Source organism: Martes martes, assembly GCF_963455335.1.
Source record: "Martes martes genome assembly, chromosome: 4".
Lineage (NCBI taxonomy): Eukaryota > Metazoa > Chordata > Mammalia > Carnivora > Mustelidae > Martes > Martes martes.
This window is the reverse complement of record NC_137891.1, coordinates 99739916-100028273: the sequence shown is the minus strand read 5'-3', so window position 1 is coordinate 100028273 and position 288358 is coordinate 99739916. Positions and strand designations below refer to the sequence as shown.

Sequence of the window (288358 nt, the reverse complement as noted above, 5' to 3'; positions counted from 1 at the left end):
CCTACCATAGGCCATCACCATTCCACTCAAATGAAAAAAGAAAAGGTACATTCCAAAAAAGCTACTGTCTATTTCTAATTGTCATTCATCTCCATCCACAGAGGAATGACCACCACAAATTGTGACATGTCCACCTCATGGAACACTATTCGGTTTCGCAGAGTAATCTCTTCGCATACATAACACTATGGGAAGACATTTTCTTTTGCTCTGATAATTCCTCAGAGCCAAAAAACAAGATTGCATGGAGCACTGGGTGTGGTGCAAAAACAATGAATACTGTTACGCTGAAAAGAAATAAAAAATTTAAAAAAAATAATAATCTAAATAGCATATGATTTTGTTAATGGAAACCTTAGAAATTGCAAATAATTCTACTGTAACAGAAAGCCAATCAATGCTTTCCTGACGTGCGAATGGGAGGGAGGGATTGCTAGAAGGACAGGAAACTTGTGGGGGCGATAGATACATCCACTACCGGGGTGATGCATATATATGTCCAAACTTAATAAATGTACGACTTTAATTATGTCTACTTTACTGCATGGAAATTCTATCTCAACGTCCCTGTGGAAACAGTTTAATATACAAAAAAGACCTTTCGCACACTGAAACTCAATAAGTGGTTTTGATATTTTCCCAAAAAAATCAACCATATGATTTGCAAGCTCAAAGGAGGCAATGAATCATATCTTGGGATACGAAAATGAATTTATCTATCTTTATCTCAACCTCAAGAGAACATAAAGGGAAGCCACAGTATGGAAGCATGTTTCTCTCTGACAAAGGATTTTTCTCCAGAATTGGGTATCATCTAGTCTGAGAAGATAATCAACAGAATAAAAGAAGTGGCCGAAAGACTCGAAATGAAACTTCACAAAACAAGACGTATCATTGGTTCTAATACTAGCACACGAAGAGACACGCAACTCATCGGTCATGAGGGAAAGAAATCAGTATACAACGAGATACCATAGCATATGGTAATTGCTTAATGAGCATAGGAAAACCCAATGGGATACCTGTTACATTGGTTTCTTTTCTTTTCTCTTTTCTTTTCTTTTTATTTATTTATTTTTATTTTATTTTATGCCGAGACCCAACATGGGGTTCTAGTTCAGGACCCTGAGATCAAGACCCGAACTGGGATTAAGACTTGGATGCTTATCTGTCTGAGCCAAACAGGTGCCTCCAGAAATGGTTTCAAATGCTCGCTCCTCTCTTCACTACATCTGTGACCTGTGACCTGTGACCTGTGACAAAGATCTTGGGAAGCTTTGTCATCTTTCTGAGTATTTTTTTTTCTCATCAGGAAACTATACCATCTGAGTAACAAGATAGTTCCTAATATGAAGGATGATCACCAGATACTCTACAGGAACTGTACTTTTTGCATAGAAGATAGTTGACCTGGCATTCTCCTTTACACATTTTCAAAAGCACAGACAGACAACTGGCAAAGAACAGACGGGCTGTTCTGAAATAAATATCCTTTCCCCTTTTCCGGAAAGAAATCATGCATACATTAAAAAAAAAAAGTGGAGAAGAACCAACTTGCATGGGACAACGTTCCCAAAACCCTGAAGCAGGTCTACTTTCCATTCGAGTAGACCAGAGGTGAAAGTCTGGACTAGGTCCAATGCTGGCAGTCTTCTCTGTGTGGACGACACTGAGAAAGTCCACTCTGGCCCTAGACGATCTGGACTAGCAGACAAGTGTTCCTCAGAAAGATCAACAACGACTCAGCTCAAAAGGGCCTGAGCAATTTGTGCAAATCTGCGTGAGTTTAAGACTAGCTCCACTGTAGAGCCAGGATTCACCCCTGAATCTAAGCCAGGATGGTGACAGATACCATTTCCAAAATCTCTGTTGCAGGCCATGGCACGCTCCACAGGAGGGAAAACAGGCGCATGAATATCAATTGAGAGAAATATCAATCAACACTCAAGACAAATTACTAAATAACGTCCACCAACTACTAAAATGCAGGCAAGTTCTCATTCAAAAGCCATGTTCTGAGGAACATAGAGTTCTACATCTTCATGATCTGGGGTTGGAAGCTGGTTACAAAACCGCACCAGCAACCCAAGAATAAACAGATCAACTAGAATTCATCGTGTTAAAAGCTTTTTGTTTCCAGGGACACCATCAAGGAAGTGAAGTGAAAAGACAATCCACAGAATGGGAGAAATATTTTTAATTGTGCATCTGAAGAGGTCTGCTATCTGCAATGCAGGTAAAGAACCCTCCTACAACGAAGCAGTTGGTAAAAAGACAGCCAATATAGGAATGGGGAAAAGAGCTTGAGTAGACTTTCTCGAAAGGACAATACCATTGCAACAATGAACACGTGAAAAGATGCTCACTTTCATTAGTCCTTAGGAAAATACAAATCTATTTTGTGTGTGTTGAGTTTGAGGAGTTCTTTATAGATCCTGGATATCAACCTTTTGTCTGTACTGTCATTTGCAAATATCTTCTCCCATTCCGTGGGTTGCCTCTTTGTTTTGTTGACTGTTTCCTTTGCTGTGCAGAAGCTTTTGATCTTGATGAAGTCCCAAAAGTTCATTTTCGCTTTTGTTTCCTTCGCCTTTGGAGACATATCTTGAAAGAAGTTGCTGTGGCTGATATCAAAGAGGTTATTGCCTATGTTCTCCATGAGGATTCTGATGGATTCCTGTCTCCTCAAACTCAACACACACAAAACAGATAATCATATTAAAAAATGGGCAGAAGATATGAACAGACACTTCTCCAATGAAGACATACAAATGGCTACCAGACACATGAAAAAATGTTCATCATCACTAGCCATCAGGGAGATTCAAATTAAAACCACATTGAGATACCACCTTACACCAGTTAGAATGGCCAAAATCAGCAAGACAGGAAACAATGTGTGTTGGAGAGGATGTGGAGAAAGGGGAACCCTCTTACACTCTTGGTGGGAATGCAAACTAGTGCAGCCACTTTGGAGAACAGTGTGGAGATTCCTCAAGAAATTAAAAATAGAGCTTCCCTATGAGCCTGCAATTGCACTACTGGGTATTTACCCCAAAGATACAGATGTAGTGAAAAGAAGGGCCATCTGTACCCCAATGTTTATAGCAGCAATGGCCACGGTCGCCAAACTGTGGAAAGAACCATGATGCCCTTCAACGGATGAATGGATAAGGAAGATGTGGTCCATATACACTATGGAGTATTATGCCTCCATCAGAAAGGATGAATATCCAACTTTTGTAGCAACATGGACAGGACTGGAAGAGATTATGCTGAGTGAAGTAAGTCAAGCAGAGAGAGTCAAGTATCACATGGTTTCACTTATTTGTGGAGCATAACAAATAATATAGAGGACAAGGGGAGATGGAGAGGAGAAGGGAGTTGAGGGAAATTGGAAGGGGAGGTGAACCATGAGAGACTACAGACTCTGAAAAACAACCTGAGGGTTTTGAAGGGGCAGGGGGTGGGAGGTTGGGGGAACCAGGTGGCGGGTATTAGGGAGGGCACAGATTGCATGGAGCACTGGGTGTGGTGAAAAAACAATGAATACTGTTATGCTGAAAACAAAAATAATAAAAAATTTAAAAATTAAAAAAAAAAGAAAATACAAATCTAAAGCACAGTGAGATCCCACGTCACCCCCACTAGCATGACTCCAAGCAAAGAGACAATACATGTGTCGGGAAGCTTGTAGAGAAATGGAATTCTTACACATTCCTGGTGAGAATGTAAAAGGGTGTCCTTGTTCTGCTTTGGAAAAGAGGTTGGCGGTTCCTCAAAGAGTTAAACACGGGGTTCCATATGACGCAGCCATTCCACTCTTAGGTAAATAGCTAAGGAAACTGAAATGAAATGGCCACCTAATGGGAAAACAAGTCCACCTAACACAGACTTGCAGTAAGAAGAATACTGAGAGAGTTGGGACAGGAAACAGTTTTCTTCCCTTTCTTTTTTTCCTTTTGTAACCCTGGAATCCTGGGGGCTTTACTTAAGGTCCCTCCTTAGTGTTTAATGAAGATGCAGCAAGGCTTGCTAGAGTGGCCAAGATTGCGGTTGGTGTCAGGGGATACGAATTCTGACTCTGCCAAATACCAGTTAATCGTGGAGCGGAGCTCCTCTCTATGTCTCGGGACTGCTCTTTCCTGACCTCTAAAACGGGGAGTGATCCAGTGTCTTGTCGTTGGGAGACTCCGGAATGAGGCGTGGAGCTCCCAGCACACAGCCCGGTTGCCGGGTTCCATTCATCCTGGGGTGCAGCCTGCCTCCTCCCTTGAAAGCAGCGGGCATCGCGGCATGCCCAGCTTTCCACTGAGGCAGGCATCTCTGTTTCTCAGAGTGTGAACAGTCCAGCGACCTCATCAAATCCGTGCTGGGGGAGAAGGTGCTGTGTGAGAAGGGCAAGCGGGCAGACACGATGCCTGAGAAGCTCAGGTAAGGAGGGCTCTGTGGGGGGAGGCTGGAGGGAAAATGTGGGCCTCTGTCACTGGCGGCAGCAACAAGTCTGGGCCCGGAGAAGGGCAGAAACCGTCATGGCAGGCACGTTATTCAAACATATCTAAGACAATTTAGACCACAGTGATTGGTCAACGATGGACTCCAGTGACTCAGAGCCTCATTCTCTCTTTTTAAAAAGGGTATCAGGGGCGCCTGGGTGGCTCAGTGGGTTAAAGCCTCTGCCTTCGGCTCGGGTCATGATCCCAGGGTCCTGGGATTGAGCCCCGCATCTGGTTCTCTGCTCAGCGGGGAGCCTGCTTCCTCCTCTCTCTCTCTCTGCCTGCTTCTCTGCCTACTTGTGATCTCTGTCTGACAAATAAATAAATAAAATCTTTTTTAAAAAAAAGAAAAAATAAATAAAAAATTAAAAATAAAAAGGATATCAAAGTCACCAAATTCAAGGGGCAAGGGACAATTCGTGACCTTTGGCACAGTGAGCACACGAGCAAGGGTATGAGATCAACACTTCATTTACCTTTCACACGGTCAGGACCTGGCTGACGACAGCCTGCCATCCTCTCTTCCCGCAAATGCTGTCTTTTTGACCCTTTATTTGTCTTATTCTTACTGGCTTATTTCATTTAGCATTATGTATCCTATCTCCATTCACGTCACTACAAATGGCAAAATTTCATTTTTTATGGCTGAGTAATATCCCACTGTATATACAGTGGGATATATATACAGTATATATACATACAGTATATGTATATGTGTATATATATGTATATGTATATATGTATATGTATATATATACAGTATATATACAGTGGGATATTACTCAACCATAAAAATAATGAAATTACACACACACACACACACACACACCCCACCCCTTCATCCACTCATCAGCTGACAGACAGTTGGACTGTTTCTGTAATTTGACTCTTGTAGATAATGCTCCATGTATCCCTTTGCATGGGTATTTTTTGATTCTTTGGGTAAATACTTAGTAGTAAAATTGCTGAATTATATGGTATTTCTATTTTTTAACTTTTTGACCAAACTCCACACTGTTTTCCATTTTACATTCCCACCAGCAATGCAAGAGTGTTTCCCTTTCTCCACATCCTTGTCAACAGTATTATTTCATCTGTTCTTGAGGTTAGTCATTCTGACAGGTTTGAGTCGATAGCTGATCGTAGTTTTGTATATCCCTAATCATCAGTGATGTTGAGTATCTTTTCATGTGCCTGTTGGCCATCTGTATGTCTTCTTTGGAAAAAGGGCTATTCATTTCTCCTGCCCATTTTTTATTTCAATTATTCATTTTGGGGTTTTGAGTTTCTTAAGTTCTTTATATATTTTGGATACTAACTCTTTATCAAATATGTCACTTGCAAATATCTTTTTTTTTAAGATTTTATTTATTTATTTGACAGACAGATCACAAGTAGGCAGAGAGGCAGGCAGAGAGAGAAGGGAGGTAGCAGGCTCCCCGCTGAGCAGAGAGCCCGATGTGGGGCTCAATCCCAGGACGCTGGGATCATGACCTGAGCCAAAGGTAGCAGCTTTAATCCACTGAGCCACCTAAGCACCCCACTTGCAAATATCTTATCCTATTCTGTAATTTGCCTTTAATTTGTTGTTTCCTTCACCGTGCAGAAGCTTTTATTTTGACAAAGTACTTGATAATGACATGCAAAAGAATGAAAGTGGACCATTTTCTTATACCATACACAAAAATTAATTCAAAATGGGTTAAAGACCTAAATGTGAGACATAAAAACATAGGAGAACTATAGAAGTACTATAGGAGAACTCAGGAAGTAAATTCTGATATTGGCTGTAACAACTTCTCGATATGTCTCTTGATGCAAGGGAAACAAAGGTAAAAATAAAACAATGGGACTTCACCAAAATAAGTTGTCTTCTGATTATTAATCAACTATCTTTTCTAAAGTATGGCCTGGCTCCCTTTTCTCAGATTGACAGGTATTTTTACTTATCAAGCAGATACACCCAATGTCCTTTATGGTTACTGTTGTTTTTTGGTGATTGTCCCTTTTTTTGATTTGCATAGTATATAAACAGAATAATTCCATTAATATGTATTTGGCAAGATATAAGAATTGTCCACTCAGTGACCTCCTATAAGATGACTCCTTCTCATTTTTACTCTAAGAGCAGGAATGAATGTTTACATGGAGTGGCCCCAAACTCATCAACTCTGTATTTTTTTCAGTGTCTATGAAACTCAGTTGGGAAGATTTACTGCCTGATTTCTTAGAAAACATAAACCTGTATTTCTCAGTGTACATGTTACACAGTCTATTCCTTTTTCTTCTTCCATTCCCAACAGTTTGCTCAAGGAAACTCTAATTTTGAGGATGCAATTAGGGGTGACTAAAATACCCACAGTGCATATTTTAGCACAAGTACTGATATACTGATTTTCACAGTAGTTTCAAATACAACTAATTTAAGACCAGATCTCCAAGTGCCATTTGAAAATAGTACCAGGCTAGTAAAGAATCACTAAAGAATGACAAGACCCAGTAATTATTTCAAGACAAGTAATACTCAAAATTATAGTTATTTTATGCCATTAGAAAATAGACATGGGAATATGAACCCTGTGAATACAGAAAAGTAACAAGTCCTCTGCTAGATGAGATCCATGGTGGATTTAACCTTTAAAAGAGAAGTCAGAAGAAGAAACCTCCCTAAGTGCTATTAAGAGGAAAACAGCTGAAATTTAAACATGGGAAATGACTGTCTATCCCTGGAGTTGAGGCAGGAGAACTAAGGGTCACTTGTTCTCAAGGGACAGCAAGGGGCCTGGTAGAGTAAGGATGTATGAAGAGGAAAAGGAGAAAGTTAACAAGTGGCTGAACCTTACACAATGCATCAGGGACTCTATCCCTCAATCCCAGATGAGTATCTTGGCAGATGAAACAGTCTCATTCTTATAGGAAACAATTTTATCAGTTTTTTATACAAAGTCCCTCACATTTAATAAAATATTAATAAATATGAAAACATATTACTATCATAATAATGCTATCAGACCCAAAAATGTCCAGATGTTGGAATTATCAGAAATGGATTGAGATAATTATGATTAATGTGTTAATTAAGAGAAGTAAGCAACATGAGGGAATAAAAAGTGCTTTTCAATAAAGGGACGGAAATTTTCAAAAGCACTGAATGGAAATGCTACGATAAAAAAAAATCACATTAGGTATTAAAATTTATTTTGGGGAGCTTTCAAGAGAACTGTAAATAGCAGATAAAGATCAATGGATACATATATTTCAGACAATATGTGGAAGAATTTATCTCCAGCAGACCTGCTTATTAAAGTCTGTTAAAAGAATTTCTTTAGACTGAAGAGAAAAGATGCCATATAGAAAACTAATTCTGAACAGATAACAATGCCTGGAAGAATAAATATATGGTAAATACAACAATCTCAAAAAAAGAAAACTAAAAAAACCTCTTCATAAATTAGTAGTTGGCCTCATTAATATCCTTCTTCCAGTCTTTAATTAGGCAAAGGAAGTCAGTAAATATATAGCAGATTGGAAGAGCTGTACCATTCTGACTTAACTGATATTATATAACATCACACCGAATATTGGTAAAATACACATTTCTCTCAAATGTACTGGAAATACTCAGTGATAAAAGCCGTATGCTGAGCCACAAAACAGGTCACATTTTGTTAGAAGAAAATTTGTATAGAATTTGTTCTGTACTACAGTAGTATCTAATTCTACGTCACTAAGTAGTATATATCTACAAAATCTCCACATGCTTGAAGATTATACAATCTATTTCTAATGGATCATGGGTCTAAAAATAAAAAAATATCAAAAATAATTGAGGAAAACACAACTTATTAAAAGTTGTCTAATAAGCTAATCAGTGCTTAGATTTATACCATTAAGTGCAATAAAGAAAAAGGAAAAAGGAATCCAATCTAGGATATAAACCCACATTAGTGGAGGGATGCCTAGCTGGCTCGATGAGTAGAGCATGTGACTCGTGATTTGAGTTCGAACCCCATATTGGGTATTGAGATGGCTTAATAGAAATTAAAAATAATGGTAAATTTTCTCAACCTCCTAAATTAAATCTCAAAAACAAAATTGAAACCAAAATCTATGACTGATACCATAATTAATGCTGAAATACAGACCATGTTACCCATGATCAGGAACAAGGCAACATGTTTCAGTCTTACCAGGGAAATTAAACAGTGTACCCAAGACCATATAGCTGGTTCAGTAAGTCAATAGTCCTAAAGTCAAATTATACCTCAAAATAATATTTTAATAGCTAAGAAAATAAGAACCAGAATGGTATTTTGAAAATAAGATATTACAAAGACTGAACAACAACCACCACAGTAAACCACATAAGGAATAATCATTTAAGGCTCTCATTCTCATGTTTTCCATAGATAGATAGATAAATACACACACACACACACACACACACACACACACGTATCTCCAACTCTTGTCAATACCAATATTATCTGAGGTTTTCCAAAATTAAATATAAGGCTGTATCAACATTTTAAAATTAATTATTATAATCCATCACAACATGTTAGACATGAAAACTTGTATTGATACAGAAGAATTATTTGAAAAATGCAATACCATTAATGATTTAAAAAAAAACAAAAAACTTCCAACTAGACATAGAGGGGAAAGTAATCAAGTTGATTTAAATTAAAACTAATGTCCTATTTAGTGGTGAGAAACCAGATACTTTCCCCCTAAGATCATCAACAAGGCAAGGCGATCACCTTTCACTCCCCTTAAAACTTGTTGTATTGGAAGTCCTTGCTAACATAGTAAGAAAAAAAAGTACATAAAAGGGACACAAGTTTAGAAGAAAAAATAAAGAGCAAATGAAAGCACAGAAGAAGCTGCTCGCTGTCTTAGGGCATTAGGGAACTGCAAATTAAAACAAGATACCACTGTGCATCTAGAATGATTAAAACCCAAAACACTGACAACACCAAAATACCGATGACAATGTGAAGCAAGAGAAACTCTCATTCGTTGCTTGCACAAAAGAGAATGGTCTAACCGCTTACATGTAGAATACAGTTTGGACGGTTTTTTACAATGTTCGTCACAGTCTTATCACGTGATCCATCAGTTACTCTACTAAATACTTACTCACATGAGTTGAAAACTTACATTCACACAAAAGCTGCATATAAAGGTCCTAGCACTTCCTTCATTATTGTAAAATATGGGAAACAACCAAAATGTCATACAGTAGGTGAACAGATAAATTGGTACATCCTAACAACAGAAAATTATTCAGCAATAAAAAGAAACAAACTATCAAGTTTTGAAAAAACAGGGAGAAACCCTCAATATTTACTACAGAGAAGGCTGTCCACAAAGATTACATACAGTATCCTTCCAACTAAATGACATTCTGAAGAGACAAATATATGGAGATAGTAAAAAGACAAGTGGTTTCTGGGTATTAGGGGTAAGAGTGAAAGATAAGTAGACAGAGTACAGGAAAGTACATGGCAGTGAAAATATTCTGCAGCACATTGTAATGCAACATATACATGATACTATGCATTTATCAAAACTTCCAGAATATACAACACGAAGAGTGAACTCTAACATAAACTATGTACCTCAGGAAATGATAGCATATCAGTAATGATTCAATTTTAACAAAGGTATCACATTAATGCAGCAAATTACTAACATAAGAAACTATATGTGGAGGAAAAAGATATATAGCAAATTTGCAGTTTCTGCTTCATTTTTCTGTAACCCAAAACAAGTCTAAAATATAATCTATTAATAAAAAAAAAAAACCTGATTTCCAGTCTCAGCTCCACATGTAAAGAACTTGGAATTTCTTGCTAAGTTATAACAAATAAAAACACAGGAAGACACGGGAGTTACGACTTACCGCAGTAGAGACTCTAGCAGAAATCACCACTGAAGGAGAACTAGGGTAGGAAAACCGGAAGCTTAGGAAAACCCGAAGCGTAGTCACTCTGTTCCTACAGGCTCAACACAAACTACTCTGACAGTTAAAAACTCCCGGGGAGAAGAGTCATAAAATGCCCCCACCGGATATACCTCCACGAGCTTGACGAGGTTTCCTCAATAAGTAATGGGGAAAACTTCCCCGACTTGTGTTTCAGGCAGGGGCTGGGGAAAATTTGAAGTTGATAAATGTAGATAATTATTCAGGATGAAATGCTCGGTATTTTGGAAGTTATTATACTATTCCTTCTACTTTAGTGAATGTTTGAAATTTTCCACAGTAATAAAAACAATGATAGAAAGCTAAAAAAGAATTTTTGGAAAGAAAAAGAATTAACCAGAGCAAACTGCTTTCCCCTTAACAAAGCCTGCCCTCAAGGGAAACAATTTAACCCCAGTCTAACCTGCTGGGGTGTTGGGAGATCCAGCTCACCTGCTGAAAGAAAAATAACCAAGTCCAGCCAGTCTAATTTTCTATGGGAAAGAAGGGAAATAGCCAAGTACAGATCATTCTATCCATCCTATACCACCTAAAGGAAAGGAAAAAAGCAAACAAAACAAAACTGAGAAATACTTCTGAAATTCATAGTTCAGAAGAGACATCCATTAACTAAAAGACTCTCTAATATATCATGAGGCTTAATCATAGAACTATAGAATGCTTCCCCTCTCCTCATACTGCAACACCAAAGGTCTTTTTTTTTTAATATTTTATTTATTTACTTGGCACAGAGAGAGAATACAAGCAGGCAGAGCAGCAAGCAGAGGGTCAGGGAGAAGCAGGCTCCTCACGAAGCAGGGAGACCCATGTGGGGCTCTAACCCAGGACCCTGGCATCATGACCTGAGCCGAAGGCAGCTGCTTAACCAACTGAGCCACCCAGGCACCCTGCAAAAGTCTTCTTATCTTGGTCCATTTACACAGTACATCATCTCTGGCTATGGCGGGGGCGGGCCGGGGGGGGGAAGCATACCAAAAGGGCAAAGAACACAATTTGAAGAGACAGAGAAAGCATTGGAGATAGACATGGTAAGGATATTGGAATTATCAGACCAGACCAGGAATCTAAAACAGCTGTAATTAATATTCTGAGTGTTATAATGGATGGAGCAGATAACATGCAAGAATATATGGGCCATATGAGCAGAGAAATGGAAATCCTAAGAACCCAAAAGAAATGTTAGAGACAGAACAGACTGTGATAGAAATGAAGAACACCCTGGATGGGCTTGTTAGTAGACTGGACACAGCTGAGGAAAAAAAATCTCTGCCCTTGAGAATATCTCAACAGGAGCATCCAAACCTTAGGGGAAGGGGAACACCTCAAAACAGACACAATACAATCAATAGTAATAACATAAATGTAGCTCAGGATTGCCTGCTGATAAATTCTCTAACTTCCACAAATTTGATGAAAAAGTTGTCCTCAAAATACACACTGAAAAGGAAAGCTATTCAATTTGTTAATTTCCAAGATGTTTTATTTGTTTTATTAAAACTGAATACTGAGGGGTGCCTGGGTGGCTCGGTGGTTTGGGCCTCTGCCTTCGGTTCAGGTCATGATCCCGGGGTCCTGGGATCGACACCCGCATCCAGCTGGGCTCTCTGCTCAGCAAGGAGCCTGCTTCCCCCACTCTCTCTGCCTGCCTCTCTGCCTACTTGTGATCTCTGTCTGTCAAATAAATAAATAAAATCTTTTAAAAAATAAAAAATAAAACTGAATACTGAAATGCAGCAGATTCAAACATAAAACAATCTTTTTTGTCTTAAAGAATGTGGTAAATTACAAAAAAGAAAAAGAAGAAAAAAGAAAGAAAACAGGAACTATTGGTCAATGGTGCATATTTACTACATAATAACTTCATATTTTCAGTGGCACTGAAATTCTAGACAACAATAAAAAGAATATATATATATATATACACACATACATATGTGTATGTATGTGTATATATGTATATACACATATGTATGTGTATATATATATATATATTTGTGTGTGTGGTTTTGGGGGGGTTGGTTGTTTGTTGTTTTAAAGAGTTTTTTTTATTTATTGGGCAGAGAGAGAGAAAGAAGGAATACAAGCCAAGAGAGTGGGAGAAGGAGAAGCAGCCCTCCTGCTGAGCAGGGAGCCCAAAGCAGGGCTCCATCCCAGGACCCTGGGATCATGACCTGAGCAGGAGACAGCTGCTTAATCAACTGAGCCACCTGGGTGCCCCTGTGTGTGGATTTCTGTTGGTAGATAAAACATGCTAATTTACTGGTTATGTTCAAAGGATGGGGAAAATAAGTAAAGAGTTTGGAATTGGAAAGAGGTATTTATAGTTTAAATTGGAAAAATAACTATAAAAGAAATTTTCATAGAAAAATATAAAATATAAGCATATTAAAATCATTTATTTCAAAGAAGAGACTATTAAAATGGAATGAAAGAGAAAACCTGTCATATACAGAATATAATAAATATATTTAAGGTACAATATTTTCAAAATTTTAAAATCAAAGGAATGTAAAAATATTTACTAACCAAATGAAAGGTGAATGGGGGAGACATTTGATTATAAAATACAAAATAGAATTAAGACATAAATCTTGACATTCGGTACTGCTTAATATTAACTACAAAGAGAGGTTTGACCAAATTATATAGTCTGTAAATTATATAGTATGTAAATTATATCTAAAGTATAGTAAATTATATAGTATGTAAATTATATCTCAATAAAACTTTTTTTTAAAAAAGGTTTCTTTTTGGCATGACCATTAAAGGTAGCAAAGAAGAGCATTGCTTGACATCCAAGCACAGGCTGGCAGTTGAAAGCCTACATTAATGTATCACACCATTTCTGTTTCTTCTCCCCATTCTTTTTTTTCTCTTTTTTAACATTCTATATATTTATTTAGAAAGAGAGAGAGAGAGCACACGAGTGGGGAGAGTAGCAGGGGGACAGAATTAGAGAGACTCCCAAACAGACTCCAAGCTGAGTGCGGAGCCTGACTCGGGGCTCCATGCCAAGACTCTAAGATCATAACCAGAGCCAAAATCAAGAGTCACATGCTTAACCCATTGAGCCACCGGGGTGCCCTCCACTCCATTCTTCTTAAGCATCACAGGACTTGTATTTCTCCAGCTTAGGTTAAATGGGAAGGATATATGGTGCCTTTGAAAAGAGGAAGCCACCTGAGCCGGGATTCATCACCATCGTGATCTGGTGATTATGTGTCAACAGTATTTAAGAACAACAGTGCCAATTTCATTCTGATTTTCATCCTGTTCTTTATCCACCACCTGAACAGTTGACGCACCTAAACCAACTTTTTTCCATTTATCTCATTATCATTTTTATGTTTCTGATAGCCTTCTTTGTTCTTTGGAATGGCTTCTCATTACTAAAGCAATATATGGCAGCCATGGTAGCAAGAGGTTGTTTCTTATGTGGTTTATCGCCCTCTGAACATGAGGTTGAAATAGGGTGGCCCAGGCAGAAGGAACTGCCTGTATCACAAGGTATATCGTTGTTTGGACCAGAGGCACATCATTTTGCCTGGGTGATTGCTTGTGGACATAAAACCAATCTCACCTCACTTGTACATTTAGCATTTTAAGGGCTTCAGTGATATTTCATTATATAAAGAAGGCAAGACAATGAAGGGGTAAAATTTTCAGCATAAACTTGCTCAATTCATGACTTCATTCATTCCAAATTCGTCAATTCAATTACATCTAAATTATGGGGAATTTTCTGTCTGTTAGTTCTGCTGGGACTCAGCCTGACTAGTCCATTCTGTTCAATGATGTCTACCATGAAATTGTAAGTCTCTTGATCATTTAACTAACAAATCTGAGAAAATGAAGATTTATCAGGGACTTGTTAATATTTTCAAACAAAGTGTCACACTCCTTTGAACTATATTCACAGGCTTCTGTGGTCCCCTCTCTCCTGTGTCATATGCCTGGGAGTATGGCTAGTGACTATTGACCATAGCTGAAAAGATCATAAATGATTACAGTATTTCTCAAATTCCCAACAGAACCTTCCTTGTACAATAACACTTTTTTCAGTTGTCTGTTTTACCTACTATGATTGACTCTTTTCTTCTGTTTTCAGCAATTCTACTTACACTGAAAATCAATTAAGTACCCAGTTAGTACTCAACTCCTCAGTCTCCTCCTCCCAATTGTCCTTTCCTTCTGAATTTATTTTGTCAGCTCAACAGGAGTCAAATCTTTTCACTCATAAATAATAAACAAACATACGAACAAACCTCTACCACAGAAGTTTTGCTGCTTCATACTGAGAGTGGGTCAGCAACTGTCCTGGCATTAAAACCTTAGCTCTTTCTTCCTTCCTCCTTGCCTTACCACAAAGTACCCTTGCCATATTGAGTTGTAGGTCTGAAAGTCAATCCTTCCTCTTCAAGGTGCCAGCCTGTAAGATCTACAGTGATTAAATAGTAGCAGTGGTCTTGGGTTCTGATTGATAATCAAACTCATAAAGCACAATAGCCTTCACAAAGCACTAAGTTCATCAGCTGTCATGAAGGTTAAAGATCAGGGAACAACATGCATAGTGGCCAAAGAGCAATTGTCTCTTGACTCTCAGAACCAGTTTCTAAATATTCCCTAAATTCCATATTAAGAGTATGGCTTATGGATCCTGTCTGCTAGGCTCTTGTTGAGAATCTTAGCATCCATATTCATCAGTGATATTGGTCTGAAATTCTCCTTTTTGGTAGGGTCCTTGCCTGGTTTGGGGATCAGGGTAATGCTGGCTTCATAAAAAGAGTCTGGAAGTTTTCCTTCTGCTTCAATTTTTTGAAACAGCTTCAGGAGAATAGGTGTTATTTCTTCTTTGAAAGTTTGGTAGAATTCCCCAGGGAATCCATCAGGTCCTGGGCTCTTGTTTTGGGGGAGGTTTTTGATCACTGCTTCAATCTCGTTACTAGATATGGGTCTATTCAGGTTGTCAATTTCTTCCTGGTTCAATTTTGGGAGTTTATAGTTTTCCAGGAATGCATCCATTTCATCTAGGTTGCTTAGCTTATTGGCATATAACTGTTGATAATAACTTCTGATGATTGTTTCTACTTCCTTGGTGTTAGTTGTGATCTCTCCCTTTTCATTCATAATTTTATTAATTTGGGCTTTCTCTCTTTTCTTTTGGATTAGTGTGGCCAATGGTTTATCGATCTTATTGATTCTTTCAAAAAACCAGCCTCTAGTTTCATTGATACATTCTACTATATCTCTGGTTTCTACCTCATTGATCTCTGCTTTACTCTTGATTATTTCCCTTCTTATGTGTGTAGTTGGTTTGATTTGTTGTTGATTCTCCAGTTCTTTAAGGTGTAGAGACAGCTGGTGTATCCTGGATTTTTCAATTTTTTTGAGGGAGGCTTGGATGGCTATGTATTTCTCCCTTAGAACTGCCTTTGCTGTATCCCATAGGTTTTGGAGTGAAGTGTCTTCATTCTCATTGGTTTCCATGAATTGTTTAAGTTCTTCTTTGATCTCCTGGTTGATCCAAGCATTCTTAAGCATTCCCTTACACCATACACAAAGATAAACTCGAAATGGATAAAAGACCTCAATGTGAGACAGGAATCCATCAGAATCCTAGAGGAGAACATAGGCAGTAACCTCTTTGATATCAGCCACAGCAACTTCTTTCAAGATATTTCTCCAAAGGCGAAGGAAACAAAAGCGAAAATGAACTTTTGGGACTTCATCAAGATCAAAAGCTTCTGCACAGCAAAGGAAACAGTCAACAAAACAAAGAGGCAACCCACAGAATGGGAGAAGATATTTGCAAATGACAGTACAGACAAAAGGTTGATATCCAAAATCTATAAAGAACTCCTCAAACTCAACACACACAAAATAGATAATCATATCAAAAAATGGGCAGAAGATATGAACAGACACTTCCCCAATGAAGACATACAAATGGCTATCAGACACATGAAAAAATGTTCACCATCACTAGCCATCAGGGAGATTCAAATTAAAACCACATTGAGAGGGGTGCCTGGGTGGCTCAGTGGGTTGAGGCCTCTGTCTTCGGCTCAGGTCATGATCCCAGGGTCCTGGGATCGAGCCCTGCATCAGGCTCTCTGCTCAGCGGGGAGCATGCTTCCCTTCCTCTCTCTCTGCCTGCCTCTCTGCCTATTTGTGATCTCTGTCTGTCAAATAAATAGGTAAAATCTTTAAAAAAAAAAAAAAAACACATTGAGATACCACCTTACACCAGTTAGAATGGCCAAAATTAGCAAGACAAGAAACAACATGTGTTGGAGAGGATGTAGAGAAAGGGGAACCCTCTTACACTCTTGGTGGGAATGCAAACTGGTGCAGCCACTTTGGAGAACAATGTGGAGATTCCTCAAGAAATTAAAAATAGAGCTTCCTTATGACCCTGCAATTGCACTACTGGGTATTTACCCCAGAGATACAGATGTAGTGAAAAGAAGGGCCATCTGTACCCCAATGTTTATAGCAGCAATGGCCATGGTCGCCAAACTGTGGAAAGAACCAAGATGCCCTTTAACGGACAAATGGATAAGGAAGATGTGGTCCATATGCACTATGGAGTATTATGCCTCCATCAGAAAGGATGAATATGCAACTTTTGTAGCAACATGGATGGGACTGGAAGAGATTATGCTGAGTGAAATAAGTCAAGCAGAGAGAGTCAATTATTTTTTTATCTTATTTTTTATTTATTTTTCTATTATTTATTATTTGTGGAGCATAACAAATAACATGGAGGACAAGGGGAGATGGAGAGGAGAAGGGAGTTGAGGGAAATTGGAAGGGGAGGTGAACCATGAGAGACTATGGACTCTGAAAAACAACCTGAGGGTTTTGAAGGGGTGGAGGGTGGGAGGTTGGGGGAACCAGGTGGTGGGTATTAGGGAGGGCATGTATTGCATGGAGCACTTGGTGTGATGCAAAAACAATGGATACTGTTACATGAAAAGAAATTAAAAAACAAAACAAACAAACAAAAAAAAAGGTTCAAGGGATTCAAGATGGTGGAGGAGTAGAAGGTTGAGATGATATCAGGTAGCAGGAGTTCAGCTAGATAGTTATCAAACCATTCTGAACACTTACAAATCCAACAGGAGATCAAAGAGAAGAGCAGCAATTCTAGAAACAGAAAATTAACCACGTTCTGAAAGGTAGAACCTGCAGAGATGAGAAGATAGACTGCATGGGGGGCGGGGGGCTGCATCCCAGCAAGCAGCAGAGCAATGGAGCACAAAATCAGAAGTTTGTTTGTTTGTTTTTTTTTTAAGACTTTATTTCTTTATTTGACAGAGAGAGAGATCACAAGTGGGCAGAGAGGCAGGCGGGGGGATGGGAAGCAGGCTCCCTGCTGAGCAGAGAGCCCGATGGGGGGCTTGATCCCTGACCTCTGGGATTGTGACCTGAGCTTTAACCCACTGAGTCACACAGGTGCCCCCCAAATGAGAACTTTTAAAAGTGTGCTCCACTGAGGGGCGTTGCTCCAGAGGCTAAGTGGGGGTGAAGCCCTTGCGGGGACACATGGTCTCAGGTCCCATGGGGTCACAGAAGGATTGGGGGTGTCTGAGTGTAGCAGAGCTCACAGGTATTAGAGTGGGGAAGCCAGCTACAGAGACAAAGCAGAGGAGTGAGATCTCAGCTGAGGGTTACCTTAAACTGTAATCCGTGGCACAGTCAGACCACTGCTCTTTGAGCAGGCACCCCACAAGTGCCAGATCCAGGGAGACCCCCCTGGAAGGGCGGCAGGGATCTGCTGGGTTTCGAGACTCCAAACAGGGCTGTGTGCCAGAGACAGAAATGTTCGGTCACAGGCTTGGTGAACATGGAGGGCAGCCGGACACCAGGGAAACAGGAGTGATTGAGCGCTTTTCTCTGAGGATGCACTGAGGAGTGGGGCCCCTGAGCTCTCAGCTCCTCCAGGCCAGAGACTGGGAGGCTACCATTTTCATTCCCCTCCTCCAGAGCTCTTCGGAAAGCGTTCAGGGAACAAAAGCTCTCAAGAGTGAACAGGAGCAGATTACTTAGCCTGACCCCTGGCAAGAGTGGTGCAATTACACCTCGGGCAAAGACATTTGAGAATCACCACAACAGGCCCCACCCCCAGAAGATCAGCAGGAACATCCAGCCAAGACCAAGCAACCTGATCAAGGAGAACAGCGAAATTCCAGAGGAGGGGAAAGCAAAGCATGGAATTCATGGATTTCTCCGCATGATTCTTTAATCTTGCAAAGTTAATTAAATTTTATTAATTTTATTTTTTCTTATTCTAATTTTTTAACTTTTACTCTTTCCTCTTTTAACATTTTTTAACTGATTTATCTTCACAATACCTTTCTTTTAAAAAATCTTTTTGAACATTTATTATTATAGTCATATTTTATCCTTCATTGTATATAACTTCAGCTTATGTATACACATAGGGTTTTTTCTTCTAAAAATTTTGGGATACAACTTCTTCTAATAGATGAAAATATACCCTAAATCTAGCACAAGGTTTGTTTTAGTCTCCAGCCTGAGCAAATTCTCTCCACTTTCTTTTTCTTTCTTTTCCCAAACAACTTATCTTATTAACTCCTTTTGCTAGAATTTTTTTAAAATCTTCATCTTCATAGTCATATTCCATCCCTTCATCATATTCACTCTTATTTTTGTGTGTGTGTATATATATGTGTGTGTATGTATATGTGTGTATATATATATATACACACACATATATATGTATAGAAAGAAAGAAAGAAGAAAGAAAAACATATATATGTTTATGTTTATATAAAACATATATATGTTTATATATATATATATATATATATATATAAACATATATATATTTTTTTCTTTCTTTCTTTAAAATTTTGGGAGGTAGTTTCTCCTAAGAGACCAAAATACTCCCAAAATCAAGTGGGTGGCTCTGTTCTATTCACCAGTCTACTATATATATTTTCTTTCTTCTTTCTTTTTCTTTATTTTTTTAACTTCTTTTTACCCCCTTTCTTCTCCCAGTGATTTGGGGTCTCTTCTGATTTCGTTAACGTGCATTTTTGGGGGTCTTTTGCCACCCCTTTATATTTTATTCTCTCATTCATATATTCTTTTTTTTTTAAATTTATTTCCAGCATAACAGTATTCATTGTTTTTTCACCACACCCAGTGCTCCATGCAATCTGTGCCCTCCCTAATACCCGCCACCTGGTTCCCCCAACCTCCCACCCCCTGCCCCTTCAAAACCCTCAGGTTGTTTTTCAGAGTCTGTAGTCTCTCATGGTTCACCTCCCCTTCCAATTTCCCTCAACTCCCTTCTCCTCTCCATCTACCCTTGTCCTCTATATTATTTGTTATGCTCCACAAATAAGTGAAACCATATGATACTTGACTCTCTCTGTTTGACATATTTCACTCAGCATAATCTCTTCCAGTCCTGTCCATGTTGCTACAAAAGTTGGGTATTCGTCCTTTCTGATGGAGGCATAATACTCCATAGTGTATAGGAACCACATCTTCCTTATCCATTCATCCTTTGAAGGGCATCATGGTTCTTTCCACAGTTTGGCGACCGTGGCCATTGCTGCTATAAACATTGGGGTACAGATGGCCCTTCTTTTCACTACATCTGTATCTTTCGGGTAAATACCCAGTAGTGCAATTGCAGGCTCATAGGGAAGCTCTATTTTTAATTTCTTGAGGAATCTCCACACTGTTCTCCAAAGTGGCTGCACCAGTTTGCATTCCCACCAACAGTGTAAGAGGGTTCCCCTTTCTCCACATCCTCTCCAACACATGTTGTTTCCTGTCTTGCTAATTTTGGCCATTCTAACTGGTGTAAGGTGGTATCTCAATGTGGTTTTGATTTGAATCTCCCTGATGGCTAGTGATGATGAACATTTTTTCATGTGTCTGGTAGCCATTTGTATGTCTTCATTGGAGAAGTGTCTGTTCATATCTTCTGCCCATTTTTTAATATGATTGTCTGTTTTGTGTGTGTTGAATTTGAGGAGTTCTTTATAGATCCTAGATATCAACATTTTGTCTGTACTGTCATTTGCAAATATCTTCTCCCATTCCGTGGGTTGCCTCTTTGTTTTGTTGACTGTTTCCTTTGCTGTGCAGAAGCTTTTGATCTTGATGAAGTCCCAAAAGTTCACTTTCGCTTTTGTTTCCTTCCCCTTTGGAGACATATCTTGAAAGAAGTTGCTGTGGCTGATATCAAAGAGGTTACTGCCTATGTTCTCCTCGAGGATTCTGATGGATTCCCGTCTCACATTGAGGTCTTTTGTCCATTTTGAGTTTATCTTTGTGTACGGTGTAAGAGAATGGTCGAGTTTCATTCTTCTACATATGGCTGTCCAGTTTTCCCAGCACCATTTATTGAAGAAACTGTCTTTTTTCCACTGGATATTTTTTCCTGTTTTGTCGAAGATTATTTGACCATAGAGTTGAGGGTCCCTATCTGGGCTCTCTACTCTGTTCCACTGGTCCATGAGTCTGTTTTTATGCCAGTACCATGCTGTCTTGGTGATCACAGCTTTGTAGTAAAGCTTGAAATCAGGTAACGTGATGCCGCCAGTTTTATTTTTGTTCTTCAACATTTCCTTAGCAATTCGGGGTCTCTTCTGATTCCATACAAATTTTAGGATTATTTGCTCCAGCTCTTTGAAAAATACTGGTGGAATTTTGATTGGAATGGCATTAAAAGTATAGATTGCTCTGGGCAGTATAGACATTTTAACGATGTTTATTCTTCCGATCCAAGAGCATGGAATGGTCTTCCATCTTTTTGTGTCTTCTTCAATTTCTTTTAGGAGTGTTCTGTAGTTCCTCGAGTACAGATCTTTAACCTCTTTGGTTAGGTTTATTCCGAGGTATCTTATGGTTCTTGGTGCTATAGTAAATGGAATCGATTCTCTAATTTCCCTTTCTGCATTTTCATTATTAGTGTATAAGAAACCCACTGATTTCTGTACATTGACTTTGTATCCTGCCACATTACTGAATTGCTGAATGAGTTCTAGTAGTTTGGGGGTGGAGTCTTTCGGGTTTTCCATATAAAGAATCATGTCATCTGCGAAGAGAGAGAGTTTGACTTCTTCCTTGCCAATTTGGATACCTCTTATTTCTCTTTGTTGTCTGATTGCTGTTGCTAGGACTTCTAATACTATGTTGAACAAGAGTGGTGAGAGTGGGCATCCTTGTCGTGTCCCTGATCTCAACGGGAAGGCTGCAAGCTTTTTCCCATTGAGGATGATATTTGTTGTGGGTCTTTCATAGATAGATTTGATGAGGTTCAGGAATCTTCCCTCTATCCCTATATTTTGAAGCGTTTTAATCAGGAACGGATGCTGGATTTTGTCAAAAGCTTTTTCTGCATCAGTTGATAGGATCATGTGGTTCTTCTCTTTTCTCTTATTGATTTGTTCTATCACAATGATTGATTTGTGAATGTTGAACCATCCTTGTAACCCAGGGATGAATCCCACCTGGTCATGGTGGATAATCTTTTTAATGTGCTGTTGGATCCTGTTTGCTAGGATCTTGTTGAGAATCTTGGCATCCATATTCATCAGTGATATTGGTCTGAAATTCTCCTTTTTTGTAGGGTCTTTGCCTGGTTTGGGGATCAGAGTAATGCTGGCTTCATAAAAAGAGTCTGGAAGTTTTCCTTCTGCTTCAATTTTTTGAAACAGCTTCAGGAAAATAGGTGTTATTTCTTCTTTGAAAGTTTGATAGAATTCCCCAGGGAATCCGTCAGGTCCTGGGCTCTTGTTTTGGGGGAGGTTTTTGATCACTGCTTCAATCTCGTTACTAGATATGGGTCTATTCAGGTTGTCAATTTCTTCCTGGTTCAATTTTGGGAGTTTATAGTTTTCCAGGAATGCATCCATTTCATCTAGGTTGCTTAGCTTATTGGCATATAACTGTTGATAATAACTTCTGATGATTGTTTCTACTTCCTTGGTGTTAGTTGTGATCTCTCCCTTTTCATTCATAATTTTATTAATTTGGGCTTTCTCTCTTTTCTTTTGGATTAGTGTGGCCAATGGTTTATCGATCTTATTGATTCTTTCAAAAAACCAGCTTCTAGTTTCATTGATATGTTCTACTATATCTCTGGTTTCTACCTCATTGATCTCTGCTCTAATCTTGATTATTTCCCTTCTTACATGTGGGGTTGGTTTGATTTGTTGTTGATTCTCCAGTTCTTTAAGGTGTAGAGACAGCTGGTGTATTCTGGATTTTTCAATTTTTTTGAGGGAGGCTTGGATGGCTATGTATTTCCCCCTTAGGACTGCCTTTGCTGTATCCCATAGGTTTTGGAGTGAAGTGTCTTCATTCTCATTGGTTTCCATAAATTGTTTAAGTTCTTCTTTGATCTCCTGGTTGATCCAAGCATTCTTAAGCAAGGTGGTCTTTAGCTTCCAGGTGTTTGAGTTCCTTCTGAACTTTTCCTTGTGATTGAGCTCCAGTTTCAAAGCATTGTGATCTGAGAATATGCAGGGAATAATCTCAGTCTTTTGGTATCGGTTGAGCCCTGATTTGTGACCCAGTATGTGGTCTATTCTGGAGAAGGTTCCATGTGCACTTGAGAAGAATGAGTATTCTGTTGTTTTAGGGTGGGATTCTCTCATTCATATATTCTTATCTGGATAAAATGACAAGGTGGAAAAACTCACAAAAAAAAAAAAAAAAAAAAGAACAAGAAGCAGTACCAAAGGCTAGTGACTAATCTATACAGACGTTGGTAATATGTCAGATCTAGAGTTCAGAATAACAATTCTCAAGGTGCTAGCTGGGCTCAAAAAAGGCATGGGAGGTATTAGAAAAACCCTGTCTGGAGAAATAAGAGCCCTTTCTGGAGAAATAAAGGAACTAAAATCTAACCAAGCTGAAATCAAAACAACTTATTAATGAGGTGTAATCAAAAATGGAGGCTCTTACTGCTAGGATAAATGAAGCAGAAAAGAGAATTAGTGTACCCAAAAAGGATGGAATCTTATGTTTCACCATGAATGAAAATCACAAATACTACTGTCCCTTAGTGTCTTTTTCAACCTCCACAGACTGAGATGAAAACTGTTCCTTTTAAACCACAGTTTAACAGAGAGGAGAAGAAAATACGATAAAACCACACCGCCCCACCAGCTCCTGGCACCTCATCCCTCTGACCTCACTTGAATTTTTCCAAAGCAGCAATCACTACCTGGTACTTCACGTGATTGTTTCTCTACTGTCTCTCTCTCTTTCTGAGAATGGAAGTGCCAAACCAGCACTAATTTTGTTTTATTCACTTTTGTGTCTCCAGTAAAACTAACATGTACTATACCCTCAGTGAACATCAGCTGAGTGAATGAATAAAGACAGAAAAGGTTATTGAGTGCCAAGAAATGGTGGAGATAAACACCAAACAATGAAGGCTAGAATTTATAAAGAGAAAAATGGACACTAGTGATTTTGTTTTATATCTTAGACTTCTCTCAGTTTGATGCAGAATACTGATATGGCTGTGTATATAAAATATACACATATATGTCAAATATAATCTTGTAAAGGTTTATATTGTGAGAATAAATATACATCGAAGGAGAGGAAAAGGAAGATACACAAATATAAGACAAGTGATATAAAAAGAAAAGAAAAGGCTATCTACATCCAAATCCATTTTCTGCCCAACTCTTTTGCTTTCCAAGACACTATCATTATTAACCATCTCCTTAACTTCCTGTGGGTAGAGACCCTTGCTTATCTTTCTGATATGCAGGTCACTATAGTAATTGTGGCCCCTCAGCTTCTGGAAGTTATAAACTCCCACCTCTTCACTACTGCTTTGGTGTTCCATCTTTTCTATTGCTATAAAGCCAAACTCTGTGATTGTCTTTCTTACCATCAGCCCTGGCCTACAGAAGAAATTCTCTACAGTACAAAATGGTACAAGTACCCCTTTGACCAGTGGTGTTCCTGATGACTTTGGTAAATGGATGTGCCCTCTGGGCATTCTTATTGAATATAATCCTCCATTGAATGGTCTGGTCTCACATAATATATTCCCTCCACAAAGTCACTCTTCTGAGCCATTTTGACCCCTTCTAGAACTGTATCCCAGGGAAACTCAGGCATTCCCACTTTGTTCGGTGTGGACAATCATTCTCTCCAGGCTTTTTTTTTTTTTTTAAAGATTTTATTTATTTATTTGACAGAGATCGCAAGTAGGCAAAGAGGCAGGCAGAGAGAATGAGAGGGAAGCAGGCTCCCTGCTGAGCAGAGAGCCCGATGCGGGACTCGATCCCAGGACCCCGAGATCATGACCTGAGCCGAAGGCAGTGGCTTAACCCACTGAGCCACCCAGGCGCCCCCATTCTCTCCAGGCTTTTAATGGCCACTCTAGCAGTGAACTTGTCCTATTTTCTGGGTCTTCACTGATTGTCAACTCTAAATTGGGATAGTGTCCCCAAGTCTATGAATTCTTGTTTAACCAGCCTCAAGTTCTGTCCCTCTCTGCCCTGACACCCTTACGCAAGCACCATCATATTCCTGCTGGTACATATTAGCTCATTCCTGCACCTCCTTTGGAATACTTATGACCAATTACTAAGGTTCTGGATTAGTCTCAAAACATGCTTATTCTTGTTTATGCAATCCTTGTTTTCCCACTTATCTGTACACTCTTTCTACTTCTGATCTGGTCTGACTCTAAAAGCATTGTAAAGTAGAACAAAGAGGTGGAAGAAAATCATGCTCTATTTTTAATAACCAGTTGACAAGGAAGACTCATTGAGACATTTTCAGACTTACAAAGAGAAACATAATGCATGCATTAATATAGGGAGATAGCTTGCTTAAATGGATAGAATTACTATTTGTTTTATTTTAAAAGGGAGGCTTCATCAAATGAAAAGATAGAAAGCTGATGTAGGTTTTTAAAAAATATATTCACTGTAATTACATTCATTTATCTGGGAGGAAAATCCTTACCCTTTTAGATAGAAGGTGAAATGGAATATCATCTTTAGGAAGAAATACAATATTCAGAGGTAACATAGCTATGAACTAGATGAGCCTAATAAATGGAGATTTTCTATTGATAGTATTTCAACAAAAATACTACTGAATGTTGACAAAAAAGAGATTGGAAAAATGAAAAACAACATGAGATTAATAAAATACATACATACAGGGGCGCCTGGGTGGCTCAGTGGGTTAAAGCCTCTGCCTTCAGCTCAGGTCATGATCCCAGGGTCCTGGGACCGAGCCCCGCATCGGACTCTCTGCTCAGCAGGGAGCCTGCTTCCTCCTCTCTCTGCCTGTCTCTCTGCCTACTTGTGATCTCTGTCTGTCAAATAAATAAATAAAAATCTTTAAAAAAAATACATACATACATACGTACAAAAACTTTTCATCCAGCCCTCAGTGATGGTACCAATTGCCCAATGCAAATTGCATACATTCATGCTTTATTTTTTAGAGCAATGTTGTCAAAATTTTGTTATTGTTTCATAAAAAAATTTTTTTTGTCTGTTCTGTTCACATTATTAATTTTCACTTCTAGTAGAGTCTAGCATGGCATAAGTAATAAATAAACATTAATCAGAATGAATTAATTAGTAGGTGAACAGAGGAACAAAAATGGGAGTTGGGGTTAAACATTTCCGGTTTTTTCAAGACTTTCATTTCCATTGAGTTTTCCCTCCCAGACCCAATTCTCTCTCTTTTTTTTTTAAGATTGGATAAAACAACAGGACCCATCCATATCTCTCTACAAGAGACCCATTTTGAACCTAAGGATACATCCAGACAGAAAGTAAAGGGATGGACTCTGAAAAACAACCTGAGGGTTTTGAAGGGGCGGGGGGTGGGAGGGTGGGGGAACCAGGTGGTGGGTATTGGGGAGGGCACAGATTGCATGGAGCACTGGGTGCGTCGAAAAAACAATGAATACTGTTACGCTGAAAATAAATAAAAAATTTAATTTAAAAAATATGACTATTAACACACACACACACACACAAAAAGTAAAGGGATGGAGAAGCATATTTCATGCCTATGGACCTCAAAAGAAGGCTGGGGTAGTGATTCTCATATCAGATCAATTAGATTTTAAACTAAAGACTATAGTCAGAGATACACAAGGACACTACATCATTCCTAAAGGGTCTATCCACCAAGAAGACCTAACAGTTGTAAATATTTATGCCCCCAATATGGGAGCAGCCAACTACATAAGACAACTCTTAATCAAGATAAAGAGTCATATTGATACAAATACATTAATAGTAGGGGATCTTAACATGCCACTCTCAATAATAGACAGATCATCCAAGCAGAAAATCAATAAAGAAACAAGAGCATTGAATGACACATTGGACCGGATGGACCTCATAGATATATACAGAACATTCCACAGTCCTCTGAAAAGATTAAAATTAAAAAGTATTCTAAAAAAGGAATTGATAAGAAAAGAAGTTAGTTGAAAAAAGAAAAAAAAGAGGAAAAAATGTGATCAGGCTGGAGACTAGAACAAAGCCATGTGCTAGATTTAGGGTATATTTTGATCTATTAGAAGAAATTGTATCTCAACATCTTAAAGAAAAAAGAAACCTGTATGTATTCAAAAAATAAGGTTAAATACAAAGTAGGGAGAGAATATGACTATAACAATAAAAATTTTAAAAGACTTTAAAAAGGTATTGATAAGATAAAATAGTTTAAAACGTTTAAAATAGGAAAGAGGGAAAATTTTAAAAAATAGAATAAGAAAAATATAAAATTTGAAAAGTTTAACTTTGAAAGACTAAAGAATCATGGGGGGAAAGCCATGAATTCTATGTGTTGCATTTCCCTTGCTGTGGAGTTCTGCAGCTCTCACTGATCGGTGAACTTGGCTGGATGTTCCTGCTAATCTCCTGGGGAAGGGGCCTGTTGCTGTGATTCTCAAATGTCTTTGTCTGAGGCAGAATTGCACCACCTTTGCCAGGAGCCAGGCTAAGTAATCTGTGTAGTTTTGGTCGCAGGAGCTTTTGTTCCCTGAACGCTTTCCGTACACCTTTGGAGGACGAGAATGAAAATGGCGGTCTCCCAATCACTGCCCCATAGGAGCTGCGAGCTCAGAGCCCTTCTCCTCAGTGCACCCTCAGAGAAAAGCAGTCAATCCCTCCTGTCTTCCTTATTTCCGGCCACACTGCATGCTCGCCCAATCTGTGACTAAGCGTTTCTATCACAGGCGCACGGAACCCTTTTGGAGTCTCCAAACTCAGCAGATTCCTGCCATTTGTTCCCACGCCAGAAAGGAGGGGATCTCCATAGACCTGCCACTTGTGGGGACCCTGCTTGAAAAGCAGTGGCCTGTATGTGCCTTGGATCACAGTTTAAGGTAAGCCTGAACTGAGAACTGACTCTTTGGCCCCGTCTCTGGAGCCAGCTTCCCTGCTCCAATACCTGGGAGCTCTGCCACCCCCCTGGTCCTTTTGTGACCCTGTGGATCCTGAGAGCACACTGTCCCCGCAAGGGCTCCACCCCACCCCCCCCCCCACCACCGAGCCTACCTCAGTGGAGCAGACTTCTAAAAGTTCTGATTTTGTGCTCTGCTGCTCTATCACTTGCTGGGAGCCAGTCCCTCCCCCCACTGTCTATCTTCCTGTAGGTTGCCTTAGATCCACTTCTCTGCACATCCTACCTTCCAGAAAGTGGCCGATTTTCTGTTCCTAGAATTGCTGCTCTTCTTCTCGTCTACCTCCTACTGAATTTGTAGGTTTTCAGAATGGTTTGATAACTATCTGGCAGAACTCCTGGGACAGGATGAGATTTAGATCTCCTACACCTCCGCCATCTTGCTCCTCCCTCCACATGTAGTGTTTTATTCTATCCTTTTCTTTACTTCTCTGAAGGGAAAATAGAGTGGTGACTGGCACTTTGTTTCTGATTGAAGGAATGGGAGACAAGAGATTTGAAAGAGTAGTGTTCGTGCTGATGTGGCACTCCATGCCCAGTGAGTGGGGGTTTGAAGCTTGGACTTGGAAGCACTGGTGTTCAGGGAGGATGTGGTCTGAGTTTCCTGTACACAGGGTCACTCAGCTTGTCTGCCTGAATGGACCCATTCCTGTCTTTTGAAGGGCAGCTTGAAGGTGCCTCAAAACCCTAGGGCACTGGGAGAATGATCTGGAAGGGTCACCTGGGTGGGCCACTGTAGACAAACCTAGGGAATTCCAGAGCTAACGATGAATATGTTTCTGAGTCTGGATTTTGCTTCTCTGTGAGTAGCATTGAGCTGGGGTGGAAAGCAGTTTCTGGGTCTTAGGAGTCACCGTGTCAGCCGATGTGAGCCTGGCAGGGCAGTCAGATCGGATAGCTGGGAGACTGTGAGGCCGGCCATGGCTGTAGGCCTTCACTCTTGATGCACAGGCCAGCTTGCTCCATGGACAGGGCTCTGATTCCCAGCCAGCCCTCCAGCTGCAGATGTGATAGGAAACTTGCTTCCTGTTTGGTTCTCCAGCCCTCATCTCAGCAGGGAGCTTGGTGGGAAGCAACCCACTGGGCAGCTTCTTGCCCAGTGTGCCCCTTGCTTCCTGGGACAAGGCACCACATGTGTCTCTGCCTGGTGCCTGTGAATTCAGCTAGCAGAAGCACTTCTTCCAGAGCCACAGCCCTGAGAAATCCTCCACTTTGTTATGCTGTGTGGAAGAAGCCAGTTTTAATTTGGAACTAAAATCTCAGCTTCTGCCATGAGGTTCCAAGGCCACATGGCACACCAGTCTCCTTGAAGCTCTAGTTCCACATGGGGCCTGACCTGTGAGACAGACTGATCCTGGGCGGCCTGCTGCTTTTGCTGTTGCTGCTGTTGCTGCTGCTGCTGCTGCAGGTTCCTTCCGGAAAACTGTGCAGCAAAGCATGGTTTGTAATGACGTCCCAGGAAAGAGGGACAGGTGCACCATTCTGTCCCAGCACGGGAGGATGCCGGACATCAATCACAGGTGGCTGGTGCAGGGAGAAGAGAGGTCTGTTTCCCAGGACCTTGGCCAGAGAGACATTTGGACCCTGGGATGCTTCTCTGCTCAGCTTTCCCAGATGAGCACATCCGGCAAGGGGAGGATGTGTGTGTGCTCACCTGGAATTGAGGAAGGTGTCTTGTTTCTGGTTTCATGTGAACATGGATTCCTCTTATGGCTCATTTTCCTGATGGTCTTCAGGGTGTCTGAGGGGGACCCATTTTCCTGGGTATCCTGTCTGTGCAAGAGCTCTGGTCACATTTTCCCCCAGGGCTCTGGACTGGGAAATAGAGGGAGGGCATAGTGAAACCATCTGAGTAGGGCTCTGTTTCCCCCTTGCCAAGATGGCCTGGTGACTGTGATAACTGGTCTGGAAATAGAAAGCAAGAAACAGGGCTGGGGTGCTGGGGGGGGGTGGCATTGGTACTTGCTATTCCCATAGGGGCCAGGTGGGTCTTCACTAGAAAGGTGATCCTTGAATCAAGTTCAAAAAAAGGTGAGTGATATCAATGAAGAGTCTTCTAAATGGATGGGAAAGCATATGCAAAGGCCCTGGGACAGGAGCATACCACATATGTCCAGGAGGAGTAAGCCCTGTGGCCACAGGAGACAGCTTAGGACGTGACCTCAGGGAGGTGACAGTAGGGTGACAGAAAGCCATGGCAGGGCTGTGACCCCATGGGACCCTGGGGTCACTGGGGGGTTTCACTGGGCCATCCTGGCTACAGTGTTGAGAACAGATGACACAGGGTTGAGGATGGGCAAGGGAGGTCAATGATGAAGGTTTTCCAGGAAGTCAGGCAAGAGATGTGCTCCAGTGTGGACCAGGCAGGCAGCCTTGGAAGGAGGGGTTAATGCTATTCTGGGTACCTATGAAAATGGAGCTCACAGGATTTGCTGATGGGTTTTATATTGGGAATGGGAGAAACAAGGAATTGAGGTAAGTCCAAGCTCTTGTGGGTTGTCCCGAGCAAGGCAAAGGAGGAGGTTTCTGGAGATAGGAGTTAGTCCCTGTTCCACCTGCTGAGGAAGATGCCTTTCCCAGTGGACCTGCCAATGTTTGTGTCCAGGAGAACTCTGAACTTCTACCCCCTTGGCAACTTTCAAATACAAGTCTTCCCCACTTTTCTCAGTTCATGGTAAGACACTTGGCTTTTTCAAAAGATCTATGTTACTATGCTGCTCCAGTAGCAAGAAAAAAACCTGAAGAGGATTTCTCTCTATTGAAAAAAGTCAAAAAGTGGGCATTGTGTTCAGCATCTGTTTGGTGGGGAACCACCACAGGGCGGCGTGCACCCCAACCAGCTCCTTCCTGGGCACTGCTCTCCATGCCCAGCCACTGGTGCTTTGAATCATGTCTGTGAGAATCTGCTGTGCTTTATCTCCATTTATTTTCGGCGTCCATTAGCATATTGTGTCCTGAGGCCTGAGAAGAGCCAAAGAGAAGAAACTTTTGGTGTCTGAGCATGCTCATTCATTTTTCTGTAGAAATGAATGGTAATTACTTTCTCTATTTATGCCACTTCTGCTGTGAAAGGTTTCCTAGGAACACTGTACTTTCAAGTAGTGGGGAGACTGTACCCCATGCTTCAGGGTTAGCTTTCGTCTCCATACTGAACAGAACATTCCATAACTTGTCAATTTTATCACTCAAACATGGCACCTTCGACTACCTTCACCCGTTTCCTCCACCCCCAACCATCCCTGAATCTGGAACCACCCATCTGTTCTCATTACCTGTGCATTCAGTATTTTTTTTTTCCATGTGGAATGTCCATGAGAGTCTCTGGTGTTTGTTTTTCTGTGTCTGAGTTACTTAGCATAATGCTCCCAAGATCAATGTTTCCATGTCTGATTATTGTGAATAATGTTTCCATGTCCGATTATTGTGAACATGAGAGTACATCTCTCTTTTGGAGGGAGTGGTTTTTGTATTCTCCAAAGAAATACTCAGTAGAGCAATTACCAGGTCATGTGGTAGTTCTATTAATTTTTTCCAGAAACTCCACAGCGTTTGTCACAGTGGCTGCACCAATTTCCATTCCCACCAACAGTGCACAGGGTCCCCTTGCATACATACCCTGGACCACACCACACCTGGTGTCTGTCTCTGGGATGACTGCTGTTCCCACACTTGTGAGGTGATAGCTGATTGCAGTTTTGACTTCTGTTTCCCTGATGACAATTAGTGATGTTCAACAACCTTCTCTGTGTTTGTTGGGCACCTGTATGCCATCTTTGGAAAGTATCTATTCACATATTCTCCCCAGATTTTATTCAGTTTTTGTTTGGATTTGAAGGAGTGTTTTGTGTATTTTGGATATTAGCCTCTTCTCACACATAGGATGTGCAGATATTTTTTCTCACTGGAGAGGTTTCCTTTTAAGGGTTTGATGGTTTCTTTGGTCATGCAGAAATTTCAGTTTGATATCCTTCCACTTGTTTATTTTTGCTTTTGTTGCCTTTGCTTTTGGTGTCTGAGGTAAAAGTCTCTTCCCCAAAACCAGTATGGAGAAACTTACTACCCGCGTTTTCTTTTTGGAGGTTTATGGATTCAGATCTTATGTTCAAGTCATTCATCCATTCATAATTTGTATGTGCGGTATAAGACAGTGATCCAGACCCATTCTTCCACATTTAGTGTCCAGATTTCCCAGTACTGTTCACTGAAGAGACAGTCCTTTCCCCATTGTATATTTTCTGCTGCTGCATCATAAGTTAAGACCATACATGTGTGGGATAATTTCTGAGGTTTCCTTCTCTTTCTTTCTTTCTTTCTTCCTTCCTTCCTTCCTTCCTTCCTTTCTTTTTTCTTTCTTTTTTTCTTTTTCTTTCTCTCCTTCCTTCCTTTCTTCTTTCTATTTTTTTATTTTACAGTTTATTTGTTGGGAAAATATTTTTCCTGTCAGAATATATGCAGTATGAACTTCATTGATGATGTTATCATACTCTTTGGTAGGACTTTTCTCTGACTTTTTTTTTAGCTTTCAACAGGTTGAAGATCTATAGCTTTCAGCAGGTTGAAGATTTGGGCAGAACTACTTAAGTAGTATTCTATTCTTCCATCAGATACCAGATTGTGTTTGATTGTCTTCTTTTGTGATATTCTCAGTTGTGATGATGTATCTAGATTTCCTTTTCCATGGTAGGTTTATTAAAGTTAATTTAAATTTTCCTAAAAGTGTGGATTCTAAATCATCCTTATTTTATAAAATATATGTATATAAAACAGCATGTTTTAAAAATGCAATTATTAGAAGCAAGCATTGGAACAGGACATGAATATTATTAATTCCCATTCAGAGTAAATAATTCTACCAGAGCTAAGTTTAAATATACCTTTAATATATGAATGAATATACTTTGCCAAAAGTACTATGATTATCAGTTTCTGAGCTTTCTGTTGTGTTCCATTGACCTGTGTGTCTGTTTTTATGCCAGTACTGTACTGTTTTGATGCCAACAGCTTTGTAATCTAGCTTAAAATTGGAGTGTCATGACTCCAGGTTGCTTAGTCCCTTGTTTGCTTGTTTGCTTTCTTTCTTTTCTATCAATGAGATTATTTATTTATTTTTACTTAATTTACATTTGTATTCTAAATGTTTTTCTTTCACTTCTTTTTTATTATGATCATATAATATGTTGTTTCAGGGGTACAAGTTTGATATCCTTCTGTTTTACACAGAACATAGTGCTCACCACAGCACATACTCTCCCCATGCCCAACACCCAGCCACCCCATTCCCTCACCTTCTTCTCCTTCAGAAATCCTCAGTTTCCTGAGATTGTCTTCTTGCTTTGACTCCCTCTCTGGTTTCATCTTGCTTCCTTTTTTTTTTTCTCTTCCCCTTTGATCCTCTGTCTTGTTTCTTAAATTCCACATATCAGTGAGATCGTATGATAACTGTCTTTCTCTGATTGACTTATTTCACTTTGCATGATACCCTCTAGTTCCATCCATGTCATTGCAAATGGCAAGGTTTCATTTTTTGATGGCTGCATAATACTCCATGGTGTGTGTGTGTGTGTGTGTGTGTGTGTGTGTATCCATATAGATCCATTCATCTGTGGATGGATGTCTGAGTTCTTTGCATACTTTGGCTCTTGTGGGCATTGCTGTTCTAGACATTGGGGTTCAGGTGACCCTTCAGATCCCTACACTGGTATATTTGGGGTAAGCAGCCAGCAGTGCAATTGCAGGGTTGTAGGGTAACTCTGTTTTCAACTTCTTGAGGAGCCTCCACACTGTTTTCCAGGGTGGCTTCACCAGCTTGCATTCCCACCAACCGTATAAAAGAGTTCCCCTTTCTCCACATCCTCACTGATACCTGTCTTTTCCTGACTTGTTCATTTTAGCCATTCTGACTAGTGTAAGGTGGTATCTCATTATAGATTTGATTTGTATTTTCCTAATATCGAGGGATGTTGAGCACTTTTTAAAGTGTCTGTTGGCCATTTGGATGTCTTCTTTGGAGAAACATCTGTTCATGTCTTTGGCCTATCTCTTGATTGGATTATTTGTTCTGTGGGTGTTGAGTTTGGTATGTTCTTTGTAGATTTTGGATACGAGCCCTTTATCTGATATGTTATTTGAAAATATCTTCTCTCATTCTATTTGTTGTCTTTTGGTTTTGTTGACTGTTTTCTTTGCTGTGTGAAACCTTGTTATCCTGACGAAATCCCAACAGTTCATTTTTGCTTTTGTTTCCCTCACCTTTGGAGATGTGTCTAGCAAGAAGTTGCTGTGACTGAGGTCGAAGAGGTTGCTCCCTCTGTTCTCCTCAAGGATCTGAAGGATCTGGATGAATTCCTGTCTCACATTGAGGTCTTTCGTCCACTTGGAGTCTATTTTTTTTTATGGTATAAGGAAGTGGTCCAGTTTCATTATTCTGCATATGGCTGTCCCGTGTTCCCAGCACCATTTATGGAAGACACTTTTTTTTTTCCAATTGAATATTCTTTCCTGCTTTGAGGAAGATTAGTTGACCCTAGAGTTGAGGGTCCATTTCTGGTTTCTCTATTCTGTTCCATTGATCTGTGTGTCTGTTTTTGTGCCAGGACCATACCATCCTGATATTACAGCTTTGTAACAGAGCTTGAAGTCTGCAACTGCATTGCCATCAACGTTGGTTTTCTTTTTCAACATCCCCTTGGCTATTCAGGGTCTGTTCTGCTTCCACACAAATTTGGGGATGATTTATTCCAATTCTGTGAAAAACGTGGATGGCATTTTGATAGGGATTGCATTGAATCTGTGGATTGTTCTAGGTAGCATAGACATTTTCACAGTATTTATTCTTCCAATCCATGTCCATGGAACGTTTTTCCATTTCTTTGTGTCTTCCTCCATTTCGTTCATGACTATGGTATGGTTTTCTGAGTACAAATCCTTTGCCTTTTTAGTTAGATGGAGTCCTAAGTATCTTACAGTTTGGGGTGCGATTATACATGGGATGGACTCCTTAATTTCTCTTTCTTCTGTCGCATTGTTGCTGCAGACAAATGCAAGTGATTTTTGTGTATTGATTTTATATCCTGCCACCTTACAGAATTCCTGGATGAGTTCTAGCAATTTTGGGGTGGAGTCTTTTTGGTTTTCCATAGAAAGTATTCTATAGTCTGCAAAGGGTGAGAGTTTGACTTCTTCTTTGCTCATTCAGATGTCTTTTATTTCTTTTTCTTGTCTGATGACTGAGGCTAAGAATTTTAGTACTATGTCGAACAATAGTGATGAGAATGGGCATCCCTGTCATGTTCCTGACCTGAAGAGAAAAGCTTTCAGTTTTTCCCCATTGGGAATGATATTCTCTGTGCGTTTCCCATAGATGGCCTTTATGATGTGGAGGTACCCTCTATCCCTCCACGGTGAAGAGTTTTGATCAAGAAAGGATGCATTAATTTGTCAAATGCTTTTTCTGCATCTGTTGAGAGGATCCTACGGCTCTTGTTCTTTCCTCTATTAAGGTAGTGGATTCCATTGATAGATTTTCAGTTGTTGAACCATCTTTGCAGCCCAGGAATAAATGCGATTTCGTTGTGGTGAATCATCCTTTTAATGGGCTGTTGGATCCTATTGGCTAGTATGTTGGTAAGAATTTTTGCATCCATATTCATCAGGGATCATTGTCTGTAATTCTCCTTTTGGGTGGGGTTTTTGTCTGGTTTTGGGATCAGGTGAATGCTGGTCTTATCAAAAGGGTTTGGAAGTTTTCCTTCCAGTTCTACTTTTTGAAAAAGTTTCAGAAGAAGAGGTACTAAATCTTCTTTAAACGTTTCATAGAGGGGTGCCTGGGTGGTTCAGTGGGTTAAGCCTCTGCCTTAGGCTCAGGTCATGATCCCAGAATCCTGGGATCAAGCCCCACATTGGGCTCTCTGCTCAGCAGAGAGTCTGCTTCCCCTTCTCTCTGCCTGCCTTTCTGCCTACTTGTGATCTGTCTCTCTCTCTCTCTCTCTCTCTCTCTGTCAAATAAATAAATAAGTAATCTTAAAAAAAAAAAAAGTAAATGTTTGGTAGAATTCCCCTGGGAAGCCATCTGGTGCTGTGTTGTCGTTTCCTGGAGGATTTTTGATGACTGCTTCAATTTGGTTGCTGATTATGTTTCTTCAGGTTTCCTTTTCTTCCTGGTTCACTTTCTATGTTTCTGGGAAAGTATCCATTTTTTTTCAAGACTGCCTGATTTGTTGACATAGAGTTGGCATCCTATGTTCTTATACTTGTTTGTATTTCCTTGGTGTTGGGTGTGATCGCTCCTTCTTGATTCATGATTTTATTTATTTGGATCCTTTCTGTGTTCTTTTTGAGAAATCTGGCCAGGGGTGTATCAATCTTATTAATTCCTTCAGAGAACCAGCTCCTATATTCGTTGATTTGTTCTACTATTCTTTTGGTTTCTACTTCATTGATTTCTGCTCTAATCTATATTATTTCTCTGCTCCTTCTGGGTTTAGGCTTTCTATGCTCCTCTTTCTCCAGCTCCTTTAGGTATAGCGTTAGGTTATGTATTTGAGACCTTTCTTTGTTCTTGAGAAATGCTTGTGTTATATACTTCCCTCCTAGGACCACCTTTGCAGCATCCCAAAGATACCGAATGGTATCTTTCTGTTCTCCTCTGTTTCCATAAAGTTTTAAAATTCATCTTGAATTGACTGGTTGACCCATATATTCTTTAGTAGGATGCTCTCTAGCCTCTGTGTATTTGAGTTCCTTCCACCTTTCCTCTTGTGAATGAGTTTCATTTTCAAAGCATTGTGATCTGAAAATACACAGGGAATGATCCCAATCTTTCAGGATGAGAATGAACATGGCAGCCTCCCTATCTCTGGCCCCAGAGCTGAGAGCTTGGGACCCCAACCCTCCGTGCGCCCTCACAGAAATGCCATTAATCCTTCGTGTCTTCCTGGTCTCTGTCTGCACTCTGTGCTCAATGGTCCTGTGACCAAGCATTTCTGTCTCTGGCACATGACCCAGTTTGGAGTCTCCAAACCCAGCAGACTCCTGCAGCATGATCAGACACCACTCCTCCTGGAGGAGGAAGGGGCTCTCCCCAGTTGTGCTGCTTCTTGGGCCATTTATCAAAGAGGAGTGGCCAAACTGTGTTGTGGATCACAGTTTACAGCAATGTCCAGCTTAGAGCCCACTCCTGGGCTCACTCTTTGCAGCTGGCTTCCCTGCTCTTGTACCTGGGAGCTCTGTTGCCCTCAAGCCTTCCTGGGACCCTGAGGATCCTGAGACCACACTGTCCCATTGAGGGTTCCACCTCCTGCCCAGCTGCCAGAGCGACATCTCTCACCAGAGCAGACTTCTGAAAGTTCCGATTTTGTGCTCTGCTGCCCTAGCACTTGGCAGTAGCTTGTTGACAGAGGCTCCCTCCCCCCAAGGGTTTATCTTCCCACCTATCAGCTTAGACTCACCTTTATCTACTTCCTACCTTGTGGAAAGTCATCGTTTTTCTGTTTGTAGAGTTGCTGCTATTTGTTTCTTGAATCTATGCTTGAATTTGCAGGTGTTCATAATGGTTTGATAGCTATCTAGCTAAATTCCTTCTGCCAGATGAAATGAAGGGGTCCTATTCCTCTGCCATCTTGGACTCTTTCTCTCTTCTTCTTTCTCCAGATTGCTTTGGGTACACTGGACATGTTAAGATTATTAACTCTTCCAGTTAATGACCTTGGCATATGCTTCCATTTATTTGTGTCATCTTCCGAATCTTTGCCCATACATTCACCCACCAACACGCACATATTTTTCCTTCCTTTTCCACCATGTGTTCAGTATACCAGGTCTTCCTCATTCTTGGTTACTTTTATTCCCAGATTCTTTTGCTTGATGCAATTGTCAATGGCATTTCTTTCTTAATCTCTTTGTGAAAGTTGGTCATCAGTATATAGACATACAAGTTGGGGTACTTGGGTGGCTCAGTTGGTTAACTGTCTGTTTTCAAGTCAGGTCATGATCCTGGGGTTCTGTGAATGAGTCCAGCAATGGGCTCCCTGCTCAGCAGGGAATCTTCTTTTTCCCTGACTCTCTGCTGCTCCCCCTGCTTACGCTCTCTCGCTGAGTCTCTCTCTGTCAAATACATACATTCTTTAAAAAAAAGAAATTGCCTCTGTATATTGACTTTGTATCCTGGAGATTTACTGAATTTATTTATTTTAATTTATTCTAATTTGTTTATTTGTTAATAAAACAATTTATTTTCTTTGGACTCCTTAGGTATTTCTCTATATAGTATCATGTCACCTGCAAATAGTACCATTTTCTTTTCCTATTTAGATTTCATATCTTTTTTTGTTTTGGGGGTTTTGTTTGTTTGTTTGTTTGTCTAAATGGTTTGGCGAGGGCTTTCAATACAATGATGAAAGTGGTAAGAGTGGGCATCTTTATCTTGTTCTTGCTGGTAGTGGGAAAGTTTTCAGCATTTCACCCTCAAGTATAGTGTCAGCTGTGTGCTTTTCATATAAGGTCTTTATCTGGTTGAGGTATGTCCCTCAATACCCAGATAGGTTACAGTCTTTATTATAAATGCATATTGCATCTTGTCAAGTGTTCTTTCTTCATCTATTGTAACAATCCTAGGATTTTTATCTTTTATTTTTTAGGGTGGTGTATGCTGTTGGTGGATGTGCAGATGTGGAATCACCTTGCATCCCTGGAACAAATCCCACGGGATCATGTTGTGTGATTCTCCTGGTGGATTGTTGAATGGATGTTGCCGATAATTTGTTGAGGATTTTTTGCATCTCTGTTCATTAGGGATATTGGCCTTTCCTTTTCTTGTAGGATCCTTGTTGTTGTTGTTTTTTTATTATTATTATACTTTTTATTTCTTTTCAGCGTAAAAGTATTCATTGTTTTTGCACCACACCCAGTGCTCCATGCAATCTGTGCCCTCCCTAATACCCACAACCTGGTTCCCCAATCTCCCACCCCCCGCCCCTTCAAAACCCTCAGGTTGTTTTTCAGAGTCCATGGTCTCTCATGGTTCACCTCCCCTTCCAATTTCCCTCAACTCCCTTCTCCTCTCCATCTCCCCTTGTCCTCCATGTTATTTGTTATGCTCCACAAATAAGTGAAACCATATGATAATTGACTCTCTGCTTGACTTATTTTGCTCAGCATAATCTCTTCCAGTCCCATCCACGTTGCTACAAAAGTTGCATATTCATCCTTTCTGATGGAGGCATAGTACTCCATAGTGCATATGGACCACATCTTCCTTATCCATTCGTCTTGGTTCTTTCCACAGTTTGGTGACCATGGCCATTGCTGCTATAAACATTGGGGTACAGATGGCCCTTCTTTTCACTACATCTGTATCTTTGGGGTAAATACCCAGTAGTGCAATTGCAGGGTCATAGGGAAGCTCTATTTTTAATTTCTTGAGGAATCTGCACACCGTTCTCCAAAGTGGCTGCATCAACTTGCATTCCCACCAAGAGTGTAAGAGGGTTCCCCTTTCTCCACATCCTCTCCAACACATGTTGTTTCCTGTCTTGCTAATTTTGGCCATTTTAACTGGTGTAAGGTGGTATCTCAATGTGGTTTTAATTTGAATCTCCCTGATGGCTAGTGATGATGAACATTTTTTCAGGTGTCTGATAGCCATTTGTATGTCTTCATTGGGGAAGTGTCTGTTCATATCTTCTGCCCATTTTTTGATATGATTATCTGTTTTGTGTGTGTTGAGTTTGAGGAGTTCTTTATAGATCTTGGATATCAACCTTTTGTCTGTACTGTCATTTGCAAATATCTTCTCCCATTCCGTGGGTTGCCTCTTTGTTTTGTTGACTGTTTCCTTTGCTGTGAAGAAACTTTTGATCTTGATGAAGTCCCAAAAGTTCATTTTCGCTTTTGTTTCCTTTGCCTTTGGAGACATATCTCGAAAGAAGTTGCTGTGGCTGATATCGAAGAGGTTACTGCCTATGTTCTTCTCTAGGATTCTGATGGATTCCCGTCTCACATTGAGGTCTTTTGTCCATTTCAAGTTTATCTTTGTGTACAGTGTAAGAGAGTGGTCGAGTTTCATTCTTCTACATATAGCTGTCCAGTTTTCCCAGCACCATTTATTGAAGAGACTGTCTTTTTTCCACTGGATATTTTTTCCTGCTTTGTCGAAGATTATTTGGCCATAGAGTTGAGGGTCCCTATCTGGGCTCTCTACTCTGTTCCACTGGTCTATGGGTCTGTTTTTATGCCAGTACCATGCTGTCTTGGTGATCACAGCTTTGTAGTAAAGCTTGAAATCAGGAAACGTGATGCCGCCAGTTTTATTTTTGTTCTTCAACATTTCCTTAGCAATTCGGGGTCTCTTCTGATTCCATACAAATTTTTGGATTATTTGCTCCAGCTCTTTGAAAAATACCGGTGGAATTTTGATCGGAATGGCATTAAAAGTATAGATTGCTCTAGGCAGTATTATAGACATTTTAACAATGTTTATTCTTCCAATCCAAGAGCATGGAATGGTCTTCCATCTTTTTGTGTCTTCTTCAATTTCTTTCATGAGTGTTCTGTAGTTCCTCGAGTACAGATCCTTAACCTCTTTGGTTAGGTTTATTCCCAGGTACCTTATGGTTCTTGGTGCTATAGTAAATGGAATTGATTCTCTAATTTCCCTCTCTGTATTTTCATTGTTAGTGTATAAGAAAGCCTCTGATTTCTGTACATTGACTTTGTATCCTGCCACATTACTGAATTGCTGTATGAGTTCTAGTAGTTTGGGGGTGGAGTCTTTCGGGTTTTCCATATAAAGAATCATGTCATCTGCGAAGAGAGAGAGTTTGACTTCTTCCTTGCCAATTTGGATACCTCTTATTTCTCTTTGTTGTCTGATTGCTGTTGCTAGGACTTCTAATACTATGTTGAACAAGAGTGGTGAGAGTGGGCATCCTTGTCGTGTCCCTGATCTCAACGGGAAAGCTGCAAGCTTTTTCCCATTGACCAAGATGCCCTTCAACGGATGAATGGATAAGGAAGATGTGGTCCATATACACTATGGAGTATTATGCCTCCATCAGAAAGGATGAATACCCAACTTATGTAGCAACATGGACAGGATTGGAAGAGATCATGTTGAGTGAAATAAGTCAAACAGAGAGAGTCAAGTATCATATGGTTTCACTTATTTGTGGAGCATAACAATATAGAGGACAAGGGTAGATGGAGAGGAGAAGGGAGTTGAGGGAAATTGGAAGGGGAGGTGAACCATGAGAGACTATGGACTCTGAAAAACAACCTGAGGGTTTTGAAGGGGCGGGGGGTGGAAGGTTGGGGGAACCAGGTGGTGGGTATTAGGGAGGGCACAGATTGCGTGGAGCACTGGGTGTGGTGAAAAAACAATGAATACTGTTACACTGAAAAGAAATTAAAAAAAAAAGAGAGAGAAAGCCCAAATTAATAAAATTATGAATGAAAAGGGAGAGGTCACAACTAACACCAAGGAAGTAGAAACAATCATCAGAAGTTATTATCAACAGTTATATGCCAATAAGCTAAGCAACCTAGATGAAATGGATGCATTCCTGGAAAACTATAAACTCCCAAAATTGAACCAGGAAGAAATTGACAACCTGAATAGACCCATATCTAGTAACGAGATTGAAGCAGTGATCAAAAACCTCCCCCAAAACAAGAGCCCAGGACCTGACGGATTCCCTGGGGAATTCTATCAAACTTTCAAAGAAGAAATAACACCTATTCTCCTGAAGCTGTTTCAAAAAATTGAAGCAGAAGGAAAACTTCCAGACTCTTTTTATGAAGCCAGCATTACTCTGATCCCCAAATCAGGCAAAGACCCTACCAAAATGAGAATTTCAGACCAATATCACTGATGAATATGGATGCTAAGATTCTCAACAAGATCCTAGCAAACAGGATCCAACAGCATATTAAAAAGATTATCCGGGGCGCCTGGGTGGCGCAGTGGGTTAAGCCTCTGCCTTTGGCTCAGGTCATGATCTCAGGGTTCTGGGATCGAGTCCCATATCGGGCTCTCTGCTCAGCAGTGAGCCTGCTTCCCCTCTCTCTCTGCCTGTCTCTCTGCCTACTTGTGATCTCTCTCTCTCTCTCTCTGTCAATAAATAAATAAAAATCTTAAAAAAAAAATATTATCCACCATGACCAGGTGGGATTCATCCCTGGGTTACAAGGATGGTTCAACATTTGCAAATCAATCAATGTGATAGAACAAATCAATAAGAGAAGAGAGAAGAACCACATGGTCCTCTCAATTGATGCAGAAAAAGCATTTGACAAAATCCAGCATCTGTTCCTGATTAAAATGCTTCAAAGGATAGGGATAGAGGGAACATTCCTGAACCTCATCAAATCTATCTATGAAAGACCCACAGCAAATATCATCCTCAATGGGAAAAAGCTTGCAGCTTTCCCGTTGAGATCAGGGACACGACAAGGATGCCCACTCTCACCACTCTTGTTCAACATAGTATTAGAAGTCCTAGCAACAGCAATCAGACAACAAAGAGAAATAAGAGGTATCCAAATTGGCAAGGAAGAAGTCAAACTCTCTCTCTTCGCAGATGACATGATTCTTTATATGGAAAACCCGAAAGACTCCACCCCCAAACTACTAGAACTCATACAGCAATTCAGTAATGTGGCAGGATACAAAGTCAATGTACAGAAATCAGAGGCTTTCTTATACACTAACAATGAAAATACAGAGAGGGAAATTAGAGAATCAATTCCATTTACTATAGCACCAAGAACCATAAGGTACCTGGGAATAAACCTAACCAAAGAGGTTAAGGATCTGTACTCGAGGAACTACAGAACACTCATGAAAGAAATTGAAGAAGACACAAAAAGATGGAAGACCATTCCATGCTCTTGGATTGGAAGAATAAACATTGTTAAAATGTCTATAATACTGCCTAGAGCAATCTATACTTTTAATGCCATTCCGATCAAAATTCCACCGGTATTTTTCAAAGAGCTGGAGCAAATAATCCAAAAATTTGTATGGAATCAGAAGAGACCCCGAATTGCTAAGGAAATGTTGAAGAACAAAAATAAAACTGGCGGCATCACGTTACCTGATTTCAAGCTTTACTACAAAGCTGTGATCACCAAGACAGCATGGTACTGGCATAAAAACAGACCCATAGACCAGTGGAACAGAGTAGAGAGCCCAGATAGGGACCCTCAACTCTATGGCCAAATAATCTTCGACAAAGCAGGAAAAAATATCCAGTGGAAAAAAGACAGTCTCTTCAATAAATGGTGCTGGGAAAACTGGACAGCTATATGTAGAAGAATGAAACTCGACCACTCTCTTACACTGTACACAAAGATAAACTTGAAATGGACAAAAGACCTCAATGTGAGACGGGAATCCATCAGAATCCTAGAGAAGAACATAGGCAGTAACCTCTTCGATATCAGCCACAGCAACTTCTTTCGAGATATGTCTCCAAAGGCAAAGGAAACAAAAGCGAAAATGAACTTTTGGGACTTCATCAAGATCAAAAGTTTCTTCACAGCAAAGGAAACAGTCAACAAAACAAAGAGGCAACCCACGGAATGGGAGAAGATATTTGCAAATGACAGTACAGACAAAAGGTTGATATCCAAGATCTATAAAGAACTCCTCAAACTCAACACACACAAAACAGATAATCATATCAAAAAATGGGCAGAAGATATGAACAGACACTTCCCCAATGAAGACATACAAATGGCTATCAGACACCTGAAAAAATGTTCATCATCACTAGCCATCAGGGAGATTCAAATTAAAACCACATTGAGATACCACCTTACACCAGTTAAAATGGCCAAAATTAGCAAGACAGGAAACAACATGTGTTGGAGAGGATGTGGAGAAAGGGGAACCCTCTTACACTCTTGGTGGGAATGCAAGTTGATGCAGCCACTTTGGAGAACGGTGTGCAGATTCCTCAAGAAATTAAAAATAGAGCTTCCCTATGACCCTGCAATTGCACTACTGGGTATTTACCCCAAAGATACAGATGTAGTGAAAAGAAGGGCCATCTGTACCCCAATGTTTATAGCAGCAATGGCCACGGTCACCAAACTGTGGAAAGAACCAAGACGAATGGATAAGGAAGATGTGGTCCATATGCACTATGGAGTACTATGCCTCCATCAGAAAGGATGAATATGCAACTTTTGTAGCAACGTGGATGGGACTGGAAGAGATTATGCTGAGCAAAATAAGTCAAGCAGAGAGTCAATTATCATATGGTTTCACTTATTTGTGGAGCATAACAAATAACATGGAGGACAAGGGGAGATGGAGAGGAGAAGGGAGTTGAGGGAAATTGGAAGGGGAGGTGAACCATGAGAGACCATGGACTCTGAAAAACAACCTGAGGGTTTTGAAGGGGCGGGGGGTGGGAGATTGGGGAACCAGGTTGTGGGTATTAGGGAGGGCACAGATTGCATGGAGCACTGGGTGTGGTGCAAAAACAATGAATTCTGTTACACTGAAAAGAAATTAAAAAAAAAAAATTGATGTGGAGCATTTTTTCATGGACTGTTTGCCATTTATGTGTCTTCTTTGGAGAAGTGTCTCTTCTTGTCTTCTGCCCATTTCTTGAGTGGTTTCATTGTTTCTTGGGTGTTAAGTTTGAGTAGTTCTTTGTAGATCTTGGATACCAGACCTTTAACTGTCATGCCATTTCCAAATATCTTCTCCCATTATGTAGGTTTCCTTTTAGTTTTGTTCATTGTTCCTTTGGTGTGCAGAAGCCTTTTGCCTTGATGAAGTCCCAATAGTTCATTTTTGCTTTTGTTTCCCTGGCCTTTAGAGACATGTCTTGCAAGAAGTTGCAGTGCCCAAGGTTGAAGAGGTTGTTGTCTGTGTTCTCCTCTAGGATTTTGATGTGAGACAGGAATCAATTATCTTTCTTTCCTCATTGTATTTGAGCCCTCTCATTTTCTAGCTAAAAGTTTGTCAGTTTGGTTGAACTTTCCAAAAAACGCAGCTCATATTTTCATTGATCTTTAGTCTTTTTAGTCTCCATTGGATTTATTTCCACTTTTCTTTTTGTTATTTCCTTCTCCCTACTGATTTGGGCTTTGTATGTTTTGGGTTTTTTTCCACTTCTTTCCTGTGTATATTAGGTTGGCTATTGGAGAGCTTTTAGATGGATTGATGAGGACCTGAATTTCTATGAACTTCCCCCTTACAGCTACTTTGGCTGCATCCCATAACTTTTCATAGGTCCTCTTTTTCATTTGTCTCAAGGTACTTAAAAATTTTCATTTGATTTCTTATTTGACTATTGTTTGTTTACTAGCATGTTGTTAAATTTCCACATATTTGTGACCGTCCCATTTTCTTCTTGTGACTGATTTCTACTTTCATACCATTGTGGTTGGACAAGATTTGAACTAGAGCATGAAGGGAGCATTCAGTTTAAAGGTTAGTTTCCTGGGGTGTTTCTGAGGGGAGACCACAACTTCCGTGGGGACAGAGGAAGGTTTTGTGAGACTTGGGGGGGAGGTGGTCAACCCTTGTTAGAATTATTGATTACTACCATGCCAGCTGTGTACCACTGTTCACACTGTAGATCTGATGGACATGTGCTTCCTTAGAAACATTTTCCAGGACATGCAGGGTGGTCTTCTCTAACAGAAAGGTACCGTGTGGGTTCATGGCATGGCCCCAAGTCATAAACCAGGATGTACAGTAAATTGGGGCATCAGAATCCGACTTTCTGTTGGAAGTGACAGGAACAGGGCATGGTGAGTTTCATGACAAATAGCCAAGGTCCCAAGTGACCCACTGGGTGTTGGGGTCGGGGGGAGTGGGGCCTGTGCTCTGCCTTATCAGAACCTGTGGAATTCAGGAACACACTCCTGTCTGTTGAGTTGTGTGGAGACAGGTAGACAGCAGTCTCTGGCCAAGCACAAGGGTCACACTAGACTGCCACCAGAGGTGCAGTGTGTGGTGGGAGCCAGTGCTCGGTTTCCATGAATACCGATCGGGATCTGGTTACTGTGATTCCTAGCAGCAGCATGGGGAAAGGAGCGCGGTGGTGGTGCACACTTCCTTGGGTTGTGGTCAGCACTAACCCAGAGTCCACTGAAGTGAACCATGCCTGGTACAGAAAGTGCCCAGTCACTGTAGCTGTGAGCACTGTGCCCATGGCACTTTCATGCCAGGGACTCCCAGGCCGCCGCCTCCTATTTTTCATCATCTTCATGGTCATGAGCCTCTGCTCTTGCCCCATGGCTCCCTGGGGTATTGCCCTCCCTCCATCAGCCCCTCATCCTCTGCCTTGTGCAAGCTGATGCCAGGGTAGCCTTCTCAAGAGGCAGCTCTGTCAGTCCCCTGATGGAACACTTCCATCAATCCCCTGTGAGGTGAGAATGATGCACTTCCCTAGAAGGAGGCTGCAGGTTCCCAATCAGGAGAGCCATGTCTTCCTTTTCAGCCTGGCCTGCCCTCCCCGAAGTCCTCCTCAGGGAAGCTATTGTCCTTCCTCTGGTGACACCTCTGACCTTAAAAGCCAATATTGTTTTGTGTTCCTCCATGCCTGAGTTCATCCATGACATGTCTTTCAAACCTCTCAATGGGTTTTCAGCAGTCCTGCAGGGCTGTCTGCTCAAAGAGGGGATGAACTTGGAGGGCCAGGCCTTCCCTGCCACTGCCCTCTGCATGTCCCTGAGCCCTGGAGCCAGCTGCCTCACTGAGTGCTGAGGGACCTGAGCACATCCTGAGCCCAGGCTGTGTCAGCACTGTAAACTGAGGTGTGCCAGGAGCAGTGAGCAGGTGGCATGGGCCAGGGGAAGGCAGTTTCCCTTTCTTATTCCTTCCCCCCTCTCCCTGCCAGAGGTAGCTCAGAGCAGCCTCCATGCCCCACATCATGAGATCCCTTGACCTGTGCCTCCAGCATTCTGCTGGTGAGCTTGGTGGCTTCCCGTTGCTTCTGTCTCCCATACCTGCACCCATGACAGTTCATGGATCAGGGGAGGGATCGTACCCTTGTCTGCACTTGACCCTCTTGCTATCCCACACTGAGCCCACCCACCTTTGTGTCTTCCATGGATGTGCTTGGGAGCAAGCTCATCCACAGGAATCTAGTAGCCAAATGAATTCATGTAATGACGACTGAATTAGTGATTCAGGATAGAGAACAAATCAGCTCTGAAACCTGTCCCACACTCTGTCATCATCTCATACTAAAAGAGAAACAGTAATAGCTTTCTGGATTATGACATGGCATCTTTCTCTGCTTACACTCTCTTGAATGCATAGGTGCTGATCCTGGATGAAAAGGGACCATGGCTCCTGTGGGCTAGGATTAACAGGTAAAATATAAGAATTTAGTGAAATTTGAATTTGAGGCATAGAATGAATAAGTATTGATGAGAAAATAATCCCTAGTGGGGCATATGAACATTGTATATCAAAGATTTTTCAGATAGGTTACTGAAAGAAAAATCTTTTTTATTGTTTATTCTAATTCCAGTCGAGTTAGCACATAAAGTGTTATATTAGTTTCAGGTGTACAATAGCGTGAGTCAGTAATTCTGTGTATTACTCATTGCTCATCAAGAAAAGTGTACTCTTAGTGCCTTTCATCTATTTCACTCATCCCTCCATTCACCTCTCCTTTGGTAACCATCAGTCTGTTCTCTGTTGTTAAGAATCTGTATTTTGGTTAGTCTCTTTTTTTCTCCTTTATTTATGTATGTTTGTTTCTATAATTCTACACAATAGTGACATCATATGGTATTGTCTTTCTTTGACTGACTGGTTTCACTTAGGATAATCCTCTCTAGATCCATCGGTGTGGCTGCAAATGGCAAGGTTTCATTCTTTTTTTTTTTTTTAAGATTTTGTATTTATCTATTTGACAGACAGATCACAAGTAGGCAGAGAGGCAGGTGGGGGGTGGGAAGCAGGCTCCATGCTGAGCAGAGAGCCCGATGTGGGGCTCAATCCCAGGACCCTGAGGTCATGACCTGATCCAAAGGCAGAGGCTTAACCCACTGAGCCACCCAGGTGCCCCAAGATTTCATCCTTTTTTTTTTTTTTTTAAGATTTTTCTTATTTTTTTGACAGACAGACATCACAAGTAGGCAGAGAGGGGGAAGTAGGCTCCACACCAAGCAGAGACCCCGATGTGGGGCTCGATCCTAGGACCCTGAGATCATGACCTGAGCCAAAGGCAGAGGCCCAACTCACTGAGCCACCCAGTCGCCCCAATTTCATTCTTTTTAGGTCTGAGTAAGATTCCTGTGCCTGTGTGTGTGTGTGTGTGTGTGTGTACACATCTCTCATCTCATTTAGCACTTTATCAATGGACACTTGGGTTGCTTCCATATTGTGATCTTGTAAATAATGTTGCAAGAAACATAGGGGTGCAAGTATCCTTTGAGTTACTGTTTTCGTATGCTTTGGGTAAATACCCAGTAGTGTGGTTGCTGGATCCTAGGGTAACTCTATTTTTAATGTCTTGAGGACCCTCCATACTGTTTTCCAGAGCAGCTGCAGCAGGTTGCTTTTCCACCAACAGTGCACGAGGGTTCCCCTTTTTCCACATCCTCCCAGTACCTGTTGTTCCTTGTGCTGTCGATGGGAGCCATTCTGGCAGTATGTGCTAATATCTCATTATACTTTTGGTGTGAATCTTCCTGAGCTTGGGTGACGGTGAACATCTTTTCATGGAACCATTGGCCATCTGTATTTCTTCTTTGGAGAAATGTCTGTTCACATCTTTGGAGTATTTTTAACTAGATTATTTGTGTTTTGGTGTTGAGTTGTATCTACTCCACATATTTTGAACACTATCCCTTTACTGGATAGGATATTTGCAAATATCTTCTCCCTTTTAGTTGGTTGTCTTATTATTTTTACTTCTTTCTCCCTAGTTCTTCTGCTGTGGTGAAACTTTTTATTTTGATACAGTCCCAGTAGTTTATTTTTGCTTTCATTTCCTTTGCCTCAGGAGACAGCCTAGAAAAATGTTGCTTTGGTCCATGTCAGGAAGTTACTGTCTGTGCCCTCTTGTAGGATTTCTATGGTTTCAGGTCTTCCACTGAGGTCTTGAAACTGTTTTGAGTGTGTGTGTTTGTATGGTGTAAGGAAGCAGAGTAATTGCATTCTTCTGTGAGGAGATGTCCAGTTTTCCCAACACTGTTTGTTGTAGAGACTGTCCTTTTTCTTTTTGATATCTTGCCTGCTTTGGGGAAGACTAATTGGCCACACAATTGTAGGTTTATATCTGAGCTTCTCTCCTATTCTCTAGGCCACTGTGTGTATTTTTGTGCCAGTGCCATAGTGTTAGGATGACAACAGCTTTGTAGTATAACTTGAAATCTGGAATTGTGATTCCATTGTGTTGGCTGTTCAGTATCTTTGGCGGTTCCATACAGATTTTTAGGAGTGTTTGCTGGAGTTCTTTTTGTATAACTGAATGTCAGTGAGCCAACCTATAGTACATCATTAGTTTCGATGTAGTGTTCAATATTAGATGAGGTGTGTATAACACCCAGTGCTCATTGCATTATGTGCTCTCCTTAATGCCCATCACCCAGTTAAGGCCCATCCCCCAACAATCTTCCCTCCAGCAACCCTCAGTTTGTTTCTGTAATGAAGAGTCTCTCGTGGTTTTTCCTCCCTCTTTGATGACTTCCCATTCAGTTTTCCCTCCCTCACCCTCTGATCCTCTGTGGTGTTTCTCCTATTTCACATATAAGTGAACCCATGTGCCAATTGTCTTTCTCTGATAGACTTATTTCTCTGAGCATAATACCCTCCAGTTCCAGCCAGGTGGATGTGATGGTATGTCTTCATCCTCTCTGATGGCTGAATAATATTCCGTTATAGATATGAACCACATCTTCCTTATCCATTCATCTGTCCATGAACATCTTGGCTCTTTCCATACTTTGACTAGAGCGGATAAAGCTGCAATGAACATTGAGGGGCAGGTGCCACTACTTTTCACTCAATCTGTATCTTTGGGGTAAATACCTCGTAGTGCAATTGCTGGGTCATAGGGTAGCTCTATTTTTAAATATTTTTAAGTTCTGGGCAGTCTCCGAGATGGATTCTATCTCAGGAGTTCTGGCTCCCATCGTCCCTGCTCCTGTGAAGTTCCCCCATTGGACACAATGCCTATTCCATGTAGATTCCCCTGGGCAACACTGGACTAGCCAGTGTCTTCTGGGTGTGCCCCCATGCCATCTGATGTGGCTAAGGGGCCATGAGCAATTCTGAATCCAATCAAGGTTTTGGCTGTGCTACCCCACTTGCACATAGATAGCAATGCCTGGTCAGACCTTCACTGCAACAGCTGAGCCAGCTTAGTGAGGACCTTGGCCGGGACACTAACTCCATGAAACTGTGAGGGCACAGTGAAGTCATGCATTGTGACAAGGGATTCTACATCAGGGTAGATGATGCAAGGTATCATTTCCCAGCAAACATGACAAAAACATTTAAATGACAGAATAATAAGTTCAACGTACTCTATATGATGGCAGAGATGTGGAAAGTGAATGATGGCGTCAGAAAGGGGAATGGGAGTCCAAAAAGCAGGCTGGTTTTGTCAGCAGGTAGGGAAAGTCTCATGGAGGAAGGGACCAGGAGGGTCCTCACAGGTTCCAACAGTGCAGCATCGGGCTAGGCCCAACCCACAACCCCTGGGGACATGGTTGGGGGCGGTGCATTCTAGCTCCAGAAGATCTACAGAAATGCAAATTGGACTGAGCAGAGCCTTCAGGGTATGTCTTCTTTGTTCCTGGGTATGGCTCTTTCTCTGCTTCTGCAGGCAGTTGATTCTCCTTTGTTCTCCTCTGAGCAGCACTATTTTGCATGGATTCAGTGCTGTTAGTTGACACAAATTCTTCCTGCAAAGAAGTGGAATAGAAGCCATCCCGGTTTCCTAAGTAGACCTGAATAGATTCCATAGTCATAGAACTTTCCCCATCCCCTGGGCCTTCACGTGCTCTCCAAGTCCAAGATTTTAGAAAACATCTTCTATTCTTAACAGCTGAAATAATTAGTTTGGTTGTTAAGAAATTCTACAGAGTTACACTTTTCATCATCTGTACAATGATCCGTAAACATTGAATGAACAAGGTTTGACAGAATGGAGGAAGAATGGACTTTACTGTGGGGTTTGGGGCACTGTTTACTCACTGTTGCCCCCGTGTGGCCACTCTCCAGATAGCACGTGGCCAAATGGGTTTGGATTTACTGGATTCAAGGGAGAATAAGACCCAAGAAGGTTGGTCCCTGAATTCCTTACCTCCTAAAAACCATCCTCTAATTTATGAGCAGTTTTCTAGATCATGTATCTCTTAACTAGATATTAGGGTTAGGGTCAGGGTCAAATTACATAGATTAACTAGGGACAGCATTTTGTAGGTCAATTTTACCTGCCTAAGAGGTTTTTAAAAAATATAATGGGATGGGGTGCCTGGGTGGCTCAGTGGGTTAAAGCCTCTGCCTTTGGCTCAGGTCATGATCCCAGGCTCCTGAGATCTAGCCCCGCATCGGGCTCTCTGCTTCCTCCTGCTTCCTCCTCTCTCTCTCTCTCTCTCTGCCTACTTGTGATCTCTCTCTGTCAAATAAATAAATAAAATCTTCATATATATATATATATATATATATATATATATATATATATATATATATAATGGGAGAGGGTATAGTCACCAAAGCACTGAGCACACCTGTCCCTGGAAACAGGTCACTAAATATAATGATTGTTTCATCTTAGCTGAGGACTAGGAGCTGGTCCTATAGGTACTTGGCAGGTAGCATTTGTGGCCAGCTGGCCATCTCCCCCTGACAGCCACACCCAGCTCAGCACATCCTCTGCTCTGCTCAAGGGCAGCAAACAGATGGTCCAGTCACAGGTGGGACTCCCTCCTGTCAGGTATGGCTTGCTTCGGACAGGTAGAGAAGTGGGCCAGCTCACATGTCCATGACATGTTCCTTTGGTTCCTTGCTATCAGCCTCCCCTTTCTGTCACCCTGGTCCTGAACCTTTAGCTCCTGAGAGAACTCAGGTTTGCAGATTTGTGTTGACATTTTGAAGTGTTGTGTTGCCTTTGTTCCCTGTCCTGGGGTTGGAGATGAAGGTGGGAAAAGTCATCCTACTCTGAAAGCAACAAAAAGAAATATCAAGTGTGCTCTGCTGCCAGCACCTCAGCTTGAAAGCCATGGCCAACTACATACTTCATGTTCTACACAATCATCTTTAGGGACTCACAGACACAAGTGACATGAAATCGTACTGAAAGTAATCTTGTTGCCGAACTTTTGCCTTGCAGAAGACAGTTTAGGGACACCGCCCCTTGCCTGAGCTGTCATTTTCGATCTGGCCAATGCCCAATCACACTGACACATGTAGCCACATAAGGGCACAGCTGTGACATCCTCCTGGAGCATTCCTGGTCCCCTGACCCCCCAGGTCCGGCCAACCCTGCACACTCCCAGTACTTCTGTGTGTCCCCTGTCATGGTACTTGTCACACAAGGCTGTCATTTGTTGTCTCTCGGGCTGTTCTTTCTGCTTGGAGTAGATCTCTCTCACAGATGCCTGGCTGGATGACAGGCGGATGAATGGTTTCAGGATCTTTTGTCCTGGAGCAGCAAGCATCCTTCAAAACCCTGATGGGCAGGGGGAATCTCTGTTCCTCTGTGTGACCCCAGCTTCAGTGGAACCTAGTGTCCAGGACAAGAGACTTGGGAGTCCAAGATGAATTTTGTTCTGTGAAGGTGGCTTCCCTCTGACATCACTCTGCAACCACATTGCATGGCCATTCCTGTGGGACAGAAAGCATTCTGGTCTATTGTATCCTCCTTGCACACTGTGGCTACCAAAGAGGAAACACACGTTCACCCTCACAAGTTCACACTTACACCTCCGTTTCTGAGCATCACTACCATGAAAATGACAGGGAATTCCCATTGGGCTGCAGACCTGTAGACTGCCATTCAAGGTGTCAGTAGAGGAGGATGGAGATGGCGTTCTGGCTAAAAGGATGGAAGTCCTTGCCTCTGGGGGTGAAGAATTTAGATTTGACCCATAAGGCACTATGTTCCACTGAAAGAAGGGACATGATCTTTGGATCTTTGATACCAGGGATCGGCACAGACTTTTCTGGAAAGTCTTCTTTAAAGACTTTTTGTCACGTGTTGCAGTCCATGTGGTGTCTCTGACAATGACTCCGCTCTTGCATTGTGGCTTGATAGCAGCCACAGACCATCCATAACTAGTGTTCCAGACATACTTGATTGAAAGAATATGGGGAAAGGTCCCATTTGGCCCATGGGTGGTAGTTTCCCACACCCCAGATCTGCAACATGATGGATGATGGGGGAGAGGGCTCTTCTTTTCCAGTGGCAGAGTGGGAAAACACTGGAATGTGTCCTGCCTGACCCCGGCCCCTGCACTTGAAAGGAAAACAACATGATAATGAGATTGGCCAACAATTACAGCCTCAGGAATTCCCCCCCCCCCCTTCTCTGGAGGCCTCAAGCTTCCCACAACACATTTGTCTGTGGTTGAATTCCATGTAAATATTGTTTGGCTGAGTCAGTCCCCATGGCCTGGCAGGTATATCTTGCAGGTTATATACCACACAGATAATCATCTTGTTCAGGCCAAGACCATGAACACATTTAGGGTTCTCCTGAGTTAGCGGAGGATCTAGCATGTGTGCACTTCCAGACGAGTCTGATTCAGCCCTCTGCAATGTTATGGAGTACCTGGATTCCTGGGCCCTCTATGGCACTGGCACGGGCCTGTCCTAGACCGCTTCTGCAGTTGTAATGGAAAAGACCCTGGCCTGGGTGTTCCACCCCATGCTTGGTTCTGCAGGCTGAGATCCAAGGTACCTCCCACTTCTTGGCTGGAATCAGGCAACACTCCTATGGATGAACCAATCCCTGGATCCAGGGAATGGAGCTGTGGAATTTGGCACAGGTTGTTAGGACCTCTGTTGTAATAATGACTTTTCTATTGGCCATGGTGGCCAGATCTTCTGAGATGCATCTGTTAATATAACAAATATTAATTTCTGATAGTAAGTGGGTCCAAGGTGCCATCTTATCACCTAGCACCTCAGTCCCAGCACCTCAGTACTACTGTAACTCTGCAGAGACAGTGGCTGAGAATGAGCAAAGTGGATGGAAACTTGTCTGGAGTGCACAAGGGAAGCATGTGTTTGTGTGTGTAGGGGGTTGTAGATAATGTGCTCTGGTCAAGATGTAGCTCCAACTTACTTAGGTTCAAGAGGGTGTGAGGAATCCTGGTGTTTCACCGTCCATCATTTTGAAGATGGAGACTATGCCTTTTGCATGGAGTATGGAAAGACTTGTTTCAAGTATTCTCTCATTGGTACAGAAGTTGGGGAGAGCAGCACCCTCCATCTGCTTGGATAGGCATGAGAGGCTGAGTGCTCTCAAGAAGCTGTCTGGCTTTCCCAGGGCTCACTGTGAGCCTATACACAGGACTGATGAGGACAGTTCACAGTTTTGGTCTGAGGATGGAGTCTTGGAAGAATGTGGTGCCCTGTGTAATCCCGGGAAGGGGACAGACCTGGAGTCCACTGTAGAGTTACTTCGTGGGAGTGGTGGTGATCTGCAGCATCTGCTTCATGAGATGTCTGTCCTTTATTGAGTTCTGGGTATGGTTTCTGCGACTGTGTCCTAATGGCTGGAATTTCCAAGGAGTGGGATTTTTTGGCTTCACTGTAGGAGTTGGTCCACTGGGAGTTGGCAAGTCCCATTCTGCTGCTGAGAAGTGTGTCTCTAGCGGTTGGAGTGTGTATTACAAACATAGAGGTCCATGGTGAGGTGATTACAGTGGTCAGCGTGCTATTGTTATTGAAGATTTTTATGGGTGAATTCCATAGGATGAGATGTTAGATCTTATGGTTAGGGATCCTCATTAAGTGCCCATCAAGGGTGCTTTTTCTGAGTTTCATATTCGATATCTTTTTATTGCTTCTAATAGCCCTCCTTGTACTTGGTATTCCAGTGAGCAGTGCATTACAGCATTGCCTGCATTTTACCCGTGTAGTGATGAGGATTTGAGAAAGGAAAATGCTGTCAGTGCTTCCACAAATTGTACACTGGAAGAGCAAAATGATAAAATTTTATTTTAGACACAAAGTAGTAAGTATCCTGCTATGATTCTTAGTTTAAAGCATGGAAAGGGGCCCTCTTTCAGTACTGGTAATGAAATGAGTATCACAGGCCTTCCTAGGGAACATTATCAGATACTATTGGAAACTTGGTCTTTGTTATTGTGGAAGAATCAGGAGTTGACCAATTATTTGTCTCCTGTTTCATTTTCCATGAACACTTCTCCTGTGTTTGGATTCACACCTCTACCATTGTGAAGTCATGCCAGCTTTGGCACCAGCTCACTCTTCTCTGTCAAGGGTATGTTTGGGCCAAGATAAAAGCTGTTTCTGGGTGCCTGGGAGACTCTAGGACCAGAATGCTGTCAGTAGGGAGTTACTGGGATCCTGAATTCCAAACCAGTTCCTGACACCCAGATGAAATACATTTCAGATTTAGAAAGTCCAGATAGAAATTTTGTGTCCATGATGACAACTGAAGAAAATGTGTCATCCCTAAACCTAACCTTAATCCCTAACTTTTTTTTTAAAGATTTTATGTATTTATTTGACACACAGAGATAGAGAGCTCAAGTAGGCAGAGTGGAAGACAGAGGGACAGGGAGAAAGCAGGCTTTCCACTGAGCAGGAAGCCCAATGCGGGGCTCGATCCCAGGACCCTGGGATCATGACCTGAACAGAAGGCAGCTACTTAACAGACTGAGCCACACAGGTGCCCCCCTTAGCCCCTAATTTTGACACTAACTTAAAGCCCGAACTGGAACTCTGAATCCCAAACCTGAAATTGAACCCGAAGCCTGGACTCCAAACCTGTGCTCTGGATCCAAGTCCTGAACCACGAACCCAAACCCTAAACCATAACTCTGAGTTATGAACCCTGAACCCAAATCCCAGCATGAACCCAAACTCCAAATTTGACCTTGAACTTTATCCCATTATCCCTGAGTCTTTAGCTCTAAATCATAAACCGAAAGCCCTAAACTCTAACTCTGTTTCCTCGCCCCTCACTGTAAATCCTCACCCTGACCCTAAACCTAAACCCTGATCTAGAACTCTGACTGAAACCTGAACCTGAACCCACATTCAAACCCTTCACCACACTTTGTTTATGCATTTGCCATTGATGGATATTTGCACTTTCTACCTTTTGATTCTTGTGAACATTGTTTGGGTTAGGGGGTTGGGTTAGGGTCTTGGATTGGGGACAGAGCCAGGCTTGAGGGTAAGTTGAGGTCAGAGTGTGGGTCTGCGCCAGGGCCATGGTCATATTTGGTGCCATGTGGACACTGAGTGGCAGGGTCTCCCTTCTAGCCTCCCCTTCTGGCGTCCCCAGTCCACTTTACTAAGGCTTCACTTTATGCTTTTCACAGTTCTAACCAGGTTGTTGTGGAGTGTTGTAGAGAATTGGAATTCCAAATCCCACTGCTTCTACTGCATCCAAGACACAGGCACACCTGATTTAATCCTCCCATGAGTCTCTTGCTAGCATGCAGCCTCCTGCAAGGGAGTGTGGCCTCTCCACAGTGGGTGAACTGGATCTGGCAGGGCTTGGTCTCCATCCCGAACGAAGTCTGATGTCCTCTCTGCTTCTGTGATGTGGTGCTAACATGGATATTTGGAAGAGTCATCTCTTCTGTGGTGATTTCAATGTGCAGTCAACTTGTTACAGAAGCACAAGTGTGCTTTATCTCCACACTCAGATTCCCTGTCATTTCTTAACCACGTTTGCCACTTCAGATGGGATGCTTCAGTGTGTTTAACCCCAAACAGGAACAGTGTCCTGCAGAACCACCACATAACCTAAAATGAGGAGATCCTTACAGGTTCCACCTTATAAAAAAGACCACAGACCCACTTCAACTGTGTCCACCTGCCCGACTGTCTGAAATGTCTTTTATCATTTTCTAGGTTTCTTCTTCTGCTTAGGGTGAAGGTTAGGCATTAGAGGTCAGGAGATAAGGTTACAGTTTAGGATTTAGCAGTAGGGTTAGTTTAGGGATAAGGTGAGGGTCAGGCTCAGAGTTTGTGTTCCGGGGGTTGATGAAAGTGGGGAATTGCTGGGATGGGCCCAGATTTGCCTTCAGATTTCTCCTGCCCAGAAACCTTTCTGGTGTTCCAAATGGCAGTGTTCTTCTGTGTTTCAGGCTTAGTCTTCCAGTATTGCTCAGCTGTCCACACTCCCTTGGGCATTAAAGGCAGACCCTTAGGGATGGACCTCTTAGAACACAATCTAGTGTAAATGTTAGGTGTAGGGCATGGCAGGACCGAAGCAAAGGTGCAGTGGCCAGCTTCTCAGGAGGCTGAGATGAGGGCATGGAGCAGATTTGTGTCCAGGGGTCCACTGAATGTGGGCATGGCCTCAGGTGGACATGCGGATTTCTCCTACTCTGAATCCTTATCGGATTTCCAACTGGCATGGATTCCTTCTGGGTGGCAGGCAGAGTCCTCTGGTATTGTTCTGGTGTCCCCAACATGTAAGGCATGCATGCCAGGACTCTGGGGACAGAATCCTGAAAGCCCAGCCTATGGTTAAGCTTAGGGCCTATGGGCACATCAGGCATGAACTGCCCAGGGTGTTTCAACCTCTACTGGGGGATGAGTTGATAGAGAACATCAAACTCCAGCTTTGTGTCCAGGGGGCCAGTGAATGTGGGGGTGGCCTCAGATGGGCATGCAGATTTCTCCAGCACTGAATCTTTTCCAGAATTCCAAAGAGCAAAATTTCCTTCAAGGCCAGCTGAGTCCTCTGCTGTTGCCCAAGTGTCCTGAACTACTGACCTTTAGAGCATGGCCACTAGGGATGGACCCCTCAGAACACAATGAAGGGTTAGAGTTGGACCTAGGGGCATGAAAGGACCAATCTAAAGGTGTTTTAGGTATGTTCCCAGGGCTGAGTTGAGAGCAGGGTCAGGGTGAGTGCTGTCTCTGGGTTTGTATCCAGAGGTCCACTAAATATGGGCATGGCCTGAGCTGGGCATGCACATTTCTCCTGCTCTGAAACCTTTCTGAAGATCCAAATGGCACAGTGTCCTTTTGGCTGGCAGGCTGTGTCATCTGGTATTGCTCTGGTGTCCCCAGTCCCTGGGGATTTGAAGCAAGGCCCTCGGGGTAGGTCCTCTCAGAACCCATCCAAGGGTTAGCATTAGTGACTAGGAGCATGGCAGGACTTATCTGAAGAGTCCGTGGAGAGCTGTCAAGGGGGATGGAGGGTTGAGTTGAAGGCATGGGTGAGGCTGAGTGTCTGGCTCTGGCTTTGTGCTCCCAGCTCAGCAGGGAGTCTGCTTCTCCCTCTCCTTCTGCCTCTCCCCCTGCTTGTGCTCTCTCTAATGAATAAATAAAATCTTTTAAAAAAATAAAATGCATAACCTCCTTCTCTTTTCTACATGTGGTTAATTCCGATTTATCAGTTCAAATATAATTCATAGGATAACTTCTCAGTTTTATTGACTCTCATGTAGATATCCATAGTACACTGTACATATTTTTATCATTACAATTTCCATAAAATGATTATCATTGTGTGATTATGTGTTACTCTTTATCACTAGACCTATAAGAATGAATGATAAACATATATATTTATTGAATGATAAATATATATACTTAGATGTAGATGCCTTTATGACAGGAAATAATGTTCACACTACACAGTTTTTTTTTTAAGATTTTATTTATTTATTTGACAGAGATTATAAGTAGGCAGAGAGGCAGGCAGAGAGAGGAGGAAGCAGGCTCCCTGCTGAGCAGAGAGCCTGATGTGGGGCTCGATCCCAGGACCCTGGGATCATGACCTGAGCCAAAGGCAGAGGCTTTAACCCACTGAGCCACTCAGGTGCCCTTACACAGTATATTTTTGAAAGGAAAAATCCCAAGAAGAATTTGATAACATTCTTCTAGACTTTTATTCATAGTACTTGTTTTTTCATTGCATAACAATAAACTTTTCAAAAAGACTTTCAAATGAACAGAAAGATTGCAAAAATAATTATTTCTATGTAATCCACACCTAGTTTCCCCTGCTAGTACACTTGAAACACCTAATGAACAAGTGCATGAACACTATCATCTGTAACTAAATTCATTTCTTGTGTTGATTTCCTTAGTTTTTACCTACTGTGCTAGTTTGCAGGATTCCTGGTCAGGTACTTTACACAGTTTCCCTCAACTGGGAATTTTCTGATGTTTTTTATCATGTTCTGACTGGGATGAAGGGTTTCTGGGAGGAAGAGCATAGAGGTAAAATGCAGTTCTCATCATATCATATGGAAGGATGTATGTTATCAACACAATAGGTCATTATGGGTGTTAAGTTTGGTCATAGTTGAAGGAGCGTTTTTCAGTTTTCAACATAGTAAAGTTATTGTCCCCCCCCCCCATACTGTACTATTTCAAAAAAGGGCACTATGTATAGACCAGTTTTAAGGGCTTGGGGAATTATGCTACAGTTGCTTGAGGTAGCAGAATCTACATGCATTAATTGGAATTCTCTTGCTCAGGATACTTTTCTACTCTTACCAATTTATAATCTAGTCTCTTAAGTTCAGTATAGGCTAAGGGACATTCATTTTCTAACTAGAACTGTAATGAAATATTTTCTATTACAAAATTTTCATTTTGACCACTGAAAGTTCTATCAGTTGGCTCTTATGCCCCTTGGACATATTTCAGTTGGTTTTGTTTTCTAAGCACTTTCTTAGTTTCTGACACTAAATCATCTTGTATATTCCCCTGAATTAGCTCTAGAGTAGTCAATTTTCTACTTGTATATTCTCTGCATTAGCTCTAGAGTAGTCCTTTTTCTAAGGAGCCTAGGTTCCTTTTATTATAAATGGTATTAAAAATCTTAATTAGAACACAGTGCATGCTTGTTTTTAAGGAGTGCTGTTGCTTCTAGAGGCTAGTAGTTTACAGAGTCAAGAAATATGTGTGTATATCAAAAAGTGTATGAAACTTACCGATCATTCTTTTTTCCAAATTTATTAATATATAATTTCCATATAAATTGTGTTAATTAAATTTGTACAGTGTGATGATTTGATACATGTATATATTGCAAAATGATTACCACAATAGGTTTCATTAGCACTTTTATTTTCTCACATAATTACCATTTTGTTTTCGTGGTGACAATATTTAAGCTCTACTCTCTTAGCGACATTCAAACACATAATACAGTATTGTTCACTTTAGTCTCCATGTTATACATTCAATCCAAGAAATTTACTCATAAATGAAGATTTATACCTTTGATGAACTTGTCCTCATTTTCCCCAACTTCCAGCCCCTGGAAGCTACAATTCCAATCTCTGTTACTAGGAGATCGGATATTTAAAATTCCACATTTAAGATAGATCATACAGTGTGGGTCTTTCTCTGTCTGAATTACTTCACTTAGCATATGTCCACATATTCTGTCCATGTTGTCACAAATGGAAGAATTTCTATTGCTGAATAATATTGCATTATATAGATTGATACATAGATAAGATAGAGATATAGTATGTATATTTGTACATCTATATATTTTCTTTATTCATCAATGGATATCCATCAGTGGACACTTAGGTCTTTTCCATGTCTTGACTCTTGTGAATAATGTTTTCCTGAATGTGGGATATAGATAATCTTTTTAAGATACTGACTTTAATTCCTTATATGTACACATAAGTGGGATTGCTAGATTATATAGTAGTTCTATTTTTAATGTTTTTGATGAACCTCCATACTAGTTTCCATAGTGGTTGTACCAATTTCCATTCTAAGAGCACACAGAGTTCCCTTTTCTCCACATTCTTCTCCCATTCTGTCAGTTGTCTTTTGGTTTTGCTGACTGTTTCTTTTGCTGTGTAGAAGCTTTTGATCCTGATGAAGTCCCAATATTTCACTTTTGTTCTTGCTTCCCTTGCCTTTGGTGATGTTTCTAGGCAGAAGTTGCTGTGGCTGAGATCAAAGAGGTTGCTGCCTGTGTTCTCCTCAAGGATTTTGATGGATTCCTGTCTCACATTGAGGTCTTTCATCCATTTTGAGTCTATTTTTGTGTGTAATGTAAGGAAATGGTCCAGTTTCATTCTTCTGCATGTGACTGTCCAATTTTCCCAACACCATTTGTTGAAGAGACTGTCATTTTTCCACTGGACATTCTTTCCTGCTTTGTCAAAGATTAGTTGACCATAGAGTTGAGTGTCCATTTCTGGGCTCTCTACTCTGTTCCATTGACCTATGTGTCTGTTTTTGTGCCAGTACCATACTGTCTTGATGATGACAGCTTTGTAATAGATCTTGAAGTCTGAAATTGTGATGCCACCAACTTTGGCTTTCTTTTTCAACATTCCTCTGGCTATTTGGGGTCTTTTCTGGTTCCATATAAATTTTAGGATTATTTGTTCCATTTTCTTGAAAATATTTGATGGTATTTTGGTAGGGATTGCATTAAATGTGCAGATTGCTTTAGGTAGCATAGACATTTTCACAATATTTGTTCTTCCAATCCATGAGCATGGAACCTTTTTCCATTTCTTTGTGTCTTCCTCAATTTCTTTTTTTTATTTTAATAAACATATAATGTATTTTTATCCCCAGGGGTACAGGTCTGTGAATCACCAGGTTTACACATTTCACAGCACTCATCATAGCCCATACCCTCCCCAATGTCCATTTCCCCACCACCCTCTCCCGTCCCCTCTCCCCCCAGCAACCCTCAGTCTGTTTTTTGAGATTGAGTATTTTATGGTTTGTCTCCCTCTCAATCCCATATTTTCATTTTTTCTTTTCCAACCTCCCCCCAACCCCCCCCGCATTGCATCTCCACTTCCTCATATCAAAGAGATCATATGATAGTTGTCTTTCTCCGATTGACTTATTTCGCTAAGCATGATACCCTCTAGTTCCATCACGTCGTCGCAAATGGCAAGATTTCATGTCTTTTGATGGCTGCATAGTATTCCATTGTGTATATATACCACATCTTCTTTATCCATTCATCTGTTGATGGACATCTAGGCTCTTTCCACAGTTTGGCTATTGTGGACATTGCTGCTATAAACATTCGGGTGCACGTGCCCCTTCGGAGCACCACGTTTGTATCTTTAGGATATATACCCAGTAGGGCAATTGCTGGGTCGTAGGGTAGCTCTATTTTCAGTTTTTTGAGGAACCTCCACACTGTTTTACAGAGTGGTTGCACCAGCTTGCATTCCCACCAGCAGTGTGGGAGGGTTCCCCTCTCTCCGCATCCTCGCCAGCATCTGTCATTTCTTGACTTGTTAATTTTAGCCATTCTGACTGGTGTGAGGTGGTATCTCATTGTGGTTTTGATTTGTATTTCCCTGATGCCGAGTGATGTGGAGCATTTTTTTCATGTGTCTGTTGGCCATCTGGATGTCTACTTTGCAGAAATGTCTGTTCATGTCCTCTGCCCCTTTCTTGACTGGCTTATTTGTTCTTTGGGTATTGAGTTTGATAAGCTCTTTATAGATTTTGGACACTAGCCCTTTATCTGATATGTCATTTGCAAATATCTTCTCCCATTCTGTCAGTTGTCTTTTGGTTTTGTTAACTGTTTCCTTTGCTGTGCAAAACCTTTTGATCTTGATGAAATCCCAATAGTTCATTTTTGCCCTTGCTTCTGTTGCCTTTGGCGATGTTCCTAGGAAGAAGTTGCTGAGGTTGAGGTCAAAGAGGTTGCTGCCTGCATTCTCCTCAAGGATTTTGATGGATTCCTGTCTCACATTGAGGTCCTTCATCCATTTTGAGTCTATTTTCGTGTGTGGTGTAAGGAAATAGTCCAATTTCATTTTTCTGCATGTGGCTGTCCAATTTTCCCAGCACCATTTGTGGAAGAGGCTGTCTTTTTTCCATTGGATATTCTTTCCTGCTTTGTCGAAGATTAGTTGACCATAGAGTTGAGAGTCTATTTCTGGGCTCTCTATTCTGTTCCATTGATCTATGTGTCTGTTTTTGTGCCAGTACCATACTGTCTTGATGATGACAGCTTTGTAATAGAGCTTGAAGTCTGGAATTGTGATGCCACCGACTTTGGCTTTCTTTTTCAATATTCCTTTGGCTATTCGAGGTCTTTTCTGGTTCCATATGAATTTTAGGATTATTTGTTCTATTTCTTTTAAAAAAATGGATGGTATTTTGGTAGGGATTGCATTAAATGTGTAGATTGCTTTAGGTAGCATAGACATTTTCACAATATTTGTTCTTCCAATCCATGAGCATGGAATATTTTTCCATTTCTTTGTGTCTTCCTCAATTTCTTTCATGAGGACTTCATAGTTTTCTGAGTATATAGATTCTTTGCCTCTTTGGTTAGATTTATTCCTAGGTATCATATGGTTTTGGGTGCAATTGTAAATGGGACTGACTCCTCAATTTCTCTTTCTTCTGTCTTGTTGTTAGTGTAAAGAAATGTGACTGATTTCTGTGCATTGACTTTATATCCTGACACTTTACTGAATTCCTGTATAAGTTCTAGCAGTTTCGGAGTGGAGACTTTTGGGTTTTCTACATATAGTATCATATCATCTTCAAAGAGTGATAGTTTGACTTCTTCTTTGCCAATTTGGATGCCTTTAATTTCTTTTTGTTGTCTGATTGCTGAGGCTAGGACTTCTAATACTATGTTGAACAGCAGTAGTGATAACGGACATCCCTGCCGTGTTCCTGACCTTAGCGGAAAAGCTTTCAGTTTTTCTCCATTGAGAATGATAGTTGCGGTGGGTTTTTCATAGATGGCTTTGATAATATTGAGGTATGTGCCTTCTATCCCTACACTTTGAAGAGTTTTAATCAAGAAAGGATGCTGCAGTTTGTCAATGCTTTTTCGGCATCTATTGAGAGTATCATATGGTTCTTACTCTTTCTTTTATTAATGTATTGTATCACGTTGATGGATTTGCGGATGTTGAACCAACCTTGCAGCCCTGGAATAAATCCCACTTGGTCGTGGTGAATAATCCTTTTAATGTACTGTTGGATCCTATTGGCCAGTATTTTGGTGAGAATTTTCGCATCTGTGTTCATCAGGGATATTGGTCTGTAATTCTCTTCTTTGGTGGGATCCTTGTCTGGTTTTGGGATCAAGGTGATGCTGGCCTCATAGAATGAGTTTGGAAGTTTTCCTTCCATTTCTATTTTTTGGAACAGTTTCAGGAGGATAGGAATTAATTCTTCTTTAAACGTTTGGTAGAATTCCCCTTGGAAGCCATCTGGTCCTGGACTTTTGTTTGTTTGGAGATTTTTGATGACTGTTTCAATCTCCTTACTGGTTATGGGTCTGTTCAAGTTATCTATTTCTTCCTGGTTCAGTTGTGGTAGTTTATATGTCTCTAGAAATGTATCCATTTCTTCCAGATTGTCAAATTTGTTGGCGTAGAGTTGCTCGTAGTATGTTCTTACAATTGTTTGTATTTCTTTGGTGTTGGTTGTGATCTCTCCTCTTTCATTCATGATTTTATTTATTTGGGTCCTTTCTCTTTTCTTTTTGATAAGTCTGGCCAGGGGTTTGTCAATCTTATTAATTCTTTCAAAGAACCAGCTCCTAGTTTTGTTGATTTGTTCTATTGTTTTTTTTAGTTTCTATTTCATTGATTTCTGCTCTGATCTTTTTTATTTCTCTTCTCCTGCTGGGTTTAGGCTTTCTTTGTTGTTCTCTCTCCAGCTCCTTTAGGTGTAGGGTTAGGTTGTGTATTTGAGACCTTTCTTGTTTCTTGAGAAAGGCTTGCACTGCTATAGATTTTCCTCTCAGGACTACCTTTGTTGTGTCCCACAGATTTGAACCGTTGTGTTTTCATTATCATTTGTTTCCATGAATTTTTTCAATTCTTCTTTAATTTTCTGGTTGACCCATTCATTTTTAGAAGGATGCTATTTCGTCTCCATGTATTTGCATTCTTTCCAAATTTCCTCTTGTGATTGAGTTCTAGCTTCAGAGCATTGTGGTCTGAAAATATGCAGGGAATGATCTCAATCTTTTGGTACCGATTGAGACCTGATTTATGACCCAGGATGTGGTCTATTCTGGAGAATGTTCCATGTGCACTAGAGAAGAATGTATATTCTGTTGCTTTGGGATGGAATGTTCTGAAGATATCTGTGATGTCCATCTGGTCCAGTGTGTCATTTAAGGCCTTTATTTCCTTGTTGATCTTTTGCTTAGATGATCTGTCCATTTTAGTTAGGGGAGTGTTAAAGTCCCCTGCTATTATTGTATTACTGTCGATGTATTTCTTTGATTTTGTTATTAATTGGTTTATATAGTTGGCTGCTCCCATGTTAGGGGCATAGATATTTATGATTGTTAGGTCTTCTTGTTGGACGGACCCTTTGAGTATGATATAGTGTCCTTCCTCATCTCTTATTATAGTCTTTGGCTTGAAATCTAATTGATCTGAGATAAGGATGGCCACCCCAGCTTTCTTCTGATGTCCATTAGCATGGTACATTGTTTTCCACCCCCTCACTTTAAATCTGGAGGTGTCTTCGGGTCTAAAATGAGTTTCTTGTAGGCAGCATATTGATGGGTTTTGTTTTTTTATCCATTCTGATACCCTGTGTCTTTTGATTGGGGCATTTAGCCCATTAACATTCAGGGTAACTATTGAGAGATATGAATTTAGTGCCATTGTATTGCCTGTAAGGTGGCTGTTAGTGTATATTGTCTCTGTTTCTTTCTGATCTACTACTTTTAGGGTCTCTCTTTGCTTAGAGGACCCCTTTTAATATTTCCTGTAGAGCTGGTTTGGTGTTTGCAAATTCTTTCAGCTTTTGTTTGTCCTGGAAGCTCTTTATCTCTCCATTTTCAATGATAGCCTAGCCAGATATAGTATTCTTGGCTGCATGTTTTTCTCGTTTAGTGCTCTGAATATCTCATGCCAGTTCTTTCTGGCCTGCCAGGTCTCTGTGGATAGGTCCACTGCCAATCTAATGTTTTTTACCCTTGTATGTTACAGACTTCTTTTCCCGGGCTGCTTTCAGGATTTTCTCTTTGTCACTAAGACTTGTAAATTTTACTATCAGGTGATGAGGTGTGCACCTATTTTTATTGATTTTGAGGGGCGTTCTTAGCATCTCCTGGATTGTGATGTTTGTTCCCTTTGCCATATTAGGGAAATTCTCTCCAATAATTCTCTCCAATATACCTTCTGCTCCACTCTCTCTTTCTTCTCTTTCTTCTGGAATCCCAATTATTCTAATGTTGTGTCGTCTTATGGTGTCGCTTATCTCTCGAATTCTCTCCTCATGGTCCAATATTTGTTTGTCTCTCTTTTGCTCAGCTTCTTTATTCTCTGTCATTTGGTCTTCTATGTCACTAATTCTCTCTTCTGCCTCATTTATCCTAGCAGTGAGAGCTTCCATTTTTTATTGCACCTCATTAATAGCTTTTTTTATTTCAACTTGGTTAGATTTTAGTTCTTTTATTTCTCCAGAAAGGGCTTTTATCTCTCCGGAGAGGGTTTCTCTAATATCTTCTATGCCTTTTTCGAGCCCAGCTAGAACCTTGAGAATTGTCATTCTGAACTCTAGATCTGTCATGTTACCAATGTCCGTATTGATTAGGTCTCCAGCCTTCGGTATGGCCTCTTGTTCTTTTTTTTGAGGTGAGTTTTTCCACCTTGTCATTTTGTCCAGATAAGATTTGCTTTCTCCTGCTGTGGAATTCCGCTGTTCGCTGTTCGTGGTGAGCGAAGTTGGTTTTGGCTGGGTTTCTTGTTGGTCTTCTGGGGGAGGGGCCTGTTGTAGTGATTCTCAAGTGTCTTTGCCCGAGGCGGAATTGCACCGCCCTTACCAGGGGCCGGGCTAAGTAATCCGCTCGGGTTTGCTTTCGGGAGCTTTTGTTCCCTGAGCACTTTCCGTAGAGTTCTGGAGGACAGGAATGAAGATGGTGGCCTCCCAATCTCTTGGCCCGGAGGAGCCAAGAGCTTGGGGTTCCGCTCCCCAGTGCGCACTCAGAGTAAAGCGCCCCAACCGCCCCGCCTTCCTGGCCTGCGGTTGCACCAGTAGGAAAGCAGTCAATTGCTGGAACCTGGAGAAAAGCGCCCGGTCGCTTCCTTCTCCGTGGCCTCCAGCCGTGCTCTGAGCCCACTCAGCCTGCGACCGGCACAAGGTAACCCCGGGCTTAGAGCTCACTCCTCGGCTTTGTCACTGTAGCCGGCTTCCCTGCTCTAATACCTGCGAGCTCTGCGGCACTCAGACACCCCTGGTCCTTCTGTGACCCCACGGGACCTGGGGTTATGCTGACCCCGCCTGGGTTTTCCCCCCGGTTTAGCCTCTGGAGCGATGTCTCCCAGTGGAGCAGACTTTTAAATGTCCCGATTTTGTGCTCCGTTGCTCTGCCGCTTGCCGGGAGCCGGCCCCTCCCCCCAGCTTCTATCTTCCCGTCGCTTTGGATTCCCTTCTCCGCAGGTCCTACCTTTCAGAAAGTGATCGATTTTCTGTTTCTAGAATTGTTGCTCTTCTTCTCTTCGATTTCCCATTGGATTAGTAGGTGTTCACATTGGTTAGATAAGCTATCTAGCTGATCTCCTGCTACCCGATGTAGTCTCAGCCTGCTACTTCTCCACCATCTTGACTCCTCCCTGTGTCTTCCTCAATTTCTTTCATGAGTATTTCAGAGTTTTCTAAGTACTGATTCTTTGCCTCTTTGGTTAGGTTTATTCCTAGGTATCTTATGGTTTTGGGTGCAATTATAAATGGGATCAACTCCTTAATTTCTCTTTCTTCTGTCCTGCTGTTGGTGTATAGAAACGCAGCTGATTTCTGTGCATTGATTTTATATCCTGACACTTCACTGAATTCCTGTTATTGTTCTAGCAGTTTTGGAATGGAATCTTTTGGGTTTTCAACATCAAGATAGTTTTTAACTAGTCTTTTCATTTTTTTTTCTTTGACTCACTGGTTGTTCAGGAATGTGTTTATTTCTACACATTTGTGAATTTTTCAGCTTTCCTCCAGCTATTGGTTTCTAGTTTCATATCATTGTGGTCAGAAAACATAATTTGTATGCATTAACTTGAATAACATTCCCTGTTCACTTGAGAATCTGTATTTGCTGTCATTGGTAGAAATGTCCTCTGTATATCTGTTAGGGTTTATTCTAAACCAAAGTGGTGATAAATTTCCTTATTAATATTTTAGGATAATCTCTCCATTTTTGAAAGTGGGATAATCAAGTCCCCTATCATGTTTTCATTGTTGTCTATTTCTCTTTTACTATATATTGTACTTCCTTAATATATTTAGGTACTCTGATATTACATTCATGTATATTTATGATTGGTATATACCCTTGATGAATGAATGATCCATTTATCTATAATATGGCCTTCCTTATGTCGGTTTATTTTTTCTTGTTACAGGTTTTGACTTCTAGTCTCTTTCTTTTTCTTAAGTATGTACAGCTATTCCTCCTCTCTTTAGGTTTCCATGTGCATGGAATATCTTTCTCCATAACTTCACTTTGAACCTCTGTATCTCCTAAAGCTGAAATGAGTTTCTTTTAGGCAGCAGCTAGTTTGGTTGTCTTCTGATGGGAGAATTTAATCCTTGTATATTTAAAGAGTTAATGATAGGTAAGGACTTGTAGGTAACATTGTGTGATTCTCTTGTTCCTTTCTTGCATTCTTGTCCTGCTATGTGAATTTAGGACTTTCCATAGAGGTATGCTTTGATTCACTTCTCTTAATCTTTTTTTTTTTAACCTACTCCAAGTTTTAGATTTATGGTAAACATAAATCATAGTTATAATGGCCTATATTAGGCTAACAACTTCAATTACATTTAAAAACCCTAATCATTTACTCTTCATATTTTTAACATTGCAACTTTGCAACTTATATTTTTATTGCATAACCATTAAAAATGTAGAAGAATGAAACTCGACCATTCTCTTACACCGTACACAAAGATAAACTCGAAATGGATAAAAGACCTCAACGTGAGACAGGAATCCATCAGAATCCTTGAGGAGAACATAGGCAGTAACCTCTTTGATATCAGCCACAGCAACTTCTTTCAAGATATGTCTCCAAAGGCAAAGGAAACAAAAGCAAAAATGAACTTTTGGGACTTCATCAAGATCAAAAGCTTCTGCACAGCAAAAGAAACAGTCAACAAAACAAAGAGGCAATCCACGGAATGGGAGAAGAGATTTGCAAATGACAGTACAGACAAAGGGTTGATATCCAGGATCTATAAAGAACTCCTCAAACTCAACACACACACAAAACAGACAATCATATTTAAAAATGGGCAGAAGATATGAACAGACACTTCTCCAATGAAGACATACAAATGGCTATCAGACACATGAAAAAATGTTCATCATCACTAGCCATCAGGGAGATTCAAATCAAAACCACATTGAGATACCACCTTACACCAGTTAGAATGGCCAAAATTAGCAAGACAGGAAACAACGTGTGTTGGAGAGGATGTGGAGAAAGGGGAACCCTCTTACACTCTTGGTGGGAATGCAAACTGGTGCAGCCACTTTGGAGAACAGTGTGGAGATTCCTCAGGAAATTAAAAATAGAGCTTCCCTATGACCCTGCAATTGCACTACTGGGTATTTACCCCAAAGATACAGATGTAGTGAAAAGAAGGGCCATCTGTACCCCAATGTTTATAGCAGCAATGGCCACGGTCGCCAAACTGTGGAAAGAACCAAGATGCCCTTCAACGGATGAATGGATAAGGAAATGTGGTCCATATACACTATGGAGTATTATGCCTCCATCAGAAAGGACGAATACCCAACTTTTGTAGCAACATGGACAGGACTGGAAGAGATTATGCTGAGTGAAATAAGTCAAACAGAGAGAGTCAAGTATCATATGGTTTCACTTTTTTGTGGAGCATAACAAATAATATAGAGGACAAGGGGAGATGGAGAGGAGAAGGGAGTTGAGGGAAATTGGAAGGGGAGGTGAACCATGAGAGACTATGGACTCTGAAAAACAACCTGAGGGTTTTGAAGGGGTGGGGGGTGGGAGGTTGGGGGAACCAAGTGGTGGGTATTAGGGAGGGCACAGATTGCATGGAGCACTGGGTGTGGTGAAAAAACAATGAGTACTGTTACGCTGAAATTAAAATTAAAAATTTAATTTAAAAAAATTACTGTAGTTTAGACATTTGTAATACTTTTTCCTTTAACCCTTACGCTAGGATTAACTGACCCATCACAAATTAACACACTGCATTATTAGAGTATTCTGAATTGATTGTATACTTAAATTTACCAGTGTGTTTTTATACTTTCATATATTTTCATATTTCTAATTAATGTCCTTTCATTTTAGCTTGGCAAATTCCTTTCAGCCTCTTTTGTAAGGCAGGTAACATGGTGATTATCTACCTCAGCTTCTGTTTGGGAATGTCCTTATCTTACCTCCACTTCTGAAGGACAACTTTGCAGGGTAAAGTACTTTGGGTGGCAAGGTCTCCTCCCCACTTCCTCCTACCCTCAGCCCCAGATCTTTGACTATATCGTTCCACTCTTAATCTGCAAAGTTTCTTCCAAGAAATCCAGTGGCAGCCTTATGGGGATTCCCTTCTATGAGAGAATTTCCTCTTACAACTCTTGCTGCTTAAAATATTCTTTTTGTCTTTGAGTTCAGACAAAAATGTATGATAATGTTTTTTGAAGACAATCATTTTAGTTTGAAATTTGGGGATGACATATTATCTTAATGAATTTGGATATCCAGATCCCTCCCCATATTTGAGAAGTCCTCGGCCATTATTAAATCCTTAAGGTTTCTGCTCCTTTCTCTCTCTATTTTCCTTCTGAGATTCCAACTTGTCTTTCATGATATTCCATGGTTCATGTTGGCTTTCTTAATTCTTTTTTCTTTGTTTTCCTTTGAATAATTACAAAGATCTTCTCTGCTACTTCACAGAATCTTTTTTTCTGCTTGAGCAGTATGCTTTTGATGATTTTTATTGCATTTTTTCATTTCATTCCCTGTATTCTCTAGCTCCAGAATTTGTTTGGTTCTTCTAAAATTATTTCTGTTCAACTTTGCAATTTGTTGGTGTATTTTTTTCTTGATTTCACTATGTTATCTTTTTTATTGTTTGGGATCAAAAATTCAAACAAGAGACTTTTCAAACAAGAGACTCCCTTCTTTTTTGCTTCATTCCACTGTACAATACATGTGGAAAATATCTGCACAAAGTTTTTTGAAGCTGAATGTGCTAAAAATATCATGGATACAGTTGTTAACATCTTGTAGTATACATGTGCAAATTCTATTACTCTTCACTAAGTTTAGAAGACAACAAATTTAATGAGCCTGTGTTCTTTGCTAATGCTCCTTGGCTCAATTGTAGAGGAGTTTTACAAAGATTTGCCATACATTTAACTTCAAATGAAAATTTCCCTTTTTTTAAAGATTTTATTTATTTATTTATTTGACACAGATTGAGAGAAAGAGAGATCACAAGTAGGCAGAGAGGCAGGCAGAGGGGGATGGGGAAGCAAGCTCCCTGCTGAGCAGAGAGCCCGATGTGGGGCTTGATCCCAGGACCCTGAGGTCATGACCTGAGCTGAAGGCAGTGGCTTAACCCACTGAGCCATCCAGGCACCCCTCAAATGAAAATTTTCTTAAAACAGAAGAAATGCTTGCCTAATATTCAGTAATAAGACCAAAAAAAAAAAAATGATCACACCGCACACGAATGAGCTACATTTAAAGCTCCAAGAAGAGGGAAACCTCATATATGAAGCTGAACAAGTATAAGAATTTATACTGATGATGATTTTGCACATTTTTCTACCATAAATCAATATGCAGGTTTTAATTACTGGTTGTTATGTAAATTAGTTACAAAAACTAAGAGAAATTCTTAGAGCTCATTGAGATTCCTTAAAGCAGCTATTTTGAATTCTTTATCAGGTAAATTATTGATCTTCACTTCTTTGGGGTTGATTCCTGAAAAATTATTGTGTTCTTCTGGTGTTGTGAATTTTGTTGATTTTTTGCATGTTCCTTGAGGTCTTGCCTTGATGACTTCACAGTTGAGGAAGGAGTCACCCCCTGTGGTCTTCACTAACTAGCTGAGAGAAATGCCCTGCCAGCCCTGCTAGAGATTCTGAGGCTTTCCCACGCTTTTCTTACAGATACACCTGCTGAATACTTTTGCTACCTTGTGTGACAGAATTCTTAAATGTCATGTGTCTTCCTTCAATCCTCTAATAAAGATATTTCTCAATACCAAAAAGCCAGACCTGTTGTTAACGGTCTTCATTTTGCTTGCCCTAGAATGGTGGGGATTCCCAAGATTATGGTACTCTTTCTTCCAAGTCCATAGATTTGGTCTAGCTTCATGAACACACTCACCAGTCCTCTGTGAAACTCTTGCTGCTGCTGGGAGTGCCAGTGAGCCCTTTGGGGGGTCACTAGAATGACATCTGCATTCTAGGTGTCCCTTGTAACTAACTCACTGGGAGCTTCCTGATGGTGTCTGTGACATGTTTAGTAGAATCTGCTTCCATCTAGTACATACACCATGGCCTAGCTGTCATTTTCTTAACCACTCACTGCTTCCAAGTCATGAAGTTCAGTAGTCAGTACTCTGGATAGGGCAAAAGAGAAATGAGACTCTTAGGCAATGTTTTGCCCTGATGGAGAAGCTGTGTACTATTAAAACACTCTTATTTTTCCCCATGGAAGAAATCATGGACTGAAAAAGTTTCTCTTAACACTGAGCTGTGCTGGTTTAGGGGATGGGTAATGTGGGTAAAATGAACCACTACTGGTTTCCGTGCCTCCATCTTCTATTTTTTTTTGGTTCTACCAATGGGCTCAAACTTGCCCCAGTAGATCCCTGGATTTCCAGAAAGTCTTCCTTGTCCATTGATTGTTTCAATTAGTGTTCTGTAGGGAAAGGCTCTGGGCGCCTGGGTGGCTCAGTGGGTTAAGGCCTCTGCCTTCGGCTCGGGTCATGATCTCAGGGTCCTGGGATCGAGCCCCGCCTCGGGCTCTCTGCTCAACAGGGAGCCTGCTTCCTCCTCCTCTCTCTCTGCCTGCATCTCTGCCTACTTGTGATCTCTCTGTGTCAAATAAATAAATAAAATCTTTAAAAAAAAATTTACTCCACCATTACGAGGATGTCACGCCTATAATTATTTATCTATTGGTATCTTTTCTAAGCTGAGCACGAGTTCACCTTCACACCTCCAATTCTAATGCACATATTTCATTTTAGCCCTTTTCCTCTTTGCGTATCCCCCACTCCAACAGTGAGAACCTGAGTGCCACCATCTTTCATCTATTTACATAATAGCTCCATTCTAGTATATAAGCATACTGGTTTTATAATTGTTAATCAGTACTCTGATAAGAAACAGCTTTACCAACTAATGCAGTGTTTTTATACAGTTTCTCTTATCTATATTCTTAGACTCTTTATTCATTTCCAAGGTTCTTTAGATGACTATCTTGTACTTTTCCCTTTAAGTGAGGTTATGTCCTGCATTTTGATAAAATTAGATTCTTCTAGTTTGCTTTACATCTATGGAACCCCTAACCTCCTAATGCATTTTAAAACTTTTTTTTTACATTAAGTTTCACTCTTTGTGCTATGAAGTTGTAATGGTTTTGACAAGTTCGTGGTCTCATGTATTCATCAGTACTCTATCACACAGAATTGGTTTATCCCCTTCAAATCCTGTTTCACCTTTTAAACTTTCCTCTCCTTTGGAACCCAAGCATGACTTTTTTGCTTTCTGTCCTATAGCTTTTGCTTTTTCTGAAGGTCATGTAAATTTAGTAATTCAATATGTAACCTGTTCAGCCTGACAACTTTCAGTCAGCAATATGCAGTTAACATTCACTCATATGAACAGCTCATGACCTGTTATCCCTTAATACTAAATAGTAGGTATATCCCACCGTTTATCCTCACACATATTGAAGGACATCTCGAGTTCTTCCAGTTTTGAGCAATTATAAATAGTGCTGCTGTAAACTTTCACATGGATGTGTGGACACTAGTTTTCAAGAGAGGTGAAGAAGAATGCAATTGCTAGATCAAAGATAAACCTCTGTTTAGAAGTAAGAATGTGATTGCTAAATCAAAGATAAACCTCTGTTTAGCTTTTTAAGAGACTGTCAATGAGTCTTCCAGAATGGATGCACTATTTTCATTCCTTCTGGTGATGGAAATTATTTCCTGTTTCTCCAAATATGTGCAAAGTTTTTATTCTTAGGATTTAGTTTTTTTAATTTTTACTGATTCTAAAAGGCATGGAATATTTTGTTGTTTAATTTTCTTTTCCCTAATGACAAATGGTTGTTGATGATCTTTGAAATTCCTTAATCTGTGATTTGTCTCTAAATAATTTTGAAAGTTTTCTATTACTATTTCAGTATTCTGCTGCATTCTCTTTTTTCACTTTTCCAGTTATACCTACATTGAAACTTTTGGTACTGTTCATCAGTTCTTAGGTGTTCTGATGTCTTTTTCATTTTCTTTTCATGTTCTCGTTTCAGTTTGAAAAGTTCCCATTGATTTTCTTGAAGTTCACTGACTCTTTCCTTGCAGTGTTAAATTTGGTGAGCTAATCAAAGGCATTCTTCATTTTGGTTACTTGCTTCTTGATTTCTTGCATTTGCTTTTGATTCTCTTGCATTGTTGTTATCTCTCTGGTAATAGAGTATTTTTTTTTTAAGATTTTACTTATTTATTTGACAGAGAGAGTGAGAGAGAGACAGAGCACAAGCAGGGGGAGTGGGAAAGGGAGAAGCAGGTTCCCCACTGAGCAGCGAGCCCAATGTGGGGCTTGATCCCAGAGCTCTGGGATCATGACCTGAGCTGAAAGCAGACACCTAACTGACTTAGCCACTCAGGCGCCCCTAGAGTATTTTTAAAACACTTGTCTGATAATTCCTACATTTGTTTCACATCTGAATTTGTTTCTGATGATGGTTTTGTTTCTTTAGGTTGTGTAATTTTGTTCAAATTTGGACAGCGTATGTGCAATAGGTGTTATCTATGTTGTCATGTGAGAAGTTATACTAATTTGCCTCAGATTTCAGCTTTCTTTAGTGATAGGTTTCAAATACCTCTACTGTTTGTATTTTCACCTTTTCTCTTGGATTTAGGGCTTCTCTTTGCCCTGTTCCTCAGAAAGAGTATACATCTTGGGACCTCTTTCAACTGCAATTCACTGTTAATAAACTTGAGGTTTATTGGCATGATGGCTGGATGTGAGAGAAGGAAAGCGAGCCACATTCTTTGGAATAAATCTCATTCTTATAGTTCTCCCCTCTCTTTGGGGTTTGCCTTTCTCAAGTTTTTCTGGTTCTTTTCCATGGATATATCTTTTATGTTTTTTGTCCCCTCATCTGTTTTACTTTCAGCATTACCAAATTTTTTAAAGCCCTGTCCTGTTGTGAATTAGTTTTTCCTTCTCTTTTTCATATAGGAAGCTTGAAAAGTTACAGTGTTATGTAATTCCTTTCCACCATGTGAAATAAGGTCTGGCTAAGGGGGATTCCCTGAGATTTGGGCTTCATGATGAGGGTTTTGGAGGGTATCACAGTGGTGTCTCTTTGTTTATTCCTCAGAGTCATGAGGTTGCTTTTCTCAGATTTTTTTCTGTGAAAGCCTAGTGCAGCCTCTGGAAGGAATTGTGACACTTACTCCAGTCTACACTCCACTGGCAGCAATTTCTAATTTTCCAATAAAGTAAGTCTTACTATCATCAGTGGCTTCCGGCTGCTGCTGCTCCTGCCTCTCCACAACTGAGGATAACTGTTTGCCTTCTGCTCTGAGTTTTCTGACAGTTCTAAGAAAGTTTTTCATTTTCAGATTGTCCAGCTTTCCTTACTGTAGACAAAGAGTGCCAAATTATGACACTTTTACAACTTGGACCTGAAATGAAAAGACTAGCTGATTTTTAAATTAAAGATAAATTAACTTTAAAATTATATCAAGGATCAGTTTATTAATTATAAACAGCATTATATTGCATAAGATAAAATCACTATGATATTGTTATTTAAGTGTTAAACTTGTAGGAGCATGAATTTCTAAATATTCTATCCATGCTCAAAAACAGAATAGCCAAAATGATTTGAAATATTTGGATTTCAACTTTTCAGTTCACAGATCATCTCAATTGTACTTCTGAGCTCTCACAGCAAACATATTATAGCCTATTATTTATTTTCAATTGTATGAAGTATTTTCTTCATAAGATTATACAGTGTATAACTGTAGTATAGGAGTGTAACAAATTTTTTTTTAAAGATTTTATTTATTTATTTGACAGGTAGAGATCACAAGCAGGCAGAGAGGCAGGCAGAGAGAGAGGAGGAAGCAAGCTCCCCACTGAGCAGAGAGCCTGATGCGGGGCTCGATCCCAGGATCCTGGGATCATGACCTGAGCCGAAGGCAGAGGCTTTAACCCACTGAGCCACCCAGGCGCCCCAGGAGTGTAACAAATTTTTAAAAAATCCTATTACTTACTCATAAAAGTTAATAAAATTGTTTTTTATTTTTTAAAAAATCTTATTACTTCTACCCTCATTTGTACTTTATTCTTACTGTATAGGAACTCCATGGACCTCATTGTGTTCTACTTAGGCACCAGAAATAGTCTTCACTCTTCTACCATCTCCAGCTTCACTGATACATACAATATCCTATGAGGCGCTATATGATAGTTTAATTCTTAATGTTCTTTAGGCATATCGAGTTCCTTGGGATTCTTAGTCTTACTGAGTTTTGGCATTCAAACTAAAATCTTGTTTCAGAAATCTATAGGATTCCTAAGAAAGTATTTGTATTCTGTCAATCATATAATGTCTTGGGTACTTCCCACTTAACAGTGGCTCTTATTTTTCTTGATTTATATATTAATTTAATTATCCACCCATCTGTGCCTCAGTTTCCACTATGTACTTTTCTTAAATCTTTAAGTAGACATGTAATTCTTTCTTCCTTCACTCACAAGTTCCCGAACCCCTAAATTTTGACTCTACCTTTAGAATTGGATAAATAATGCATGTAACATATGGATATTTTATAAAATTACATGGTATGCATAAAGAAGTGTGCATAAGGTGGGAAAGAAATGTCCATAAACTACTCTTTCTGGAGAAGTTAAAATATACACATATTTATCTATTTTTCCCCTTTCGTACATTATAACTTGGGAAAAGGATTCTTCTTCTCTGCATTCTATGAAAACTATTAAGATGAGTTAGCAATTGGCTAGGTTTGCTTTGTGAAAGTACTAAATGTGATCTTTCCTTAATATGAAAATGCTATTTTAAGTAATACAGAAAAGTTCATCAGAAATTTTTAATGAAATCTTATTAATTTAAATGAACAATATGAAAGTTAACTCCAAATTTAATGATAGTCACATAATTACCAAGGGAGTTTGGACTTCAAGAAAGTTACTAACAGCTAGACAAAACTAATTTAATCATCAAATTTACAATCATTCAAGTACTATTTGTAGGAATTGGAGAAAAAAACATCACGGAAGGAAATGAAAAAAATGATGGAAAGGGTGAGGAGAAAAAAAGTAGAGAACATGATCTTAGGAGAAAAATTATTTCAGCTTTTTAACTATATTCATCGATTTGATAATATGGTTTAAAATCCCATTGAAGAATGTATGTATATTCATATTTTACTAATTCATGTTTTTAAAGATTTCACCTATTTGAGATAGAGAAAAAGAGAGAGTAATTGAGAGAATGAGTGGGAGCAGGACAGGAGAAGCAGATTCCCTGAGGAGCAGGAAGCCCAACCTGGGAATCGATCCCAGGACCCTCAGATCATGACCAGAGCCAAAAGGAGTTGTTTAACTGACTGAGCCACCCAGGTACCTACTAATTCATTTTTGATAGTGCTTAGACCAGTTAAACATACTTAGTTACAAAAGACTTTCATTAGCATTCTAAGACAACTCCATGGAAATATAGTTGCTATCAGTGGTATCCAGGGCTGTCATTTTTAATTTCTTGTCCACAGAAGTTTTAGAAATGGAGTCTAAGTAAAAGCATTTGTTCCTGCACAGAAGAGAGTAACAATGAGTCAAAATAGTTCAGGTCAGTGAAATATTCTGCAAGGTTCAGGAGAGTGTGTGTGTTTATCACTGACAGACATTTTATGTTTGTTCTATGGGTACAAAGTGAAAAACAAACGATCATTTCAAAGCTATTTCCGCTAAAAAAGTGCTAATACATTCTTAGCTTTTGAGCCACAGTGAACTCCATCAGGTCTTGGAGGAATAATTGTGGACTTTTTCAAAAAACAAGCCATGGTTATCAATATTCTCAAATCCTGACAATTGCTCATTTTTTTCCTCTCATCCCAAAAACAAGATAATCAGTTCTTGTGTCCTACTTACCCTGACTTGTTTTATTTCTGTCTTGCAATGCGATTTCATTATTTTTAGTGCTAGAGGCATGTAACCTATCTAAAATACCTGACTTGCATGTTGAATAATTCAGTCGATTTCTCTGCATCCATGAGCATGGATGGAACAAAAAACTAATGTTTCATCCAAATAGGACCCAAAAGTATTGGATATTTGCCAACTTAAGAATATAGGAATGTCCCAAAAGTTCATTTTCGCTTTTGTTTCCTTCCCCTTTGGAGACATATCTTGAAAGAAGTTGCTGTGGCTGATATCAAAGAGGTTACTGCCTATGTTCTCCTCAAGGATTCTGATGGATTCCTGTCTCACGTTGAGGTCTTTTATCCATTTCGAGTTTATCTTTGTGTACGGTGTAAGAGAATGGTCGAGTTTCATTCTTCTACATATAGCTGTCCAGTTTTCCCAGCACCATTTATTGAAGAGACTGTCTTTTTTCCACTGGATATTTTTTTCCTGTTTTGTCGAAGATTATTTGACCATGGAGTTGAGGGTCCATATCTGGGCTCTCTACTCTGTTCCACTGGTCCATGTGTCTGTTTTCATGCCAGTACCATGCTGTCTTGGTGATCGCAGCTTTGTAGTAAAGCTTGAAATCAGGTAACGTGATGCCGCCAGTTTTATTTTTGTTTTTCAACATTTCCTTAGCAATTTGGGGTCTCTTCTGATTCCATACAAATTTTAGGATTATTTGCTCCAGCTCTTTGAAAAATACTGGTGGAATTTTGATTGGAATGGCATTAAAAGTATAGATTGCTCTGGGCAGTATAGACATTTTAACGATGTTTATTCTTCCGATCCAAGAGCATGGAATGGTCTTCCATCTTTTTGTGTCTTCTTCAATTTCTTTTAGGAGTGTTCTGTAGTTCCTCGAGTACAGCTCTTTAACCTCTTTGGTTAGGTTTATTCCGAGGTATCTTATGGTTCTTGGTGCTATAGTAAATGGAATCGATTCTCTAATTTGCCTTTCTGTATTTTCATTATTAGTGTATAAGAAAGCCACTGATTTCTGTACATTGACTTTGTATCCTGCCACATTACTGAATTGCTGTATGAGTTCTAGTAGTTTGGGGGTGGAGTCTTTCGGGTTTTCCATATAAAGAATCATATCATCTGCGAAGAGAGAGAGTTTGACTTCTTCCTTGCCAATTTGGATACCTTTTATTTCTCTTTGTTGTCTGATTGCTGTTGCTAGGACTTCTAATACAATGTTGACCAAGAGTGGTGAGAGTGGGCATCCTTGTCATGTCCCTGATCTCAACGGGAAGGCTGCAAGCTTTTCCCATTGAGGATGATATTTGCTGTGGGTCTTTCATAGATAGATTTGATGAGGTTCAGGAATCTTCCCTCTATCCCTATACTTTGAAGTGTTTTAATCAGGAACAGATGCTAGATTTTGTCAAAAGCTTTTTCTGCATCAATTGATAGGATCATGTGGTTCTTCTCTCTTCTCTTATTGATTTGTTCTATCACATTGATTGATTCGCGAATGTTGAACCATCCTTGTAACCCAGGGATGAATCCCACCTGGTCATGGTGGATAATCTTTTTAATGTGCTGTTGGATCCTGTTTGCTAGGATCTTGTTGAGAATCTTGGCATCCATATTCATCAGTGATATTAGTCTGAAATTCTCCTTTTTGGTAGGGTCTTTGCCTGGTTTGGGGATCAGGGTAATGCTGGCTTCGTAAAAAGAGTCTGGAAGTTTTCCTTCTGCTTCAATTTTTTGAAACAGCTTCAGGAGAATAGGTGTTATTTCTTCTTTGAAAGTTTGATAGAATTTCCCAGGGAATCCATCGGGTCCTGGGCTCTTGTTTTTTGGGAGGTTTTTGATCACTGCTTCAATCTCGTTACTAGATATCAGTCTATTCAGGTTGTCAATTTCTTCCTGGTTCAATTTTGGGACTTTATAGTTTTCCAGGAATGCATCCATTTCATCTAGGTTGCTTAGCTTATTGGCATATAACTGTTGATAATAACTTCTGATGATTGTTTCTACTTCCTTGGTGTTAGTTGTGATCTCTCCCTTTTCATTCATAATTTTATTAATTTGGGCTTTCTCTCTTTTCTTTTGGATTAGCGTGGCCAATGGTTTATCGATCTTATTGATTCTTTCAAAAAACCAGCTTCTGGTTTCATTGATACGTTCTACTGTATCTCTGGTTTCTACCTCATTGATCTCTGCTCTAATCTTGATTATTTCCCTTCTTATGTGTGGGGTTGGTTTGATTTGTTGTTGATTCTCCAGTTCTTTAAGGTGTAGAGACAGCTGTTGTATTCTGGATTTTTCAATTTTTTTGAGGGAGGCTTGGATGGCTATGTATTTCCCCCTTAGGACCGCCTTTGCTGTATCCCATAGGTTTTGGAGTGAAGTGTCTTCATTCTCATTGGTTTCCATAAATTGTTTAAGTTCTTCTTTGATCTCCTGGTTGATCCAAGCATTCTTAAGCAAGGTGGTCTTTAGCTTCCAGGTGTTTGAGTTCCTTCTGAACTTTTCCTTGTGATTGAGCTCCAGTTTCAAAGCATTGTGATCTGAGAATATGCAGGGAATAATCTCAGTCTTTTGGTATCGGTTGAGCCCTGATTTGTGACCCAGTATGTGGTCTATTCTGGAGAAGGTTCCATGTGCACTTGAGAAGAATGAGTATTCTGTTGTTTTAGGGTGGAATGGTCTGTATATATCTATGAGGTCCATCTGGTCCAATGTGTCATTCAATGCTCTTATTTCTTTATGGATTTTCTGCTTCGATGATCTGTCTATTTCTGAGAGAGGCGTATTAAGATCTCCTACTATTAATGTATTCATATCAATATGACTCTTTATCTTGATTAATAGTTTTCTTATGTAATTGGCTGCTCCCATATTGGGGACATAGATATTTACAATTGTTAGATCATCTTGGTGGATAGTCCCTTTAAGAATTATGTCGTGTCCTTCTGTATCTTGACTACCGTCTTTAGTTTAAAATCTAATTTATCTGATATGAGAATCACTACCCCGGCCTTCTTTTGAGGCCCATTGGCATGAAAGATGCTTCCCCATCCCTTCACTTTCAGTCTGGGTGTATCTTTAGGTTCAAAATGGGTCTCTTGTAGACAACATATGGATGGGTCCTGTCGTTTTATCCAATCTGCAACCCTGTGTCGTTTTATGGGCGCATTTAGGCCATTCACATTGAGAGTGATTATTGAGAGATACGTTTTTATTGACATTGTGTTATTGGCAAGGAAGAAGTCAAACTCTCTCTCTTCGCAGATGATATGATTCTTTATATGGAAAACCCGAAAGACTCCACCCCCAAACTACTAGAACTCATACAGCAATTCAGTAATGTGGCAGGATACAAAGTCAATGTACAGAAATCAGTGGCTTTCTTATACACTAATAATGAAAATACAAAAAGGCAAATTAGAGAATCGATTCCATTTACTATAGCACCAAGAACCATAAGATACCTCGGAATAAACCTAACCAAAGAGGTTAAAGAGCTGTACTCGAGGAACTACAGAACACTCCTAAAAGAAATTGAAGAAGACACAAAAAGATGGAAGACCATTCCATGCTCTTGGATCGGAAGAATAAACATCGTTAAAATGTCTATACTGCCCAGAGCAATCTATACTTTTAATGCCATTCCAATCAAAATTCCACCAGTATTTTTCAAAGAGCTGGAGCAAATAATCCTAAAATTTGTATGGAATCAGAAGAGACCCCAAATTGCTAAGGAAATGTTGAAAAACAAAAATAAAACTGGCGGCATCACGTTACCTGATTTCAAGCTTTACTACAAAGCTGCGATCACCAAGACAGCATGGTACTGGCATGAAAACAGACACATGGACCAGTGGAACAGAGTAGAGAGCCCAGATATGGACCCTCAACTCCATGGTCAAATAATCTTCGACAAAACAGGAAAAAAATATCCAGTGGAAAAAAGACAGTCTCTTCAATAAATGGTGCTGGGAAAACTGGACAGCTATATGTAGAAGAATGAAACTCGACCATTCTCTTACACCGTACACAAAGATAAACTCGAAATGGATAAAAGACCTCAACGTGAGACAGGAATCCATCAGAATCCTTGAGGAGAACATAGGCAGTAACCTCTTTGATATCAGCCACAGCAACTTCTTTCAAGATATGTCTCCAAAGGGGAAGGAAACAAAAGCGAAAATGAACTTTTGGGACTTCATCAAGATCAAAAGCTTCTGCACAGCAAAAGAAACAGTCAACAAAACAAAGAGGCAATCCACGGAATGGGAGAAGAGATTTGCAAATGACAGTACAGACAAAGGGTTGATATCCAGGATCTATAAAGAACTCCTCAAACTCAACACACACACAAAACAGACAATCATATTTAAAAATGGGCAGAAGATATGAACAGACACTTCTCCAATGAAGACATACAAATGGCTATCAGACACATGAAAAAATGTTCATCATCACTAGCCATCAGGGAGATTCAAATCAAAACCACATTGAGATACCACCTTACACCAGTTAGAATGGCCAAAATTAGCAAGACAGGAAACAATGTGTGTTGGAGAGGATGTGGAGAAAGGGGAACCCTCTTACACTCTTGGTGGGAATGCAAACTGGTGCAGCCACTTTGGAGAACAGTGTGGAGATTCCTCAGGAAATTAAAAATAGAGCTTCCCTATGACCCTGCAATTGCACTACTGGGTATTTACCCCAAAGATACAGATGTAGTGAAAAGAAGGGCCATCTGTACCCCAATGTTTATAGCAGCAATGGCCACGGTCGCCAAACTGGAAAGAACCAAGATGCCCTTCAACGGATGAATGGATAAGGAAGATGTGGTCCATATACACTATGGAGTATTATGCCTCCATCAGAAAGGACGAATACCCAACTTTTGTAGCAACATGGACAGGACTGGAAGAGATTATGCTGAGTGAAATAAGTCAAACGGAGAGAGTCAAGTATCATATGGTTTCACTTATTTGTGGAGCATAACAAATAATATAGAGGACATGGGGAGATGGAGAGGAGAAGGGAGTTGAGGGCAATTGGAAGGGGAGGTGAACCATGAGAGACTACAGACTCTGAAAAACAACCTGAGGGTTTTGAAGGGGCGGGGGGTGGGAGGTTGGGGGAACCAGGTGGTGGGTATTAGGGAGGGCACAGATTGCATGGAGCACTGGGTGTGGTGAAAAAACAATGAATACTGTTATGCTGAAAATAAATTAAAAATAAATAAATAAATAAAATAAAAATAAAAAAATAAAAAAAATCTTAAAATACAGATTCAAACAATCAACTAAACTGTCTTCAAGTAACTTAAATATGTCATAGCATAAAGCTCAAGAAACTTAGAAATTTTTTATCCTGTGAACTTCCTAACCTCTAAAAAATTAAAAGTCACAGTATCTCTTCACCATTCAAAAATTACCAAGTGTGCAAAGAAGGAGAAAAACATACCTAGAATGAGGAAAAGAAATGAAAGAAACCGGGCACAGTAGTGACACAGATACTAAACATAGCACATCAATAATTAAAGCTATCGTTTATATATTCAACAAACTAAATGACAGGTTCAACATTTTAAGGAGAAAGATAGGAAAAGAATCAACTTGACCTTGTTGTAGCAAAAATTATGTTTAGCATAAAATAAATACATTGGATGTAATTGCTGTAAGATATTGCAGAAAAAAATTCATAAACATGGATACTTCACAATAACTGTTTAAAACAGAAAGCATAATAAGAATGGGGGGGGAAACAATGTGATTTGGGATACAACTTCAAGCAGTCATTACACTTAAAATCAGAGTCCCTGAAAGAGAGGGATCAAAAATATTTGAATAAATAATTACCCAACAATTTCCCAGTTCGACAAAAACTAAACCCAGATATTTAGGATGTTCAAGGAATATTGAGCCCTAATAACATGAGGAAAATTCTACCAAGGACTATCTTGATTACATGGCTCAAAATAAATATTGGTTTACTGGTTATAAATATTTAAAGACATCCTGAGGAAAAGTATATGTACAGAGAAACAATAGTAAGGATGAAAGTGATTTTTTTGTTACATCAAAGCAAGAGAGAAAACGATTGATCACCATCTTAGAAGTACTGAACAAAAAGTCATTAAGCACAAATTTGATGAATTAGAGAAAACTCATAAAACTGAAGGTAGGGGCGCCTGGGTGGCTCAGTGGGTTAAAGTCTCTGCCTTCGGCTCAGGTCATGATCTCAGGGTCCTGGGATCGCGCCCCACATTGGGCTCTCTGCTCAGCGGGGAGCCTGCTTCCCCCTCTTTCTCTGCCTGCCTCTCTGCCTACTTGTGATCTCTCTCTCTGTCAAATAAATAAATAAAATCTTAAAAAAAAAAAAAAACTGAAGGTAAAAGAATTTTTTTTCAGCTGCAACCTGAGAGAACTGATGTATCAGATCTATACTATAAAAGCAAGTAAAGGTAGTCTTTTAGAATTCTGGTCCCATCCAGCAAAGAAGGAAGACCCTGAACTCACCTCCATAGACATCCCAAATTTACACTATTTATATATAGAACAGTTCCTCCTGAAGAAAAGCAGAGGGCAGAACTGAACAACCACTGAGCAACAAAAAATGGGCCACACAGAAAACAGTAAGAGAGACTTGGCAACACAGGTAACCCCCACCCCTGACAATGCAGATTGCAACAGGGAAAAATAGTACTAAGGGACTAGGAGCAGATTTGTCTGTCCTGGGGCAGAGAAAAAAAGCTGCCATTTTATTTTTAATTTTTAGACAGAGAGTGGGGAGCAAGAGGGAGAGAGAGAAAATCTTAAGCAGATCCCCCCCCTCCCCACTGAATGAGGAGCCCTCTAGAGGCAAGGCCCGGTCTCATGACCTGAGCTGAAATCCAAAGTAAGATGCTTAACCAACTGAGCCACCCAGGTGCCCCAAAAGCTGTTATTTTAAAGAGCAACTACTATATGAAAGATCCAGTTACTTTCCAAGTGCTAAAAAGTTCTCTGGGTTGAAGGGACTGATGAAAACCACTATTTACCTTCTCCCTCCATCCTGATAGAGTAGCTAGGGACAGACTTCCATATGCCATAGGCATCCTGCAGCTTCAGTGTACCTCCTAGGTCCTAGCCCACATGAGCCATGAATATCCTGTCTATAAAAAGCTGTAATTTAAAAAGAATGACTAAAAAATAAAGGACTTATGCCTAGGACCTCCAAATGGCAAGGGAGCTTCAAGAACTTTCTCTGAGTCTGAGGGTCTGGAAAGTGCCACTGCTGACATTCCTTATCTACCTTGATAGTGCAGACAGGAGCAAGGTCTGGCCTGCAGCCTCAGAGAGTCCTAGGTCCCTAAACCATACCCACCCTAGCCAACCCATCAAGGCAGCACCACTGTGGGGGTCATGAGGACACTCCTGAGCAGCACTCACTACAGCTCTAGCCACTGAGCCAACCACCACCAACTGAGTGCCACAGAGAACTCCAGGCCCATATCGCTTTGGCTCCACACAGCTTGGTAGGGTAATTCCTGATGTAGACAGAGAACTCTGTGACCTTCTGGCTCATACCTTCTTCTGCTATAGCCAAAACTCTCAGTGTACCCCCTGTATAGAGTGCCCCGGGAACTGCTAGCCTGTGCCTACCTTGACTCCAGTCTCCCCTCCAGGAGAACCCCTGTGCTGAACACCCCACCATACCCTAGCATGCTTCACTTGAGCTTCAGCTGTTCTGCCAGGGCACCCTCTCTGTGGAGAGCCCTAGGCCTACCCCAGCCTACACCCACTTCAGCTACAGCTGTCCTGCCATAGCAACCTCTGTTTGGAGTGTCCCAGGATGCTGGCCTGCACCCCCCTTTGGCTCCAGCTGCCCTGCTAAGGTGTCTCCTGTACAGAATACCCCAGGCCCCCCTTGCCCACATCCTGGCATAGCTCCGTTAACGTCACTAGGGTACTCTCTGCACAGAGAGCCCCAGGACACACAGACTTCCACTGTATCTTCAATGGTCCTGGCCCTGCCACAGGACCCTCTGTACAGAGAGTCCTGGGACCACTACAGCCCATGAACCCTTGAGCTCTGCACCCTATCAAGGCACCCGCACAAGTGTCCTGAGATCCCACAACACCACTCCAACTAGCCAGCTAAAGTCACCAGGCACACACAGTCTACACAGGGAATGACCACACACAAGATCATGACTTCAAATTTAGGAGAAGTAGCTGTGCCGCCTAATTCATAGAAATAAATGCAGAAAGTGAAGCAAAATGAGGAAAGAGAAGAATATATGCCAATGAAAGAACAAGAAAAAAATCTCAGAAAAAGCACTATATGCAATCTGCCTGACAAAAAATTGAAATATTTTCCAGGGTAGGTCACATCTTAGACCCCAAAACAGTCTCAATAAACTTAAAAGTTGAAAATTATGTCATCCAATTTTTGCAATAATAATAGCATAGAACTAGAAAATAATTACAAGGAAAAAAATGAGGGGGAAAAACAAGCATGTGGAGCCTAAACAACATGTTACTAAGCAACCGACGGATCAACAAAGAAATCAAAGAGGAAATGAAAAAATCCATGGGTACAAATGAAAAATGAAAAAAACAACAGTCCAAAATCTGGGACTCAGTGAAAGAAGTTCTAAGAGGGAAATTTATAGAGATATAGGGCTGCCTCAAGAAACAAGAGAAATCTCAAAAAAAAAAAAAAAAGAAAGAAAGAAAAGAAAAGAATGAAAGAAAGAAATCTAACATTACACATAAAGGAACTAGGAAATGGAAAACAAACAAAGCCCTAGTAGAGAGAAGGAGATAATAAAGTCCAGAGAAAAAAAGAAAAAAAATCAATGAAACCAACAACTGGTTCCTTGAAAAGATGAATTTACAAATGTTTAGCCAGACTCATCGAGAGAGAGAGGACACAAATTAAATGAGAACTGAAAGAGAAGTAACAACCAATACTGCAGAACTACAAAGGATTATGAGACTACAGTGAAAAATTATTAGACAACCTAGAAGAAATGGGTAAACACCTAGAAATATACAGTCTTCCAAAACTAAATCAGAAAGAAGTAGACTATCTGAACATGCTAATTACTAGTAACATAATTCAATCAGTAATCAAAAACTCCCGCCATAACAAAGTTCAGAACCAGATGGATTCATAGGTAAATTCAACAAAACATTTAAAGAACAGTGAATACCTACTCTCTTTGGACCATTCCAAAAAATCTAAGAGGAAGGAAAGTTCCCAAATTCATTCTATGAGGTCAGCATTACCTGACACCAAACTAAAAAAATGCTGCAAAAGGAAAACCTGCAGGGCAATATCCATGATGAATATAAATGCAAAAATTCTCAACATGCTAGTAAAAAAATTTCAACAATACTTTAAAAAGGTCTTTCACCATAATCAAGTGGGATGTATTCTGGGATGTAAGGGTGGTTCAAAATTTACAAGTCCATCCTGTGATAAGCCACATTAACAAAATGGAAGATGAAAGTACTTTGATGATTTGTGCACCTGGGTGGCTCGGTCAGCTAAGCATCTGCCTCTGGCTCAGGTCAGGATCCCAGGGTCCAGGGATCAGCTCCCTGCTCAGCAGGGAGCCTGCTTTCTCCTCTCCCTCTGCTGTTCCCCCTTCTTGTAATCTCTCTCTCTCTCTCTCTCTCTCTCTCTGTCAGATATATAAATAAAATCTTTTTTTAAAAAAGTTACTTGATTATTTCAATAGATGCAGGGGCACCTGGGTGGCTCAGTCGATTCAACATCCAACTCTTGATTCCAGCTCAGGTCATGATCTCAGGGTCATGGTGGGATCAAGCCCCACCTCAGGCTCTGCATCTCTCTCTCCCTTTGTCCCTCCCCCACTTGCATTCTCTCTCTCTCTAAAATAAAACCTTCAATAGATGCAGATAAAGCATTTGATGAAGCACACACCCATTTATAAATAACTATCAGCTAAACAGGTTTAGAGGGAATATACCTCAACACAATAAAGACCACAGATGAAAACCCACAGTGAACATCATACTCATTGGTGAAAAACTGAGAGTTTTTCCTCTAAAATCAGGAATAAGACAGAGATGATCACTTTCACCACTTACATTTAATATAGTACTGTAATTCCTAGCTCTAACAATCAAAGAAATAATGGGCATCCAAATTGGTAAGGAAAAAATGAAACTGTCACTGTTTGCAGGTAACATGATATTATACATAAAAACTCTAAAGATTATATCAAAACAGTATTAGAAGTAATAAATGAATTCAGTAAAGCTGCAGGATTTAAGTTAATACACAGAAATTGAGTTTGAGTTTCTTAACACAAAGTAGAAGAAAGAGAAATTAAGAAAACAATTCCATTTACAGTTGTAACAAAAACAATAAAATATTAAAGAGAATACAAATATAAAATTATTTCAGGTTCATGGATTGATGAATCAGTATTGTTAACATGTCCATAATATCCAGGAAACCTACAGATTCAATGTAATCCCTATCACAATACCAACAGGGGTGCCTGGGTGGCTCAGTCTGCCTGCAGCTCAGGTCATGATCCCAGGGTCCTGGGATCTAGTCCTGCATCAGGCTCCCTGCTCAGCGTGGATGTCTGCTACTCCCTCTCTCTCTCCCTCCTGCTCATGCTCTTTCTCTCCCTTGCTCTCTCAAATAAATAAATAAAAACTTTAAAAAAAAAAGAAACAATTTTTCACAGAAGTAAAAGAAATAGTAAAATTTTTTATTATGGAACTCCAAAAAAAATACAAACAAACAACAACCAAAAAAAACCCAATAGTCAAAGCAATCCTGAGAAGGAAGAACAAAGCTGGGATATCACATTCCCAGATTTGAAAATATATTAGGAAACTGTAGTGATCAAATCAGTATGGTACTGACACAAAGATAGACACATAGAGTAATGGAAGAGAATAGAGAACCCAGAAAAACAAACAAACATATCATGGTCAATTAATCAATTAATCTATGACAAAGGAGGCAAGAATGGATTCTGATTCTGATAATAGGAGAGGCTTTGTGAAAGTGAGGGCAACAAGTATACGGAAAATCTCTGTACCTTCAGCTCTCTTTGGCCGTCAATGTAAAATTGCTCTAAAAATAGTCTATTTAAAAAAAAAAAAACAATAAATGAGAACACCTGAAAGAATGGATTTGTCACTTATATTGAGAAAACAAAGGAGATAATGGTGTGGAAATCAAGACTTCTACTCAGTATTGGGATACTTAGGAGTGGAAAGGCTGTTGTCACTGAAATAAAGTTGATAAATGACTGCCAACTTACAACTGAAAGTCTTTAAGATGAAGAACCAAGTTCACTTACATGATAAGTATTATAGAATATTTGCCTTATATTTTCATAAATTATAATATAAATGTAATGAGACGGGGCACCTGGGTGGCTCAGTTGGTTAAGTGACTGACTGCCTTTGGCTCAGGTCATGATCCTGGAGTCCCAGGATAGCCCCACATCGGGCTCCCCGCTCGGCAGGGAGTCTGCTTCTCCCCCTAACCCTCCCTCCTTTCATGCTCTCTCTCTCATTCTCTCACTCTTAAATAAATAAAATCTTAAAAAATAATGAAACAGACAAAACTTTATGACCATATAATAGCATATATTGTTATAATCTATAATTATCTTAGTGTGTGTTATAATTTAAATACACACTGAATTGAGAGTAGTAGAATAACTTAATCAAATATGGACTTAGTCAGTCTTATAATTTGTTTTAAAAAATAAAGTATTCAGAAAACACACACACATAGTCCAAGAAAACAAGAGATCCCTACGTGGTATATAGATTTTTTTTCCCCAAATACTATCCATGCATTCACAAGAATTTTAAATGTGGTGATTTGTTACATAATTGAAACTATTCATTGAGTTGGTTTTGTGTGTTGAGTCATTGATTTTACTGCTATTCACGAACATTTTCAGTTCCCTTCAAGTTCTGGCTATCTACCTACATCTGTATCTGTCTTCTAACATGTGTACCAATTCAATGACCTTTGAGTAAAAGATTATAAGTATGGGGAGAATTGGTATTTCTGTTTTCAGTCTAAATTGCATTCCTGCCCCAGTAGTATTTATTATACAACTGATAATCAGTTCTAAAACAGATAATCTCACAGTTTTAAAGCTATTCTATTGGATAACTGAATTTCTCATAAAAAGCCCCGCAAAGGTTTGCAAGGTGCAATCACAAAAACATAATTTAATAATTGTCAATCAGGCTAAAAAATGTATTTAAGAACTACCATGATACATGGTTACTTTTAATGGAAAATGTTTAGAAACCATTAAAATATGTCTTTGGATTTACTTATACAAACTCACCTATTGACTATTATTATATTTACTTGTGTTATAAATATAGTTAGATTTCTTATTCATTGAAAATCCTAAAGAACCACATCTTGTGTATATAGCAATATCTTTAAAGAATGGATGTATATTCAATTCATTCATATAACATCTCTCATGACACCTACAAAGTGAATTACATTTTGGTTTAATTACCACTGTTACCAACTGGGAAAATGATCAATTCAAATTACAGTAATCAAATACATGAAAAAACTGAGTATTTGCAATTACTTAAGTAGCTGACTTTGAACAACACATATTGGTACCAATTCTCAGAACTTGTAACCAAATTACAGGTATTATATTTCATCAGGTGGTTTGGAATAAAAAATAATTCTTTAAAATTGAGTCAGTTCTCAGAATTTCTCTCAAATGTAAATCAAAATGGCAAAAGTTAAAAAAAATTAGCCTATATAAATGTAAATAAGTGCATGGAGTAGTGACTTAAATGTGAGTACTAGGTACTAAATAACTCATTCATACAGTTCCATAAGAAGTTTAAATAAATATTTTTTAAAGGACTTATTTATTTTAGAGAGAAAGCAAGAGTGGGGGAAGAGGCAGAAGGAGAGGGAGACAGAGAATCCCAAGAAAATCCTCCTCTCCCACATAAGGCTCAATCTCAGGACCCTGAGATCATGACTTCAGCTGAAATCAAGAGTTGGACGCTTAACTGACTGAGCCACCCAGGTGCCCCAAATGAATACTGTTTAATATGGTCCAACATGACATTAAAGATGATTATCTGATTATGGAACATGTACATTTTATTTTAAACTTAAAATGAACCACTAGACAAAATAGTGGTATAGCAATCTACTTCCACACCACCACATACACATACATTGATTGGAACAACTATTTTGCATGCAGAACCAAAGATTCAGGTCAGGGATTATAGCATACAGGTAGAACACAGAAATTTAAGAAGATGCACTGAGGAAGATAGTATTACACCACTCCAGTTGGTCTGAAGAGTTGAATTGCTTTCTTTCTTTCTTTTTTTAAGATTTTATTTATTTATTTGACAGACAGAGATCACAAGTAGGCAGAGAGGCAGGCAGAGAGAGAGAGGGGAAAGCAGGCTCCCTGCTGACCAGAGAGCCTGATGTGGGATCATGACCTGAGCTGAAGGCAGAGGCTTTAACACACTGAGCCACCCAGGCACCCCAGTTTAGTTGCTTTCTGACAACACACTCCTTACCTGCTTAATTAAGACCCTTGATCTGTAACAGAACAAACTTACTTTGTTTGATATCTGCAGACTACTGCCCTTGAGGAATGAAGGATCAGATTTTATCGCACCCACAGAGGCCAACAAGTCTGTTTGAAGCTACCTCGGATCTCTGATTAGCCCAGCATGTTTTTAGGAAAATGTTTTTCTTTGTTTAGGTCACATAAACGATCTTACTAATCTTCCTTTGTGGATCTGGAGACCTTGCCCTCCTTTGCAGAAAGAAAAGAGTACCCCTGAACATCACAAGAACAAGAGCCCCTTGGAACAACCCCTCCCACTGAGATCATGTTTGGAGCTGGCACCATCAAGTCTCCACATAATCAAGAAATGCTACAGGCCACTACACTTCTGTCTCTGATTTACTGCCCTAAACCCTTTAAAAACACTTGGGCAAAAACTGTGGAAAGAGCCTAGATGTCCATCAACAGATGACTGGATAAAGAAGATGTGGTATATATACACAATGGAATACTATGCAGCCATCAAAAGACATGAAATCTTGCCATTTGCGACGACGTGGATGGAACTAGAGGGTATCATGCTTAGCGAAATAAGTCAATCGGAGAAAGACAACTATCATATGATCTCTTTGATATGAGGAAGTGGAGATGCAAGGCGGGGGGGGGGTTGGGGGGAGGTAGGAAAAGAAAAAAATGAAAAGATGGGATTGGGAGGGAGACAAACCATAAAAGACTCAATCTCAAGAAACAGACTGAGGGTTGCGGGGGGGAGGGGGGACGGGAGAGGGTGGCGGGGGGAAATGGACATTGGGGAGGGTATGGGCTATGATGAGTCCTGTGAAATGTGTAAACCTAGCGATTCACAGACCTGTACCCCTGGGGATAAAAATACATTATATGTTTATTAAAATAAAAAAATAAAAAAAAAAACACTTGGGCAAGGTAGAGACCTTGGAGTTGGCTTTTGGACAAGAGTGCACCTTCTCCACAGCCTCCTGAATAAAACTCAAATTCCTTCCAACCAAAACTCATCTCTTGACTACTGGCCTCTTGGGCAAGGGGCAGTCAAATTTGGGATTGGTAACAGGACAGATTCACATATCCTGCATCACACATCCCCCATGTCTAGGCAGCCTATCAAAGACAGAAAGAGTGGAGAGATGTTCTCCCATGGGTAAAGGGTGGTAAAGTCAGTGTCTGATTTCAGGGCAGACACCAGAGCCAACCTATCCCAACACCAAGCTTATGCCCATTATCCTAGGCCACTTCCTGTAGTTTTTAGGGGACCTAGGCACATACCATGGTCCCAATGTGACTTCCACTGGCAAGACTCCAGCCAGAAAAAGAATAAGATGACATTAGTGAGTCTTTACCTATTAAAAGTTACCTTAAATGTAAATGGACTAGGAGCATAAGAGTGGCTCACTTGGTTAAGTGAGCATCGGTCTCCCTGTTCAGTGGGGAGTCTGCTTGAGTATTCTCCCTCTCCCTCTGTCCCTCCCTCCTGCTCTCACAAATGCTCTTTCAAATAAATATTTTTTAAAAAGGCAAATGAACTAAACTCTCCAATCAAAAGACACAGTGGCTAAATGGATTAAAAAATAAATTGTATGCTGCCTCCAAGTGACTTGTCTCAGCTTTAAGGACACAAATAGGCTCAAAGTGAAGACAGGGAGAAAGACATTCCATGCAAATGAAAACCCAAAAAAAGCAGGGGTAGATGTACTTGTACAAGGAACAAAAAAAGTCATTTTACAATACACAGGTCAGTTTACTGATAAGCTATAATAACCACAAATAAATATTCATCCAATAATGCAGCATGTAAATGTACTAAGCAAATACTAATATTATCACTATAGAGAAACATAATACAATGATAATAAAGGACTTGAAAACCCCACTTTAAACAATGCATATATTACCCAAACAGAAAATCAATAAGGAAACACTGAACTTGAACTACACCAAATGGACCTAAACACATATTCAGATAACTTCAAGCAACAGCACCAAAATATACATTCTTTTCAAGCATGCATAGACCTTTTTCCAGGATACACCTTATCTTAAGTCACAAAACACATGGTGGCAAATGTAAGAGAACTGAAATTATACCAAGTATCTTTTCTGACCACAATGCTATGAAAAGTGAAATCAGTAATAGAAAAAAATTCACAAGTGTGTGGAAATTAAACATGCTCCCAAACTGACAATGCATCAAAGAAATAAAAATAGAAGTCACAAAAACTTGAAACAAATGAAAATGGAAACATAATATGCCAAAATTTACGTGATGCAGCAGCAACAGTTCTAAAAGGGACATTAATGTCTACCTTAAAAGAAAGCTCTCGAATAAGCAATCTACATGTACACCTCAAGGAACTAGAAAAAGAAGAACTTAAGCCCAATGTTAGTAAAAGAAAAAACATGACAAAGATCAGAGCAAAAATATATGGAGGTTAAAAAGATAATAGAAAATATTATAACTAAAAGGTGCATTTTTTAAAATATAAAGAAGTTGACAATCCCTTAGCTAGGCTAAAAAAAGAAGACTCAGAACTGAAAAAGTAGACATTATACCTAGTAGGAAACACCAGGACCAGATGATTTCACTGGTGAATTCTACCAAACATTTAAAAAAAAAATTAACACCAGTTCTTCTCAAACTCTTCTTAAAAACAGAAAAGGAGGGAACACTTCTAAACTAAAATTTTTTTTAATAGATTTTATTTATTTATTTGACAGAGAGACTGCGAGAGAGGGAACACAAGCAGGGGGAGTGGGAGAGGGAGAAAAAGGCTTCCTGCTGAGCAGGAAGCCTGATGCGGGGCTCAATCCCAGGACTCTGGGATCATGACTTGAACTAATGGCAGATGCTTAACCGACAGAGCCACCCAGGTGCCCCCTAAATTAAACTTTATTTTATGAGGCCAGCATTACACTGCCAAAGTCATATTAGGATACTACATATAGGGATGCTGGCCTGTGGTTTTGTTTGTTTGTTTGTTTGTTTGTTTTAAAGATTTTGTTTATTTATTTATTTGACAGAGATCACAAGTAGGCAGAGAGGCAGGCAGAGAGAGAGAGAGGGAAGCAGGCTCCCCACTGAGCAGACAGCCCAATGCGGGGCTCGATCCCAGGATCCTGAGATCATGACCTGAGCTGAAGGCAGAGGCTTAACCCACTGAGCCACCCAGGCGCCCCTGTTTGTTTTTAAGATTTATTTATTTTAGAAAGAGAGAGAGCATGAGCAGGAGGGACAGAGGGAGAGAATCTCAAGCAGACTCCACACTGAGCACAGAGCTTGATATGGGGCTCAACCTCATGTCCATGAGATCATGACCTGAGCTGAAACCAAGAGTCTGTCACTCAACCAACTGTACCACCCAGGCACCCTCCTGGCCTGTGGTTTTCTTATAAATATATTTGCAAAAAATCTCAACAAAACTCTAGCAAACCAAATCCAACAGGACATTGAGAAGACTATACACCATGATCAAGTGGGATTTTTCCCTGAGATACAGGGTAGATCAATATATGCAAATAGTGGGTGCCTGAGTGCTCAGTGGGTTAAAGCTTCTGCCTTCGGCTCAGGTCATGATCTCAGGGTCCTGGGATCGAGCCCCGCATCGGGCTCTCTGCTCGGTGGGGAGCCTGCTTCCCTCTCTCTCTCTGCCTGCCTCTCTGCCTACTTGTGATCTCTGTCTGCCAAATAAATAAATAAAATCTTTAAAAATATATATATATGCAAATAGTTAAATGTAATAAATTAATAAAATGAAGACAAAATCAGAGAGGGAGACAAACCATAAAAAGACTCTTAATCATAGGAAATAAATTGAGGGTTGCTGGAGGAGAGATGGGTAGGGGGATGGGGTAACTGGGTACTGGAATAAAGGAGAGCATATGATATAATGAGCACTGGGTATTATAAAAGACTGATAAATCACTGACATCTACCTCTAAAACCAATAATACATTATATGTTAATTAATTGAATTTAAATAAAAATAAATATGGAAAAATCTTATAATCATCTCCATAGATGCAGGGAAAGCATTTGCCAAGATTCAACAACCTTTCATGTTAAAAACACTCAAGAAACTGAGTGTAAAAAGAAAGCATCTCAACATAACAAAAATCTATATTAAAAAACCTCAATGGTATAAAACTGAAGACTTTCCTGCTAAGATTAAGAATAAGATCAAGGTGCCCACTCTCAGCTTCTATTCAGCACAGCACTGGAAGTCCCACTAGAGCAATTAGGCAAAAAAAAAAAAAAAAAAAGAAAGAAAGAGAGAAAAGAAAAGGCATCCAGATTGGAAAGGGAGAAGTAAAACTATTTCAGTTTACAGAAAATATGATTTTACATAGAAAATCCCAGAAAACCCTACCAAAAAAAACTATTAGAACGAATCACCAAATTAAAGTTGCAGGATATGAAATTAATATAAAAAGATTAGTTCTACCCAAAGAACAAATAATCCAATCAAGAAATGGGCAGAGGACATGAACAGACATTTCTGCAAAGACATCCAGATGGTCAACACACACATGAAAAAGTTCTCCACACCACTGGGCATCAGAGAAATACAAATCAAAACCACAATGAGATACCACCTCACACCAGTCAGAATGGCTAAAATTAATAAGTCAGGAAACGACAGATGCTGGAGAGGATGCGGAGAAAGGGGGACCCTCCCACACTGTTGGTGGGAATGCTAGCTGGTGCAGCCACTCTGGAAAACAGCATGGAGGTTCCTCAAAAAGTTGAAAATAAAGCTACCCTACAACCCAGCAATCGCACTACTGGGTACTTACCCTAAAGATACAAATGTAGTGATCTGAAGGGGCATGTGCACCCAAATGTTTGCAGCAGCAATGTCCACAATAGCCAAACTATGGAAAGAACCTAGGTGTCCATCAACAGATGAATGGATAAAGAAGATATGATATATATCTACAATGGAATACTATGCAGCCATCAAAAGAAATGAAATCTTGCCATTTGCAATGACATGGATGGAACTGGAAGGTATTATGCTGAGCAAAATAAGTTAATCAGAGAAAGAAAATTATCATATGCTCTCCCTGATATGTGGAATTTGAGAGGCAGAGCAGGAGGTTTGGAGGGTAGGGAAGGAAAAAATGAAATAAGATGGGATCAGGAGGGAGACAAACTATAAGAGATACTTAATCTCACAAAACAAACAGGGTTGCTGAGGAGAGGGGAGTATGGAGAGGGTGGTTGGGTTATGGGCATTGGGGAGGGTATGTGCTATGGTGAGTGCTGTGAAGTGCGTAAGCCTGACGATTCACAGACCTGTGCCCCTGGGGCTAATAATACATTATATGTTAGTAAAAATAATTAATTAAGAAAAAAAGATTAGTTGTGGGGACACCTGGATTAAGTGTCTGCCTTCGGCTCAGGTCATGATCCCAGGGTCCTGGGATCTCAAGTCCCACATTGGGCTCCCTGCTCAGTGAGGAGACTGCTTCTCCCTCTGCCTGCTTTGCCTACAGCTCTCCCTGCTTGTGCTTTCTCTCTCTCTCTCTCTCTCTCTCTCTCTCACACACACACACACAAATAAATAAAATCTTTTTTAAAAAAAGATTAGTTGTATTTCTATACACTAAGAAAAAACTATCTGAAAAAGAAATACAATTCCGTTTACAAGAACATCAAAATATGTAGGAATATCTTTAACCTAGGAATGAACATCCTGCCATTTGTGAAAACAAATGGACTTTTAGGACCTTATTCTATGCGAAGTAAGTCAGAGAAAAACAAACTACCTGATATCAGTCACATGCAGAATCTAAAAGAGCCAACTCACAGAAACAGTAAAATCTAAAAGAGCCAAACTCACAGAAACAGTAAAATGGAGGTTACCAGGGGCTGGGGGATGGAGGGAAAGGATAAATACTGACTGAGGTTACAAACATACATGAATAGTAAATAAGCTCTAGGGATCTAATGCCCAGGATAGTAAATACAACAATAATATTATAACCATCGAATTTGCCAAGAGACTAAAACATAATTATTCTAATCACTAAAAAGAAACATAACATGATAGAGGTGCTAATTATTGCTACAATGGCAATTATATTGCAATGTATAAATGTATCAAGTTAACATTTTATACAACTTAAATCTTGAAGTATTATATATCAAATCTATTTCAATAAAAAATTTTAAGACACTGATGAAATAACTGAATTCACTGATGAATAAATGCACATCGTTAAAATGTCCATACTACCTGCTGTGAAATGTGTAAACCTGACGATTCACAGACCTGTACCCCTGGGGATAAAAATACATTATATGTTTATTAAAATAAAAAAATTTAAAAAAAATGTCCATACTACCCAGAGCTATCTACAGATTCAGTGCAAGCCCTACCAAAATTCCAACGACAGTTTTCATAGTAAGAGAAAAACTATCCTAAAATATTATGTAACAACAAAAGACTCTGAATCACCAAAGGAATCTTGAGGAAAAACAAAGCTGGTAGTCATTATACTTTCTGATTTCAGACTTTAATACAAACCCGTAGTAATCAAGACAGAATGGTATTGGCATAAATATACACAGAACAACAGAACAGAATCTAGAGCCCAGAAATGAGCCCTTGCATATATGGTGAACTCATATTTCACAAGGAAATCAAGAAGATTCAATAGAGGAAAGATAGTTTCTTCAATCAGTGTTGTTGGGAAAACTGGACAAAAACATGCAGAAGAATGAAACTGGACTCCTGTCTTATACCACTCCCCAAACTTAACTTGGAATGGCTTAAATTCTTATATGTAAGATCCCAAACTGTGAAACTACTGAAAGAAAACACAGGGAATATGTTCCTCGGTATGGGTCTTGGCGATGATTTTTTTTTTTTTGTATGACAACAAAAGCACAAGCAACATGGCAAAAAAAATCGCATAGAACTATATTGAATTACAAAACTTCTGCAAAGCGAAAGAATTATGAAAACAAAAAGGTAATCTATAAACAGCAGAAAATATTTTTTAAAACCATCTATCCAGATAAGGAGTTAATATAAAATCTGTATAAATTATTCACACAACTCAATAGCAAAAACCCAAGAAATCTTATTAAAAAATGGGGGGGAGGACCTGATAGACATTTTCCAAAGAAGACATACAGATGGGTAACAGGTACATGAAAGGTGCCCAACATCACTTCATCAGAGAAATGCCAATCAAAAACCACTGAAATACTATTTCACACCTGTTAAAACAGCTATATTGAACAGACAAGAGACACATGTTGCCAATGCCATGGGGAAAGGGGAGCCCTTGAGCACTACTTTGGGAATATAAAATGGTAAGCCACCATGGAAATATAAAATGGTTAAGCCACCATGGAAAACAGTATGAAGTTTTCTCAAAAACATTAAAAATAATACTACCATATGATTGAGCAAATGCCCTCCTAGGTAGTATATATAAAGGAAATGAAAACAGAACCTTGAAGAGATATTTGTAGCTTCATGTTCATTGCAGCATTACGCACAACAACCAATACATGGAATCTACCTACATGTATTTCAAAAGATAAATGAATAAAGAAAAGGTAGTATATACCCACAAAAATGGAATATTTTTTAAAGATTTTATTTATTTGAGAGAGAGAATGAACACAAGCAGGGTGAGGGTGGCAGAGGGAGAGGGAGAAGCAGGCTTCCTGCTGAGCAGGGAGCCCAAGGTAGGGTTTGATACCAGGACCCAGGGATCATGACCTCACCTGAAGGCAGATACTTAACTGACTGAGCCACCCAGGTGCCCCTGTCCACAACAATGGAATATTATTTAGCTCCATGAGAGGAGGAAATTCTGACTTTGCAACAACACAGATGGAGCTTGAGGACATTGAGGGGAGAAACTCATAGAATGACAAGTATTTTTTTTTAAGATTTTTTAATTTATCTATTTGAGAGAGAGATCACAAGTAGGCAGAGAGGCAGGTGGGGAAGGGGGGCAGGCTCCCCGCTGAGCAGAGAGCCCAACTAGGGTCTCAATCCCAGGACCCTGAGACCATGATATGAGCCGAAGGCAGAGGCTTAACCCATTGAGCCACCGAGGCAACCCAGGTTTTTTTTTTTTTTAATCAAGTATTACTGACTATTTAGTTTCAGGTGTACAATATAATAATTCAACAATTTTACATATTTCTCAGTACTCTTCAAGAGAAGTGCACTCTTAATCCCCTTTATCAGTTTCCCTTATCACCCTACATACCTCCCCTCTGGCAACCACCAGTCGTCTATTTTTAAGAGTCTTTTTTGTTGTTATTTACATCTTTTTTTCTTTGTTAGTTTTGTTTCTTCAATTCCATATATGAGTGAAATCATATGGTATTTGTCTTTCTCTGACATTTCAGTTAGATTGTACTCTCTAGGTTCTTATGTTGTCGTTTATGTGCAGACTCTAAAAAAAAAAATCTCATAGACACAGAGAGCAAAATGGTGGTTCCTAGGGGCTGTGGGTGGCAGAAATGAGAATTTGGTCAAAGTGCACAAACTTGCAGCTATAATATCACTAAATTCTGGGAATCTAGTATATAACATCATGACAATAACTAGCGATACTATATTATATACTTGAAAGTTGGTAAGAAAGTATATCTTAAATATTACCACTCTTTCCCCAAATTAAAAGTGAGAAGACAGAGGTATTAACTAAGATTACTGTGGTAAGCATTGGCAATGCATGCCTGTATTTGATCATCAGACTGTACACCTTAAACTTCACATGTTATATGTTAATATTTCAATAAGGGTAAAGAAAAATGAACTGATAAAATTTTAAGAAAAAATAGAATATAGTTAAATCTAAAAGAAGTTACTTCAGTTAAGGGCAAGCTAAAGAGGAATTTTATACAATGGAAAATATTCACCAATTAATGCTTATGTCCTGCTGACTACATTGTCAGTTGCATGAGAAAATTTCCTCCTTATTTAGTTAACCTTAATCATGTCTTAATTCTTAGGAATCATTGGGAATGAATGCATCCATCTTTCCAAGGAAACTGCTGACTACCTTATTTAAGCATATTGCTGATTCAAACAAAACTGAGGTTCATTACTCAGGAAAAGTTAATTAGTTAATTAGTGACAGCTTTAGAAACAGTTCCTCTTTTATTCTTGTAAAAGTTTGGAGATTTTAATTTTTATTAAAGAGACTGTAATTTTATGATATTAAATAACTAATTTTACCTTCCTCAATAAAATATTTTCGACATTTGTTCATTTGTGGGTTTTTTTGTGTTTTTGTGTTTTTTGTTTTTTGACATTTGTTCATTTGTATCAAAGAACTATAAAAACAACCTAGTAACTTTGAAATGATTAGGGTGCCTGGGTGGCTCAGTGGGACAAGCCTCTGCCTTCAGCCCAGGTCATGATCTCAAGGTCCTGGGATCGAGCCCCGCATCTGGCTCTCTGCTCAGCAGGGAGCCTGCTTCTCCCACCTTCTCTCTCTGCCTGCCTCTCTACTTGTGATCTCTCTGTCAAATAAATAAATAAAATCTTTTTAAAAAATGAAATGATTAAACATATCATTCCTTAAATATTTGTTGTTTTTAAGATTTTTTTTTATTTATTTGACACAGAGAGAGAGATCACAAGTAGGCAGAGCAGCAAGCACAGAGAGAGGGGGAAGCCGACTCCCTGCTGAGCAGAGAGCCCGATGTGGGGCTCCATCCCAGGACACTGAGATCGTGACCTGAGCGGAAGGCAGAGGCTTAACCCACTGAACAACCCAGGTGCCCCTAAATATTTAATTTTTAATTGACTATACAAAGTCTCTCACATTGCAAATAATTTTATAAGCCAAAGTTCAGCTAGCAAAGTAGTGTCATTGTTATTGTACCTTATTCTGTATTCTCTTTGATGACAGTTGAGCACAATAACAGTACAATTATATTTCTGTGCTAACATAAAATGCCCTTATTTTTTTCTGAAAATCACACTGGGATTAATCATTTCATAAGCCCATAATAGCTTGGTCAGTATAATATTACAAGTGTTGAAGAATTTAATTTGAATGAATTTGTAGATTATGTCACTTAGAAAAACTATTGATACCTATACAGTTCACTCAAAAATGCTTCCGGTAAATTTTAGGCAAAAATTGTTTTTGAAAACTATTTTTGAAAATTTTTAGGCAAGAATTGTTTTGAAAATTTTAGGCAAGAATTATTTAAGACTTACATTTCAATATGATTTTTAAAATAACAAATATTTAAGTTGCTAGATCTCTAGGAGAAAAAAAAGATAATTGTGGATTTATTCACAGATCACTGACTAACTTAATGGTATTTTATAACAAATCATGTCAAGAAAATTATATTCAGTTATTATTTCATTTTACAAGGACATTAGAAATATAATGGCATATGAAGTACAAAATGATAGTTGATATTTTATAATAAAGATACTTTGTGACAGAGTTTTAGTGGATTTTCTTGTAATGTTTTTCTCATTCAGAAAATGATATAACTGATTTCTTCTTTATAAATATTAAAAGAAAATTAACCGTGCTCATACAAGATTCTTTTCAACATTGATTGTAACATATTTGAACATTTCTATTTGAACATTTTTTATTTGAACATTTTTTAAGCAACTACCAACATTTGATAATCTTTGATTTTTATCAAGAGATATTCTTGTTAGTATCTGTACATATCTTTTTTCCATATTGTGTGTGTGTATATACATATATATACACACATATATATATTCATTTTTTCTCCAGAAGTTTCTAAGTACTCTAGTAGTTTATTCATAGTGGTATATATTAAAGAGTTAAAAGAGAGAAAAATTTTTGCTTTTGACTCTACACTCATTCTGACCACTGCTCAGGTAAAGGAGACTCAACACCTCCTTCATTGTCTTGTACAGTTATATGTTACTCCTTTGTGTTGATGTACCATTTTTAAAAAATTTTTAAACAGTACCTTAATTTGAACATTTACACTGTTTTAAATTTTTGCTCTAACCAGTGCTACAGTAGATAACACTGGCATCAATTTCTTCCACCTTATTTGCAAAGGACTACATTTAGGTCAGATGCCTAGTAGTGGATTTGCTAAGGACTACATGTAGGTTGGATACCTAAGCAGTGGATTTGCTATCCAGTGTTTCATGGTGGTGTCAGATTTCCCCCAACATATTTTGTATCTTTTACCCATATACACCAGTAAACTATGACAATAGCTTCCCCCCACCCAACAAGGGCAATAGTGTTTTGTCAATTTTTGTAGATTTTGACGGACTAAAAATTAAGAATTTAAAATACAGTTCTTAAAAAAAATAAAATAATAAAATACGGTTCATCATTTGCAATTATTTTATTATAAGTGAGTTTGAGCATTTTTCCTAAATTTAAACATAGTTACACTATGCTTTCTGTCAAAGGTATTTTTATGTTATTTGTCCATTTTTTTATGAGAATTTACTTTTCTTAAATAGCTACACACAGAAATAGAATAGGAAGCACTGGATGGAAGGGAGAGAGAGAGAGGAAGAGAAAAAATGAACACAGGGGGGCGACTGGGTGGCTCAGTGGGTTGAAGCCTCTGCCTTCGGCTCAGGTCATGATCCTGGAATCCAGCCCCGCATTGGGCTCTCTGCTCAGCGGGGAGCCTGCTTCTCCCTCTCTCTGCCTGCCTCTCTGCTTACTTGTGATCTCTGTCTGTCAAATAAATAAATAAAATCTTAAAAAAAAAAAAGATTTAAAAAAATGAACACAGGGATTAAACATCTATGACAAAAATCTGCACATATATTCTGGTTTTAGTTTGAAGTATGTGTGTATTTCTGTGTTCCCCGTTTTTTTTTTTTAAATAGTGAAATTTATTCATCTTTTTATGCTTCTGAATTTTGAGAACTAATACCCAGGCTTTCCAACTCCAACTTAGGATAATTAATAAATGTTTTCTTATAGTACTTGCATGACTTATTTTTAAACATTCAGATTTTTTATTCATTTGGAGTTTATCCTAGTGAATATAATGATATACATTTTCAGTTCTACTGTATTTTTAATAACTATAGAATTGCCTTTTTTTTAAGAGACATTTATTTATTTATTTGACAGAGAGAGAGAAATCACAAGTAGGCAGAGATGCAGGCAGAGGGGGAGGGGGAAGGAGGCTCCCCACTGAGCAGAGAGCCCAGTGTAGGGCTCCATCCCAAGACCCTGGGACCATCACCTGAGCAGAAGGCAGAGACTTAACCCACTGAGCCACCCAGGCACCCCTTGAATAGCCTTTAAAACATTGATCAAAAATTCTCCTTTTTTTCCCCTGAGACTTAATCTACTACATATTATATTTTCATAGGTACTTGGTATAATTTACTATATAAGTATAACCTACTATATATTATACTCTACATATATTATACTTTCATAGGTACCAATTTTACTTTTTGGTGGCGGTACCTTTCTGATTGTTTATGTACAAATAGCACGTTGTTTTATGAGAAAGGCATTTTTCTTTATTTTAATATCTGGTAGTGCCAGTTCTACACCACCTCACTGATGTTTTTATTGTTTCTTTGTCTAGTCTTTTTTTTATATGACCTTTATAAGGACCCCAAGTCTTGGCAGTTTTAGTGGGACCACAGTAAACTTATATTTTACCTAGTGTGGATTGATGTTTTTATAATGTTTGGTTGCTAAATTTTTTAAAAATGGTGTTTCTGTCTATTTTTTTTTCAAAACTATTTTTGTGTCTTTCTGAAGTATTTGAAAATTTTCCTTCTCTAGGTGTTGTGTTTTTTTTTCTTAAGATTTTATTTATTTATTTGACAGAGAGAGACGCAGCGAGTGAGGGACCACAAGCAGAGGCAGTGAGAGAGGGAGAAGCAGGCCTCCCACCGGGCAGGGAGCCCGATGCTGTGCTCAATCCCAAAACTCCGGAATCAGTCTTGATCCCCAAACTCTGGGATCATGACTTGAGCCGAAGGCAGGCACCTAGTGACTGAGCCATATCTGGCCACATGCCACTATATCTGGCATGGTGTCGACCAAACATCAATATTTTAAAAATAAGGAGTTAGGAATCTTGGAACACTGAAAAACAAAATAAAATAAAATAAAACATAAAATAGGTGCTCTGATAAAAGCACCAATGGTGATCTGATAAAAGATGGGGTCAGCAAAATAAAGAGAAAGATTTTTTTTTTGAGAAAGACTTTTTTAAGAGAAAGATTTCTAATATTTATTTACTTAGAAATGTCTTTCTTTCAGAGAAATGTATTAAATCAGGGCTTTTTTTTTTTTTTTTTTTTTTTTGTCAGAGAGAGAGAGCGCGAGAGCGCACAAGCAGGGGAAGCACCAGGCAGAGGAAAAAGCAGGCTCCCCACTGACCAAGGAGCCCAATGTGGGAATCAGTCCCAGGACCATGGGATTATGACCTGAGCTGAAGGCAAATGCTCAACTGACAGAGCCACCGAGGTGCCCCTAAATTAGGGCTCTTAGTGGCAAAAAATTAATTATAGGATATTGAAATTGCACCTAAACTCTCAGAAAACTAGAGAATACAATTCTTGTACACAGCCTAGAATAAGACCCAACAACCAAGGGGATTCTTTAGCAAAAATTACCTCCCCCCCAAAATTCCACAATTGGCCCTTCGGAGGTTCCACAATGGATGTCAGATCCTCTGCCATCTCTACCATTCTTATTGGAAGATTAATCCCTAGTCTTGAGATCACTTTCTTTCATTGCTCACTTTTGAATCTAGTTCTCCTACGGGTGTATCTGATAAATTGAGTCTAGTTTATATTCAGCTGTAAGAGTCTTGGGGTGTAGTTTTGGGACCTATGAATGGGATTTCTACTTTGAAATAAATATCATTATGTGGAAAATTACCAAATTTAAGGAGCGCATTCAAAGCTACGAAGGACAAATTCCTCCCTCAAAAACATACACCTTTTTGTCTCGGCCATAAAAGTCATTCGAAGGATCAATATGAGCTAGATTACAGTAAATAATTCCATAATAATAAGGCAACAATTAGTACTTTATTCAAAGTAACTTAGTGCTGAATAATATTTGGGATTAAGCAACTGTTAGGTGTGTACTGTGATGCTAGACATTGCCCATATGGTGTACATTTCATCTTCTTAAGAACCTAGGAGCTGAGTACCATTGATTCCATTTTACAGATTTAAAAAACTGAGATTTAAAGTTACCCAAGATTGGGGCACCTGGCTGGCTCAGTCAATAGAGCATGCAACTTTTTTGATCTCAGGGTCCTGAGTTTAAGCTCCATGTTGGGTGTAGTGTTTACTTAAAAAAAGTTGTTTGTTTTTTTTTTAGGGGCCTCTGGGTGGCTCAGCTGGTTAAGTGTCTGCCTTCAGCTCTGGTTGTGATCCCAGGGTCCTGGGATCAAGCCCCACATCAGGCTCCCTGCTCAGCGGGGAGACTGCTTCTCCCTCTCCCTCTGCTGTTCCCCCTGCTTGCACACTCTCTCTGTCAAATAAATAAAATCTTAATTTAAAAAAATAAATAACAAAAAGTTTTTTAAATTAAAATAATAAAGTAAATTTAAAAAGAAAATTACCTAAGATTATAACTTCCATAAGCAGCAGAGCTGGACTGAGAGCCCAGGTCAGTTTGGCTCTCACCAGGCTCTGGTGGGAGCTGGGGGGTGAATATTTTCTCCCTTGGTGAGGAAATGTCCTCCAACTGCTCTGTACAAATTATTTAGAGAATACAAAAAAGGCTAGTTCTTCAGGCTACCTTATCTGACCCTCCCTCTCTACACCTCTGTTACTTTCTACTTCTACTTTCTCTTCCTTAAAACCTCTTTAGAACAAGGACAAGTGAAGAATACATATTTACAAAAAAACTGTTTCTGACTTCTCAAAAATCTGCAATAATAAGCTTGAATAAGGAAGCTCTGGGCCCTGACATCCTGACATTGCCAGGAGGCTTTAACCATTGTTGCCACCAGTCACACGCCTTTCTGACCAAAGGGAAGGAAGCCTCCCTCCCCAAAACAACTGTGAAGAAATGCAGGCCTTTCCCTGAGGGTAGGACTGTAAAAAATGCTCTCAGCCTCACTTTGTCTTGTGTCAACCTCTATTCTCCTCGCCCTGGAATATTCCTGTTGACTTGGGATAAGCTCTGCACTCTAAGATACGAGTTCCCTCCTGTCACCTACTCTCATACACCTGTTAGGATGTGCCAGGTGAGGCTTAGAGACTCCCAAACAAACAATTCTGATTATCTGAGTGATACCTGGGACAATTCTGAGATTGGTGAGCAGATAAGGCCATGCTGCACTCAGAACCTAGACTTCTTTCTCTTTTTTACATTTTAATTTACTTTTTTTTTTTTTTATTAAGTAAACTGTGTCCAACATAGGGCTTGAACTAACCACCCTGGGATCAAGAGTCACCTGCTCTACCAACTGAGCCAGGGGGCCCTTCTTTTTATAAAGAAACACCAGCATTTTATTCTCTTCAGTGCTGGAATCTATCAGCAGATTCCCAGGGCAGGAGAGCATGCCAAAGAGACATGAAGAAAAGGTTGTTTTAGGTAATATGTTGAGGGTTCCCAAGATAACTCTCAAAGTTGGGTAACTGAGTAGGAAGACTCACAGGACCCAGCATATAGTGGGATGGCTCTGATTTATTACAGTGAAAGGAAAGCACAATCCGCAAAGGGAAAAATATATGGGGCAAAATCTGGGGCAAGTCAGGCACAGACCTTCCAGGGTCCACTTCCAGCTGAGTCCCAAAGAAGGTGCTTAATTTCCTCTAATAACGAGCTGTGGTAACACAAATGGCACGTTGGCCAGGCCGTTTTTGGCACAATTATTACTCCTTCTTTGTCATCTTGGCATCAAGGACCCAAAACAAAAAATTGTTTTTTAAGAGATTTTATATTTCAGAGCAGTTTCAGGTTCACAGCAAAAATGAGCAGAAAGTATAACAGTCCCACAAAACCCTTGCCGCCACATCACAGTACAATATTTATTACAATCAGTGAACCCACATCAACACATCATTGTCACTCGAAGTTCATAGTTAACATTAAGGGTCACTCTTGCTGTTGTATATTCTATGGGTTTTAACAAATGTATAAGACATCTGTCTACCACTGTAGTATCATACATAGTATTTTCACTGCTCTAAAAATCCTCTGTGCTCCACCTATCTCTTGGAAACTGCTGATCTTTATGCTGCCTTCATAGTTCGACTTTTCCAGATGTCATACATTTGGAATCATACAGTAGTCTTTAGAGATTGGCTTTTTCTGCATAGTAATATACATTTAAGTTTCCTCCAAGTCTTTTCATAGCTGGATAGCTCATTTCTCTTTAGTGCTGAATAATATTTCATTGTCTGAATGTACACAGATTATCCACTTACCCACCTGGTTGTTTCCAAGTTTTGGCAACTCCGAGTAAAAAACTGTTCATAGCTTTGAACAGTTTTTAGGTGAATATAGCTTTCAGTTCTTTTGGATACATACTGAGGAGGGCAATTACTGGATCATATGGTAAGGGTATGTTTAGTTTTGTAAGAAACCGCCACTGTCTTCCAAAGCAGCTGTACCATTTTGTATTATCATCAGCAATGAATGAGCATTCCTACTGCTCCATATCTTCCCTAGCATTTGGTGGTGGTGTTAGTGTTCTGGATTTTGGCCATTCTGATACGTGTGAAAGAGAACTTCAAACTTGCTCCCCTGTGCCCCAGCTACAGATGGGTAGTGGCATCTCGTTGTTTTAATTTGCATTTCCCTGATGACATATGGTGTTTAACATCTTTTCAAACGCTTATTTCCCATCCTACATTTTCTTTTGTGAGGTGTCTGTTAATTGAGTTGTTTGTTTACTTTTTTTAAAAGTTTTATTTATTTAACTAACCTCTATACCTAGCATGGAGCTCAAACTCACAACCCTGAGATCAAGAGTTGGATACTCTACCGACTAAGCCAGCCAGCCGCTCCTTGGCTTTTTTTTTTTTTTTTTTTAAAGTAAGTCCTACACCCAACTTGGAACTTGAACTGGGGCCCCTGAGATTAAAGATCACATGCTCTACTGACTAAGCCAATCAGGTGCCCCTTCTTTTTGTTCACTTTTAAAGTCTTCATATATTTTGGATAATAGTCCTTTATTAGTTGTGTCTTTTACAAATATTTTCTCGCAGCCTGTGGCTTGTCTTCTCATTCTCTTGATCTCCCATGCCTTTTTAAATTGACATTTCTAAAATTTTTCATCAAAGGCTTAAGTGGTTGTAATGGATATAATTTGCTGCGATTTATAAATATTGACATTTGACAATAATGCACTACTCCTTTAAAGATACTCAATGAAATTAGGCATTTTAAAAATACATGAAGCTGCTTTGTAAGTGAGAAATTTTATCTCATTTTTTTCTCCCTGTTCTAGTATTTTCATTCCACTTCCCTCATAAAATTTTATCCTAACATTTTTATGTTCACACCTCTCTTATTGGTCAAATGATTATATTTCTCTGTAAATAGAACTATATGTTAAAAAAAACTTTTAACTTCTTAAGAGTATAAGGCTCTAAGTTTTAAAACTTATCTTCTTCTTCTTTTTTTTTAAAGATTTTATTTATTTATTTGACAGAGAGAGATCACAAGTAGGCAGAGAGTGAGGGGGGGGGAGCAGGCTCCTTGCCGAACAGAGAGCCAGATGCGGGACTCGATCCCAGGGTCCTGGGATCATGACCTGAGCCGAAGGCAGAGGCTTAACCCACTGAGCCATCCAGGTACCCAAAACTTATTTTCTTCTATATAACTGTTTTAACAGTTACTGTTAGTAAACAACTGATCCAAATAGCAGAGATGTATTATAAAAATTGGTAAATATTAAACACTAAAGGCAACATTTTATTGGAAATGTATCTTTGTGTGTGTGTGTGTGTGTGTGTGTGTGTGTGTATACATATTTTTAAAAGATTCTTGGGGGTGGGCACCTGGGTGGTTCAGTCTGTTAAGTGTCAGCTGTTAAGCATCTGCCTTCTGCTCAGATTATGATCCCAGGGTCCTGGGATCAAGTCCCACATAGGGTTCCCTGTTTAGGGGGGAGTCTGCTTCTCCCTCTCCCTTTCTCCCTCCCCCTCCACTTGTGCTGTCTCTTGCTTTCTCTCTCTCAAATAAATAAATAAAATCTAAAGAAAAAGGTGGGGATCTGGAAAGTGAATCTCTTAAAACATTCTGAATGTCCATGCATCCAGACAGACCTCACAAAACCATATGAATTGTATACTTAAGGAATTTTTAGAGGATAATATATCAAAATATATCAAAATGTTTCATTTTCATAGTACACTGGCTTGAGAACAAAACCTTTTCTCAACTTGCTGGGTCTGCTAAAAAAAAAAAATTCAACTGAGTAAATTTAATTTATTTCCTTATTTATTTTTGAGGGGAGTGGAAGGAGAGGGAGAAAAAGAATCTTAAGCAGGGTCCACACCCTGCATGGGGCTCAATCTCAAAACCCTGAGATGACCTAAGCCAAAACCAAGAGTTGGACACTTAACTGACCAAGCCACCCAGGCACCCCCAACTGAGTAAATTTAAAGAACTAACTGGCTTTTTTCCAAGGTTCCATGAATGGGGCAGGAACCCATTTAGCAAATTGAAAGGAGGTCCTAGAAGTTGTACAAAAATCGAAGGCTTTCATAGGCAGATAGAGGGTAGGACAAGAAAGTTAAAAAATTTGATTCTTTCAAGCAAGCTTACAGGCAGGGATCTTACCAGGCTGATGAGCTCTCAAGGGCTGATTAGGAAATTCAAGACTGATTGGTTTAAAATTCCACTCCTAGGGGCGCCTGGGTGGCTCAGTGGGTTAAAGCCTCTGCCTCCGGCTCAGGTCATGATCCCAGGGTCCTGGGATCGAGCCCCGCATACCGGCTCTCTGCTCAGCAGGGAGCCTGCTTCCCTTCCTCTCTCTCTACCTGCCTCTCTGCCTACTTGTGATCTCTGTCTGTCAAATAAATAAATAAAATCTTAAAAAAAAATTCCACTCCTAGACAGACTCAACTATAGAGAACAAACTGAGGGTGGCTGGGGGAAATGGGGAGTGGAGGGATAGGTTAAATGGGTAATGGGGATTAAGGAGGGTGCTTGTGATGAGCACTGAGTGTTACATGTAAATGATGAGTCACTACATTTTATTCCTGAAAATAATATTACACTATATGTTAACTAGAATTTAAATAAAAACCTGAACAAAATAATTAATTAATTAATTAATTAATTAAAATTCCACTCCTAGAAGAGGCTGAAACTGCATTAGCTATTAAATCTTGGTGAGGCCCAATAGTCAAACTATGGAAAGAGACTAGATGTTCATTGACAGATGAATGGATAAAGATGTGGTATATAGACACAATGGACTATTATGCAGCCATCAAAAATGAAATCTTGCCATTTGCAATGACATGGATGGAACTAGAAGGTATTATGCTAAGCAAAATAAGTCAATCAGAGAAAGACAATTATTATATGATCCCACTGGTATGTGGAATTTGAAAAACAAGGCAGAGGATCATAGGGGAGGAGAGGAAAAAATGAAACAAGATGAAACCATAAGATACTCTAATCTCAGGAAACAAACTGAGGGTTGCCAGAGCAGAGCGGGGATGGGAAGGATCGGGTAGGTAGGTGATGGACGTTGGGGAGGGTATATGCTATGGTGAGTGCTGTGAATTGTGTAAGACTGATGAATCACAGACCTGTACCCCTGAAACAAATAATATATTACATGTTAATTTAAAAAAATAATAAGTAAGTAAATAAATAAATAACTGTGAAAATTCAAATGGCATACAACTACATACATGCTCATGGACACCAACAAAACAAAGATAAGATCTTATTTCACAGAATACCTGGTATGAAAAAACTGCTGAAAGTTCAAAGCTGAAGAATGTGGAAAATTTAAAATATCAATACCTGGGAAGTTTAATTTCAATAAACTCTTAAAATACAAACAAAATAAAAATAGAATCTTGGTGAGGCTTAGCAAAAGTGACTCCATTTTGGGCCCATTGTTTCCAACAGATCCTTGCTCATTTTTTTTTTCTTACTTCCTCAGAATCTTGGTAGGAACCTGGCTGAATCCATATGACCCCCTCCCTATTTAACTTCATTCTTTAATTGGGGTGCCTGGCTGGCTTAGTTCGTAGGGCACATGACTCTTAATCTCAGGGTTGTGAGTTTAAGCCCCATGATGGGCATGGAGCCTACCTAAAAATAAAACAAAACAAAACAAAATGAAAAACACATTCTTTTTGCCTTGGGGCCTACTGCTAACAGCTTGATTTTCTCAATGTTCCCCTTTCAAATTCCAGCAAGGATCTGGAAGCCCCAGCTCACTTCATTCTGAGGGAGTCATATCACAGGTCACAGGTTAGCATGTTGTTCAGTACCACCTCTGGCCAGACAGCGAGGGTCACTTGGTATAAATCATGGCTACATAGGGTGGCCCTGTCAACAGCACTAGGAGGGAGACAATTCAATTAGAAGGGGCAATTGGTATTGCAAAGCCATACAGAGAAGGGGCTGTTATTCACACTTATTCTCTCATATGATTTTCAAAGGTTTGAGATATAACCTCTGAAACATTCCTTATTTCTTGTTAATAGCTTAAAATAAATCTGGTTTCAAGTTTATGACCCATCTGCTAAGTAGATCAATCCCATCTGTAATCCTGGCCAAGCTACACAGTTGGCAGCCACACAGAAATGTCTCTGGCAAAACACTGTATTGGAATTTAGATTCTTAATGGCAAGTAAAAAGTTAACAGATTTAGAAAATAAGACTGCAATAACATTTTAAAGGTGAATTTAGAATTTAATAAAAGTGTTAAATGCTATTTAGAAAACACTAATGGAGAACATTTAAGGTCAGTTTGTGCTAAGTCCTGTTCTAAGCATTAACACATATCCTAAATTTGAGTCACATAAAATCTGATGAAGTAGCTAATAATAACATCCCCCATTTTAAGAGATAAGATAATGAAAGCAGAGAAAAATGAAATAACTTGTCCAAATTAAAATAATGGAGACAGAGTTTAAACTCGGGGGGCATCTGGGTGGCTCAGTTTGTTAAGTGTCTGCCTTCTGCTCAGGTCATAATCCCAGGGTCCTGGGATCAAGCCCCATGTCAGAATCTGCTCAGCGGAGAGCCTGCTTCTCCCCCTCCCTCTGCCTGCTAGTCCCCCTGCTTGTGCGCTCGCGCTCGCTCTCTCTCTCTCTCTCTCTCTCTCCGTCAAATAAATCTTTTAAAAGAATTTAAAAATGTGGGGCACCTGGGTGGCTCAGTGGGTTAAGGCCTCTGCCTTCGGCTCAGGTCATGATCCCAGGGTCCTGGGATCAAGCCCCGCATTGGGATCTCTGCTCAGCGGAGAGCCTGCTTCCTCCTCTCTCTGCCTGCCTCTCTGCCTACTTGTGATCTCTATCAAATAAATATAATCTTTTAAAAAAAAAGAATTTAAAAATGTATCAAGAGAAGAAAGTTTGTGTTTATATAGAGAACATGAGAAGAAATAAAACATTCTGTAACAACCCTCACTGTAGAGAACCCTGGAAGATGGTTCGAATAAGGAACCCATTATTTGTTTGTTTGTTTTAAGATTTTATTTATTTGACAGAGAGAAAGAGCACAATAAGGGGAGTGGCAGGCAGAGAGGGAAAATCAGGCACACAGAGCAGGGGGAGCCTGATGTGGGACTCAGTCCCAGGACCCCAGGATCATGACCCAAGCTAAAGGCAGTCACTTAACCAACTGAGCCACCCAGGCACCCAGGGACCCACTATTTGTAATTGGTGTCTGAAGTTGGGGCAGTCTTGTGGGACTGAGCCCTTAACTATGCAATCGGTGCTAACTCTTGAGTAGTTACTATCAGAATTGAATTAAATTATAGAACACACAGCTGGTCTAGAGTTTGAAAATTGGTTGGTGTATGTGTTGGGGCAGAAGGGGAGAACCCACACATTTGTTGTCCAAAATGAGTAGAGAAAGTTTGCTTTTAACTATTTACTTGGTGCCTACTATGTGTCCATCCTTATGCCTAGTGCTGGGAATGATTCACTGAAAGGCAGAGACCCTCCCTCTGGTGGCTGAAGATGACAAATTAGCAGATAATTACAGTGTATTCAGAATTAGTATTCAGCCAGTATACATTTGTATGGCTGTACCAATTTTGCATATCACCCTCGGGGAAAAAAATTTAAGTAGTACAGTAGTGACAAAGAGTTTCCCAAATACATCATTTGTTCTTTATGCCTCAGAGACTTTGTACAGGCTAGCCTTAACTAGAATATCCTTTCCTTTTATTTGCCTAGTTAACTCCTAATAATTTTTAAGTAATCTCTATGCCCAACAGGAGGCCACACTCACAACCCCGAGATCGAGTCACTTGCCGTAATGGACTGAGAAAGCCAGGCTCCCCTAATAATTTTTAAATCTCAACTCATACCTCTTCTGATTCAGTATTTTGAAATCATAACCAATAAACACCATTGATTGTTCATATCAATGACACCCTGAATGTGCATACATTGTATCAGATTTTTAGTTCTTAGGTACTTCAGTCAATGACTTCTTGTATTACTTTAGATTTGTAGTTGTTCTAAATAGTAACATGTTCAAAACACCAGAACATGTATTTTAGTTACACATGGCAGTTATTTTAATTCTTTACTCATTTATTCATGAATGATACACATTTTTTAAAAAGGTTTTATTTATTTTAGAGAGAGAGAGCGTGTATACACACGGGGGAAGAGGAGGGAGAGGGACAAGCTGATTCCACTGAGCACAGAACCTGAGGCAGGGCTCAATCCTACCACCAGAGATCATGACCTGAGCCAAAAATCAAGAGTGGGATGCTTAACTGAGTTGATAGCAGTTATATTTGTTTTATTTATTTATTTATTCATGAGAGACAGAGGCAGAGGCAGAGGGAGAAGCAGGCTCCCCTGCAGAGCAGGGAGTCTGATATGGGACTCAGTCCCAGAACACTGGGATCTTAACCTGAGCCAAAGGCAGCCGCTTAACCAACTGAGCCACCCAGGGGCCCAGCAGCTATATTTATAATAGCCCAAAATTAGATGCCCAAATGCTCATCAACAGATGATTGAACAAATTGTAGGAAATCCCACAATGGAATACTAGTCAGTGCTTTTTGAAAAATAAAATAACCTGATGATATAAGCAATGATAAATCTCAAGCTTATGCTGAGTCAAAAAAGCCCGGCAAAAAGGGAACTAAGTGTATGATTCCATTTATTTAAATTTCAGAAAAATGCAAACTGACAGAAAATGACTGCCTAGGGATGGAGTTGGAGGAGACGTGGATTACAAACTCAGGGGAACTTTTGGAGGTGATGCAAGATTGTTATCTTGATTGTGGTGATGATTTAATGAGTGCTATGGTCTGAATATATCCCTGCAAAATTTTTACATTGAAATTTTTTTTTAAGATTTTTATTTATTTGACAGAGAGAGATCACAAGTAGACAGAGAGAGAGAGAGGGAAGCAGGCTCCCTGCTGAGCAGAGAGCCTGATGCGGGACTCGATCCCAGGACCCTGAGATCATGACCTGAGCCGAAGGCAGCGGCTTAACCCACTGAGCCACCCAGGCGCCCTACATTGAAATTCTAACCTCCAAAGTGACCATTTTAGGAGTGAGTCCTTCTGGAGGTGTTTAAATCACAAGGTTGGAGCTCTCATACATGGGATTAGTGGTCTTACAAAGAAGATCCCAGGAGGTTCCCCACACTTTCAACCATGTAAGTACAGCTAGAAGGTGCCAACTATGACTCAGGAAGAGCATGTCCCTTGATCTTGGACTCTTTAGCATTCAGAACAGTGAGAAATAAATTACTGATATTTTTAAGCTATCTTCTTTGTGGTATTTTGTTATAACAGCATGAATAGACTAAGACAATGTGTGTGCAAATGTCAAAATTGATCAAACCAAACTTCCCAGCTTTATCTATATGCAGTGTAGTGTTCCTAAGTTAAATATCAGTAAAGTTTATTTAATGGGGGATAACAGTAATATCTTCAGGCTGTTGTGGGGTTTCATTGACTGTGCTAAGCACTTTATCATAATACCTGGCTCCCTTAGTTTGGTGCTACTGAGACTTTCATATTAAACCTCAATCTCTCTTCTGAGCTCATTTCACTCGGAGTCTAGGGGTAAATGAGTATCTAAGACTACATAGATCACATGTGGTAAGGAATTTTTAAAAGATCACAGAATTTGGCAGTTGGAGTGTCACTAGATTAAACTCAATATACTTATTAACCAGACAGAAAAATACACATAAATAAAGGAAGAGTGGGGTTCAAAATTCTTTTTCATTGCATTTTTAACTTGGCAATTCATTAGAGGTTGGAATCATCAATTTTCCTTGGGAAGTATATTTGTATAATGTACAGAAAAACAAGATCTAGTAGGAAGCAAAACACATTTCTCTCAAAGCTTCAGTTTTTAATGTAAGATAAACTAGAAAGGATGATCACTCATGTACCATCTAACTCTAAATATTAGTCACTCCAATCAATCAATATTATTTACTTATTACTTTAAAAAAGATTTTAGTTACTGAGAGAGAGGGAGAGGCAGAGCAGGCAGAGGGGCAGACAGAGGGAGAGGGAGAAGCAGGCTCCGCACTGAGCAGGGAGCCGTACCCCGTGGCTCCATTCCAAGCCCCTGAGAGAATGACCTGAGCTGAAGGCAAAGGCTTAACCAACTGAGCCACCGAGGTACCCCTCCAACCATTCATTTAACTATCCTTTATCTTTCCTTGCATTCTGTCATACCACAGTGTCCCAGTTTACCTCCTACTTCTCTGTCTTCTCTCTCCTGCTCTTTCATCTTCATCCAGGTGTGGATTTTCCCCAAGGTTTCTGTCTTACCATTTTCCCCTCTTCTGTGTAGAAGCCAGTGAAAATTATGATCTCCACTTTCAAACTTCCAACCCCAATAGTTTCTAGGAAAGAGAAAATGATAAAAAGTGCAACAGGGGCAGCTGGCTAGCTTAAGCCAAAGAGCATGCAACTCCTGCATTTGGGTGGTGAGTTTGAGACCCACCTGTAGAGATTAAATAAAAAAAAAATTTTTTTAAGTGCCACAGAAATCAAATAGGATGAAGAGTGCAAAGGGTCACTGAATTTCGGCAGTAGCAATTAGGATGTCACTAAGTGAGCCATCCGAGGTTTTTGAGTAGGGGTGTTACACTTTGGGAATGAAGAATCTGGCAGTACTCTGAAGAATGGATTGGAGCCAGAAAATATTAGTAATATTAATATCTAAAATTAGATATGGGGGTCATAGATATAATGATGTAATCATTGGATTTAAATGTCATTAAATTCCGATGTTTCATCTTGGCATTCCAGGCGCTAACAGTTGCCCAGTTCCATCCCAGCCATTACTCCGCCCATCAGTATACTCCCCAGCTCCCATACTGGACTATTTACTGTCTAACAAGCCTAATCTTTCCTGCTTCTACATAGCCTCCGGCTGTTCTCTGCTGATAATAACTGCCCATCCTGACAGCAGCTTTATAAACGTAAGTGCTTCTTGCAGCCTTCTATTAACTCCCAAATACCACGTATTTCCTCTAGGTTAACAATAGCTTTTGAGTGACACGACCGATTCTGACTCATTTTTACACCTCCTCCCGCCCGCCTCCCTCCTCCCCCGTTCAGTGCCCCGCCCAGTGTTTACCACTTAGAATGCATCCGCAGAATGGATGAACTCGAGTAAGGAGGAAAGAAAGGCACCTAACAAAGGCTTGTAGAATTCTACAGGCTTTTCAGGTATAGTAGCTCTTTTAATGCTCAGATGTTTTAGCAGCCCAGAACGAGGTCTTCCAGTCTTACAGCTGAATAAATTTGGGCTCAAACAATAAAACCTCCGGCCGTACACTACAGCCGGCAGATAGAAAGATATAACTATTGCATCGGAATCATATGGAGGAATTAAATCCTAATCATCATCCATTCCAGAGAATCTTAAAATTGTGAACCCAAGAGAATAGAGTACTCCGTAAAAGTCACGAATTCGCAAGGATATATCCATGCGAACCATTTCCTGCCCGGTTTTCAAGAGGAGAAACTGGGCCCCCAACCCAGATTCTAAAACATACGAATTGGGCCTTCAACCCCCTCCCCCGCCCCCAAATTCCCAGGGGAAATCTAAGAGTCGGCCTCCGGAGACCACCGCAGCGACCGCAGCGTGCACAGAACGTGCGGAACTAGGAAGAGGAATTTCCAGCCCAGCTGGGCGTCTCTGATTGGCTGCCGGCTCAGCTTGGAACTCTGGGACGTGTGGCGTAACATCCGCCGGGCCCGCCATCTTGTTCCCAGGGGCAGTTGGCGGAAGAGATCGCGCTCCGTGGCCGCCGGTTCGCCTTCTGCTGGGAGTTCTCGCGCCCGCGTCTCGGCGTCTGCTTTCGATCCAGGGTCCTTTTGTCGGCGTTCCCGTTGCCCTCCCTCATCCAGCTGGGGGACAGCGAGGCGGCCCCCTCCTGACGGTGTTCCATGGAGTAGGGTCCCGGACCGTTGTCCCGAAGAGCGAGATCGAGCTTGGCCCCCTCCCCCTCCCTTCTCCCTCCCTCCTTCCTTCCGCCGCAACATGGCTAACAACAGCCCCGCGCTGACAGGCAACTCGCAGCCGCAGCACCAGGCGGCCGCGGCCGCGGCCCAGCAGCAGCAGCAGTGCGGCGGTGGCGGCGGCGGCGCCACCAAGCCGGCGGTCTCGGGCAAACAGGGAAATGTGCTACCGCTGTGGGGCAACGAGAAGACTATGAACCTCAACCCCATGATCTTGACCAATATCCTGTCGTCGCCTTACTTCAAAGTGCAGCTCTACGAGCTCAAGACCTACCACGAGGTGGTGGACGAGATCTACTTTAAGGTACGAAGAGTCTAGGCCTGGGGTGGGGGGGGGGCGGGATTGGGAGGGCTAAGTTCCGAGGACGGGTTAGAGGAAATGGGCGGAGGCGGCCCTTGAGGTCTGAGAATTTGTAGGTGCGGGAAGGTTGGGGGGGGGGGCGGTGGTCTGTAGTCGGCCTGGGAGGGGTCAAACTGGGGCCGCCCTCTCATTTCTTTTTCAGATTTTTAGGGCTGGGAGAGCCCGCCACTATTGAACTCTTTCCTCCCCCAACCTCCTGCCCACCCCTGGGGGGAGTTGGACGGGAGGGTTGGGGGAGGGGGAAAGAGTAACTGAATCCTCTCCAGTTTACAGCTTTAAAATTATTCCTTTTGACGTGGATCTACACAGCGCCAACTTGTTGGTGCTTCTCCCGCTCACCCTGGGCCAGGGCGTGTATTGACTTCAGTGTTGGCCTCGTGTTGTTGGTATTCTCTATCCGATCCAGACAGGGAAATGGTCAGTGCGTGTGTCGGGTGGGGGCGGGAGGGTTGAGGGTGGAGAGGTGCCAGGGCAAGAGGTGTACAGAAGGCCTGGAAATTTTCCCAGCAGGAAGTCAGGAGTAAGTGGTCTCAGTTACTTGTGCATTGGGCTTGTTTAGAATTATCTGGGCCCTGGGCTTCTGCGGCAGGGTCGGTGCTGGCTTGGCTGTGCTGGGGAGCTCACCTGGCGCCTCCTCACTGCACTCTTGTCTCAGTTCTTGTTTCGTTAGCAGGATTGACTCAGTCTTGCAGCGAGGCTCGGAGCAGCCCAGGGTCGCAGGTAGAGGTATGCACTATTAATCATGCTCAATCGCCATAAATGCATTTCCCTGATTAAATGAACGGCTAATTAGGTATTTTTTGGCCATTGGTTTTGGGCTTTTCTTCACCAACTAGATCGGTTTTCTCCACTTCCTTGCAAATTATGTAGTTTTAAAGCTATCTTCCAGGCCTCTTAAGGTTAATTAATATTTAAAGGAATATTAATAATAGTCTTAATAATCTTTAAATATTTTAGCGAGCACATCTAACAGAATACCGTCTGTGGTGTGTATTTGACTCCTAAAACATTTGACAGACCACATATTTTCTGTGATCTGAACATACCTGTAGAGGTGCTAGCAAGAGGAAATTCTTTATTTGCGTTTAGGTTATATTTTGTCCCCTATCCCCCCCGTCACACCACCCCATTAAGTGATTAGGTTATTGAAGAAATTTGAGATACTAGTTGTTTTTGATAGAAAAATCGTAGTTTGAGAATACAGTTCAACTTTGGGTATGTAAAGTACACTGAAATTTTCTTATCCTTTTACAAGAATATTGTAAGTGTAATACTATGAACTAGGTTTTTTTATAGCTTTTAAAAGGTAAGGCCTTTTTCAGTGTGGATACAGTATGGTGAATATTCTTAACTTTGTGTAGTAAACTTCAAACAATTGAAAATTGGGTTCCTGCTCTTTCTGTATAGCAGGTTCTGTTTAAAAATACAGGCAGATGTTAACGTGATAGAGGAAAAGCTTGTTTTCTCAAATTCAGATACTGTGTTTTGAAACAATTCAAGAATGTACTAGAAGTTATTTAAATTTAGTTATAAAACTAGAGATCCAGTCTTTGTTATCAAGATGTCCAGATTAAATAAATCATTGACATATGTAGGCTTCCAGTTCTAAGTTGATTTCGTGTTGTATCCACCCCTTTGCTAGCCTTAAAGGAATTGAAACATCTTTCATACAGCAAACTGGGGGAAGGAAATAAAACCATAAAGCAGTGCTGAGCATAATAGTGTAGTGCTCACATTTAAATGCATGCTTTTCTGTCTGAAGCCACAGAAAAAAGATCATAAAAATGTAACCATTGGTGGGGTAAAAATACAGTTTTAGAAATGCATACTGAAAGAACAGAATTTTATTTTGATTTTGTTTTAAGTTAAGAAATAAAGATTTTTCTAAAAGACCTTGAGTTATATGTTATCAAGCTAATATTCTTTGCCATTTTGAGGTAAAGTATGTGGTTTTTATAGGGTACTCACCTCAACAAAGATGATACTGTATCGCTTATATTTAATATAATGACAAGTCACACTCAGTTTTTAACAGTTTATATTCTGGGGGAAAATTGAATTGGTTCAAGTAATTAGGCCGAAAATAAATTACTAACAAGAATTATCTGTATAGGTGTGGCCCTTGTAATTTCATCTCTAATCAGGAATGAACATAATGCCTGTTCATGGTAAAAATAAATAAATGTACAAATGAATTTCCATAATTTTGCATTAGAAGTAACTTGTTACTGTTTTAACATGCATATACTTCAAGTCATTTTTTAAAAATTTTATGATGTAGAATTTTAAGTCACCATAAAATTAAGGGTATTAAATTTTTTTGAAATAAATACTAAAACTTCATTGATACTTTTTGCTTCAAGTTGGAGCCTTAAATCCATTTTAAAATGAGAATTTCTATTTTTTTAACAACTCATAAAAAGATACAAAATTTATATAACATCAGATATATTTTTACATGTATATGAGACTCTTAGAAATCTTTTGGCTCCACAAGTATCAGCTCTCTACAAAGCTATTTTAATGGGATTTCTGCTCATAAAACTGTTGAGGTTTTGTTAAACTCCGGCAGTTTTATTGGTGCTCTTTAAAAGCTCAGCAGTTTTTGAAAGATGGTTTACATGTAAACAAAATATATGCATCATGTCAAAGTAATCAGCATCCAAACTTTTGGGAAAAGCTGCTCTATTAGAGACTTGGGTTTACTTTAATCATAGTTTTAAAAAAAATTTGAAGTATGAATGTTTGTTGTGTTCCTCTTTTCTATTTCAGGTCACGCATGTTGAACCATGGGAGAAAGGAAGCAGGAAAACAGCAGGCCAAACGGGGATGTGCGGAGGGGTAAGTAGAAGTACGTGCATTTTTCAGTTTTTCTGTGTCTGATAACATAAGTTTAAAATTAGGAAACTAAAAGTAACGGTTACTCAAATGACAGTTGGCAAAGCTTAGAAGTTTGTTTTTATCTAAATTCAAGTGTCTAGTGAATGGGGTTAGAAAGTTGCTGTTTATTAATGCTCTATTCTTAGTTCTGGGTTATATCTTACTATTAATACCTAATAGGATTAATAAGTTGGTGTTAAATATTTGTTAGTTATTTTGCTACTTTTTCTTAACTGTTTCCCCTAAAGGTTCGAGGTGTTGGAACAGGAGGAATTGTTTCTACAGCTTTTTGCTTGTTATACAAATTATTTACTCTGAAGCTAACTCGTAAGCAAGTGATGGGTCTCATAACACACACAGACTCTCCATATATTAGAGCCCTTGGATTTATGTATATAAGGTAAACATGCATTTATCTACATTTCCATTTAACTCACATTTTAATTCACATAAGCCTAATCAATCTTTTGTAATTCTAGGTACACACAGCCCCCTACAGATCTCTGGGACTGGTTTGAATCCTTCCTTGATGATGAAGAGGTATGTCAGCAAGGGTAATAATTAGTTTTCTTCTGATTACTCTCATGTAAAAAGATATAAAAATATCTTTTATTTATTTATTGAAAGTTTAATGTTTTTCAGGGTTTCCTATACTTAAATTTACTTCTCTCATACTTTTGGAATTGCTGTCCTTTTTCTAAGACTTAGTGGATTTTATATGTCTTAGGTTAACTTTCTTAAATTTTCTCATTTCTTAATTGTTTAAATGGTTTTGGTAACTATTGCAGTTTTTTTCTTTCTAATTAAGTTTTGTATATGGCGTTGATCTTGACTTGTGCTGTTGATAGTGACTTTTTAAGTGGGCCATGCTCAAGATTGAGGTGTTAAGACATGCGCATACAACACTAATTATAGCACTTTATTCTCTTGGAACTTCAGCTCTCTGTGCTCTAACTGTTTCCACGTCTTAATACTCCCACTTGCGTAGGAGTGCAGAATTGAAGAGGAGGGTGGGATTTAAGTAGGGTGAGAGTTTAGAGGATTTATTCAAAGTGATCAAAATAGTACAATTTTTGCTTTCTGACCCCTAATATGTTATACTTATTTATAAAGCCAGACGAAAATCCTAAAATTAGGTTCTTGTTTTTAATTTAAGAAATGTTTTTTTTAAAAAAGTAAGCTCTGTACCCGGTGTGGGGCTTGAACTCATGACCCCAAGGTCAAGAGTCATATGTGTCTAAGACTAAGCCAGGCCAGTTCTCCTTTTTGTTTAACTATAAATGTAGTTTGTCACTCAGGCTTAACAAGGTTGAGCTTGTTACATATGTTCAGGAAACAAAAGTTACTTTCAGAAACATTGCTATGTCGGATTTAAATCATATATATTAATATGCTTACAGAGTGAAGTCCAAGATCTCAAAAAGTACTTAATACATACCTGTATTGCCCGTACATATGCCCCCACCACTTTGTATTTTAAGATTCATAAAGTAAATTTTGAGTGCTGCGCTTCAGTAGTCTCGTTTAAAACATTTATCCAAAGAATTTGTTGAATTAAAGGATAGTTGAAATAGAGATCTTTCTAGTGTTTTATTATGTGCAGACCTAAAAAAAGTCTCACTCTTGTAGACATGGAGAATTTTTGGCAGGGGCTGTTCACTGAACTATTCATATTTCTGAAGAATAAAAATATGTATTAGGTGTTAAGTCACAATCTTTAAAGTTGCTTTTCTTTTTAGAAGAGATTTTTCAGGCCAAAGGACTTCTCCTTTCTATATTTAAAAAGCATGTCCCTCTTCATAATTGGTATTGCATTAGGTTTGTTTCTGAATGCTTCTGTTTAATCTGTTTTTTATTGTATTTACAAACCTGAGGATCTCTATTTAAGCTAACTTATTGTTTTCTTCCTTAGATATCTGCAGCGATTATATTTGGAAATACTGTATATCTGAACACTTAAATGTGTGTGAGTGCAAGCAGTTTTACCTTTAGCTCTTGTTTTCCTGTTTAGATAACAAATCTCACTTTCCTTGTGTGCTTGCACTATAGGTTTGGGACTGACAATAGCTGACTAACATGTCCTGAGCTGTGAGAGGGCATAGCAAGAAGGCCTTCATGCGGTAATGACCCTTTTCAGAGACAATGGTCATCATGGATTATGCGTTTCCAATTATTTGTTCATTTATTTATTTTCTACATAACTCTAAATTAGAAACCTCACTGCTTCATGGCAGTTGGTTTGCTATTGCTTCCAGTTTTATTAGGGCTTCATTTTATATTAGAGCTGTTAAAAGATACTCATTAGACAGGATTGTCTGAAGTAGTTCATATGTAGTTAGGCTACAGTGTTAGGAATGATGTGTGCAAACGTGTCCACGGAAAGAAATACATAATTAGTAGGTACGTGGAATGTTTATTTAAGTTTATTGTTCCACAGAGTTTAGTTATATAAGGGGCTGTTTCATATTCCTGTTAACTGAGTGAGATTAGTATACTTCATGCCCATGAGGCTGCAGGGTTTGTTCTCACCTGCATGCACACACTAAGCCCAAATATTTCTCTGTATCATTCATTGCCAGATTAGTAGGGTACACAGATTACAATTTTTGTTAGAATTTTTGTATTTGAGATTCCAAAGATGGTAATATTTTTATAGTATACATGTGTGTGTTGAAATTAATTTTTTTGACGGCTAGGGTATCTTTTGTGTTTTTATAGGACCTAGATGTGAAGGCTGGTGGAGGCTGTGTAATGACCATTGGAGAAATGCTACGGTCTTTTCTCACAAAACTGGAGTGGTTTTCTACCCTGTTTCCAAGAATTCCGGTTCCAGTTCAGAAGAATATTGATCAACAGATCAAAACCCGGCCTAGAAAAATCAAGAAAGATGGGAAGGAAGGTGCTGAGGAAATAGATAGACATGTTGAACGCAGGCGTTCAAGGTAACATACCTCTTGGAATTACTTTAAAATAAACTTTGTACAAAGGTCCTTGGAAATCAGTGGCAAACTTCTTAAGAAATTCTGTGTATGCTGTTCCTTTTATGAGTTTGTCACTTTTAACCCCAAAAGGTCATTTTTTTCTGCCTTTCAGGGTCTTTAATTGTTCCTAACATGTCTGTGTATGTGGGGAATCTAAATGAATAAGAAGTTAAATTTTTAGGATTTGTTTTGTTTGTTGACATTTTCTTTTTCCTTTCTTAAATATTAGGTCTCCAAGGAGATCGCTGAGTCCACGGAGGTCCCCAAGAAGATCAAGAAGTAGAAGCCATCACCGGGAGGGCCATGGGTCTTCTAGTTTTGATCGAGAATTAGAAAGAGAGAAAGAACGCCAGCGACTAGAGCGCGAAGCCAAAGAAAGGGAGAAAGAAAGGCGAAGATCCCGAAGTATTGATCGGGGGTTGGAACGCAGGCGGAGTAGCAGGAGTAGGGAAAGGCATAGAAGTCGTAGTCGAAGTCGGGATAGGAAAGGGGATCGAAGGGACAGGGATAGGGAAAGAGAGAAAGAAAATGAGAGAGGTAGAAGACGAGATCGTGACTATGATAAGGAAAGAGGTAATGACCGAGAAAAGGAGCGAGAGCGATCAAGAGAACGGTCCAAGGAACGGAGAAGTAGGGGTGAGGTAGAAGAAAAGAAACACAAAGAAGATAAAGATGATAGGCGGCATAGAGATGACAAAAAAGATTCCAAGAAGGAGAAAAAACACAGTAGGAGTAGAAGCAGGGAAAGGAAGCACAGAAGTAGGAGTAGAAGTAGAAATGCAGGGAAACGAAGCAGAAGTAGGAGCAAAGAGAAATCAAGTAAACATAAAAATGAAAGTAAAGAAAAATCAAATAAACGAAGTAGAAGTGGCAGTCAAGGAAGAACTGACAGTGTGGAAAAATCAAGAAAACGGGAACATAGCCCCAGCAAAGAAAAATCTAGAAAGCGTAGCAGAAGCAAAGAACGTTCCCACAAACGAGATCACAGTGATAGTAAGGACCAGTCTGACAAACATGATCGTCGAAGGAGCCAAAGTATAGAACCAGAGAGCCAAGAGAAACAACATAAAAACAAAGATGAGACTGTGTGAAATTTTTTTTGTAAAAGTGGATCACATTGAATCCTATAAATGTTTGATTAAATCTGCTTTCTTTTTTCCTCCCAAGTTGAAATTGTGCAGTAGTTAACGCACTCTTCAAGCTCCCTGTAGGCTGCATTTTCATTTCCTCTTTTGTGTAGGGAAGTGCCTTTGTAATCCCATTTATTGCATTGATGTTTTCACCCAGTTGTTGAGTTTGATACATGATGCACAGATTGTTCTTGCATTTTTATTGTTTAATTGTTTTTGAGATGTACAGTCTGTACATATGTCCTGAAAATGTTTTAATTCCTTTGGCATGGTTGCCATGTTGGTTAAATTTGTATAAGGCAATAAACTGCCACTAATTCTATTTTTGTTTTGTAGGTGTGGGATTATGGTTTGTGTACTGAAGTTAGCATGGCTGTGCTTTTCATAATAGAATGCTAAAGACTTTGAGAATGGATCTTGGATGTCTATTATAGGAGAATTTTGTGCTTTCGGTGTACATGAAGGCTGCAGTTGTAGGATTAACATTCTTGTCCACTGTATATTATCTTGGAAGGCTCTTGTTAATATGTTACACTTAATATTCTCCACAGTTAACTTTAGAGAGATTCATGACAAGTTAGTTTCTGATGCAGAGGTTTCAATTAGGCTGTGATTTGATCAAAAGTCCTTTTAGCATTCTACCTCAAAGGGACACTGTTAGTATGCCTAAAATTTATTCACTTAGTTTTTCTTTTTTATTTGGAAAAATACATGACATGTAATCTTTTTTCTTGAATTTCTCAGATTTTAAAGTACTATATTAAAGGAAAAAATTAATGTCTAAAGCCTAGCATTCTTGCAGCAACCCTATACTAACGTGAAATTGGGAGAGGGTGGGGCAGATCAGTAGAGAAATAGATTCAAGCCTCAAGCTTCCAAAGCATTTTTATAAATGGGAAAAAACTTAAGAAATTATGAAACAGCTTGATATAGTGTCCTTTTTTTAAAATTCAAAACTTTTTTTATTGATGATGAAGATGGCTGTTTGAGTTTTTAAACTTAATCTAGAACAGAGAAATATTAAAAAGTAATGCTGTGCTGCATTATTTAAGATTATCAGCAAATTATTTGATAGATTGTTCTTATGACTTGTATTCTGATTACAGAGAACGATCATGAGTGTGGAATAAATACTGGATTAAATCCTTTATTCTGGGTGTTGGCTTTTCCCCCATTTGTCAACATTTTTTTAAAAGTATTTTTATTGTGGAAATTGATAACAGTGTTAGAGTCACACTTTGTGTAGAGGGATGGATATCTCAGTGCCCAGATGACAAGTGAATTTTAAACGTGTAGACTAGAATTGGACATAAGTGATAGTCAGTAATCCTTACTAGAGTTCTTAATATTGGCAGTTCCCTCTGTCAGTGAGTGTTCTGTGTGTCATTAGGTGGTTCTTTCGATTGGGAAATGACTTACTTTTCACATCAAAGGTGCTTATTGAGATACTTTGCACTTACTTGGATTATATGTTAGAATCAGTTAAAATTTGGACTTGAAGTAAGTTTTATAAGATAACTCAGTTTTTTTAGAACAAGAAATTTGAGGTGCAAGGTGATGTGTTCAGTCAGTGCCAGGACAACAAGGAGTGTTCCAGACAGTGTCTAGCATATTAACATGTTTTATCTCACTGTTTATATTGGCCAACTTGGTGGGCACTCGGCAGCCGCCTTGCAAAAGTGATACATGGGCAAACAAGTACATTTGGAAGAGTCCATATGTGGGCTTAACATTTGTACCTACCTAATTCCAGAAAAATCTCATTAAATGAAGGAATTCCTCTCTGAAAAAATGCTATGCTTTTTTTTTTAAAATAAGTGGAAGATTCAGTCATCTCGCCTTTTAATTGAGCATCAAGTGAATTGACACTAGACATAGAAAAGTATTTTCAAGTAATGAAAGTAGATTGATCTTACATTGAAAATATTTTTAGCATTCCTAAATGATGGTGCTACTTCTGAATACAGTTCCACCTCAAATGTTAATTTAACTGTATTTTAGGTAAAGTGTGGAAAATTTATTTCCAGTAGAGGTGAAAATTATCATAAGCTGTATTTGATTTATGATTTTTAATGTTAAATTTGCTCTTGAACATTTCGATAAGTAGTAGAACATGTTAATAATACTAATTGTTGCCAAATGTATGCATGGTTTAATTTGGAAAGTGGCTTCCTGAAAGACTGGGAAGACAAGTGACTGCAAAAAAAATCTCAGAATTATTTCTTATAACATGAGCAAACTTGAAAAGCTTTTGATAGAAAGTTAAAAATAGCAACCTCCATCGAGTGTTTGTTCTCAGCTTACTGAAATGACTTCACCTTTTCATGTATTAATATCTTTCATCTGTTTTCTAATGTTCCATTTGCAATTAAATACTATACATGGGCTAGTATATTATCAATCTTGAAATTTTAATATAAAATCTTCATTTTAATGCCCAATTTATAATCTTATTTGTTGGCTATAATGCCATAGTTCCTCTGAGGCAGTGGTTCTTAACCTTTTGAGTTATGGGCTTTTTGGGAAATCTAATGAAAGCTACAAGTCATTTCTAGAAAAATAAAAGTATTGTAAAATTGCATGCAATTTCGAAAGAGCTAAAGTGCCCTAGGGCTTCTGTGCTCTTTATTTTTTAAAAGCTTTGGTTAGGTGAACAGTAGTAGTTGGGAATGAATAGCAAGTTTAAGTTCCTGAGAGTACCAAAGGCAGTAGTTTCTGGATTTTTTGTTTCTTGGTTTTTTTGCTTAAAAGGTGAAATGGGGGGGGGGGGACTTAATGGTACTCAATTATCTTCCCCAAAAGGGTTGTCTTTTATGAATAATAGTTTTGGTTTTTTTTTTTTAAGATTTTATTTATTTGACAGAGATCACAGAGAGCTCACAAAGATCTGGCAGAGAGGCAGCCAGAGAGAGGAAGGGAAGCAGGCTCCCTGCTGAGCGGAGAGCCCAATGCAGGGCTCCGTCCCAGGACCCTGAGATCATGACCTGAGCTGAAGGCAGAGGCTTTAACCCACTGAGCCACCCAGACGCCCCTGAATAATAGTTTTTTAATTTGGGCAGAGATGAGGCTCAGACTGGCAGTCTATACCCTTTTCAACTGATTTCAGCTGTGCAGCACAACTGACCAGTTGGCTGGTTCTCACTGGTTATATTGACCAATTAATGAACTTTATTATTTTTTTTAAGATTTTATTTGTGAGAGTACACATGTATGAGCAGGGAGGAGAGGGAGAAGCAGGCTTCCCCACCTGAGCCTGACCTGAAACAGGACTTGATTTCAGGACCCTGGGATCATGACCTGAGCAAAAGGCAGATGCTTAACCAGCTGAGGCACCCCAGGTGCCCCTGGCCAACTAATGGACTTTAAATTAGTTCAGGTCCTAATCTGATTCTGTCATGGAAATGCTGTAGTTAGCCTTGAGCAACTAATGTAATTATGGGAAGAGCTTATTTTTAATGGAAAAGGAAACACTTCTTCCTGATCGTCCGTCCCTGAAATTCCTTCCGTCTGTCTTGTGGGATCTCACAGCACTTCACAAATACTACTGAAGTGACACTTCATTTTAGGATCACTGGCTACCAACATTTGTTACTGTAGGAAGCATGACAGAATAAAAACTGAAAAATGTTACATAGCCCACTTAAAATTCATTGTTTCTCAGACCATTGATAGTCAAATTTCTATCACATAGTTTTGATCCATAATGTTTTGCACAGGTAGAGTATATTCAGGGTGGGGAAGGTTGTCTTCAGCATGTTGCAGAAATTGAGTTCTATTTGTTCAGCTAGAACAGTTGACCCTAAATACACGAGCCATGAGGTGTTTTTTGATTTTTTTAATCACAATGATCAGGAAAAGGGACATCATAAGGAAATCTTAAGTTTCCCTGATGTGCAAATACCTAAAATCCACTAGTCTAAAGCTAATTTTCCTTGGTCGGCACTTGTTCTGGCCATTCTGAAGCTGAATTATTTCTCCATTGGGTCCTTGGATTTAGTCACTCCCTGCAAATTCCACCAGCCCTGACCTCCTGACATCCCCAGTAAATATACAGCCTAAGGGAGAGAAAAAGTGCTTGCTGAGCAAATGCAAGAGAAGACCTCTTGCCTTCTCTACTCCCTCCTACTTAGAAATTCTGAAGTCATCAGTGTCCTCAATAATAGTACCAAAAGGTGAAATTTCTTTAAGTGCTGAACCCATGCAGCCAGTCCAGGTACTGGTTCAGTGAGCATTCCTTCCAGAATGATTCTGATCCCCGTTCTTGGAAGTCCCAGGGTCCTGAAATCAAGTTCTGTTTCAGACTCCCTGCTCAAGGGGGAAGCCTGCTTCTCTCCTCCCTGCTCATACATGTGCACTCTCGCTGAGCCTTGTATAGGGACTGGCACTGACTGTGGACATGTCATTTATCAGTTTACTCAGTTCCCAAATCCCTCTCTGTCTACTTTGTGTTACTGGGGCTGTGCCAAACATTTCTTTATGCCTGCTAGCACTATGTTCAACTTATCGGGAGAGGGTACTGGAGGGATGCTGCAGAAGAAAGGATCTTATCCTGGGTCTGGTGTGTGTTCTTTTTTCTTGCTTCTGCACTGTGGGGGCTCAGGGCACCTCCTGGGACAGTGCTTCCCAGCAAGTGCACCAGTCCCCCTGCCAGCTTCCCAGCAAGTCTTCGGGCAACTTTCCAGCAAGGCTCTTTGGCAGCCCAGTGGGTTGCTTCCAAACTAGTTTTGTTGACACCCTCTCCTCTCCAGCCCTGCGCTTCAGTAGCAAACAGTGGGTCACAACCACACCCTCTCCAACACACTGAGTCTCAATCTTGCAAAGGAACCTGTTCCAAATGTGTTCCTTACTTGGGTCACTTGCCTTGGATGTAGACATAATGGCTGCTCCTATAGCCACTGTTGCTGTATTGTTGAGTTCTCTTTACCCTTAGTAATTAATCCCCTGTGACTGAGTACTAGTTCTTTATACCACACTTTGCCTGTTCAAGTTACTGTGTCTCACGTTTGGACTGGGCCCTGACTGGTACAGTGGATTAAGATACCAATCATAAGGATACCCACCTCATTAGGCTGGTTGATAACCCCTAATGTAGTGTAGTCTAAGTCACTCAGACCGTTAAGTTTGCTGAAAATGATCTGGTGAATCAGACCGACTTCTTGACGGAATTGTGACTGAGAACGAGGAATAGTCCAGTCCTTAGAAGAATGGACAAGACTTGTGTAGTTGTCACAGGAGGATGCCCACATGGAAGAAATGGCACAATAAATACCCTCTAGCTGCCTGGCTTCCTGCTGACTTTCTCATTGTCTTAGGGGTTTTTTTGTTGTTGTTTTTTGTCTGGTCACTGGATATGCTTGTGATTTCTGCTTACCTTAAGATGGCCTGAGTTGCTCTTCCTTGGGACCCACAAGCCTAACTGGTTTCTTTAATCGGAACCATCAGAGATCCCTGATCAGTGAAAGTCTGTCTTCCTGGTATTTCCTTGACATTTAATTCTTTTCTGTGCTAATCACTAATAAGAAAATGTCATCTACTTAACTGGACCTGGCAAAGAAGTCAACAAAGAAGTTCTAAGTGCAACTGCTTTTCCTTGGCAGAAATGGTCTGCCCAAGGGCAGAAGAGGGATGTGCAGGTATGAAGAAAAATGGAGTATGAATTAGGGCCACTATCAATCTCACAGTGTCCAATTTTCTCCTGGACGATCAGTGTTACTCCATGTTCCTTCTGTGACACTAAACAACTTTTTTATTTCCCCTGTAATGACTATTTGAAATCCTCACTAGATTCTTAAGTCCCTTACTCCACCTCCATACTCATGCTCCCTTCATATACAGAGAATATCAGGTTAAAAAAAAAAAAAAATCCCTCAACTCGCTGTCATCTCTCCCCCAAACCACAACATTAGCTGCATTCAGGTGTATCCTGTTTTCCTCCTCACCTCTCATTTTTTATCCTTCGTCGAATGTTGTAAATTCTGCCCTACACTTTTACTTCTACATTTGTGTGGCCGAGACTGCCAACAGTCCAATATCCATTCTTCCCTTCTTCCATAGCAATACAATGTTTTGACTGTGTATGCTTTTCTTTTTCTTTCAGCTTGACAGCCATGAGACCAACTTCTGCCTAATGGGATATCACAGGCAGCAGGAAACTTCCTTAAGAGCTTCTTGGCATAAAGTTCATCTTCCCCTCCCCACCCCCACCCCCACCTACCTGAATTCTGCTGCTTAGAACTTTGATATAACTGGAGCTTTATTTTTGGACGTTAGTGAAGAGAGCTTCACACTCACAATGACAGACTACAAAATTGAAAGGAGCCTGGGTCTCTGCAGACTCCCATGAAATAGGACTGCCAACCTAGCCTTGGATCCTCTGCCTCCACTATTTTATATCAGAAAGAAACTTCTGTTAAACCACCTTTTTTATAGGTTGGGGTTTTGTTTTGTTTTGTTTTGTTTTTTTGGTCACTACCAGAAAAGCATAATCCTAACATTACAGTTTTGATATCTGTAATTATATACCAGTGACAAAGCCTAAAATATTTAACAATAGCTTAGTAAAGGAGGTTGGATGTCAGGAAGCATAGACACAGGCATTGTGAGCTAGAAAGCTTATGCCCCTTGATACGCAGCAGCCTAACATTTTTCTCTCTCTCATTAAGGTTTTTGTCTTTATCTTTTATTTTCAGCTCTTCTCCAGGCCTTTGGATTCTTGAGTAATTTTCCTACCAGCACACTAAGGCTGTTTAAACAAATTCACTCTTGCAGCCACTTCCCCTCTAGGTGCCTTAGCTCCATACTCCTTAGGACCTAAACTCCAGTGTTTACTGCTTTGCAGAATTCTGGTCCTGAAAGAATTACAGACAGCTGGTAAATTTAGAAATGCAAAGTTTTAAAGTAAATTTATGTTTTAAAAAATTGCTTTATTTGTACCATTTACCCATGGAATTACTCAGCAGTACCACTCATAATGATTTTGACAGCCACGAAGTTGACATTAGCCAGAACCCAATTCATAGTATAAAATCATTGTACCTCCAGACACTGCTTCTCTGTCTTCTCTGAACCTCCTACCTCCTCTAAAGCTCTTGTCATCCACTCTCCCACAGCTCATGTCAGCCACAGACCTTGAGAGATACTCCCCTAGAATTTTAACACTTAATCTAACATGTCTCCATACTTCTTTTCTCACGCCTCCTGCCATGATTCTTAGTGATTCCAATATCCACTGAACAATCTTTCCAATACTCAGAACTCTCAATTTCCTGATCTCCTGACCCCCAGTGATTTTCTTCCTCCACCTGACCTTACCTGCTAATTCTGATCGTTACATCCAAGAACTGGCCACTGTCAAGAACTGAAACTTGACCACAGTCTCCATTTCAAACATCCCATTCTCTCATTGCCAGCTCCCACGTTTTCTGTTTGCTTTCCTCTAATACCCTTTCCACCACTTCTTTAACTCTGCTGGGCCCTCCAGTGTGTTGTCCCTGCCAGCCCTTCCCCCTGCATCGCAGTCCCCTTAGCCTCACTTCCTTGTCCACCAGCCTAGTTCCCCAGTCCGATATCACACATCACTTCCTTGTAAACACCTCGTCTCCCCTGCTGCAGTCTCTCTCCATTGTACTTGTCTGGCAATTCCCTAGTCCTAGTTAAATCCAACCCACAGCCTTCTCTGTGTCTGAGCACAAGCAGCTGAACATGACTGGAGAGCATTTACAATCGTGCTGACTGGCGTCTCTTCGACCCATGACCATAAGCTTCTGGGACTCTGGGCTGCTGTGAACCTGAGCAGGAGTGCCTCTCTAACCTCACCCTCACACAGCGCTGGTGGATGCCAAAGTGTTCCATTCCCCTCTCCCCTCCGGACTTGTCCTGAATTCAGGCCACAGGCTCTTCTCTTCCTTCCTCTCCCAGTTCACTGGGTGTGGAAGAGGGTACGACTTTGAGCCAGGCAGCTTTTAGCCAAGGGCAAGTCTGAGAGACTCCGGGGGAGCTGTCCACCACCGACACTCCCTACAGCTCAGAGGGTGAGGGCCGCCTTTGCTCTACCAAGCCCTCCTGCTCCTCAGGGCCTTTGTCTTCCCTCTTCCCTCTGTTTGGCAAACTCTGCTGAGGTTTCCAAGGGGCCCTCCTCGCTTCCTTGAGGCCTCTGCTCAAGCACCTCATTGCTAGAGAAAACTTCCCTGACCGCAGTAAATAAACTCTGCCCCTCAATATTCTTTCCTGTTGCCCTACTTTTTCTTCAAAACATTTAACAACACCTGAAATAGTAAATACTTATTACTTTAGCTGCTTATTTTGGCCTTTTTCTACTAGAGTGTATGCTCCATGAGTGCAGGGCTTTGGTTCAGTTCTGTTTGTGTCCCCGGTGCCCAGAATAGATCTGGCTATACACAGTAAGTACTCAATATATACTTGTTGAATGCACAAAAATGCCTTGAATTCATAGTAGTTCATTTCCAGAAAGCAGAGTGGTCTGGTTTTTTATTATATTTTTAAAAAGATTTTATTCATTTGAGAGAGAGAACATGAGCAGGGTGAGGTAGGGGCAAAGCAAGAGGGAAAAGCAGACTCCCCACTGAGCAGGGATCCCAGCGATGACAAGGGGCTCAATCCCAGGCCCCTGAGATCATGACCTGAGCCAAAGGCAGACACTTAACCTATTGAGCCACCCAGGCGCCCCCAGAGTGGTTTAGGGGAAGGATATCAGTGTTAGACTGTTTTGTTTTGTTTTGTTTTTTTAAAAACAACTTATTGAAAAAAAAACTTATTGAATGTATCTGGCATGCATATGTATTTGTGGTCCCATAAATATGTGTATAGACTTCTATATAAAACAGCACTCCGATCTCACCAGGATATGCACACTTTTCTACATGTCTTTCCTAAGAAAGACATGTAAAAGATCATATTTAGGCTAATGGTTTTCTCTCTTCCTAATCAGAGAAGTTTCTGCTTGTCTGACCCACTTCTTATGAACGATGTAAGGCAAAGTCCTCTCCTCTTCCACATTATTGAACTTAACCCTATTTTATTGGGCAAATGGGGAAATGGACTTTGTAAGTCTCTACATAGCTCAGCCCAGAATTCTGTTAGAAATATGGTAAATACCTCCATCCCTTTATAACCAAGAAATCATTTTGTAGCTACTTTGTAGCTTACTTTTTAAAAATGTTCACGGGGCGAGCACCTGGGTGATTCAGTTGGTTAAGGGTCCAACTGGTGGTTTCAGCTCAGCTCGTGATCTCAGAGTCGGAACTGAGCCCTAAGTCGGGCCCTGTGCTGGGCGTGGAATCTGCTTGGGATTCTCTCTCTCCCTTTCCCTATGCACCACCCACCTCCAAATCCTCTCCCTCTCAAGTAAATAAATAAATAAATAAATGGTAATAGGAATTGCCATATAATTAGAGAATCTCTTGGCTTCTAATTCTAATGGTACCTTTCTTTCGGAGGCTCCTGATAACTATTCTTTTCTTTTTTTCTTAACTTGCTTCTTCGGAGTATTGAGCCTACCTAGATCAGGAGTGCAGTCAAGCAGTTTTCTTTCTGAAAAGTCCTTCTTCCACTGTGTAGTCTTTCTTCTTTGTCCTTCTCAGTCCACTAGGGAAAAGTTTGTTTTTCTTTTTCAAATGTTTCATTTTGAAGTAATTACAAATGCACAGGAGGTTGCAAAGAAATGTATAGAGAAGTACCATAAACTTCCTCCAGTTTCCATCAATAGCAGTAACATCTCACGCGCAATGGTACAGCAGCAAAGCCAAGCAAGTGACGCGGCTACAATCCATAATTCTCATTCAGATGTCACCAGTTAATGCCGGCACATGCACCCCTGCGTGTGTGAGTAGCTCTAGGCGATTTTACCACATTTATAGCCTTGCATAACCATCACCACAATCAAGATACTCAACTGGGGGCACATGGGTGGCTTGATTGGTTGAGTGCCCTCTCTTGATTTTGACTCAGGTTGTGGTCACATGGTCCTGGGATTAGGCCCCACGTCAGGCTCCCTGCTCAGTGGAGAGTCTGCGTGTCTCCCCCTCCCTCTGTCCCTCCCCCTGCTCTCTCTCTCTCTCAAATAAATAAATAAATCTTTAAAAAAATGATGCTCAACTATATAATCACCATGAGACTCCCTTTACATCCAGACCCACCTCCTCCCCCATCCCTAACTCCTGACAACTGTTAATATGTTCCCTATCTCGATCATTACATTATTCCACAAATGTTACATCAATGGAATCACGAGGTGTGTATCTTTTTGAGATTGGCTCCTCATTCAGCATAATTTTGTTGAGGTTCATCCAAGTTGCTGTGTGTATCAATAGTTTATTTGTTATTCCTTCTTATTGATGGGTAGTAGTCCATGTTTAACCATTCACAGGAAAAGGCTTTTTATGTTTCAATATGAGGCAATACTCATGGTCTTTTTTTTTTTTTAAGACTTCATTTATTATTTGCAGAGAGATCACAAGCAGGCAGAGAGGCAGGCAGGGAGAGAGGGGGAAGCAAGCTCCTCGCTGAGCAAAGAACCTGATGCGGGGCTCAATTCCAGGACCCTGAGGCAATGACTTGTGCAGAGGGCAGAGGCTTAACCCACTGAACCATCCAGGCGGCCCAATACTCATGGTCTTAGTCATATTCAGGGAATACCTGTATCTTGGTAGCCACTCATGGTATGCATCAAATAAATACCAAGGGATATATTTTTCCTAACTTATCTCTGAACATCAGAAACTTTTTCAAATATCAATTTTTCATGGTGGCAAAAACATGGGTTCAATTATACTACAGCCAGATTCATTTAAAAAAAAACAACAACCAAAAAATTTTAAAATTAAGATTCCCATTAACCTTAAACAGTTCACTGGCCTCTTTAAGAAAGGAAAAAGTTGATGTCTGTAAAATTAAGTTTACGAAAAGAGAAGCAAAAATTTCTGGTAACTCCAGGAGAACTTATACCTACCGGAAAATTATGAGCCATCTTGTAATAAAAGCTTTCTGCTTGATTCATAAGCTCACTTAAATAGAAATTAGAAAAATACCATGTTTCTGGTAAGACGGGCCACATAAAAAAGATCTACTCCCAGATTAGTAGAACTGGATGGCAATTTTTTTTTTTAATTTATTTGACAGACAGAGATCACAAGTAGGCAGAGAGGCAGGCAGAGAGAGAGGAGGAAGCAGGCTTCCAGCTGAGCAGAGAGCCCGATGTGGGGGCTCGATCCCAGGACGCTGGGATCATGACCTGAGCCGAAGGCAGAGGCTTAACCCACTGAGCCACCCAGGCGCCCCGAACTGGATGGCAATTTTTACAAAAACAAAAGCAAAACGAAAACAAAAAAACACACAAGGAACCTTTGCAGTAGTCAGGCATCATTGTTAGAGGAGCAATCATTTCATAAATAAAAAAGAATCATGCTATATCCCCCCTCATGAAATGCTCTTCCTTTACTTTCAAACAAAACAAACCCCAACTATCTCCTAGGCTCAGCTCCAGACCCTTCTCTACAATTCTTCCAAACACACAGCCCTCTGTACTTCCTCCAACTCATGACATCAGTGAGGTGGCCCTTCTCAGGTACTGCCATGTAAATATTCTGCTTGAAATTCTTATAATGGAGCATCTCACTGGGTTCTGAGTTTCTCTCTGTTGTTTATTGCCATCTTGTTTTTAACAGCAAAATAAACCTGGAAACATCCTGAAGTACCACATCCAATGCAGTACTGATTACATAAGTTATAATTAGCCCTAAAGAATGATAAATATAGGCATGTATTTAATGTTGTGGAAAGATGTTCATAGAACATACTAATGTCTATTATCGTACTATCATTGTCAAAGAGAAAACTAGCACTTTCTGTATATGTAACTATGATAATAACAACAAATTATACATAAAGAAGGAGAGAGATTTAAAAATTAATAATGCAGGGTTATGTATTTTTCTCTTTCATTTTCTAGGTTTTTTTCAAAAGTTTAATGATAAACATGAGCAATAAAAACAGTAAAAAATTAATGCTACTATGGATACCTGTATATAAGTTTTTTTGTTTTTTTTATTTTTATTTAAATTCAATTAACATCTAGTTCAGTATTAGTTTCAGAGGTAGAGGCCAGTTATTCACTAGTCTTATATGTGCCCTCCTTACTGCCCATCACCCAGTTAACCCATTCCTCCCCTCCCCTTTCCAGCCACCCTCAGTTTGTTTCCTATGGTTAAGAGTCTTTTAATGGTTTATCTCCCTCTCTGATTTCATCTTGTTTTATTTTTCCCTCCCTCCCCCTATGATCCTCTGTTTTGTTTCTTATGTTCCACATATGAGTTGAGATCATATGGCAATTGTCTTTCTCTGTGTACATACATTTTTGTATGGACATATGTTTTCATTTCTCTTGGGTAAATACTTAAGGGTGAAATGATTGGGTCATATACTCGTGTATGTTGTACACACAATTATGTCCAGGTATATATCTTATGTGAAGTGTTTGTTCAAATCTTTTGCTTATTTTTTAATGAGTTGTTTGTTTTCTAATTAGGTTCTGAGAGTATATACATATATACATAGATAGTTTAAAATTTTTTAATTAAAAATTAAGTATGTGATTTGCAAATATTTCCCCCCATCTGTGGTTTGTCTTTTCATTTCCTTAATTAGTACAAAACTTCTTGATTTTGATGAAGTCCAATTTATTAATTTTTTAAATAGATCATGCTTTCAGTGTGGTATCTAACAAATCTGCCTAATCTAAAGACACAGAGATTTTTTTTCTTTTTTTTTTCTGGAAGTTTTATAGTTTTAGGTTATATTTGGGTCTATATTCCATCCTGAGTGAATTTTTTATATAGTGTAAGATATGGATCAAAGCTCATGTTCTTTTCATCTCATTATTTAATCATTCCCGTACCATTTGTTGAAAACAAATCTCTATTAGATTGTCTTTGATGAAAATCAATTGTCTATATATGTATGGGTCTATTTCTTGACTATGTTGTTCCATTGATCTGTTTAGTTCCATTGATTTATCCATCTCGATGCCAATCCTTATAATTAGTTAATCCTGTCTTAATTACTGTAGCTTTATAATAAGTTGAAGTCATGGGTAATAAATCCACTCCCTTTTACCCTATTTTGGTTGGAAACAGGTCAGACTGATGAATTTTAAGCCCAGCTCCACCACGTAATACTTGTGTGATTTCATACAAGCCAGTTAGTAATAATTACTCATTTATATACTTGTTTATCACTAGAATTGAATATTAGAGTGTTTGGGGCACCTGGGTGGCTCAGTGGGTTAAAGCCTCTGCCTTCTGCTCAGGTCATGATCCCAGGGTCCTGGGGTCAAGCCCCGCATTGGGCTCTCTGCTCAGCAGGGAGCCTGCTTCCCCTCCTCCTCTCTCTGCCTGCCTCTCTGCCTGCTTGTGATCTCTGTCTCTCAAATAAATAAATAAAAGTATTTTAAAAATAATAAAAAAATATTAAAGTGTTTAGATTAAATGCTTATAAAGAGCCTGAACTAGGATGATGCCTCTGGAAATAAAAAGTACTGGAACTACAGGGTGGCATGTGGGATGGACTCTGCTATCTTTCTCTGCACAGGGTTATCCTCTTGCCCTTCTATCTTTTTTTTAATAGATATAATAGACAGATAACATTGTGTAAGTCTGAGGTATACTAAGTGTTGGTCTGATACATGTATTGCAATATGATTACTCCAAAAGCATTAGTTAATACCTCTATCACATCACATACTCATCATTTTTTTGTGTGTTAAGAATGGTTAAGATTTAGTCACTTAGCAACTTTGAAGTTCATAATACAATAGCATTGACTATAATCACTATGCTGTCCATTAGGGGCCCAGGACTTATTTATCTACTCATTATAAGTTTATACCCTTAAACAACATCTCTTCAATTCCCCTGCCCCCCAGGACCTGCCCTTTCATCTTAGATATTGAAGTTTTGCACCAAATTGCCCCAACTGCAAACTGATCACGTTGTACTGCAACAACAACAATGAGAATGACAAAATAAAGGTGAAAAAGAATTTAAAAAACTGGTCAGGACCTCCCAGTTTAGGATGGTCATTCCATTATATCAACAGTTTTCTATGCAGCTTTGTAAAATTTTACTTCAAAAAAGGTTTTTTTAAAGAAGAGAGTGAGGCACCTGTGTGGCTCAGTGGGTTAAGTGTCTGCCTTTGGCTTAGGTCATTATCCCAGGGTCCTGGGATGGAGACCCTTGTCCAGCCCCTCAGGCTGCCTGCTCAGGGAGGAGTCTGCTTGCTCTTCTTCCTCTGCCCCTACCCTGTCTGAGCTCGCTCGCTCTCTCTCTCTCTCTCTCAAATAAATAAATAAATAAAACCTTTTAAAAAATGGCTTTAAAAAAATGAAGAGAGCATTCTACATACTACCTTGAAGCCCAGGTTAAAGTAGCTTTTGGCCAGTTTGTTGGTGTTTTCTTCAGCTCTTCTTTTTTTCAGTCTTCGCAATACCGGTCCCTGCCAGTCTCCAAGGGCCCCCCAGTAACGGGTCAGCAGCACACTAAAGGGGAGGAGCTACTTCCCAGGATCTCTGCCCTGGCAGCCCAGCGACCAACAGTGCTGCTCTCCTGGGGACCAGAGAGGACCCTGATCACTCTGTTGTGTGCCATGTGAGTGCGATGTCCAACAGGATGGCTGGTGGACCCAAGAAATGTTGGCCTTTGATTGGATTCAGTCTTATCTGTCTTAAAATGGTGAGTTCACATTTCGACCTACCTGCAACTATTTACGGAAAAAAAAAATAAAAAAGACATTTATTACCTTTTTCTTTTTCTTGAGAGACTGGGGGTGGGGAGATAGAAAACAAAATACTTTCGGACCGTAGGAAGATTTTACGTTTGCATGTTTGAAATTTAATGCAGTTTACTAAAGAAAGAAAGCAAGATTATCATTATATTTTAAGAACAAAGATTTCTGTAAAATCTGTCAGCAGCTACTGACTTAGTTCAATAGGCAGATCCAGGGAGAAAAATGAAATAGTAATGTGATCTGCCTCCAGCCTCTAAATTCTATTTAGGATTCCTTTGTGGTAAGATTTGAGTTCAGGAAATTATTTGTGCAAATAAATACTCTGTATGGATTCAAATATTGCTCACATTATGTATTAAAATGTTGTGATAAATTTATTACTGCTCTGATTTATGTTTTATGTTTCCCCAAACGGTATTTTTCTTCATGGTTCTAATTTTTATAAACTTTCCTTTTCAGGTTGCTTCAGCAAAAACAGGTAAGATTTTTTGAAACGCAAGCTTTCCCTCCCCATATTTGATGTTAATTTCCATTGTTAATTCTTGAGCTACCCTGAAATAGAAAAGCTACACCAGCAAAAATATTCAACATCTTCTGAGCAACCACACTGTGAGTCTAGCTGGTAAGACAAATACATGAATCAAACCTACAAGTTCTCATAAGATATTCCTACTGAGTACTGAGATGGATGGAAGGTCATATAGTCATGGATTTTCTCAAATACGTGTAGTCACCAGTAAAATACTATGATGATTATCAATCTAGTCAAAGAAATAGTTTTAAGCATAAATAGTATAGAATCTAATTTATATAATTTTTCCTATTTGTCTTCTGAAAAATTAGAGGAGAAAATTAAAATTTTTTGAGAAGTTCAAGACTCTCCTTTAATAAAAAAGGATTTTACACTTCTAATAGTGCATCCTTAAAACACAGAAAATGATAACTCAGAGCTAGAAAAAAGGCTTTCTTTTAAAAAGATTGTATCATTTTTCCTGAATAAAAGACTGAAGGCAAAGAAAGTATCTCTAGAGAACTTGCCTAGCTCCTCCATTTTAGAAATCTAAGTCCCCTGAAAGGAAATGTATATTTGATGAGATTTTGATTATCTGGAGGTCCCATCTAATATTAATTATATCACCAAAAAAGTCTCATGGCAATTCAACTAAAATGAGAACAATTATTATTTTGTCTGTATCATAGGAAAGGAAATACAAATAAGGCAGCTTAAAGGTTGGGTGGTTTTGTTTTGTTTTTTTTAAGAAAAAAAATTTTTAGGGACACCTGGGTGGCTCAGTGGGTTAAGCATCTGCCTTTAGCTCAGTCATGATCTTGGGGTCCTGGGATCAAGCCCAACATTGGGCTCTTTGCTCAGCGGGGAGCCTGCTTTCCCACCCCCCCCCCCACGCCCTGCCTGCCTCTCTGCCTACTTGTGATCTTTCTCTCTGTGTCAAATAAATAAATAAAATCTTAAAAAATAAAATCCCATTTATTTGGGGCGTCTGGGTGGCTTAGTGGGTTAAGCCTCTGCCTTCAGCTCAGGTCATGATCTCGGGGTCCTGGGATTGAGCCCCGCATTGGACTCTCTGCTTGGCAGGGAGCCTGCTTCCCCCCTCTCTCTCTGCCTGCTTCTCTGCCTGCTTGTGATCTCTCCCTCTGTCAAATAAATAAAATCTTTAAAAAAAATTTTTTTTTATTTTAAAGTAATCTCTACACCTAATGTGAACCTTGAACTCACAACTCCAAGGTCAGGTGCCCCCCAAAATCAGGCACATTTAAAAATAAAATAAAATATTAAAATTTGGCATAGTTATGTATGACTGACCCATAGCATCTATGCATTGTGTAGTAAGTTCTCAAAATCATCTCGTGCTTTATTTTTATTTACTTACCTTATACTGGAGAAACCTTCAGGAAGGACTGTGAAGCAATGAAAAGGACTGGTTGACCAAAAGTAACTTTTTTAAGAAGTGGCCTTTAGGGGAACAAAATCTAGTTTTCTGCCTCTTAGAAGGTCCTAGGATACAAGGGACACACTGAGCTCTCAGAGCAGGTCCCTCTTTAGTCCCACACTCTCCACACCATTTGAGAGAAAGAATGGGGCAGACTGAGATGATGCTGTTAACTGATTCACCCTGGCTTTCCGGTAAATGGAATGTGTTTTATTGACATTGTAAAGGAGGTTTCCTTCTGGGTATGTGCATTATGGTTCTCTTTGGGCTCTGGAATAGACTCTGTATTTTTGGCCAAAAGAGCTGCCAAGCTAATTTAGACCTCCGTGAGTTTGTAGAATGTACAGATGCTGAGAAGCAAAGGGTTTCACTCTTCACTGATCAGAGTGATTGCTTGCAAATTGCTTGCAAATCTGGAGAATAAAGTTATCTCTTTCATCAAAGCAGTAAGTGGGCCAAACACAGAACTCAGAAAGAGGGAAGAATTGCTGCTAACTTCCAGAGCCTTACCCATCCCAATCGGGCTTCTCATCTCTTTAATGGAAACATAGTACAGAGGTCTTGACCTCTCACTGTTGCAACTGCTCAGATCCTGCCCAAAACCACAGGCAATCTGTCTCTCCTGTGCTTACCCCAGACCCTCCCCAGAATTTCACCTTCCCTGGCACCTGTCCATGGCTGTACCATGTGGTCCGCTCTTCCAAACCCAAAATTTACTTGTCTTGGTACACACTAACCCTCCCCACCTTTCAAAGTGCCCTTGCACACACTATTTTACTTAATCATTACAATAATCCTAAAATGTAGATATTTCACTTTTTTTTTTATATTTTGCATTTCAAAGTAAATCCTAAGATGTAGATAGTATTAATATTCTGCATGGTCAAGGGAGAAAACAGAGGCTAGAGGTTAAATTACTTGTACATGTTCCCATGCAAAAGTAAATGGCAGAGGGGCGCCTGGGTGGCTCAGTCCTTAAGCGTCTGCCTTTGGCTCATGTCGTGATCCCGGGGTCCTGGGATCAAGCCCCGCATGGGGCTCCCTGCTCTGCGGGAAGTTTGCTTCTCCCTCTCCCTCTCCCCTGCTTGTGTTACCTCTTTCGCTGTGTCTCTCTGTCAAATTAAAAAAGAGAGAGAGAGAGAAGTAAATGATCGAGCCAGGGCTCCAAGCCAGAGTTCCTGGATCCAAATCCTGGGCTGCTTCCACCTGTGTTTCATCCGGCTGACCCGGGCTTCCCGAATTACAGCTTTTGAGCAAAGGTGCCTCTCCCAGCTCACTTCAAAGGGGCAAGTTTTGTGGCATCTTCAGGCCCCTTGGTGGGCCTGGGAGGAGACAATCTGGGTCATGCTAACCTTTCCGAGGCCTCTCAAACCCTCTGTGAATCCACTGTCAGGCCTTGTCTATCCATGGCTTGTTTGGTCGTCATTTTTGCAGGAAGTTAGTCCATTCCAGCGAGAAGCACTAACTAACACAGGAGATAAGATAAACGACGGGGACAAAGGAAAAAGGAGTTGAGAGATCTCACAAAGTTAGTTAGAGGAAAGAAGGCAGATAACACAGGCCAAGTAAGTGGGAGCAGAAAAGGGATGAGTGTGTGGGAGAGATAAAAGTGGGGGCCCTTGCTGGGGCTTTCGTTTTATTTTAATATTTTTTAAAAATATTTATTTATTTACTTTGGAGAGAGAGAGAGCACGCGCGGCAGGGAGGGGAAAAGGGAGAGATCATTTTAAGCAGACTCGGCACGGAACTGGACACGCAGTTCGATCCCCTGACCCTGAGATCATGACCTGAGCTAAAACCAAGAGTCAGATGCTTAACTGACTGTGCCACCCAGGCAGCCCTTGCTGGGGCTTTCTATCCTGCAATGGGGGAGGGGGAACATGGATGCTTTCTGCAGAGTCACCTTCTGTTGGCAAATGGCTAAGATGCGCAGGTCTGCAACTTTTCCCCAGCATATATAACTTTCATAGTTCTCTTTTGATGGCAAAGGAGTCCTGGGTGATGTTCAAGGAATGTCTGGCCAGTGCACAGTGGAGACTTTGTTCGATCTTGCAGCCTGGTTATTTCTGAGTTGCTGCCAAAGCCAACTCTCTGGGCTATTGGTGCAGAAAGAGAAGGTTGTCCATGTCATGCCCATAGGGATTCAGCCGGTAGGGTCTGCTGGGGGGAGGGAGTTGATACTGGTAAATCACACATGTGGTCTGTATTTACTTTTTCTCCTCTTTGCCCTATAGTTTAGTTTGGAATTTGGTATGTAGGGATTTTACCCAGCAGATGCAGCATCATTGAAGAGAAAAGGCTAAGTGCCAGTTCCAAACTTAAAACCAGCTATTTTTTATATGACCTTTCCTTCCACTTGGACCTCCTATACACGGAGCATGTTCTGTGTTTGTGGACTTTTGCAATTTAGTAAATCTTGTCACCATGCTGTATCTCCTACCTCTTCCCCAAAGTGTAGGAATGAATGCCTTATATACACGCCTAACATAAGCATTTATATCCCTCAGACAGACCATGGCCTGGCCCTGATGAGGAGGGACCACAGCATCTCATTCTTAAGCTAGAGCAGATGTTTTGATGGAGAAGGGGAGAATAAAGTTTATTTTTATTTTATATGGAAGAATCTAAAATGGTTCTATTCTGATATCATGGAGGTATAATCGAGCTATCTATCCTAAGGCAACTCAATTCTTCCTCTTCTATTTAGTTTAAATCCCTGTGCTAAATGCGCAAGTACATGAGATGGAGACAGAGCCCCAGCAGATGTGGGACCCTCACCATCAGGCCGAGGCAGTGGAGCATAGGTGAGGGGAAGGGAGGGGAGACCAGCGGTGGCAGAGCAGGCCCAGGAATTCACAGGGTGCCAAACCAGAATAGAAGCCTCTAGGATAAAGCCCCTCGGTGATTCTCTCCTTCCTCTCGGAGTTCTTTCCCACAATCATGTTCCACTCCTTTTTATAGGCTCTGCGCCCAATGTGGGGCTCAAACTCACAACCCCAAGATCAAGGGTCATGTGCTCCACTGACTGAGCCAGCCAGAAGCCCCACTCTTTTAGCCCGACTCTGATTTAACTCTTTTAGGAGTACAAAAAGTGCAAAATATCCTAGAGGCAACTGGGAAAAATCTGTTTGAAATCCTGTTCCTGAATGAGAGGTTTGAGATTTCTGCCTCTCTTCTGGAGAATAGCTCTGCCTTTCTTTTTCTCTGTTTTGTCTTGATCCTGAAGGGCAGGGGTGTCTGGCTGACTCAGTCAGTAGAGCATGGGCTTCTTGATCTCAGGGTTGTGAGTTTGAGCCCCACACTGGGTGTAGAGATTATTTAAAAATAAAATCTAAAAATAAATAAAAATTTAAAAACCAATCTTTTTTTAAAAAGGATTTATTTATTTACTCATTTAGAGGGAGAGATAGAGAGAGTGCAAGCAGAGGGAGGGGCAGAGAGAAAGAGAGAGAGAGAATCTCAAGCAAACTCCTGGCTGAGCACGGAGCCTGATGTGGGGCTCAATCCCAGGACCCTGAGATCATGACCTGAGCCAAAACCAAGAGTCGGTCACTTAACTGACTGTGCCACCTAGGCACCCCTAAAAATAAAATCCTTTTTTAAAAAAAGAAAAGAAAATGAGGGCAAAGTTTATGTCTAAAGGATAACATGAAAATGGCTTAGTCTGAGAAGTAAAACGATGAAAGAAGTCATCTTCATAGGTATCCTAGCTAATGTACAACTTCAAAATCTCTTCCAACAGGAGCCTGGGTGGCTCAGTTGGTTAGGCGTCTGACTCTTGATTTCCACTCAGGTCATGATCTCGGGGTTGTGAGATGGAGCCCTGTGTAGGACTCAGCTGAGTGTGGAGTCTGCTTGAGATTCTCTCCCTCCCTCTACTCCCCACCCTCCCCCACTCACGCATGCTCTCTCTCCCCCTTTCTCTAAAATAAATAAATACATAAATACATAAAATCTTCAAAATCTTTTTCAGCTCCTGAGATACCCACTATCGATCAGGCCTATTCAAAAATCAGCAACAGTATCACTGTGGAATGGGCCACAGTGCCGGGGGCCACCAGTTACCTCCTCACAGCTGAAGATGGAGACACTGTCATTGAAACCATGGTGGCCAATTCCCCAGGCACTGTGACAGGCCTGAAGGCTGCAACCTTGTACCAAATCACCATCAGATCCATCAGTGCCACTGGGAGAAGCCAAGCATCACCTCCCAAGCAGGCAAAGACAGGTAGCTGCATACTTCTTCCCTGTTGAGCTCTTGTGACCTAATCACTCATATGGAAGCTTCAAGTACATGATATAATTTTGTGTCACCTGAGTGCCTACGATTTGGGGCCCACAGGTGAAAGCCACCAGATGGTGTTTTTGGCAATTCAGATATCTGTGGGGGAGGTGGTATTTAAATTCCAGATGCTTTGGAAAAGAAAACCCATTTCTGGGCATCTTTAAGAAGATCCCTGCTTTTAAATCTCTGAAAAAGGGATTTCTGTTTTTAACCTTGGTTATCTGTAAAGACCATGCTAAATAAAGAACACATAGAAGGGATTTTGCTACATTTCGACTTACTTAAAATAAAAACATTTAGAGTTTGTCATCAGCATGACTTAAATTGAGTTGATAAAGTTGTACCTAGGCATATTTCTAAAAGGTTGTGTGCACATTGTAATATTATAAGCCATCATTTCCCCCATTGAGTTATACTGTAATTATAAGGATGTTTTATATGATTTCTTACAAAACTCCAGTTGAAACTAATGCCTAATATTAGAGTTCCTCTGTTCCCCATTCCTCTGCCAAGTCATTTATGATAAATACACATATAGATAACCATTATTGAATGGAACTGTGATGTAAATCCTTCAAAGCAAATAATTATTCCATAATATGGAAGACCAACTTCAAATTACTTATTCCTAAATTTGAATTATCCTCCACCGCAAATGCATGTGTTTTTGTCTTTGTAGTGCTGGCTGCACCCATTCTAGAAGTAAGCTCTCCAAGTCCAGACTCCATCCTTGTGCAGTGGGAAGCTGTATATATGGCAATTGCATTCTCTGTGTCCATCATGCGAGCGAATGGTTTGGGGAGAATATGGAAAGAGAATACCACAAACACCTCCTTGACATTCACCAGTTTAGAAGCTGGGACTCTCTACACCATAAAGGCCTACGCATGGAATGCCAATGGCACCCCTGGGGATGACTCCACCTGCAATCAGAGAACAAGTAAGGACTTCCAGCTCAGTCCCCAGCAATCCCCCCCCCTTTTTTTAAGATTATTTATTTATTTGACAGAGATCACAAGCAGGCAGAGAGGCAGGCAGAGAGAGAGGAGGAAGCAGGCTCCCTGCTGAGCAGAGAGCCCGATGCGGGGCTCCATCCCAGGACCCTGGGATCATGACCTGAGCCAAAGGCAGAGGCTTTAACCCACTGAGCCACCCAGGCGCCCCAGCAATCCCCCTTTTGGTGAATGAGAGGGACTCTGCATTGTAGCCATCAGGAGTGGTGTTAAATGATAAGTACAGAGCAGCTGGCAGCAGATATTTAAATTTATTATGAGTTTATTTATAGTACCTTGACTGTTCCTCCTTAGTAGTTTAAGTGCTGACTGCGTGTATAAAGACAAGCCGCTCAGAATACACAGAGTGTGGCTTCTCCCTCCCTGAGAGCTAGCTTACTTTCAAGTGTGCACAGTCAGTATCCCACAGCAAGAGATGACCTGTGGGTAGGTTTACCAGTCTCCCATACCCTTTCTAGGTTCAGACCAACAGCATAAACAGAAAGAATTGGGACAAACAGGAATTCATTTATTCAGTACACACTTAGTGAGTGTGTTGTAACTTTGAGTGGGCATTGTTCTAGAGACCCAGCAGCAAACTAAACAAAGTTCCTGTTGTTACGGTACTTAATGCTGTGCTGAGAATCAGAGTTTCAGATATATTCCCCAAAACCTCACCCTTCACAGTCGATGTCAGTCTCCCTGGGAGCGTACACCTGTGCCCAGACTTCCTCTTTTTATTATTTTATTTTTTTAGGAAGCCCTTCATGATTTCACGTGTCATCCTTGTGCAGGGATCATGCTAATCCATAACATGCCAGTTCTGGTATGTGTGCTGCTGAAATGAGCACGAAAGTAACTGTCTTTATAAGAACACCAGTTATATTGGACGGGGCCCACCCTCCTGACCTCATCTTAACTGATTGCATCTACTATGACCCTATTTTCAAATAAGATGACAGTTGGAGGCCCTAGGGGTTAGGACTTCAACATATGAGTTTTGAGGGGACTCAAGTCAGCCCCTGACAGCTCCCCAGTACTCTACTCATTTTTCCTGGCTCTCCCGTGCCCCATAAGGGAGGGGCTGGTTGTCCTAAAATACTGTAAGCAACCCTTACTATGCTCAGGCCCAGAATTATCCCAGAGCAGATCTGTGACTTCAGCTAAGCTGACTATGAAACAGGGCAAGGGTCCTGTGAAGATGGCCTGCCTTGCAGAGCAAGAGTTGAGTCTGCTTCCTCAAACGGGGCCTTCCCTGCGTCCAGAAGGTCCTGCATATGCTATGCAAGGAGGTCTCTGATGCCTGCCAGGTGGCCCTCATTATAACACAGATTCTGGACAACTGAGACCAATTTCTCTCCTCCCAGCCAAAGACGATACTCCTCAAGTTTTTTCAAGAGGCTAACCCTGAAAAAAGAGAAGTTATATTTCTGAGAATGTAGAGGGAAGTGTTTTTGGAGACACTAAAATGACTGCCTTAATGTGTGACCATCACACTTGATACGTTCCTTCCTTCCCTTTGATTTAGAATGGAACGAACGTCTTGTCTTCTAGAAACAGTTATAATCTAAAAGCTCTTACAGAAAAAGTCTTAGCAGGTGTCAAAAGTAAAGAAGGGAGGGGTTGGCTCAGTCGGTAGAGCATATGACTCTTGATCTTGAGATTGTAAGTTCAAACCGCAAGTTGGGTGTAGAGACTAATCTATAATCAGTTAACCGGCCGACTCTTGATTTCTGCTCAGGTCATGATCTCAGGGTCATGGGATGGAACCCTCATCAGGCTCCATTCTCAGCGGGGATCTCCCTTTGCCCCTCCCTGCGCTTGTGCTCTTTCTCTCTCTCTCTGAAAGAAAGAAATAAATCTTTAAAAAATAAATTAAAAAATGACAGGTAAAGAAGGGATGTTGTTGAAGCCCAATCCGTTCACCCACATCAATTAATAATAGAATATTTGATCTACCACTTAATAATAACATGCCTACATGGCCCTTTTGGCCTTCACATTTATAATTTCATTTAATTATCCCGTCACTTGTCGTGCCATGCATTCACTGATTCATTCATTCAAAATATGCTTCTTTGCCACCTATTTGTGCTAGGGACTGATCTTATTAGATCCATTTTACAGATGATAAAAAAAAAATTAAATAACAGACTAAATACCATGGCTAAGGTCACATAGCTAGTCGTGAGTTTGCACAGTCAATGCAGATGTGTTACCCTAAATCCCAACGTCATGCTCTAAATCTTAGCAATTCTCCTACTATCGTGGTGCTTCATCCTCCGAGCTCTGCAATGCTGTTAGGCCAAATCTTATTTGGGTTCTTGATGCTACTGCACAATCGTAATTGTTTCTCAAAAATCTAGGTCCTCGGGCTCCTGCCAACATTCGAGTCTCTTTTGACAGTGGGACTCTGAGAGCCTCTGTTTCATGGGCCCCGACGGAAGGAGCTTTCAACTACACCGTGATGGCTTTGAGTGACTCTTCAGAGCTGAGCTGTCATACAAGTCTCAGTGCTTGTACCATCTCCTCACTCCAGTGCGGCACTGAGTACCTCATTTCAGTTTTAGCGAGTAATGATGCTGGTTCTAGCAAATCAACTTCTGCGGAGGCCCTAAAAACTGGTACGTAAACAACAGTGAGATCACTGTGGGGCTGGCGACCCAGGGCGACTGCCAGAAGGGAAACAAAGAATCACCTGATGATGTTCCAGAACACTCTGGAAGCAGTGAACATGAAAGCCTGGTCTAAATGAAAGCATTGAATTGGACATTCTAATGAGTTTTAATAATGTGATAGGGACACCACATAGCAGGCACTGGAAACAGCACTTCTTTGAAAATTGGTAGGAGTCCTGGCTCCTATTCTAGCCTATCACTAATTAATTTCCTTTATCCTTCCTAAAGTTGTACAAATTCTAAGATCCAGTTGGAGTGATCCACAGCTCTAACTCTGTGGTACGGATAACAGCCTCTTCCTTACCCCATGCTTCACAGACCTAGGCCTTGTGTGACCTATTTTTTGGGGGGGCAGGGAGCTATTTTTTTAAGATAAAGATGGGTGGTCTATAATTCTTAGTATGTGTTTCCCATTTTCATCTTACCAGAGAATAAATATTTACCTATGTGGAGGTTTACTCCTCCATTTAGAAACATCTGTATGTTTTGGTGATGGGAACTAGCATTTAGTGAACACCTACTATGTACCAGACACTATCAATAAATTATATTATTTAATTTTCATGACATCTCGATGAGATGGGCTCTATTAGCTCCTTTTTCAGGCAGAACAATTTTAGGTCTGAAAAATGAAGTAATTTTTCCAAAGGCATACCAGTAATAAGTGCTAGAGCTAGGATTCAAGCCCAGAATTATGGGATGTTAGTCCTCTAAGCCAAAGAAAATGTAGATAATTACAGTAATGTTCACTTTACCCAACAGTGAGAACTCTATCACTCTGAATGTAAAAGGCTTCAGAACAGAGAGGAAAAGAGCCATCCCCAAGCTGATGCACTGAATTTCACAGGGAAAAAGTACAGCCAAGTCCTCAGATCCAGTTTCTTATGGTTCTGTTAAATTATAGTCATGGATAGCACACCTGGTGACTTGACTTCTCTTTTGACAGCTCTAATTTACTCTGGTCGGCACATTAGAAACGGTTATGAGGTCGGGAGAGCTGAGCATGAAGGAAGAGATAAGAATATACTTTCTTTTTTTTTTTTTTAAGGTCTTTATTTATTTGACAGAGGGAGACACAGCGAGAGAGAGAACACAAGCAGAGGGGAGTGGGAGAGAAAGAAGCAGGCTTCCCGCTGAGCAGAGACCCTGATGCGAGGCTCAATTCCAGGACCCTGGGAAGACAACTGGCTTAACAACTTAACAACTGAGCCATCCCAGGCACCCCTAAGAATACACTTTCAAAAGCACAGCAGATCAAATCAGTCATTTCATGAGGGAAAGAACCATGTAGTGTTTCCCAATCTTGGATGCACATGAATAGAATCTGGGGAGTTTTTTTTTTTAAATCCACCCAAGACCAGTTAAATAGGAGCTGCTGGGAGTGGAGTCTGGATATGACTAGTTTGTAAATCTCCTAAGTTAATTCTAATGCACGGCTGGGGTAAAGCACCGTGGAAGGAATCCTGCACATTGACGGTGGGGAAACACCACCGCGCCTTGGGTACAAAACAGTCAGTCAGGATCGTGGGAATGGCCCACACTGATCGATAGAAGAACTATATTTAGAAAGTGCTATGTGTTTCCTGGGTTCCCGAATTGTGAGGTATATTTTAGGAAGATTGCCATTAGAGATGGCCAAGATTTTAAAAGCGTAGAACTCGAAAGAATAAGCTTCATTTGAATTCCTTCCTTCGCGCTGTGCTGAGCCTGGCATTGCCTTCACACGCAAACGGGGGAAGTATTAACCAAGCGGATCCGTGTCTGCTTCTGACATGGTCTAGCATGTACTATGTGAGATAAGTTTTATAACACGTGAGAACGTCTCGTTGCTGTGCTCATGTTATTTGATTTGTTCCTGGTATTCCGGACAGTTGCAAAGATGCAAAGAAAATCTCCTGCAGGACTCTCATAGCTGTTCATTATGTACCATTTCCTAGTTGCTTGTGCCCCCGGAAGAGTGACCATCCGAGAAGATCCTCCAGGCCACCTGTCTGTGGCTTGGTCCAATGTAGACCTGGGTGATTACTACGTGGTCTTTGTGAAGAGCGATGATGGCTTGGAAGTTCACTGCAACACCTCCCTCACCCAGTGCAATTTCTTATCTGAATGTGGCTTCACTTACTTTATCAGTGTTTTTGCCTATAACAAGGCAGGGCAGAGTCCTCTGGGTGACGTATTCAATTACACCACAGGTAAGTTGCCCTTGATGCTTGTAAAGGGAGTGCTGAGGTCACTAAAGTGAGCAGCTGCATAGATCACCTGTTGCACTAATTGAACTACATAGACCACCCGGGAGTCATTCGAGGGCCAAGAATAGAAAGAGAATCTCTCCTCTCATATTCTTTCCAGATCAGGAAATTTTGGCTTCCTGGACTCAAGCTTGACTAGAATGAAAGACTTAGGAGTGAAAAGAGAGCAAAGAATATAGTCATTCCCACTTGCTTTGAAAAATTAAAACCTCCACCAAGATTTACTCTGTGTTCAGCACCCTGTGCAGGGTGCTGAAGGGGAGGCAGTCCTCCCATCTCAGGAGTTCGTTCTTTCCCCAAGACCCAAAACCAGAGACGCAATTGCAAAGGCATGGTGTGGAAGGGTCTGCAGCACGGCTCCTGTGTTTAAGATCTAACTTGACCACTAACTCACTTGCAAAATGAAGATAATGACATATACCTTGTTAGCTTCTTAGTCTCCTCCACTGCAAAATGCGACACACAGTGAGAGCATGAATATGAAAAGGTCTTTGTATATGCTGAAGCACAATGCGAAGTATTTTTATTAGCATCCTTATTACTGTTATTCTCCTCTATTAGGCTTGGATCTTCTTGCTTTATTTACCTCCTGATCCTTAATGCTTATCATAGTGTGATTAGCCTAAAGAGAGGCTTGATTTTTGAAGAATGAATGGAATGAGTGACTTGAAATCAATTAACCATGCTGACAAATAAGAACACTATAATATCATTATGTAAATAACACTATTAGCAGGATTACAATAAATTTTACCAAGATGAAGGAATCAAATAATTGGTACTTTTGGAATATGGAGTAGTAAAGGGCTACCAATCAAGTCCCAAGAGCATAGGAGCATAGGTCTTCCAGAAGGAGTGACCTTAACCTGGATATTGAAGGGTGGATGGAATGTAGGTGTGGCAAGGTCATCCCGGAGAAAGTCCAAGCTAAATTAGACATCTGTCAGAATTCGTCCATGACATAATGTAGGGTCTCTTCTAAGATATGCTAATACAATGGTGCTCCCCCCTCCTTCAGCCCTCAGTTTCATCTGGTTAGTGTCAGAACACTAATAGGATCAGTCTTTAGACTAGCTATGATTTTTCGCATGCAGAAGAGGGAAACAGCATTCCAGTATAGGATTAGCAGTCTTTGAGGCATAGGGAAATGAGAGCATATGTGGGGTGGGGAATTGAGAAGACTGGTGTGAGGGTGTCTGGGTGGCTCAGGTCATGATCCCGGGGTCCTGGGATTGAGTCTAACATCTCGCTCCCCACTCAGTGGAGAATCTGCTTCTCCCTCTCCCTCTACCCCTCCTCCCTGCTCATGCTGTCTCTCTCTCTCTCTCTTAAATAAATAAAACCTTTTTTTTAATTTTAAGGTCTTTAATTTCAATTATAATCTATAAATGGAGATTAATTTGGATTGTATGACAGAGGAGACAATAAAACTCAAATAAATAAAATCATTTAAAAAAAAAAAAAGAGGGGCGCCTGGGTGGCTCAGTGGGTTAAAGTCTCTGCCTTCGGCTCAGATCATGATCTCAGGGTCCTGGGATCGAGCCCCGAATCGGGCTCTCTGCTCAGCAGGGAGCCCGCTTCCCTTCCTCTCTCTCTCTGCCTGCCTCTCTGCCTACTTGTGATCTCTATCTGATAAATAAAATCTTAAAAAAAAAAAAAAAAGAAAGAAAAAGGAAAGGGAGAAGACTGGTGTGGCAGGTGATGGGGAGGCATAGTTCATGTGGACTGGATGCAGCTTGCAATGACCTTGGACATCACATGCATAGAGAAATTATCCTCTCTGTAGTGGGTGTTAGGCCAAGATCAGAGCTGGACAGACCTGTAGGAGATTCTCTCTCTCCCTCTTTTTTTTTTCTTTTGAGACAGGGAGGGGAGGGACAGAGGAGGGAGAGGGAGAGAGAGAATCTTAAGCAGGCTCCACACGCAGCCAGGACCCTAGTGGCGGGCTCGGTCATGACCTGAGCTGAAATCAAAAGTCAGAAGTGTAACTGACTGAGCCCCCAGGCACCCCATGGAGATTCTTGCAGCAGTTTAGGAGAGCGGTGGCAAAGCCTCTGGGCACAGGGAGGTCAGGTCCCTTTGACATCATTGCTCCTTTACTGACCTCCATTCTCTCTCTGCTCCTGCTTTCAGCTCCCTGTTGTCCTACTGACATCAACCCTGTGTTGGTGTCCAGTGACAGAGTAGAGATAGTCTGGTCTCCTGTCCGCGGTGCCGAACTTTACGAAACCAAGGCTGTAGACGGGTTCACTGTGGTTGAGTGCAATGACACTGCTCCTGCTTGCACCCTCTCAGCTCTAGAGTGTGACACCAAGTACAACATCACAGTGTACTCCTTCAGCGAAGCCCGGGGCAGCAATATGTCCTGTACTTCCCGATTTATAACCACAGGTATGGTGCAGCTATGACTTCCTTCACTGACCTTGGAAGAGTTCACCCCAGCCATGCCCCTCGGGATGGGCATTCAGTAAGAACCATAAAACAACTCTGTGGGGACCAGTAGAGGCCCTGTCTGACTACAGAGAGGCTAAAGAGAAGGTAGAACAGTGGAAGTGGGAAGAAAAAGAACACAAAAAAGGAGGTCATGGGAAGAGTGAAAGGTTTCCACAGTGATGACTTCAGCCATTCGATTCCTCTGACTTTTGGGGGGACTTGCCTGGATTCACACCATGAAGGTTAAGCCCACAAATATTTGTCTTTCTTTCTCTATCTCTCTCTTTTGAGAGAGAGAGAGAGTTGCAGTGAGGAGGGGCAGAAGGAAAGGGAGAGAGAGTCTTAAGTAGGCTCCACACCCAGCTCGGAGCTTGAGGTGGGGCTGAATCTCAGAACCCTGAGATCATGACCTGAGCCGAAATCAAGAGTTGGATGCCGGGCACCGGGGTGGCTCAGTTAGTTAAGGATCTGCCTTCAGCTCAGGTTGTGATCTCAGGGTCCTGGGATCAGGACCCCCACTCATCCGGGGGTATGCTTCTCTCTCTCCCTCTACCTTTCTCCTTCGCCCCCCACCCCGCTTGTGCTCTCAAATAAATAAATAAACACCTTTTAAAAAAGAGTTGGATGCTTAACCGACTGAGCCACCCAGGTGCCCCAAGACCCCAAATGTTTGTCTTAATAGTTTTTGCTTACAGAGTTCAAAATGCCTCTTGGGCACCTGGGTGGCTCAGTCGGTTAAACATCTATCCTCCACTTAGGTCCTGAGCCTAGGTTCCTGGGACCAGGACCAAGTCCACTGGGCTCCCTGCTTCTTCCTCTGCCCCGCCCCCCAACTCGTGTGCTCGCACACGCTCTCTCTCAAAAATAAATAAAGAAAATATTTTTAAGAAATATTTTCCAGTGAACCCAACACTATAGGAACCTAAGACTATGCTTCCCTACAAAGCCTCTATGAATCTGGCCTACGTGCTTGGTCTGGTTGAAAGTACTGATGATCTCACTTGGGGGAAAGATCAGTTTTAGACCAAATGGCACACCTGCTATTTTTGACTCACACTGTTTCAGTGAATAATCTAAACTCTCTTAGCTCCTTGCAGTCCTGAGATAAAAAATGTTTCAAAGGATGCATTCTCCACAATTAACGTGCACTGGCGATCCACTAACAACGATGCCACGTACACAGTGACCGCCCAGGGGGAGACGGGGTTGTTCTGGTGCAGCAGCACGGGACAGTCCTGCGCCATGGCGGGCTTGCCCTGCGGCTCGGTGTTCTCCATCACTGCGGTGGCCGAAACCCAGGCCGGGCGGAGCCTGCCCAGCTACAGTGTGCCCCTTGAAACAGGTAGGCAGCAACCACCAGCCTGAACGCTGACTTTGGTGTGATCCTTAGATATGCTTCTGAGTTGTGAACATTCTCATCTGATCTACCCCGCATGTGATAGAAACACATTAAACTCATAAACAGCCCGAGGCTTAGAAAATAAACCTTGCAATCCTGGGACACGGTTTCTGTAAAAATAGCATCGGAAGACTCTAATATAGTCCCACGCTAACATCCAAGGAGGAATAGACGGGCTTTGCAAAACATGGATTTGAATTTCTATTCCTCCGTGACATCATCTCCCAAAACAACTAGCAAGTGGCCAAATGAGCTGGTTTATTTTTTATTTCTTTGGCTCAGCCCTTTCAAATCTTTCTGTATATAATACTTTTCTGAGTTTCAGTTTTCTAATTGGTGAGAGGAGGATCATGAATTCCTTTGGAGGGGCAGCGGGGTGTGAATGTTAATGCTACAAGCACTTAGCACGGGGCCTGATATATAGTCAGGACTTGATAAGAGAATGCTGTTCCTGCTTCATAGCGCGGGGCGTGAGGCAAATTCAGCAAATTACTTAAAGCCTTTGGACATTATTTTCTCTCATGTACAATGGACAGCACTCTAGACTGTAAAGGTTGAAATGTAAAAAGCAGCAGAACAGAGATGATGTCCAATACTCAGGAAGATTCTAGATACCTTAGATCCTGAATCATGGGCCCCTAAGAATTGAGAATTCGCTGTGCTCTTCTTCGGTGGCTAAAAATATTACAAGTTTTTATATCAATTACGCACTATGAAATGCACGAAAAAGGCAAAATACATTTAATTGTAGAGGCTATGAAATGTTATATTGAGAGAAGAGATGAATGAAGCCATTGCTTTGAAATTTGCAACTGACATTTGCTAAGGTTGTGCAACAACAAAGGATTTCTTCCTTGTTCTGGAAAAAATTGGAGCTCACGTTACCTACAGCTAGTAAGTGCTCCATGTTCTTGAGGAAAGCACCCCCTATGTACACTTGATGTTAAATAACATATCAGAGGAATGAGATTTTGCTTAACAAAAGGAGATTTTGATTAACAATGGAAGGTTTTGAGAAATTTAGGATATTGAATGAAATACAAACAAAATATCATTCTTGGTCATTTTCCACAATAAATACCCAATTCTTTCTCTTCTTCCCCACCTAAGTGCCGTGCTGTCCATCTGGTCTGACAGTAACTCAGGTCACACAGTCAGTCATCAACGTGAGCTGGACTCTTGGGACCGGGGCCCAAACCTATGTGACAGTCCTAGAGTCACACACCGGACAGTCGAAGTGTCTCACCCATCAAACCCAGTGCCTCCTGGGATGCATCTCCTGTGGCGTCAATTACACGGTGGCGTTACAAGCGATTAGTGCCACGGGGCTGACGGCGGACTGCACCTACCAAAGTTATTCCTCCAGTGAGTGACTTCTAAACTCCAGCTCTGCAGTGATTGTGAATCCAGACACACGCCCCTCCTTCTCATCTAAAAAGATGCTGCCCCTCCATCTAGCTAGCATTATCAGTTCAGATTACTTTCTAAAATGTTTACAGTTTTCCTCTTGACTCAGAGCCTCAGTGCTTCAGAGGCTCCTGTTGGTGGCTGGTGAATTGATGCCCTTGGTAACGCGGTGCAGGTATCCTTTTCCCGAAGGGAGGACGGACAGCACAGAGTAACTCAGTCTGGCAGAGTTTTCAGAAAGCATCGAGGACACACACTCTGGCTTGAATTCTTTCTTCCCATTATATTATGCTATTACCTCTCTCTTCTAAACCATGCCAACCCCCTCTCTGGTTTCTTATTTCAACAGGCTGAAGGAACACTGTCTACTGACAGTTTTGGATTTTGTTCTTTGGTCTTCAAAGACCAAATCATTAGGGAATAGCAGGGGAAGGTAGAAGTGGTACAGGGTTGGCAAATAAAATTCTCTTGTATGATTCTAGTCCACTGAAGTGGCTGCTTGGAGCCCTGTTTTGGGAAAGGTGAGGGAGAGGGAGAGGGAAAGGGAAGGAAACGGAAGGAAGGGGAAGGAAAGGACAGGAAAGGAGGGGAAAGGAAACGAAAAAGGAAAGAAAAGGAAACAAAACTCCTGAAAATACCTTTTTAGTGAGAAGGAGTACAGTGATCAGTTAGTTGTATCTGCCCCCAGGGTATGGGATGGGAGAGCTGAAATACAAATTTGCCACCCCAAGGACAGTGGAAAGATTCAACCAGGAGCCTAAAGACACGGCTTATTCTAAGCTGTGTTGCCTTATCTTCCCTGATTCTGTTTCCTCAGCGGTAAGAGAAACAGAAATAATTATAATGTGGAAGCATTTATAACATGCTATACACCTGTAAGCTGTTTCATACTTTCTTTGGATCCATTGTTTTCCATTAGATTTTGCTGCCTAAATTCTAACCCTGATATCCAGTTCTGGGAATATGGCCCACTGCTTACATTCACGTGTAAAAAACTTCTTTTTTTAAAAAAAAGGAAAGACTAAATCCAACAAACCTGATTATCTGTAACTGAATTTTTTAATCATTATACAACATTTTTATCTTAGTTACTGAGTAACCCCGCCTGACACAGAATGTGTGGCCTGCTCAAGGCATTTAGAAAAGAAAAAAAGAAGGACCTTGTAAACAAGCACGGATGCAGTGTGGACGGGCAAAGCCTGGTCACTGCTGTGTTAGTGACCGCCCCCCAGGCGTCATGCGGCTCAGCCAGCAAAACAGGTCTTTTCAATTAAAGCGGAATGCAGTTAACTTAAATTCAATCCCATTAAAATCATATAGAACCAGGGCATTATGAAAGCTCTTGACAAAGATCCTGTACATTTGACTCACACAGTTTGAGATACAATACGTATCTGCCCAGTGGGGAGTTTGGACTCACCATTGTTCTCTATTAAAAATTCATGGCCCATGTCACCAGCACACATGGATTTCCAATCATGGAAAGAACCTTCAAAGAATGCTCTAATCATGTATTATTTAGGTTACTTATATTGTTTCCCCAGAGTAATAAGGGCCACGTTTATCTGATGGTGGAGTAATTTGTGTCTGTTTGTTTTTATCCTTCAGGTGCCTGCTGCCCTTTGGGAGTGAAATTATACAGGCTGGGCCCGAATGGCATTCGGATCCACTGGCAAGCCCCCAGGGGCTCTGCCAATTACAGCACTGACCTCTACGGTTCCAAAGGCATTTTCACATGCGCCCCAGGTGCTGGCCTCAGTTTTTGTGATGTCACCAAGATACCCTGTGGGGATGTATATACCGTGATGGTCTCCCCAGTTGCTGAGACAGGACTGAAGCTTACGTTCTGCCCCAAAAAAATATATTCAGGTAGAGCAAGTTACAGCCCTTTGTTTAAAAGTAACGCTGAACTCAGTCTGTGAATTAAGCCTCAGAGCAATCCCACTTATTTGCTATGTAGGAAGGTCAAAAAGGCGTGAAATGTTTACTTCCTGCGGGTGGATTCTGGCTACGGGGACCTCAAGCTTCTTTGGAATTGTGATGCTTTCTTATCATATGATTCGGAGACACTCCTCTCTTCGCTGTGTCTTTCTTTTTCAGAAAAAGGACCAGATGCTTGCTGTTTAAATAGTAAAGCAGATTTTAAATGCTCTGTTGCTTTGAGGCTTGGGAATAGAGTTTTAACATAGTCTCAGAGATAATGGAAGACACCTTGAAATGTTGGAAATTAAGAGACTCGAATCTTTGTACAAGACCAGACTTATGGCTGAGGAGAGGTTGAAGGATCAGGGAGAAGATAAATTTATAAATCATAAGCTAGGTTTGGAAATACGAGTGGGCAGGCAGTCTGTGATCACAAAACAAGACTGTCAGCAGCTCCATCTCACCAGACCTAGCAGAGAAACACTAGCAATTCTCTTGCCCTGTATTCCAGCACCTTCTGCTACTTTGCCAAGGGCATAGTCATATATTTTTCACATATTTCTAAAAAAAATGTTTAAAGAAAAGAGAGGATAAGGTCCTAGAATTTTATAGGTGATCACAGGATGAGGAATAAATACCCTCAGAAACCTTTACTGATAACCAGAATCTAGAATTCCCAGTTACGTGGGGGATGGCAAGAAGACTCAAATGGCCCCTGGACAGAACCAGGCCAGTTCCTCTCATTGGTGTTCTTGCTGCCCTTGTGTGTCATGCTCTGATTCCTTGTTTTTTTCATTATCTTGTCCACAGGACAAGCTGGCCCAGAGTACTGCCCTTTGGGAAGGGACAAGAATAGGTTCTTGGGGTGAGGATCAGCTCTTCAGGGAAAAAGAGACTTCCGCTCAGTAACAGTGCTTCATCATATCTGCATCACATTTTACAGTTTATCAAGTGTTTTCACATTCAGTAGCTCATTGAATGCTCAAAATAACTCTGAGTTAGGTTCAACAAATTTTATTATCTTCGATTTATAAGTGAGAAAAGCAGAGCTTCCAGACTCCCACATCTCTACCTATAACCCTTCTCTTCTTCTAACCCTAAAATTCATGTTCATATACCTCTACCTGGAGGTGCCCCAGGCATTTCAACTCCTCAGGGCCAAAGGGAACTCCTGATCTTCTCCTGCAATTTCTAATCTTCCTCCAGGCATCCTTGTTTCGGGTATGAGAGTTGAAAACCTGGAAGTCAGCTTCCTTTTCCCTCACCCTCCCTATCTCAGTGGTCTCCAAGTCCTGGACTGTTCATTTCATGACGGTTTGGTTTGTTGTTGTTGTTGTTGTTGTTGTTGTTGTTGTTGTTTAAACTTTTCAAGTAATCTCTGTACCAAAATGGGGTTTGAACTCACAACCCCAAACTCAGAGGTTGCACGCTCTTCCAACTAAGCCAGCCAAGTACCCCTCATGATGGTTTTTATTTTTTTAAATGATCTTTAAAATTTATTTGAGAGAAAGAGAGCACACGTGCAGGGGGAGGGGCAGAGAGAGAAGCAGACTCCCTGCTGGGCAGGGAGCCTGATGGCGCGGCTCAATCCCAGGACCCCAAGGTCATGACCTGAACCAAAGGCAGCCACTAGACCCACTGAGCCACTCAGGCACCCCTCATGATGGTTTTTAAATCCAACTTCTCTTCTCTCTCTTACACCTACTGCTGTATGATAGGCCCTCACCACTTTTCCCCTACAATACTGCACCAGTCTTGTCTTCCTGAGCTGATGCCAGCCTCTATACAATTACCAGAGTTGTCATTCCAGGACACTGATCCAACTGTGTTTCTTTAATGCTTCAAAGTCCTCAAAGTGTTCCATTGCCCCATAAGATAAAAGTCAGTACTTTGAGCATGACTTTCAAGGCTCCTCCTAGGTTGTCCGTAGTTGGTCTTCCTACACCTGCATTGTGCAATAGTATTTAATGCAAGCCATATATGAAAAGATTTAAATTCTCTAGTAGCTACACTAAAAAATTAAAAATAGGAGTGCCTGGGTTGCTCAGCTGGTTAAGCATCTGCCTTTGGCTCAGCTCATGATCATTCACACACACCTGCCCTCACCACACACTTATTCCATGCCATATCATGCTTCTGAGCTGATACAGTACTCTTCTCTTCTGGAATTTCACCTCCACCAAGGGAGCTCCACCAGCCACTGTGAAGTCTTCTCCAATTTCTAGAGGCTGATTTAGTTTTCTTGCTCCCTCTTTTATGACCCCTATATCACCCGAATCTTTACCACACCATATGACTGTGAGTTGAAAATGTGTTATATTTCCTAACAAATGGTCATCTCTGGACTCTCAACATGTGCTCACTTCGGCAGCACATATACTAAAATTGGACTCTCGATATGTAGCACATAACTATCACCCAATATATTTTAAATTTAAAAAATTACTGAATTAGTGAGTTTCTGTGTTTGCCTATGATCCTACAGCCGGTATGTTAGCCACCAGAAGTCCTCGTTGGCTAGAGCTCTGATACCCTCTGGTGGGATGCCAGCTCAAGGCTGCAGTCATTCTACTTTAGTAAGAATTGGGTGTCTAGACTCAAGTTAGGGAATCCACTTTTGCTCCATCTCTGTGGTAAAAACCAGGAGTCTGAGGGAAACTTTTTGTTTTTTGGGTTTCTTTTTTTCAATATCAGTAGTATTGATCAGTGCCTTCCTTTGATAATTAGGACAATACTATAAATGATACTAATGACTAATATTTATTGAGTATATGTGCCCAGCACTATCCTAAGGGCTTTGCATATACTAACTCAGTTGGTCCCTGTAACAACCTTATGAGGTTGGCATTCTAATTCTTACCACTTTACAGATAAACTAAAACACAGAGAAGTGAAGTGACTTGCCCAAGGTCCTATTGCTAGTAGCTATCTCCTCTTATCACTCAAGCTGGTTCTTATTCATTCTTTGGTTGACTAGCCCATTATTCTTTAAGTTATATTGTCACTATCTTTTTTTTAATGTCTTCACTATCTTGAATATATCAGTTAATATATTTTAAATGCTTTTGTTGTTATTCATTGTAGTAACCTGCTCCGGAAGTACACTTGGAATGGGTAAGTCATTTTTCTCATGGATAAAACAGAATTTTTTTGTTGCTCTTTTGGGTGTCATAATGAAGTAGGTATCAAAGCTGACTCTTTCTGTGATGTGAGAGGTTCTTGGCTTCCCCTCCCACAACCTTTTCTGCCTTGTTAGAATGCCTCCCCTCAGATTCCACCAGTTGAGACAAATTCCTTTGCATTCGGAAATCTTTTCATCCTCCTAGGGCCCCACAGGAAAATGGAAATAGGGTTCAGTAGAGGTAGCAGCTTCATCCTTCACTTCTGAGACTGGTTCCCAGCCCTGCTGGACAGTGAGTCACCTCGAGAGCTTAAAAGTAATTGATGCCTGGGCTTTATCCCCACAAAAGCTGATTTAATTGGTCTGGGATAAGTCTGGGCATTGGTATTTTTCAAAGCTTCTTAGGTGATTCTAAAGCAGAGCCAAGCCCAAGAACTACAGCTTTCAAGCAGACCTTCTCAAACTTTATGTTGCATGCAAATCCCCTGGGGCCTTGTTAAAACCAGGTTCTGATTTGGTACGTGTGGGAGGATCTGAGACTTTGCACTTTGGTAAGGTCCAGGTGATGCCAGTGACATCAATTCTGCATGTCTGACCATGCCTGCATGTCTGACCTACATGCCTGTAGCAGCCAGGTGTTAGAGGGAATCTGCTAACAGCCCACAAAAGGCCAATACATCTGCTTCCAGTTTGCAAGGGTGTATATGCCCAATGGAGGAAACATGGGGTGCTAAAGGGAAGTTGGACAAAGAATAACCCTCACCACCTCCTTGGCTGTGCTCAGGACCGATCTTGGCTAGGAGGCTACTAGCTGCACATGGAGGCTACTCTTGGAAACACTGTGAGTGCTGACCCAGTGAGTAGCACGGGCCGCTTCACAAGGAATCGTTGCCATGCCTTCTAGGCACCTGCTTGGTTCGGGGCTTTGGGAAAACCCCCAGGAAATACTATCAACCCTAAACTACAGACGGGGTGGACACACACACACAGCCACTTGCCCAGTCAGACATAGCTAACCTCAGAGGGTAGGAGTGGAAATGAAGTCTTCCTATCAGCAAACTCCCAGAAGAGCCTCCCAGTTTGGACCAGCTCCCCATCCAACATTTCCTTCCACTGGCAGGAACTGGGTATGGAGTTTCTTTCCACTGCCTGTTCTGTTTCCTCTCCTGATCCGTTGCTTCTCAGAGGACAGCAGGACACATGCTTTCCATTTCTTGTCCACCACAGGTCTGAAATAAGCAGAAGCCCCATTCATTTTTAAAAGGTTTTTGTTTCCAGCAACTATTGGGAAGCCAGCCTAGCTGATTAAAAACAAACTGAGGAAACTTCTAAATTATGAAACATTACTTTAAAAAACTCCCAGAGGACTCATGACCGCCAGCCCTGGTCTTCAGTGAAAAATGTACACAGGCCTGGGTCTGCATTTTTGGAAACTATGTCCAGTATTAGAACAGTATTCAACCAGGTTTCCCCTGAGCCCCAGAGGGCTAAGAGAAGTGACTTGGGGGTCCCTGGCAGGAGGCGAGTGGTGTGTTATGGAGGCCATCCCTAAGATTTTGTTAAAGACAGAGCTGAAAGTCTTTTTAAAAAAAAAAAATGCTTGAAAACCATCACTCATAGACTTTGCTACTCATCAGCATCACCAGGAAGCTTGCTCAAAATGTATAGTCTAAGGGAGCATCTGGCTGGCTCAGTCAGTAGAGCATGTGACTCTTGACCTCAGGGGTTCTGAGTTCAAGCCCCACCTTGGGTGTAGAGATTACTTAAATAAAAAAAAAAATCTTCTGAAAGAATGTTTTATAAATGAACAATCCTAGGCCCCACTCTGATTTATTAAATTCTCGGGTGATTCATATGCATTTTCAAATTTGAGAAACACTGCTTAGTTATTAATTCTCAAACTTTGATGTATATCAGAATCTCCTGGAGAGCTAATAAGGAATGTAGAGGGGTGCCTGGCTGGCTCAGTTGTTAGAGCATGTGACTCTCAATCTTGGGGTCCTAAGTTTGAGCCCCATGCTGGTTGTAGAGATTACTTTTTAAAATGTAGATGCCCAGGCCTGTAGAGGTGGGATAGGGTCTGGGTCTCTGTATTTCTATCAGGTTCCCAGTGATATTGATACTCTGGGGTTTGAACAGTACCACTCTAGGTCACTACTCTTCCCTTCCTCTGTCCCTCTGGGCTGCCCCTAACCCTCACTTCTCCATTCTTTATCAAGGTTGACCCTCTCTTTAAGTACATCATGCAAGACTCTCAGAAATAAGAGTAAGCCAGATCATTTGAGAGTTTCCACATCATATGGAATTCGTTATATCTAGGGAAGAATTCAAAACTGTTGTCTCCAGCTTCAGCATTTCTCCTCCATATACATGGGATTGATCCAATTAGGTCTCTGGCTGACATGGGCCCCCAGATACAGCAAGGAAAGTCTTGGGAATCTCATTGGTCTAAGACTTTTTTTTTTTTTGAAAGATTTTATTTATTTATTTGACAGAGAGAAAGAGCCAGAGAGGGAACACAAGCAGGGGGAGAGGCAGAGGGAGAAGCAAACTCTCCACTGAGCAGGGAGCCCCATGTGGGGCTCCATCCCAGGACCCTGGGATCATGACCTGAGCCGAAGGCAGACGCTTAATGACTCAGCCACTCAGGCACCCCTGGTCTAAGACTTTTGATCTTCCTTGGCTCCTGGACTATCCTAAAGCTTTTCAACAGCATGAATGGATTAAGAGAGATCTGGGTTCAAATCTCTCTGCTATCACTTATGCTTACACAAGGTGTTTCAACCCTCCCTCAGCCTAGGTTTCCTGAAAATCAGAATAATCAACTCATCAAATGTTATGAGGATTAAATGAGAGGTAAACTGTGGGGCACAATGACAGGCCGATAGAAAGCACTTAATAAATGGTAGTTATTATTAATTCGGATCCGTTTAAGCTCATCTCATGCTTTACTATGTGCCAGTTATTAACCTTTTAGTTTGCTACTTCTAACTAAGATACTTGCATTGTAACTTCAGTCCTCATAATACTCTAACTCAGTGGTTCTCAAAGCCTGGTCCCAGGGCCAACAGCATGAAAGACATCTGGGAACCTCTTAGAAATGCAGTTTGTGGGGCTCCACCATAGACCTGATGAGTGATGAGTCAGAAATTCCAGGCCTAGGGCCTAGCAACCTTTGTTTTAACAAGCCCTCTGAGTGATGCTGAGGCACGTTAAAGTTTGAGAACCACGGCCCTAATTCAAAGATGCTACTATGATACCAGAAATTTGATTCAGGTTGGAAGAGAAGGGGAAAACCTTCTGAGGCAAGGGTGCTCTAACAGGAGGTAGTCTGACATCACTCCAGAGAGACATTCTTTGTCCTCAACATCCAGCCTCACCTGTACTTTCAGGGGAATTTTCCTCCCCAAAACTCCCTCAGCAGTTAAATGGGTTTATTATGTTGTCCCGACACAGCCCCCTGATTCAGTGAAACATGGGAGCTGTCTGAGAACATAGCAACTTGGCCTGTGGTAGAGAAGAAAGTTCTTCGTCCTGAGTGGGCAGTCTGAGCTCTGAGAGCCTGTGGGTGGGGTCATTTCCTAAAGCACCCTGGTGAGTCGGAACCTACTTCTCAGTTTCTTCTAGCCATTTGAACAGTTCAGATTGTCTTAATTTCCTGTTTTCTTGTCACGAAGTGCTACAAAAATAGCAATTCAAATCAAAACACTAAGCTAACTCTCAGAGACATTTGGGGGCTTTTTAGTTTAAGAAAATGTCTGTGTATTTAATGTGTCTGTGGCTTCTTCCCTTCCTTGCCCTTTCAGTGATTTACAGAGGGAAAAGAAATGCAGAATGACACAGTGAGCCACGGATAAAAACAGAGGCTTAACCTAGTGAGTAACTTAAATTGAAATAGTATGAGTTGAAGGCAAAGTTTTTTTTGGCTTTGTTTAAAAAAAAAAATTCTTCCCATATTTTTTGCAGGGTTGACTCTCTCGTTAGTGTTATAGAGGTGGAAAAGCTCTGCTAGGATATGAAAATGCCTCTAGGGTAGGATAAGCTCTCTTGGCCTCTGGAAGGACAACTCTGACTCCATTTCCTGAAGGCAAGCAAGGTGAGGTGAGTCCTCACCTGCACAGGAGTTCAAGATCTGCTATGGAGAGGACTCAGTAGAGAAAAAATTTCAGAAAGTGCTCTGAAAGACTGCCACAGTGAGTTCACACACTGGGAAAGTTCTGGAAACGTAAAAGTTCTGCTTCACAGAAACGGCCTCTGAGATTTCGTAGCCAAACACTACACAGACTTCAACACATCCACTTCATAGCTATTTCATGGACACCAGCGTTTGCCACGCAGCACTCTTGCCATTCAAGGGCTGCAGATGTTCACTCCCCGAAAGCTTGAAATCCACCGTGAAAGAGCTTGAAAGCCACCATGCAGAGACACTGCTCATCTCAAGACAGACCTCCAGCAGGACCCTGCCATAGGTTGGAGAGCCACATCTTCCAGGGCAGCCTGTAGTAACAAACACCCTCGTCTCAAGTTAGGAGGAAGCCAAGCTGCTTGTAGTGTTGGCCATCCCAGAGCATCCTGTGATGTTACCTCTGCGTTAGCATCTGAGCAGGCAGAGCTGCTGGCCTGTTGCTGGAAGGATTGTAGGCAAGGTTGTGACTGAGCAAAGACTTCAATGGAGGGACAGTCAAGGCAAAGCCTTCCTCAGTGGCAGACGGACATGCACACACGTTTTGTGGGGAGGACCGTCAATCTTGTTGGTCACATCCCCCACTCACACTGCACTATCTTCATCTTTGGAGAGGAAAGACAATGATATATAAACCTATTGTACCTAGAAAAATGTGTGTCCTTTGAGGGCTTATTAAAAATAGTATGGGGGCACCTGGGTGGCTCAGTGGGTTAAAGCCTCTGCCTTCGACTCAGGTCATGATCCCAGGGTCCTGGGATCGAGCCCCACATCAGGCTCTCTGCTCAGCGGGGAGCCTGCTTCCCCCCCTCTCTCTGCCTGCCTCTCTGCCTACCTGTGATCTCTCTGTCAAATAAATAAATAAAATCTTTAAAAAAAAAATAGTATGAGTAGGGGCACCTGGGTGGTTCAGCCAGTTAAGCGTCTACCTTTAGCTCAGGTCATGATCCCAGGGTCCTGGGATTGAGCCCCACATTGGGCTCCCTGCTCAGCGGGGAGCCTGCTTCTCCCTCTCCCTCTGCTGCTCTCCCTGCTTGTGTGCATACACTCTCTCTCCATCCAATAAATAAAGAAAATCTTAAAAAAAATAGTGTGAGTAGGAAAAGTGGAGTTTGTTGCATCAGAGAGTACCACAGAAGAGGGCTGAGTTTAATGCACTTCTGCTCTTAAACACGAGTACATGGACAGGAGATGGACTAGGTGCATCTATGTCACTTGGAGAACTCATTGCTTAGTAAGGATTTCCAGACATCACCTCTGGAGATTCTAATTCAGTACATCTGGGACCAGGCTTGGGAATCTATAGTTTTAACAAACTCACCAAGTGACATATAGCCAGGTTTGAGAAACTTAGAAGGTTTGCCTTGGTGAGCTCTTCCCAAAATTCAGTGATAGGAGGCTAAGAAGTGTTAAAAGATAAACTGAGGCATATTAAACATTTTAAGAGTTTGAGCTGAACCCAATTCTAATTTAGTAGTACCAAACCAGAAGTGGTTAGGAGCACTCCACTGACAGGATCTCAAGGAAAGACTTTCATAGAGAAGAGATAGAAGCAAAGCAAGAATATTATTTGATTGGCTATAGCTTAAGTGGTTTCCATATTTGGAAAAGCCTAATTGGCTGTTTGATTGATTGTCCTTAGATTTTGATGTCTTCTTTTTTTTAAGTTTTTATTTGTTTATTTGAAAGAGAGAGATCAGAAGTAGGCAGAGAGGCAGAGGGAGGGGGGAAGCAGGCACCCCACTGAGCAGAGAGCCTGATGTGGGGCTTGATTCCAGGACCCCGAGATCATGATCCGAGCTGAAGGCAGATGCCCAACCAACTGAACCACCCAGGCACCCCTGATTTCTTTTTTTCTTGGGATTTTATATATTTATTTGATAGAAAGAGAGCACATAGACAAACACTAGGAGGGAGAGAGGGAGAAACAGACTTCTCTGTTGTGCAGGGAGCCCGACATGGGGCTCGATCCCAGGATCCTCATGACCTGAGCTGAGAGCAGATGCTTAACCGACTGAGCCACCCAGGTGTCCCAGATTTGATTTCCTAACCTTAAGACATGTATAGGCTTAGGTTTGGTTTGCCTACACAGGCTGCTAAGGCATTAGTACCACCTCAGTTTAATAGCCTCCTTGTTTAACAGAAGGCAGAGGGGGTTGGCATGTGAGGCACGATTGGTGAGATGATCTGGAGGGGTCTGTGAGATTCAGAGTGGGTCCATGCTGTGTGAGGGCAACCATGAACTGGGGCAGTGTTCTGGGCTGTGGTGCAGGGCCTATGTGAGACTGTGTGCTGAGCCCACCTTGCCAGGGTGTTCTCTCCATATAGAGCTGTGTCCATGGCTGACTGGAATGGTCACAGAGCCAAGGGCTAAGGCCAAATGAAGGTAAGAATCCCTGGTTCTAGGACATTAGGGATCTGGGACCAGCACACCTAAATCTTATGAATACCAGGACACAGAAAAGGAAATGGCCATCTACTTTACCGAGGCATCTGAGGCTGGGCTGTTTTGGTCAGAATTCTACAGAAGACAAGATGGTCCACATTGGGTGAACTTATATAAAACCAAAACATGGGTGTAGCACATACCATGTGCTTCTAGGTGCTTTCCACATACTCAGTTCATTCTCAGAACAACCTTATGAGCTAGATAATATTATTCTTTTATACAGACAAGGGATATAAGACTCAGAAAGGTCAAGTAACTCACTCATGTTTACACAGCTAACCAGTTGAAACACAAATTATCACGGGGCCACATAAATATGTAGCATTGATGAGACCTACTAATCCATGATATTTTGGGGGGAATATTTCTCTGGATTATCATGATTAAGTCACCAGTTATTAAGGAAGAAGACCTGGAAATAAGATGGTGAGTTAGTGAGTTGCCCTAACTCAAGAGCTTTTATGTTCAGCCCTTGTTATTTTGATTATTTTTCTTCTTTCAAATTCTTTCAAAACATCATACACAGATGTTTCGCCTCTGACCAGTGTTGTTGGATTTTACCCTACATTCTGCCCTGTCATGTTCAGGAGACTCAAATTCTTTGTTCAATTTGCCTAGGCAAACAAACTAGGAAAGACAGACAGCTCAGGGAGCTTATATAAAATTGAGGGAGCAAGGGAGGTTATACAATATGGTACAACAGAAAAGGCAATCATCTGGGAGCCATTCCGAGGGTTTACATGATTTATTTAACTTCTGAATCTCGGTTTTCACATCTGTAAAATGCCAATAAGTACTTTCATCTTGTTGGGCTGTGTGAGGTTTTATCATATTTGTAACACATAAATGTAATGAAACTGAGGTGTTTGAAGTCACACTGCTACTAAGAGGCAGAGCTAGGATTTTAGGCTAAGGCACACATTTGTTCCACTGTAACACTCTGCCACCTTGGAATGTAACCTTCAGGGACATGAGCTACAGCTGTACCCCATGTGATCCAAGTCAAACTTCCAACCCCAGAGGGCCTTTCTGTGTCATTCCCTGGCACCTGGAGGCACTTCACCCACCTCACTTCTCTGTCTTGGTTTGACTCTCTAGGGCAAGAAGCTCCATTTCAAAAGGGTGAGTCTGCACTGTCATGTCTTTCTCTCATGGCTTGAGGCTCCACCTCCTATACTCAGCAGAATCTGATTTTCAATTGAAAAGGGAGAGGGAAATGATGGTTCATTTCTTTAAGATCCTGAGCAACTGAGTCCATTTAAAGTAGGTTTAAAAGAGGCCAGGGTTCCAGCTTCCATTCCCATATAAGCCATGAACGGAAAAACCATTAACGCCACAGGGTGTGCTTGAACCCATTTTACGTCTGCTTTTATTCTTCATTCTCCTTTTCTCTCCTACAGAGCATATATTGCAAATTATCCCATAGACTACTCTACTGCTTTCTGTGTAACTTATGCCTTATCCTAGTCCCCACTCTACCAAAAGCAGAGTATGTTTCCTTGTCTTTAAGGGTTGCTTTGAGGATCAATGAGATAATCCACTTACCATGATCCCTTGCATATAATAGCCCTCAGTAAATATTAGCCATTATTATTACAAGTATAGTAACTAACGATTTCCACTTTCCTATTAAGACTATCGGTTCTTGGGGCGCCTGGATGGCTCAGTGGTTTAAAGCCTCTGCCTTCGGCTCGGGTCATAATCTCAGGGTCCTGGGATCGAGCCCCACATCGGGCTCTCTGCTCAGCAGGGAGCCTGCTTCCTCCTCTCTCTCTGCCTGCCTCTCTGCCTACTTGTGATCTCTGTCTGTCAAATAAATAAATAAAATCTTAAAAAAAAAAAAAAGACTATCAGTTCTTTGCAAATCTGCAGGAAAGTCTACTTCCTGACAATGTATATGATTGTTATGTCACAGATGGGGCTCTCAGCAACTAAACTGATTTATTTTGTGATTGATTACTTTGATTTCACCTCCAAAGCACCCTCTCAGGAAATAGCTCTCTGCCAAAAATTTCTTTAAGAGAAATTTCGTAACTGTTAAGAGAGAGCACACACCCACACGCAAAAGCAGGGGGAGCAGGACTCTATCCCAGAACCCTAAGATCATGACCTGAGCCTAAGGCAGAGGCTTAATCCACTGAGCCACCCAGCGTCCCAAGACATTCATTTTTTCAATCAACTTTTGACTACCTTCAACATGCCAATAATGGAGGTCTCAAAGGAGATTTAAAGTTCTTCGGAAGTGGGTTTTTCATTTATTTGAGTGCCCTGGAAGTCTTGCATAGTTAGGGACACACTGGAGAGGACCTCAGAGTTCTACACAATTATTACGTCCTTGAAAAATGAATAAAATAAGTAAGGGATAAATTTTCTATTCGGTATTTGAGCTGGCTATTGAGTGAAGTGTATTATGAATTGCTTCGCAAAGTGGAGACTTCTTTTACAAAGAGAGGGAACTACTTCTTCAACTACTGTATGCGTGAATTCGGAATTTCTTACATTGCCTTATCTCTCAACCCACAGGAACGATTTTGCTTTTTGACCTCACAGGTCGACGAATTTCTGCTAATGGAGCCTCCCGTTAGGGGGCGCACGACTGCCCCAGCCGATTCCACCCTCACTGCGCAGCCTCGGTCCAGGAGTGGGAGGGAATCCCCTTGCAGTCGCGCGTGTCGTCACCGGAGGGCGCGGCCAGTCAGTGGGGGCAGGGCCACAGAGCGCTTTCGCCCTGGTAAAGTAGGTTGCGAGCGAGAGGCGGCGGCCGCTCTTCTGCAGTGTTGGGAAGATGGCGCCGCCGGTGACGGAACGGGGGCTGAAGAGCGTCGTGTGGCAGAGTGAGTGCGGTGGGGCCGGGGCTGAGCGTGGGAAGGCCAGGAGGCCGCCACACTATGCCTTGCTTTCCTGCCCCGGACCAGCAGTCTCTTAGGGAACCGCCGCGGGCACTTGTTGCTTTGGGACCCGCTTCCCTGCTAGGACTTTTTCCTGCTTTCCTTCCCACCCCTGTTTCTTGCCAGCACCAGAATGGGCGGGGTGCGGGAGAGAGTGGCCTTCTCCCTCTCATGGGGCACTGCCTCGCCTCGGCCTCGCTTTGGCCCCGAAGCCTTGCCCTGGGTGAGCGGCCCCCAGCCTGGCTTTTTCTCGCGCGGCCCTTGTGCCTATCCTCGGCGGGGCTCCCAGCGCTCCTCTGCTCCCTCCGGAGCCCCACCAGTCGGTGATGTCTCTTCATCCAGGACAATCTGCACTGTGTTTCTATAACCCGCCCCTCCCCTTCTCCCCACGCTTGTTTCCAAAGACTGCTTATTCGGCATCTTCGTTTTAGTACCAAGCAGGGTTTTAGAACTACACTTTTCGGCCCTCTGAAAGAAAAACAAAACCTTTCTGTTAAATAGACCCTTCTTCCGTATTCCTAGAGGAGCCCACTTTCTAAAGAGTTCTGGAGAAGGAACAATTTGAATGATTAAATCTCGGAGCAAAAGCTGCACCTTCTCTCTCTACACTCTCTGGGCCACTCCCTGCTGTTACGACTGTACTACTGCTTGTTAGGTACTGATGTTCTGCTCTGCTGCCTTATCATCTACGATTTCATAAAAATCACTCCAAAGCTAGGTCTGACAGGTTAGAGAAGGAATGAAACCAGAAAACAGGAAGAACCATCATTGTTTGGCTTGTGAGTTCAAATTAATTATGGCCTAGTAGTGGAAAAGGAGTAACATCTAATTAGTATTTCTGACTCTGGTTTGTTAAGCAAAGGATAGAAATGACTTGAGTTAACAAAATTCTGGGAGTTACAGAGTTCCTTGTATAAAATTAAAACTCCAAATCAGTAACTGGCATATTGCTGAAGATACTAGATACTTAAAACGACTGTATAAATAGAAGGGGGAAAATAAGTTATGATAACATGTCTTTTTTAAATTTGATAATTGTAAGGTTGGCATTCTGTTTTTTAAGATTTGCATGGGTGACTTAAGATTTGGTACTATTTTTCAATCACAGTGGTATGTAAGTACATATACATGAAAATGGTAATGAATTGCATTGTAAAAATAATTGCCAAGATATATATGATCTTTAACATCAGCATTTATAAGAAAAAACAGTTAATGACAATAACATCCATTTTGATAGTGTGGAAACGGGGCAAGAGGCAGAGTTTAGAGATAACAAAATTTCCGTCTAGTGCTGTTAACTTGAGGTTGCACCAGGATGTGAGATGGAGTGTAAGATAAGATGGGAGAATGAAAGGAAGGAAAGAAATGTCAGGGTTAAAAAACAATTATTTGAATCTTTGTGTAAATAGAAACATAACTAAAAAAACAAGATGACATTCATTCAACATATAGAGAGTAAAGTAGAAAGAGAGAGACAGAAGAGGGACTCTGAGTTCTGTTAGCAAAAGAGAATAGAGTCTGTAAGAAATGATGAAGGAATCTCCTAAGAGGTAGGAGAATCCTACTCTTTTGGTTTTGCTAGATTGATCTAGCTAGATTTGCTAGTTGGGTCATGGTAGAAAGCTAAATAACTTAACCTTCAAATTACCCAAAACGTAGGGAGAAGGAAACTAATATTTCTTGAACATTTATTCTGTGCCAGGCATTATTTTTTACATCTATTAAAATTTGGTAAGAATGATTATCTTTATTTCATAGATGTTAAAATACATACATATCTTTATTTCATAGATACTAAAATATTATCATGGCTGTATCATATTATCATAGCCATATTATTCATAATAGCCAAAAAAATCAACCCAAATACCTATGGATTGATGAATAGATAAATAATAAGCGGTATGTCCCTACAACAAACTATTAATAAAAAGAAATGAATTACTACTGATAGATGCTACAGTATTGGGGGGGAGGAGAAGATGGCGTGATTCAGGGATAATGGCTAAGGGGAGGGTTTCCTTTTGGAGTAATGAAAAGGTTATAAAATTGATTATGGTGGTGGATGCCCAACTCTGAATATACTGAAAGCTGTTTAATTGTACACTTTGGGTGAATTGTATGGTACGCAAATTATATCTCAATAAAGCTCTTTTTTAGAAACCTGATAGAGCTATTAAATATAGACTTAGTATTCACACCCAGATCCTTCCGACTGCAGAGTTAACATGTCATGTGTCTGTGAATTTCTGTAGTGTTTAATTTAAACCTTAGTTCAGAGCCTTATCTTATGCCCAGTTTATTGCAGTAGCCTCCGCCTCCTTACTAACCCTCCAAGCCCTTGCTCTTAGCCTAACTGGCCAATAGCTGCCAGAATAATTTTCTTGTTACAGTGCAATGCTGTGATCATGCTGATCTCCTGTTTAAAGACCTGCGGAGAGAGTCTCTCCAGTTGTCTAGAAGTGATTTCAAATACTTAGTCTGCTTTTGAAGACATAACCTGACCTTAGCCTACCTTATTTTCTGCCTTTTCCTTGTATGATCTTGATGTTCAACTAGTCTATACTGTTGAGTCTTCTTGAAATCTTCTCCATCTTTTTTTTTTTCTTTTTTTTTTTCTTAAGCAGGCTCCCCGCGGAGCAAGGAACCCGATGCGGGACTCGATCCCAGGACCCTGGGATCACGACCTGAGCCGAAGGCAGCAGCCTAACCAACTGAGCCACCCAGGCGTCCCGAAATCTTCTCCATCTTTATGCCAATTTCTGTTCAGAATGCTTCCCTTATGCCTGTTCTTCACCTGTCCATATTTTAGCTAGCCTTCAAATCTTTGGCTCAAATGGGGCTACTATCTCCATAGTGGCTTCTTATTTTAACCCAGCCTCTTACATTTCTGTAGCATTTGAAGTATCCTTCTCAAATGGCACTTTTCACTACTGCCTAATGTGTCTTGATAAGCTTTTTAAAGTTGGGTCCACTCTTGTGTCTTCTGGAGCTTTAAATTCCAAACAGGCCCTAACAAAATGCAAATGCTTGTTAAAAGTAAATAGTAGATTATTTTTATAATTTTCTCCATTTTTTGCTACCCAAAGTCCCCCATTTATTCAATTACTACTACTGAATTCCTATGGGAATACAGCGGTAGAAGGCAGAGAAGTTCCCAGCCTTCTCAAAGCCTGCATTCAAGTAGGAAATAATAGAAAATAAAAATGTAAATAAGAAATGAACAACATTTCAGTTTGTGAGATATATATATATAGGCTACTTTAGCTAGATGGATCAAGAAAGGTTTCTCTGAGTAGGTGACATTTGAGCTGAGACCAAAAACATGAGAAGGGATCAGCTTTTAGGGACTGTCTTAAAAACACTTTTTTTTTTTTTAAGATTTTATTTATTTATTTGACACAAGAGAGAGAGATCACAAGTAGGCAGAGAGAGAAGGGGAATCGTGCTCTCTGCTCTGCAGATGCAGCACTCCATGCAGGGCTCGATCCTAGGACCCTGAGATAATGACCAGAGCTGAAGGCAGAGGCTTAATCCACTGAGCCACCCAGGTGCCCCTTAAAAACATTTTTTAAAAAAAGCTTTACTATTTTGAGTGCAAAGGCTATATTTATTTGCAAAACTAATTTCCATACTTAAAATCAGTATAAGTTTCTAGTGCTTGGTATTGCTCAATTGCCACTTTTTGCTATAGGAAAGCACTAGCAAAAAAAAATCACTGAAGAAAGGTTTTAAATAAAAATTTGATGAATCAATTTAAAAAATAAAGCAACAAAACAAAGCAAGCTCAAGCCACCTGTGGCATTTTTTCCTTCCTCATTGCAGTTTTTTTTTCTTGTCTGTAAGTAATAGTCTGATGTCTGTGATTCTTAGCACATGTTTTACAGGAAATGTTAAGAGAAAGTTGCTCTAGAAAAATTACAGATAGAAGTAATCAGAATGTATTTAAGGCAGTCCTTTACATGTTTAATCATAAGCTTTTCCCCTTTTCACATTTTCCTTTTTTTAGTCCTTATATTAAAAAATGTGACTTTTTTATTTTTAATTTTTTTATTAACATATAATGTATTATTAGTCCCAGGGGTACAGGTCTGTGAATCGCCAGGTGTCATTCATTTTTTTAAGTACCTAACATCAACATAGCATTTTCCATGCTATTTCATAATCTTTGCTATTAACATTTTTAAGTGTCTAAATACCTTGATGTGGCAAAACAATTTTGGTAGCAGAAGATTGTCCCAGCCTCCCTCTCCAGATACAACCACTCTTAGGTTTCTTACAAATTCTTCTACAAGTTTTCCATTCAAATATAATTACATATAAAATATATTTTTTCTTTAATCAATTATTTTTGTTTTATGTATTTTTTCATTCTGGTCATTTTAACTTTATCTTGTCGAGCAAATTTTTATTTTAATTTTTGGATATTTGCACAGTCATGTATTTTTTAAAATCAGTATCTATGCTGCACACCTTCTTAAGTGCATATATCTCTTGGCTTCCTGGAATTCACAGTTCAGTGGGAGGTGATGGCACACAAGTAGCACGTGCTGTATTAGCAATGCAAAATGTTTCATGAAAGAAGAGGAAAAAAAAGGAATCATTGCCCTTCTGGAAGTGATCAAGGAGGACTCCAGAGAGGAAGGGCAGTTGAAATGTGGTAGTGGGGAGGTTGGGGGAACCAGGTGGTGGGTATTAGGTAGGGCATGGATTGCATGGAGCACTGGGTGTGGTGCAAAAACAATGAATACTGTTACGCTGAAAAGAAATAAAAAATTTAAAAAAAAAAAAAAAGAAATGTGGTAGGATTTTGCCAGACAGAGGGAAATCTGAGCAATGGCCCAATATGAAAAGTACAGTTTTTATGGGAGAGGCAACAATTCCTTTTGAATATGGAGTATTTGTTGCAAGTAATAAGGTGATGAAGACCAAAAGGTAGGTTGGAGCTAAATAGTTTAGACATTAGGCAGTGAGGAATCATTAAAAAGGAAGGGTTTTTTTCCTCTTTCAGATATCAGTCATTAGCCAAAAAAAAAAAAAAAAAAAAAATCAGTGTCTAGCATTTTTGAGATTCTGTTGCAACAGTGCTGAAAGGAAGTTTTCTTGTTTCTGTTTTGAAGGGAAATAACTAAGATTTCATTAAGCATATGGTTAAGTGTGCTAATGCGAAATTGACAGCTGAATGGATTTTTACCCATGTAACTGCCACCCAGATCAAGATAAAAATGCTTCCAAGTACTCCATAACTCTTCCCAGTCCAAATCCTACCCTCTTCCCCAGAATAACTACTATACTATTCTGACTTGTATTATCATTAAATAATTTTGTAACAGTAGCTTTTTGTTTTCACACTTTTATGTTTAAGAGAGAAACCCTCCAGACCTTACATTGTTAAGTATTTTCTTTATAGAAATACAGAATTCACTAAGTCCCTGCCTAGAAATATTAATGCTTTAATATTTGCCTTTGTATGCATTTAGTTGGTCTTAAAGTAGTCCTCAGTTTTCATATATTCTATTTTCATACAATTTTTAAACAGTGTGCCTTAAGCCCTAATTGGTTTTTCCCATGTGCGGTTTAGTCTGTTCATTCAACTGACTAATAATGAGTATTGCATTTTTTCCTGCCCGGGGCTCCTGGATTTACCTTTATAAAGATTCTTACCTGAGATGCCCAGGTGGCTCAGTCAGTTAAGCATCTGACTCTTGAACTCAGCTCAGGTCTTCATCTGAGGGACTTGAGTCTAAGCCCTGTGTTCGGCTCAATACTGGGCCTGGAGTCTACTTAAAAAAAAAAAAAAGATTCTTACCTGTTCACTAAATAACTTGGGCCACAGTTCAGCAGAATATGTTGGAATCCTAATTAGGAATTAGTAACATGTATGAAAGTTTTTTGAGAATGTACATTTCTTTATGGTCCCACAAGTCTGCTTTTGACTCTTTGATTTTTCAAACACATTGTCATTATGCATTACTTATAAAAGACTGGTTTATTATTTCTCCTCATTGGACTAAGAGTTGGGAAACTTGGTTTTCATTCCAGATTATACTTAACTTTCTGAGCCTAAAGAATGAAGAGTTTGGACTACATGTTCTTTAAGATTTTTCAGCTTAAATTCTTTATGATTTCGTGGTTTGCTTGTTTGTTTTTATTTCGTGTTTTAGATCTTTGTTATATTTTCTTTATTTCCGTTTGCATTCCTTTTTTGTTTGTTTTTAAGATTTATTTTTTTGGGGTGCCTGGGTGGCTCAGTCATTAAGCATCTGCCTTTGTCTCAGGTCATGATCTGGGATTGAGCCCCGCATCGGGCTCCCTGCCTGGTGAGAAGCCTGCTTCTCCCTCTCCCACTCCCCCTGCTTGTGTTCCCTCTCTCGCTGTGTCTCACTCTCTGTCCAAAAAAAAAAAAAAAAAAGATTACTTATTTGTCAGAGAGAGAGAGAGTGTGTGCACACAAGCAGGGGGAGGAATAGGTAGGGGGAGAAGCAGGCTTCCCACTGAGCAGGGAGCCCCATGCAGACTCTATCCTGGACTCAGGATCATGACCTGAGCCAAAGGCAGACAGACATTTAACTAACTGAGCCACCCAGCCGTTCTGTCCAGTTGGATTCCTCATAGTTTTCTCTTATCCCATAGTTTTTCTTTTATGTTGTTTTGTTTAGGTCATAAATATTTAATATTAGGTTTTCATTATTTAATGACATTTTACAAATCATTTGTGTCTTAAGGCATTTTGCTCTGACATCTGCTTACCATGATTCTTTGCTCCTTGTTTATTTACTTAGGCATGATTTTAGTCCAACTTTAGCAAGTTAAAATGAATTCCATATGTATTAAAGATCTAAAGTATAAAATGTAAAACAGAAAATGTGGAGAAAATATAGGCTAGCATGAGTTAGATTAAAAAAAAAAACCTATCTGGTAACCCACATCCCATTAAAAAAAAACTTGATTAAGTAAAAATTGTAAATTCTTATACGGTAGAAGACACCAGCTAAACTATAGATTAGAAGAAAATACCATGCGTAGGAAGAAAGGGTTAATATATAGAATATCTGCAAATTGATAAGGAGAAGAAAATGACTCAATGGAGCAATAAAGGATGTAAACAGGTGATTTGAAGATTAGGACATTGAATTGATTGTTTTTGGTGGAAATGCAAATCAAGACCAGTTTCTTTTTTTGACCCATGAGATTGATAATCATGCTGTAATTGGGAAGCTTGCTGGTGGGAATGCAAATGGTTAAAAACTTTTGAGAAAGCATTTGGCAACATACAGTAAAATAAGAGACATATCTTTTGATGCCAACAGTCTCACTTAGGAGAGCCTCACCTTCAGAAATAAAAATAATGGTAGGGGCGCCTGGGTGGCTCAGTGGGTTAAAGCCTCTGCCTTCGGCTCAGGTCATGATCTCAGGGTCCTGGGATCGAGCCCCGCATTGGGCTCTCTGCTCAGCGGGGAGCCTGCTTCCCCCTCTCTCTCTGCCTCTCTGCCTACTTGTGATCCCTCTCTCTGTCAAAAAAAAAAAAATTTTTTTTTAAAATAATAATGGTAAATAAAGGTATATGTATAGGAGTACCTGGGTGGTGCATTTGGTTAAGCATCTGACTTTGGCTCGGGTCATAATCTCATCTCAGAGTTGTGGGATGGATCCCTGATATGGACTCTGTGCTCACTGGGGAGTGTCCTTGTCCCTGTGCCCCTCTCCCCTCTAGTACATGTACTCTCTCTGCCTTCTCTCTCTCTCTTTTTTTTTTTTTTTTTAAATTTTATTTATTTATTTGACACAGAAAGATCACAAGTAGGCAGAGAGGCAGGCAGAGAGAGAGGAGGAAGCAGGCTCCCTGCTGAGCAGAGAGCCCGATGTGGGGCTTGATCCCAGGACCCTGAGATCATGACCCGAGCCGAAGGCAGAGGCTTTAACCCACTGAGCCACCCAGGCGCCCTCTCTCTCTCTCTCTTAAAGTCTTTTTTTTTTTTTTAAGATTTTACTTATTTGAGAGAGAATATGAGAGAAGAGAGAGAAGGAGCACACAGCAGGCGTAGGGGTAGAGGGAGAAGCAGACTCCCTGCCAAGCAGGGATCCCAATGTGGGAGTCAGTCCCAGGACCCTAAAATCATGACCTGAGCTGAAGGTGGATGCTTAATCGACTGAGGTGCCCTCAAATAAATAAAGTCTTAAAAAAAAAAAAAAGATATATGTATAAAGATCTTCATTGCAACATTATAGTGGCAAAAATGGAAACAGGATGACTACCTGTCATATAGGAGAATAGTTGAATAAATTATGGTGTGCCTGTAGTAAGGAATGTAATGTAGCTATCAAAAAGAAGTATTTGTATCTGTGTGCTTATATTCTGTATAAAGGGTATATATAACGTATATTTAATGAAAACAAGCAAGTGACAGAGTAATGGATATATGTTGATTCCATTTTTGTAATAATCTGATTATTAGAGAAAAACCCTCATAGATGTTAGAAGAGGATGATAAATTGGAGTGGGAGGCAAAGAGACTGGCACTGTTAAGGTATTGGCCCAAGAAAGAAGGCCAAATGTGGCGAAGGAGATAGAAGACAGAGAGTATGAGAGAGATCCTGGAGATAGAGTAAATAGGATTTAAGATGGGGGAGAGTCATCTTAGACTAGGATTCAGGTCTAGGAGACTAGGCAGCAGATGATGCTGTTTATTGGTAAAGGGAAAGAAAAGGAACAGTTTTGGAGGGAAAAAGCAGTTTAGGTTTAGAACACAGTGTTAAGTGAAGGTTGCGGTATCTAGTGAGCAGGTGGAGATATATAGGTATAAATCACAGAAAAAGGAGCTGAATTTGAGATCTGGATTTAGATAAGAACAGATAAAGAGAGAAGGGTGCCTTTTCCAGGTCCATGTTGAGATTGTCTTTAGTACTTGTATTTTTCCCCTCTTATTTCCTTCTTTATGAATTACACATTGCTAGGCTTTTTGGTTTCCTTAAAAACTGTTATTCATAGATGATTTCCTATTTTCCAGACAAACCAGTTTCTTTTGTGTTGTCACCAGGTTTATTAATAGTTTCTCTGTGATTTAAGATAGCTGTACAAATATACCTTCCACATTGCTAATGCACACTAAATTAGCTCTAGTCTCATTTTTCCCTTCAAAATTTTCATTTCCTCTTTGGTATTATATATAAATATATCCCCTTTTACGTTTAGGAGAAAGAATGAGCAAAGCAGGGTGGTTGGCATTAATAAGTCGTTACTTGGGTAGCATCTGGACTGGTGGAAAATCAACTTAGAAAGTAGTCCAGAGGCCACTTGCTAGAGGATGTTGAATAGTAAAATCTAAATTTTATTCTGTAGGCAGGAGTGAGCACTTGAGAGAATTTCGAGGTGGGCTTTGATGTAAACAGAAAATTATGCTTCAAGAAGATAACTGACAGCAGTGTGGAAAAAATGGATTGAACTGGCAAAGGGGTTGGAGATAGAAAGCAGGAAATCCAAGTAGGAGACTATTGCAATAGTTCAGTGAGAGATGATGAGAATCAAGGCAATGTTGGGATAGTGGCAGTCACCAGAAAAAACAATCAACAATGCCTTTTTAATGGATATGGGGGAACAGAGGAAATACCCAAAGACTATGACTAAGAAAATGCCAATAAAACCTCTTAGAAATGGAGAAGTCTTAGAAATAGAGAAGTTTTTAGGGAACTATAATTTCAGTTTGAGGCATGTAGGAGCTTAAACCTGTACTGCGTAATTGAAGGATAAGATATAAGATATGAAGGGTAAGATATAAGATTTGTAGAAAATAGAAGGACTGCTGGGGTTATGGGATATGGGGAGAACTTGGTCAAAGAATACAAACTTATAGTGAGAAGATGAGTAAGTTCTGGGGATGTAATGCACAGTAATATGATTATAGAGAACAACACTGTACTATATACCTGAAAGTTGCTAAGGTAGATAGATCTTAAATGTTCTCACCTCCCAAAATAACTAAAAGGATGGTAATTATGTGAGGTGTTAGAGATGTTAAGTAACATTAGAGTTGTAATTATATTACAGTATATGTGTATCAAGTCAACACATTGTGTATCTTAAAGTTGTGTTTTATGTCAGTTTCATCTCAATAATGTTGGGGAAAAAAGTGAAGGGTAGGTCTGATAGATAAAACTTTTAAGAATGAATATGGTTTCTGAGGAAGAGAGTAGAGCAAGCCAACTGAAGGGATTGAATCTTTGCAATATATCCATATTTGGGGTGCTAGAGAAATGTATGTAAGGCCATATCATTTTCATTAGTATTTGGAGGGAATACCTTCTTAGTTCTGTGATGTTAGTTGATATGATTTCCTTTGATGTCCTTCCAAACATACCTTACCTGTGATCCTATCACTTTTCATGGATGCCCCTAATTTCTATTCCACAAAGCTAGTTATTTCTTTATTGTTTATTTTTAAGATGCTGACACTGTCTAGGTATCTTCGAATTCCAAGGCAGCACTATCCAGTAGAAATAGAATGCAAGTCACATAAATAATTTAAAGTTTTCTAATAGCCATATTAAAAAAAAGTAGAGAAATTGATGAAGAGTATTTTAAGAATAAATTTCTAAAATGTTATTTAAACATGTAAAAATAAAAAAATTAATGATATTTTCCATTTCTTTTTTTGTACTACGTCTTTGAAATCTGTTGTATGTTTTATACTTCCAGGACATCCCAGTTCAGGGGCTAGCCAACTTTTAAGTGCTCAATAGTGACATGTAACTAGTTTCAGTGTAGAAACAGTGTAGTTTCTAAGGTTCTAAAGATTATAATGAGATGAGTTCTTCCAAGGGAACTCTCCAATCTGCTCCATCATAAATTCCATGAGCAGTTGTTTCCTTGATTTTCAACTTAAGGTATATAGAAATAAAGCAAGCTTAGAAAGGGAAGTAGCATAATATTTTAGTGTCTGAACTCTGCCTGAGAAAATCCTCATCTCTGCCTATAGAGTAGAGGAAATCAGTGCTTTAGGCTTAAACTAGCATTCAACATTCTAGGCTTTTGCCATTATTCTCACTTAATATTATAATCTTCCTAGCAAACATATCTAAGCACCTTAACTAATATTTCTTAACACTTTCAAGCCTTCTCAATTACAGTAAAACCTTCCAGATCACACTTCTTATGATGAGCATCAGTAAATCCTTATTAAATATACCCTGCTTGAATATTTCATTTTTTTTTAAGATTTTATTTAATTTGACAGACAGAGATCACAGGTAGGCAGAGAGGCAGGCAAAGAGAGAGGAAGGGAAGCAGGCTCGCGGCTGAGCAGAGAGCCCGATGTGGGACTCGATCTCAGGACCCTGGGATCATGACCCGAGCTGAAGCCAGAGGCTTTAACCCACTGAGCCACCCAGGCGCCCGAATATTTCATTTTTTAATGTGATGCCAAAAATTGATGGTATATTTCTACAAGCATTAACTTAAATATAAATTAGAAACGTTTAAATTAATTATATAAACATCTCATACCAGGAATTAGTGAAATTAGAAGTTATTATAATTTATATTTTAATTATATTTTATTTATTACATACCACTTATTATTTTCAGAATTGAAAATTGGGCACCTGGGTGACTCAGTTGTTTAAGCAACTGCCTTCGGCTAAGGTCATGATCCCGGAGTCCCGGGATCGAGTCCCGCATTGAGCTCTCAACTCCACAAGTTTCTCCGTCTGACCTTCCCTCTCATGCTGTCTCTCACTCACTGTCTGTATCTCAAATAAATAAATAAAATCTTAAAAAAAAAATTGAAAATTAATGAAACATTAAATGTGGGGAATTGCTCATAATGAAGTGAACAATAGATATTTGTAAGAATTGCCTATGTATTACTTAATATATAAGAAAAAAATTTTTGTAAATCAGTGAACTAATTTAAAAAATAGATTTTGAATATCATTGAAAGGAACATGTAAATATTTACTGATTATAAATGAAGACTGAATATTTGTATCTAGTGCTATAATATAAATTGTTGAAAATTGTAATGCAGTAAGCCAGGAAGAAAAGTAACTAGTTTCAATTGTCAGATATAATTTAGCAATGGGATTTTCCTATGAGTTTTGTTTTCATCTTATTTACTTGGGATTTAAGTAGAATAGGAGAAAGCAAATCAGTTAATAGTTTCAGAAATATTTTCGAGATATATTTATATACTTAAATATATTCTTAAGTATATTAGCCTTTCATAATACCATTTTTTTAAGATTTTATTTATTTATTTGAGAGAGAGCTAATGAGAGGAGGGAGGTCAGCAGGAGAAGCAAACTTCCTGCCGAGCAGGGAGCCCAATGTGGGACTCGGTCCTGGGACTCAAGGATCGTGACTTGAGCCGAAAGCAGTCACTTAACCAACTGAGCCACCCAGACACTCTTTCATAATACTTTTATTCTCAAAAGTTTAAAAACATATTACAGTTTAAATATAAGTAGGGGGCACCGGGGTGGCTCAGTCAGTTGGGTGTCTCAATCTTTATTTTGGCTCAGGTATGATCTGAATGTCATGGAATGGAGTCCCCAGTTGGGTTCCCCCGCTCAGGCATGGGGGAGTGAGGAGGGAGTCTGCTTGAGGTTCTCTTTTCCTCTGCCCCTCCCCCAGTTGGGTATGAATGCATGCTCTCTCTCTAAAAATAAATTTATAAATGTCAGGTATTAACAATAACTAGATTTTTACTTAGAATTTAACAAGTATCTATACTTTTCATGTAGGTTAACAGATTTTCAAATTGGATACTTTCCCAATGTTTTTGATATAGTTGTTTTTGAGTAGTTACTCTATTATTGTTTTTCTAGCTGTTGATTAAGATTCGTAAATTTTTTTTTTTTTTTTTTTGGCAGAGATAAAAGCAACAGTGTTTGATGACTGCAAGAAAGAAGGCGAATGGAAGGTAAAATTTGCATATTTTGCCCTTTAATTGAGGACATCAATATACTGTCCTTATTATACTTCTGTAACGGTGTAGTCTGGAACTGTACTGATTGCGTTCAAATCCCAGCTTCACCACTTAATAGCTGTGACTTCTTGGATAAATTACTTGATCTCTCTGTTCCGTGTTTATAAAATAGGGATAGTATTACCTCATGGCATGGTTGTAAAGATTAATGAATTAATCCATGGCAAATGATTAGAAAAGCACCTGGAACATTTATTATTCCAGAAGTGGAATTTTATAATTTTAAGAAAATTTGATGTTAAACACAAGATAAATTTAAAATGAACAAGTTATCAAAAATAAATAAACAATAAATAAATAAATAAATAAATAAACAAGTTCTCTGCTTCAAAATGGAAATGTTTCTATTTGCTTACTTATTATGATATTATATGTATGTATATTGAGAAATCTCCAGGTCATACAAGTTAAAAGGTGAGTTGAGATAATTTTGCCTGCTGTCCTAATATTTTCATTTTATGTAATATAAGGTCTACATTTGAGTGGGTTTAATGTATTAAATTCTGTCTTTTGCGAATTCTTGGCAATCAGGTATTTATACTTTCTTAATTTATATTCATTTTAAGATCATGCTTTTAGATGACTTTACCACTAAGCTTTTGGCATCATGTTGCAAAATGACAGATCTTCTAGCGGAGGGTATAACTGGTAAGTGTTACCAATACTCATCATCAAAACTTCTTTTATTGTGATTGGGGAAGTTTGAAGTATTAATAAATTTTATTTAGTCATTGTGTTTCTGAGGGGGTTATGTTTTATTCATTGACATTCTTTTCTCTGTGGATCTTCAGAATAACCCTTGGAAGTTTTCTTCAGCTGAGATGATAATTCAGTGCCCCTGACCAAAACTAAGTCAGTTGCCTTGTTGAGTTTGTTACTGAAATTTTTAACTCTTATATATTTGATAATGGTTTTGTATGATCCATGACAACCCTTTAAAGAGATTTTAAATACCCTCACTGGTAATGAGGAAACTGAGGCTTAAAGTATAATATAGGGGTGCCTGGGTGGCTCAGTTCATTAAGTATTTGCCTTTAGCTCAGGTCATGATCCCAGGGTTCTGGGATCGAGCCCTGTGTTGGGTTCCCTGCCCAGCAAGAAGTCTGCTTCTCCCTCTCTGTGTGTGCTTGCTCTCTCTAGCTCTCACTCTCAAATAAATAAAATTTTTTAAAAAGTCAAATATAATTATTTTATATTTTGGAATTTAATGTAGAATGTGTACCCTCTGTCACTGCTACTTGTGAGGTTCAAATGTACAGCAGTATTTTCTTTTTTTTTTTTTAAGATTTTATTTATTTATTTGACAGAGAGAGATCACAGGTAGGCAGAGAGGCAGGCAGAGAGAGAAGGGAAGCAGGCTCCCTGCTGAGCAGAGAGCCCAATGCGGGGCTGGATCCCAGGACCCTGAGATCGTGATCCGAGCTGAACGCCGAGGCTTAACCCACTGAGCCACCCACGTGCCCCTACACCAGTATTTTCAAGAAAACCTGAGCATTGTGTACAACGGGAGGATTATCTGAAAGTTTTTATAATGTTTATTTTGATATTTATATGTCAGATCTTTAACATACAATCTTTTATTATTGATTATATATTTGTAATATATATTTATTTGTCTTTATGGTATTTATGGTCTTCTCAGTGGAAAAAGCTCTCAACTAGAAATTAGAAGATTAAAGCCTTGATTTTTCTACTGTTGGACAAATGTAATACTGATTAAGCCACGAAGTTTTTTAAGTTTCCAGATGTCATTCTGATTTGCAACTAGAGTGAGAAGCATTTGTTAATGTGAATAAAAGCTGTGAAGCTACAGAACCATTTTGCACTGTAAGGTTTTATTGAATTTTTGTAGACCATTGTTCTTACTGTATGTTCAGTGTTCATAGATATTCTTCAAGGAAAAGATTCTGTTGCCAAGTAAGTTTGGGACTTTCCAGAGGTTTTTTTTATATGCTATCAGGTATGTGGATTCCCCTGGGTTCAGGTGTAGTACTCAGTTTTCTAATAATTTGACCACAGAAACCTTTTTTTTTTTTTTTTTTGAGAAGCATTTCATAAGGGCTGTTTATCATGGAGACATTGCTTCCTTATATCCTCTGCTGTCACCTTGGTTTGCTCTGGTTTAATCATCATAATATCTACCAACTTGAACTTGCACATTCCTTTTGAGTCCCACATGGGCTCTCAAATTGAGATTCCCTCGATTAGACTTGGCATTGCAGGTTCAGTGATCATACTTTCTGTCATCATTCAGGTCATTTTGTTAAAGTATTTTCAGTAGTGTCTTAGAAGTTTTAAAAAAATTGATGAGAAAAAATGAATGTAGGGTCCTACATCAGTGAAGAGTAAAGCTAAGTAGAATCCTTTTAAAAAATAGACTGGGAGTTAGATTATTCCTTTGTCACTGTTATAGGAATAATTATAAAAATCTTTTTTCAAAATCTCTTAATAGATATCCATTTTCCAGGAATTGAAGAAGTGGCACTTTGTGCTATTAATAACCAGATATTTAAGAGTATTTTCAAAGTCTATTCTAAATCATATCATAGTATTTTGGGACGCCTGGGTGGCTCAGTTGGTTAAGCAGCTGCCTTCGGCTCAGGTCATGATCTCAGCGTCCTGGGATCGAGTCCCACATCGGGCTTCTTGCTCGGCGGGGAGCCTGCTTCTCCCTCTGCCTCTGCCTACCACTCTGTCTGCCTGTGCTCGCTCGCTCTCTCTCGCAAATAAATAAATAAATAAATAAATAAATAAAATTAAATCGTATCATAGTATTTTCACATTTTAACATGTACATTACTCACCAAACATAATATATGTAGCATACGATGACTGTAAGATACTTCATTTTGAGGGTTAAGCAATAAAAAGTTTATAAGATTTAACCTTGATCTCTTTTTTCTTTTAAGATTCATTTATTTGAGAGAGAGAAAGAGCACAAGCAGGAGGGACAGAGGGAAAGAGAGGGAGAATCTGAAGCAGACTCAATGGGAAGCCAGTTTCAGGGCCTGATCTCACAACCCCAAGTTCACCACCTGAGGTGAAACCAAGAGTTGGTTGCTTAACTGACTATGCTACCTAGGCACCCCAACCTTAATCTTTTTATTTTCTTTTTAAGATTTTTAATTTATTTATTTAACAGAGAGACCGATCACAAGTAGAGAGGCAGGCAGAGGGAGAGGGGGAAGCAGGCTTCCTGCTGAACAGAGAGCCCAATTCGGGGCTTGATCCCAGGACCCTGAGACCATGACCTGAGCCAAAGGCAGAGGCTTAACCCACTGAGCTACCCAGGTGCCCCACTAACCTTAATCTTTTAAAGTTGAAATTACAGTTGTTGGGAATGGAGATAAAACTAAATATACCCTTGGAAACCTTATTTGACATCCTAATAGAAGCTATGATAAACCTATACTTTACTAGTATAAATGTAGAGGGGAAAAAGATGAATCACCATATTTACCAGAGAAGTCCCAACAGTAGCCTCCCTTGCCTGTCAGAGTAATTTATCTATCTTTCTTTCTTCCTTTCTTTATAAGACTTTATTTATTTATAAGATTTTATTTGTCAGAGAGAGAGCACAAGAAGGGTGAACAGCAGGCAGAGGGAGAAGCAGACTTCCTGCTGAGCAGGGAACCTGATTCAGGACTCTATCCCAGGACCCTGGGATCATGACTTGAGCCAAAGGCAGACATTTAACAGACTAAGCCACCTAGGTGTACCTATTTATTTATTGTATTTAGAGAGAGTGTGCTTGCATACAAGTTGGAGGTGGCAGAGGGAGAGACAGTCGCAAGCATACCCCCCCACTGAACACAGCCCCACACAGGGCTTGATCACATAACCCTAAGATCATGACCTAAGGCGAAATCAAGAGTTGGATGCTCAACTGACTTAGCCACCCAGGTTCCCCAAGTTTAATCTTTTTAATTCTTTCCAGGACTCTTGCCAGCTTTAGTCTTAAAAGATGGTTCTCTTGATTTGTGGAATGATACTTCAGTTTTTTGTTGTTTTTTAATATAGCTTTAACACTTAATTTAACAATTTTGAGTTTACTAGTTTTAAATTTTCTTTGTTTCACGTAAGTTAATTTTATGAACCTCTTAATTTCAATAATAAAACTATAATTGAGTAAATTTTGATATTTCATTATTAAAAATACTTTATCAATATTGCATAGTTTTAAAAGAATAAGTTAATTAGTAGTTTATTTGAAGAATATTATAGTAGTTAAAAACTTGGATTCTGGAGTCAAACAGATCTGGGTTGGAATCTTACCTGTTCTACTTTCTAGCTGTGTAACTTCAACAAGTTATTTAACAACTTCAAGCCTCAGTTTCCTCATTTGTAAAATACTTAACTTATAGGTTTGTTATATAAAACTTACCATAAGGTTTAGCAGATAATTCATGTTAAGTGCTTAACCTAATATCTGGTATCATATTTGCTATTATAGTAAAATATTTTTTAAAAGGAATACATATTTTAATTTTTACTGTATTTTTCTTGCTTGCTTCATGGCATGTTGCTTGCTTATGCTGGTAGACCCAACTATGAAATAGCTGCTTTATCTTTTTTTTTCTCATGATGAGCACTTAGACCAGAGTTTCGTTTTAGGGAAGGTACATTTTGGTACTTTTTTTAAAGATTTTATTTCTTTTGGTACTTTTTTTAAAGATTTCATTTCTTTTTTTATTTTAGAGAGAGAGAGGGTGCAAGTGGCAGAGCGGAAGGGAGAGGGACAAGCAGACTCTGTGCTGAGCATGGAGCCTTATGTGGGGCTCAGTCCCCAGACCCTGAGATCATGACCTGAGCCAAAATCAAAAGTTGGACGCCTGACTGAGTCACTCAGGCATCCCTGCATTTTTGGGATTTTTTGATTTATCAGGTGGAGACAAAGAAAATGTTAAACCCAGTATATGTAAATGTGTTTCCCTATTATAAATAAGAAGAAAGCTTATTTTAAAATCATTTCTGGTGTTTGGTTTTATAAAATTACTTTTTTTTTATTAGTTGTGGAGAATATTTATAAGAATCGAGAACCTGTCAGACAAATGAAAGCTCTTTATTTTATCTCTCCAACATCAAAGGTGAGTATTTTGAATCTTTAAAAGTTATGTTCATCATTCACCATTGACCTCACTTTCTCATAGAAAATTCAAATAAAACATTCTTTATTAGAAAAATAGTGCCATAAACTAGTTTGCTTAGGAAAAGTTTTTCTATGTTAGAAAATTGTTTCATTTGCACTCTTCTCAGTGAGAATATATATAAATGAAAAAATTCTCTCCCCTCCCCCCTTATATGAAAGCAGAATTTAATTGTATAAAACAGTAGAGTTTCTTTGAGTAATTTGTTATTCAGTGATGTTCTGTGCAGTCATATTTTTTGGGATAACAGAAATGTACATAAAAGAAATAATCTTGGATTAATCCTTTATCTTAGTGACTTCTCTATGGCATACATTTATTTATACATATGCACACATGTATGTATGCATATAATCGTGTATGTAAATAAATTTTTTATGTCAAAGGAATATCTTAGTTTATGAACAGTGATTGAGCTGATATCTAAAGCCAAACTTTTAGATCTAAGTAAATACCAGATTCCTTTTTCTGTGCAGCATCTGAGAATGAATTTTCTAGTACGTCCTTTGCCTTATTCCAACTCAGAATGTTAGATTAGCAGTTCCAGTTTCATTTCTTCTGATTCTGTTAGACAGCAGGAAGGAAAACCAGATATTCACTGTTTAGTCTCTGCATATTGGTTACTGGTGTTTTTTCTTTTTTTAAAGATTCATTTATTTATTTTAGAGAGAGAGAGAGTGGGAAGGAGGGCCAGAGGGAGAGGGAGAGAGAAACTCAAGCAGACTCTGCACTGAACAGGGAGCCTGATGTGAGGCTTGACTTTAGGACCCTGAGATCACAACCTGAGCCCAAACCAAAAGTCATGCTTAACTGACTGAGCCATCCAGGTGCCCCTGGCTGCTGGTAGGTTTTAGTGACATTTTATATCCTAACGCTAATTCTTAGCGTTAACAGATAATTGTATGGAAGACTATGTGGCCATTGGAAATGAGATTTCTAGGAAATTTTAGTGCTTTAGGTAATTGTTCATTTTTATTGTTAAGTGACAGAAACAGGATACAAAATTGTGTATTTAGTAAAGGAGCAAAAGACTCAGAGAAAATGATACCTGAATGTGGCTCCTTTTTCTGCTATAACCAACTCCAGTTTCTGTTTCAGTTCTTAGTCAGTTACTGTGTCCTATAGCCATGTGGGTACCAGTGAGGGCTTAGGCTCATTGGGCACTAGTGGAGAAACCTAGTGAGAGACTTCCTTCCTCATTGGCTAGGTGAGCCCCTGGAGACCAGCATCAGAGTGTTCCCAACCAGGGGTCATAAAATAACAGATTTCAGAAGAGTTTGGCTCTTAAGAGATTTTCTAGACCCCAGGGGAAAGTTTGGTTGGTGAAAAAGAGAAGCCCTGGTGGTTTGTTTGCTTATATACCTATAACCCTCAAGAGGGGAAATCTTTTTTGCTTTCCTCCTTTTGTGGAACTGCCTTTATTTAGGATTCTCCAGCAATAAATCTAAGCCTCCAGTGAACTGACAAAGGAAAGCACTGACACATCTAAGTGGGTCAAGCTGTCAGAGAGAAGTTCAGTAAGAATGAAGAAAATATACACCTTACAAAATATAGCTGCTTGGAGAGAAGAATGATGACCTGAACAGAAAAATAATATGCATAAGGAGAGTTTAGTATAGCACATAAAAAGCTTCCTGAAGTTCAAAAATGTGATTTCTCAGTTAAACAGTTCATTGCAGAAAAGAATAATTATCATTGAAATTTGAATTAGTAGCCTAGAAGGTCAAAATGGAACATCTCAAAGCCAAAAAAAAAAATAAAAAAGTCATGGAAATTATGGAGGAAAGATAAGAGACTTGCTGGATAGAGCCATGAGAACTAACAGAAATAGTTCTAGGACTTCCAGAAGGAGATAACAGAACAGATGGAGGAGAGAGCATTAAATTCTAAATTCTTCATTTTTGCTGCCAAACCATTGTATCTTTAAAACTACCAACACTAAAAAAAAATTAAATAAATAAGTAAAATTATCAGCGCTGAGGCGTGTAAGAACTACCAGATTGTATTACCTGCCATTCCTTCTCCTTGCAGTCATTTTCCAACCTCTGGGTCTTTCATTATCCCTTGACAGTTTTACTCCTAGCTCACTGTTAACTCTCTTCAGCTCCTCTTCAATCATAGCCAGTGGCTTCATTATCCAGGTAGATAACCTTTCTAGTATGTTCATTGGCTTCTCAACTCCTTGATTTGTTACCTTCTAATCTTATGTGTGGGTTTACCTTCCCTGTCACTGAATTGTTTTTGGATCTTCTCATTGCTGAAACAGTACTCTGTTCATAACATATTACCTTACTACTTAGGTTTTTCACTATTACTGGCTAGACAACATAGCATTTAAAAAAAAATCAGTTTATAAAGTAAACTTTTGGAATGTTAAGATTTTGTTTTATTATAAAAAAAGAATAATCTTGGTTATTTCAAACACCTAGCATATTTAAATTAGTATTTGGTTATATGTATATTAACATCTAACCTTTTTTAAGTCTGTAGACTGTTTTTTACGTGATTTTGCAAGTAAATCTGAGAACAAATACAAAGCAGCATATATATACTTCACTGACTGTAAGTAGCTTTGTAGAAGTATTATTTCATTGTTTAAAATCTATCACTTATTAGTTATTTCTTATAATACTATTATAGTACTATGTTTTCTACTTATTGCTTATTGTAATTAGGTTAGAAAGAATCTAAAGATAAAAGATCATGTTCTAATTCATTTAAGGTATAGAAAATTAAGTTCTGAATTAGCCATGTTTTGCTGGTATACAGTGGTAGGGGGTTGGTGGTGAAGGCTGTCCCTAAAATTTTATGCTGATGATAGGAGAAATTTTTTTTAGTTTAAGTTTTAATTGGGTATTTGATTATATAATCAAAAATAAGACCCTTTGGGAGAGTACTGAAGAAATTGCCATCTGTTTGGCAAATATTAATGGAGAGAATCTGTCACATTTCTCTTACCGTGCCATATGTTCAAATAGAAAGCAGCTAAAGTAAAGAATCACAGAGAAGTCTAGAAACACATAAAATTCTGCTTTATGTTATACCTTACATAATAAAACTGCAAAATGAAAGTGCCATTCATCTAAGTGCAGCCTTGGTCTGTGCTATTAGAAATTCATCATTTTAAATAGTATATTGTTTTTCCTGTAAGTTATTATTTATTTCATGCCTCTAGTAGTTTTCATTTTAAAAGTATCATGCCATAACTATTTATCTTTTAAATAATTTTATTATACAGAAATTTGTGTTTATGGAATTGATAAAATTTAATGAATGTGAAGCCTCTTAACTTAAGGAAACTTAAGGCTAAAGAATATAATGTTAAAAGACTCTAGAACCCAGTGGTTATGTTCCAACCTAGGTTAAAGGTGGGTTTGGGAGGAATAGACTCTAAGGTCCAGAATTTATTAGTCTTAGTCACTTCTCGGCCTTTTGGCTAAGATCAAGTGCAGAATTTATTAGTCTCAGGATTTCCTGACATTAGAGAAGTTCTTGTAATACATACAAGGAAAAAACACAATTTGTGTGGTATGGTTGCACTTAGTGGCAGATTTAGAAAAGTAGTATAAATTCCTAAGAAGTTCTGAAAGTCCTGTAAAAGTTTATTAAGTTGTGGGTTTGGACCTGATTTTCTGTCCTGATAATTTTAGTTTACTGTGTAAACAGCAGTTTAAGGAAATAATCTTAGCTTATGGTGCCTCTGAATGGGGAAAATAGAATTTCTATTACAGCCCTCTTGGCTAGAATATCTGCTCTATAAAGGGAAGAAGAATATTTACATATCGCATCCTCATAATAAATTACTTTGTGAAAGTCACTAACTTTAACTTATATGTTAAAAATAAATATTCTTGGGTGTTGAACTGATTTATTCAAAAGAATAAAAATTTAATGGAGTTACATGTTTTGATTTTTTTTTCTCTCTCTCAGTTTGCCCTGATAGTCTCTTTAACAAAATTAAAGCTTCTTGTTCCAAGTCAATAAGAAGATGTAAAGAAATAAATATTTCCTTCATTCCACTTGAGTCTCAGGTACTTTCTCTTTTTATTTTTAATTTTAGTTTATAATGGATTTTATTATGTGTATTTGGTGATTTTGAACAATCCACAAGTAATCATTTCTCATGATAAGGGAAAGGAGATGAGCATAAATTGGAAGAGAACATGAAAGTGGAGCTTAAATTTCATGGCTGTTGCTAAGTGCTGTGTATGTCAAGTTTTACAGCACTGTTAGATTATGAAATCAAAAGATTTTGAGCAGTCTATGTTAGATGACTCAAAAGAAATCATTTTAGCTTCTGTGACCATTTGTGATATTAAAACAAATATTCTTCAATAAATATTTTCTGTAACATTATAGAGATTATCTTAACTTACAAAATTTTTAATTTTGTTTAATTTTTAAAGTTCATTTTGACTTTGAATAGTTATAAGCCTTCAATTAATAATGGTGATGGGAAATACCTATATCGTATTCTCCATGTGCCAGACACTTTCCTAAATGTTTTCCATAAATATATTCATGTAAATTCTCATAATAGTTCTATGAATAGATAGTAATCCTATCTTCATTTTAAAGATGGGGAAATCAAAAAAGTTAAGTAACTTGCCCCAAATCAAATAGCTAGTACATTGCTCAGCTCTGATGTGCTCTGTTCTCTGTATTTGGATTCTAGCATTTCATAGAATTGTAATAGCTCACTGTTTGGAACTATAAGGTCAATATATTAAGAAATAGGAAGGTCCTAGAAAAGGGTTTTTTTCCTTTAAGCTGTTGCTGTTTGGGGCAAAGAAAAATTAAAATCCAAATCATAAAATTTTAAGATACCTGTTTAACATTAGACTGTTTCCAAAGGTTACCTTAGACCTGTTCCTTTGGATGTGATATGTAAGGTGAAATAGGCTTCCTAAATGATGTAGGATATAAACAGTAGTGTGAGAAATATTACAAGCATATCCAGAGCATCTGCTGTACAGATGGTAAATATAGTTTTAGTCTCAGAATTCATTAAAATTCTGCAATTGCTGTATTTGAAGGAGAGATTTTGTGTAGCTCTCTGACCAGTTTGATTGTTGATCGAAATAACTTGTCTTTGTCTATATAGAGAAATCCCATGAGAATCTTCTTACTGGTCTTTGCACAATGTTGTGATTATTTAAGGTCCTGTCTGCTTTTTTTTCCCTTATCAACTTTTGCCTTTATTTCCTTGATAAATATCTTCAGAGGGTTTACTTAATAAATTTAACTTATGGAGAAATTATAGTGAAAATATTTTGAACTCTTGTTCATTTATGAGTGAAGATATAAATGAAATACAACTAAGTGGTTTGAGCTATGAGTGTAGGCATATATAAACATTTATCAAGATCATGTGCAGTGGACATCATCTGCTAGGTGCCAAGTGGTTTGCTCTGCTCGGCATGATATATGCCCTACCCGCACCCGAGTGCTATAAAAGAAATCCAAAGAATTTATACATCTTCAAAATGATATCAATTAAGATTAGGTTTAACTGCATATAATAGAAAAATTTATTTTCAGTAGCTTAAACAAGATAGAAATTTATTTTTTCCTAATGTAAAAGAAGTCAGGAAATGGTTATGTATGGCTGGTATGCTGGCTCTACAGAATTGTCAAGGGCCTGCTCTAGGCATGACCCTCATGATCCAAGGTAATTGTAGAATCATTTCATCTTTATTTGAGGAAGCAGGGTGAAAGAGAGAAAGAAGGAACTATATAGATTTCATTTATGTCTTGTTGGCTAAAATTTATTCATGTGGGTATACTTAAGTGTATAAATGTAGTCTTTTATGTAGTCATATGTAGCTGCTTCCTCCAAAGAATTGGTATGGTTACTGAAAATTAAGGGAAGAGTGGTTTTGGGGGAGGCAGCTCACAGTCTACCACAAGAGAAGAGAGGTTAATTCATACTAGGAGAATGAGAAAATATTTAATGAATGGATAGAATTTCATAGGGTAGTAATGAAGAGGGAAAGAAGAGGAAAGTGAAAATAGCCTGATATAGAAGCAGAAAAGTGCAGGGAAACAGCAGAAGTACAGATTATAAGGAGTGAAGATATGATAGATAAGTCTGTCTCTATAGGTAGGTTGGTACTGTGTTGTAGGAGGCTCCAGGTCCCACCACTAAAGGAACATGTAATGGTGGTGATGGAAAGTAGAGAAGAGGAAGAGGAAGGAAATGGAAAAAATGTGAGGGTAGAATGAAAACCAACTCCAAGTTTCTCTTGGGTTCATGGAATATTAGATAGCTTAGATTAATTTAAACTGTGGTAACAGCTCCCTAAATCTCAGTACATTAACAACAACCAAGTTTATTTCTCATTCATGTTACTGTCCATTGTGGTTTGCCTGGGGCTTTGCTCTGTATATCTTCATTCCAGCACTGAGGCTGAAGGAACAGCCCTTGTCTGGGACATAGCAGAGGGAAAAGAGAAATGGTGGAGTCACACAATGGCTTCCCCCACCCATGTATGCAGAATGACTTTTAAAGCTTTTGAGGGGGAGTAGCACATGTCACTTGTATTCATATTACAAAGACCATAGCCAAGGCTGACTTCAGTGAGTGAGAGGCCCTTTAGAAAAGGGCAGTATTTTTTGTTTGTTGAGAGAGAGAGAGAGCAGGGGTGTTGGGGTGGCAGAGGGAGAGGGAGAGAATCTGAAGGAGGCTCTACACCCAGTGCAGAGCCCAACTCAGGGCTTGGTCTCATAACCCTGAGATCATGACCTGAGCCAAATCAAGTCGGACTCTTAATTGACTGAGCTACCCAGGCACCCCAGACCAATAAGGTTTTTTTTTTAATTACTATATAATGTATTATTTGTTTTGGGGGCACAGGTCTGTCATTCATCAGTCTTACACAATTCACAGCACATACTCTCCCCAGTGTCCATCATCCAGCCACCCCACCCCACCTACCCCCCTCCACCCTAGCAACCCTCAGTTTGTTTCCAGAGATTAAGAATATGGGTTGTTGGGGGGAGGGGGTTAGGGAGAGGGTGGTTGGGTTATGGACACTGGGAAAGGTGTGTGCTATGGTGAGTGCTGTGCAGTGTGTAAACCTGGCGATTCACAGGCCTGTACCCCTGGGGCTAATAATACATTATATGTTAATAAAAAATTAAAAAGTTTTTTTAAAAAAAGAGTCTCTTATGGTTTGTCTCCCTCTCTGGTTTCATCTTGTTTCATTTTTTCCTCTCTTCCCCTGTGATCCTCTACCTTGTTTCTCAAACTCCACATATCAGTGAGATCATATAATAATTCTCTTTCTCTGATTGACTTATTTCACTTAGCTTAATCCCCTCTAGTTCCATCCACATCATTGCAAATGGCAAGATTTCATTTTTGATGGCTGCATAATGTTCCACTGTATCTATATATACGATGTCTTCTTTATCCATTCATCTGTCTATGAACATCTGGGCTCTTTCCATAATTCGGCTATTGTGGACATTACTGCTGTAAACACTGGGTTGCACATGCCCCTTCGGATCACTACATTTGTATCTTTGTGGTAAATACCCAGTAGTGTAATTGCTGGGTCGTGAATAGCTCTATTTTCAACTTTTTAAGTTGTCCAGAGTGGCTGCACCATCTTGCATTCCACGAACAGTATAGGAGGGTTCCCCTTACTCCACATCCTCCCCAACATCTGTTGTTTCCTGACTTGTTAATTTTAGCCATTCTGACTGGTGTGAGGTGATACCTCATTGTGGCTGATTTGTATTTCCCTGATGCCAAGTGAGGTTGAGCGCTTTTTCATGTGTCTGTTGGCCATTTGGATGTCTTCTTTGCAGAAATGTCTGTTCATGTCTCCCCAAGGCAGTAAGTATTTTTGAACAGATAGTATCTACCATTGTGTGATAGTGTACTCTAAGAAGTGCTTTTTGGAAGTTAATACAACAGCCAAGACTTTGAGCAACTCAGACAGAAGTGGATTAGCTATGGCTAAATCTCAGTTTACGTTCAGCCTGTTGCTGTTGGATATGTGTTATGTTCAGAGAGATGAATGACTGTACAGTGAAAGGAAACTTTCACGAGGAAGGTTATTCATAATTCAGTAGTTAACCTATAATATTTATTACATACCTATTTTTACACTCAATATGTTATTCTAGGCTAAGAGGAATTGCTATAAAATATGCTAACATATTTTGTTTAAAAAGAATAATAAAAATAAGTTTAATAGGGATGCCTGGGTGGCTCAGTTGGTTAAGCGGCTGCCTTCGGCTCAGGTCATGATCCCAGCGTCCTGGGATCGAGTCCCACATTGGGCTCCTTGCTCAGCAGGGAGCCTGCTTCTCCCTCTGCCTCTGCCTGTGCTCACTCTCTCTGACAAATAAATAAATAAAATCTTTAAAAAAAAAATAAGTTTAATAGAGAACTCCCAACCCCAATTAGAGAACTTCTTTTGTATTCTTCAAATAACACAATAATAGTAAATCTCTAATCCAGTTCTTTATACATAAGTAAATGCTTTTGTTAGTTGAATGAGTGTGTCTTTGAGGTTTCATTGTATCTGTGATTAGACCAATTACTATGTCTGGCACAATACTGTGTTTTTGGAAAATATGTTTCTATTTTAAAGACATGAAGAGTATAAGCTAAAGAACTGAAGAAACATCTCAATTATGGAAAGGCTCTAGGTTATTCTCTAATAGATTAAGATTTTTAATGTATGTCAAATACATAGACCAGTTTTATCTTTGTTGTATTTGTGCCAGGTATTAGATTTTTATTTTAGTTTGACTACCTCAGATTCCTTTATCTGTTGCACAGATAGTGAAAAAACAGACAGTACGATCTATATATGAAACAAGAACTGAAGGAGAGAGGTAGACTAAGGAGAAAAGGAGAGTGAGAAAAGAAATAAGGATGAAATCAAGAGGACAGAGAAAATGAGAGTTGATTAAGGTAAAGACACAGTGGTCTCAGGAAACAGCGTGGTTAATGCAAGTAATTTCTTTTGATGTCCTAATAATAGCTGCATTTTTCTTGACTGATTTTTTTTTCATTAAGTCACCAAATTAACAACAGTTTGACCTTTACTTTTTCTCGGCCTAACTTAGGTTTATACTCTCGATGTACCAGATGCATTCTATTACTGTTACAGTCCAGACCCTAGTAATGCAAATGGAAAAGATGCCATTATGGAAGCAATGGCTGAGCAGATAGTTACAGTGTGTGCTACCCTGGATGAAAATCCTGGAGTAAGATATAAAAGGTAAGACACTCAATAGTGTCTGTATATGTTATGCTTTCTACTTGGTCTCCAGTGTAGAGGTAGGTAATGTCTCTGTGCTTATGTTTATTGGTTTGCAGTTTATTTTCCATGTAAAATTATGCTGTATATATAGAAGATTTAAAGTTTAAGGTTGAGGGGTGCCTGGGTGGCTCAGTTGGTTAAGCGTCTGCCTTTGGCTCAGGTCATGATCTCCAGGTCCTAGGATTGAGCCCCACATCAGGCTCTCTGCTCAGCGGGGAACCTGCTTCTCCTCTCCCTCTGTCTCCTGCTCTGCCTACCTGTGCTCGCTCGCTCTTTCAAATAAAGAAAGAAAATCTTTTTTAAAAATTTCAAAAATAAAGTTTAACATTAAAATTTTAGAGCAACTTATAGCCTCTGTTACTAAATTTCAGTGCTTAAATTTGGTATGGGAGCACCTGGGTGGCTCAGTGGGTTAAGCCTCTGCCATTGGCTCAGGTCATGATCTCAGCATCCTGGGATCGAGCCCTGCATTGGGCTCTCTGCTCAGCAGGGAGCCTGCTTCCCTCTCTTTCTCTGCCTGCCTCTCTGCCTACTTGTGATTTCTTTCTGTCAAGTAAATAAATAAAATCTTATAAAAAATTATTTTGGTATGATTTGCAAATACTTTTTCATGAGTTTAAGGAATGTTTAGAGGAAATGTCTCTATTGCCATATAGAGAATACAGTCTTAAAATTAATGTTCTATTAAATTTTCACCGAATTTGAATGGCCATATTATCTGAATAGTGGTTTTAATGTTGAAGTATGTATGTATTTATTTGTCAGAGAGGGAGAGGGAGAACACAAGCAGGGGGAGTGGCAGGCAGAGGGAGAAGCAAGCTTCCCCCTGAGCAAGGAGCCTGAATATAGGACTTCATCCCAGGACCCTGGGATCATGACCAAGCTGAAGGCAGACACACCGAACCAACTGAATCACCCAAGTGTCCCTCAAAGTATTTATAGTATCTAATTCCAGTGGCCATTTTAAATAGATTACTGTTTGTTTTTTTTAAGAGATGAAGTTTGACTTTAATACTATGTACCTTTATTTATTTGCTTTTTAAAAACAAAATTTAGTGTAAATTGCATAAATTATATGTGTATGGCTTGATAAATCATTCCAAAGTGAACATATCCCACTAACCCCACCAAGGTCAAGAAATAGAACATACATGGCATCTCAGAGGTTCTACCCATGATCCCCCTTGAGGACCACCCCCTTACTCCTCCCCAAAGGTAACTGCTATCCTGAATTCTAACACATATTTTAGGTTTACATGATGTCGAACTTGGTAAAAATGGAATCATATGATATTTTTTTGTTTCTGGCCTCTTCGTTCAACATTATATTCTGAGAGTCATCTGTTTTGTATGTAACCAGCTTGGATTTTAATCTCTGCTAATTGCTAGCTGTGTAGCCCTTTTGCCCTCAGCTTCCTTATCTATGAACTCTGTAAAGCATTCAGAATAGTGAATGGCATCAATAAAATGATAGTAGTAAAATACTATGGTACAACTAATAAGCATTGTCACTCATTTCTCTTTTAGAAGTTTCTTTAATTTAAACATTGGCATTGGTCAGGTTAGTTGGCTGAACTGTTCAATTTCAATTTCATGTGATACTTTAAGTTACATTACTCTTTTAAAAAATCTATTAATTACTTAGAAAAATATATCAAATCTCCTTAATTCAGATGCTACCTAATAAGCTCTACTCATACATACATCAGATATTGAAAACATTCTTTTTCTTTTTCTTTTTTTTAAATTTTATTTATTTATTTGACACAGAGAGAGAAATCACAGGTAGGCAGAGAGGCAGGCAGAGAGAGAGAGGGGGAAGCAGGCTCCCCGACGAGCAGAGAGCCCGATGCGGGGCTCAATCCCAGGACCCTGAGACCATGACCCAAGCTGAAGGCAGAGGCTTAACCCACTGAGCCACCCAGGCGCCCCAAAAACATTCTTTTTCTTATAGGTGATATACTAAATACATTCTGAACTTAGGAAATAGAGCTAAGTGGTTTATCTTCTGCTAGAGTTCAGTTGCTGTTCAAGTTTCTGCTCTTGGTATTGGCTCTGTTCAGGATGAGTAAATATAACCAGTTAATAATTTAAAAGCTCACCAATGGACCTGTCTTGAATTACTGCAATAGTTAAAGAATAATCCAGTTATATCTTATGGATTGTTAAAGTGTAATTCAAACATAAAATTACTTCCCCTTGAAAACATTTTAAAGCAAAATGTGTAATAAATTATTATACGTAGTTGCTGCTTTATTTATTTTTAAGGTAGTAAACCTAAAGAGTCTTTAACTCTTTGAATCCCTCACAGTGAGATCTTCCGTTTTTGAGGTTGTGCTAATTGAGGAGCCTTTTCCAGCATTTTTCTTGTAGACTCAAAAGCAACACCAATGTAACTGGTCATGAAGATGTAATTTAGACTATGATTTTATCATTTTAGTAGAGAGTGATAGAAAAATTTTATGCAAAAGATTATATTTGAAATCCGATTAGATGTTAGAGAACACATTGGGAAATCTCACTGCTAGGAGGAAGGATAATAGGTCAACTAATTTGGAGAGTAATCTGCTAATATCTAAAAATGTAAAAAAAAATATACTTTGTGACTCAGCAGTTACACCTTTAGATGTAGAGAAAAATACGTGGAGATTTATTTACAAAGATAATTGTTTCAGTGTTGTTTGAAATAGTATGAAATTGAGAATGACTTAAATGTCTAACTTTAGAGGCACCTGGGTGGCTCAGTGGGTTAAGCCTCTGCCTTCAGTTCAGATCATGGTCCCAGTGTCCTGGGATCGAGCCCCACATCGGGCTCTCTGCTCAGCAGGGAGCTTGCTTCCCCCTCTCCCTCTCTCTGCCTGCTTCTCTACCTACGTGTGATCTCTGTCAAATAAATAAATAAAATCTTTAAAAAAAAAGTCTATCTTTAAGGGAATGAATGCATAAAATCCAGTATAATTATATGATGGAATAAAATGAATTGATCTGATATATATATGTCAACGTAGATAGATCTCAAACATATATAGAACATATACTATTAAACATTTATAAAATAGTAAATATATATAACAGCATTGACAGGAAGAATACACACCAAATTCATGATAGTGGTTGCCGTTGGGGGTTGAATAGAGGTAGAGGAGAAACCTAGGAATTGGGAAGGAAATAAAGGAAACTGCAATTTTATTTATATTATTTTTTTTACATTAAGAAAATCTTAAGTACATATGATAAAGTCTACATTTGTGAAATCCAGACAAATTGGTATAACATTATATTTGATATATTATTATCTGAACTTCTCTGTTTATAAACTCTTTTAAATTAATAAATTGTGTGGCTTAATTTTAGAATTCAGCTTTATGATATTATAACATGTTTTGAAAGAAAGATAATTATTTGAACATTTTTTCCGCTTTCAGTAAACCTCTAGATAACGCCAGTAAGCTTGCCCAGCTTGTTGAAAAAAAACTTGAAAACTACTACAAGATTGATGAAAAGAGCCTAATAAAGGTAGTGTATAAAAGGCAAATAGTGATTATGCACAAAATCTGTCTTATTTCTTCATAAACAAAAAAAAACTAGTGTTCATTTTCCAGTACTGATTTGGGAATCCTTAACGTAGATGATAGCTGAAAGCTTAATAGTGTGGTTTTGTGGGGAGGATACGGGTTTTGAAGTAAGCACTGTGTCCAAATCCTGGCTTTGCCATTTAATTCATAGATATGTCCCTTTGGGTAAATTATGTAACTTCTTATGTAATTTCCTAAGTTTTTTTATCTGTAAAATGGGGATAATAAGAATACCTATTTTATAAAGTAGAGAGAGGGTTAAATGAGTTATTACTGTTAAAGTTCTTATAATGATGCTTACTACTGAGTAAACAATAAACATAGTTATTACTAGGTCTGACATTGCACAGATTATCTACTTTCAGTTGTATTTTCAGCTATAAAACGAATGAGATAAATGTATAGCTTGCTTGGTTGGTGTGAAGATTAGGTGAAGTAATGTGTCTGTCACATACTGGAATTTAATAAATGGCAGCAGTCGTTATCTTATGAAGATAATATAATCAGAGACTAAGATTGGGATTTGGAGAATACTGCATTTAGGCTTGGGTTAGAGAATGAAGAGTCTGAGGAGACTGAAGGAGGTGGGGCCAGGGGGCTAGGGATTCATATGAAATGAATGGAAGAAATTGTTACTAAGTTAGAACTAAGAGGAGATGGGCAAGGGAACCACTGATACAGTGTTATTTAATAAGTGGAATGAAAAGAATAATACATAGCGTGTAATGGGAATGTAGGCAGGGGCTTAATCTTTTTCTAACTGGAATCTTGGAATGCACCCCAGAGGAATAGGCTCTTTAGCTTAAACCGTAAGTACAATATTATAGAAGAGGGACGTTATTGCTTAGATAACCAAATTCTTTGGCGGAGGCATAATGAAAAAGGGAAATTCACAGACAACTGCACTGGAATGAGAGGATATAAGCTTAGATGTAATGTTAGTTTAGAACTTTAAAAGTTACTAGAGGTCTGGTGAAAGCCATTCTGGTTGTAGTTAGGAAGACAGTGGCTCAGTGTATAGCATAGTAATAGTCAGTAGATATATGTTGAATGAGGGAAGACATATATGATCAGTATGTTAGTAAATATCCTTTTGTCCTTCATAATTTCAATGGAAAAAAAAAAGACAAAATGCACACACACACAAAAATTGTTCCTTTCCATTTTTCCTTCAAACACTTGATACTTTTCCTTCATTTAAAGATATGATGAAGTGTCACCTCCTTTCAGAAGCATTTCCTGAGTGCTCCTCAGGTCAAATGATACTTCCTTCCACGTATTGTAATAACCCCAAGCCTTGATATAACACTTATATTGCACTATCTTTTTCCTGTTTGTGTTTTTGAAGACTTATAACTTAGATATACTGAAGGCTTACTAAGTGCTAGTTACTAAATGTATTATGGTGTTATTACATTAAATCTTTACAATAATCTTATACAGCAGAGGTTCTGGTTTTATTTTGTTCTACAAATGAGAATACTGAGATACTAACAAGTTAAACAGTTTGCCCAAAGTCTTACAGCAAGATAATGGTCAAGACTGGACTCATACTTGGATCTGTGTTATTCCAGAGTATGTGCTTTTAACCACTATACCATACTGGCTCAAGGTTTAAATGAGTAAACAGTTAATTAAACATTTTTTAAAAGTCTACCTCATGTAATTTACCTGTGCCTCATATATGTAAATAAATAGGAAATGTTTGTCTAATGAGTTGTAGTTATTATTTTTTTTCTTCTAAGATTTTATTTAAATTCAAGTTAACATATAGTGTAGTATTAGTCTCAGGAGCAGAACTTAGTGATTTATCACTTGCATGGAGTTGTAGTTACTTCTTTAAATAATCCAAAGAATTTATTACTTTCTGAAATGAAGTATCAAAGATACTAATATTAACAATACTTTTCGCAGAACTGTTATTCACTGTTTAATGATTAGTGATGTTTGTAAATTAATAACAAGACTTTCATTTTGATTTGCCATCTTAGTTGGCATCAGTATAATCTTTTTAAATAGCATAACTGTTAAGAGCACAGGCATGGAGTGAAACTGACCTGGATTGTAATCTCCATTCTGCCACTTACTAGCTATGTTATTTGGGCAAGTTACTGAATTTTAAGCTTAATACCCTCATCAAATGCAGATAATAATACCTGCCTCACAGGGTTGCTATAAGAATTTAATTACTTATTTTTTGCTTAGCACATGTGCTTAGAGTCTTGGTAGTAACTACTGTTCATAATTTCTATTGGTTTTAGTGTTTATGGAGCTGAATTCCTAAGAAAATGAATTTTAGTGCAGGGCAAATGTTACTTTTTTTAAAATGAATTTTCACAATATTATTTTATTGTATATAGCCCCTTAATCTAATTATGAAAGCTTTTGTTTTTGTAGTCTTGTTTTTTTCCCTTACTGTGCCACTCCGATTTTTCTATTTTAATAGAACTTCACATTCTTAAGAATGAGACAGAACTTAGGAAAAGTCTGCTTTTGTTTTCTGAGATATTAACAAGGTGTTCACACAAAGAAATTGAAGTTTCTGAAGATAATTTTATCTTGTTATTCCAGGGTAAAACTCATTCCCAGCTCATAATAATTGATCGTGGCTTTGATCCTGTGTCCACTGTCCTGCATGAACTGACCTTTCAGGCAATGGCATATGATCTACTGCCAATTGAGAATGATACATACAAGCAAGTATAACTTGAAGGGCATATAAAGGGCATATACAAACAGGATATATAGGATTTGAGCATTTAATGATTCGTGTAGGCACCAGAAATCTAAAGCCCCTGTAACTTTGATATTCAGAAACTTTATCATTCTCTTCCCTGTAATCAGAACGTATTAAAAATATCTGGACCTTGTAAGTTAATGGGTAATTTGACTGCTTTGAAGCTTTTTTGGTGTAGTTGCTTCCTTAACTATGTGTATAACAAAGCTACATTTAAACAAGTAGAATTTGGAGTTTTTGCTTATGTTAAGAGTAAATACCAGGCCAACTACTATATATTTATTGAAGTGGAAACCATATTCAAACTTTTAAGGCCGTAATTATTCGAGATCACACACGCAAAAGTATCTGTGTGTGTGTCTTATCAATATAACGTATTTAAGAAGATTAGAAGACTAGAAAACTGAATAGGATAACTATTGAGAATAGGCATAATTTACTAATTTGGTACCTGTTAACTCTGGTATAAGCATATTTACTTTAAAAGTAATGCCAAATAGAAAGCTAAATGAAAAGTGATATAGCTTTTCTATCAAGGAACCATTTTACTGTATTATTGTGAATCATTATGAGGGTATACAGGTGTACATATATGTTTATATTTACATGTTGATATCATAATCTCTAAGTCCAAATTGGCATTTTTCATCTACGATTTACTGTTTAAGCACAGTGGTAAAAAGGAAACTTAGTTTTCTGAAATTTTATGTTCAAATTAACTTAGTAATTTTAATAGATTAAAAGATCTTTTTTCTACTGTATGTATTGTATTTATGTATTTTCTATTGTATGTTTATTTGCATTCCGGTCAAATCCTGGCTTCTGAATTTTTCTCTGTAATTTATATTAATGACTAGTGACATAGAGAAATCGGTATTACAATTTTTCTAATACAAAAGTAGTTTCAAGCAGTTTATTCAGTATTTTCAGAAGAGATACTGTTTACCTCTCTTGTCCTTTCGGTTTCTAAACCTGCATTGCTCAAGAGATTTAGAAAAGTATTGAACTAGAAAAGAAAAAAAAAAAATTAAACTGATGGACACTTCATAAGTCTCTCCCTTACTCTTAAAAAAAAATTAAACCTTGCTTTCCTTGCCAGCAAACCTAGGGAAATAATTTTTTTTTTCTTTTTAAGTAGACTGCATGCCCAGTACAGAGCCATGAGGGGCTTAAAGGGAGATTAATATTTTATTTAATTACTTATTTTAGGGAGGGTGGGGCAAAAAGAGGGAGAGAATCTTAAACAGGTTCCACACCCAGCACGGACCCTAACATGGGACTTCATCTGACCTGAACCAAAATCAAGAATTTTGGACATTTTAATGGACTGAGCCATCCAGGTGCCTGGATATATATATAAGGATTTTTTTAAGGATTGTATTAATTTATTTGACAGGGGGAGAGACACAGTGAGATGGGGAACACAAGCGGGGGAGTGGGAGAGGGAGAAGCAGGCTTCCCACTAAGCAAGGAGCCGGATGCGGGGCTTGATCCTGGGACCTGGGATCATGACCTGAGCTGAAGGCAGATACTTTAATGACTAAGCCACCCAGGCACACCTGGAGAGATAAATATTTTGTCCACACTGGGTGTGGAGCCTGCTTAAGGGAAAGACTTAAAAAAAATTAAAACAAAACCCAGCAATAATTCCTATTATGAATCAGAAAAATCCAGAGATAAGACTAAGATGGAAGATTGAACTCCCTATGGTTTGTGCTCTATTACAGTTGTTAATGGAAACAATACAATGCAGGAAATTCTAAGTATTCATATTCCACTTTTTATCTTGATGATCTCTTTAAATGTAGTCTTAAAATGGGGTTGTCTTTTTAAAGTATTGTTAGGCTTGCTGCCCTAATCTTTGTTTATAAATCAAAGGTTAAAGATGTTATTTAAGTACAGAGTGGCATTTTAAATGGCAAATGGGCTGCTTCTGTCCTTAATTTGTCGTGTTTAAGTGCAATCATTGTACCTTTGGGTATCTGCACTTAAGACTGCATAGGTAAATGGTTTTATAGGTGGGGCCTGTAATTTGGGGAGTTACAGAAGTGATTGTATTCATACAGTAGAAATCTACATTTAGAGCTAATCTAATCTAGAGCTGGGAAAGTTTAAAGCTGTCCTTTCTAATCTTGGCTCAGGAGACTGACAGTTCCAAGGGTGACTGAATCTCCCTAGCTCTACAGATGAAAGGAGGTTATCTGCTTAAAAAGGGAAGAGAGAAATTACATATGGGGAGGCAGGAAGCCCATTTTGAGTAATTTCATGAACCCCTTGAATTGCTTACTTCAATAGTACTCATTAAAGCAGTCACAATTTTTTATCACTACATTAGTTTTCTCTCATTTCCTTTCCCATTCTTCAAAGGAGATGTGGTTATAGGATTAGGGAAGAATATAGAAACAGATGATACATGTTTATGAATTTACTTACTTGGATACATGTTTATGAAAATGTTAACTTTGCAACACCTTCAGTATTTAATAGGCTACATTTGGAGGTGACATCTCTGTTCTGTTCTTAATGGGTGTTTGATAGTTGCACTGATGGTTATGAACACATCAAAATAGTATTTTAAGCAATTAGAAGATGTTAATACAAATTTTATTTGTTCTTAGAGTTGATTGTAGAATGTTGGGTTTTTGTTCCATAAAACAACATTTTGCTGAGCTAAACCCTAACATTTGAAAGCAAAAATGTCTTGATAGATACAGCACTTTGATTTCTAATGTAAGGATAGCAAGCAATATGCCTTAGTTTTGAGTAGGTATTCACTGTCATCCTAAAATACTGGATTGAATGTGTCTATTCAATTTCTTGAGCTCTGTCTTAAAATTATTGTTTGTAAAAATGTTTCTTCCACTTTTGGTGGGGGATAATCCAAAAGATTTGTATTTCTGTCTACTTGTAGATATAAAACAGATGGGAAAGAAAAGGAGGCAATTCTTGAAGAAGATGATGACCTCTGGGTCAGAATTCGACATCGGCATATTGCAGTTGTGTTAGAGTATGTGAACCCATTTTAATTTTTATTCCATATTTTTTAGGCACTAAGTTCATGAAAGTGTATTTTATAATCTTAGAATATTTCTGTAAAGAGTAACACCTTAGAAATCTAAAGAATTTTCTCAAATTTGACAGGGAAATTCCCAAACTAATGAAGGAAATTTCATCAACAAAAAAAGCAACAGAAGGAAAGGTAAGACTTTTATTTAACATTCAAAATAATGATGGTGAATTTTAAAATGTGTTTAAAATTTTTATTTTATCTTTTTAATTTTCCATTTTGGGAAATTTCTAGCATATACAAAAGTAGAGAAAACAAACTCCCATGTACCCATTATCTAGTCTCAGTAGGAAGCAACATTTTGTCTGTCTTGCTTCATTGAGTTTATTTTTATTTTATTTTATTTTAAAGATTTTACTTATTTGACAGACCGAGATTACAAGTAGGCAGAAAGGCAGGCAGAGAGAGGAGGAAGCAGGCCCCCCACTGAGCAGAGAGCCCAATGCGGGACTTGATCCCAGGACCCCAGGATCATGACCTGAGCTGAAAGCAGAGGCTTTAACCCACTGAACCACTCAGGCGCCCTGAGTTTATTTTTAAAAAGCCATTTAGCCAATTTCATCAGTGCATTTTTGCTAGATTTTTTAATTTTGAGGTGTAATTTACCTGAGTGCATAAATCTTAAGTGTATACTAAGTAACTTTTTACTTATATATATATATTTGGAAGCACCACCTTAATCAAGATAGAGAACATTTCCATCATTCCAAAAGATTATGCAATAGTATCATCTATGAATAAAAATATTTAGCCTGATCCTTTCCAATCTTTATACATTTTAAAACAGTTTACTTAGTGGTTAATATCTCCCAGCTCTGTAATGTAGAACAGAATTGATTATAGAGGATATCCTTGTCTCATTCCCAGCCTTAGAAGAAACATGTTTGATATTTTACCATTGAGTGTTGTGTTAGTTTTAGGTTATTTTAGATATATCCTTTTTTTTTTCTTTTTTCTTTTTTCTTTTTTCTTTTTTTTTAAGAGAGAGAACACAGTTGGGTGGGGCAGGCAGAGGGCAAGGGAGAGAGAGAATCCCAAGTAGGCTCCACACCCAGAGTGGAGACCAGTATGGGGCTCCATCACACCACCCTGAGATCATGATACAAGCCAAAATCAAGAGTTGGGCACTCAATTGACTAAGCCACCCAGGCACCCCTTGATAAATCCTTTATCAGGTTTATCCCTTCTGTTCTTAATTGGCAAAACAGGTTGTTGTGGTGGTTTTTCTAATTAGAATGGGTGTTGGATTTCTTCAAATGCATCTGTTGAAATTATTTTTTTTTCTCCTTTTTTCTGTAAATGTGGTAACACACCAATCGTGCATTCCTAGAATAAGTTGCACTGGTCTTGATGCCTTATCTTTTTCCTTTGTCACTGATCCTATTTGCTAATATTTTGCTTAGGGTATTTTATTCCAGGTTTATGAGAACTATTTCTCTGTAACATTCCTTTTTTTTTTTTCTTTTTTGAGATTTTATTTATTTGTTTGTTTGTTTAGAGGCCTGTGCAAGCAGGGGAGGGGCAGAAGGAGAGGAAGAGAGAATCTCAAGCAGACTCTGTGCTGAGCTCAAGGAGCCCAACTTGGGGCTTGATCTCATGACCTTGAGATCATGAGCTGAGCCAAAATCAAGGGTCAGACATTCAACCAACTGAGCCACCCAAGCGCCTCAAAATGTATCATTATCTTAGTCTACCTTAAAGTATACTTTTGCATCTCCTGAATAATTTAAGAACCTTATAACAGTTTAGCTGCGTTTATCCCCTTCCTCTTTTGTGCTAATGTTGTCATATATTTTACTCAACATGTGTTTATAAACTTAAGATGTTATTTTTGGGAATGCCTGGATGGCTCAGTTGCTGAACTTTTTTTTTTTTTCAGGTTGTTGGCAATTATGAATAAATCCACAATAAAACATTCAGGTTTTGTGTAAACAGATGTTTTCATTCACTTGTGTAAATAATTAAGAGTGGGATTGCAGAGGGGCACTTGGGTGGCTCTGTCCATTAAGCGTCTGCTTTCAGCTCAGGTCATAATCATGGGACCCTGGGATCGAGCCCTACATTGGGCTCCCTGCTTGGCAAGGAGCCTGCTTCTCTCTCTACCTCTTCCCTTTGCTTATGCTCTCTCTTGCTCAAATAAATAGGTAAAATCTTTGGGGAAAAAAAGTGGGATTGCTGGGACATACAGTAAATGTATGGTTAACTTCATAAGAAAATTCCGTACTGTTGTGGCTATGCCATTTTACAGTCCCACTGGCAATGTAGGAGAGTCACTGTATTTTTAATTTCTAATATTGCATTTAGTTCTAAGACATTCATTGCATTTTTAAAATAAATTCTAGTTTTCTGTTGAAATACTATATGTTTTCATCTGTTTAGTCCATCTTTTCCTGTTTTTTTTTTAACATAAATACGTTATTTTTGAATTTCTTGTCGCTTAACTCCCAATATCTGGATGGTCTCAGGTCATCCTCTTTTTTTTTAACTATAGTATAGTTGACATACAGTGTTATGTTTCAGGTATACAGTATAGTGATTCAGTAATTCCATACATTACTCAGTATTCATCATGATAAGTACACTCTTAATCTCTCTTACCTATTTTACCCATCCCCCTACCTACCTCCCCATGGTAATCATCTGTGTGTTCTCTCTAGTTAAGAGTCTGCTTTTTGGTTCATCTCTTTTATTCTTTGTTCATCTGTTTTATTTCTTAGATTCCATATGAATTAAATCATATGGTATTTGTCTTTTTCTGACTGACTTATCTCACTAGCATAATACACTCCAGCTCCATCCATGTTGTTTCAAATGGCAAGATGGTTTTTTTTATGTCCAAATAATATTCTGTTGTGTATGTATACCATATCTTCTTTGTCTTGGGTCTGCGTTTATTGACTATTTTATCACTTTGGTATTAATCACTTTTTTTTTAAGATTTTATTTACTTGTTTGACACAAAAATTTGTTTGAGAGAGACACAGTGAGGGAGGGAATACAAGCAGGGGGAGTGGAAGAGGGAGAAGCAGGCTTTCCGCTGAGCAAGGAGCCCAATGCGGGGCTTGATCCCAGGACCCTGGGATCATGACCTGAGCTGAAGGCAGATGCTTAATGACTGAGCCACCTAGGCGCCCCTCACTTTCTTCTGTCTTACATGATCTGTAATATTTTAGCATATGTTAGACATCACAGATGTCTAAGATCTTGCAGAGACGCTAGATGATGTTCTCTCTGCAAAGACTATTGATTTCTGTTCTGGCAGGCATTTAATTTGCTCACAAATAACCTTAATTCTGTTGAGACTTCATGCCAGGTGCTGTTATGATGAGTGTATTTCCTTTTGTACTTAGTTCAAAGACAGTCCTAGTACTGAACATCTGGGATGTTCACTTGGCACTCTTCTTTGAATCAGAGAATACCAATATTTTCTTGGCATTGAGACCCCTCTGAAATCCCTGTCTAGCATTTAGCTTCCCGGCAGTTATTCTGTGCTAGGCCTTTAAGAGTTTTGTCCTTTACACGCACAGCTTAGCATTTGGCTAGGGCTCCAAAGGCAATGCCTCTTTGAGTTACATCTTTGAGTTATGTTGTGACTGACTCTTTCCCTCTAGCACCTTGCCTCCCAGACCCTACCTCACCAGCCCCAAACTCTGATCTCTTTTTCCTCTGTCTAGAGAGACTAGCGCTTTTTACTTGATCTCTACATCCTTTTACCACTTTTGGTAAGTATCCCAGGGAAAAGCCAGGATGAGTGCTAGGATCACCTGTGCTTTCTTTTGCTTAAGTATCTTAACTGTGAGCTCTTTTTCTTATCCATTGCCTGAGAGTTGTTGTCTTATTTATTTTGTCCAGTTCTATTTTTATTTATGGGGAGAGAATAATTTTGATATCAGCTACTTTATTGTGACTAAAACTGAAAGTCTCTTGAATGTGTTTTTTTTTAACTTGCCACATATTTAGAAAATTAGCAATATAACTGCAAGATTTAAAAATTGTTATATGGAGGGGCACCTGGGTGACACAGTCAATTAAGTGTGTGATTCTTTGTTTCAGCTCAGGTCGAGATCTCAGGCTCATGAGATTGAGCTCCACTTTGGACTCCACACTCAGCATGGAATCTACTTAAGACCCTCCCTCTCCCTCTGCCCCTCCTCTCTGGGCGTGTGCTCGCGTTCTCTCTCTAAAATAAATTAATTAATTAAATCTTAAAAAAAAATAAGAAACTATAAAAATTGTTATATAGAATACCTGAATTATAAGTTTGCTTTAAAAATGTTTGACTTTTTTTTCTAGACATCACTTAGTGCTCTTACCCAGCTGATGAAAAAGATGCCCCATTTCCGTAAACAGATTACTAAGGTAAGCAATATTGTGTATGAGATACTTTACCATTTTTAGTTTATTAGTCCGTCCAGTTCTATAGTCAGGTTTAGTAGTGGGTGTCATGGAGTACTTGATGTTAGTTATCCTCTAAAATTTTACTCTAGGTCTGAGAGATATTCCAAATATCTAAGCTTCTCAGTAGTGTTCTTTGTATGTAATCTATATTCATCCAAATCCAGCTTCAGATTTTTGTGTCTTTGCCTTTAATAGCCAGACAGAGAATTTTGTATTTATCAACTTAAGAAAATTCAACATTATATTAACCAGCAGTTGTTGTTCTACTTGGTTCTTTCAGAGTTATGTATTAGTAGTTAAGAGCAGTTAAGCCATGTTGGCAGGTAAACTGTTCTTTTTGCTGTATCAGTCTTTCCTCTGAGTCATTATAAGTCATTTTTTATCATACAGCACCCTAATCAAGAACCAATAATATAATTTCAAAAACATTTTTCTGCTGAGCTTTCAGGACTTAGCTTTTCTTTTCCTCACCTTCTTTTTCAACACTCTTAAACACATATTCATATTTTTTGCTCTCTGTTGATTAGCCCCTGTGGACCATATTAATTCTCACTTTTTCTTCTTTCTTGGGCTATTTTACTTGCTTTACATGGTACCTCCTTTTTGCCTCAGCCCATAATTTCTTTCAGGCCTATCTCAAAAGTTTAATATCACTTGCACAAAAAGAAATTAAAGTGCTTTAAGCAATTGAATTCTTTTGTTTTTTTCAGCAAGTTGTCCATCTTAACTTAGCAGAAGATTGCATGAATAAATTCAAACCTAATATAGAAAAGCTCTGCAAAAGTGAACAGGTACGTACAGAGTAAGAAATACCTATATCATTATAAATTTCCAGATTGAACTTTGTAAGGTGTACTAAATTGCAGAATCTCTCTTAGAAGGGGGCTCAATTAGGCAGTATTTAAATACATAATTCCCAGAGCACCTGGGTGGCTCAGTCAGTTAAGCATCTGACTCCTGATCTCAGTCAGGTCTTGATCTCTGCAGGGTTGAGTTCAAGCCCCATGGAGGGCTCCACACTGAGCATGGAGCCTACTTAAGAAATAAAAATAAAGGGGTGCTTGGGTGGCTCAGTAGGTTAAGCATCTGCCTTCGGCTCAGGTGAGGTTCCCACGGTCATGGAATCAAGCCCCACGTGCAGCTTCCTGCTCAGCAGTGAACCTGCTTTTCTCTTTCCCTCTGCTATTCCCCCTGCTGGTACTCTCTCGCCTCTTCTCTCTCTGTCAAATAAATAAAATCTTTAAAAACAAACCAAAAAATAAATAAAAAGAAATACATCACTCCCCACCAACATTATCAGGTAGCTGTAAGTATCACAGTAAGCAGTCCCTCATAATCTGTGATTGTGCATTTCTGGTTAAATGTGATAATTTTAGGGTTTGGAACATTATTTTAGAATACCTCTAATTGTCAGGCCTTTCTGAGTAGGGGCAACATTTAATGCAGCACCTTGCAGTGTACTGCATTGGCACATTTAACTTGTTTTAGAGCCCACCCTCCTGCATAATGTCAAAAATGTTTAGACCAGTGCTGAGAGAACTAGAATGCAAGCCCTATGTAATTTTATTTATTTATTTATTTATTTATTTATTTATTTTGAGACAGAGAGAGCATGAGCAGGGGAAGGGCAGAGGGGGAGGGAGAGAGAATCTTAAGCTACAGGGGTTCAATCCCATGACCCTGAGACTATGATCTGAGCCTAAATCAAGAGTCTGAAGCTTAACCAGCTGAGCCGCCTAGGCACCCTAAGCCATATGTAATTTTAAATATTGTAGTATAGCTAACTCTTGAACGAAGATCAGGGGTACTGACCCCCCGCAGTAAAATATCCATGTATAACTTTTGTCCCCCCAAACCTTGACTCCCCCCACACTAATAATCTTATGTTGACCAGAAGCCCTCCTGATAAGCAGATTAACAAATATTTTGTATGTTATATGTGTTATATACTATATTCTAATAGTAATGTAAGCTAGAGAAAATGAAATGTTTCTTAAAAAATCATAAGGAAGAGAAAATACATTTAAAGTGCTGTGCTTTATTTATTGAAAAAACCCATGTATAAATGGATCCACACACTTCAAATCTTTGCTATTCAAGGGTCAATTATAGTCACATAAAAAGGTAAAAGGAAACAAAGGTAGTTAATTTTAATAATCTATTTGACTTAACCTAATGCTTTTGAAATTTTATCTCAACATGTAATCAATATAAAAATTATTAGTGAAATAATTTACATTCCTTTTTTACACATCAGGTCTTCAAGAAACCTGGCTTTTTCACTTATAAGCACATCTTAATTCAGGCTAGCCATGTTTCAAGTGCTCATTAACCATATGTAGCTCAGGGCTACCATATTAGCATAGGTTTAGATTAATGATTTTCTCTCTGAATTATTTTTTTACTTTTTATATTTTGTACAATTCGTAGTTTACCAGTGATGCCTACATTAGTAGTATCATCAGTGTTACGTTAAAATGTGGCAAGATTTAAGATATCTTTTTAAAGATTTTACTTTTAAGTAATCTCTACACCCAGTGTGGGGCTTGAACTTACGACCCTGAGATCAAGAGATCATGCTGTACTGACTGAGTGAGCCAGGAGCCCCTGGATTTAAGATATTTTTAACTGAAAAGTGAATTTGGATTATAGGCCACTGACTGTATTTAATTGTCACTAAGGACCTGGCACTTGGAACTGATGCAGAAGGACAGAAGGTGAAAGATTCTATGCGAGTACTTCTTCCAGTTCTACTCAACAAAAATCATGATAATTATGATAAAATAAGAGCGATTCTACTTTACATCTTCAGTATTAATGGTAATAGAGACTTTATTTCATCAATATATTAAAATACTCAACTCTAAAATCCCTTTATAATAAGTAATTTACTATTGATCATAAGAGAGTCTTAGAAAATTCAAAGGTAGTTGCTGACATTGGGTAAGATAAATATAAGGAAAAATAGGAAATTGGGAGAAGACCAAAGGGTATATAATTAAATGTTTGCTTTTTCTTTAATAAGCTTTATATTCATGGGTACCACCTGAAACCTAGACATGATTATGGTAGCAGTTATGTGACTGTGCACTCGTATTTTTATCTAAGGAACCACGGAAGAAAATTTGGACAGGTTGATCCAGAATGTAAAAATAGAAAATGAGAGCGACATGATCCGTAACTGGAGTTACCTTGGTGTTCCCATTGTCCCCCCAGTAAGAAATCTCACATTCAATATATACCCATATCGGTACATATGTGGTTGTTTGCATTAAAAATGTTTTCTTATATGGGATTCCACATAGTCTTCTTAATTTCACTCTATAGATTTGGTAAGTAAAAACTTTTTAATTTTGTTTTCTTTTCCATATATGAGTATTTGGAGAAATACATTTTTCTAGTGAATTTATATCTTATGTCTTCTGTTATAATTTGCTCTTTTGCTTTTTTCTATGATTCCCTTTATAGCAAATTTTGAAAGAACTGTATTTAGAATTTCTCTTTCCCATCAAGTTTTATAGAACTTTTGAGTAAATATATTTTGAGTAAATATATACTGTTACACATTTTTATCTTTAGAGCACAAAATATGGTGAATTTATGTGACTCCATCTATTCAGATTTTTTGAGCAAGCATTTCCACTCTTAGTTGTTTTTTTTTTCTTTTTAAGATTTTATTTGTTTATTTGAGATAGAGAGTGGATGAGAGAGAGAGAGCATGAGCTGGGGGCGGAGGGAGAGGGTGAAGCAGATTCCACACTGAACAGGGATTCCAACATGGTGCTCAGTCCCAGGACCCTGAGATTATGACCTGAGCCAAAGGTAGACGCTTAACTGATTAAGTCATGCAAGTGCCCCTCCACTCTTAGTTTTTACTTATATTTACTTTAATTTAAATACCTTTTTAAGAAAATGTAGTAAGAGAATATTACTAAATAAAATTAAAGGTTTTAAATTTTTTTCCTCTATCTGTATTAGTCTCAACAAAGCAAACCATTAAGAAAGGATAGGTCTACAGAAGAAACTTTTCAGCTCTCTCGATGGACACCTTTTATCAAAGATATTTTGGAGGTAAAGTTCATTAAATTTTATTTATACCCTTAGTGTCTTCTGTATAGTATTCTTTACTTTTTGTATGTTTATCTATCAGTCTGAGATATCTGTTGGTCAGGAATTCCTGCAGTACTGGGAGGGTTCACAAAAGAAGGCTGTATCTGGGGTCAAGGGAGGAAAGGAAACTTGAAAATTCTTTCCTTGAAGATCTCAAATAAACTTACATGCTGACTGACTCAAAATAAACAAAAGTAAGCATACATAACTATCTTATGAAAAAAAAAACCCTGTTTTAAATAAGTATATGTAGCAGAAGTATAAATAATTTATTTGAGTAAAAATTCAACAAAATAACATTTGCATATGACCACTGTCAGAAAGTGTTAGACTCCAGTATTCTTGGAAAAAGTGTGTTATTAAACTGTAAATTGTAAACTGTAGTTTGCTATTCTATCCAACATATGGGTTATGCCTTTAGTACTGCTTGCTTTTAGAAATATTCAATTATGGGAAATTAGAAAATGATTAGTAAAAATGGTATTATGAGCAATAAAATTATGACATTTGTTCTTCAATTATAATAATACAGTTTCATTTATTCCAGTTTTCCTTTGACTTCAACCTATCTACTTTGCTTTGGGAACTAAATGTGTGCAATTTAGGACTATGATTTTCCTGTTTTGCTTGGCTAATTTTATGTCATCCACACATTCTTAATCATAGATGAAAAGTTTAAAGAATTTATACTTTGTTTTCTACAACGTAAGATTTTTTTCTCTTCCCATAACGAGGATGTAGCTAAGTAGTCTTTTTTGGATAGTACTTTTAAAATAAGAATTGACTTCCTGGGGCACCTGGGTGGCTCAGTGGGTTAAAGCCTCTGCCTTCGGCTCAGGTCATGATCCCAGGGTCCTGGGATCGAGCCCCGCATCGGGCTCTCTGCTCAGCACGGAGCCTGCTTCCCCCTCCCTCTCTCACTGCCTGCCTCTCTGCCTACTTGTGATCTCTGCCTGTCAAATAAATAAGATCTTAAAAAAAAAAAAAAAAAAGAATTGACTTCCTAAGCCCTGTGCCGAAGATCTACATGTTAATTTAAAAAAAAGAAAATCCAGTTTTGGCCCAGTGGCATTCTCAGGCCTTCAGGATTTCTCCTGAAACTTGATTTCTTTGCTTCTTACAGTTTTAATGAAATATTCATGGACTACTGAGTACCTTGTGCTCATTTCTTATGCCCACTTACTAATAATACCTTTTACACTGCTGTGCTATAAAGCAGTGGCCTCCAAACTGTTTTAATCATGCATACTTAATCATAAAAATTGTGAACATGAGCTTGTACTATGATTATTTACAAACTATGTATTACTGTACTGGTGAAGCATAATCTTTATATATAGCATGTCTTATAAGTATATCATAAAATGTAACTCTAAAGCAGAACGTTTTTTAAATGGAAAGGAAAACTCTCTCATCCCATTGGATTGTTTTGATTACCCCTAGGTCAGGGATGCACAGCCTATTTTAGAGCCACTGCAAAGAAGGGCAAGGCCTGGACTCTCCAGTAGCCTAAGAGGTATGTCAGGACTAGGATGGTATTTAGAAACCCCTAGCACTCTAGAGATAAAGGTTTTGATAAGGTCTCTGCAATCCTTACACCAGTATGGAGACCCTGCAAATGAAGAAATGTAGACATTCACTTAATACTGGTTTAATAAGTAAGTAAAGGATTGCATTAATTTTTGAAGCAAGTAAAGTTTAATAAGTTTCAGAGAGAGGGCTAACCTTATTTTATTAAATATTTACATATCTTTAGGTTCCTTAATTGTAAACACAAGTTTTGAGTCTTATGCAAAATATACAAATTTTTAAAATCCTAGAATGTACATTTTTTAAATGGTGTTAATTCTTTTCTTCTCTAGGATGCCATTGATAATAGATTAGATTCAAAAGAATGGCCATATTGTTCCCAGTGTCCAGCAGTATGGAATGGCTCAGGAGCTGTAAGGTAAACCTATCAGTGAAAGCCAGTGAAATTTTCAGTATGATATTGCAGACTAACAACTGAAATGGTACCAAAGTAACTCTTAACATTGGCAACTCTCCTGGAAGCATTGTCACTAAAGAGGCAGTTTTTCTTTAATGGTAGCCTATTTTAAATGAGTCCAGGTAAGCAGTATGAAAATGTACTTTATCATTAAAAAAAAATGAGTGCCCTACCTTATGCAGGGGTGTCAACTCCCAGCCCCTCCCTACTTTGCACAACACCAAGGCTTTGTCTCTTTTGTTCATTAAATAGGTAAACACCCAAGTCTCTTGTTTGCTAAGATTAGACTAACACTCCACAAGGCAGGCCAAGACTCAACTCAGTTTACCACTCTGGTTTTTAGCTTCCGCTTTATTGCTAGCCTTTGGAGATTTCTCTTATTTGTTTACTTTCAGCTGTGCTTTTAAGAAGAAGTTCACTCTTAAAAATGAAACAAGATGGAACCAGAGAGGGAGACAAACCATAAAAGACTCTTAAGCATAGGAAACAAACTGAGGGTTGCTGGAGGGGAGAGGGGTGGAGGGATGGGGTAACTGGATGATGGACATTGGGGAGGGTATGTATTGTAATGAGCACTGGGTATTATATAAGACTGATGAATCACAGACCTGTACCCCTGAAACAAAGAATATATTATATGTTAATTAATTGAATTTAAATTTTAAAAAATTTTTAAAATAAATAAAAAGTTCACTCTTACTTTAACTAAAACTTCTATGTGCTTTCTAGAGTAAGATTTTCAGGCTCTAGGGCTTTAATTGTTATTTTTATATCTATCAAAATGTAAAATACTAGCACAACATATTATACATGTATATGAAACAAATTAAATATAATCCCATTGTCCTAAAATTGCTGTTCAGAAATTTTAATTCAGAAATTTAAAAATTGTTAGTCACATAATTGTTTTGAGCAGTATTACCTCTTTTTTGTTGTTGTTCTTACTCTATTTCTCTTCGGGAAAAAATTTTTTTTTAATTTATTTATATTAGAGAAAGAGTGTGTGTGTGTGTGCAAGAGTTGGGGTAGGGACAGAGGGAAAGAATCTCAAGCAGACTCCCCACCGAGCACAGAGCTGACCCAGGGCTTGATCTCACAACCCTGAGATCATGACCTGAGTCAAAATCAAAATTTGGATGCTCAACCAACTGAGCCACCCAGATGCCCTTGAAATAGTTTTTAAACCAAAGTTGCACTTTTAATATCTCCTTGATTTGCTTTATATGGGAATCATGAGTGTATCTTATTCCTGTTTCATCTTTCAACACCAGTTACTGATTCTCTTTACTTTCTTCCTGTTGTTTACTCCCTCATCATTCCTTAAGATGGCAGATGGAAATTATCTAGACAAGAGCACAATTTAAAGTTTACCATGGGATCCTACATTTCAGGGTCTTAGAGGCCCTCTAGAACATGGTTTCCAGAATGGGTAGCAAGATGATTTGGGGGGATATTTATTTTTACCTAAAAAGGGGAGAAATTAAGTTTTATTAATATATACCAGTATACCTACATAATTTATAAACTAATTTATATTTTTAACAGAAGTACATAAATTTTTATTTTGAAATACATTTCACATAAAAGCTCAAAATTTTTACCAGTGGAGTGTGAGAACAAAAAAAGTGATTCCTGTGATCTCGAGCAGTGCTACCCTGTAGAACTTTCTTACAGTAATGGTAATGTCATATGAGTAGCCACATGGAGCTGTCAGCCACTTCATACGTGGCTAGTGTGACTGTGTTTTTAATTTCATTTAATTTTAATTAATTTAACTTTAGTCTCATGTAGCTAGTGGCTACTATATTGGATAGTGCTGATGTAGAGCATCTGGGGGAGGAAGTGATAGAAATATTAGCTCTTATTTATTGAGTGCTTCCCTTGTACCAGATTCCATGGTTCATGTATCCTCTGCATTATTTCATTTAATCCTAAAAACAACCCTTGAATATTAGAGAGAGGTTTAGTAACTTGCCAGAAGTCTTACTGAATTAGAAAGAAGCAGAATCAGAGTTGTAACCAGGTCTTTTTTTAACAGCTTTATTGAGGTGTGATTGACTTAATAGCAGTATATGTTTAAGATCTACAACTTGGTGTTTTAATACATGTATGTTGTAAAATGACTACCATAAGCTAATTAGTAATCCATCACCTCCACAGACTTACTATTTTCTTACGTATGTGTGTGTGTGTGTATGTGATGAGAAGGCTTAATTTAATAATTTAAGATCTACCCTTTTAGCAGATTTCAAGCATACAATATAATTTTTGTTAACTATAAGTCAACATGCAATATATTAGATCTCCAAAATTTATTCGTCATGCATAACTGAAACTTTGCGTCCTTTGACCGGCACTACCTCATCCCCACCCCCTCGGTCCCTCACAACCAACATTCTGTTCTTTGCCTTATGAATTTGACTGTTTCAGATTCCACATAGAAGTAAGATCATGCAGTGTTTATCTTTCTGAGTCCAACATAATTTCACTTAGCATAATGTCCTTCAGGTTCATCCATGTTGTTGCAGTTGGCAGAATTTCCTTCTTTTCTTAATTTTTATTTTTTTTTAAAGATTTTATTTATTTGAGAGAGCATTCGAGCATGAGCACAGGCTGGGGAAGGGGTAGAGGGAGAGGGAGAAGCAGATTCCCCGCTGAGCAGGGAGCCTACCTCAGGGCTCAGTTACAGGACCCAGAGATCATGACCTGAGCCGAAAGCAGGCGCTTAATTGAGCCACCTAGGCACCCCTTTCCTTCTTTTTTTTAAAGGCTGAATAATATGGGGTGCCTGGGTGGCTCAGTGGGTTAAAACCTCTGCCTTCAGCTCAGGTCATGATCCCAGGGTGCTGGGGATCGAGCCCCATGTTGGGCTCTCTGCTCAGCAGGGAGCCTGCTTCCCCCGCTTCTCTCTCTGCCTGCCTCTCTGCCTACTACTTGTGACCTCTGTCTGTCAAATAAATAAATAAGAAAAAAAATCTTTAAAAAAAAAAAGGCTGAATAATATTCCACTCCATATGTACATTACATTTTCTTTATTCCTCTCTCCACCAATGGGAGTTTAATTGTTGTCCATGTCTTGGCTACTGTGAATAATGCTGCAATGAACACAGGAGTGCAGACATGTCTTCAGTACCTCCTGCCATCCTACCTCACTAAGTTCCAGCATCAGGTGTCCCAGTACCACATTGGCTCCAAATCTGTACCTGTGCTTCCCTCCCTGTACCTCTCTAAAACAGAGCTGACACTCTTATTTCATATGAAGAAGTAAGAGAACTTGAGAAGTCTATGACGTTTGGAAGTTAAAAAAAAATGGGAGTGGCACTGAAACAGGAGGGTTTTTAAGACTTCAGAAAGTCAGACTTTTGGGGCACCTGGATGGTTCAGTCAGTTAAGCATCTGACTCTTGGTTTAGGCTCAGTTCATGGTCTCAGAGTCCTGGGATCAAGCCCCACGTTGGGCTCTGTGCTCAGCAGGGAGTCTGCTTGAGTTTTCTTTCTCCTCCATCCTCTGCTCCTCCCCCGCTACACTTGTTCTCTCTCTCTCTCTTTGTCTCTATCTCTCTCAAATAAATAAATCTTTTTTTTTTTTTTTTTTTAAGGTAAGTCCTAGGGGCACGTGGGTGGCTCAGTGGGTTGAGCCTCTGCCTTCAGCTCAGGTCATGGCCTCAGGGTCCTGGGATCGGGACCCGCATCAGGCTCTCTGCTCAGCAGGGAGCTTGCTTCCCTCTCTCTCTGCCTGCCTCTCTGCCTACTTGTGATCTCTCTCTCTGTGTCGAATGAATAAATAAAATCTTTTAAAAAAAAAAAAAAAAAAGGTAAGTCCGAGACATTTCAGGTATATAGAGTGTCAGCTCTGTTTTGTGGGTAAAAATGCTGAACTGAGTTATATGTGATTTGTCCAAACTCTCTATTAGGTCAGAATTAAACTTGAAGTGGGGCTGTCCTACCTAACCTGTCTTGGTTTTCCAGTCATACCATAGTTAATTCATTTCCATAAAATCAGGGTAATTGGTGCCAAATTTGAGTTTGCTTGAGTTGGGTTTTTTAAAAACTCTACAAGTGGGCCCCGGGTGGCTCAGTGGGTTAAGCCTCTGCCTTCAGCTCAGGTCATGATTCAGGGTCCTGGGATGGAGCCCCACATCGGGCTCTCTGCTCAGCGGGGAGCCTGCTTCCCCCTCTCTCTCTGCCTGCCTCTCTGCCTAGTTGTGATCTCTCTCTGTCAAATAAATAAATAAAAATCTTTTAAAAAAATAAAATAAGATAAAATAAAAATAAATAAATAAAAACTCTACAAGCACTATGGCTTTGGAAATGTTTTTAACATGTTTGTGTGTGTTCATTTTTTAGTGCTCGCCAGAAACCCAGAACTAATTACTTAGAGGACCGAAAAAATGGGTCAAAGCTGATCATTTTTGTAATTGGAGGAATTACATACTCTGAAATGCGTTGTGCTTATGAAGTTTCTCAGGCACATAAATCCTGTGAAGTTATTATTGGTAAGACATTTTTTCCTCTTTTCATTTTTTTTCAAACAAACTAAATGCAGAACTTTATGTTGTAAGTTACATGTAGGTCTAAATTGTTGAATGCAAAAAAACTTATTAATTGTAGTGTGTTTTATCTGATGTACTAGAGTTTTTCGTGGTTGACTTTTGATAATTTGATTTTTAAATATTCTGATTTTGAGGGAATAGCTTCAAATTGCTGTATTATTTAGATATTATTAGATATGTCCTTTAAAATATTATGTTCTAGTCTTGCCCTTATTATTAAATAATTTTTGAGACATAAGTACATTTCTGCTACAGAAATACTTTGAATGTTTTTGTGGATATGGGCCTGACATTGGCAAGTCCTATGTGGAATTTAGTTTTAAGAACTTCAATCAAAGCCAGTGATGTAGAAACTCTCCTAGTCTATAGATTGCAACATTTGTACACCAGGTCTAAATCTGCAGCGCTGCTTTATGAGCCTGTGAGTGAGCAGTGACTCTTCTATTCTGCCACAGGGATCCAAACCTCCAGTTTTGATTGTCAGCATATCCATGTATCGCACAAAGTAGACAAAGTAGTAGGAGTGGTTTACTGAGCGTGCTGTGCAATGAAGAGGAAGGAATGAGATATTGTGGTGTAGGCAGATTTCAGGAATGTGTCTTACAGAAATTTTGTTAAATTGTCCCAAGCTATGACACTTGGCAAATTTGAGAGACAGGGCAATATAATTAGCCAAGGAGAATCTACTTAACTGCTGGCCTCTGAAAATTTATCTTTTCTCCTACCAGGTTCTACGCATATTTTAACACCCAGAAAGCTTTTGGATGATATAAAGATGCTGAATAAACCCAAGGATAAAGTCTCCTTTATTAAGGATGAATAATGATTTTTTTTTGGAGATTCTTATTAATAGGTTCAGCTAAAATAAATCAAGACAAGTTTGCTATCATGTAATTTAAACAATGTAAATATTTTGGAATACTGATTTTTCAAATATATTTCTTAAGGGACTTTATGGTTACATATCATTGGATTTGCCATTTTTAATAATTTAAATAGTGTCGCTGCTTTGTAGATGATGATAAAAAATGTTAAAATGCTTTCTCAAAGGAAATTTTTCACCGTTGGAACTGAATATATTAGAATTGTGGGTGATTCTTCACAACTACCTATGTATATACTAATTACTTACCAGATACTTATCTGTCTTATGCTCAAGTATAGTTTTTTGGGAAAGAATGGTTTTAAATGAAAAGGCTGTAAAAGTAAAAACCTGTAAGTGTGTGTGTCATAGAATGATTTTCTGTAAGTGCAGTTTTTTTTTCAATTTAAATTGATAATTTCTTTTATGTGTAAAATAATTCTGTCATTAATAGAAATAGAATAATTTCACAGTGTTTACTGTCTTCCCAGATACTTCTAAAGAACACAGTTTTATATAATTTCAAACTCATGTATGTTTAAAGCAGAAAACCAAAAATAAGTGTGAATATTCTAAGAGAAAATAAATGTATAGTTAACAAAAGTTATCTTTTGGGGGGCAGGGGAGGAAGGGGAAGTTGGGAAGTTTAAAAGTTCTAAATCAGAGAGTTACAAAAAAGGAAAAGAATGCACCATAATCTTCCTACCAAGATAGCACCTATTGACTTTTTATAAAAACAATATAATATTTGTGTAAGGTTGGATAATAAAAGGATATTTCTGCACATGTGTTATGCAAAGGGAACATCTTCATTTCAAATCTCTCCTTTTACCTGGCCTCATAGTAGCCTCACAATTTTATATATTACTCATCTTCAGAGTTTTGCTCTTACGTATTATGCTGCCTTGTTTGGATACATACCTTTGCAAATACACACGAATACTTCTATAATATAAATTTCTAGCAATGGCATAGCTGGTCAAAGTATTTGTGCATTTAATATAGTTGACTTTTTAAAGCCAAGTTTGAGGGTGTTGACCCCTGCCCCCACACCCCAACCGTGCAGTTGAAAATCTGTTGAAATACTGTTTACCCCTCAAAAACTTTACTACTAATAATCTGCTGTTGGCGAGAAGCCTTACTGAAAACATAAAGTAGGTTAGCACAGATTTTGTGTTGTATATATTATATATTGTATTCTTACAATAAAGTAAGTAAGAGAAAAAAAACATTAAGAAAATCATAATACATTTACAGGGGCGCCTGGGTGTCCCAGTTGGTTAAGTGACTGCCTTTGGCTCAGATCGTGATCAGGCTCCCTGCTCAGTGGGGAGTCTGCTTCTCCCTCTGACCCTTCCCCCTCTGATGCTCTCTCTCTCATTCTCTCTCTTTCAGGTAAATAAACAAAATCTTAAGAAAGAAAGAAAGTACGTTTACAGTATTGTACTATATCCAAAAAATCTGTGTATAAGTGGACCTGTGCAGTTCAAACCTGTGTTGTCCAAAAGTCAGCAAGTTGATGGATATCACCATTTTAAATTTTTATGTAGATAAACCCATCACTTTTCCTTTTTGGCTTCTGAATTGTATGTTGTACTTAGAAATAACCTTTTTTTTTTCTTTAAGATTTTATTTTTTATTTGACAGACAGTGAGAGAGGGAACACAAGCAGGGGGAGAGGGAAAGGGAGGAGCAGGTCTCCCTCTTAACAGGAAGCCCAATGCGTGCAGCTCAATCCCAGAACACTGGGATCATGACCTGAGCCAAAGGCAGACACTTAACAACTGAGCCACCCAGGTGCCCCTAGAAATAACCTTTTACAACTAAAATGATAAATTCACTCATCGTTTCTTCTGGAACATTTCAATGGGTTCATTTTATCTTTACAGATAATTCTTTCATCCATCTGGGATTGACTTTAATGTGAGAATGTATGCTAGATATTGTCTCTTAGCCCTTGCATTATGTCCCATGCCTCCCCATCTCATACCACAGGGGATGAAAGACTAAAAATGAAGTTTGGCAGACTCAAAGATAAGCAGGGTTCAGGCCTGGCTAGATTCTGCCAGTGATTTGCATTTGTTCAAGATGTGGAAGGTAGAGATCATCTACCATAATGTACTAGTGGACAAGCTCCTGCCTCCTGAAGTTGTAGCAACTAGCCTCCGTGTTTCAGTCTGTCACCAGCTGCATGGGCCTGAGGCAGTGCTGGTGGCAGCAATGGCACCGACTTCCTATGCCCTGCATCCCAGAAGATGCTATAACCTTGAGTCTAAAAGTGTGTTGGCCCCCAGTTGCTGCCCCTACAGCGTTTTCTCTGATTTTTTTTAAAGATTTTATTTATTTATTGACAGAGATCACAAGTAGGCAGAGAGGCAGGCCAGAGAGAAAGGAAAGCGGACCCCCTGCTGAGCAGAGAACCCGATGTGGGACTCGATCCCAGGACCCTGAGATCATGACCTGAGCCGAAGGCAGAGGCTTAACCCACTGAGCCACCCAGGTGCCCCTCTCTGATTTTTTAAAAAAGATTTTATTTACTTACTTATTTGAGAGAGACAACACAAGCAGGGGGAAAGGCAGAGGGAGAAGCAGACTTCCCACTGAGCACATAACCCAACTCGGGGCTCAGTCTCAAGATGCTGGGATCATGACCTGAGCTAAAGTCAAATGTTTAACTGTCTGAGCCACCCAGGTGCCCCTTTTTCTCTGATTTTTAAGGACCTGTATTAAATTCTGTTCTTTGAAATACCTACAGAGTTTCCATTCCTCCAGTAAACCCTGACTGATAAGTACTTAACAGGGATCCAGCTTTCTTCCTAAGTAGCTGGATATTGTACAGATTTTATTGAGTAATCCCTCTTTCCCTGTCTATTCTGAAATGCTATCTTTTTTTTTTTCATAGACTAAGTTTATATTTGTACTTTGATCTATTTCTGAATTTTCTTTTATTGACCTATAGTTCATGCCTTCTTGCCTATCTATTTTAATTCATGCTATATTTTATTTAAATAATTTTTAGGGGTGCCTGAGTGGTTCGGTTGGTTAAGTGTCTCATTTGCCTTCAGGCCACGTCATGATCCCAGGGTCCCAGGATTGAGCCTCAGCTCGGCGGGGACGACTCCTCCCCTTCCCTCTGCCTGCCACTTCCCCTGCTTGTGTTCTCTGTCAAATAGGTAAATAAAATCTTTTTTAAAAATTTTAAGTAAGCTCCATGACACCATGCCACACGTGGGGCTAGAATTCATGACCCCGAGATCAAGAGTGGCATGCTTCACCAACTGAGTCAGTCAAATACTCCTAATTCATGGTATATTTTAATGTGTGACAGATATAATCTCTACTCCACCCATACCTAAATCACTGTTATTTTTCAGAGATTTTCTAGCTTGTACATTTTTCTAAATGAACTGTAGTGTCGTTTTGTTAATCCCAAAGGTTATTTTGGTATTTTCATTAAGTTTGCAATAAATTTATAGGCTAAGTTAAGAATTGACAGCTCAGGATGCCTGGGTGGTTCAGTCAGTGAAGCATCTGCTATTGGCTCAGGTCATGATCCCGGCGTCCTAGGACTGAGTCCCACATTGGGCTCCTTGCTCAGCGGGGAGTCTGCTCCCTCTGCCCCTCACCCTGCTCTTACTCACTGTCTCTGAAATAAATAAAATCTCTAAAAAAATTGACAGCTCTATAATATTGAAACTTAAAATTCAGGAATATAGAATGTCTTTTTATTTACATAAATCTTTATGACCTTGAAAACCTTTATTTTTCTTCATATAGGTACCACAGTTGCTATAGTATCTTTCTTTTGTGCTTCCATGTGAATTGGATCTTTTACATTATTTTCAAACTTTTTTTTATATAGGAATGTTATTGATTTGATATATTCATTTCATAACTTGCTAGTTTACTAGGTGGTGATAACAAAATAATAATATGCAAGTGCTTCCTTAGAGCTTTATATGTGCCAGGCACTGTTTCAAAGTGCTTATACTACCTCATTTAATCTTCTCATTTAATCCTGTGAGGCTAGGCACTGTTACCATCGTCTCCATTTGAAAGCTGAGAAAACTAGGACACAAAAAAGGTTATGTAATTTAATCTGGGTGTGCATGGGGGGAGGAAAGGCTTGTTAGTACATGGCTGGGAACAGTTCATTGTCCGTGAAAGGGATGGTGTTTGGGGCCTGTGTTTTATATGAGGCCCTTGTGTATCTTGGTTACTTGCTATCTGCCCAGAGTTACGTGGAACAGAGATTTACACTGATCCAATGCCCTGTGGCAAATAGAACCAAGAGTGTGATGGCAGCACACACTGGCCCATTCATTTAGTTAACACCTCAGTGATAGTATACTTTGTCCTATGACAGTGATGTGAGATCCTTTGAGGCCTCCACTTTACATATACTTCAAGCTTAGAATTAGAGAGATCATGTTTCCTAAATCTCTTACTGAATTTGAAGACATGAGTTGTCATCTTACATAAATTCCTGGTATAAACTGTTTCCACCTCCAGAATTAGAAATTACAGATTCTGATAAGACCCTCTGAAAGATACTTTGCTGTTAGAACTAACTGAAGCCATTTATTTACTCTCTTGGAAGCCCACGTTTGCTTCCTGTTGAAATGTGCTTGATTTATAAATGGGTTCACATTGCTCAGCCATATTCACAAAAAAATAAGAATATCAGCCGTTCAAAAAGACACGAAAATTCTTCGATTTGAGCCCCAAAGGCCCAGACCCTGACAGTTCATTTTGTAAGATGAGACGCCCCCATAACTTAGTTCTACTGTAGGTTGTTTGTAACCCTTTGCGCATTCTGTCAGGTTGCACACAGGTTTCTTTTTTTTTCTCTCTCCTTTTTTTTTTTTAGGATTTTATTTATTTATTTGACAGACAGAGATCACAAGTAGGCAGAGAGGCAGGCAGAGAGAGAGGAGGAAGCAGGCTCCCCGCTGAGCAGAGAGCCCGATGTGGGACTCGATCCCAGGACCCTGAGATCATGACCTGAGCGGAAGGCAGAGGCTTAACCCACTGAGCCACCCAGGTGCCCCCGCAGGTTTCTTTTAAAATCAAAGGAACAACAAAGTCTTCATCCCACAGCAAAATTTCTACTACCAAAACAACATTTTGTGTATTAAGCATACTCAAATTCAGTATGAATTAGGTCTATCTTAAATCCTTAACCATAAGATGACAGTTGAAAAGAGTGATTAAAAGATGAGTTGCATTTGTTTGACTTAATAAACTGAATGGCTAGAATTTTTTTATTAAAGAATTAAAAGCATTCCCCCTCATCCTGCTTCTTGCTCCTGGCAGCATCAAGCCACCAGAGCACAGCTACACATTGGAAGAACACAGAGGTCTCTGGACAGTGGATGCTGCCACCTGCTGCTCTCAGCAACGGTGAGCCCCTTGACTCCACATGAGAGATGCAATGACTTTTAGCTAATGAGCTTGTTTTTCTGGTCTCTTACTGCAGTTAAAATTTACACAAAGAAGGGAGGAGACAGCCAAGGCTACATGGTCAGTAAATATAAAGTCATCTTTGTAAATCAGAGCCTAGCACTTTTCCAGAAATTCTTAAGGACATTGGCACGTTGCAGTGATAATCCTCAATCATGATGGAAATGTAAAATTACATTTAGAATATAGTTTAATAAAGCAGAGATGTGCCATATTTTTAAATAAATGATTACGGTAGTTAAGTTACTTTGAAGGTTAGTTGAGGGGTGCTCGCTTCGGCAGCACATATACTGAAGGTTAGTTGAGGGTTTAGGAACATTCATTTGTGGTGGTCCTTTCTAACCTAGGTTCCATGGATTTGCTTTAGGTATCCATGAACTTTAAAAAAAAAATTGTGTGTGTTCTTACATCCCTTTTCCCTGTAAGAGGGGAGCATGGGGAAGGGAAAGTCCATAGCTTTTCAATAGTTTTTCAAAGAGGGTTGAACGCAGAAAAGGTTAAGAGCTGATGATTTGTATGAGAACCCTTGAACCCTTCAGAGAAGTTTAATTTTAACCTTGGGGGCAGGATAGTGACGTTTGGCACACAAAACAAGTTATCAAGTTGTGATTAAATTTAGGTAAGTGATAAATCTAGAAGCCTGTTAGCATATGCACAGTTTAAGCTCCCTCTTTTAAAATACTACTACCCATCTTCACTCTCTTCCTTATGGTGCCAAGACTTAAAGTACCTTCAGCCACAAAGTCAGAGATATCTCCCGTCTGGCCTCTGCTTTATCTCTTCTAAGGCACTCTAAACCAATTCCCAAGCCCCAAAGTTAAAAATAGCCCATTCTCCAGCCAGCTAGACAAATAGCAGCTGCCTTGGCCACAAAAATCTTCAAAGTGGATAGGGATTCAACTCTGCTTACCACTGACTAAAGCTCTGGGGGTTTGGGAATTGTTGACTGTTTGGAGTGAATAGAGACCTCAGGAAGCAGGGAAAGAGCCAATCTTGGGCTGCTCTGTCATGAAAGAGGTTATAGACCAGTCTTGAAGAAGCATAAATAAATAAATAAATAATAATAATAAATTTTTTTAAAGATTTTATTTATTTGACAGAGAGAGATCACAAGTAGGCAGAGAGGCAGGCAGAGAGAGAGAGGAGGAAACAGGCTCTCTGTGGAGCAGAGAGCCTGATGTGGGGCTGCATCCCAGGACCCCGGGATCATGACCTGAGCTGAAGGCAGAGGCTTTAACCCACTGAGCCACCCAGGCACCCCATAAAAAATTTTTTTAAAACAAAAGAAAAGTCTTGTTCTGACGGTCTTCACAAAACGCTATATACATTTAGTTAATCCCTGGTCCATAGTTTTAGAGAATTGTCTTCACTTTTGTCCCAAATTCATTAATCTAGAACTAACATTTTTGCATCTGACTTCAGGAGATCTTCACATAGTTTACATTATAAACATAAGAATTTCATACTGTACAGAAAGTAAAAGTAAAGATTCTTCCTTCCCTGAACGACACCCAGGTTCCATTTCCTAGAGGTCCACTGAAGAGTTTTGTGTATCGTCCCAGAAAATATGTATGCCCTTTGAAAAACATACACAAATGAGGGCACACTGCATGTATTATTGGTCGTTCTTGCTTTCTTTCACTATCTTGCAAGATAATCTGCCTCATTTTTTTCCGCGGCTACAGAGCACTAACTACATGACTGTTATTTATGAATCTCCACAGGGGGGATTAGATGAGTTCCACTTGGGGGCTCTTCCCCTCCGTGCTCCAGTGGCCACCCCTGTGTAATACCATGGCCTATTATGTGAGTCCCCTAGGAAGTAATTTCTGATAGTGGGGTTGCTACTCAAAAGGTAAGTACTTTTACATTTGTAGGGTTTGATCCCAAGTTGCCTTCCCCCCAGGTTACACCAATTTACACTTCCATCCCCAGGGTACAAAAGCATCTGTCAGCCCCAACCTCGCTGACACTGGCTTTTCTAAACTTTAGTTTTTGCCATACTAATAGGCAAAAGTATATTTTGGTTCTATCCTTTTTTTTTTTTTTTTTTTAAATAATCTCTACACCCAAGGTGGGGCTCAAACTCTTGAGCCTGAGATCAGGAGTCGCATGCTCTTCCCATGGAGTCAGCCAGGTGCCCCTAGTTTATTGCTTAGATTTTTTTATTATTATTATTATGAGTTAGGAATAATAGATTTATTTTAAAATAAATACTTGTTGATTCAATTTTAAGAATCAGGGGCCATTGTTTTTTTCCTTTTAAGCACTTTGTGCGCCCCCCACAATGGTTTTGCTGTTTTCTCTAGAAAGTCACCTTCCTAAATGGTATAAGAAGATACTTTTGGGGGGAAGATCGAGTTTTCTTTGCATTTTTTTTTTTTTAAGTCCTCGGTTGCCTTGGGTTGAACTAGTATTTCAGTTGATTCCTCCATCTCTGTACTTTGGCAAGATCTTCTGCAATAGTTCTAATCATTCGATCAGTGGTTTCTTTCAAAATGGTTGCTGTCCTTAGGGCATGATCCAAAGACAAGTTTAAAATCTACAGAGGAAAAATCCACACATTTTATTTAAAGTTACTGTTTCTGTTAATTGGGTTATCTCATTATTAAACATTGCAAGGTGGAATTTTTGGAGTATTCCTTTCCCACCCAGTCTATTCCTGTTTTTGACGGTTGGTTTCCTAGGTAACTGGTCTGAGATGGAATATATTTTTTAGGGAAAGGGACAGGAAAAAAAAAACTACCCAACACGTGACCAATGAATGTGAATCAGAGGGTGAGATCAGCAACCTGCTGGGCTGCTGCCCTGCCACAGAGGAAGAGATCTGTGAGAAAAAAGGTAAGCTCTTGGGGGTCGTCAAAGGAGACGGAAGGGTCATAACCCCTGAGAGGGCACCTATGGGGACTAGTGCTTGTGTTGGAAGCATTTGAAAATGGCCTGGGATTTGACTGGAAAATAGGGAACTGCAGGCAGCTCTAACTGGAACAGACTTGTGAGCGGCTGGACTGTTCACACTGGAACAGACTTGTGAGCAGCTGGAAACAGCCTCCGCTGCCTGCACTCCCCGCCCAAGGGATCCTGCAGCTGAGGCAACACCCACAAAACACTTTCTGCAGGAAATTTCCCTTGGAACCAATTTAGGACTAATACAAACCATGTAGCTGCTCAGGCTGTGTGTCTTTGTGTTAGTGCTGAGCACAAATTGATTTTAGTGGAGAATTTTCTGGTCCCCCCATAATGTAATAATTTAAAAGCCATCAGTTTTGTGGTCAAGACCATACTTACAAGCTGCAAGGATTCTAGAATTTTTTTTTTCCTGAATTTCCTCACCTCAGATTCTGTTTCTTCGATACTGCCATAGTTGCTTAAGGACTTGCTTCCCAAAATCCTGCAGGAGTGGAAATGGGGTGAGGCTGTAGCAAGGTCTGAATTATAGGTCATGAAAACCTTAAGATTGTTTCTGGAAGGCAAAAGCATAATTGTATAAAGCTCCCCTCTCCCTCTAGCTCCATGATGGTTCAGGAATGGCTGTGTGTATGTTGGGGGTGAGGAGTTTGTGCAGTATCTGCCTTTTGTAGCTCTCATAGTCCTGTTGTGGCTGACCATAGAAATAATTTGTTCCACGACCATGAAGAGTGTTTTCTCCCAGAATCTGTCTTCCATTGGCACAGAAAGAGGCAAAACTCTGACTTTTATTCAGTTTTCATTATTTTTCGAGCCAGCCCTCTACCCTGCATATTTATAAAACAAATGCACACAAATCTGCCAATTGCAGGTACTTTGAGTTGAGTTCATCTAGCACCAGTGAGCTTAGAGCAAGGAGGCAGCAGCAGTAGAAAGATAAAAGCAGCACCTCTTTAAAACAGGCTCCCCTGGACTATTAAACTATAAGTATCACTCTGTCTCTTAATGGGCTGGGTGAATGATGGGGGCCAGTGTCACCATGTAACAGTTGTTCCAGTTGTGCACTGCATAGCTCTGGGAGGTTTCATTTACAGTCTATGCAAAGGGCACTGCCTGGTGTTATGCTTTACACAACCATGAGTAGTGGACCTAAGGGATGCCACAAGACCTTGCCTGTTGACACATGGGCCGTGGATTCATCCTCACATTCCCCCTGACTTGAGATTCCTTCTGTTAAGCAGTGCTTCACTGGTACATACAACACTTGTGGCAGTCATCTCCAGTAAGTGGCTCTGAATGCTATGACCCGAAGCCCCCCTTCATTCCTCTCCCCTACCACATTCACATGACTTGGTTCTACAGGTTAGTTTAACACATTGGATCTACCATCCAGTTGAGAGCATCAGAGAATATCAGCATCAGGAGCCCCTAGCTAATGAAAAACTCCAGGCAGGGCAAGGCAATGTGGTGCAATGGGAAGGGTGTGGGCTTCAGAGTCCTCTGTCTCCCCACATGCAATGGGTCACCATGATCAAGAATAACAGCCATCACTTGCTGAATGCCAGGTACTTTTCCAGGTGCTTTATATGTATTGACCCAATCCTCAATGAGTTTGGCACTATTATGATTCCCATTTGGGGAATAATGGGGAAATATAGTGAGGAAAAGGAGGCAGTCGGAGGTCAGGCAACCAGCTCAAGGACACAGAACGAAGATGCAAACCCAAGACATCACCAGAGGCCACATTCTTAAACACTACACTGCATTAGGATAGTAGCTAATGAGTTCAGACTGAGTGAATGAGCGCAGAGCCTGAACTATTAACCACTCTGCTACACTATTTATTCTGCCTCCTAAATAGCTCTTGGATACTAGACCTCTCTCTCTCCTTCTCTACCACTCTTGGCCAAGCTACTATCATCTCACTTGGACTATTGCACCAGCCTCTTACTTGGCCTCTGTGCTCCAATCCTTGACTCCTCTACTCCATTCCTGCTCATTTAGTAGTTAGAATGATCTTTTAAAAACACTAGGAAACTTTTAAAACGCCCTGGTTAAAAACTTCATTGGCTTATTATACTCAAAAGTCTGAAATCCTTCCTGTAGCTTACAAGCCCTTGCATGGTCTCGCCCTGCCCATCCCACCAGCTTCCTCTCACCAGCCCCATCATGCCCCACAGACACAGCCACTGCACTGTTCTGGAATTTGCCAGGGGGCCTTCCCACTCCAGCAAGCTCTCTTAAACTGGAATGGCTTCACTCTTACCTTTACACCCCCTTGCTAATTGATTCACACTTATCCTTTGGTGGTCAGCTTCCCTGAGCCCCCAAATTAGATAATGGTACTCAGTACACCCTCTTTTTGGCACTTACAAAGACTGGCTCTTCTACCAGGAAGTAACTTCCATGAGGTCAGGGACAGTAGTTTAATTTTTCACTGTGTCCTAAGAACCTGGCACAGGACCTTGATGTTGACACTAAAATACCTGTTGAATGAATACATGTATGTTTGAAGTATTGGCCATACTTTCATTTGAATCTTGGCTCAACTACTTATGATCTAGGTGATCTTGGGCCAGTAATTTCATGCACTAAGCACATTGTATGTACCCAACTAGTGGGTAGTCATATTTGTTGTTATTAATAATAAAATAATACTTACTTTCCTGGTATGGACTCATGTTCATCATGAGAGGATTTTGGATTCAATGTCTGGGAACAGATCCATTCTGGCTTTGAACGAGCTGAAAGATGTTAGCTGTGATTAAATTCAGAGCATCAAAAATGATCCCCAGGGGCACCTGGGTGGCTCAGTGGGTTAAAGCCTCTGCCTTCGGCTCAGGTCATGATCCCAAGGTTGTGGGATCGAGCCCCACATCAGGCTCTCTGCCCAGCAGGGAGCCTGCTTCCTCCTCTCTCTCTGCCTGCCTCTCTGCCTACTTGTGATCTCCCTCTGTCAAATAAATAAATAAAATCTTTAAAAAAAAAAAAAAGATCCCCAAATGGTAGATATATGGGTATCATTTCCCAGATTTTTCTGTGTGAAATATTTCATGAAATTTTAAGAAGAAAATTGGGGAACTTAGAAAACAAAGAACTTTCTCTCAGGTATTCTGAATTCAGGAAAAAAAATTTAACTCATCAATCTTAAGAAAATCAACCTTTAATAGGGGTTTTAGCAGTAGCCATGAGACCAGAAGTCTGGGTTTAGGTTTGCTGGGGGCTAGCTGTGTGACACCTGAGCATGCCATCCAGCTTCTGTGGACTCAACTACTTCGTCTGACAAGTGGAGGGATTATCCCTTTGATGGAGATTGAGGTCTTCTCCAAACACAGGAGCAAGGTTTCTAGGAGTCAGAAACTCAATTATGTTACTAAGACAATTCCAGAAAATATAGACTAAACAGAAAAGATGAACATAGGAAAGGCACCATGGAAGACAAGAAAGCCAGGGAAGGGAAGAGAGAAGAGTCAGTGGCCAATAAGTCTGCCTTCTCTGTTGCTGGTTCTCCTTCCCAGGTCTCCTGTCTTATTCACCAGTCTCTTATAGCTAGGCTTCACTCCCCCTCAGGAGGGTCCCATTTGACAAGGGAACTGGGAGACATTGTCCCTCAGACATGGAAGGCAGAGCAGAAGCCAGAAGGTCCAAATTAGACATGTTGACCACCCAAACTTAAGTTGTGATGAGAGAGATACTAATGAGTTTAGTCTTAATCCTTTGCTAGTCTCCAAATACAATTTTTTATTTTATTTGAAACATAGAAACTCAGAGTTGGGGAAGGACCATAGGGTCATCTGCTCCAGTTCTAGTCTGGTCTACAGATTTGCACATCCTGACAAAGTACATTTTCTCCGGATGGGATCTGTAGAGACATCTCTGCAGATGGGGCTCACGACCTCCCACAACAGCCCACTCCATTCCAATTTCTGGAAGGTTCTTTTCAATGTTGAGCCGTACCTCTCTAAGACTTCCACCCTCTCAGCCACTGTACAGTTACTAATGTGGCTCGAAGTCACACTTCCAATGACTCAGTTGACCCCTCATTCCCTCATGTATTGAATGACAAGTCTCATGGGCTATAAACCCAAAGGCCAAGGAGATAGTAAAAAATCTGCTCTGTTACTTCTGCAGAGTTTTAGTGGCTGTCATCTTTTTTTTTTTTAAGATTTTATTTATTTGACAGAGAGAGAGAGATCACAAGTAGGCAGAGAGGCAGGCAGAGAGTGGGGGGAGAAGCAGGCTCCCCGCTGAGCAGAGAGCCTGATGCGGGGCTGGATCCCAAGACCCTGAGACCATGACCTGAGCCGAAAGCAGAGGCTTAACCCATCGAGCCACCCAGGCACCCTAAGTGGCTGTCATCTTGACAGAACACATCCACTTGAAGGATTTGGCAGCTGGGGACATAGGGGGCGCACAGCTGAGTTCAATCTGGTAAATGGCATTCTTTCATCTTGGAAATTGGCAATTGTGAAAGATAAGAAACATTCTCCCTGATGCCCTGTCCACAGATAAGGAGAGAAAGCACTGGAGGTTTCCCACAAGGAGAGGGCGTTAAAGAACCTGATACGGCTGCCATTGAGAAGCAAAACACAGAGTATTTCCTTCCTTCCCTTTTGTTCCCTTAGCACACTCTGACTTTACAATTCTAGCATGAACTTTTTTTTTTTTGCCATGAACTTTACTTTTTTGGGGATGAGTTCCTTTCAATAGATTCCTTTCAATAGAACTCCTTGGGGAGGGAGGAGCCATGTCTTATTCATCTTTATAAATAAATGTTTGTGGGCTGGGGCACATGGGTGGCTCAGTGGGTTAAAGCCTCTGCCTTCGGCTCAGGTCATGGTCTCAGGGTCATGGTCTCAGGGTCCTGGGATCGAGCCCTGCATCGGGCTCTCTGCTCAGCGGGGAGCCTGCTTCCTCCTCTCTCTCTCTGCCTGCCTTTCTGCCTACTTGTGATCTCTGCCTGTCAAATTAAAAAAAAAAAATGTTTGTGGGCTTTTAATTTTTTCCAATGACAGCAAAATTTTGCGTTGAAATTAGCAAAATGATGTTTAAGGAATGTAAAAATACTCTGTTTTTTTAACATGCCAACTTTTAGTAGGGACATATTTAAAGCTTTCACCACTCCTGAATAATAGCAATACTAGTGGCGACTTTTCGGTTGGCCGTTTGTATAGTAAATATTTACCATTTGTTACCTACTTACACTGAGTTAGCACTTAATAAGTTTCAAGGTCCTTTATTGCCAGGATTTCCTGTCTCCCAGCCCTAGCCCAGCCTCTGGCCATCCAGGATGCAGGAGCCTCAGGTGAGTACTGGAGAACCAAGGAGCAGACTGGAAAGGGCAGGGCTTCCCCCACCCCAAAGGGAAGCAGTGGTCGGTATGATGCAGGTCCCACATGCCTGGGAGACCACCCTGCTTACAAAGATGAGATCGTGCAGCAGATGTACTTACAAGGTGAGGAATTTTTATTTTCGTTTAAAAAGCAGAGCTTGACAAAGGCACTTCTTTCATTAGGATTTAAGTAATTCTGTCCTGGCATGTTGTATTTGTAATGAAATTCTAAAAAGAAAAGATGAAAAATACAACTCATTGCCTGCAAACAACAGCTGTCCCCACTTAACGCCTTCCTTGCAAGGCCCCTTTGTCACGCTCACCTTCAAGTGGCTTTTTGCCACAGACTCTTCTGGAATTATGACTCTTAGTGCCAGAGATCTCACACTGATTACTTTGCAGTCCAGTCCCAGAAAGAGAAGAGCAGCTGGGGCCTGCATCAGAACCTGAAAAAGCCCAAGTTACACAAAGAAAGTGTGAGTTTCTTCATCAGAGTCATAAAATGTGGTGTGGAGAGTAGAGCTCAAACCTCGCCAGGTATGTAGTTGGGGCCGGAGTGTTCCACTTCCCCAGTTGTGTTCAGGGAGCTGCCAGCCTCGGGATGATGTTTGGAATCCCCTTATGACAACCGAGAGATGTTTTGATAAGGAACAGATCTGATATGAAAGTCTTAAGATTTTCCTTGCACATGAGGGTGCTTAGTGAAGGTCTGTGAGAATGTGGCCCACAGAATCAACTACAAATGCAAGATGGAGGGGCGCCTGGGTGGCTCAGTGGGTTAAAGCCTCTGCCTTCGGCTTAGGTCATGATCCCAGGGTCCTGGGATCGAGCCCCGCATCGGGCTCTCTGCTCAGCAGGGAGCCTGCTTCCCCCTCTCTCTCTCTGCCTGCCTCTCTGCCTACTTGTGATCTCTGTCTGTCAAATAAAAAAAAATCTTAAAAAAAAAAAAATGCAAGATGGATATTTTTCCACATTTGCCCTGATACACCCACATTGTTTTCTCAGACCCTGTTGTGGCCAAGAGCTTGTGTTTTGTCACCCAGACAGTTGGAAAGATGGTTTTTCTTTACATCAAATCCATACACCGATATGGGCAACTGAATTATATAGCTCTGACTTTATCCATGCCACAGAGGCTAGCAGTTGAGAGCGTGTATATCTAATGCAGGTCTAGAACCTCGCAGGCTGTGGACAATGGAGCCCTCCAGGTAAGGCTAGAGTGTGAGAGCCTGGGCCAGACGGATGAGCACATCAGGCTTGGGTGTCCAAGCAACATCTCAGTTCCAGGAGGGATGAGACCAGGGGACAAGTCTCTGCTGATGCTACCTGCCTCACCACTCTGGTGATTATGCTCATTTGTAACATTATCTTTCAAAGAATAAGTCACAATGGAATGAGCTCTAGTGATGTTTTTTCTTTTCCATATCTCAGTCAGTAGCCATTGAGGGGTGCCTGGGTTGCTCAGTTGGTGGAGCATCTGACTCTTGGTTTTGGCTGAGATTGTGATCTCAGGGTCATGGGATCAAGCCCTCTGAGTCGGGCTCCATGCTCAGTGTGGAGTCTGCTGGAGATTCTTTCCCTCCCCTCTGCTCCTCTCCCCCCACTTGTGCATCCTCTCTCTCTCTTTCTCTCTCTCTCTCAAATAAATAAATAAATAAAATCCTTAAAAAAGTAGTCATTGAATTCCTTCTCAATCCATAATTCAAGGAAATTGCAATAGAGGATTGAGGGTATACCCTGAGAAGGTTGTATAGTGGAAAGGCATGAGGTTCAGATAGACCTGAGTTTGAAGTCTGGGTCTGCCACTAGTTAGCCGTGATGGTTAAAAATTTTTCCACAAATTCTTCAATATGTTCTTCAGAAGGCAGAGCCTAATTCTTCACTCCTTGAGTGTGAGCCAGATTTAGGACTTGCTTCTCACAAATAAAATGATAATGATGATGTATAGCTTCCAAAACTAGGTCATAAAAGACACCAAAGCTTCCATTTTGGTCTTTCTCTTGGATCTCTTGGCTGTGATGTCATAATGACATTCAATGTGGGCCTACTGGAGAGGCACACATGGTGAGGAACTAAGACCTCCTCCCAGTGGCCATGTGAGTGAACCATCTTAGAGGCAGGTTCTCCACTCCCAGTCAGGCCCTCAGACAATGGCAATACTGGCCAACATCTGACTATAGCCTCATCAGAGAACTTGAGCCTGAATCACTCAGCTAAGCTGCTCCCAAATTCCTGACCCATAGGAATTCTGAAAATGTTTGAATTTGTTTGTTATTTTGAACCGTTAAGTTTTGAGATACTTCACTACACAGCTGTAGAAATACACCAGCTCTTTGATTGGCAGGTTACTAAATTTCTCTGAGCCTCCATTTCCTTATCTGTAAAATAAAGATAACAATTCCTATTTACAGGGATGTAAGGATTGCTAAATGTTATGCACCATGTCAACAGTTCTCAAATATTTTACATCAGAATGCTTTTACACTCTTAAAATTAAGAACCCTAAAGAGCTTTTGCTTATTATAGTTTTTATCTATCATATATCATAATATTTGCCATTTTTTGACCTGTGGTGAAAAATCTCACCCTGCATTGGAGAAGAGCTGTAATATGGCATTCAGTTGGTTGACTGGTACAGAGATATCTATTATAAATTTCAAGTCATTTTTGCTCGTGAAGAATCATTCAGATCTTCCCAAGACTGAACAGACAGTTCTAAGGCTTTTTTTTTTTCAAGTAGAATTTTAAACTGAAACATTTAAAAATACTTGACTTATTTCATCATTTACAACCAACAGTAAACCATTTCATGCTGACAAAATAACTTTTAATTTTTAAAAGATTTATTCATTTATTTAAGAGAGAGAGAGCACACACGTGCTCATGGAGGGGGAAGGGCAGAGGGTGGGAGAGAGGGACAAGCAGACTCTGCCCTGAGCCCAGGGCACAATACAGGGCTTCATCCCAGGATCCCAAGATCACGACCTGAGCCGAAACCAAGAGTCCAACGCTCAACCCACTGAGTCATCCAGGTGCCCCCAAATAATGGGTTCTTAATGCAAAAGAGCTATTTTTAAAAATTCAGAGTGGCAGTATTTTATGTTTTGGCAAGTGTCTTGAATATCTGGCCTAATAGAAGGCACTGGATCCCACGGCTGCATCTCCATTCAATTGGTTGCAGTATTGGCCTTGCACGGGGATGTAGCTAGGAAAGAGAGGGCCTCACAGCCCTGCTGAGACCTTCTGGGCCTTCTGACCACACTTGGAAAGCCTGTCCTGGTATAGCAGCTGGTAGGTGTTCAATCAATGAAACATTAGTATGACTATTAGGAAAGGAATCATTGGGACGCCTGAGTGGCTCAGTCGGTTAAGCATCTGCCTTTGGCTCAGGTCATGATCAGGTCATGATCCCAGGGCCCTGGGATGGAGCCTGTGTCAGACTCCCTGCTCAGCTCAGCTCCCTGCTTCTCCTCCTCCTACCCCTTCCCCTGCTCGTGCTCTCTTTCTCGCTGCCTGTAACTCTCTCAAATAAATAAAATCTTTTAAAAAAGAGAGCTTGAAAATGAATCATCTACTCAGAAGAAGTAGAACTACACATGACAGAGCAGAAAGAACACCAAGTCGCAGGAAGGGCTCTTGGCCAATCACTTGTGTGAACATAAACAAGCCTCATTAGCTCTCTGGTCCCGGGTTGTCGTGTATAACAGGGAAGACCGGGCTCGGGTGGGGACCCTCATGCTGGGAGCTGCCTGAACAGGCAGGCCTGGGCCTCACCTCTTCCTCAGCCAGGGTGGTTCTGCCAGGGGATGTTTTTCTGCTTAAACTACCTTTGGAGGAAGGCTCCTCTGACTAAAAAAATCATTGAATTCCATGTCCTGCATGCTCTCCCGGTCTCCCAGCTCTCATTTTCTTTGCTTCTGTGAAATGTGTATGGACAAGTCGGCAGCAAGTCTCCCATGGCCAGGAAGTTCAGCAGACAGGGATTCTGGGTCATGCTGGAAGGATGACACCCAGAGCTGAGGCCACCTCACGACTGAGTGCATGGAGTCCTGGGACTCCCACACAGACACAGGTGGGCGCTCTCACCCTGTCTGACCACATTGGATCCATTTGAATCTATTCCATTATTAATTTTTTACATAGTGCCAAAAACATACAATCTGCAACCCCCATATCTGGGTAAAGCTGCTTGGTGTGGCAGGTGGTCTGCTGGCAGGGAGCAGACCCATGGAGGGGGACCTTGAGGACGGAGCCCCCACCTCCCCAGGCCCCTCAACTTACTGTGAATCGAATCTGCATGCAGTGACTTTTCTTGAATGGCAGGGGGACACCTTCCACAGTTGGTCCTCCTGTGCCCTTTTTTCTCCGTGTTTTCCTTCCTATAAAAGGTGCATAAGATCCCATAAACTTTAAGCCCACTTCTAGAGATCGTGAGCATACTGGTAAAACTGAAATGTTAAATTTCTTGTATCAGAGCCTGGGACGATGCAGGAGTAGCGTCTTGTCCTCAACACAGAGATCCCCTCTGCCTGCCTTTTTGAGAGCTTCGCTATAAGAAACTGTACCCAGCACCACCTGGCCTAGTAAGAATATGTATACTAAATGTTAAAAAATAAATCTGTTTCGTTCCCCAGAGGACAATATCTAATCACCATGCACACACATGCAGTGTAGAAATTTGAAGCATGGAATTGTAAAATTTGGAGTTTTCTTCATACTCATGTCTCAAAATCAACTCTTTTCAGGGGAAGAAGCTGTGCTGCCAGTCAGTATTGGGTCACATGGCTTTGGCTCCACACATGCAAGCTGAATGTGTCCAGAACATCCAGCAAGCTGGATTTCAGCTGTACAAGGCCACCAGGGGGCACCAGAAAGATCTCTTCCAGTTGTCTTTTACCAGGACACTTTCTCTGACCTGACCTGTCTTTCGCTTCAGCCTCCCTCCTTCTTCACAAAAATTCTAAACTCCTTCAGAGAAATTCTAATCCATCACAATTCTTAATAAAGCCCTCGCTCAGCCCCTGAGGTACAGTAATAGCCCTCCAGGAAAGTTGCTTGTTCTTAGTGTGGAAGGCACTGTGCCCTTGATATCCTAGACACAGCTGGTGAAAGCAAAGAGGAGGGGGGAATGGGGTACCAGGGCGGGGCACAGGAGGAGGAGCCCCAGGTGTTGCTTGGTGTATGCAGCACCCCTCAACCGCACCCAGGCCCACTGACCTCCATGGAGAGGGGCCCTGTGCTTGGAGTTGGTGGGGTTGGGGGCTGAAAAGCTGGGTCCCTCCCCTCCCCTTGGAAAAACATGCTTTCCTTCTGACTCACATATTTTCTCACACCTCATTTTCTGTCTCCACCCTCTGCCTTCGGGGCATTTGAACATCTGCTCTCCAAGGTGGAAAACTTGGATCTCTTTCAAGAGAGTTCAGTCCCACACATGACTTTCTTTTTCTGCCTCTTTTAAGCTTCTTTGTGCACTAAAATCTTCTTGCCAAACATAAAAGCTAAGGGCAATTCTACTTGAGGAGACAGGTTCCCAAAAGGACAAAGTAGCTAAAGTGTACTCTTAAATCCAAAATCCTGCTTCAGACATAGCACAAAGGGATATGCATTTGATTTGTAGCATATGTATCATCTATTTGCATATACATAAATATCCCTCGACATTAGCAAACTTCATAAAGCAATGTCCTATCTGAGAGACATCTAATCTTCTAGAAGAATAAGGAGTGTATGTAGTCCTTTGTTAAATTAATCCCTCAGGTGTTATGTAGTTTACCAAGATTTCAGTTTATAAATCAATTTATAAATTTATAAATTTCAATTTATAAATGAATGTACCCCAGTCATACATTCATTGTTAGATCTGGTCATCACACTCGGCTGTGCTTTTCCTTCCCTCTTGCCTGTCATAAAAGAGAAAATTTAGTCTGGAACATCAGTCCCTGACTTGGTACTTAAAAGTATCTGTAGGGTCTAGACTAGGAATTTGGAAGAGAAGCATTCAATATGTCGCATGCTTAATCAAAACGTTTTTTTAACGTCAAACTGTTTTTATTATACTTAATTTAAAAAATTCCAAAACCTTGGTTTCATTCAATAAATAAAAATAGTGGGCCTGGGGTGTCTCAGGGAGTAGGCATCATTACTGCCCCTTATATTTAAAGGAGAGTCAAAGCTGATGACTGGCATGTTGGTTTAAAGCAGTTGTCCACACCAGATGATGCATGGTCATTTTTAGCACAAACACCCTTCTGTTTTGTTGGGGGCAGGGGGGTGGGCGGACACTCACTTAGGACAAGTGCCCATTTCCGTGGTGGAATCCTTTCGAACTTCAGACCTTGTCATCTGCTTCTATTAGAGCCTATTATGTGTATGTAATAATAGTTGCTAAACATCTCCTCCCTCCTTGACTCTTCACCTTTCCAAGGTAAGTTAGCCCAGCTTTGGCCAGCATCCAGGATACTTCCTGAGCATACAGGTGACGCCTCTCACTAACAGACAGAAGCTGCAAATAAATGATTCTGAATCCACATGGGCTAACGAGCGAGCCAAGTAAAGTTTCAAGAACATTAAGGATTTCTCCTTGGGATTTTACATCGATTGCTTTTTTTCTTTTCTTTTCTTTTCTTTTTTTTTTACACAATTTACAACTTCTTAACTTCTGGAAGATTTCTTGCTCAAGAATGGGGAGAAGTGAACCCTGAGAGGTGGAATTAGGTTTATTTCTAGTGGGACTGGGGACAGAAGGAGGGAAAGGGCAGATTTTCACTCATCACCAGGAGCTGGTCTACAAACGGTGCACGGTATTCTCCCCTTTGGGTAATGTTCTGACGGAGCCTACAGGACTAGCCACCCTTCCTGTGTGCTGTAGCTACGATTCTTAACCGGGGGAACTTCTGAGAATCACTGGAGCAGATTTAAAAGTATTCCTACCAGCACTCCAGTCCCGGTGAGGCTGACACAGGAGGTGAAGTTGAAGCGTGCGCATTATTTGACAATCTCCCCGGTGACTCTGATGCTCACCCCACTGGAGAACCACCGCGAGAGCGATTTGTGCATCCGGAGGGAGGCGGGGCCTGCCCAGCCCTGCGATCTGTGATTCTGAAACTTAGCCAGAGGTTGCTGGCATCTGTTCAGTTCATCTGACGCCCACTCTCCCTGGAGCTATCATCCTGGCTCTGGCTCCCACCCATCCTAGGGATTCAGCAGCAAGAAGCCCTCACCATTGAAGAACCCCGCGGCAAAAGGCACAGCTTGGACTGGTCATCTGCGCGTGGTCTTGGTCCTGGTTTCCCAAGGTGGTGTTGGGGTTCTCCTGCACCACAAAGCACACACAGATGTGGCTGTGCGCAAGGAAGTGACTCAGGCCACCATCGCTCACGCACAGAGGCAGCTGAACTCACCACTGCCAGACTCCTTCCCTCGGATTTCTCCGATTTCTCCGCTTTCTCCCTCGGTGGGGTCTGTGCTGTAATGGCCTGGGGCTTAAAGAGAGAAGGTTTCAACGCTGGCTTGGCCTCTCGCCTTCTCCAAACATTTAAAAATCTAGTTTAGTTGAGGGAAATTGGAAGGGGAGGTGAACCATGAGAGACTATGGACTCTGAAAAACAACCTGAGGGTTTTGAAGGGGCGGGGGGGAGGTTGGGGGAACCAGGTGGTGGGTATTAGGGAGGGCACGGATTGCATGGAGCACTGGGTGTGGTGAAAAACAATGAATACTATTACGCTGAAAAGAAATAAAAAAAATTTTTTTTAAAAATCTAGTTTATAGATGAGAAAACAATGAATACTGTTATGCTGAAAAGAAATAAAATTTTTTTTTAAAAATCTAGTTTATAGATGAGAAAATACTTTACCCCTTTTTTCTTTCCTTAGTTTGGAATTACCCCAGGCTCCGCAGGAGGATGAACAGATTTAGGAAGATAATTTTTAAATCCATCAATCTGACCACTCTTCCTAGAGCTCTAAGAGCTTTTCCAAAGAAATGCATTCAACTACAAATTAAAACAGGCTTTAAGGACTACTCAAAGGCTGAAATTATTGTTTATATGTCCCTTTTTAACACAGAAAAATTACACTACTTCACCAAAAGGCCTGACACCACCCAGAGTGTATTTTTTACTACAGTTTTACCCTTTCTGCAAACAGAAAATGTGCTCTTCTTCCCCCATTATAAACAATGCTGGCACAAGCATCGTTGTACAGATAGCTTTTTCCATATTTTGAATTACTTCCTTAGGAAATGTGTAGGTCAAAGGTTGTGAACATGTTTGCGTGATGATACCTGTTGCCAAATTGCTTTCCGCAAACGCTGTAAGAATTACACAGCCGCCAACAATGTGGGCAGCTCAGTTTGAGCACACCCTCTGCTGCCTCAGGAATTATCCTTGAAAATGCTTTTGTTAATTTAAAAAGCGGGGAGGTGGCACCTCGTGTTAATTGCCTCTTATTAAAGGAGATGAACATTTCCCCATGTGCTTATTTATTGGCTGTGTTTCCTACTTGTGACTTTCAGTTCATCTCCTTTGTCTATCACTTTTTTGGAGATTTTCAGTGTTTCCTTACTAGCAAAAACAACCATTTGTTGACTGTTCATTGGGCCAGGTGCCCCTTTGTTCCTTCTTGCCATTCTGGCATCCTAAGGCTCAGAGAATTTCAGCCACTTGGCAAGGTCACAGAGGGTAAGTGGCAGAACTGGGATTTGAACTCTCTCCTTCTGCTTGTGTTCTTAGCCACAATTTTCCTGCTCCTTTGTGAACCTGTCAGAGCCCTTTGTAAAATAAAAATCTCAATATTGAACATTATTTGTTCTTAATATTTTCCAACTTGTCTGCCTTTAAAAGAAGGGGGCTGCAGTTTTGGTTTTGCAAATAGTTAAAATGTTGATGTTGCCAAAGAGGTGGCGGCAATGGCCAAGAAACATATGAAAATGAGTTAAATTTCACAGTCAAAGGAATACAGGTGAAAACAATGAGATACCAGTTTCACTTTCCACTTTGGCAAAGGTTGAAAAAGAAAAATAAAAAAGATTCCCGGGGTGGGCTTGGGGGAGATGGGGGACATAGCTCCTTTCCGATGTGCAGCTGGGGCCTGACACACCTTGCTAAGGGCCAGTTTATCAGAATTTTCACTCTGCCTCTTTAACTGCACTCCTAAGTTTTTAGTCTAAGGAAATAATCGAGTATGGCCCAAAGCTTGCATATAAAATGATGTTCCCAAAGCAGTGTTTGTTATATCAAAGAACTGGAAAAAAAAACAAATATCCATCAACAAGGGATTGGTTAAATGACTTGATAATGAAATACAATGCAGCCCTTAAAAATGAAGCTGTAGATTCATTCTACGTGATTGTTGAGATGCCTGTGATAAATGTTAAAAGAAAAAAAGCATCATAAAACTATATAGCATGATCCCAGTTTTGCAAAAATGTATCTGTGTCTGCAGAGAAGAAAAAAAGACTGGACAGATACTAACATATTAGCTATGATTTTTCTCTCTGTGAAATGTTCTTCTTTATACTTTATCTTCTCATTTGTTTTCCAATAATCATAAATTGTTTTTATAATTTAAAAATTAAAGAATTTGCCCCTGTGTTTTCTTTGATCACTTCTCACTTTTAGGGGTAGAGGGGTACCCCTCCACTTCACAGATAAGGCAGATTTACGTGAGCAGAATGTAGGCAGGTGCCCTCCACCTGAACTGGGAGACCTGGGATCCAGTGTCCCCTGACGTTTGTCCCCGGCAATTCTCCTCACCTTCCTAAGCTTCCAACTCTTCTTATGTCAAGTCTTTGCCAACTGTGAGCTCTGAACCAACATTATACTTTCGTCGTTCTCCTTTTGGACCCATGTATTTTTAATCCCGGTACTTCCAGCTCATTCATAATGAAATAATCTCAAGCTGTGGGCCCCAGACCAGCAGCCCTGACATCACCTGGGAGCTTGTTAGAAAACACAGAATTGCAGGCTCACCTCAGACCCACCAAATCAAAGCCTGCATGGAGGAAGATTAGCACACGATTCCTGGGCGCATTGCGGTTGGAGAAGCCCTGATCTGGAACAGGTACCCCAGGCAAGTGTCTCCTGAGCTCTGAGAGTGGGAAACAAGAGCCATACCAGCAGCTGTCACCAGCACTTACATCCAAGGCGTCAGTTGGTTTCAGAGCCCAGGGCTCGAAATGATGCCAGTTTCAGAGCCACACTCGGCAGCACTGGTTTCAGTCAGAGATCCAACAGAGTGAATGGAACCGAGCGGGGCTGGGCTGCTGGATGTGCCCCTGGGATCAGAGGACCATCTCACGGCCATTTGATCTGGTTAGTCTGTGTTAGCATTGTTTTGGGGGGTTTGGTGTTTTTGTTTGCAGTTTTGGGGGGTTTTTTAGACAGTTTGAATTTAGAATCCATTCTTGAGCTCCATGGGAGGCCCACTTTAGGGGATTCTTTGGCTTAGAGTCACTGGGAATTTAATGGCAGCATTTCTGGGACGATAAGAAGGAGCAACCTGAGGTAGCATGTGGTGGGGACATCTTGTGGCCACTCTCCCTTTCTCCTCTCACAACTGGTCAGGCCCTCCCTCAGGAGCAATAGCTGCGAAGGAAGGGGCCTGTCGTGGCCCCAAAGGACGTCCCCATGTCCCTTAGGAATTCATGGCACCGCACAGAGGGACTGCCTTTAGAATTACGGTTCCACGGGGAGGGACCCACATCGGTTCAGCATCCCCACCACACCCCTAAGGCATGGTCACATCCTGCCTGGAGTCCCTGTCCCCGACCCTCCACCTACCTGCCTCCTTCTCAGCCCTCCCTCCAACTCAATTTAAATCTTACCTTCCCTGACCTTGTTTCCCCCGCTCTACTGGGCCCTCCCACAATGAGTGACTTTTTGTCACATGCCATTACTGAATAGTCACAAAAGCTAACACCCAGCTAGTGTGCTTCCTATGAGCCAGGCCCCGTTTCAAGTACTTTACCTATATTAACTCACTTCACATCGTAACAACATCATAACAATTTCTGACAAGCTGCCAGGTGATGTCAATGCTCTTGGTCTGGGGACCACACTTAGAATTATTTCATTACAAATTAATTGGAAGTGCTGGGATTAAAAATCCGTGGGTCTGAAATGATATGACAAAATTACAGTGAGAAGTAAATAATAGTTATTCTGTTGGTTCAGAGCTTTACAGTTTGTAAAGACTTTTTACCGAAGAGGATTTGGAAGCTTAGGCTGGTATTATTATCTTTATTTTAGAGAGAAGGAAACTGAGGCACAGAGAGGTTACAAAATTGCCCAAGGCCACAAAGCTGATAAGCGACAGAGTTGGTATTCAGATCCAGGCAGTTCAGGTCCAGAGTCATAGGAATGTGTCACGTTAAGTGCATTGCATTTCTAACATTCTGTCATTACACATTAATTTTATTTGTTCATTGTGTGTATCCCTTAGAGATATGTAAGCATCTTGAGGGCAGGTGGTTTGTCTGCTTTATTTATGTCATACCCCAATACCTAGAAAAGTGCCTAGCATTTGGCAATAAGTGTTTGTTGAATGAATGAATGATCCTCACAATAGACTCTTTTTTCAGGGCTACTTAGGACAAAATTCGAGAGCTCTCTTATTTCGCAATAGTTGCTGGTAAACTTGGGACCCAGTAAAGAAAAGCAAACCCAGATCTGAGGAAACTGCTGGGAGGAAGGCTAGGCTCACTCCCTGGGCTCCCTCATACCACTGGGAAGCCAATTCCTGTTCACAGCTGGGAAGTGTTGAAACTGTTAAATCCACAAGGGCTCAGAGGTTACTATACTGAGCGTTCACGCTATACCAGGCATTCAGTCAGATATCTGAGACACAAAGATAGGTACAAAGGCACAGGGAAAAGTGAGACACAGTGCTGTGGGAACAGAGGTCCAAGCAAAGAATTCTGCCCGGGGTGGGGGACTGTGTGTCAAAGTTACATAAATGGCCCAAATCAGAAGCTGAGCCTTGAATGAAATTTTGCGGGGAAGGTTAAGTGTTTTGAAGGGGCAAACATACTTCTTTGGCAGGGCTAGCATTTATGTAAGCTTCAATATCTTGTTCTTAACTGTGACAAAAACCTATTCAGATTTTGAGAATCAGCCACAGGCTGTGATCTCAAGTAATGTCTGAAACAAAAGAGTCACTTTATGGCAATTATCCAGATGATTCAGTTTCTCAGAATTTTAATTTAGTCTGAAATGTTTCTGATAGTTGAGGCTACAAAAACAAAAAGTGTAGAAAGACGGTGGTGATTGCTTTGAATTCCTAATCTTGCATGTGTAGATGATCCTAAAGAATTTAACTTGAGAAAAGGAAAATGCAGAAGTGGACCCATGGGAAATAGTTCTTCCCACCAAGTGTGTTATTTTTTATGTAGAAGAGGGAATATAAAACTATTAAGAAGAAAAATTATTTCTTCCAGGCACGATCCACAAAAATGTTGCTCTTCATCCAGAAGAAATAGCTTTTCAGTGGTTCCTCAGTTTAAACTGCATTGTGACATTTTAAACTAATAAGATATTTAAAAAGCCAACACTTAAAATAGCTTCTAATTTTTAAAAGCTGGTTCCACTTTAAATAATATGATTCATGGGACTTTGGAAAGTTAAATTTTCATGAAATATTAAAATAGAATTCATGATTTCATGATTTAGGATTCTATAAGTGCATAAAAAACATTTTTCCTGGCATGAAATTAGACTGTAGGTTGCTGTATTACCTCATTTGAGGGTGGAGAGAATGTGGATGCCAAGTCATCCGGGATGATTGGAGAGCTCACGGGAAAAGAGACGACTGAAGTACATTTGCCCTTATTAATTTTCTCTTTAACATCTTCAAGTAGCATCTCCAACTTGAAGATTTCACCTTCCACTTCTCTAATAGACATAAACAGGCATCTTACTGGGTATGCAGTCAACATTCTAATTAGTAACAACAGTTCATGAATATAGCATTGATCTATATCATTAATGTGGTTTGGCTTCAGACAGGAAGGATAATGGACACCCGCCCTGACATGCATCCTGTTTATAGCCTCACTCCAAAGGCCTGGGCTCAAGTCCTCGTTTTGTTATTCATTAGCTGTGTATCCTTGGGAAAATCACTTCATCTTACTGTGCCTCCAGGGTCTCAGCTATAACATGGGGAGAACAATAATCTGCTCATCTGGATCTAATTATTTTGAGGTCCCTTACAGTTCTAAGAGCTATGATTCAATGGAAATAATGATTTATATCAATTGAAAAGAGGAAGGACATGAAATATCTGAATTATTTGATTAACAAGCTTGATCTATAGGCATATGCACATACATGTATGCATGTATAAACAAATGTGTATGTGTAAATGTGTACATAAATATAAATATCGCTTTTTCCCAAAAAGAACCTAGTTTCCTCAAAGTCTAATTTACCTCATATTAATCCACAAAGAAGAATCTCAACAAATTTCAAAACATTAAAAATTATACCACTGCTTTCTCACTAAGATCAGGAAAAAGGCAAGGATGTCCCTCCACCCCTCTTTTTCAACATTGTACTGGAAGTCCTACCTAATGTAATAAGACAAGAAAAGAAAATATAAGGTATAGAGATTGGAAAGGAAGAAATAAAAGTGTCTTTGTTCACAGATGAAAATCCAAAAAAATTAGCAGAAAAACTAGAACTAATAAGCAATTATACTGAGGTTGCAGGATACAAGGTTAATATACAAAGGTGAATCACTTAGCTGTATACCATCAATGAACAAGTGAAATTTTAAATTTAAGACACAATACCATTTACATTAAGATCCAAAAAAATGAAATACTTAGGTATATTTACAAGACTATATAAGGAAAACTATAAAACTCTGATGAATGAAATCAGAGAACTAAATAAATAGAGAGATATTCTATGTTTGTGGATAGGAAGACTCAGTATTGTCAAGATATCAGTTCTTCCCAACTTGATCTATAGATTCGGTGCAACCCCTATCAAAATTCCAGCTTGATCTTTTGTGGATACTGACAAAGCGATTCTAAAGTTTGTAAAAAGAGACAAAAGACTCAGAATAGTCAACACAATATTGAAGGACAAAAACAAAGTTGGAGGACTGATGCTACCCAACTTTTTTTTTTTAAGATTCTTATTTATTTATTTGACAGAGAAATCCCAAGTAGGCAGAGAGAGGAAGGGAAGCAGGCTCCCTGCTGAGCAGAAAGCTAGACGTGGGGCTACACTAATCAAGGCAGGGGGGTATTTGTGAAAGACTACACAAATAGATCAGTGGAATAGAATAGAGAACCCAGAAATACACCCACACACTCACCTGATATTTGACAAAAGAACAAAGGCAATACAATGCAGCAAAGTTAGTCTTTTTAACAATTGGATATCCACAGGCAAAAAAAATTAATCTAGACACATACCTTATACACTTTATAAAAATCAACTCAAAATGGATCACAGACCTAATGTAAAATCCAAAAGTGTAAAACTCCTAGAAGATAACAGAGTAGAATACCTAGAAAATCTTGGGTATGGTGATGACTTTTGAGATAGAAAACCAAAAACACCATTCATGAAAGAAATAACTGATGAGCTAGATTTCATTAAAATTAAAACTTCTGTTCTGCCAAGAAAATGAGAAGAAAAGCCACAGACCAAGAGAAAATATTGGCAAAGGACTGAAAAAGGACCATTATCCAAAATATACAAAGAACCCTTAAAACACAACAATAAGAAAACAACCAGCCCAATTTTAAAATGTGCTACAGACCTTAACAGACACTTCACCAAAGAAAATATACTAAAGGGAAATAAGGCTATGAGAAGATGCTCCACACCATACGTCATCAGGGAAATGTAAATTTAAACAACGATGAGATACCACTAGACATTAGTGGAATGGCCAAACTATGGAATGCTAAGAACACCAAATGCTGGCAAGGATGTAGAGCAATAGGAATTCCCATTCATTCTTGGTGGGAATACAAAGTGGTAGAGCTACTTTGGAAGACAGTTTGACAGTTTCTTTCAAAACTAAACATATTCTTACCATACGATCCATCAATCACACTCCTTGGTATTTACCCAAAGGAGCTGAAAGTTTATGTCAGCAAAAAAACTTGCATACAGATGTTTATAGCAGCTGTACTCATACTTTTCAAAATTTGGTTCCAACCAAGATGTCCTTCAGTAGGTGAATGGATAAATAAGCTGTGGCACATCTAGACAAACGAATACTATTCATCCCCCAAAAAATGAGTTATCAAGTCATGAAAAGACATGTAGGAACCTTATACACATATTACTGAGTGGAGGAAGCCCAATCTGAAAAGTCTACATATTGCATGATTCCAACTATGTGACATTCTGGAGAAGGCAAAACTATAGGAACAGTAAAAAAATCAGTGATTGCCAGGGGCTGGGGGAGGGATAAGAAGATAGAGTAAGGATTTTCAGGGCAATGAAAATTCTCTGTGATGCCATAAAGATGGATACAAGGCATTATACATTTGTCCAACACCAGAGAATATACAGCACCAACAGTAAACCCCAACACAAACTAAGGGTTTGAACAATTACGACTTATCTGTGTAGGTTCATCAGTTTTAACAAATGTATGGCTCTGGTGGGGGATGTTGATGATGGAAGAGAGACTGTGTGTGTGTGTGTGTGTGTGCAAGCATAGGTATATGGGAAATCTCTGTGTCTTACTCTTCATTTTCCTGTGAGACTAAAGATAATCTTAAAACGTCTTTAAAAAATTATACCATCCACATTCTTTGATCACTGGAAATTAATAACAAAATACAGCAACAAAACACTCATCCTGATAACTCTTGGGTTACTAGGAAACAAAAATAGAGATTAGGGGTACTCTACAAGCAAATAAGAAGTGAGCAAACAACATGTAAAACCAATGTAATGTAGCTAGTACAGTACTCGGAGGAAATTTTATAACTTAAAATGCATTTACTAGGGGCGCCTGGGTGGCTCAGTGGGTTAAAGCCTCTGCCTTCGGCTCGGGTCATGATCCCAGGGTCCTGGGATCGAGCCCCGCATCGGGCTCTCTGCTCAGCAGGGAGCCTGCTTCCTCCTCTCTCTCTCTGCCTGCCTCTCTGCCTACTTGTGATCTCTGTCTGTCAAATAAATAAATAAATAAATCTTTTTTTAAAAAAATGCATTTACTAGGGGGAAAGTTCAAAATCAATAAACTAAATATCCAAAACAGGAAGATAGAAAAAAAGCACAATATAAACCCCCTCAAAAGGAGAAATAAATGGAACTGAAAAGAATTTGATCAATAAAATAAAACATTTTCTCTGAAAATCTCTATAAAATAAACCAGTAGAAAGTGACTGAAAAACATTAAAAATGAGAACAGAAAGATAACAAGAAAAATTTTTAATCAAATGGGATTGAACGACTTTATACCAACAGTTTAGATTCTAGATGAAATGGACAAGTCTCTAGGAAAGCATAAATTATTAAAATCTACTCAAAGAGAAGTAGAAAATCTGAAAAAACTAACCAGAGAAAAATAGAAAAGATTATCAAAAACCTACCCCTACAAAAGGCACCAAATCCAAGTGGGATTATGAATGAGGTCTAGAAAGACTTTAACCCTTTTGGAACATAAAAAGAAAAGGGAACATTTCCCAAATCATTCTATAGTTGAACATTAGGATGTTGATTAATATATTAATATTAATTAATTATAGACTAATCTATATTAATAGGTTTAGGGAATAAATTAAATAGATTCCTAAATCCCATTTGGTTAAACATTTTCCTAAATTTAAAAAAAAAATCTAATCCTAGTAAACTTAGGAGCAGAAGAAAACCTTCTTGATAAAGCTTATCTACTTGAAACTACAGCAAGTATCATACTTGGAAAAAAATTCCCTTACTTGGGACGCCTGGGTGGCTCAGTTGGTTAAGCAGCTGCCTTCAGCTCAGGTCATGATCCCAGGGTCTTGGAATCGAGTCCCACATCGGGTTCCTTGCTCAGCGGGGAGCCTGCTTCTCCCTCTGCCTCTGCCTGCCTCTCTGTCTGCCTGTGCTCACTCTCTCTGACAAAGGAATAAATAAAATCTTAAAAAAAAAAAATTCCCTTACTCTTCAGAACGTGACAAGAATGCTTGCTTTTGCTAGTATTATTTATCATTGTTTTGGAAAACCTAGCAAATAAATTGATAAAAAGAAACATGATGTTAAGAATTGGTGGGAAGAAAAGATAAAGTATAAATATTTAGGGGGGAATGGGAGTGAGGAGAACCTATCATTATTTTCAAAGGCAATGACTGTCGCACCTAAGATAATCAATGGATAATCAATGGTTAATCAAATACTAAAAGCAAACTTGTGTAAGGTAGCCCAGCACAAGTTAAATATGCGATTTTTCCTTATTTCCTATATATCAATTATGGAAACATCTATTACTAATGCTCAGAAAACCTACAAAATAGCTAGGAATAAGTCTAACAAAACATGCATGAAATCTACACAAAGAAAACATGATCCTGGGTGGAAAAACTCATTGCAAAGATTTCAACTCTTCTCTAACTAAACTGTAAATTCAACACAATCCTGAACAAAATTCTAGTGGAATTTCATTGAGGAAGTTTAGTGAACTGATTATAAAGTTTCTGAGTAAGAAGAAAGTGCAAGAACAGCTAACAAAACTTAAGAAATATTTCAAATGTACACTAGACTACAGTAATTTAAAACTGTGTGGTTAGTGTGGAAATAGAAACATAGCTCAATGGCACAGAGCAGAACCAGTCCCATCTACACATGGAGGGTTTTTTTAATGGGATGAAAGTGGCTTTTTCATCCACTTTCATCCAGTGGGAAAGGCTGCTCTACTTAGTTAGCGGTGGTACAAAGATCTACGCATGGAAAACCGTATCGATACTTAAGTAAAATACAGAAAAATATGCTCTAATCCAGCAGGCAGACAAGAACTAGGCAGGGGACAAGGAGAAGTTGGAAACTGGAAGGAACTGAAATGATAGAGCAAGGCCTGAAGGTAGTGGGAAGAAGTGGGCTCAAGGACCATGGCCAGGTGGGTTGGAAGCAAGCGAAGGAAGGAGGAGGAGGTGAAAAAACGAAGATCTGGGGATGGGGAAAATACTTTTTTTTTTTTTAAGTTTATTTATTTTTTAGTAATCTCTACACCCATCGTGGGGCTTGAGTTAACAACCCTGAGATCAAGAGTTGCCTGCTTTTCTGACTGAGTCAGCCAGGTGCCCCAGAAAAAAAGTTTTTGAGGGAATTTGTGATCTGTTCCATAAAGCAGAAGACAAGATTGTATGCTGACGGTATCAGAGAGAAGGGATCGGTGGAGACAGAACCCCACCCCTTGACTCCGTGGCTTTGGTGTTAGTGTGTGAAATGATTATCTGAGTATAAAAATCTCTCCTCCAGGAGACAGCTGTTCATTTCATATCTGACAAACAAGCTGCATGAAATAAAACAACTATTTTTGCATATTACCTTTTTTTAAAGATTTTATTTATTTCTTTGATTGAGAGAGAGAGAGACAGCAAGAGGTAACACAAGCAGGGGGAGTGGGAAAGGGAGAAGCAGGCTCCCTCCTGGAACAGGGAGCCTGAAGTGGGGCTCAATCCCAGGACCCTCTTACCATGATCTGAGCTGAGGGCAGATACCTAATGACTAAGCCACACAAGTGCCCCTGCATATTACCTTTTAAAGGCAATAATAAGAAGGTCTTAATAAGAGCACATTGTGGACTTATTCAAGCAATTAGTCAATGAATCAGCAGAATTCTTTCGCCTGCAAAAAGTCATCTACCATGGCCTTTGGATTCAACACTTAGAAGGTTTTGGACAATTGTATGGGGTTTTGCCCATTGCCACATTACGCCCATGCGAGACAAGAGGACCAGTGTTAAGCCCAGCAGCCTTGCTTGCTCTGAGCCGGTTTTAACTCAGTTTTGAGAGAGACTGGGTCCTTCCCTTGCCCCAGTATTGAAATCTTTTCCTGTATCTGGGATATAATTGCAGTTGAAGCTCTTTTGATGTATACTGGGTCCAGCACACTGTGGGCGTAACTAGGATATAAATACGGCATTGCATAACTTTGGTCTCGTTGTGCACAGAGGCCTGACTTTAAAATGACTGCCCAGACAAGTGGGAGTCCTTGGAAAATAAATATCCTTACTCTATTAGTTTTTAAATAAATAGTGAAAGTATGTAGAGATCTTTCTTTTCCCAGAAAACAAAATAAGCCTTTGGGAGGAAAAATCAATATTAAAACCTCATCCCTGCTGTCTAATTACTCAGTATTGAAATAACAGTAGACAGAGATTTCATTCATTTTGAAAAAGTAAAATTGTACTTTGGGGAAAAATATACCTTAGGACACTAGTGCCAAAATAGAAACCATTAAAGTAATCTGGCCTCAAGAATGACTCCATGTGAAAAAATGCTATGAATACAGAGAGCTGAACTTACAAAGATTAAGCCTCCTAAATGGATTCTTTTAATTCATACCAGGAAATTAAATGGAAACAATCCTAGGTTTGAGTCCTGGAATACATCTTAAAAATTATTTGGATTGGAGAAAGAGGCACGCAGGGCCATAAAAAATGGCCAGTTGGAAACTTCAGTGAGTTTGCTTCCAAGTTTCTCATGTGAACTAACTCAGGAGTCATCTTGACTTTAAGCTTTAACATTTTCCCTTTATGGGGATTGGTGGGACCTTCGGCCCCAACAGCCTAACAATGATCCTCTTGGGCCACTACCCTGCTGGAATTGTCTGTGGATGGGAAAGAAAAGGGGGAGAAAGAGACAGAAGAACCAGACGGGGGAAACAGGGGCAGGAGTGGGGTGAAGGGCAGGTCACGAGGAGCTTGGAGAGAAGGCCCCTTGGGGTTAACATGTGAGCCTATCTAGGGTTTTCTCATGTTGTTCTGAGTCTCAGAACCAATTCTGACGTCCAACAAAGGACTAAACTGTAGTATAAAAATCTCTCGTCCAGGAGACAACTGCTCATTTCGAGGACTCCATCTGCACTGGTGCCCCGCCCAGGACTTCATATGTAGCGGGAATTCCACACTGCTTGTCGCATGGGGTAACTAACACCTGTTCACTGGTGGCCGAGTTTTTGCTGACCCTAGAGGGGCTGTGCAAGCTCTCAGCCGGCAGCCACATCAGAATCCCACCTGAAGGAGGTCGCCTCTGCCCCCTCCACCTCACACAGTTTAAGCCTGACCTTTCTGGATCAAAGTCACCGACAGCTGGGGATTCATGCCTGTGAACTTGCTTCAAAGTCAGATGCTTCTCCTTGTTGTCCAGAAACTCCTGCTCCAGCAGTTCAAGATGTCTCTGCAGTTTCTCCAGGACCTGTAGCAGCAAAGTCACTGGAATCACACACACGGAAGCCTCTGCATGTGGTTGGGTCCCCCCGAGTTCCAAGGAGGGTATACTCAAGTTTTAAAACGAAGCCACCATCCTTCTCCTTGCAATTTTTTGTTTCAGAGTCTGACCTCTAAAATACAGACAACCCAGAGTCATCTCCGTGTTTACAACCCCCTCCTGGTACACAGCTTTTTCAGTACACTGACCTGATTTCTCTCCCAGAGCCTACCCAGGAACCTCTAAACTTCCATAATAGGATAGCAATAATCATGTGCTTTTTAGAATGATTTGTAGCTTACAGAGCACTTTCCCGTGCATTGTCTTACTTAAGCCCTACATCCGTGTTGTAAATGTTGCCAAATAGATGTTGCTATCTCAGATGTATATGGGAGGAAATTGAGCTCTAGGAAGTATGTCCGAAGCCACACAGACCTTAAAAGCAACTGAAGTTAGAGGACCTGAGTTTGAATCTACGGCCCTTGGACGGTGAGATGCGGAAGGAACGTCAGGAAGTTTAGCTAGAGCTTCAAATGGGTCTTCGAGACGTCCACACACGCAGCCCCCGTACAGATGAGTACTTAAACCGTGCAGGTTAAGGTCTGGTCTTAAAGCGTGCAGGCCTTGGCCCTGCGTCCCCAGTAGCTAAACATTCTCTGAGAACTGCCTGTGTGGGGCCCTGGGCCAAAAGTATGAGAGATACACAATTATATCAGGCACAACACGCCCTGGTCTCAGGGGTTTTATTCCAGTTGGGAAAAGAGACTGGATTCAAGGGTTTTGCCTTGGCTCGGGAGAAGTGAGACCTAAGTCAGGCTTAAAAAATGCTCAGGAGGGCCTGGACCAGGCAGCATTCATGAATGTGGAAAGGAAAGGTGACTGGAGAGATGTCGCACATAGCACAGCTGGGTTACAGGAGCAGATACCCTAGGGTTCAAGTTCAGTCTCGTTACCTAATAATTGTATTATTTTAGTCAACTTGAACTCTAAACTTCTGTTTTCTCATCTGAGATACTAATAGCCCTCACCTCATATTGTGAAAATTACATAGGTTAATGCTGAGTGCCAGGATCATCACCCCCAGGATTAATTCTGATTATTAAAAATGAATAAACAAGTTTGGAAACATACAGGTCAAAGGGCATACAAAATGGCAGGTGTAGTAGATGTTTTCCATGTCCTCTGCCCAGACTCATCCTCCGTCTCTCTCTGTGCCCCAGCCAGGAGGCTCACCTTCAGTGGGCTACATCAACGGGCTCCCTTGTCCTGGCATTGGTTTCAGCCAATGCAAGGCAAAAGGAGAAGAGAGAAATGAAGACGGATGATGTAGGGGTCTTTTTATCCCTGATGTCCTCCTGCTTGTACCAGCTACTCCTACTGCTATAGCTACTCTCCCGAGGCCCCCAAATCTGCTGTTCCTTCTATGAGATGCTTTCTGTCCCTTATTGGTTTCCCCTTGCCCACACCATTGTAAAATGATGCCTCATTAAATTCTCCTCAGTTGTTCCACTGGAGTAAACTGTCAAGGTCCCTGCCAGGACCCTGATGGGTACTGCAGATCTCACAGATAATGCTCAGGTTTCTAGCTTGGGAGGCAGAAAGAATGCGAAACCCCTGACTTAAAATGAGGAATCTGAAAAGGCTGACAGATTTGAATGAAGCTGTAGATGTTGGACAAGTAGAATTTTCAGCAAGAGCAGGAGAGCCAAGTGAAGATAAGCACAAACATTTGGAGATGGAGATAAGAAGTTAGGACCTGTAACTTGGGAATTGGTAGATGGTGATGGCAGTGAAAACCATGAGAAGGAATTAGGTGTTCAAAGGAAAGGGAAAAGAGAGAAAGACAATCACAAGCTATAATTTAGGATCTTGGGATTTAAATTGTATTATGTCACAGACGAAGGTAGAGCATGGTTGTCTAGCCATAAATGTACCTCCTTTAATTCTCATAGCAACTCTGAGATGGGAAGACACACTGCATGTCTGAGATCGTACAACTAGTACTTAGACCTAGAATGCTCCAACATCCAAGTGCTTTCAATTCTGTTGTGCCGCTCATGCTCACTTTTTTATTTTTAAAATTTATTTATTTGACAGAGAGAGACACAGAGAGAGAGGGAGCACAAGCAGGGGGGGTGGGAGAGGGAGAAGCAGACTCCCCACTGAGCAGGGAGCCTGACACGGGACTTGATCCCAGAACCCAGGGAAGGGAGCTGAAGGCAGATGCTTAACAACTGAGCCACCCAGGCACCCCTTTTCTTTTTTAGATCTTTTTTCCCCCTGAGGTGATTTTTAGCCCTGATGTCTAGGGCTTTGACTCCCTCTTCTTTTACCTGTCCCTGTTTGCTGATTCTTTCCTTGTATTTCTTTATGGCTTACTTTATATGTTGCCTGGGCAATCTCATAGCTTCAACCAACAGCTATACCCAAATTTACATTTCTGCCCAAACACTGAGGCCTTTGAGGCCCAGATCCATTGGTCTAATTGCCTATTAGATCTCTCCAATTGGATGTCCGGTAAGGACCTCCAAATGAACTTGGTGCCTTGCTTCCTGCTCACCTCCCACACCCACTAGGAACTGGATCTTCCATTTTTAGTCCTCACCTTGGTTGCCCAAGCTAGAAATCTGAAACTCATCCAAGCCTCCTCCCTTCCTTTATTCACCCCTCTTAATCAGCCACCACTTGGTTAAACTCTTAGATGTGTTCCCCTCTCCAACCTCATTGCCAGTTTTGGTTCAGGGCCTCATAACTTGTTGCCTGGAGTATGGCTTCCTGGCTACAGACTTGCCCCCTGGGTGCTTGCCATTTCTTGGCTTTCAGTACCCCCATCACTCAACCTCAAGGTAAAATCTAAGCTCCTTAGCATGGTTTAAAGGTCTTTTATAATGAAGTCCTTAACACCCTCTCTAGTTTCCTCCCTTTCTCTTCACCACACGAACCCCGAGCTCCACCTGGTCAATTACAGTGCCATACAGCTCCTCAAACTGTCAGCACTCTCTGCCCCTGTGCCATTGCACGGCTGGTTCCTTTTCTTGGAAGGGCCTCTTGCCCCTACTTTGCCAATCTCATATACATCCTACAGTGTCAAGGTGAGAGGTTGGTCCCCTCCAGGGAGCCTTCCCAAGTTCTCTCCAATTGGCAAGGGTGAGCCTCTTCTAGTTGCCATCAGCATCACATGTAACAGTTCTCAAGCTTCATGTTGCTTCTCTGTTTATCAACCTGTTGTTTCTAGGAGACTGTAAGCCACTTGAAACTGTTTCTTCATCTCCAAATCCCTAGTGCCTGGTACAGAGTCTGGGACATAGGAAGTACACAATAAGTGTTTGTTGAATGAATGAGTGAGTGAATGAGTTATTTAATTAATATGAAGAGCGAATGAGTAATGCACTGTTGCACTGTGTCTCTTAACATTTGGATCTTCCTGGGTTTTGTCTATGCTGTCTAGTTTCTACTGCACAGCCTATTCTGAGCTTTGTGGTCCTTCACTTCAGGAGTTCTGACCACCTGCCTTCTGATCACCTGTTATTGACCTAATGGCCTAACTTTGACTCTGCACATTTATGGCTCTAGCAATCTCAGCTTTTTGCCCCATTGCCGTACTCCATTCCCACGTCCCACAACCCTGGCACTGATGAACAAGGCTGTGTGGTTACAATAGAAATCAGTGATCTGATTAACTGCAACAAGCAAGGATGTGACAGTCACGGATTTTGATCTGAAAAGCATAGCTTTAAGATCAGCTTCAAGTTTTCAAAGTTTTATATATTGAGTTGTCAGATACTGGGAAATTTTATAACCTGTATCCCCCAGAACCCAACAACTCTGGATGGGCTTGCCCTTTATAATAACTCACTTGTTATTCTCTTAAGCCTACCATGGTCTCAGATTTATTGTGGGGTGACTGCTAAGGAATAACAGCCATAGGTAACAGATTCCCTTGACAATGAAAAAGGGCTAAATGCATACAGAAATAGAATTCTAAGCTCTTTTAGCCCCTGTAACACAAAGTCCACAAGCCTTAAATAAGCAATGAGATCCTCAGCCTCAGTCTATTGGGAGGCAGGGTGGGGGGATGAGAAGATGGGGAAAGTGGAAATAGGGTAAATTAAACGCTAACAATGTTTCCTACTAGTTACCAAATATATTAAGCTTGAAATGTTATTAAAGATCTTAATTCAATTCAACTCATCATTAATAATTAAGGGCAAAATATATGTAAGACACAAGGCCAGGCCTCTGGAGGTCACTGTCTTTTATCTTCAGCAGAGTTTTTTCACCAGAACATTTCCACTCCCACCAATGTAGAGGAAACATGGTGCTATAAAATCATTTGTATTTACCCAGGTCAAATTCCCTAACAGAGATGTTTAAAAATGGATAAAATTTATTACCAGACTCTTGTCTTGCAAAAGATAGGGAGAGTCCTGCACTATGCTTTTGGAAAACTCTTGTACCTGCAGTGAAAAAAATGCAATATTTCATTAATGGCATGATATCTGACGTCTGAATTTGGTCACTTCTATCCATCATAATAAGCTTTTAAAATACTACTTTAGTCTTCAGTTGATCAGTCTGTTCTTTTAACTTCTGACACATCTGTTTCCCTTGGGTTATCTTCTGAAATATGTAAGAAGAACTTGGGGAAAAGTCTTTCTGAGTTATTGATGACACCTTGAAGAGACTCATCTCAGATTCTATTCCTGTATAAGAAAGAATAAGTTTTGGCTTCCATTCATCTCAACTTGACTACAGACTTATTAAGTACTAAAAACAGAAGTCTGTGGCAACCACCACCATTTGTTATTTAAAAAGAGGTTTCAAAATGTATATCTAAATCAAAAAGGTTTAAAAATGTTAGTACCTGGGATGCCTGAGTGGCTCAGTCGGTTAAGCATCCAACTCTTGATTTCCGCTCAGGTCATGATCTCAGGGTCGTGAAATCCAGCCCCACATCAGGGTCCAGGCTGGGTGTGGAGCATGCATAAGATTCTCCCTCTCCCTCTCCCTCTGCCCCTCCCCATCTCCTCGTTATCCTCTCTCTCTCTAGAAAAATAAAAAATCAAATCAAATATTAGTACCTGTGAGATGTTCTTGGTGAATATGTATTGTGGGCTCCATCTGTACAATTAGAGGATAAGAAAACATTATTTAGAGGTGCCTAGGTGGCTCAGTCATTCATTCTCTGCCTTCAGCTCAGATCATGATCCCAGGGTCTGGGATCGAACCCCATATTGGGCTCCCTGCTCAGAGGGAAACCTGCTTCTCCCTCTCCCACTCTCCTTGCTTGTATCCCTCTCTCACTGTCTCTGTCAAATAAATACATAAAATCTTTAAAAAAAAGAAAGAAAACATTATTTATTGTTAATACCATTATTTAAAAAGATCCAAAATATTGTGGTCATCATGGAGACAGCCCAGAGTTGTGTCAAGACGTGGGTCCCTGATGCCAAGGTTGAATTCCACTCTGACATTTATCTGCTGGGTGACTCAAGACAATTACTTCATCACTGTGAACCTCAAATTCCTCAGCAATAAGATGAGGATAGAAATAGAACCTTCCTCCTAGGGTTGTTATGCGGATGAAATGTTAGGTATTACCATAAGATCTGGCATGTGGTTAAGCATTCATGACATATCAGCTGTTGCTACTACCATGTTCGATACTATTACAGGGAATACCAAAACATTTCTCCCAAAACTGGACCATAAGCTCCATGAGGGCAGGGGCCATCATTGGTCTTCTCACCAGCCCTGTGGCTTGTGCTCTCACTAAAACTAGGCACACAGTAGACACACTCTAGAGAATAATATAAAATCATATGCGTTAAGTTCCAAAATGTGAGTCAAGACAGTGATTGTTTACTTACCACAGACTAACAGGACAGGAGCTTAAATTTCAGGGTGACTCACCTTGAGGGTCTTCCCACTGTTGTCAACACATAAAGCTCAGAAACATGCCCGTCCCCAAGCGCTCAATGGTGGTGGTCAAACTAGACTTTGGTTATGACAAATATCTCAGTTGTATGATGGATAGTCTATTCTCCTGCCTTAATCAACAGGACTAGAGAAAATCAGACACCTGACTTTAGACTGCCACTGACCAGAGAGAGGTGAGCCTAATAGCCATTCTGTTCCTACTAACCTCAGGGCACTGAGGACTGTACCCCCTCCCCCCAGGGGTGTTTTCCTGCAAGCCAAATGAGAACCCCTGAGACTTGCCAATGTCAGACACAGAGAAGCACAACAATCAAGGCCGGGCGGGCTGCTGGCTTCAGGTGTGTGTGTGGGGGGAGGAGCAGGGGGAGTTCTGCTCAAGTTCCCGAGAGCGTTCAGCTGAAAAGAAGGAAGCTGAAGCATGAACGGGTGAAAATGGAAACAGGCAGAAAGTGTTCAGTCCAGAGTGCCCTTCATACAAAGTTTAAGGGAAAGATCATACTGTCCTGGTAAAGTGCCAGAGAACTAAAATGTTTACTTTGATCATTGATGTGAATTTACCTAACTACTGAACCTCAAGTAATCAATGAGGTCCCAAGTCTCAATGTGTTGAGAAGTTGGATAGGGGATGGGAAGAAGAGGAAAGGGGAAATAGTATAATTAAACATTAACAAAATTTGGTCTTTGGGGGCATCTGGCTGGCTCAGTCAGTAGAGCATGAGACTCTTGATCCTGGGGTGGTGAGTTCGAGCCCCATGTTGGGTATAGAGATTACTTAAAAAAAAAAAAAATCCCAATGTAAGCATTTAAAAAATTGCTACTAAATTGTTGCCAATATAGGAAGCTTGGAATGTTATTAAAGATCTAAATATGGTTTGATTTATCATTAATAACCAAAGGTGTGATATATGGAAGGCAGAAGGCCAGACCCTTGGGAGAATCAGGCAATAGAAAGATGAAGACAAGGTGGTTGTCCTTCAGAGTACTCAAGTCTAGTAGAAGAAACAGATATTTCCAAATTATCATGACCCAAAGCAGGCCGACATAAATGTTCGGACAGAAACCTAAACATCAGAGGATGTGAAGGAGTGACTGGGGTGGGAAGGAGGGTCGGAAAGTCCCACGGCCAACGGGGAATTGAAGGAGGCCATGGAAAAGTGCCAGTCTTTGATAAACAGAGATGGGATGTTCCATTTAGGGCAGGAGTTCTGAGGGTACGAGCATGTGGGGCCAGAGAGTTTGGGGACCAGCCAGCCCCCCATGACTCCTGGGGGATGAGAGCTAAGTTTATAAGGATAGGATGGAGCGCCCCCCCCCCCAAAAAATGGGGAAACTCAAATTCCAGATCAAAGAATTTGGAGTTTATTCTATGATGTGTTGTTCTTCTAGCCCCTGATTCTTCTCAGCAAGACACCCACTGAGCTTCTGACAGGTCAAAGACTAGAAGTCAGTTCCATGTTCCTCACAAAGACCCACACTGACATGGATGAGCAGTGGCCCTGATCTTGCAATTCCTGGAGACCACTTTCACTTACCTCTATCTCTTGTGAAGGTTCAGCAAGTTTCCTTTTCTGCCCTTGTCTTTCCATACAGTTTGACCCAGACATGCTTTCTAAAATATCTTGCACAATAGCTGACTTATCTCTCAATTTAGGAGAAAAGCTGGCTTGCTTATCTGTTGTAAGTGGTTTATTAATTGGTTTATTTTTAGGGATTTTCCCTTTGGGAACAACCTTAGGGAAATCAGATAACTGGTAATGAACCAGACCAGGGCCATGTTTGAACCCACTGCCTGAAACTGCTTTGTCAGTCTGCGGTTTCTGGGGTGGCTGCCCTTGGCAACTTTTTGGCTTATCATGTGGACTCTTGATTTTAGTTAGAAAATGTGAAGTTTCTTGATGGCTGCTCTCTCCAGCAGCCTCTAAATCAGAGGCATTTTCTTCTGTCACAGTTAGAGAACAACAAGGCATTTTGCTGTGTTCACCACCCTTTTTGGGGCTCAGTTGGTTTGTGAGTTCTGGGGTGTGTCCTTTTGGCCAAGAATTCTTAACATGGCGCAAAATAATATTTTTAATAATAACTTCATCAGGACTGTCAGCATTAGAAATATTTGGGAGAGTTTCAGAATTAATGTCTTGACCTTTTAAGAATTCCTGATTGGGAAGATGATGGAGTGAAATATCAGAAATGTTTGACTTTGAAGGGACTCTTCCATTAGCCGGAATATCAAGATTTGTGGTGGATTGTTTCTCTTTATCATAGCTTTTGTTGATAACAGTTTTAATCATTTTACCCAGAGTCATGGCCATGTCTGCATGTCTGCAAGTCTCTTTATATGTAGCCTTTTCTTGAAGGTCATCTACTGTTAGAAGAGTTTGATTTGAAACATCAAGGACAGCATTTTTTGAGGTAAAATTGAAATCATTGTATATCTTAATTTGGGAGAAATCCCTATCATAAGGCAAATCTTTCTGTTTCTTAGAAGTTGTATCTTCTGAGAAATGGGCTTTGTCCATGTATGTGCGGCCTGGCTTTCTTTTTCCCTTGCCTATTCTCAATGTTCTTAATTATAACAGTAGATCTTCTGGTTCTCATTGATTGTCTTCATTGCGTGTCCTATTCTGTGCAAAATGAGAAGAACCTCATTGTTAAATATGTTGGAATAATGTGTGAAACTATGTTTATATTGCTGTTTATGCCAGAACGAAACAGATGCTTTTCATTTAACAAACATAGGGCAAAATGCTCAGCCAAGTGGTACATAAACAAGGAATAAAGAAAAAAAAAGTTGGGAGGAGGTTTTACATTTTTTTATTCATTAAATTTTGAGGGAGAATTTGGTCTCTAGTTAATGACCAAATATTTATCAATCTCTCCTTGGAAATGCTGTTTGGAATTTATTCTCCCAAAATAGGAACTTAGGCTGCAAGTGAAGAATTGCCATGCTAAAATGCCAGGGCTGTCACTTGTCTACACATCTCTGACAGGCCTCCACATTGTATGTTCCTGAAAGCTGGCTCAGCTCAAACATAGCCACCAGCCTTCTCTGTGCTGGGGCTTTTTCTTCTGTCCCTCCAGACATTCTGGTCCCCTTCTCCTGATTTTCTCTTGTATGTTAAAGAAAGGCAGAGAAGTACTAATAGAAATATGACCAAGGAACAAAAAGTCCTTTTGAACACCTGGAGGCCAGTCTGCCACCAAGCATCCCTTTTCTGATTAAAACCCAGGCAGAAGTGAGTCGGGGAGGCTACCTTGCTCTGAGCAGCCCTGACTTGTTGCCACAGCCTGGTGGTAGCAGTATATCTTAGGGATACTCTTCAATATGGTCAGAGCAAAACCATCTGCCATTTGGTATCAGTCTTTCTTTCTTTTTAAACAAAATTGAAAACACCCATTTAGATATCGCCTCTCGATTTGCAAACTTTTGGAACAACTCCTTAGAAGCAGTAAGACTTCTTCCAGTTTTAGGTGGAGTAACTGAAGTTCTGAGTCAATTAGGGGGCCTACCACCACCAGCTGCCTCCCTTGCCCATATAATGACAGGTTTGGATGAGTGGATCTCTGAAGCTGTCTCTCCCTCTAATTTTTTATGAGTTTGTGAACTTGTGGTTTATTAGATAACCCGAAAATCTAAAATGATATATTTGACCAAAAAATGAGCCAAGGAAAAGGAGTACAAACTAAACGTGGTAACGACGTCTACGGAACATTGTTCAAAATCTTAATTTGTAGATGTGTGCCAATGTTAGAGAACTCAAATCAAACATATTTTGGTTAAAGTGAGAGGGGAGAGAATTGGGGATAAGAGAAGGAAAGAAAGGGAAGAGGAAGAATTAGAGGGGAAGGAAAGGATCGGGAGAGTGGGAGGATAGGAGGAGGAGGAGGAGGAGAAATACTGCAGAATTATTGTACATTATTTAGTGCCTAATATTCATTGTAAAGTGAGGTATATCTTCATGAACAGAAGTGTAGGCTATTCCAACCCAAACTGAACAACAGAGGAAAATTCTTCCCAGGAAAGTCAAAGGCACAGTGGGAAAGCAAGAATTGAGAGCCGTTGATGTGAATTCCAGCTTCTCTACTCATTAGCTATATGCCATCAGGCAAGTTATTGAATTTTTCTGAGCCTTAGTTTCCTCTTCTGAAAAATCAGAATAATACCGAGTTCACAGGATTGCTAGAAGAATGTGATAATGCATATAAAGCTCTTGGCATGGTGTTTGGCATAGAGTGAGCATTCATAAAGCGGTAGTTTAAAAATGAATAAAACAATCTCAGTGTTGGAATACTGAAGAATGTCCAAAGATGGAAGTTTGGGTACTCTCTTTGTGGGGATAGAAATAGCCTACCTGAGATATGCTCTCTATAAGAGTTTTAAACTATTTTAAAAATCTACCTGTAAATGAATATGCTGTTTGGTGGTGAAAACAACCACTAAATAAATTTAAATAGAATGTGTCTAAGACATCCAAATGACCAACAGGTAGATGAAAAGATATTCAACATCACTCATCATCAGGGAAATGCAAATAAAAATCACAATGAGATATCTATCTAACACCTGTTAGAATGGCTATCTCCAAGAAGACAACAACAAATGGTGGCGAGGATGTGGAGAAAAGAGAACCTGGGTAACACTGCTGGTGGGAATGTGAATTGGTTCAGCCACTATGGAAAACAATATGGGGGGCTCTTCAAAAAAAAATTAAAAACAGATCCACCATATGATCCAGCAATTCTACTTCTGGATTTATACATAAAGAAAATGAGAATACCAAAGAGATACATGCACTTCCATGTTTATTGCAGCATTATTCACTCTGGCCAAGAAATGGAAACAACCTAAGTGCCCAGCAGCAAATGAGTGGATAAAGAAAATGAGGAAGAAGGACATCCTTCCATTTGCAACAACATCTATGGACCTTGAGCACATTATACTAAGTGAAATAAGTCAATCAGAGAAACAAATACTGAACAATACCACTTAGATGAAGAATCTATAAGAGCCAAACTTCTAAATACAGAGAGTAAAATGGTGGTTACTAGGGGATGGGGGGTGGGGAGAGAGGACAGATGCTGTTTAAGGGTATAAATTTTCAATGAATAATAAGTAGGAGCTAGAGCTCTAATGTACAGCACAGTAAATATAGACAACAATATTGAATTATAATCATAAAACTTGCTAAGAGACTAGAACTTAATTATTCCAGCCACTAGAAAGAAATAATAATTATGTAATATGATAGAGGTACTAATTATCACTGGAACGGGCAGTCATATTACAATATATAAATGTATCAAATTAACATGTGTACACTTTAAAATTACACAATACTATGTGTCAAACATACCTCGATAAAAAACCTGCTTTCTGAGGGGAAAAAGAATATCTTTAAGTGCCTACAGAGAAAAGAGAAAGACGCATTCAAGTTTTGCAGGACTTTTAGTGGCCCAAGTTATAGCCCCAAACTCATCCTCACGCCTTCTTTGTTCTTGAGATGCTCTTTGTTGACCTCTAAGCCCTTTTTGCTAAGGAAGAAAAGACCCTTTGTTAGCCAGATCATAGTTTCTCAAATATCATCTCACTTAAACTGATAATATTTAATTTTTGCTAAGAAAAAGAAAAAGAGAGAGACTACCAATGTAAGCCAGAAGCCTGAGAAACTGTCTCATCAGACATGGGAAAACAGCTTCTCTTGTTATTATCGTTAATTGGTGTGTGTGTGTGTGTGTGTGTGTACGTGTGTGTACAAAATATCAAATGGATTTTGTCTGTAAAAGGACAATTTACATCCTTAGCCTTATAATTATAGGGCCTCTTACAGGTAGCTGGAAGGAACTGGAACATCTTCTCATGTCAAAACCCAGCTCGATCTTGGAATCCAACAGTGAATCCAAAGGGATTCTGGTCAGAACCCAACAGAAACTTTCTGTAGACCCAATCCGATTTACTGATCTCAGGTGAACATATTTAGGGCCGTCACTGCTTATGTGTACTGACCATTATGTGCTCAGCAATAGCTCACAAATCACCCTGAACACTGAGCAAATGAGGCTCACACGTCCTGGTGACCCACCCCTGTGAAAACACTGCAGTCTGGGCCTTAAGTGACAGGTGCTCATCATGCTGCCATCTGTTTCCTGTGTGGTTTACTTTTTTATAAAATCTGAATTTGGTGTTGAGATGCTGACTTATGCTCACTTAATTTGGCCAGTTTAAAAGAAGATAACCATGGTTGGGATGACTAGGGATCTGATGGAATCAGTTAAGAATGTTTATAGAAGGGGTGCCTGGGTGGCTCAGTCATTCAGCATCTGCCTTCGGCTCTGGTCATGATACCAGCATCCTGGGATCAAGCCCTGCATTGGCCTGCCTGCTCAGCAGAGAGCCTGCTTCTCCCTCTCCCACCCCACTGCTTCTTTTCCTCTCTCACTGTGTCCCTCTCTGTCAAATAATAAAATCTTAAAAAAAAAATGTCTGTAGAAGGGAAAACCAAAACTCCTTAGTAGTTAGAGGTTCAAGAGGGTCAGTGAGTCACCGCTTCTGGGTAGTAGGTGATGTTTGTTCTATTTGCTAAGCCCATTTAGTGGTAATACAATTTATCATGTTCTATACTGGAGGATTATTTCCATCTTCAGTGGAAAACTGTGGGACCATGTGCCTGTGACAGTCACTTACATCATCCCTAATACCCTTCATTCTGTGTTTAGACCTTTGCTAGCCGCCAGACAGGCTATGACCCAGAGGCAGAGGAGAAAGCAGACATTGTTTCTACACACCCTGGCATTGTTTCTACACCCCCTAAAATAAATTTAGTGAATTTTTCACTAAATAGTGAACCAATTTAGTGGTTCACTAAAGTATGAACCACTTAATACTCAGGTCTTGAACCCCACCCTTCTAAGATCAATCCTATGAAGTGTAATAAAAATAGTTGAATGTTGGATCCAAATTCTTCTCCCTCCTTTATATGTGTGTCAGGAAGAATGTGAATAGGTTACAGTTAGAAGCTATAAGTTCATGATCCAATGATTTTTTTTTTAATTGTGGTGCCTGGGTGGCTCAGCTGGTTAAGCATCTGTCCTCAGCTCAGGTCATCATCTCGGGGTCCTGGGATGGAGTCCCAAGTCAGGCTCCCTGCTCAGCAGAGAGTCTGCTTCTCCCTCTCCCCCGTCTCCCTACTCATGCTCTCTCTCCCTCTCTCTCTCTCTCTCAAATAAACAAATAAAATATTTTTTTAAAAAGGTTTTTTAATTTGGGGGGCACCTGGGTTACTCAGTTGGTTAAGTGTCCGACTCTTGATTTTGGCTCAGGTCATGATCTCAGGGGTCATGAGATCAAGCCCCACACTGGGCTCAGTGGAGAGTCTGCTTGAGATTCTCTCTCTCCCTCCCCCTCTGCCCCTCTGCCTGCTCTCTCTCCCTCTCTCAAGTAAATAAGAAAATAAAATCTTTTTTAAAAGATTTTTTTTATTTTTAAGTAATCTCTACAACCAACGTGGGGTTCAAACTCACAATGCTGAGATCAGGGGTCACAAGTTCTACTGACTGAGCCAGGCAGGTGCCCCCACAACAGTATATTGAATGGTCTAGAACAATATGCTGCTCTAGGTCTTCACCCAACACATGCCACAGTCAACACAAAGAGGCAAAACAATAGCAGTAGCAATAGAAACTCACCTCCACCTTGGGAGTCTCTGCACATCACGGAGTGAACCTGTGAACCTTTCAATACAGAGGAGCAATCCTTTCATTCTAAGTCATCTTTCTTTTTTTCAATAGTAGGAAGTTGGCTGCAATTAAATAATAGAACAAAAACTGAGCATCTAAATCATGGTGTGCCTGCTTCTTCCATGTTCCTTTAATTGCAAGAAATCAACTTTGAAGACTACCTAAGGAACTTCTGCAGTCAAATGCTCTACCCCTGAGCTATACCTCCCTAAGGAACTTCTTAGTGATCTAAGCTTGTCTGTGTGCGTGTGTGTGTGTGTGGTCTTTTTTTTTTTTTTTTTTAAGATTTTATTCATTTATTTGACAGAGATCACCAGTAGGCAGAGAGGCAGGCAGGGAGAGAGGAGGAAGCAGGCTCCCTGCTGAACAGAGAGCCCGATGCAGGGCTCGATCCCAGGATCCTGGGATCATGACCTGAGCCAAAGGCAGAGGCTTAACCCACTGAGCCACCCAGGCACCCCATGTGTGTGGTCTTTTAAGAGCATTCAAAAATATTTGGTTTTACCCTTTTAATTTTCAGATTTTCTCCCTCTATTTCCAGGTCCAGATGTCTATTTACCCACGAAGACAAATAGGAGATGGTTCAGAATAATATATCCTAGGCCACGCCCGGAGACCAGGTATTCACGGATTTTGTATCCTGTGTATGGTGTTTCTAGATTCAAGTATTTTCAAAGGTAATATGATACGGGCTCCCTCTGCAATGACTGCATTTGATTACATACTGGAAATGCTATCAGCTAACTTTATCTCAGAAATGTGGCTGCCCACAAAGGCAGTGTCTATAGCTGTAACCGTATACCTTTCATCGTGGCTGTCTGGTTTCCTCCTGCCGTGGAGTGGCAGAAGGGAGGCCCTCTGTTGGAACAACAAATCAACCCAGTGCTCCCTCGAGACCCATGTGGGTGTATTATTTACAGCCCATCTTGGAGATGTAGGCCTTTGGTAAGTGTGCATGAGTCTGAGGACCACCTGTTCCAAATTATTTATCCTGAAACTATTTGAAAAATCCAAGCAAAAAGCTTTTGAAACTGTGAGTGAACTAGTATTTGGAGAAGTTTCTTCCCTGTGTTTTACCAGCAGCCTTTGCTTGGTGCTCTCGTTCTTTTGGGGGTCAGTGCTGTCTCTTTATCTAATTTTCCTGTTGACACAACCATGCAGTCATTTTGGATTATCTAATTTATGCTGTAAACCACAGACCTTTGCTGTGCTTTGGAAACAGAAAACTCCTGCCAATTGATATCTTAAAAATAATTCTAATCACAAATTTTAAAGAACGTTGATCGAAAGAAGTTAGAAGATTTTAAAGAATTTTAAAAAAAATAACATTTGTCCTTTCCTTAAACTTTCTTGCTTAAGTTTGGCAATGCCCAGAGATAAGATGGGCCAGAATATAAATTATATCCTTGTAGAAAAATAATAGCACTACTTTCTTAACCCCTTTCTTTATAAAAAGCCCAGAGACTCCCCTGTGATATAAATATCACCCAATGTAATGCTGAAATGCCAATTTTTATTGGACAATTTAGCTTGCTTGATTAAAATCCTAGAAGTGACAGCCATAAAAAAGGAAAATAATGCTCAGCACCCAGCCTATTATGATTGGCTTGTGGAGGCTTCATAAACATTAATTAAGGCACACAATACCCAGATGAAATATTTCTTCATCACTCAAGCAATATCACCACGTCAGAAATGGAAACTCAAGACAGCGTTAAACAATTTAGGCCAGGAAATAATTACCTACTCAAAAGATAACAGTGTTTTGTAGCTAAATAACACTTTTAACCAAGAGTATCCAACCACATTACGAACTCTAACTAAACACTCTCAGAGACTTAATAAGTATTTCCCTTTAACCTCAACAGATTGAAAGAGAGAAAGCAATTTAGCCAAAACTACACAAAGGGTCACTAGCCATGCGGATTCAGTCCCTTGGATTCTAGTATTAGGTGGAAAGTGAAGAAAACAAGGTTTATGGAGGGCGCACTATGTGCTGGGCCCTTTGGATATTTCATCTCATCAATCCTCTCCATGGTCCCTGATAAATACTCTTTCCCTGCTGTAGGCTGAGGAAACTAAGCTCAGTGGAGCAGCTAGGACAGCTCAGTCTGATTCCAAAGCCAGCTTGCTTCTGCTCCTATAAGACCACGTGTCACAAAGTGGAAGAAGAAATAGAAGTGGCCAGACTCAACAGATACATACATATAGATGGATAGATAAATATCTATACACACACACACACACACACACACACACACACACACACCAGATACACACACATACACAGGATTGGTAATTAATTTGCTATTCCTGCTATAGGCAATTCTCCCAGACTTAGTGGCTTAAGACAACACAAATTTATTATCTTTCAGTTCTGGATGTCAGAAGTCCAAAATGGATCTCAGTGGGCTGACATCAAGGTGACAGCAGCCTGCATTCCTTCTGGAGGCTTTAAGGGAGAATCCATTCCCTTGCTTTTTCCAGTGTCTAAAGGTGATCTGCATTCCTTGGCTGGTAACCCTTCCTCCATCTTCAAGCCAACATCATAATGTCTTTACATCTCTTTCTCTCTCTCTCTCTCTCTCTCTCTCTCTCTCTCTTTTTAAAAGATTTTATTTATTTATCAGAGAGAGAGAGAAGAAGTGAGCACACAAGCAGGGAGCCCGATGTGGGGCTCAATCCCAGGATCCCAGGATCATGACTTGAGCCAAAGGCAGACACTTAACCAACTGAGCCACCCAGGCACCCCACCATCTTTAAATCTCTTTTTGACTCTGACACTCAAACCTCCCTTTTTCACTTCACAGGACCTCTGTGATTACAAAAATGGGTCCACCTAGATAATCCAGGATAACTTCCTCCCCTCAAAATCTCTAACTTAATCACACCTGCAAAGCTTCTTGTGACCTGTAAAGTGACATTTTCATAGGTTCCATGGATTAAGATATAGGTAATTTGGGGGGCCATTATTTTGCTTATCACAGTACCCTATTTTATATTTTGGAGAATTTTTAGAAAACCAGGACCTATGCCTCATCATTTCTTCCCCAGCTAGTATCTCTTGTGCCTGTTATCCCCAAAACCCTTCCTAAAATGGAGCTTTGTCTTCTCATGGAGCAACCTTGTTGAGATACAGTAAATACTATAGGAGGACATACCACAAAAGGAGAAGGTTTAAAAAAACAATAAATGATTGGGACACCTAGGTGGCTGAGTCGGTTAAGTGACCGACTCTTGGTTTCAAAGTCCTGGTCTCAAGGTTGTGAGATAGAGCCCCCTGTGGGGCTCATGGTCTGTGCAGAGTCTGCGTCTGCCTCTCTCTCCCCTCTGCCAACCCCCTCTGGCCTTTCCCTTGCCCACTTACTCACGAGTGCTCTCTCGATCTCTCTCTCTCAAATAAATAAATAAATAAATAGAATTTATTTTAAAAAATAAAAAACCATAAATGATAGATATTTATGCATGCAACCACCTAGAGGCATCTCAAAATAATTATGCCATTTGAAATAAGCCAAAAATAAGTACACATCTATATAAAATTCTACAAAATGCAAAGTAATATATAGTGACAGAAAGCAAGTCACTGGTTGCCTGAGGTTGGGGTGCAGGTCCAGGGAAGGATTACCAAGGGGCATAAGAATGTTTTTAGTATTGATGGATTTTTTTTTATTTATTTGTTTCAGTTTTATTTAAATTATAGTTAGTTAAACAGTGAGATACTGGTCTCAGCAATAGAAGCCAGCTAATTCACCACCTACATAGAACCCCCAGTGCTCATCCCAACAAGCGCCCTCCTTACTGCCCATCACCCATCTAGCCCATCCCCCCACGCACCTCCCTCGGGTTGACGGATATATTGATTGTGGTGCTGATTTTGCAGATGTATAAATATGTCACAGAAACATCAAACTTGACAAGTTGTGTACTTTACGTGCTATTTATTATGTCAGTTGCAGCTCAATAAAGCTGTTAAAAAACATACATTAAAAGAAACTTCAAAATCCTCCAAGGCACACAAGAACTTCATAATTGAGGTTAAAGAGCCAGAGAGAAACTTCAGTCCCGCTGCAATAACCTCGTCTATATAGTTGTCCAGAAAATTCTTATATGCCTCATTCAGATATTACCATGTCAGGATGACTGAAGATTTGCAAGCAGAACACATTTGGGAGATTATTTTGCATATTATCTAAGATCCTTCGCTTGGCATGTGGGGCCCTTTGTGAGCTGTGTGGGCCGCCTACCTCTCCAACCTGTCTTCCTGCCACACCTGGACTTGAAATTCATGCTTCAACAATACCAGGTTATTTACAGCTGTCCACGCTCACCTGTGTTTGCTGTCTGCCTATAACGTGCTGCTGTCCTCTCTGACTCCTTGGCCAAGAGAATCCATCACCTCCTCCGCTACCTCCAATTCCTGGACAAGAATCTTGGGCTGCACTTTCCCCACCGTATTATAGGTAATTGTTTCGCTTCTGTCTCTGTCACTAGCCTCTCTGAACTCCCAACCGTGGCGTATAGCAGAGACTCAGCAGTTATCTCATGGAATTAGAAATGCTCCCAGTAGGTCATAGACACAAACCTCAACAATTAGGGTATGTGCAGGGAAGGAGATCCACCAAAAGAGGAGTTCAGCTATTGGTAGATGAAGGACGAGAGCCTGGTCATGAAGTTGGTGGTAGGGACACCAACTGCAACCCCAGCAAGGGCAATGGTTCTCAGTAGGAGGCAGGGCCACTGCAGAGGGTTTCAGAAACTGTGGGGTGTTCTTGGTCATCACCGCACTGCCTGACTGGGAAGGTGCTCCTGGCATTGAGGACCTGGAGACCAGGGTGGGAGCTCGGTACAGAGCAGCCCTGTAAGAAGAATGATCACTTCCAAAGTGCCAATAAGGCCTTCATTTAAAAAAATAATACTCTAGGGGCACCTGAGTGGCTCAGTGGGTTAAAGCCTCTGCCTTCGGCTCAGGTCATGATCTCAGGGTCCTGGGATCGAGCGCTGCATGGGGCTCTCTGCTCAGCGGGGAGTCTGCTTCCTCCTCTCTCTCTGCCTGCCTCTCTGCCTACTTGTGATCTTTGTCTGTCAAATAAGTGAAATAAAATCTTTAAAAAATAATAATAATAATAATAATACTCTAGGGGCGCCTGAGTGGCTCAGTTGGTTGAGTGTCTGCCTATGGCTCAAGTCATGATCCCAGGGTCCTGGGATCAAGCCCCGAATTTGGGCTCTCTGCTCAACATGGACTCTGCTTCTCCTGTCCCTCTGCTGCTCACCGGTCTTCTGTTTCCTCACTCTCTCTCTCTCAGACAAATGAATAAAATCTTAAAAAAAAAAAAAAACAACAACAAACTGCTCTAAAGAGAAAAAATCTTTTCTCTGTAAAGACTGAAAATGCTCCTCTTCAGGTGAGGGGAGTTACATTCAGGGAAAGGCCAGAATCCTCTCGCCCTGCTGCAAACACTCGCTCTCCTTGTCCCTGTCTCCTGCACCAGCCACATTTCACTCCTCCCTTTTACTGTCTACACTTCATCTCTTTTGTTCGTCAGATACCCGGTCTCCTTCACACACTGGGGCCTTCATTTCATGCTGTTTACTCTGCCCAAATTGGCCACTCCACCTTCTTCCCTCTACCTGGTTATTTCTTACTCATCCTTTGGTATGTCATTTCCTTCTAGAACCTTCTGTCACCTCCTATATGAGGCCTGTTTCCCCTGATAGAAGTTTTCAGAGCATTCTTTGTATCTCTCTAATAGCCTTTTATAATTCTAAAATATTGGTGGAAGGAAGAAGGAAAGAGAGAGAGGAGAGGAGGGAGGTGGGAGGAAGAAGAAAGGCAAGCAGAGAGGAAGACCCATTTGGCTGTTTGAGGAGAGGGGAAAGAGCACACATTTTTATAAGCCAGACTCTTAACTCTCCTCCTTATTAATTGAGGAACTTGAATAAGTTATCTAAGTGATTTGCACCTCGGTTTCCTCATCCACAATATGAGCATAAAGGATGTTTGTGGAACTTAAATGACAGAAATAGAGTATCTTGCTCAGTGTCTGACACTAGGAAGGTGTTCAATAAATGTCAAATCTTCTTTCTCTCTCACTCTCTTCTTCCCCTAAGGGAAGGACTTGTAAATGTAGAGATTTAACTGAAGAAGCTGGACTAAAAAAACCTTTATGCCTAGCTTGATGGAGAGACCTTATGTAAGCCTTCATAATGGGTTTAAGGGACTCACAAATGTCTTTTTTATTGTTGTTGTTGTTGTTGTTGTTGTTGTTGTTGTTAAGCTTTTATGTATTTGTCAGAGAGAGAGCACAAGCAGGGGGAGTAGAAGGCAGAGGGAGAAGCTGGCTCCCCACTGAGCAGGGAGTCCCCAATGTGGGAGTCAATCCCAGGACCATGGGATCACGATCTCAGTCAAAAGCAGACACTTAACTGACTGAGCCACCCAGGCATACCAAGACTCACAGTGTCTTAAAGAAAGCCTGTGTACGGGGGGTGGGCAGTTGTAATGCGTGATGAGTAGAAGCAATGAAGCAAATTCATAGACATTGATATGGAGTGTTGCTCAATATTCTTGAAAGACCTACTCTTCATAATCCTTCCAGCATGCTAGCAAGTATATGTAGGATGACTATACCTGATTTCATGGAAGGAATGTGAGCTAACCAGGAAGTGAGGCACCTCTAAAAAGCTACTTAGTCTTTTATGTCTCTAACATCACAGTCTCGCTGAGGTCCTACTGATGCCCCCCCTCAAAAAAAAAGTTGGGAGAGGGTCAGTGACACCTATCTGAGGTGGCGTCTAGCCACTAAGTAAGTAGAAAGAGTTCTAAATGACCACAATTTACGTTTGTATGATTTGCCATCAAGGGAACCTCTGGGCACATGTGCAATCCCATAATTAAGACTGATAATAACGTCATAAAATAATGGGTATAATCTTCAGAGGAGAACATTTGCATACACATATTACCCTAGAGGCAAACAGACTCTTAGAAGTTCAACACACAGGAGATTGCCAGGCTAGTCACGGAAGTCCCGCCTCCTTTCTAAGTAATCCACCCTACTAAGTGATATTTGGAATAACAGGGTAGTAAGTAAGTTTCATTGTGCAACTTCTTTTGTACGTGACACCACGTGAATTAAAAGTACTTGATTGGGGGCGCCTGGGTGGCTCAGTGGGTTAAGCCTCTGCTTCGGCTCAGGTCATGATCTCAGGGTCCTGGGATCGAGCCCCACATAGGGCTCTCTGCTCAGCGGGGAGCCTGCTTCCTCTCTGTCTCTGCCTGCTGCTCTGCCTACTTGTGATCTCTCTCTCTGTGTCAAATAAATAAATAAAATCTTTTTTTAAAAATTTAAAAAAAAGTACTTGATTGCCTTGCTAACAGGGAGCCTCCAGATCCACTGTGAAGCAGTGAAACTGACCACTTCAACTTTAGCGAACCCCCAAGTTAACCCTGTAAAAGAACACAGGGCTGTTTCCTGGTTAAAGTCCCGAACTACTTACTCAGACAGCTTCTTAAACCAACCTTCTTTGTGATAGTCTCACTTGCCTTTACCAGTTCCTGTCCTGGATTTGAAGTAGAAAGTTCTGTGTCCTGGAAAGCCCTCAGTTCAAGAATGATTAGCCACCCTAACTGGGCAGATTCCGTCACCCCTGACAAACTCCTAAACTGTTATCTCCTCACCCCTATTTACCCCTGTTCCAAATCTATGCATTTTTAAATTTTTTCTATGTTTTTTTAAAATTTTTTTATAGAAAGCCACCACAGGGAAGTAACAGAGCACACTTAAACAGGGGAATATTCAGATCCATGGTATTTTTTCTTAGTTTTAACCTTTTTTTTAAAATTGCTTTATGCTTTCAGCTTATTGTATAAAATGGGAAAAGTACAGAAATGTCCAGACTCAGATGGCTTCAGCGTAATTCTTTCTAGTGTTTATTAAATGTGTTTTCCATAGTTGGGATCACCATAAATAAGCAATTCTGCAACATACATTTTTAACTGGACAAAGAACATTTCCTCGTGTTCTTATACTTTGAAATAAATGCCTATTTTTAATAGTTATATCCACTACATTGCTACACTGCAATTAATCATTTTCCTAACAACAGACATTCAGATTGTCTCCAGCTTTCAATGTTTTTAAATGACATAACAGTAAATATCCTTACCTATACCCTAAATTATTTCCTTGGCATAAATTCTCAGGTGGGAAAGTATTAGGACAAGTATAAAAATTTTAATGTTCCTAATATTGATTTCAAAAAGTCTGTACAAGCTTATATTCTCACCAGCAACATGGCAGTGATATTTCACATGCTCTATAACACTGAACAGTAACATTTAAAGAATTCTTTGGGGGCACCTGGGTGGCTCAGTGGGTTAAAGCTTCTGCCTTCAGCTCAGGTCATGATCCCAGCATCCTGGGATCGAGCCCCACATTGGGCTCTAAGCTCCACAAGGAGCCTGCTTCCTCCTCTCTTTCTCTGACTGTGTCTCTGCCTACTTGTGATCTTTGTCTGTCAAATAAATAAATAAAATCTTTTTAAAAAATAAAAAAATTTTAAAAAGAAATGTCAATTTTAAAAAAAGGTATTTCAATGTTGTTGGGGTTTTTTTTCAAGATTTTATTTATTTATTTGACAGAGAGAGATCACAAGTAGGCAGAGAGGCAGACAGAGAGAGAAAGGGGGAAGCAGGCTCCCCACAGAGCAGAGAGCCCGATGCGGGGCTTGATCTCAGGACCATTACACCATGAGACGATGGGACCATAACCGAAGCTGAAGGCAGAGACTCAACCCACTGAGCCACACAGGCGCTCCATCAATGTTGTTTCAATTTGTAGCATCTTGATGACTGGCAAGGTTGGACATTTTTCGTATATTTATCAGTCTCTTTTATTTTTTCATTTGTGAATGATCTCAGTCCTTTGCTCATTTATCTTTTATCCACAATATGACTAGTTTCTTCTTATTATAAAAAGTAATACACGTTCATTATGGAATGTGTAAAAAAAGTTAATACGGTGTTTTATATGTGCTCCTTAGAGAACTCAATCCAATCTATTGTATCTATGTCAACAAGTATACATCTAAGCCATCTTTTTTTTTGAAGTTTAGTTCACACACAATATTACATTAGTTTCAAGTGTATAACATAGTGATTCCTACAACTCTATACATTATGCTATTCTTATTGCAAGTCTAACTACCAAATGTTACAATGCAACCCTATTGTAATACCATTGAGTATATTCCCTATCCTGTACCTTCCATCCCTGTAACTTACTCATTCCATAAAAGGAAGCCTGTACCTCCCACTCCCCTTAGCCCCTTTTTGTTCAATACCCCCACACTGTTCCCTCTGACAACCACCAGTTTGTTCTCCGTATTCATGGATCTCTATCTGCTTTGTTTATTTGTTTCTTCTTTTTTTTTTTTTACTCCACATATAAGTGAAATCATAAGGTATTTGTCTTTCTTTCTCTTTCTGATTTATTTCACCTAGCACAATACTCTCTAGGTCTACCCATATCGTCACAAATGGCAAGCTCTTTTTTTTTTTTAAGATTTATTTATTTATTTGAGAGAGAGAGAGCCAGGGGAGGGGCGGAGGAGAGGGAAGGAATCTCAAGCAGACTCCCCGCTGAGCACGGAACCTGAAACAGGGCTTGATCCTACAACCCTGAGAACATGACCTGAGTTGAAATCAAGAGTTGGATGCTTAACTGACTGAGCCACCCAGGAGTTCCATGTTTTTTTTAATGGCTGGGTAATATTCTCTCTCTATATATATATAGATAGATAGATAGATAGATAGATCTATATATATGTAAAATATCTACCTTATCCATACATCTATTGATGGACACTTGGGTTGCTTCCATATCTTGGCTATTGCAAATAATGCTGCAATAAACATAGAGATGCATATATCTTTTTAAACTGTGTTTTCATTTTCTTTGGGTAAATACTCAGTAGTGGAATTACTGGAGCACATAGTATTTCTACTTTTAATTTTTTGAGGAACCACTATACTGTTTTCCACAGTGACTGCACCACTTTACATTCCTACCAACAGTGCACAAGTTTTCCTTTTTCTCTATGGCCTCAACAACACTTGTTATTTCTTGTCTTTATGATACTAGCCATTCTGACTCATGTGAGGTGATATCTCATTGTGGTTTTGATTTGCATTTCCCTGATGATTAGTGATGTTGAGCATTTTTTCATGTCTGTTGGTCATCTGTATGTCTTCCTTGGAAAAAAGTGTCTATTCAGTTCCTCTGCTCATTTTTAATTAGATTATTTGGGGGTTTTTGATGATGAATTGTTTAAGTTCTTTGTATATTTTGGATAGTAATCCCTTTTTGGATATATCATTTGCAAATATCTTCTCCCATTCGGCAGGTTGCCTTTTTATTTTGTTGATGGCTTCTCTGGGCAAAAAGCTTCTCATTTTTGTGTAATCCCAACAGCTTATTTTTGCTTTTGTTTCCCTTGTCTAAGGTGACATATTTAGAAAAATGTTGCTAAGATTGATATCTAAGAGATTAGTGCCTGTATTTTCTTTGGGGGTTTTACTCTTTTGGTTCTCACATTAAGATCTTTTAAAATACTTTATTTATTGAGAGAGAGCACAAGCAGAGGGAGAAGCAGGCAGAGAGAGAAGCAGGCACCCTGCTGAGCAAGGGAGTCTAATGCGGGGCTCTATCCCAGGACTCTGGGATCATGACCCCAGCTGAAGGCAGACGCTGAAGGACTAGCCACCCAGGCGCCCCTCACATTTAGACTTTTAATCCATTTTTGTTTATTTTTATGTATGGTCTAAGAAAGTGATCCGATTTTATTATTTTGCATGCAGCTGTTCAGTTTTCCCAGAACCATTTATTGAATAGACTCTCTTCTCCCTATTGTACATTCTTGCCTTCTTTGTTATAGATTAATTTGCCTTATTTAAGAATAGGTTTATTTCTGGGATCTCCATTCTTTGCCATTGATCTATTTATCTATTTTTGTGCTAGTACCATACTGTTTTATTACAACTTCATAGTATGTCTTGAAATCTGGGATTGTAATACCTCCAGCTTTATTTTTCTTTTGATTATTGCTTTGGTTATCCAGGGTCTTTTGAGGTTCCATACATATTTTAGGATTATTTGTTCTAGTTCTGTGAAAAATGCTATTAGTATCTTAATGGGGATTGCATTGAATCTATAGGTTGCTGTGGATAGTATGGACATTTTAACAATGTTAATTCTTCTAATCCACGAGTGTGGGATGGCTTTTGTTTGTTGGGAGTTTTTTGATTACTAATTCAATATCATTACTAGTAATCAGTCAATTCAGATTTTCTACATCTTCCTGATTTGGTATAGAAGAGTGTATACTCCTAGGAATGTATCCATTCCTTCTGGGTTGTCTAGTTTGTTCCCATGTAATTTTTCATTGTAGTCTCTTACAATCTTTTGCACTTCTGTTTTGTTGCTTGTTATGTCTCCTTTTTCATTTTTTATTTTTTTTATTCATGTCCTCTCTCTTTTTTTCTTGAAAAATCTTGCTAAATGCTTTATCAATTTTGTTTCTTCTCAAAGAGCTAGATCCTGATCTTTGCTTTCTTTTTTTGTCTGTCTATTTCATTTAATTCTGCTCTGATCTTTCTTTAAAAAAAAAAAAAAGATTTATTTTTATTTATTTGAGGGAGATGGGGCAGAGGGAGAGAATCTCAAGCACACTCCCTGCTGAGCAACATGGGGCTCCATCTCACAACCCTGAAATCATGACCTGAGTCAAAATCAAGAGTTAAATGCCTAACCAACTGAGCCAACAAGATGGCCCTTAATTCTGCTCTGATAATTTTCCTGCTTTTAGTAACTTTGGTGTTCAGTCTTCTTTTTCTAGTTTCTTTATGTGTAAGGTTAGATTGTTTAAGATCTTCCTGTTTTTCATGGTAGGCTTATATCACTATAAATTTCCCTCTTAGATCTGTTTTTGCTGCATCCCAAAGATTCTGGACTATTGTGTTTTCATTTTCATTTGTCTCCCTGTATTTTTTAATTTCCTTTGATTTCTTCATTGACTCATTAGTTGTTTGGTAGCATGTTGTTTAGTCTTCATGTGTTTGTGTTTCCATTTCTTCCTTGTGATTGATTTCTAGTTTCATACCATTGTGGTCAGAAAAGATACTTGATATGAGTTAGAGCTCCTTAAATTTATTGAGACTTGTTTTGTCACCTAACATGTGATCTATCCTGGAGAATCTTCCATGTGCACTTGAAAAGAATGTGTATTCTGTTGTTTTTGGAAGGAATGTTCTGTATTTATTTGTTAAGGCCATCTGATCTATTATGTCTTTCAAAGATATAGTTTCCTTATTGATTTTCTGCCTGGATAATCTATTCATTTATGTAAATGTGGTGTTAAAGTCCCCTACTATTATTGCATTACTGTCAATTTTTCCCTTTGTGTGTTTTAATATTTGCTTTATATATTTAGATGCTCTAATGTTGAGTGCAGATATACAATGCTATATCTTCTTTTTGGATTGATCATTATATAATACCCTTATTTGTCTCTTGCTGTGGTCTTTTTTTTTTTTTTTTAAGAGAGAGAGTGGTGGGAAAGAGGAGAGAGAGAATCTTATTTCTTAAAGATGTATTCATTTATTTGAGAGTGAGAGAGATCAGGGGTGTGGGGCAGAGGGAGAGGAAGAGAGAGAATCTCAAGCAGACTCCCTACTGAGCAGGGCACCTAATGCAGGGCTCTATCTCATGACCCTGAGATCACGACCTGAGCCAAAATCAAGAGTCAGGCACTTAACCGACTGAGCCATCCAGGTTCCCCTGCAGACTTTGTTTTAAGGTTTATTTTATGATTATTAGCTGAATTTTAATTTTTAAAATGTCAAAAAAACAAAATACAGAAAAATAAAAAATGAAGTTCATTTTATATGATATAAGTATTGCTACCCTGGCTTTTCTTTTTTTCTTTTTCTTGTTTCCACTACATGAATATCTTTTTCCATCCCTTCACTTTCAGTCTATAAGTGTTTTTAGGTCTGAACTAAATCTCTTGTATGCAGCATATAGTTGGCTATGTAGGTCTTATTTTTTCACCCTTGCCATCACCCTATGTCTTTTGACTGGAGAATTTAGACCACTTGTATTTAAAGTAGTTGTTGGGGCACCTGGGTGGCTCAGTGGGTTAAGCCTCTGCCTTCGGCTCGGGTCATGATCCCAGAGTCCTGGGATTGAGCCCCACATCGGGTTCTCTGCTCGGCGGGGAGCCTGCTTCCCTTCCTCTCTCTCTCTCTGCCTACTTGTGATCTCTGTCAAAAAAATAAATAAAATCTTTAAAAAATATATAAAAATAAAGTAGTTATTGATAGGTATGTACTCATTGCCATTTTGTTAATTGTTTTCTGATTGCTTTTGTAGTGTCCTGTTCCTCTTTCTTCTCTTGCTCTCTTTCCTTGTGATTGATGACTTTCTTTAGTGCTATACTTGGCTTTCTTCCTGTTTATTTTTAGAGTATTTTTTATAGGCTTTTGGTTTGTGGCTACCATGTGGTTTATACACAATATCCTAAGTATACAGCAGTCTGTATTGATGGTCACTTAAAGTCAAACATATTCTAAAAGAACTTCATTTTTACTCCTCCTGCCACATTTTATGTATATGTTGTCATATTTCACACCTTTTTATTTTGTGAGTCCCCATAACTAATTTTACAGATATATTTTTAAAATCGTTATATGTTAGGGGCACCTGGGTGGCTCAGTGGGTTAAGCCTCTGCCTTCGGCTCAGGTCGTGATCTCGGGGTCCTGGGATCGAGCCCCACATCGGGCTCTCTGCTCTGCGGGGAGCCTGCTTTCTCCTCTCTCTCTCTGCCTGCCTCTCTGCCTACTCATGATCTCTGTCTATCAAGTGAATAAATAAAAAAAAAAAAATCGTTATATGTTAGGGTGCAGATCTCCTTGGGTTCATCTTGTTTGGAATGCTCTGTGCCTCCGGAACCTTGATATCTGTTCTCTTCCCCAGATTAGAGAAGGTCTAATCTATTTCTTCAGATACCTTTTCTGCCCCATTCTTTCCCTCTGCTCCTTCTGGCACCCATATAGTGCAAATGTTTGTTTACTTGTTATCCAAGAAATCCTCTAACCTAACCTCCTTTTTTGTTGCTGTTTTTTGTTTTCCTTTTTTGCTGTTCAGTTTGGGTGCTTTCCATTACCCTGTCTTTCAGATCACTGATCTGTTCTTCCATATCCTCCAATATACAAATGATTTCCTCTGATGTATTTTTCATTTCAGTTATTGTATTCTTCTTTTTTTAAAGATTTTTTTAATTTATTTGACAGAGATCACAAGTAGGCAGAGGCAGGCAGAGAGAGAGAGGGAAGCAGGCTCCCCACCAAGCAGAGAGCCCGATGCGGGGCTCAATCCCAGGACCCCGGGACCACAACCTGAGCTGAAGGCAGAAGCTTTAACCCACTGAGCCACCCAGGCACCCCTGTATTCTTTATTCAGTTTGGTTCTTTTGTATTTTTTATTTCTTCGTTGAAGTTCTCACTGAGTGTATCCACTCCTCTCTTCATTTTGATTGATGTTTTATGTTTGTTTCTATGAATTAGGCAGAACAGCTACTTCTTCTAAACTTGAAGGAATGGTTTTGTGTATGGTCACTCCCTGTGTAGACTGTGTATAAAGCCATCATTTTTAATGGCTGTTTAACGTTTCATTGTATGGATGAACAAGTACTGTTTTCACTAATCTGTGGGCATATAAGTTGTTTGTCTAATGTTTCTATATTGTAAATGTGTGATGAATATGATGAACATCTGGTACATTTATTTTGCACACTTATCTGATCATTTATGTAGGTAAAGTCCTTAAAAATAGAATTATTTGGTCAAGAGGTACTGAAGCTTTTGATATATATTACAAAATCTCCCTTCAAAATGAGTTATACCAATTCCTAGCCCTAACAACAACATATGAGAAAATTAATTTCATCATATCCTCACCAACATTAAGTATTATCATTCTTTTTCATCTACAATCTGGTAGGTAAATATATATATATATATATATCTTATTGTTT

General features: G+C 39.9%; 4 protein-coding genes across 8 annotated transcripts; 3 read left to right on the top strand and 1 right to left on the bottom strand.

Moving 5' to 3' along the window:
• Window positions 1–118416: 118416 nt before the first annotated feature.
• PRPF38B (pre-mRNA processing factor 38B) lies at window positions 118417–126376 on the top strand. Of its 5 annotated transcripts, XM_080801214.1 has the most exons (8): window positions 118480–119006; window positions 119330–119480; window positions 119737–119789; window positions 121836–121904; window positions 122192–122343; window positions 122423–122483; window positions 124662–124885; window positions 125154–126376. In XM_080801214.1, exons 1-8 carry the CDS (start codon window positions 118725–118727, stop codon window positions 126013–126015), a joined length of 1854 nt encoding a protein of 617 aa, XP_080657340.1. In that variant the 5' UTR covers window positions 118480–118724; the 3' UTR covers window positions 126016–126376. The 5 variants fall into 5 exon arrangements, with proteins under 5 accessions (XP_080657336.1, XP_080657337.1, XP_080657340.1 ...); XM_080801211.1 differs by lacking the exon at window positions 119330–119480 and having other exon boundaries at window positions 118437–119006; XM_080801212.1 differs by lacking the exon at window positions 119330–119480 and having other exon boundaries at window positions 118963–119006; window positions 121836–121914.
• Window positions 126377–140732: 14356 nt separating this feature from the next.
• Window positions 140733–167124, top strand: FNDC7 (fibronectin type III domain containing 7; the record flags this gene model as incomplete). Its single annotated transcript, XM_080801819.1, has 12 exons — window positions 140733–140795; window positions 141310–141328; window positions 146773–147027; window positions 147764–148024; window positions 150443–150700; window positions 152692–152946; window positions 155137–155394; window positions 156524–156778; window positions 157946–158200; window positions 159851–160111; window positions 163250–163279; window positions 167093–167124. 12 exons carry the CDS (start codon window positions 140733–140735, stop codon window positions 167122–167124), a joined length of 2202 nt encoding a protein of 733 aa, XP_080657945.1.
• A 5487-nt stretch (window positions 167125–172611) lies between these two features.
• Window positions 172612–226302, top strand: STXBP3 (syntaxin binding protein 3). Its single transcript, XM_080802198.1, has 19 exons — window positions 172612–172752; window positions 185677–185726; window positions 186359–186440; window positions 190803–190879; window positions 193423–193501; window positions 194870–194970; window positions 200027–200181; window positions 203649–203739; window positions 206370–206494; window positions 209447–209542; window positions 209677–209734; window positions 213896–213961; window positions 214711–214791; window positions 216682–216820; window positions 217109–217215; window positions 217979–218071; window positions 219973–220058; window positions 224444–224592; window positions 225378–226302. The coding sequence occupies exons 1-19, from the start codon at window positions 172704–172706 to the stop codon at window positions 225470–225472; spliced, it is 1779 nt and encodes a 592-aa protein (XP_080658324.1). The 5' UTR covers window positions 172612–172703; the 3' UTR covers window positions 225473–226302.
• A 7082-nt stretch (window positions 226303–233384) lies between these two features.
• Window positions 233385–268043, bottom strand: AKNAD1 (AKNA domain containing 1; the record flags this gene model as incomplete). Its single annotated transcript, XM_080801675.1, has 15 exons — window positions 233385–233516; window positions 234308–234437; window positions 236544–236625; window positions 239334–239441; window positions 239537–239659; window positions 243495–243592; window positions 246434–246525; window positions 246614–246755; window positions 249182–249381; window positions 251944–252100; window positions 259448–259578; window positions 263985–264047; window positions 264145–264293; window positions 264672–264711; window positions 267063–268043. 15 exons carry the CDS (start codon window positions 268041–268043, stop codon window positions 233385–233387), a joined length of 2628 nt encoding a protein of 875 aa, XP_080657801.1.
• Between the last annotated feature and the right edge of the window lie 20315 nt (window positions 268044–288358).

Coding starts and splice junctions, on each gene's coding strand:
- STXBP3 (XM_080802198.1), top strand. CDS start 172,704: ATGGCGCCGCCGGTGACGGAACGGGGGCTGAAGAGCGTCGTGTGGCAG. Junction 190,880..193,422: donor TTATCTCTCCAACATCAAAG/GTGAGTATTTTG, acceptor ACCTTTTTTAAG/TCTGTAGACTGTTTTTTACG. Junction 200,182..203,648: donor CCTGGAGTAAGATATAAAAG/GTAAGACACTCA, acceptor TTCCGCTTTCAG/TAAACCTCTAGATAACGCCA.
- PRPF38B (XM_080801214.1), top strand. CDS start 118,725: ATGGCTAACAACAGCCCCGCGCTGACAGGCAACTCGCAGCCGCAGCAC. Junction 119,007..119,329: donor TGGACGAGATCTACTTTAAG/GTACGAAGAGTC, acceptor AATCCTCTCCAG/TTTACAGCTTTAAAATTATT. Junction 119,481..119,736: donor CCGATCCAGACAGGGAAATG/GTCAGTGCGTGT, acceptor TTTCGTTAGCAG/GATTGACTCAGTCTTGCAGC.